This window comes from Aethalodelphis obliquidens, unplaced genomic scaffold, assembly GCF_003676395.1.
Source record: "Aethalodelphis obliquidens isolate GAN/ISIS:26980383/991018 unplaced genomic scaffold, ASM367639v1 scaffold39, whole genome shotgun sequence".
NCBI classification, from domain to species: Eukaryota; Metazoa; Chordata; class Mammalia; order Artiodactyla; family Delphinidae; genus Aethalodelphis; species Aethalodelphis obliquidens.
In genome coordinates this window covers 18,360,020-18,623,227 of record NW_020837983.1, presented here as the reverse complement: position 1 = coordinate 18,623,227, position 263,208 = coordinate 18,360,020, and the positions used below count along the sequence as shown (strand labels likewise).

Below are 263,208 nucleotides of genomic sequence, written 5' to 3'. Positions count from 1 at the left end.
GCGCAGGCTCAGCGGCCATGGCTCACGGGCCCAGCCGCTCCGCGGCACGTGGGATCTTCCCGGACCGGGGCACGAACCCTGTCCACCTGCATCGGCAGGTGGACTCTCAACCACTGCGCCACCAGGGAAGCCCTACATATATGCTTTTAACTGGATGGCAGCTCCATATGAACATCAATCAGAATGAAGATAAATCTTTTCTGAAATTATGATAAAATGGAAATGGTATTTACAATTTTTCAGAAAGACATGTTCTGATATGCAAGAAAACATATATATATATATATATTTTTTTTTTTTTTTTTCTGAGATAAACAACTATGGGGGTTCTGAGAATAGTTTGCAAAAGCTAAAACAAAAATCCTCTTTAGGCTGTGAAGCATTTTTTTTTTATATAACATTTCCATTTTACTTTTTTTTTTTTTCTTTTGCTCTGTTGGGTCTTCGTTTCTGTGCGAAGGCTTTCTCCAGTTGTGGCAAGCGGGGGCCACTCTTCATCGCGGTGCACGGGCCTCCCACTATTGCAGCCTCTCTTGTTGCGGAGCACAAGCTCCAGACGCGGAGGCTCAGTAGTTGCGGCGCACGGGCTCATTCGCTCCGCGGCATGTGGGATCCTCCCGGACCAGGACTCGAACCCGTGTCCCCTGCATCGGCAGGCAGACCCTCAACCACTGCGTCACCAGGGAAGCCCCTGTGAAGCATTTTTTGGATTCCTTGGCTGGGCCCGCAAAGCTCTGCAGCTGAGTCACTGCTACTGAACATACTTGGAGTAGCTCCTTCTGTAATTACATGTGTCCACTGCTGCAGCTGCTCCTTCATAGTGCTGCTTGCTTGCAGTGAAAATGGCTTCTCTCTCCTCCCTAGAGACCTTTAAATAAAAGATCTGTGTAGCTGTGGGGGGGGGGGGGGGGGGGGGAGAGGAGGATGAATTGATGGGGGACTGTTTTGTTTTTGTTTTAATTTGCTGCTTCTATTTGAGTTGGGGATATAGGTGGCCAACCTGAATTAATTTGATAGCTTTGTGGTGACAAAGGATAAAGGAAGGTTTGGGGCTGCTTAAAGCAGTGGTTTAGGCTGGCTTAATACAGCTTCGTAGACGTCAGGATGGCTCTGTTCTCAGAGGCCTGTGATGTTCTGATGTATGAGGAATTCACAGTCTCCTGAAAGGAGGCAAAAATAATAACGTCCTAAGAGACTGAATCACAGGCAGTGTTTTTAAAAACTACATCTAGTTATCAGTCTTTGCCCATATTCTTTTTGTTTCCATTTACCCTTCCTTCTCTAAATCCCGGCCTCACCATCACATGCACAGAATGCTTATTACCCTAAGGTTATGAATAAAAGTAAAGCCTCTCGAGAGGATCCAGCAGTACCACTGAACAAAAAACGTAGCTCCCTGATGGTTGGAAAGCCCGCTGCAGGGTGTGTAATCACCAGGACATCGGCATCACAGCTATCTTAAAGGTCATCAAGTGCATCCTCCCTGCTTAGTCCTGGAACCCTGCTCCGCCAACCCCAGCAGCTGGTTGGAGACAGTGTTGATGAGGATGGCTTGGATATGCATATTTTTAAATTCCCTTCAGCTTTTCAAGCACAGCTCTTCAATGGCCAAATGCTGTTTCCTGTGCTTTGTCGAAGTATTCCCTGTGGCATCAGAGATTTACCAATCAGGTGTCTACACACGGGCAGATGGGGGCAAACACTTCCTTGTCCACCAAAACTGCTTTCGGCTGATGCCATCCAAAAAATCCCTATGGAATATATACTAAAAGTCTTAAAATGAGTATATACTATGGCTTAAATAGTCTACTTTTAGGAATTTATTCTAAGGAAATAAACAAGGATGTAAATTTGTATGCCCAAGGATAGCCATTAAGCCCTTGTTTAAGAGCATGGACCCTGGGCTTCCCTGATGGCACAGTGGTTAAGAATCTGCCTGCCAATGCAGGGGACACGGGTTCAAGCCCTGGTCCGGGAAGATCCCACATGCCGAGGGGCAACTAAGCCCGTGAGCTACAACTACTGAGCCTACGCTCTAGAGCCTGCGAGCCACAGCTACTGAAGCCCATGCACCTAGAGCCTGTGCTCCACAACAAGAGAAGCCACTGCAATGAGAAACTCGTGCACCGCAACGAAGAGTAGCCCCCGCTCGCCACAACTAGAGAAAGCCCGCGCGCAGCAACGAAGACCCAATGCAGCCAAAAATAATTAACTTAAAAAAAAGATATAATTAAAAAAAAAAAAAGCATGGACCCTGGGGTCAGACGGCCTGGTTTCCCTCTTGGCTCTACTTCTTATTAGTTGTGACACCTGGTGAGCGTCACTCAACTTCTCTGCCTTAGCTGTCCCTACCTCATAGGGTCTGTCCTGTCATGAGAAATAAATGAGTTAATATGTAAAAGATGCTCAGGATGGCTTCTGGCACATAGTTTTTGCTTCTAATGATAGAAAAATTGGACATAGCCTACATATTCATTGATTTAATAAGACAAAATGTGCCATGTTTTAAAGATATTCACATATTAAAAGAAAAACAATTAGGTTACATAATAATGTATTAAGTATGAATGCTGAATAGTTACATGCCAAAAGGTTATTTTTTGGTGATGGAATTATAGACTATATTTTTCCCTCTGCATCGTTGCCATTTTCTAAATTTTCCACAAAGGAGATGTATAGTATAATAAAAGTTGTCTTTTTAACCCCTGCAGAATAATAATAACAGCTAACATTTATTGAGAGCTTACAACAGATCAGGTGTTTTTCTAAGATGGCAGATAGATATTCATTGTTTACAATAACCCTACGAGGCAGGTGCTATGATCATCAATCTCCACTTCACAGATTAAGAAATTGAGGCAGAGAGAGGTGAAGTAATGTGCCTACGTCTTCCATCTAGCAAGCAGTAGAGGTGAGATTTGAACCTGGGCTGTCTGACTCAGGGCCTATGTTTTTAGGTTAGGAACTCTCTTTGTATGATTCTAGTAACCCAAAAGAGCACTGAACTACATACAGCACCCATGGCAATCACCTAGTTGCATACACTGTTTAAAGGAAATGCATTAAGGAGTGCCTCTCACTCCCGGTGTCTTTGTTGCCAGATAATAGATAAATAAGAGGTTTTCAGGCCTCCAGCCTTATTCTGAGTTTTCTTAGTAAATGGAGAGAATATATTCAGATCACACAGTAAAATTGCCTTTTCTGTGTATCCCTTAAAAAGAGTGCATTGACTTTACATGGCAATAAGCAAACTGGAAATAGTTTATATTTTTAAAAATCATAAACAGAAATAGTTAAGTAGCATATACATTTTTCACTATCATAGTACTCAAACAGTAAAGAGTCAATATATTGAGTGCCAGGAGCAATAAAGTTTAGAACAAAGTTGTCCCTTCAGTTCAGGGTACATAATTACTGCAGATCAGAGGCATCGCGAGGTAACAATGGATTTTCAGCAATTGTCTGTTTCTGTTCTAGAATTTCCGTTTCTATGCAGGCAGTTAAATTGTAATTGATGGATTTCTGCATACCTTTTAAAGAGTGAAAATTGGGTGTTTCGGAGTAATAATTTTACATTAGAAAATAATATCTTACACCTGGTGGCTGCAACCATGGGATCTATTTTTGAAAACTGTCCACCTCTATCATTTAATAACCAGCCTGGTAATGTACTAGCAGACAAGGCTGGTTGAATTAGGCTGTCAGGACTAGTGTGTTCCTGGATAGCACTACCAATCATGAGTCCTTGAGACTGTTAAATACTACAGGTTAGCCAACACATTACTCAGAGGCAACTAATTAGGTTCAGGGAGCTTCTGGGAGTTCATTACATCATTAGACAAAAGTCTCTGAAATCCAGAAGGAATAGCCAGTCCCAGTTCTGATAAATTGCTACCTTAATCCTCCCAGAATTCTGCGGGAGTTGGGATTCACTGCTGTCATCTGCACTAAGGGGTCCTTCTCGATCTATTTCCCAGAAGAGGCTGACCTTCCTGAGAGGTCCTAGAAACCAGGGAAGGGATTTTTCTCTCTCTTTGCCTTGCTGTCATTGACGTTCCCCTCCAGCAACACTAAAACACCCCATTAGTGAGAGCACCTGTCCACCAGTGGGCTGGTCTGGCTGCATCTTGTCCCTATGGCTCATCTTGACTGTGGGGGAGATGGCAGTGTATAGAGGAACCTCTCCTGCCCCTGCTTCTAACCACTGCCTTCCTGAGGACATGTTATCACAGGGGTATTATGGGATCTGGTCCTGGACAGGATTCATCACCCACAAGTCTTGGACAAGTAAATCAGCTTTGGTTTCCTCAATAGTAGAAGAATGAGATTAATATCTGCCTTACAAAGCTGTCAAGATGAACAGATACAAAGTATAGAAAGAATTTTGAACAGGGCCTGGAACCTAGTGTGCTCTCAGTAAAGACTCGCGATCATCAATAAATGAGGATTACTGATCACTGCTTGTTAGAAATGCAAGGGATTTAGATTATTCATATTTTCCTCAACTCAGAAATGTGATCTGGCTCTGGGTTTTAGACCAGAAGAGTCACAAATTGTGGCATAGGAGTTGAGAAACAAGGTCAAATAAAATTGTGTACCTATCAGATTGATTTTTCCAAAAACATCTGGAATTTCTTCTTTTAAAAAAAAAAATCCTGGTTCTCTTCTTCCTGTTGTTCTGTTACCTCTTCCATGGCCCCTGCACTTCCCCAGGCAATCCATGGAATGTTTTCATTATTACTATTTCAGAACTATGTATTTTTTTTTGTTAAAAGTGAATTTATATTAGTTATTCTACCACACAGCATGTTTCCAATTACACACTGAACTCTAGTCTGTGCTCAAATGTAACGTGATATTTGTAAACTAATAGACCCCTCCACTCACCCCCAAAACTATTCAAATTTCAATTTCATTCACAGCTTCTGTCACTGTCACTGTGAACTTTTTTCACTCTCTTTGGAAATGTTCAGTTCCTGCTATTTGTTAAGGTTCTGTTCTTCATAGAAAAACTGCAGCTGCAGCCAGAGAAGGTGGATAATCAGATAGTGCCGGTTGGAGCAGTTATCTGCAGCCCAGACTTTCCCCATGACAGCTTCTAGACGGTTGCTTATCTCCAGACCCTAACGTGCCAAACTCAAGTACGGCTAGACGACTACAAAGCCTAAAGATAAACTCTCTGGGAAAAACTTCTTTGGGGGTGACGAGCAGGCTTTTCATTCTGCTGAACGTTGGGGCCGGCACGTTGATGTTCCCGGGAGTGCTGGCGCACAGGGAGAGGCGGGCACTGGGGCCGGACCCGGGTCACCGCTGCTCCTCTGCAGGAAGCCGGCATCTATGAAACCTGCCTCACTGTGCTCCCAAGCTGTGCTTATGAAACGACGCCCTCATGCCTGCGCCTTCTCTCGTCTGCTTTGCGGAAAACGCTGGGAGCCTGGGAGCGCTGGAACCCGGCCACTTGCCGAGTCCGTGTGCAAACGCGGGGAGCCAGGGACGTCGGAGGGCAGGGAACTGGCCAGCGTGTTCTCGGGTTTCATTTCCTTCATGCTTCTCTCCCCCTTTGTTTTTCAGGTAGCGAAGCCGATTTTAGCTCCTCGAGCAGCACGGGCAGCATCTCGGCGCCTGAGGTCCACATGTCTGCTGCGGGAAGCAAGCGGTCCTCTTTCTCACGCAAGTAGGCCCGCCTCCTGCCCCCTGCTCTGTAATTGTTAAGACGCGTTACGCGGGCGACTGACCTGTACTTTGTTTCTCTAGAACCACCTGGATTACTGTGCGTTCCGATTTTATGCTTATTCAGTGAGTGCTTTTTGCTTGGCTGGTTTTTACAGTGATTCACAGTTGGTACTTTTCCCAGCCTCACCTACCTTGGTCACGACGTGGTTGCCCTGTGTTCCTCCGCCCGCGACGCCCTCTCGTGCAGCCCTGGCGCCTTCCCTCCCATCTCTCTCCTTCCCTCACCCACCTGTGTGCTCACCTGAGGATCAGGCTAGTCGGCTCCCACTTCCCACCCTGCCGCCCCTTCATGAATCTGTCCTCTTAGCTGCAAAGCCTCTCACTTCACCCTTTCTTTCCTCTAGCTGAGCTTCCTTTTTCGTCTTTGTGAAAGAAGCATAGTGACCCTCTGGCCACCTCCAACGTTCACGTGGGGAAGGGGTGAAGAAAGTTTGGAGTTCATAGGCCTGGGTGCCCCCTACCCACCGAAAGAGGCAGTAGAACAGAATAGCTAAGTGTGAGGGCTCTGGAGCCAGGCTACCTTGGTTTGAATGCCAGCTCCACCATCTACAGGCTGTGTGGCCCTGAGCAAGTTGCTCAACTTCTCTACGCCTCAGTTTTCTCCCCTGGAAAATAGGGCTACAGTCATACCCACCTGGTAGGGTTTATTGTTAGGGTTAAATTAGTTAATTCAGATAAAGTGTGAGGTCATTGCTTGAAACATCAGCAGGTGTTCGCCATTGGTGCTGTTTGGACTGGGGGAGAGAAGGTCTGTGAGGGAAATGGGAGCCACTGTTCACGTTTGGCAGGACAGCTAGTCAGCCCCAGGATTCTCTGCTGCCGTCAGTGGCTTCATTTATTCATTCAATACGTATTTATTGAGCATCTACTGTGAGGCAGTTTCTAGAGATATGGCAGTAAACAAAACTTACGAAAAACTATTTTCATTCTAGTAGAGAAAGAAGGATAATAAATGCATATAAATAATATATATATTTTTTAATACAGGGAAAGGATATGGAGGGTAATAGGATGTTTGGTATATTCTAGATAGGCTGGTTCCTGGAGACCCTGTGATGAGGTGAGCTCTGGGCAGGGACCTGAACAAAGCGATGGAGTGAGCCACACGACACAGGGGTGACTGTCACTTGACTGTCCTGGGCCGCAGTGTCCAAATGTGTAAAAAGGAGATTGGGCCACATGATTTTTAAGGTTCCTAGCTGAAGAAAAGCTGTTTAGTTTCTAAAAGCTTGCATTTCCAGGACTGAGCAAGCAAATGTTTCCCACTTCTCTTAGGTGAGCAGAAGATATGTCTGATACTTATAAAGGGACCTGAGATGCCCAGTGCAGAGTTTTATTGTTAAAGCTGAAGCCAAACAAACTTGTAACTAAAGCGTGAAGTCCACAGTGAAGAAGCACAGTTGTTCTTCAAAATCGATAAATACCATTTATTTTGGAAATAAAGTGCCTCTGGGATCACAGGATGTAACTATAAACATTCTCTGTACAAATCAGACGTGGCTTGCTCTGAGAATAAGCCATTTATCTCACCCATTCAAGAAATTAGCACATACCCATGGGTACAAGGCATCAAAGAACAGAGAGGCAAAAGAAAAAAGAAACGGCCTGAAGAGCAAGCCAATTTTGTTAAGCATTTCAAAGGAATTTGTGCTTGTGGTTAAATTCCAAGGTAATGTCAGTTATACTGAGTGACTTAGAGAAAATATTCTAGTCTGGAATCCATGAATTCTCTCAGTGATGAAAAATTGATGTGTTAAACATAAAGTTGTTAAATATAGTTATCTGCAAATCAGATATATGCTTAACAGACTAATATATGCATAATAGATATATGCTCAGTAGGAAATTGAAATAGGCAAATGTTCTGTCCGTTATGTTCACTTTTTTATCTGACCCAGGCACAGAGCACCATCAGTAGATAGCGGGTCTGGAGCATCTCAGGTGTTTCACGTAATCTGTGTGTTCTACAGGACCATGCATTGAGGATAGCTCCTCTAGATGGGCCGGGTACCATGCAAAACTTTAAAATAACTTATGATCCTTTTAATTGGCTGGTTCCTCCTGTAGTAGATGAATTTTCTTTGTGGAGAATTAGATCCTGGGAGGAAGGCTAGCAGGAACATGTGGTGAAGGGGTGGGGGAAATGAAGGACAGAGGTAGTTGGAAGGAATGTTTTTGACAGGCAATTTTAAAAACAAAACTTAAAAGATTTATAAACCATCTCTTCTTAGAGAAGGCCAACTCTGCTGATATTTCTGAGGAGTTCTTTCTTAAACTAGAACCCTAGGGCTTCCCTGGTGGCGCAGTGGTTAAAATCCGCCTGCCAATGCAGGGGACGCAGGTTCGAGCCCTGGTCCAGAAAGATCCCATATGCCGCGGAGCAACTAAGCCCGTGCACCACAACTACTGAGCCTGCACTCTAGAGTCCGCATGCCACAACTACTGAAACCTGCACACCTAGAGCCCGTGCTCTGCAACAAGAGAAGCCACCGCAATGAGAGACCCGCGCACTACGAAGAGTAGCCCCCGCTCGCCGCAACTAGAGAAAGCCCGTGCACAGCAACGAAGACCCAATGCAGCCAAAAATAAATTAATTTAAAAACAACAACAACAAAGCTAAAACTCTAATCTTAATCAGAGGCAGAGAGAAGTAAGAAGAAGAAAAAAAAAAGCTCGGGATTTGGAGTCAGATGGACCTGGGCTTGAGTTCAGCATCCATTGCTTATTAGGTGCAAGACCCAGGGCCCCGAGCCTCAGTTTCCTGTTCTGGAAAATGGGGTAATAATGGCACCTACTTCACTGATTAATAGAACTGATAGATATGAATGCTTAACACGGTGCCCAGAACTCAGGAAAAGAGCCATTACATGCTTGTTTTAGTCAATAGTGATAAAAGTAATACTAATGGGCAAGATGCTGCCGTTGTTGCCGCTGATGGTGGTGAATATGATCGTATTAGTTTGCTCAGGCTGTTATAACAAAATACCGTAGACTGGGGGGGGGTTAAACAACAGAAATGTACTTTCTCACAATTCTGGAAGCTAGAGGTCCAAGATCAAGGTATCAGCAGGACTGGCTTCTGTGGAGGCCTTGCTCCTTGGCTTGTAGATGGCTGTGTTGTCCCTGTTTCCTCACCTAGTCTTTTCTCTGTGCCTGTCTGTGTCCAAATTTCCTCTTCATATAAGGGCACTAGTCAAATTGGGATTAGAGCCCATCCTAAGGGCCTCATTTTAGCACAAATACCTTTTTTAAAGCCCCGTTTCCAAATACAGTCACATTCTTAGGTACTGGGGGTTAGGGCTTCCACCTGCGAATTTGGGGAGGACATCATTCAGCCCATAATAGTGCTGGTGAGCATGGTGATGGTGATGGTGGTGGTGACGGTGACGGTGAGGGTGAGGATGTTACCTGAGGGAAAGGGCAATACCTGGAGAATAGAGAGTCACCTGGGAGCCTTCTGAGGATCCCTTCTTCACTTCTCCCTTTCTCTCACTTTCCAGTTTTGCAGGAAGATTTGCAGGAAGGGGGCGGGGTACCAGAATTCTATCTCCTCTCTGTGGGCTGCATTCTTTTTGTCCATCAGACCAAGGGATTTGGGGAGAGCTAGGAAGGTAGCGTCAGATTTGCCTGTGCACGGCCTTGACAAACATGGAATCCTGTCTTCTCCATTGCAAATGTTTTTTATTATCATCCACAATGAGTTTGTACCCACATGTTAGCATTTGAACTAAACTAAATGTAAGGAACAGAACTGATAATTTAAAGCATGTAGTTTCTTTTTTTAAAGTTAGCTATTACAAACAGCCTAATAACTCATTTCCTGAAATATATTTCAAGACTCAATTATACCTTAGTAATGTTTGATAGTCTGAAGAGTTTTTGCTCTTTTCTGTATAGTAGATGAGTTCTTACAAAATCCTCATCTCATTTAATTTGTATGTCACTAATCGTGCATCTTAGTGCATGCATCAAACTAAAGAAGTCAGTGGTAAATTCTTCAGGTAATAACCACATACCTAGCCAGTACCTAATATACCTGTTTACAAGACCCAAACAATATATTCCACTTGTATAAAGCTGGAGACATTTCTGTAGAGTTGAGACCTAGATTTAAATCCCAGTTGAGCTGTGAGTTCTTGAACCAGTTTTTTTTTCCCCTGAGCTTCAGTTATTTCACATAACTGAGTACTGCCTGTACTTCACATAATATAAAAGGGAAATGATCATTGTACCAGTCTTATTGCCATAAGCCTTATTGCCATGATGGTCAAAATTAAGTGAAACAATGTTCATAGAGCACCTGCAACAAGGCTTGGGTCACAGAAGGTTCTCAGCAAAGGTTAACTCAGAATAGAACTCCCCAGGTCCACATGAGGGATAGCTCCTTACTCTTTCTCCTAACTTGTAATGGTTGACTCTCCATCTTTCTCACAGCCACATTAAGAAATAGTCAGGCCAACAGAAGTGAAGCATAGAGAGGCACATCCAAGCCAGAGTACATATTCTTTTCTGCCCCACACCCACCAAAGAACTGCTGAAGTTGGTTTGTCACAAAGCCACCAGCCCATCTGTTCCATATAAAATGTCCTCTTCTCACAAAAAAGGAGGCAGAGTCCATGTGGATGATTTCAAAAGGAAAGAACTTTTTAAGTTTAGAATCTGGTGATGTTTCATTTATATGTGATTTCCTGGGTTGACTGCTAGTTCAAATTGTATTCGATTTTAAGTAAGTAATTGTGATTTTGGGGCCAAGTAGACCCACACACACACTCATACTCACATTCACTCATGTTTCTCAGTGAGATGTGTCCGTTGGATCCAGTTGTAATCAAAATTGCAAAGACGGATTGACAAAAATAAGTCCTGCTATATGAAAAGTATCTTGTTCCCTTTGGTTTCCTTGTAATGTCAGCAAGATATATTCCTGACATAGACGTGCTACCCTATTTAAAGTAATTTCAACATTCTCTAGATGCTTCCTTACACTCCGGGGTATCAAATTTAATGGAACTAGATTAACAGAGAAGTTCAAACAGTTTATCCAGAAACAGTACCCTGCAGTTGAACTGCCCTTAACAGCTTGTCCAATGTACTCAACATCCATTCTTTGATTTATTTGCACATCAACTTTGTGAGAGTTATCATATATCCCCAATATTAAGTGGCTTACTTGCCTAAGTTCCTAGTAAGTGGCAGTGCCAGGACTTCAACCCAGCTTATTCCCTTAGCAGTCATTTAGGAAGAACCCAGCATGTGCCAGGAGGTAGTGGGGATATGTAAAAGCACAGGCTGTGCTTCTGCCCTCAGAATGCCCTCGTCTAGTGGAAAGACAGACAGACGTGCTGCGGTGATGCACTGTGATGATTTCCACGGTGAAGCCTGCACAGGGTGTTGGAAAGCGCCGGTGAACAGTACCTACACTGGCCGAGGGAGTGAGGGGTCCAGAGAAGGCTGCTTGGAGTAGGTTCCCATCAGTCTTGAAGTAGGAGGTACCCAGAGGCTCAGGGTAGGTCCAGAAGAACAATTCTAGGCAGAGAGAATAATAAAAAGATGATGGAGAGCGTGGACCATCAGGAAACTGTACATCGTCTGGAATGCAGGGGGAGGAACAGCAGAGGATGCGTTGGATGGGGTGGTGGGGTCAGACCTTGTGAGCTGTATTTAGGGGTCTGGCCTTTATTCTGGAGGCTGCGGGGAATCACTGAATGGCTTTGAGGAGGCCAGCGATACTCAAATTCCATATTGGAAAAGCCACTCTCACCACAGGGACGGCCTCCTTGCTGGAGGGGCAAGACAAGAGGCAGGGAAAAAAAGGGGGCTAACATTTTAAGCAGTTAAATGATAAAGGTTGTGCTATGTCATTGGGGATGGAAAAGAAAAGAAAAAAATAGGTGGTTAAAATTATAGACGATACATTTATGTGGGTTATATTTATCCTGTTTTTTCCTTCTTCTTTACGGGCAAACCCCTTCTCCCCCATCCTCCAAATGAAACAGCCTAATTTTCTTACCCAACGTGAGCCAAACCTGAATATTTTTACACAGAAACAGGTATACTGGAACAAAAGCCACATCTTCAAAATGGCCTCTGGAACGAAACGAAACCAAATCAATATTTTACATGGTTTGTGTTCTTAGCAGGCAGCTGGGTTTAATCTATGGTCAGAAACTATTTGAAAGAATAGAAGAGGGAGAGGTTGCCTGTGCTGGTGACACAGGAGAGAAAAGATCGGGCAGGTGGAAAGAAGGCGACTCATAAAGCCAAATTGCTCTAATAATTATGTTGCCCTTTTCAACCCTATAGATTGGATTTCCTCAGTGGTGACTAGCTTTTAAGAAGGAACAAAGCGTTCGCATTTGGGTATCTACAGCCCCAAGGATTCTAACGTTCTTCATGCTTCTCTCCCAGTCGAGGTCCCCACGGGCGGAGCAATGGAGCTTCATCGTACAAGACTGGCAACAGCCCACCCTCCCCACGGGAGAAGGACCTTCTGTCCATGCTGTGCAGGAATCAGCTGAGTCCCGTTAACATCCATCCCAGTTATGCGCCTTCTTCCCCCAGTAGCAGCAACTCCGGCTCCTACAAGGGAAGTGACTGCAGCCCCGTCATGAGGTGAGTGCCGTCTGTCTCCCAATTCATGACTCTTAGTTTGTCCCACTTGGTAAGCTTCTCTTTAAAAAAAAAAATTTTTTTAAATGATACAACTCTTGATCCCCTGCCTTATTCTGTCATACAACACTTCTCTTTCCTTTCCCACACTCAGCTAATCCTTCAAGGGCTGCTGCAGAAAGGACACGAGCCACAGTTTCATTTCTAATAAGGTTCTGCAGTCCCAGGAGTTCCTGGCTAGGCAGTAAAAATGGCAGAGCGGCAGTAGGAGGGTCCTGTGCATTTCCTTCCGAACAGAGAAGAGCCATTCGTGTGTTTGCTCATTCATTCAAACATCAGATGTTTATTGAGCACCATGTTGTGCCCAGTACTGTGTCAAGCACTGGGAATAGAGCAGGAACTCTTGGCCAGGCCTAAGAGGGGCCAAGATTCCAGCAAGGGAAGTTTTGTAGAGCACTGGGCGCCTCTCTTACAAAACCTATCTGGTGAGACTGGACTAGCCTTTTTCCCTGCAGAAGAACGAGGTTTCCACCAAGTCAGCACACTCACACCAGGGACTGATGTCAGAACAATCTGAATTCAACTAACAACAATCGGGACCTTTAGGCAAGTGGCACGTTGTGTGGAAGCGAGGTCACCTCGCTCCCTCCTGCCCTCCCACCTGCCCCTACTCACTGTCCTTTAACATAATAGCCTGTTACTCTGAACTGCCAGGCAGGCCGGTGGACAATTGTGCATTGTTTTATATGAGATCATCCCTAGGCCACAGAAAATCTCCCTCTCCCCTGTCCCCACCCCCTCCACAAACACCCGGCCCCCAATCTTCCCAGTTTGAACAGTCCTAAGATTGGCAGGTGGATTATTGTCCCCCTTCTGAAGTGAGGTCACACGCCGCTGGGGTTTAAGGTCCCAGCAAACGGCTGCCATTTCTTCTCAACCTGTTAGCTGTGCCTTAACTTTTGTTTTTATAGAAAAAGTAACATGTCGCTACTTCGATTGTTTCAGACGATCTGGAAGGTACATGTCCTGTGGTGAAAATCATGGTGTCAAACCCCCAAATCCAGAGCAGTACTTGACTCCTCTGCAGCAGAAAGAGGTTACAGTGAGACACCTGAAGACCAGGCTCAAGGAGTCTGAGCGCCGACTGCATGAGAGGTGAATCCACGTTCCTTGCACGCTGTGGTTTAGGACATTTTCTTTTTCCATAAAATGAAATATGAACCGACACAAGAAAAGAAGACAAATGACTTCATTTAATTTTTGTCACATTTCTTAAATCAGTCTCTCAAAAGAGCTACTTTATAATCCTGCTGTTTCAGGGGTCCAGGGAACCCTCCTGGGTTGGAAGGGATCCTCTGCTTTTTCTGGGTGTGTCCAGCTTTTTTTTTTTTTTTTTTGCGGTACGCGGGCCTCTCACTGTTGTGGCCTTTTCCGTTGTGGAGCACAGGCTCCGGACGCGCAGGCTCAGCGGCCATGGCTCACGGGCCCAGCTGCTCCGCGGCATGTGGGATCTTCTCGGACCGGGGCACGAACCCGTGTCCCCTGCATTGGCAGGCGGACTCTCAACCACTGCGCCACCAGGGAAGCCCTGGAAGTCTTTGGTTTATGATTTGAGGAATCTATGGGAGGGTTTGAATAATCATGGGAGGGAGGTATGGGAAGGCAGTGAAACTGGAGAAGAGTCAAGCCTAAACTTAAAGAAGCAGTACTTACAGCATCTCTTCAAATATGTCAGGATCCTGACTACCTAGTCTTCATAAACACTGAGAATATGAGGACATATATTTACACGGACTATGAAGAAATTATATGTAAGGAAGAATTTTTTGACAAATATCTGGAAATAGGGTCCTGTGAAGGATCTAAAAACAAAATAGATTCCCTTCAGTGTAGGATGGATCCAGTGTCATCTTGCCTGAGAGGAGACAGAATGATCAACATTTCACAAAGTCCTTGCAACATGCAGCTTTTTATGATTTAAATAAATTTTTAAGAAATTGTCATTGGTATATGATCAGAACTGTTTTGCACTGCTAAAGCTTATCAGTCTGCCTTCTGCCTTTGATAGGTAATTAAAAGTGATACGGACTTTCCTTCCACAAGTTGTTTTGTGGACATAGGAAAGAGTAGACTATGGAGATAAAAGCAAGCTAAGAGACACTAATGTGTTCCAATAAAACAATTTCCAATATTAAATACAGGACTACCTCAGAGATGTTGCAGGTTCAGTTCCAGACCACTGCAATAAAGCAAATATTGCAATAAAGTGAGTCATATGAATTTTTTCACTTCTCATCACATATAAAAGTTATTTCACTACACTAGAGTCTACTAAGGGTGCAGTAGCATTATATCTAAAAACAATGCACAAACCTTAATTTTAAAATACCTTAATTGCTAAAAAATGCTAACCAGCGTCTGACAAAGCAGGGTTGCCACAAACCTTCAATTTGTAAAAAAAAAAAAAGACACTATCTGCAAAGCACGATAAAGCAAAGTGCAGTTAAACAAGGTCTGTCTGTATCGAATAGAGGATAATGCCTGAAAAGTACTTAGTGAAATATCAGACATATGGTGGGCACTCAAAAAGAAAAAAACAAACAAACAATAATAGCATTTTTTATTCTGATTCTAGTTACTGTTATTATTTTAGCTGTTTTACAGTTAAGGGGGCAGTTCAGGGCTAATAAAATTTCAAAACTGATTTAACCTGTATGTTTCCAGTGGGAGAGCATGGGCTGGGCTGGGCGCCAGAATTGCTTGCTGCCTGCTTCACAGTTGGCCTTTTTCTGAGCAGGGCTTGTCTCCTCTGGCTCTAGGGAGAGTGAGATCGTGGAGCTGAAGTCCCAGCTGGCCCGAATGCGGGAGGACTGGATTGAGGAAGAGTGCCACCGGGTGGAGGCCCAGCTGGCCCTCAAGGAAGCCAGGAAGGAGATCCAACAGCTCAAACAGGTCATCGAAACAATGAGGAGCAGCTTGGCCGATAAGGACAAAGGCATTCAGAAGTATTTTGTGGACATAAACATTCAAAACAAGAAGCTGGAGTCTCTACTTCAGAGCATGGAGATGGCGCACAGTGGCTCTCTGAGGGACGAGCTGTGTCTCGACTTTCCGTGTGATTCCCCGGAGAAGGGCTTAGCCCCCAGCACGGCTTCTGGCCCGACGGCCGAGGCGCTGACCCCGGAGGAGCCGGGGGCCAACAGCGAGCTGCTGGGGGAACACAGCGCAGGCCACGGCACAGATGTGTTCGATGAGCTGGTGACAGCCACCACCGTGGAGGCCGGCGACCTGGAGCTGCTTCGTGCCAGCCCTGGGGCAAAGGTCCTCGAGTTGGAGGGTCAGGAAGAGGGCAGCGCGGTGGCAGAGCAGGCCGTGCAGACCGACGTGGTGCCCTACAGCCCTGCCGTCTCTGAGCTCATCCGGCATGTGCTCAAGCTCCAGGACCCCTGTCTCTCCAGCTCCACGTCCCCTGAGGATGAGTCCAGGGCCGACTCGATGGAAAGCTTCCTGGAGTCCATCTCTGCCATCGTGGTCGATTTAACTCCAAGAAATCCAAACTCCGCCATCCTTTTGTCTCCCGTGGAGACCCCGACCGCCGAGGTGGGTCCGGAGGCACGTGGGAACCGCCTTATGAGAGAGCTGGATTTTGCAGGCTCCGCGGAGGAAAGGCTGAACAGCCTGGTCCCGCTGTGCGGCGGGGGCGTCGTGGGGCGGTACTGGAGCAGCAGTTTCCTGGTGGATCTCCTGGCCGTGGCGGCCCCCGTGGTCCCCACCGTGCTGTGGGCGTTCAGTACTCAGAGGGGGGGAACGGATCCCATCTACAACATCGGGGCGTTGCTGCGGGGCTGCTGCATGGTGGCCCTGCACTCGCTCCGCCGCACCACCTGTCATATCAAACCCTAGACAGAAGATGTCACTTCCGTGTGCCAGTCTGTCCCGTGTGGCCTGATGCTAGGTGGAGAAGCAGCGGGTCGACCTGTGGCGGTCTCTGTTTTGTCGTATTTGCTCCTCGGTATTTGATTTGCACTATATTTAGTTGAAGCCTGTTCACTGTTTAAAACGGGAGGTATCTTCGAAGGCATGGAGACCTGGTTCCAGTACATGTCCCACCAGTGTGATATAGAAAGCATGCTCACGATCTTGCCGTGTCGTCTGAGGTACCCGTACTTATCCTAGTGGTGCAGGTAGAGAAAATGCAAAGTTTGCACTTTCAAGACAGCTTCTATAAGGCTGGCATGTTATCTCCTTGCTTTGCTTTTTGCCGTTTTAAAATGTGTAATTGTTACAGCATTCCAGTGGTCTTGTGCATAGCAGGGGATTGTAACCAAAAAGAAAAATGTATTTGTGTAACTGGTTTGAAGAAGTCTTGATAGCTCTTTAGTGTCTTACTTGGGGTTGATAAGGTTTGAGTGTTTGCAGTTTTCTACTAGACGTAGCTCCAAAGTCTTAAATGGCTTGTCTGTTCTTAAACCTGTCAATTGATGAAACTATATGTAAGGTTTACATTGTATTAACTTATTTTTTGCTTATTATATATAGCGTTTTATTGAAAATCGTTTGTAACCACACACTTCCGCATGATGAAAATAAAGATTAGTGTTTCCATTTAAATAAATGTTCTATCCTCCTATAAAATGATTCTCTCTGGGATTTTACTTTTACATATGGTAAGAAAGACTAAATGGAAAGCAGATCCTTCCATCTTTAACAGTAGGGATCTGTAAAAATGGAATCAAATGATAAAGAGGGAAAATAATTATTAAAGAAAGGTGAGGACTTCCTACTCTGTCTTTTAAAAAGCATTGTTTCTGAAGACAAGTAGCTTTGATTGTTTGTTTGCTCTGAAATTATCCATACACTTGTTAGTCCACATATTTATTCAGTAAGGATATACTGGGTATTTTCAGGAAAGTTGGGCTGATTTTGTTTTAAAGCATGCTGGGGGTTCAGAGAGGGAGAAAATGCTGCACCGTATGTGTCCTCCCCTTGGAATAATAGGGTGAGAGTGGGTGGCTGGGAAGGGATGAGACAGTATTAAATCTGGATTACTTTATTCCTCACACCGATCTTGTGATATAGGTATTACTCTACTTTACAGATAAGGGCGCTGAGCCTTAAAGAGGTAGATTGCTCAGGATCTCATCTTTCATCTCTAGAAGCCAAGATTTCAAGGGTCTGCAAAGCAAATGACTTTTCCACTTTACACACAAATGGAAGAGACTGGGGAATACCCTAAGTTTTCACCCAGAAACTCCTCTTCCACAGCACATATCACCTTTAAACGTACTGTATTGTCACTTACTATGTCTTGCTTATTGCCCATCTCCCCCACTAAAATACTAGGTCTCTGAGGGCAGAGATCTGTGTTCTGTTTCGTTCACAGAAAAATGTCAAGCACTTAGAACAGTAGGTGGCATATTGTAGGGGTTCTAAAAATAGCTGTTGAATGAATTCATCCAACAAATACTTACTGGGTGCTCACACGTTAGGCACTTCGCTAGGCCTGTCGTCAATAGCGAAGGAGACAGACAAGGCTTCTCTGCCTTCAGGGAACTCACATTCTGTCTGTGAAAGACACAGAACATGCCAACAAATGAACAAATTAATTCTGGATAGTGTAAGTGCTTCCAAGGGAATGAGATGCTTTGACCAAGACTGATGGGGACAAAGGCCAGGAACACCTGTCCGAAGAAATACCATTAGTGCTAATGGATGATAAAGAGCCAGCTGTGGGAAGATATGGGGGGTAAAATTTTGCAAAAAGAACAGAGGCAAAGGCCCTGAGGCAGAAAAGGGCTTGACATGTTAGAGGGGCATCAAGGAGACCAGCGTAGCTAGAGCAGAGTGAGGGGCACGGGGGTGGCTGGAGAAGTGGAAGAGAAGCTAGTTCATATGGGGCCAGGTAAACCATGGTAGGGTTGGTTTGAATTTATTCCCACTGCAATGAGAAATATTAACAGACTTTATACAGGACAATGATACAATCTGGATTTCTTCCTTTCTTTCTTTTTTTTTCTTTTTTTGACTCTGTGGCTGCTATGGGCAGGATGTATTGTACGGAGGCAGGAGTGGCAGCAGGAAGACCACTGTAATAGTCCAGATGAGTGACGACAATTTGGAGGTAGAAGTGGATATAGAGATTAAGTTGAATAATTAAAGATAGATCTTGAAAATAGTACTGATGCAATTTGCTGATAGATGGGATGTGGGGAGGAGATGAGGTAGGGTTTAAGGAAGAGAGAAATTTAGGATCACTCAGGTTTTTGACTTGAGCATCTGGGTCAATAGTGGTGTCATTTACTGAGAATGGAAAAGTTCAACAGAAGCTAGTTTGGGACAATAAATTTGAGAAGTCTGTTAAATATGTGGAAATGTCAAGTGAGTAATTGCATGTATGAATGTGAAAATCACAGGAGTCATCAGGGCTAGGGTTATGAAACAGGGGTTCTTCAGCATTTACATACTGTTTAAAACCATGGGATGGATGAAATCATCCAGGGAGAGTGTAAAGAGGAAAAGAAGGCCAGGGACTGAGTCCAAGGGCACTTCTACATCTAGATAGAGGTGGAGGATGTAGAACCAACAAAACAGCCTGAGAGAGGCAGCCCAAAGGCAGGAGGAAAACTAGATAACTGCAATATTCTGAAAACCAAGAGCAGAGAATGGTCAACTGTATTGAAATCCTATTAGGAAGTTGAGTAACATGAGAACAGATAGATGTCCACTAGCTTTGACAACAAAGTCTTAGTGACTGTCAAGATCATTTTCTTTGCAAAAATGGGGATGGAAGCCAGACTGGAGTGGGTTGGAGAGTGAATGGAAGAGAGAAAGCGGAAATCAATGTGTGCAGCTAATTTTTTTTGAAGTTTTACCGTGAATGGGGAGTAGGGCAGTGGGTAGCAGTTACAAGGGGATATGCGTTGCAAGGATCTGTTTTATTTTTCAATATTGAGAGGAGATAATGTTTGTAGGCTTTTGTGATTGAGCCAATGAAGAGAAAGAAACTGATGATCTAGGAGAGAAAGAATTAATTGAAGGAGGGAAGTCCTTGAGAAGACACAAAGGAACAGGATGGAGTTGTGGAGCGAGGTGGGCTGTCTCAGATAGGCTGTGTCTTCCGTGGGATACACACGTGCCTCAGGCACACATATGGGCTCTTACACAGCACACACTCAGCAGCAGAGGGACTTGGCTGAAATGGAAGGGAAGCTGTTTCTGGAAGTGAATAATCGGAAGCTTCCCAAACTAATGAGCCATGCTGACATAGGTCCCTTCCTGTAGTCTAGCCCAGACCAACACCTAGATACTGCTATCTTCCTTACACTCCCTCCTTGTGTTTATTTTTCATCATTGCTAAATTAAGCATTTTTAAGAAAAATTACAAGCGTGTTTTTGGTATCCGTTTGTTGCTACAGAAACAAATAGAACCACATAAACTCAGAACTGTTCATCAGTTCAAGATGGATGGCAAGATGGGCGCTGGTGAAGAATTCTCTGTGAGCTGCAAACGATTATGTTGATTACCACACTGGAGGCAGCTGATCCCAAACAGCAACTTGCTTTGTTGTCTTAATGACCTGTATCTTTTCTTTTACTCAAACCAGAAGATTCAAAGAAAGTTAACTCATTTGCAACAGTGGACACAGTGTAGTGTAACTTGTTGTACACATGGAAACAAATCTGTGTGAAGGTAAAACAGGAGACCCTGGCAGTGGCTATTCTGTTTTTCTTTTTCTCCCTGCCTCCTTCCCCCACCTTTTCCTCCTCCTTCTTTCCCAGGGTTTCGATATGTATTGTGGAAAATTACTGCTTTTACTCAGAACAAAGTCTGTCACAAATGAGTCCCTCAGAGTAAATAAAAGATGGGTCATAGCTTGCATTTCGGAAGCCCAAGGCGTTGGCTGGTTTTGTGGACAGGATGATCTGATCCCATAGAAAGAACTGCCTCAAAGTTGCTTTCCGTAATTTGGGTGCCTGTGATGTACAAACAGGCAGGAAGATGGAAAAAGAAGAACAATTCTACTCTATTGAATAAATTGCTGTCCCATCAAAGCAAATGTTAAACATTTCCTACAGTATGTGTGCAAACATTCCAATTTATGAGAAAAGATTTTTCCCAAAGGGATATGCTGACCTTTCCAAGTTGAGCTGTTCAGAAAGGGGAAAAAAATGCAATACACTCAGATGCCAAGTGTTTCTGACATTTGTGGCAGGAGAAAAAGGAAGTCTGTGATTTGCATTTGTCATAGGCCCTGCCTAAGTAGTGGTTGGGTCCAATATGTTTTTCTCTTGAGGATTTTGAAAGTTTGGGGGTAGGTTCCGACTTCCATTTTGGCTCAGTGAGCACTTTTACAAAATTCACTTATTCCCAGTCTTACCAGGCAAAATGTGTACAATGAAGCAGTAACCTAGGCAATTAAAAATAGCAGTTTACAGAAATCAAATCTTGAAAGAATGTCAACAAACTCCCAATGGTCCTGGGAGAAAAAAAACAATTGGAAGGTCCAAATAGAATATAAACAACATGGTTATATCAGGTAATTATTTTCAAACCACTGGAAGACATTCTCTGCTGCGACTACTGATTCTCCCTCAATCACGATGATTGTGGTAACTAATGGTTATAACAATGATTCCAAAGAATTCTAAAATTAAAAAAGGTTTAAATGCTACTTAAAAGTTTGTGTTAGAAGACCGGAATATTTCAGCAGCATTTAAGTTTTGTAAAAGATGTGTCTCTCTCAAAAATAAATTTTCAACATAAAAAAACCCAATACACAAAACACATAAAAGTGCAGTGTTTGGAACAGGGCACCAGGCCTGGAGACCTCCCATTTGCCTCCCTCTCATCTCCTGCAGTGGTTCCAGTGTCACCTCTGCGAACAGTTTAAAAACCAGTTCACTATATACCAGGTTCTTTGAAAACTGCCATTTCAAGTAAGATCTCCTATGTGGTAACTCTCAGTTCATTGGAAGAGTAAGTACTCTGGATAATGCTGAAGGACTCGATCTTCTACTGTCCTAAACAAATTAATGCTTAATAGAGATGTTTTCTAACCTTTTCTCACAAAACTTTGTTTGCCTCTGCTCTGTTGATTTGAGTGGGAAGAGAGTCACTCCATCTCCAGAGGCAATGGAAGCATCTGGGATTATGGATGTGAAATGATGATGTAAAACCCACAGTCCAGGCTTTCTAGTGAATGCTGTTAAAGGCAGGCGTCAGAGTTTTCCTCCTCGTGGCCCCAGAGTTCCTCCCATGGTAATCTTATCTGGCCCACCTTCAGAGATATTTTCACCCTTGTTCCTTGAAAGTAGCATTTCTGATCAAAGCTATTTGAATAACTGAAAAATTAAATTTTTGCTAGACTGTAGCTTTAATGGACTGGAATATAAAAACTATTAACAACTGCAATATTTCTCTAATTTGATGGTGCAATAAGAAAGATCCTTTCTCTCCTTCCTTGCAATCAGATAGCTCACAGGGTTTGAAACGGTTTGCCAGCCTCACTTTCCACAGTAAACAATAGGTGCTGGCATTTTAAACTGACCTTTAATTCTTCTGAACCAGCACATTATTTCTGGCTTGTATGGAGAAAATGAAAAACTTGAAAGCAGTCTTAATAATTTTCACACTGAAAGCAGTACATGGAAAAAAGTTTTAAAGATGATCACCCAGGTACCACGTTACTCCACAAGGGCTCCTTCGAATCAAGACAGATAGGCAGCTAAAGAGGCCTGGATGCACTGCAGAGCTTCAAAAAGGAATCAAAATCACTTGTGTGCTTTAAACTTAAATAGGGCACACTTCATATCTCTATTCTTATGCACAGCTTACTTTATTGACCACTACAATAAAATACCGAGTAAAAAATTTTTTTTTCATTTATTTCAAGGGCCAGTATATCTAATGATGATGTCACTTTTCTCCATAAAATAGGTAACCACTCATTTTATCCAGGAATAGTCAACAGGTTTGGAAACTGCATTGCTGTATAAATTAAGGATTCAAATTAAGGTCTGAATATTTTAACAAATGAAACCAATTACCAGAAGATATTAATATCTTATAATGAGCCAAAATTGACCCAAGAATAAGAAACCATAGCAATTTCTCTCAACACACCACCAACTCAGACTATGTCCTTTGAGTTCCCGTTCACGGGGATGATTTTTTTTTGTGCCAATCACTCTCTGAACCAGATCCTGAAGACACGTGTTAGGAAGATACCCGGACAAGGTCAGGGACACCATTTGTAGCAGGAAGGTCTCTGGGTGTAGTACTGGTCTGCACATGTATGAAACCTGTGACCTTGGCCTCATTTGAAATGTGACCCAATCGAGTGAGCTAATTGGCCTATGCAAATGTGTGAATATAAACCACACTTCATTTTGCCTTGATTATAACATCTGACCCGAGTAACCTGGAAATACATAATTATATGGCATTGACATTCAACCACAGTTGTCATTTATATGAAAATAAAAGCCAAGCTTATTTCTTTCATGTTTATTAAATAAATTCTTAGAAACACATTATCTACTATCATTTGTAACATCACTGAGCTCTTTAAGAACCAGAGAGGAATGACTAAAAGCTCACTCTTTGGCAGCTCGTAGTTTCATCAAGTGAAGATAGGCCTTGGAAACCATAGTCCATTTAGAATGCTGATTAAACACTAATATAGCTGCTCTCAAAGCTTGCTATTTTCCTTTCCATTAAGCTGGCACACAATTGTGCTTCTAAGCTTTGGTTTCCTTACATGTCAAGTGGGAATAATGTCCACCTCAATGGATGTGAGGAGTCACTGATAGTTAAAATTCTCTGATGGTGCCGAGCCACAGTCAATGTTGATTCTCTTTCTTATTAAACTTGCAGTTCAACTGAAAGGTGTGTAAAAATTAATTTTGTAAGATCAGTCAACTTCTCCCACTCTCCTCAGGGAAGGGGCTGCAACATCAGTGTGTGGTGAGAGGTGGGAGGTGTGCACAGGATCCCATGAGAAAGTGCATGCAGGGGCTCATAAGGAAGTGTGTGCAGGGGCTCACAACTACCGTTGTTGAGCACTTATATATGTTGCCAGGCACTATAATGAACACTCAGTCTCGTTAACCCTTAAAACCACCACCACCATTCAAAAGATTTGCAATCACAGGCGATTTGTTTAATACTGCCCCATCTCTGCAGCAGCTGGAGAACTCTGAGAAGCTCTCAAAATTGATGTGATCAGAGCAGTATATAGGCAAGGTCCCTGCAAAAATAGCCATGGAAGTTCCCTGAAGGGAAAGGCTGAGATTGTCTTGGGTGGTCAAAGACTTCTAGTGAGCTTCTCTGTAACACTCCTGATTGTGGATTAGCAGTTGCAACAGCAGTTATGCAAGGGTAGAAATCTGTCGTATGGGGTGGAGGATGAGGGGTCTTCTAGAATAGTGTCTCTTTCCAGCTTAGGAGATTGAGGCTTCTGGTGAAAAAGCATATTAACTACTCTCAAAACTTACTCTAGTTACTGAGCAGTCCAATGGCCACGACTAAGGGACACTGAAAATAAAAGACAGCAAGCAAAGTAGGGACTGCCCTGGTGGCGCAGTGGTTAAGAATCTGCCTGCCAGTGCAGGGGACACGGGTTTGAGCCCTCGTTCGGAAAGATCCCACATGCCGTGGAGCAACTAAGCCTGTGTGCCACAACTACTGAGCCTGCGCTCTAGAGCCCACGAGCCACAACTACTGAAGCCCATGTGCCTAGAGCCCGTGCTCCGCAACAAGAGAAGCCACGGCAATGAGAAGCCTACGCACAGCAACGAAGACCCAACACAGCCAAAAATAAAATAAATGAATACACAAATTTAAGGAAAAAAAAAAAAGAAAGCAAAGTAAAAGAGGGACTTCCCTGGAGGTCCAGTGGGTAAGACTCCATGCTCCCAATGCAGGGGGCCCGGGTTCGATCCCTGGTCACGGAACTAGATCTCTCATGCATGCTGCAACTGAAGTCCATATGCCACAACTAAGAAGTCCGCATGTCGAAACTAAAGATCCCACAGGCTGCAAGGAAGATTCCGCGTGCCACAGCTAAGACCTGGAACAGCCAAAATAAATCATAAATAAATAATAATTTTTAAAAAAGAAAGCAAAGTGAAAGAAAGTTACTAGCTGTTGATGTAACCTTGAAACAGCCTTGGTTGTATTAAAGAAAATGGAAGTAAATTACACAAAGAAAAAAAAAGCTGTCTTTGATATCAGGAGAGAACAACTTAAATTTTAAAAATCTGCATAATGGGAAAAACAAGTTGATTAAGTTATTAGCTACTAAAATGAGCTCTTAATGGATCCACCATCTTCTTCAGCCCTCCATTCACCTGTAAGAGGGGAGAAGCTCCTTCGCCTGCAGCCATCTGCAGGCCCTAGAGCACCCCAACCTCCCAATTTGACTTCAGCCAGAAGCACCCACCTTGGTAACTGCTGTATTCGCCGACACACTTATGAAAGATTTCCTCTGAACAAGGGGCTAAGGAGTGTGAAAATTGTTTCAGTAGGTTATCTCAAAGCTGAACTACAAAGGATTGAAGAAAATGTAAATGTTAGCTCTATGTGGCCCAGAGCATGCCTTTAGTAAATACGTCATCCAGATGAGCACAATAAAGCAAATACTGCAACAAACCAAGTCCCAGGAATGTTCTGGTTTCCCAGTGCATAGAAAAGTTACGTTTATACTATACTGTAGTCTATTAAGTGTGCAATAGCACTATGTCAAAAAAGTGTACATACCTCAACTTAAAAATACTTTATTGCTAAATATGCTAACCATCATCTGAGCCTTCAGTGAGTCATAATCTTTTCTGGTGGAGGGTCTTGCCTCCATGTTGATGGCTGCTGACTGATTAGGTTGGTGGTTGCTAAAGGCTGGGGTGGCTGTGAAAATTTCTTAAAGATAACAATGAAATTTGATGCACTGATTGACTCCTCCTTTCTAGGAATTATTTCTCTGTAGCATGCAGCGCTGTTTGATAGCATTTCACCCACAGTAGAACTTTTCTCAGAATTGGAGTCCCTCCTCCCAAACCCTGGTGCTGCTTTATCAATTAAGTTTATGTGATATTCTACATCCTTTGCTGCCACTTCAACAACCTTCACAGCATCTTCACCAGGAGCAGATTCCATCTCAAGAAACCACTTTCTTTGGCTCTTCCGTAAGAAGTTAACTCCAGATCCATTTAGCTTTATCATGAGATTGCAGCAATTCAGTCACATCTTCAGGCTCCACTTCTAATTCTAGTTCTCTTGCTATTTCCACATCTGCAGTGACTTCCTCCACGGAAGTCTTGAACCCCTTAAAGTCATCCATGAGGGTTTTAAGCAATGTCTCCCAAATGCTTTTATGTTGATATTTTGACCTTTCCCCATGAATCATGAATGCTCCTAATGGCATCTAGAATGGTGAATCCTTTCCATACGGTTTTTAATTGACTTTGCCCAGATCCACCTGAGGAATAACTATCAATGGCAGCTATGGCCTTACAAAATGTATTTCTTAAATAATAAGACTTGAAAATCGAAATGACTCCTTGATGCATGCGCTGCAGAATGGATGCTGTGTTAGCAGGCTAGAAAACAATATGAATCTCATTGTACATCTCCATCAGAGCTGGAGCATTGTCCATAAGCAGGAATATTTTGAAAGGAATCTTTTTTTTTTTTTGAGCAGTAGGTCTCAACAGTTGGCTTAAAATATTCAGTAAACCATATTGTAAACCGACGTGCTGTTATCAATGCTTTGTTGTTCCATTTGTGGAGCACAGGCAGAGTAGATTTAGCATAATTCTTGAAGATCCTAGGATTTGGGGAATGGTAAATAAGCATTGGCTTCAACTTAAAGTCACCAGCTGCATTAGCCCCTAACGAGAGAGTCAGCCTGTCTCTTGAAGATTTGAAGCCAGGCATTGATTTCTCTCTAAATATGAAAGTCCTAGATGGCAACTTCTTCCCATGTAAACCTGTTTCACCTACATTGAAAATCTGTTGTTTACTGCAGCCATCTTCATGAATAATCTTAGCTAGATCTTCTGGATGACATTCTGCAACTTCTACATTAGCACTTGCTGCTTAACCTTGCACATTTGTTAGGGAAATAACTTCTTCCTTAAACCTCATGGACAAATCTCTGCTAGCTTCAAACTTTTCTTCTACCACTGCCTCACCTCTCAGCCTCACAGAATTGAAGAGAGTTAGGGCCTTGCTCTGGATTAAAGGAATGTTGTGGGTAGTTTGATCTTCTATCCAGACCACTAAAACTTTCTCCATGTTAGCAATAAAGCTTTCTTATCTGTATGTTCCCTGGAGTAGCACTTTAAATTTCCTTCAAGAACTTTTCCTTTACATTCACAACTTGGCTGTTCGGCACAAGAGGTCTAGTGCGGGCCTATCTCAACTTTCAACATGCATTCCTCACGACTTAATCATTTCTAGCTTTTTGATTTAAAGTAAGAGATGTATGACTCTTCCTTTCTTTTGAACACTTAGAGGCCATCGTAGGGTTTTATATTTGCCTAGTTTCAATATTGCTGTGTCTCAGGGAATAGGGAGGTGGGAGGAGAGGGACAAAGACGGGGGAAGGGCTAGTCGGTGAAGCAGGCAGAGCACATACAACATTTATCAATTAAGTTCACTGTCGTATCTTATATGGGTATGGTTCACATCCCAAAAACAATAGTAAATTAAAAATCACTGATCACCATAACAAATACAATAATGAAGAAGTTTGAAATACTGTGAAAATACCAAAATGTAAAGAAGTGAGCAAAGGCTGTTGGAAAATTGGTGCTGATAAACTTGCTCAACACAGGGTTGCCACAAACCTTCAATTTGTTAAAAATACAGTATCTGCAAAGCACAACAAAGCAAAGTGCAATAAAACAAGGTATACCTACCTGTATTGACAAAGTTTAGGCTTTTTGGAACATTGGCCGTGGTTAAATTTATACTCTAGTGGTAAGCTTGTAGAGTGGTGTTGAAGATCAATCCAGATGCCAGTTTCTAGAGCTACCACCTTCTTCCCAACCACCAATCTTCATCCAGGAACAGTCATTGCCCTGGCCAGAGGCGAGTACATGTTGAAACTGAGGAATTCAGATGCTGAATATTGACTCAGTTAAAGATGCTACTAAAAAAGAGCCAGGATTCAATTAGAGGATATCCCTAGCTAAAGCTTAATAAAAGGAGATGGCTAGAAACCATGAAATATATATATATAAAACAGAATAAGTTTCACATGTTTTTGATTATTTGTTATCTCAGTACATGAAATGCACAATTCAGATGATGGGTAGCACTTCACTAATTCTGTCTATGCCTATCCATATTTCTTTTTCACTTCTACTAATAAGCTTCTAAAACTGATAATCCTTTGCTAAAATTAAGAAACCATAAATTTAGAAGCTAAAGGAGCCAGTTTGCTACTAAAGGATTTATCATATGTATCTAACTCCATGACTTCTTTTGGAACAATATACCCAATTTAATACAGGAGTTTAGTTTACATACCAACAGAGGTCAAAAAATTCAAGAATTCCTATCTATTCTTTCCATGAGAAAAATCTCTTTCTTCCTAATTAATCTATACAGACTATAATTTCTATCCAGTCTTTATTTCTAAATAAACAAAAATAAAAAACCAAACAAAAAACAAAATCTCACACATGAAAATCATGACCAAAGCAGACTTCAATAACTATGGGGGAAAAAAAAGAAAAAAAAACTATGGGGGAAAAACAGTAAGACTGATTGTACTAAAGGAGAAATTATCCTTTCGAACCCCCAATTTAGAGAAAGCATGTAGCATTCCTATAATAACTAAAATAAATACAAATGACATAAGATAATTCATTTTTTATTAAAAATTTGAGTCTAATTCTATTTAATTGGGAGTTTACTGGCAAAAACTCTCTAATAAACATAACTGAAAATATAGCTTGGGGCTATAACAGGAAGTTTTTTTATCAAAGTTAAATTTCAACCGATTCCACTTTGCTGTACACCTGAAACTAACACACTGCAAATCAACTGTACTCCAATAAAAATTTTTTAAAAATAAAAAATAAATTGCATTTAGTCTGGAAGCTTAGGGTAAGAACTTAGCTCATTGTATAGTTTGTGATTTTACCATGAAATATCACTTTAATTCAAATAAATTAGCAGTATTTGGCCTGTAGAGTATTTACGACATTTTCAAAATCCACAAAATGTTCATTTGGGCAACAGCTTTTAAGAAAGTAAAAATATTAAATTCTAAAGCCATAGAAGGTCAGGCTGGATGTATTTTAATTGTGGAGACAAAATTAATGAGATTTTAAACTATCAAATCTACATTTTTCCCTATGAACACAGTCTATATCTATTTCCTGAAAACTATTTTGGAGCTAGTCAACATCTGAAAATAGAAGTATTATTATTCCTATCTTGTTTTAATAAATCAATAATGTTACCTTAGTCAACAACATAGGTAACCTGTATTATGTCAGATATATAAAACTGATACAGAAATTATCTAAAAGCTTTGAAATAGTAAAACTGAAGGCTATATGCATTTGTAAATTAATACCTTTTGGTGGGGAGGAACTAAGGTACTTAAAGATACCATAACATCTTAAAATCTACAATGACAGGGAAAAACTACTAATACTAGCTTTTAAAACTCACAAGTTATAATAATGTAAAACAAATCTGCCATTTTAACTGATTTTCAATATGTTTATACATGTAATATAAATGACAAATATGTATAACACCATCTAAAAGAAAACAATGATGTACAAAATGTTTGTACTAAATAAAATTATTGCATTTAATGTCATTTTCTTGAAAACTGAAATTACCAGATCCCTAATGAATACCAGTTCAAGTTAAACGAAATGTGTGCCAATACCAGCTTCTGACAACAAAAATAAGAAGTTAAAGCTCTGCAAGTCTGTCTGATTTAGGTCAGGTAATCATGGAAACAAAAGAATATTTAAAATTATTTATTTTATCATTATGCACATTGAAGGAAAGCATTATAGACAGCAGAGTTCTTTCCCACCATAAAATTTACACCCATTTAATTAGCTAGAAACACTAGCTTGAAGAGGTACTGATATATTCCATTTGTAATAATTTATCTACAGCAAACAATTGTCTTACAGTTGGAACATGTTGAAGAAAACATTGTCTCACAAGTCTTTTGTGTTCTTTGAGTCTCAATCACCAAGAGTTCAAGGGACTTTGAGAGAATCCTGGTGTCCTGTATGGCCTGATGAATGCATCAAAATCAAGCGGAGTATTTGTATTCTGAAAATACTCTTAGCTCCATACAACTGTTGCTTGGGTTGTGGAGCTCATATTTCTCCCACTGGCACTATGCATCTGAAGGACATTTTGTTATGAAAGTTTCACACCAATTTTGTTTTGTTCCTTCTTCATTAGCCGCTGTGCTTCCTTTTCCATTTTCTTCCTTTGTTGTTCTGCTGCTCTCTTTTCTCTGTCTGCTATCTTCTGCTGCCTGAAAAGAAACATTCGTATTTTTACTTTTAGAAAACACTACACAGGTAAAATGGCAAATAAATTCCAGAAAGAAACAGCACTGTCCTTTTATTATCATCAAATTTAAGTTTAAAAAGTCTTCATTCTTCTCACTGCTTTGAAATTTCAAAGATTTTCAAAAACAGTATATATTTTTTTAATCTTTAGAACATGACTTACAAAATAAAAAAGGTATTATCTCTGGTTCAAAAATAAGTAAAATGGGGGCTTCCCTGGTGGCGCAGTGGTTGAGAGTCCGCCTGCCGATGCAGGGGACACGGGTTCGTGCCCCGGTCCGGGAAGATCCCACATGCCGCGGAGCGGCTGGGCCTGTGAGCCATGGCCGCTGAGCCTGCACGTCCGGAGCCTGTGCTCCGCAACGGGAGAGGCCACAACATAAGAGGCCCGCGTATGGCAAAAAAAAAAAAAAAAAAAGTAAAATGGGGCATTCAGGTTAAGTGAAATGTCCAAAATCATAAGATTAAGGTTAAGAACCCACATCTCCTGATCCCTCTTCTTCAGATTATTTTCACTAAAACACTACTTCCATTGGACCACACCTTCTTTTTGGTACCATTCAGAAAAGCCTGATATTTAGGATTAAATATTCTGTTATTATAATAGTTAAAAATAGTCAGCTAAAGTATGTCAAGAACACAGATGTACAGAGCACAAAGCAAAGAGAAAATGGAAACCTAAGACATGACTTCCAACTAGAAGCTAGAAATCTATTTAAAGATTTGACTAGCTCTACTAATGAAGGGGCAGAATGGTGGGTATTTACTAATTACACATTATGAAATACCTTCCCCCCAGTCCCTCCCTAACTCCACTGATCTAGAATCACTAAACCCCTCTATATTTATTGATTTTTTTTAAATTGAAGTAGAGTTGATTTACAATGTTCTGTTAATTTCCACTGTATGGTAAAGTGATTCATTTATGCATATATATACATTTTTTAAAATATTCTTTTCAATTATGGTTTATCACAGGATATTGAATATAGTCTGTATACTATACAGTCGGACCTTGTCATTTATCCGTTCTATATATGGTAGTTTGTATCTGCTAACCTCCAAGTCTCAATCCACCCCCACCCCCGCCCGGCAACCACAAGTCTGTTCTCTATGTCTGTGAGTCTGTTTCTGTTTCGTAGATAGGTTCATTTGTGTCATATTTTAGATTCCACATCTAAGTGCTCTATCTTATTGATTTGTATGGGAAGTGGGAGTAGGAGTGTGGTGATGAAATAGGAGAAAGAAGAACAGAAGTTGGTCCTGGGTCTGAAGGTTCAGGATATGAGAAAGTAAGTCAAGAAGCACACAAGGCTGAGGAAGGAAGCTGTAGGGCACAGCTGGGCAGCAGATAGGCAACACTGGATTATATAGAGAAAAATCTAGTGTGGATTACCCATATATGGGACAGCTCAAAGCTGCTATAGTGAGTGAAATGTATATACACTTCTCAATCATACTTACAAATGGGAGTAAGCAGAGGTATGGATGACCAAAATTCAAGAAAGTAGAGAGCCTTAGTTTGGGCAACATTTTGACCGTCACCATCAATTAACTAAAATTTCAAAAGAATAGTTTTAAAAAATCTACTTTTCACTAGCTCTGCTCACTTTCAAGAAAAACTGATATCTGCACTAAAAACGTCAAAATGTCTGTGGCAAAAAAAGAAAGAGAAAAAGAATTAAAAAGGGCTGGCTAGGTTACAAACGTAAGATAATCGAGCTTTGACCTAGTTACTAGCTGATATATAAACATCAACAATTAATATTTCTGGTACAAGAGGCAACTTAGACATTAATGCAGACAAAATATATTTTTCCTGTCCAGATACATGTCTGGAATCACTAAGGTACCAGAATCTTTTTCCTTAATGATACTGATCATAGTACTGGCAGTATTTAAAGTGGCAATGGGGAACAGGCTAGGTTAGAGGCTATGGATTATGGATACACTTTTAAAATTCTCAGTGTTATCCTGAGGGCGGTAACAACATATGGAAGTGTTTTTGGCTCTACTTATGCAACCTGAAGCAAGAAACATGTCTATTACTGACTAATAGGCTCCCTCTCCCAAGCTGTCATATCAAAAGCACTAAGTTTGAGTTTTTTGGTTTTGTTTTGTTCAGGGTGCAAGAAGATAGGGTGAAAAAGAAAAGGTTTTTGTACAGTGAATGTTCAGCTACTTGTGAACTCATAAACTCTACAGTGTTGGCATTATGATTACTGGATTCAAAATGAATAGCTCCTTCCTTTATCATCCTTGTGGTTGATGACACCGATCATCACTAGAATCCCCAAAATGTTCTAAAATACCCAGACTTCTGTATCTATGATTTACCCAAAAGAAACAGAGTAAAAAATAAAAAATGAAAAAATAAGTGACACCTTTTTTGAAATCCATGCAACATAAATGTTTACAATTTTAAAACTATTTCCTTTGTACTGAATAATTATCAAGCAGGAACTAAATATTTAAAACTCTCACAAATTTACTAATGTGACCCCTTCCTGTTTAAAAAAAAAAAATGCTGAAAACAGTAAGGACAAGATCAAAAAAAGGTCAGCCTTAACTCCCAGTTATTTAACTACACCCTCTGCTGGTTGTTCAAGGTAATTATAATTTATTGGTAAAGACAGGAAAGGACAACACAAAAATGAAATCAGTTGTTTCATTAAGATAGTCAAATAAAGAGTAATTCATTTTCTATCCCAATTATAAAAGCCATATTTGAAAAAAACACATTGCTATATTTTACTTTATCATCTTGAAAAATGCAAAAGTAATTTAGATACATTTACATATCTGAGTTTTCATCAGTGATGACAGTCACAGACTCTCTCAAGGTAAATTTTCTTTTTGACCTAATGTGGTAGTAGCAAGAATTAAGTTACTGCTCACAAAAACAAAAAAATAAGAACATAACCAACAAAAACAAACTTGAAAACCTCCAGAATAATATTTTCTGTAGAGCAGGCAGTAAGTATATGACTTATGTCATCTACCTCAGGGCTTTCAAGTACATAAATTGAAGTACACATACAAATGTAGAGTACAACACAAGTTATTTTCAAATAGCAGTGCTATTCACTGCTCTATTCAAATGAGCAGTGCTGGCACTATGCCAGACCACGGGGAAACAAAACTAAAGGTATAACTTCTGACCTAGAGAACATACATTGTTGTGACTCACATTTCACGGCAGGACATTTCAAGAGATAAATATATTTTATAGGGAATGAAGTATAAAGCATATAGTTCAATATGGTGCATATATGTAAAAGGTTTCATTCTCCATTAATAAATTATTCTTTTGTACTATATTGCTTTAAATAGTTGGTTTCTGTGAGGTTTTAATCATATAAAATAGCATATGTAGTCTGAAATACAAAAAAAAACTATCCCATATTATCAAGGTTCAAATGAGAATGACGAAAAATACAACATTTGGCAGAATAAGCTTTCTTGACCTTAAATGCGACATGAACAAAACCAGTTCTTCTACTCAGGCTGCAAATATTACTCAAATACCTCAGAACTTCTTCGGCTTGCCAGGCCGCATCTTCTTCTTCTTCCCATGCATTGGTATTTTCCTGCCAGGTATCCAAGTCACCTAATTCAGGCTACAATAAAACAAAACAAAGCAAAATTACAATGGTCAAGAGCCATCCTTTTTCCACTCAGTGGTCAAGACAGTATTTTTGTTTAAAAGAATTATTTATTTATTTATTTATTTATTTATTTTGGCTGTGTTGGGTCTTCATTGCTGCGCACGCGACTTTCTTAGTTGCAGTGAGCGGGGACCACTCTTTGTTGCGATGCGTGGGCTTCTCATTGTGGTGACTTCTCCTGTTGCGAAGCACGGGCTCTAGGTGCGTGGGCTTCAGTAGTTGTTGCTCGCGGGTTCTACAGCACAGGCTCAGCAGTTGTGGTGCACGGGCTTAGCTGCTCTGTGGCATGTGAGATCTTCCCGGACCAGGGCTCGAACCCATGTGCCCTGCATTGGGAGGCGGATTCTTAACCACTGCGCAACCAGGGAAGCCCAAGAAGAGTATCTTTTAAAGCATAACTCAGACCTTGTCATTGCCCTGTATCTTCTCCACTTTCTTAACACATCCTATATAGGCTCAAATGATTGCCCCTGGTTTGCCTGGAACTGAGGGATTTCCTGAGACGCATGACCTTCCACACTCAACAGTCCTGGCAAGTCCAGGTTTCTTCCTATTTTATGTTTTAAATGATACTCCTTTTATATTAATTTTTCTTTTTTTGCCTACTTTAGTTTGGAATAGACAAGAATAGAACATTTGTTCTCTCTGTTATCTCTCTTTTCAATAAGAAGAAGGAGTGGGGGGTGGAGGAAATAGAAGAGACAGACTGATCCCAGGCTGGATTAGAGATGCTTGACCGGACTACTCTGTGCTGGGGAGATGAACTGGAAGAACCAACGTCTCCAAACTAGCATAGTCATCTCCATTTAAGCACAAGTAATTTTCTAGATTTTTCAGTGGCAGTTACTGTCTGGGTCCCAGGCAAAAATGACAAGTCAGGCAAAATTTACTCTTTATTGGAGTACTTCTTCTATATCGTGCTTCCTTTTGCCTGTCTTACTTACTTGATACCATCAGGCTGGCCACACTACCTTCTACTATTCCCCAGGCCAGACCTCTAAAAGTTCACTTTTTCCTTCCACAAACAATGAAAATGCTCATTCTAGAATGTTAAGTTGGTGGGGAAATAATTACATGCATAAAATAACTGGTACCAAGCTGTGAACAGATTTATTATATTCTCTTTTGAGTACTTAGACCTAAAACCGAAATAAAAAGTGTTGAATTTTCTGCTCTTAACCATAAATGAGATAAAATCCACTGTTAAAAAATTTTTTTAAAAATTTCTGATTGTATGTTTAATGTAAATTTCTAAAAGTAAACTAGCTAAATCAAAGAAAAGGATTTTCAAAGTCACTGAATGACTCTCTTGAAAAGTTATACCAACTTATTCTCCTGACAGCAGTAGGTGGAAGTCTTTTTTCCTTGTATTTTTGTCAATACGAGTAGGTAATTGCCGCCTTTTCTATCTTTGCTAATATGTTAAGATTTTAAATGGTGTCTTGTTAATTTACTTTGAATTTCTTTGAGAACTAATAAGATCAAACTTTTCTTCATGTTATCAGGTATGTCTATTTCTTATTTGTAAATTTATCCATTTTTCCACTGAGGTGTTTGACTTTTAGTGTATAAAACATTTAGATACAAAAAGGTGAAATGACTATGACCATAAAAAAAAGAGTAACTGATCCTTTAGTAGAGACGGTCTTCTAAGTAAAAAAGAAGTTTTAATTAACAGATTTGCTACATTAAAAACTAAATACATCTGCCCATCAAAAACATCCAAACTAAATTATAAAGCCGATAATAAAGTGAAAATTGTAAACGATGACAGAAAAGAGTTAATATCCTTAGTATAAAAAGAGCTATCACAGAATTAGGAATTCTGTGGATTCCTAATCCACAGAAACTATGAGATAAAAAAATATTTATTGTTGTTCAAGCCACTAAGTGTGGGGTTGTTATACAACAATGGATAACTAATGTAATCAAGCAGTCAATAATTACTAATCAATAATTAATCAATCAAAACATACTTAAAAGCTAGGGTCTGGGGAGGGGTCTGGACAGTGATGTGTTTTAAAAAGTTCAAAGGGACAATCATTGACAAGAAGACACTGGAACTCACCAAAAAAGATACCCCACATCCAAAGACAAAGGAGAAGTCACAATGAGACGGTAGGAGGGGCGCAATCACAGTAAAATCAAATCCCGTAACTGCTGGCTGGGTGACTCACAGACCGAAGAACACTTATACCACAGAAGTCCACCCACTGGAGTGAAGGTTCTGAGCCCCACGTCAGGCTTCCCAACCTGGGGGTCCGGCAACAGGAGAAGGAACTCCTAGAGAATCAGACTTTGAAGACTAGTGGGATCTGATTACAGGACTTTGACGGGACTGGGGGAAACAGAGACTGCACTCTTGGAGGGCACACACAAAGTAGTGTGTGCATCGGGACACAGGGGAAGGAGCAGTGAACCCAGGGGAGACTGAACCAGACCTACCTGCTAGTGTTGGAGGGTCTCCTGCAGAGGTGGCGGGAGGCTGTGTGTCACCGTGGGGACAAGGACATTGGCAGCAGAAGTTCTGGGAAGTACTCCTTGGCGTGAACCCTCCAAGAGTCTGTCATTAGCCCCACCAAAGAGCCCAGGTAGGCTCCAGTGTTGGGTTGCCTCAGGCCAAAAAACCAACAGGGAGGGAACCCAGCCACACCCTTCAACAGTCAAGTGGATTAAAGTTTTACTGAGCTCTGCCCACCAAAGCAACAGTCAGCTCTACCCACCACCAGTCCCTCCCATCAAAAAACTTACACAAGCCTCTTAGATAGCCTCATCCACCAGAGGGCAGACAGCAGAAGCAAGAAGAACTACAATCCTGCAGCCTGTGGAACAAAAACACATTCACAGAGACAAGATGAAAAGGCAGAGGGCTATGTACCAGATGAAGGAACAAGATAAACCCCCAGAAAAATGACTAAATGAAGTGGAGATAGGCAACCTTCCAGAAAAAGGATTCAGAATAATGATAGTGAAGATGATCCAGGACCTCAGAAAAAGAATGGAGGCAAAGATCGAGAAGGTGCAAGAAATGTTTAACAAAGACCTAGAAGAATTAAAGAACAAACAAACAGAGATGAACAATACAATAACTGAAATGAAAACTACACTAGAAGGAATCAATAGCAGAATAACTGAGGCAGAAGAACCGATAAGTGAGCTGGAAGACAGAATGGTGGAATTCACTGCTGTGGAACAGAATAAAGAAAAGAGAATGAAAAGAAATGATGACAGCCTGAGACCTCTGGGACAACATTAAACACAACAACATTCACATTATAGGGTTCCCAGAAGGAGAAGAGAGAGAGAAAGGACCAAAGAAAATATTTGAAGAGATTATAGTCGAAAACTTCCCTAACATGGGAAAGGAAATAGACACCCAAGTCCAGGAAGCGCAGAGAGTCCCATACAGGATAAACCAAAGGAGAAGCACACCAAGACACATAGTAAGCAAATTGGCAAAAATTAAAGACAAAGAAAAATTATTGCAAGCAGCAAGGGAAAAATGACAAAATAACCTACAAGGGAACTCCCATAAGGTTAACAGCTGATTTCTCAGCAGAAACTCTACAAGCCAGAAGACAGTGGCATGATATACTTAAAGTGATGAAAGGGAAGAACCTACAACCAAGATTACTCTACCTGGCAAGGATCTCATTCAGATTCGATGGAGAAATCAAAAGCTTTACAGACAAGCAAAAGCTAAGAGAATTCAGCACCACCAAACCAGCTCTACAACAAATGCTAAAGGAACTTCTCTAAGTGGGAAACACAAGAGAAGAAAAGGACCTACAAAAACAAACCCAAAACAATTAAGAAAATGGTCATAGGAACATACATATCGATAATTACCTTAAATGTGAATGGATTAAATGCTCCAACCAAAAGACACAGGCTTGCTGAATGGATACAAAAACAAGACCCATCTATATGCTGTCTACAAGAGACCCACTTCAGACCTAGGGACACATACAGACTGAAAAGTGAGGGGATGGAAAAAGATATTCCATGCAAATGGAAATCAAAAGAAAGCTGGAGTAACAATACTCATATCAGATAAAATAGACATTAAAATAAAGAATGTTACAAGAGACAAGGAAGAACACTACATAATGATCGAAGGATCAATCCAAGAAGAAGATATCACAATTATAAATATATATGTACCCAACATAGGAGCACCTCAATACATAAGGCAACTGCTAACAGCTATTAAAGAGGAAATCGACAGTAACACAATAATAGTGGGGGTCTTAAACACTTCACTTACACCAATGGACAGATCATCCAAAATGAAAATAAATAAGGAAACAGAAGCTTTAAATGACACAACAGACCAGATAGATTTAATTGATATTTATAGGACATTGCATCCAAAAATAGCAGATTACACTTTCTTCTCAAGTGCACACGGAACATTCTCCAGGATAGACCACATCTTGGGTCACAAATCAAGCCTCAGAAAATTTAAGAAAATTGAAATCATATCAAGCATCTTTTCTGACCACAACGCTATGAGATTAGAAATGAATTACAGGGAAAAAAATGTAAAAAAACACAAACACATGGAGGCTAAACAATACGTTACTAAATAACCAAGAGGTCACTGAAGAAATCAAAGAGAAAATCAAAAAATACCTAGAGACAAATGACAATGAAAACACGACAATCCAAAACCTATGGGATGCAGCAAAAGCAGTTCTAAGAGGGAAGTTTATACCTATACAAGTCTACCTCAAGAAACAAGAAAAATCTCAAATAAACAATCTAACCTTACACCTAAAGGAACTAGAGAAAGAAGAACAAACAAAACCCAAAGTGAGCAGAAGGAAAGAAATCATAAAGATCGGAGCAAAAATAAATGAAATAGAAACAAAGAAAACAATAGCAAAGATCAATAAAACTAAAAGCTGATTCTTTGAGAAGATAAACAAAATTGATAAACCATTAGCCAGACTCATCAAGAAAAAGAGGGAGAGGACTCAAATCAATAAAATTAGAAATGAAAAAGGAGAAGTTACAACAGACACCACTGACATACAAAGCATCCCAAGAGACTACTACAAGCAACTGTATGCCAATAAAATGGACAACCTGGAAGAAATGGACAAATTCTTAGAAAGGTATAACCTTCCAAGACTGAACCAGGAAGAAATAGAAAATATGAACAGACCAATCACAAGTAATGAAATGGAAACTGTGATTAAAAATCTTCCAACAGGGCTTCCCTGGTGGCACAGTGGTTGAGAGTCTGCCTGCCGATGCAGGGGACACGGGTTTGTGCCCCAGCCCGGGAAGATCCCACAAGCCGCGGAGTGGCTGGGCCCACGAGCCATGGCTGCTGAGCCTGCGCCTCCAGAGCCTGTGCTCCGCAATGGGAGAGGCCACAACAGTGAGAGGCCCGCGTACCGCAAAAAAAAACAAACAAAAAACAAGTCTTCCAACAAACAAAAGTCCAGGACCAGATGGCTTCACAAGTGAATTCTATCAAACATTTAGAGAAAAGCTAAAACCCATCTTTCTCAAACTCTTCCAAAAAATTGCAGAGGAAGGAATATTCCCAAACTCATTTTATGAGGCCACCATCCTCACCCTGATACCAAACCAGACAAAGATACTATAAAAAAAGAAAATTACAGACCAGTATCACAGATGAATACAGACGCAAAAATCCTCAACAAAATACCAGCAAACAGAATCCAAGAACACATTAAAAGGATCATACACCATGATCAAGAGTGATTTATCCAAGGGATGTAAGGATTCTTCAATATACGCAAAGCAATCAATGTGATACACCATATTAACAAATTGAAGAATAAAAACCATATGATCAACTCAATAGACGCAGAAAAAGCTTTTGACAAAATTCAACACCCATTTATGATTAAAACTCTCCAGAAAGTGGGTATAGAGGGAACCTACCTCAACATAATAAAGGCCATATACGACAAACCCACAGCAAACATCATTCTCAATGGTGAAAAACTGAAAGCATTTCCTCTAAGATCAGGAACAAGACAAGGATGTCCACTCTCACCACTATTATTCAACATAGTTTTGGAAGTCCTACCACGGCAATCAGAGAAGAAAAAGAAATAAAAGGAATACAAATTGGAAAAGAAGTAAAACTGTCACTGTTTGCAGATGACATGATAGTATACATGGAGAATCCTAAAAATGCCACCAGAAAACTACTAGAGCTAATCAATGAATCTGATAAAGTTGCAGGATACAAAATTAATGCACAGAAATCTCTTGCATTCCTATACACTAATGATGAAAAATCTGAAAGAGAAATTAAAGAAACATTCCCATTTACCATTGCAACAAAAAGAATAAAATACCTAGGAATAAACCTACCTAGGGAGACAAAAGACCTGTATGCAGAAAACTATAAGACACTGATGAAAGAAATTAAAGATGATACCAACAGGTGGAGAGATATACCATGTTCTTGGATTGGAAGAATCAATACTGTGAAAATGACTATACTACCCAATCTACAGATTCAATGCAAACCCGATCAAATTACCAATGGCATTTTTTACAGAACTAGAACAAAACATCTTAAAATTTGTATGGAGACACAAAAGACGCCGAATAGCTAAAGCAGTCTTGAGAGAAAAAAACGGAGCTGGAGGAATCAGACTCCCTGACTTCTGACAATACTACAAAGCTACAGTAATCAAGACAATATGGTACTGGCACAAAAACAGAAACGTAGATCAATGGAACAAGATAGAAAGCCTAGAGATAAACCCAGGCACATATGGTCAACTAATCTTTTACAGAGGAGGCAAGGATATACGATGCAGAAAAGACAGTCTCTTCAATAAGTGGTGCTGGGAAAACTGGACAGCTACATGTAAAAGAATGAAATTAGAACACTCCCTAACACCATACACAAAAATAAACTCAAAATGGATTTGAGACCTAAATGTAAGACCAGACACTATAAAACTCTTACAGGAAAACATAGGAAGAACACTCTTTGACATAAATCACAGCAAGATCTTTTTTGATCCACCTCCTAGAGTAATGGAAATAAAAACAAAAATAAACAAATGGGACCTAATGAAACTTCAAAGCTTTTGCACAGCAAAGGAAACCATAAACAACATGAAAGGATAACCTTCAGAATGGGAGAAAATATTTGCAAACAAATCAACGGACAAAGGATTAATCTCCAAGATATATAAACAGCTCATGTAGCTCAATATTAAAGAAACAAACAACCCAATCCAAAAATGGGCAGAAAACCTAAATAGACATTTCTCCAAAGAAGACATACAGATGCCCAAGAGGCACATGAAAAGCTGCTCAACCTCACTAATTATTCGAGAAATGCAAATCAAAACTACAATGAGGTATCACCTCACACCAGTTAGAATGGGCATCATCAGAAAATCTACAAACAACAAATGCTAGAGAGGATGTGGAGAAAAGGGAACCCTCTTGCACTGTTGGTGGGAATGTAAATTGATACAGCCACTATGGAGAACATTATGGAGGTTCCTTAAAAAACTAAAAATAGAATACCATATGATCCAGCAATCCCACTACTGGGCATATACCCAGAGAAAACCATAATTCAAAAAGACACATGCACCCCAATGTTCATTGCAGTACTATTTACAATAGCCAGGTCATGGAAGCAACCTAAATGCCCATCGACAGACGAATGGATAAAGAAGTAGTGGCACATATATACAATGGAATATTACTCAGCCGTAAAAAGGAACAAAATTGAGTCATTTGTTGAGACGTGGATGGAACTAGAGACTGTCACACAGAGTGAAGTAAGTCAGAAAGAGAAACACAAATATCGTATATTAATGCATGCATGTGGAACCTAGAAATATGGTACAGATGAACCGGTTTGCAGGGCAGAAGTTGAGACACAGATGTAGAGAACAAACGTATGGACACCAAGGGGGGAAAGCCGTGGGGGGGTGGGGATGGTGGTGTGCTGTATTGGGTGATTGTGATTGACATGTACACACTGATGTGTATAAAATTGGTGACTAATAAGAACCTGCTGCATAAAAAAATAAAATTAAATTTAAAAATTAAGGAAAAAAAAAAAAAGGGCTTCCATGGTGGCACAGTGGTTAAGAATCTGCCTGCCAATGCATGGAACACAGGTTCGTGCCCTGGTCCAGGAAGATCCCACATGCCGCGGAGCAACTAAGTCCGTGCACCACAACTACTGAGCCTGCGCTCTAGAGCCCACAAGCCACAACTACTGAGCCCACTTGTCACAACTACTGAAGCGTGCGTGCTTAGAGCCTGTGCTCCGTAACAAGAGAAGCCACCACAATGAGAAGCCTGCGCACCGCAACGAAGAGTAGCCCTCACTCACCATAACCAGAGAAAGCCTGTGCACAGCAACGAAGAACCCAACACAGCCAAAAGTAAATAAATAAATAAATTTATTAAAAACAAAAACTAATACTAAACTTTCTTTGGGTTATTTGTATGGAAATATATTAATATAAGTGTTTCAGACATTACACGAAATTCCTAAAAATCTTATATGTACTGGTAGAATGTTATAAGTCATAATCCTAGTTATTACTTTAAAATGTATATCTCAGAAATACCTAAATCTCCTTGTCAATTGTATTATCATGAACTTTCATCAAATCTTTAACTGTGGTCATTTTTAAGTCTTCTGTCATTTACAGACAGTTCTGGGTGTACTCTGATGCTTTTGCAAAAATGTTCCTATAAACGGGTTTCACCTTCAAGGAATTCATGGAAGAGACTGACAAGTACAGGTTTCTGGCAACTGACTATACTGCTGAACTGAATGAATAAGCATTTTCAGAACTCTAATGGAAAACTGATGAATTCATAAAAGTGCTAACAAAAGATCAAGATGAAAAAAAATTAATTACATGGGACTGAGTGAACTGATGAGGATGATTTTAATTTTTGTGACTTTCTATTTGAATAAAACAAAAAAACCCAAAAAACCAATATCTACTTACATAAGCAGGTTGAACATTAAGCAAGATGCAAGAATTTAATATTTTTCTTCCCTAAATGCAAAGTAATGGTTTGCGTTTGAGATGTACACTTATTGGTAATCTGGCTATCGTTTTATATATTTAGTCACTACTTTTTATATCGCAGTTCTAAGGAAAGCTTTTAGTCTAGAAAGTACTTTATATATACTTTTGAGTACCTTCGACTTCCATTTCAGACTCCTCATATTCCAAATGTGAACTTGTCTTAATCAGCTGGAAAGAATGTAGAGATTTATGGAGATAATTTAAGAAATAGAGCACTTCTACTGAGAAAAGAGTTTTCTCATATCAACATCAGATAAAAAAATGACTTAGTTTGATATAAGAATTTCAGTCATTTATAGGAGAGTTTCCACAATGATTTTTCCCTTTAATTTGTTTCAAATAAATTAAATGTGACATCTCTGTATCAACAAAAAAAAAGAAAAAAAGAGTTCAAAGCTGATTCTGATAGCCTCCAAGGTTGAAAATCACAGCTATATACTTTCCTCACTACATTTGTCCATAGAAGTGTTGTATTTAAGTCAAATCTATTTTAAGTTAAACCACACTTTAAATGTAAATATACTCTACTAGGGAAACAATTCATAACTTACTTAAAAATAACCTGCTATTAAGGTTAAATTTTAGTGGTAATCTCTTTAAAGGTCATATTTTTTTTTCACACACACACACACTGTATTTTATTTTTACAAGAGATAAATAAACTGACACCAAGCATTGTAAATGGATGACCACAACAAAAGCAACGACTGCAATTACCAAACACTAAACACACCCACACTATGTCACAATATTGACATTCAGTCCAGTAATCCTCCACTGTAACAGGTCCTTTACTTTGCAGTGAAAATTGATTTGTATATCTTTTGCCTCTGAGTCCTTGTGGGATTTTTTTATTTTTATTCAAACAGAAAGTCACAAAAATTATAATCATCCTCATCAGTTCACTCAGTCCCATGTAATTTTTTTTTCATCTTGATCTTTTGTTAGCACTTTTATGAATTCATCAGTTTTCCATTAGAGTTCTGAAAATGCTTATTCATTCAGTTCAGCAGTATAGTCAGTTACCAGAAACCTGTACTTGTCAGAGTCTTTTCCATGAATTCCTTGAAGATGAAACCCTTTTATAGGAACATTTTTGCGAAAGCATCAGAGTACACCCAGAACTGTCTGTAAATGACAAAAGACTTAAAAATGTAAAGGTCATATTTTTCAATAACATTTTTGTCTCTATCTTTTATGTGTACAATGGAACCTGATCTTCATATCTGATATAATTTATAATCTCATAAAAGGACAGGACTGGTAACCTCTCTTGATCTGCTACACCTGTTTCAAAGTCATACAAATACAAATACTATGTTCAATTCATTTTAATTTTTTTCTTCTTCTTTTAAGAAAATAGAAATGAAAAAAAAGCTCTTGCCTAGATACCATTAGCATACTTACAGATTGATGAATAAAAGGCATATCTTGTGTAGCTGCTAGTCTACTAGAGAAACCTGTGCTACCATCTGGGATGCCAAAATTTAATGGTTCTCTCTTCTTAATAATGATCTGAAAGATTAATCGAAAGAGAATTATAGGAACATTTTACACATCACTATATAAACACAGACAAATTAACTGACCAAAGCATTTTATAATTATTTAAAATATGTTCTACCTTTCTTCTTTTAAAATTTACAATGTAAAAAAAATTTTTTTTAAGTCTATATAGAGCACCAAAATTCTTAGGCAATTGTCACACAAATCAGTTGCATACTAAGAAAAATTATATTTCACTTTTTTCTAAAACAATAAATTTTCCTCTTCCTCGTTCCTCTTTCCCTACTTTCCCTGGACCCCCCAAAATATAATTAGGCATTTTTAGTCACTGTATTAAACAAGAACATGTATCATATCCTACCAGAAGTATAACCAGTTCTCTAAGCATGTGGGTATCCTATGAATACATTAATAACTCTTTCAGGCCAGTAGTATTAGTTTTGTAGTTTAAAAGTATTTTCATTCTAACTAATTTATTAAGGTACTATTGCAATATACTGAGTTCCTATTAAGAGCAGCAAAATAGACTTTCAAAATAAAAGGTACTCATCTACTAAGAAATTCACTTAAAACTCCTTGAAAAATATACAACTTAATGCATTTGGACAACTCAACAAAAACAACTATGATTACAGCATGTAAATGTTATCAGCCTTGAAAATCTAAAAATAAATATACAGATGAAACTGGCAGGAAGGTAGAAGAGGGTGAAAAACCCTATTAGAGAATTGTGGAATAAATCATGTCCTCATTTTATAAGTATATTTATAAAAAAATATTTTCTATGCTTGATTGAACAATGGAACTTTAAGTATTTTTTTCTTTTGAAAACAGCAGGATGACTGATGAGGTAGACTGGAAAAAAAACATTACCGTATTTGAAAAGGGGGTAAGAGGGTATGAAATAAACCCCCGTTTACCATAGTATGCAGTCAGTGGACAATATCTGTGATTGGTAAATCAAGACATAGCAATATAAGAATACTATATACAGATATGATGAAAAATGCTAGAAGCCCAAACAGAAAAAGTTATGGGTGGCTGCTTTTAGAAAGTAGAACTGGTATGAAGAATGATGGGGCAGAAGTCTATTGATTTTCTTCTTCTTTTTTTTTTTTTTTTTTTGCGGTACACGGGCCTCTCACCGTTGTGGCCTCTACCGTTGTGGCCTCTCCCGTTGCGGAGCACAGGCTCCGCGGCCATGGCTCATGGGCCCAGCCACTCCGCGGCATATGGGATCTTCCCGGACCGGGGCACGAACTGTGTCCCCAGCGTCGTCAGGCGGACTCTCAACCACTGCGCCACCAGGGAAGCCCTATTGCTTTTCATTACAAGCTCTTCTATATTCTTTGATTTAAAAACAATTTTCAGGGACTTTCCTGGTGGCACAGTGCTTAGGAATCTGCCTGCCAATGCAGGGGACATGGATTCGAGCCCTGGTCCAGGAAGATCCCACATGCCACAGAGCAACTAAGCCCGTGTGCGCCTAGAGCCAATGCTACGCAACAAGAGAAGCCACCGCAATGAGAAGCCCGTGCACCGCAATGAAGAGGAGTTCCAGCTCGCCACAACTAAGAAAGCCGGCGCGCAGCAACAAAGACGGACGGACGGACAGACGGAAGGAAGGAAGGAAGGAAGAAAGAAAGAAAGAAAAATTTAAAAACAACTTTCAAATGTACATGTACTATTTTGATAAAAAGAAAGGAAAATACTCAGCCATTGTTCTTTTTCTAATAATTCCCTGCATCTTTAAGTGATTGTCCATGTATAACTATATAACTCAAAAGGGATAAAATAAAGTGTGGATGCCTACACAAACCCACAACGATTACACTAAGTTCTCAGAGCCTTGCATCAGTTTGATAATGGTTATAAACAATGGAAACTACTTATCAGTTTGTAGACATCACTAAACTGTGAACTAATCTTTTAAGGTTAGAACTGTATCTTATTCAGCTTAGTCTCCATAGCAGAGACTGGAGTCTAGAATCTGACATACAGTAGGATTTCTATAAAAGCTTAGACACAATTTTAAAAGACTTGGGGGTACAATTTACTAGATCTGTGTCCAGGTCACTTGAATATATAAGCTTCTTTAACATGACAGAAAACACAATTGCTAATTAGAAATAGGCTTTCTAACAAATACCAATTATACTAATTTTAATTATAGCAATCTGAAGAGTGGTTTAATAGTTTTATCTCCAAAAGCACAAATCTTTAACATACTTTCTGGGTTTTCCTTATAGTTGGTGTCATGTCCTTAAAATAGTCAGGTTCCAGTTGTTCTAAAGCATTTTGCTGTGTTGCAACATTCCCATTCCCTCCTTCAATCTTTACACTTGTGGGTGCATCTTCATCCCAGGAAGTCCACTCTTCAACATCTGTCTAAATTTAATTCATCATTTATTAGAAAAATGAGCTTTCTAAAACACTGGTTATTCAAACTTTTTTGACCAATGGGAAAATACAAATTTTATACCACATACCAAAACTAGATGAAAAGTTTAAAAGAAATATTCTATGAGTTGGACATTCTGTTCTACCCATTAAAAAAATACAAACAACAAAACAAAACAAAATATTTTTGCTTTAAAAATTGAACTGACATTAAAACTACAGCCCACAGAAGGAGACTTGGAACTTGCAATCTAACCTTAACCAGGTTTATTGCCTGATAAAATAATAAATAATAACATTCTTTATAGTATTTAAATAAGATAGAGTCCCAAACATAATATTCAACATAACCATGAAGTAACCTGCAAATGAACAATGAAGAAATCTCAACTTGAATGGAAAAAGTCAATCAACAGACACAAACCCCAAGATGATGTAAATGTTGGAATTATCTAAGACTTTAAAATAGTTATTATAAAAATGCTTCAATAAGCAATAGCAAACACTATTAAAACCAATAAAAAAAAAAAGAAATCCTCAGCAAAGAAACAGAAAATCTTAAAGAACAAAATAAAAATTTTAGAATAAAAAAATTTAATAACAACAATAAAAATCCTGACCCCGACTACCAAATTAATTTCATGACATACTAATGGTCGGCAATCCAGTTTGAAAAATATGGTTCTGGAACATTTATTCAACATTCAAAAAAAAAATTACCTGCTTAGGAACGGATGAATAATCAACTGTAGTTGGCAAAGTTATTTGGTCTCCACTTAATTTCCGTCCTCTGCCAGATCTAAAACAAAAATGAAATAATTTATTTCAAGAAACTACCAAAACAAGCATGGGTAAAAGCACTACGGACAGTAACTTAAGGCTTATAAGAGAAGGTCTTTTTCAATTTTTGAATTATTTATTTTAATAATTAACAATTGTTAAGATATGAAAAGAAAAATTTGTTAAGATATGAAAAGAAAAGGCATGTATCAAATATCTTTTAAATATTTTAAAAGTACTGGACAGGATAACCCAACAGCTTTTTGGCTTAGGATTCAGAATTATAGTCAAACTCAGGAAGAATATAAAGCCAAAAACAAAAACACAAACTGATTTCAAACCATGCTCCTAAGAGTACTGTGAATTCTGTAAGTGAAGCTCTCAGATACCTATGCTATTTTAACCAGGGTGGCCTGGCTTTTGCTTTACGTAGTTGGTTTCTCATTAAGATTACTATTAAACTATTAAGAAGTTTGAAAATCACTGGGTTGAACTATAAACTGTACCCAAGTTTTAAGGATTAGTGGGAAAAGTACTATATTAAAGAAGATAAGTATTGTCACAGAGCTGTTAAGAGCATGGGCTATGGAATCTGTGTAAACCATGGTTTTCAATGTTACTTCTATTAATTATGAATCTAGTTAGAATTACCTATCTCTCGGCCTGAGTATCCTCATCTGTAAAAGGCAGGTATTCAAACCTACCTTTGCAAGGTTGTTGTAAGGATTTAACTGACATTTAAAATAGCTAGACACTAGACTGTGCCTGCTTTTTAATAACACATTAAAAAATGGTAGCTATTATAAATGATTAGTCACTTGCTTCATTTCAAATAATCTATGAAGCATCTGCTTAGAACTAGTTGGTAAAGTCAGCTAAGTTTAGAAATCATACTTTGTTTAAAGGATGAAGAAAAAAAGTAATACAGTCTACTACTAAATTTATGATGTAAACCTGGTATTTTAGAACACATGATCTAGGTTCTTTCTGACAAGAAAAGCTTATTCTAACAAAGGGTCAGTTTTCTTTAAAACTGAATATACAATCAATCCTAAACATATTTACGTTGACAAGAGAAGTTCATAGTGACAACAAAAATGTCCTTAATATTTTTAAATCAAATGCAGTATCTTATACTAAAAGTAATCTATATTCAACAAAACTTTTAGAAAATAACAGATGCAAAGAGAAAAGCACCTATAATTTATCACCACTGTTAACACAACTACTTCTTTTTAACCTCCAGCCTCCTGGCATTAATACCCACACTCATCCTGCTTTAACCTAGTTTTTTTTCTGGCTATGCTACTTCTAACAATAAATTCAATGCCACTTAATCTTCAGAGTTTTAGTAGTTATAAAATGGCCATTTAGCTTGAGATTACATTTCCTAGCCTCCCTTGCAGCTAGGTGGCTAAGCTCTGGATAATAGGCTGTGAACAGAATTGTGTGTAACTTCTAAATCATATCCACTAAAAAAAAGAGCTGATTGCCCTCCATTTCCTCTTTTATTCTATGCTGCTCTTACTGTGTTGGTACTTCTTTCACAGTACTTCTAGGCCAAAAGAAATACCTAACAATTCCACTGATTAAGTAGTTAGGCCCAAACAATTTAATACTTATGTATGTCCTATCTGCTTAGTAGCCATTAGAAAAAAATACATATGAATTTAAAGAAAAAATAATATGTTGATGTCACTCTTTAAAAACCACAATTACTTATTAATGGAATGTGTGTGCCTGTTGGATACTGCACAGCTCCTCAAGCCTTGGACTCACCCTTATTTTCTGTTCCATATTAATTTTGGTTTAGTACTTGCTTTTAATTACAACCTAGCTTTGCCAAGATAGGTTACCCAAAATACAAGTAAACAAAAACTTATCTCAAATATTCAAGAACATCATCAAAACATACTGCAGGATCTAATGTTGCAAATGTGAACTACCTTGAGCCAACAGTTTGTTTAGTGTTTAATAGACACTATCACATTCATTGTGTTTTGTTGGAAAATCTGAAGTATCCTACAGTACCCCATGAGTGTAATGCAAGCCCTGAAGTATCTTGGCATACAGTTTAGGAACTATAGCTCTAGGGTCCGGTAGTATGACAAAATAGAAGGAATCTGAGTCTCTGAATGACTTACTGAAGCAGAAGGACTTATCTACCCTGGACTACCTGTACATTCTGGAATATTATTTAAGAGACAAAAAAAAAAATCTATTCTGTTTGGGGTTTCTCTGTTAAAGTGTTTTGTTTTTTTTTTTTAACAGAAAAATAACACTCATAATGTAATATGTAAAGAAATACCCATGGGGGCTTCCCTGGTGGCGCAGTGGTTAAGAATCTGCCTGCCAATGCAGGGGACAGGGGCTTGAGCCCTGGATCCGGAGGATCCCACATGCCGCAGAGCAATTAAGTCCGTGTGCCACAACTACTGAGCCTGCAAGCCACAACTACTGAAGCCCGCGTGCCTAGAGCCTGTGCTCTGCAATGGGAGAGGCCACTGCAATGAGTGGCCCGTGCACCACAAAGAAGAGTAGTCTCCGCTCGCCACAACTGGAGAAAGCCTGCGCACAGCAACAAAGACCCAATGCAGCCAAAAATAAAAAAATAAAAAAAAAAAAGAAATACCTATGCCTAATTCCACCTAACCATCTTAAAATATCCTGATAATAAAACAATTATGTACATAAAAACTTTCTGATGATTACAACAATGAAAGTTAGTTTATCTCTGAAATTCTATAGTACTAAGAATGTTATTTTAATGGAAGATGTAAGAATTTGAAAGAGAAGAACTGAACCTCTACTTTCTAGATCTGAAAAAATATATAAAAATCTGAAAAAAATACAAAAAATACTAGAGATTAATAAATGAATATTGCAATCAAGATATTTAGCTTAAATATAGTATGTCCTGCCTTTTTGTAGTTATGAAGGTATCTAAAATCAGCAAGAAGATAACCAGGTCAATTTGAACATAAAATTTCTTTACCTGCATATTAATCTCTTTAGGAATGAGAATACTGTTGCTAGGCAGGTACAAACTTTAAATAACCGAAACTGTGTGATAGCCATGGTGGGAATCAAAACCTGTGGAAAAAAGCACAAAAATAAATGCATTAAGGTGATTTCATAAGCTATACTCATGTTCTGAAGTCAACCTGAAAAGTCCTACTATGAACTGTAAAAATCAGACATATTTTTTACTTTCCTTTAGAAAGTACAAATATAACACAGTAAATCTAAAAATTAAAATGTAAATCATATTGACAAGAAAGTTTTGAAGAGTTTTGAATAGTTGGGAGGAAAAAAAACCTTTTCAAACTACTCTCAGAATGTTTTTTTAAATTGTACTTAAATCATCTATTTACAACTTATTTATAATTTTTCTATTAAAAAATGAAAAATCAAAAAAGTATAAAACAGTATATACTGAGTCTTCTGTACCTTTTGAAATTTGAATCATATGAACATATTAATACTATTCAAAATATATAAAACTTTTAACTTCTAGATAGATACATTTTATCATACCCATTTTGTAGATGAGGAAATTAAGACAGGTCAAATAACTTATGGGCACATAGCTAATAAACTGGAAGTGAACTATAGAGATCATCTAGTCCAGTAGTTCACACATATTTAAAGAAATAATGATAACTGGGCCCACCCCTAGTAAATCAATTAAATCATATTCTCTGAGGGGTAAAGTCCAGTTATAGCTAATAAGCCAACAGAGAAGATAGAAAATACTCAATAGAAAAGGAAGTAGAAAACAAGGTAAAGAGGAACAAATATTAGATGGAACAACAAATAGCAAGAGGATAGAATTAAACCCAACTGGAGTAATAATCTCGTTAAATGCAAATTTAAAGCCAGAGATTGTTAGATAGGATGCAAAAAATGTACTTTAAGTATAAAAACACAAATAGGTTAAAAGCAAAAGGATGACGGAAAAATATACCATGCTAACACTAATTGAAAGAAAGTTAAATTGACTATTTCAATGTCAGAGAGTAGATTTTTAGCGAAAATAATATTAGCAGACATAAAAATGTTCATTTCATAGTGATAAAGGGGTCAGTTAATCAAAAGTACATAAGAACCCAAAACACATGTCCCTAATAACAAATTATGCCAATATCATAAAAGAGAGGTGACATTACTAGAGAGTCTACAAATATGAAGAGTATATTGAGAAAGTATTATAACTTTATGCCTATATTTGACAAGATGAAATGGACAAATTCCTTGAAAGAAACAAGTTATGAAAGCACAGCAAGAAAAAACAGATAACCTGAAAATCTCTGTATTTATTAAAGAAACTGAATTTGTAGTTAAAAATCCCCCAAGCCCAGATGGCTTCATGAATGAATTCTATCAAATACTTAAGAAGTAATACCAATTCTACACACAGTGCCAGAAAACTGAAGGAGAGGGATTTTTTATCAACTCACTCTTTGAGGCTACCATTACACTGACACTAATCTAGACCAAAGACATTATCAGAAAAGAAAGCTAGAGACCAGTATCTTATGAACAGACACAAAACTCCTTAAAAACAACCAACTAGAAATAGAAGGGAACTTTCTCAACCTGACCAAGGACATCTATGAAAAACCCATAGTAACATGAGACTTAATGGCGAAAAACTGGACACTTCCCACCTAAGATTATGAACAACATAAGCACATCTGCTTTTGTCACTTCTGCTTAACACCGTAGCAGAGGTTCAGAGGTTCTGGCCAGTGCAATCAAGCAAGAAAAGGAAATAAAAGGCATTCAGACTGGAAAGGAAGAAGTAAAACTGTATCTATAGTCTATGTAGAAAATTCAATGGAATCTATAATCAACTGTATTTTTATGTTAGCAACAAATGATCACAAACTAAAATTTTTAAAAATTATAAGAGTACAGAAAATATAAAGTACTTAGGGAGAAATCTAATGAAAGACTTATTATCAGAAACTATAAAACATTGATGAGAGAAATTAAAAGACCCTTATTAACTTAAAGATCTTTCATGGCTCAAAGACTTGATACTGTTAAGATATCAAATCTCCCTAAATTGAACTACAGATTCAGTGAAATCCCAATCAAAATCTCAGCAAGCTTTTTTCTCTAAAATTTGATAAGCTAATTCTAAAATTCATATAGAAACGTAAAGGACCTATAATGGTCAAAACAATGTTGAAAAAAATCAAAGCAGAAGGGCTAATACTACCTGATTTCAAGATTCATTATAAAGCTACAGTAATCAAAATGATGTAGTACTGGAGTCAAGACTGATAAATAGATCAATGGAACAGAATGGAAGGTATAGAAATAGACCCACAAAATATGAACAACTGAAATTTATGAATTTGTGAAGGCCATTCAGTGGAGAAGGGACAGTCTTTCTGACTAATAGTGCTGGAAAAACTGGATACCCATATGCCAAAAAAAGCCACCAAAACCCAAAAACCTTCAATCCATATTTCACACCATTTACAAAAAGTACTCAAAATGGACCACAGATATAAATATAAAACCTAAAACTAGGACTTCCCTGGTGGCACAGTGGTTAAGAATCTGCCTGCCAATGAAGGGGACATGGGTTCGAGCCCTGGTCCGGGAAGCTCCCACATGCCACAGAGCAACTTAAGCCCATGCGCCACAACTACAGAGACTGTGCTCTAGAGCCCGCAAGCCACAACTACGGAGCCTGTATGCCACAACTACTGAAGCCCACGCACCTAGAGCCTGTGCTCTGCAACAAGAGAAGCCACCACAATGAGAAGCTTGAGCACCACAAAGAAGAGTAGACCTCGCTTGCTGCACTTAGAGAAAGCTATGAGCAGCAATGAAGACCCAACGCAGACAAAAAAAACAGAAACTAAAACTACAAAACTTCTAGAAAAATAAAATTGGACAAAATCTTTGTGACCTGGGTTAGGCAAATATCTTTTTAGATACGACACCAAAAGCACAATCCATAAAAAAAAAGGATAAACAGGGCTTCATCAAAATTTAAAACTTCTACAATTCAAAAACACTGTTAAGGGAATAAAAAGACAAGCCACAGACTGGAAGAAAATCTTTGCAAAGCATATATCTGATAAAGAACTTGTATCTGGAATACATAAGAACCTCTCAAAACTCAGTAAGAAAACAACTTAATTTTTAAAAAATGGGCAAAAGGCGTGAATAGACACTTCACCAAAGAAGATATACAATGGTAAATAAGTACATTGAAATAATGGTCAACATCATTAATCATCAGAGAAATGCAAATTAAAACAACACTTAGTGCTCACTTTGGCGGCACATATACTAAAACTGGAACGATACAGAGATTAGCACGGTCCCTGCGCAAAGGTGACATGCAAATTCGTGAAGCGTTCCATTTTTTTTTTCACTTTGTTATACAGCAGAAACTAACACAACATTGTAAAACAATTATACTCCAATAAAGATGTTAAAAAGAAAAACACTTAAAAACCATTACACACATGTTAAAATGGCTCAAATTAAAAATACCAAGTACTGCCAAGGATGTGAAGCAACCATAACTCTCATACACTGGTAGTGGGAAGGTAAAATGATACAGCCATTTTGGAAAACAGTTGGCAGTTTCTTACAAAGTTAAACGAACATGCAGCATATGACCCAACCATTCTACTCTTAGGAATTCACCCAAGATAAATGAAACCATACACCCATTCAAAAACGTGTTGTTTTTGAATAGCAGCTTTATTTTATTTTTAAATTTTTTTTTTTTTTTTGCGGTACATGGGCCTCTCACTGTCGTGGCCCCTCCTGCTGCGGAGCACAGGCTCCGGATGCGCAGGCTCAGCGGCCATGGCTCACGGGCCCAGCCGCTCCGCGGCATGTGGGATCTTCCCGGACAGGGGCACGAACCCGTACCCCCTGCATCGGCAGGCGGACTCTCAACCACTGCGCCAGCAGGGAAGCCCAGCAGCTTTATTTTTAATAGCTCCAAACTGGAAACAACCCAAATGTACATCAACAGGTGAATGGATAAACAAATTGTGGTATATACATATAATAGAACACTACTCAACAATAAAAAAGAATGAACTACTACTGCAAGCAATAGCATGGATATATCTCAAAATAATTAAGCTGAATGAAAAGAAGCCAGACAAAAAAAGAATATATACTATATGATCCCATTTATTAAAAAAAAAAAGCTCTAGAAAATACAAACAAATCTCTAGTGACAGAAAATAGATCAGTGGTGCCTTGAGATGGGGCAGGAAGGGGTGGGAAGGATGGAGTACAAAGGAGCATGAGTACTGGAGGTACTGGATATACTTACTATTTTGATTGTGGTGATGGTTTCACAGGAGTGTATATATTAATCAAAACTGATAAAATTTTACATTTAAAAAATGTGCAGTTCATTTTGTGTCAACTGTAGCTCAAAAATCTAGTAAAAACAATCTAATAAGACATTAAAAAAACAGTATTATGTCATGAGTTTTCAGATTCTGATTAGAATCTTAAAAGAAGTCATTAAGACCATTATTTTATATTGATTAGTTGCAACTGTGGAGAGCCAATTTTCAGTAGGAAACTAAGTCAATTAGTGACAAGAAACATATTACAGAATTTCTCTAGGAATGGAACTCTGATTTCACAGCAGCATTTCAACATACCATAATAGCTAACTCTTACTCTAATACAAGCTTTCTTAGTGATTTACATGTAATAACTCGTTTAATGCTCAGAACAACCCCATGAAGGACTGGAGCTAAGTACTATTTTATTCCTATTTTAGATAGGGAAACCAAGGCACAGAGTTGTTAAGTAAGCTGCCCGAAGACACAGAGCTGTTAAGTTACAAAAGTGGAATCTGAACCCAGGTAGTCTAATGATTGAGTCCTAAAAGATCACACTCATACTGCCTCCCTATGATTAAATCAAAAGATATGATTTATATAAAAGAAATGCTAAGGAACTGGGAACTAGTTAAAGCCATGGCAACAACAGGACAAAAAAAATTCTCAAAAATGGCAAAACAGATATCATTTTGCTAGCCTTTTAAACATGGTCATTATTTCCAAATATTTCTTTACACATTTTAGTCACCTATACCATATATGTACTACATATATTATCCTAACAATCACTAATTTAAATATTTCTTAAAATGAGTTTTGGCATAAGTTAGAGTTAAATATATTAAGTAACCATAAGTTTCCTCATTCAGAGACTCAAAATAAATACACAAGAGGTAAAAGGAAACTAAAATTTGTTAATTCATGAGAGATGGCTATTTTTCCAGTATAGAGGTAGAGTAGATCACATGTTAAATCAAGTCACAAGAAATTACAGGTATGTATACACACACACACACACACACAGAGGAATGATGTTTCTGACAATGGAATTTTATGTTTTAGCTTTTCCTTGCCTTTCATCTGTCAAAGGAGGAAAATTACTGAGTAAGCATTTAGAATCATGATTCTTATGTTGGGGTAATTTGAATATATCAATGTATCATCCAACTTCTTAGCTTTCTCAACCAGCAGACTTAAGATACACTGAAGTTAACTTTTCTGTTCAAGGTGAGGCAAAAACCAATAACAAAGTCACAACTAAAACTTATCCTACTCCTAGGCCATCAGTAGAAAGTTTCCAAGCAATCATTATAGTCGGTTAACACCAATATTTGGAGTAGAGTGATTCCATAAAACAAAAAAAGAAAACATAATTTAATATTTTTTTCCAAAATAAGAAAACATCAACAGTATATCTGGACTTCAGTTCTATACATATTTACTTAAAAGGGAATAAAATGTAACTTAAGTAATAATGTTCATGGAGCCAAATTAAAAAGATAGCTGTATGTTCCATCTACGCAAAACTGAGATGCTGACTTTTATTTTAAAATTATCTTATATGGATATAAGATAAGCAATGAAATTTAAAGTATAACATAAATATTTAAATCTCCCTGGATAAATATACCATCATTGTACTAATATGCTATTTTAAAAAGTATTTCAAGTGGATTAAAGGAGAGAGCACTGCTTTGCTTTCAATTACTAGATATGAGCAATAACCTCCTAAAGTCTTGAAAAGAGCATGTAATAATTTTCTCAACTAGTAAGATATTACACTGACTGGTTAAAAATTACATAATAAAAGATGGTGTTCACCTCTGATTGGGGGGGTGGTATAGAAGCATGAGGGAACTAAGGTCTGTATCTCAATTTGAGTGGTGGCAACACCAGTTTATTTTACTGTAGACACTGCTTGTGTACTATACCTTGATATGAAAGTTCAAAACAAAACAAAAGTAATAAAAGCGAAACAAAACCAGAAAGCAAGGAAAATGCAGTTAACTCTTGCAGTACGTGATCCTAAACTGCTCTGTAGAGCCACTATTGCCAATCCCTTCTAAAGAAAGGCAAAACACTTTCTACTTCTAGGGTTAGAAGGGTGTAAAGGGCAAGTAGACTCTTTTCAGTAAGAAGAGTTCCAAAAGGCTCCCTTAGCAATGCTCATGCATTTTGTACAAGTGCAAGTTGTATCGCCATATGCGTTGAATGATTTTCTGAATGCCTATGCCTGGAGTTGGCCTACTAACTGAGAGGATGAAAAGAACGTGACTCTAAAATAAACTGAACGAAGAAAATATTAACAATTTCACTGTTCAAGTAACTAAAATATTTCTGTCAAAAACATCCCCAAACAGCAATTTAAAAGGATTCAAAAAATGCAACGTTTTTGACTCCTCCTTTCTCTCATCCCCTTACATGCAAACTGCCAAAAAGACCTAATTCCATTTCCTAATACTATCCATATTCTTCCCTATTTCCACTGCAATCTCCCTAGCATAAGCCTTTATTATTTCTTGCTGAACTATTGCAAAGTCTTTTTAATTGCAGGATTTTTCTCTTACTGCATCTATATTTTCTATTTTGTACCATAGTTATTTCTATATACTGTATTCATCCTGTATAATCCTTCCCATGAGGATCTTATTCATCTGTTACCTCCGGTTACTACTTGCAAAATAAGACGTGAAAGAAAGGTTTGATTGCTTCAGTACAAGCAGAATGATGTAAACAATTAAGGTGATGAACAAAAGCTTCATTTTAAAGATAATTTGTCAAAAATAGAACTCTCAACCAAAAGAAAGCAAACTTCCCTAAATGAAGATTTAGCCTAAAGTTTCTGAAAAATTATAAACAAAAAAAGAGCTAGAAAAGAGACCGTAGAGCATGTGGCATTAGAGAGAAAAGGGGAAAGAGTTGAGGAGATACTCTATCAGGATGTTTTGAAGGGAGAAGACATTTAATATTTAAGGACTGGGGAAAAGAGTCGGTCTCAGGATTTACATGAATGAAGAGTTGAGAGTAAGTTTCATATAAAGGCTTGGTAACAACGGTCATCGCTCTGCCACAAATATTGCTATGTGTCATTGTTCAATAAGTATTTGTCAAATTGAATGACTTTAATGGTAACTAAAAATAAAATTTTAAGTTTTGTTCCAATAGTAAATCAGAAAGTGGGACTATTATTGACACCAGAATAGAATTCTCTCCCTAGCAATTAAGAATATCCTCATTCTGTGGAAAAGTTGCTTTTGTGATTAATAAAAGAGAAAAACTAATATTCACTGACTAGCTACTATGTGCCAAGCACTACTTAAGTATTATCTCACCATAAAACCATCTTATGAGATAGATGTTATTGCTCTCTTTTCATAGAATTGAAGCAGAGAGTAAGCTCATGTTTCCATGTTCCCACACCCAATGATCTAGATTCAAATCTAGGTCTATTTAATTCAAAAGCCAAGAATACCTCACTAATAATAAACATTTTTAGTAATTCAGTGATGGTATTATAATTTCCAAGATAAATTTTCCAACCAATTGCAACTGAAATGGGGGAAAATGCAATCATATTAACCATCAAGCAACACTTTTGATTTTATCAATTACACTGACTTGAAGGCAGGAATCAGTTCTTTGGGACCCATATTTACTTAATGTTCCAATTCATTTCTCTCTCTCTGTGTGTGTGTGTGTGTGTGTGTGTGTGTGTGTGTGTATCACACACACGTATATTTAGCACCTACTATGTAACAGATACTACCCCAGGTGATGGGAAACACTACTGACCCAGTACACAGAAACCCTGTGTACGCTGCTCAACTGTCACAAGCCAGTGACAAAGCAAGAAACTAGGGCGGCAGGGCCCCATCAGTCTTGCTCAGTTGGTATTTCTAGGTCTTAGCCAATGCTAAGCACATTGTAGGTACTCAAATATTTGTTGAACGAAGGGAAATTATCATTCTTTGAGCACTCAATATAGTTCTAGACAATGTACCTTCCATGGCCTCACTGGAATTCTAAAGACAAACAAAGGAGGTGAGTTTCACTATTCCCATTTAACAGATGAGGCTCAACTGCTAGTGAAGTTCACATTCACTCACCCAGAAGTTAAAGAGACTGACCCCAAAGCCCAGGCTCTTCCCACACCACATCCCATTTAAGAAACCTCTTCTTAAATTTTACACTCATTGCCTCAGTTGATTTTTGAAACGCTCTCTAGATCACCAATCTGAGAAGTACACATCGTAAGCTACCTGCATTTTTACTCTGTCGAAATACTTTCTAGAACTGAAATATGCTAATATAATCTAATTTTAAAGTTAAAGTTTCCTTAAAAATTACTACAAAAATACAAAAACTTGAGATATAGCCGAAATAAGGTTCAGAACCATAAAGCAACCTACCCTCAGCGCTTTTGGACAAATGACATCTCTAGGAAGTCAACAGGAGTGACAGCTTGGCTGTGTCAAGTGAAAAAGATTCACCTACAATTTAAAAAAAAATGCATTAGAAACTGAAAGATTAAATGTATCCTTCCTCCCTGTAATTCCATGTAAACTGCTGGCGAGATCTTTTCAGTAGAGTCACTATCTCACAAATTGTTAAATAAGCCAAGCCAAAATCTATGTTGGTACACACTAAACAAGTCACTAATTGCTGTATTTCTAAAACTATATTTTTGAATGTTTTTAATACCAAAATTTGAAACACCATATAATCTAGTACCGTACAGAATATCCTCAAATTAAGTTTGTAAATCTCTGAAGTAGGTTAAGGTATATCACAAGGCTCCAAAAATAAAACCACCTGACCTCACTTAAATTTGAAAAACCAAAGTTCGGTAGCGGCAAGAGAAGGGGAACTAGAAGTAGAACGTGAGAGCGGGCGAACACTGGACCATCTAAGGCAACTCAAAGTCAGGCCCTCAAATACCACTGAGGTTCTTACAAAGGCAGAGTAAAGCCTCCTGAAAGGCTCAAAAGGAACGAGTTTCATAACTAAAATGTTTTAACTTCAGATTACCCACTTGAAATTCTCTGATAAAAAAAAAATCATACCCACTGTACAGATGCGAAAAACAACAGGAGCGTTTTCAGGTTGCACAATCCGACGCCATATGTACGGCGTTTGGTGAAAACGCTCTCAGTTGCTCCAAGTGGGTACCAAGTGGACTGGGACTTGGATTTTAGAAAAATCTGCTTGGTAAGGAGCAAGGCCTGTAGAGGAAGGGCAGGAAGAACGGGCAAATTTCCCTGTGGGGGACGAATCTGGGGACCCGGGAATTCCGGTTGGAGCCCCGCAGCACGGTATCCCACGCGTGAGCCCGCATGGTGAGAGCTGCACGCCCGGGGCCCGCTCCGGGTCGCGGTTCCCTCACCCCAGAGGTCAGCCTGACCCGGAAACAGTACCATAGAGTGGCAGTCGGCCTCGGTGGGGGGAAACCGGGTGGAGGGCCGAAAAGGAAGGTGGGAGGGCGGGAAGTGCCGGGCAGAGACGAGGGCTAACTGGGGAAGGGCAGAGGACACCCCCCCGCCAAGACCCGGGTCCGGATCGGGATGGGGGTGGGGGAGGGAAGCCCCTCGAGGGCGCGCGAGCCGCACACACTCACCTGCCCCTCCCCCTCCCCGCCCGCCCGGCGGAGGCTCCGAGCTGCCGCGGGCTGCGCGCGCACACACGGCGCGCGCACGCGCGCTGCCGGTCGCTTCCTCGAGCTTGCGCTCCGCCGGTTCAGTCCCAGCCCCGCTCATTCAAAGCAGGGCGCGCGCTCCGTCTCAGCCGCCGCTGCCGCCGCGCAGCTGCCATAGTCGCCCCCTCGTCGGGAAACCCTCCCCCAGTCCCACCTCCTGCCTCTCCTTAGCCCTCGAAGGCGGCTCTCAGTAGTCCCAAACTCTTGTTTCCGCACCCCGCCCCAGGTCCTGTCTGGCCCAATAGGCGAGAGGCTGCGGGTCCGGCGTCGGGGCTGAGAGCCAATGAGCGTTGGGGGGCGGGGTGAGTGGCGGAGGCCGGCGTGGCAGCTGCGTGGGCTTGGTCAGGAGTAGGATTTTTGTGACCGTTGCTGGCTATATAGACTGTTTTTTTGCTGAGTGTCTGGGCTCGTCCCGTGTTGCTGTAGTTTCTATACACAGTGCCTCCGCTCCAACCATGCCCCCTTTCCTTAAATCCACAGAATCCCCCTACCAGATGGGACCAAGAGAAATACGTGTTTAGATTGCAAAAAATGAGGGAGCCGTAGCTGTCTCAAAATGATGGATCTGGCCAGATCTCAATCATTCCACAACTTTAGGGGTGCGAAGCGCTGAGTTTAATTCAGAATTTAGGCTCCTGCTGGTAATTTTTGATTGAATTTCCTTTAACTGGAAGTTAAAAAGTGTTACTTCACCGTGTCCCTGCATTTGTTCCTGGCTTACCGAGCTAGCCACTCTTCCAAATTAAGGTGTTCTTTTTCTATGGTTCTGTCTTTGAAGCCTGATTGTTTTTTGTTTCTTTTCATCCTGTATGCTGTTAAAAGGCTAGGATCCTTTGCTATTGTTGGTAAGGGGCCCTCAGAAAAGTATCTGCTCCACTGTTGTAAAGTGACTGGTGAGGGAGGTTAGAAGTTTATGTTGGTCAAAGACTGAAAGCTGTTCATGCAAATTGTTCCTCAACCAGCCTTTTTTTTTTTTTTAACCTCTTTTTTGGCTACAACTACCTTCGTTCTGTCACCCTGACCAGCACTTAGCTACCCACTTAAATTTCCAGTACCTCCACCCCCTCCCCCTACCCCAGTCTATACCACATTTCTATTAATAATTTAACTTGTTTATCCTCAGGAGGCGAAGAAAAAGAATGTTTATTACTTTGCTCTGGAATTATTCTGTGTAACCTTGGATAAGTTATTATATCCCTAAACTTCAGTTTCCTCATCAGTAAAGTGGCCATAATAGTGCCTACTTCATGGCCAATGCTTACAAAGCTCTTAGGGCAGACCCTGGTGCATAGCAAGCATTCTTAAATAAGAGCTGTTACTGCCTGCTACTAGTACTACATTACTACTAAAGCATTCCCAGTAACTACAGCTCCCTAAGTCCACTTGACCCTCCACAGTCCCTTAAACACCTGTTCTAGCCCTTAAACTCTTCAAATACCTAAGTTCCAATAATTCAAAATTTCTAGAATTTTTTTTTGATTCCCAAAATCAAAAATCCAGGCTAGTTTACATCTTGACATGAGCATGTTTTCAAAATGCTTTTCCTTAGTGATGTGTATCTTTGCTTCAAGTTATTTATTATATCCCTATGGTCTTTTCTTCCTTTTCTTTTTTAATTATTCCTCAGTTTTCTTTATTAAATTTTCCATTTGCAAATGAAACAAAAGGTACATATTTTTCCAGAAACAAATAGTGAATACTTGTTTTCCAGCGCAACAACAAAACAAACAGAAAACTTGCTAAAGTCTGCAAACTTAAAATTTACTTTAAAAATACCTATGAAAGAATACTTAAAAATCATCTTTAGGGTTTCCCTGGTGGCGCAGTGGTTGAGAGTCCGCCTGCCCGATGCAGGGGACACGGGTTCGTGTCCCTGTCCGGCAAGATCCCACATGCCGCGGAGCGGCTAGACCTGTGAGCCATGGCCGCTGAGCCTGCGCGTCCGGAGCCTGTGCTCCGCAACAGAAGAGGCCACAACAGTGAGAGGCCCGTGTAACGCAAAAAAATAAAATAAAAAAAAAATAAAAATCATCTTTAGTTGTTGAGTAGTAATCCCACAATTGGGGATCATAAGTGCCAATAATTTGGGGTCCTGCTTGGGGACCACTCTTGGCAGTGTGCAATTTGCAGTCCTGTTCTCTGCCCAAGGCTTGGGTGGAGTGGGGAGGAGGACCACCAAATGTCAAGTGGGAGGGGCATAAGGGATAGAACCTGATATATGAAGTATTTCTTTTTGGATTGCCTCTTTTTCATGGGGTACAGTTAATTATACCTGCTCTGTGTCAGGACCATTTTGCCCACTTTAAGTCTTCTGATTTGCCTGCCCAATCCCCAATCACCAGCTTGATTATTTTCATTCTATCAGCTTCCAACACACCACTTACTCTCCCAGTTCAAAGCCTGGATAGGCTTCCTTGTTCTGAATTCTCCAGCTGGCTCTGAGTAGTGTCTTGTCAACTGACCTCCCATCCCTGCCTGGGAGGTAGGGCAGACCTTGCAAACACAGCCCAGGGCTTCCAGGTCTTTCCCAACTCAGTTCCCTGGCTTTTCACTGAAGGGATGGTTTTTTCCTTAAGCACAATCTTAGACCTGCTGTTCTGACTTGGACATTAATGGCTTTTTATTGATGAGCAGCTGTTCACGGTTGAATACGGATCGTAAAGTCACATTAATTTCTTGATCAAGCAAAACAAAGCCTTGTAGCTTATAGAGTGACAGTTTTGAACAGATACATTTGAAAGCAAAGGATTATCTGGTGATAATTTTAATGGATTGATTTATTGATCTTTCTTTTCTAGAGAATTTTGCTTGCTTTCAAAATAGTACATTTTAATGTTATGGAAAACCATAATTTATTTCTTAATATCCATAATCACCATTTAATAGTTAGGATCAATTGCTTAATAGAGAAACCAAAAACCCTGAAGCAGCTTTTTAATTTCTTTTCTATTAAAAGAAAATTAACATTCTGTGAAGGATTTAAATAAATATGTTTCATCATAATTTCTATAGCATATCTTCAATTAGTAGTAATTTTTATTGCTAAATACAGGAAGACTCAAGGTTTAAGAATAATTAAGAGTTAACCAAGTCCCTTTAGAAGATGTCTGGATAGGAATGGAGAAAAATAATCCATGTCTTATTTTCAGAAATGGATTCATATGAAAAAATGGGGTGAACTCTTCATTATTATGTTTCAGTAGTGAGGTTCAGCAGTGTAATACCTCTTGGCACTGCCCATATTGTTATCAGAGCTATAATATAATTCAGCTATATTATGAGTTAAGTAGACTTGATCTGAGCGGACCTGGCAATCTAATGCCATTTACTATTTCTAACAGTAAATATGATTCATTCAACCAATATAACATAACAGTTTATAACATGACTAACATGTGAATTGAAAACTTAAAGCAACACTGAATCAACAATGAAAGCCTACTCCATTCAGCTATAGCATGATGGACATTATGGCTTTGATCTTGAACAAGTTTGAGCCTTTTCTCACCTGCAAAATCAGGCTAATAATTCCTGCCTTATGGATTTATTTGGCAAAGTAAGTGGCATAATGTACATGGAAATGTGTTGGAAACAAAGCAATAAAATCAATGAAAGCTCTTAGATGTACAGGTTTATCCTCTTCAAGTCCCTGAATCTTCTTTTAGCTCACAACAAGGAATAGTGCTTCTAAGGAAAACAGGTGAATTTTGTGTCATCAGCAAGCAGAAATAGACATATTTATTAGTAACACGTTAAAAAGGGGAAAAGAGGAAGGAACACTCAACTTTGAAGCTGTGCTCTGAGTTCACCCCCCACCTCCTTTGCCTCTTTGCTTTAAAGATATAGGGTGAAAGAGCAGCTATTAGAACAAAAGCACCTACAGCCCTACCCTTCCCTCTTCATGCTGTTTCTCACTACTCACTGGATATTTTTCTTGAAATACTATCTGTTGCCAAATTTCGTCCATTGTTTCTTCTCAGTGTCTATTATTTTAGCACACCAGGATTATCATAATGATCTTTGATCCTCTAGTTCAGCTCAGTACGTCACTGCATGATTAATAGAAATATTTTTCAAGCACATACTTCTTCATGCTAACGCTCCTGTTCAGAATAGAGATTTGTTGTTGTCCATTAATGCAAATTCACTTAGGAGGATACTGTCTCGATTTTTGCTTTTGGTTTTTTTTTTTTTTTTTGGCTGCACAGTTTGTGGGATCTTAGTTCCCCGACCAGGGATCGATCCCACGGCCCCTGCAGTGGAAGCAAGGAGTCTTACCCACTGGACCGCTGGGGAAGTCCCTTGACTGTTGCTTTTTAATCTCTTAATTTCAAAGTGCTGCTCTTGGATCATTCTCTGACCACCTCTGGCCCTTTAAAATATTAGACATATCAGCAATTCTTGTTAAAGGTATTTGTCTGCATAAGATGTACATTTCATACAGTGAAAATTACCTCCTCACAGTGAAATATGTATTCCTTGCTCTAATTTTTATTTGAAATTAAACCCTTTATAAGTGAGAATTAAATCCATATTATAATCATCCTAGAAGTTTTCAGTATAAAGAACTTATTTATTTTCTCTCTTCCTAGGGAGAATTTACATGTATAAAGGATCATCTGCTTAAATAAAGAAAAACCAAAGGAAAATATCTTGCCACATAGCCAGACACACTCGTAAGTATCCTGCCCAAAAGGAATTATTTTTTTCTGCTCATAGGCACAGAGCCCATTACCATGGCAATCGTAACTAGTGGTCTCTAACTGGGTGTGAATTTTATACACTGTTATTTGAAATGTTAAGGCAGTAAGTCAAGGTAAAGTGCAATTTCTGTTATATTTTGGTAGGGTTTCTTTATCTCAAAAATCTCATAGAGGAAAAGTTTCATCATGCTGTCTATTCACTTGCTTAATTAAACAGTTTACTCAACACTTACCATGGGCACAGTGTGTGCTAAGCATGTTAGAGGAATCAATAGAACACACAGCCCTTAACTGAAAGGAATTTCCCTAATAAAATCAGCTTGTCAGGGGTAGACAGAATTCTTGGAAGAACAGTTTTTCCTAAAGAGCTTTCTAATTTTAGCATGATCTGATCATAATAACTAGAGTAGTGTATCAGAGCCTGCAACTAGTGTGGTAAGAGGTTTGTAGCTGGGCAGACTGCCCACAAGTATTCGAGTATCAATATCTACTATAACGCTGACAGCAGGCCCCTTCTTTTTTGGTCTTACACAATGTGCCTGTAGCTACTCTCTTGGGAGGCAAAGTTGGCAGGGATAAATCTTTATGTTTCTTTCACTAGAGACTGAACACTTCTTGTCAGCTGGTGGCAACCTGAGGAAGCTGAAAATGTCCACTGATGAGAATGGAAGAAGGGTGTGACCCTCCAATGGTTTCTTTTTTTTTTTTTAATGTTTTTAAATTTAGTTATTTATTTTTGGCTGTGTTGGGCCTTTGTTCCTGTGCGCGGGCTTCCTCTAGTTGCGGCGAGCCGGGACTGCTCTTCGTTGTGGTGCGCGGGCTTCTCATTGCGGTGCCTTCTCTTGTTGCAGAGCACAGGCTCTAGGCACGCGGGCTTCAGTAGTTGCAGCAAGTGGGCTCAGTAGTTGTGGCTGGTGGGCTCTAGAGCACAGGCTCAGTAGTTGTGGCACATGGGCTTAGGTGCTCCATGGCATGTGGGATCTTCCCAGACCAGGGATCAAACCCGTGTCCCCTGCGTTGGCAGGCGGATTCTTAACCACTGGGCCACCTGAGAAGTTCCCCTCCAATGGTTTCTGATGGGTTTCCCAAACCAAATACACATGGATTCAGATCAAGGTTTAAGCATCTCTGTTTTGGAGGATACAGATAATAACTTCAAAAGTGTATGAGCTGGGACTTCCCTGGTGGTGCAGTGGTTAAGAATCTGCCTGCCAATGCAGGGGACACGGATTCGAGCCCTGGTCCGGGAAGATCCCACATGATACAGAGCAAATAAACCCGTGCCGCCATGATTACTGAGCCTACGCTCTAGAACCTGCGAGGTACAAATACTGAAGCCCACACGCCTAGGGCCTGTGCTCCCAACAAGAGAAGCCACCGCAGTGAGAAGCCCACGCACTGCAACGAAGAGTAGCCCCCGCTCACCGCAACTAGAGAAAGCCCGCGCGCAGCAACCAAGACCCAACACAGCCAAAAAAAAAAAAAAAAAAAAGTATGAGCTATTTGAAACCATTTCCTTGCCCTGGCATTGCCTCTGCCCACCTTCCCTGTAGAAAGGATGAATTCCCTATGCTCTTGTTCCTTCCATGTTTTGCCACCTCAGGAATCGGATGAAACCAGGAGATGTATCAGTTAGGATTAGGACGCTGGCAGAGTAGCAATGAAACCCTGAAACAGCAAAGGCTGCTATGGTCAGGGGCCCAAACTCTTTTTACCTGAGTTCTCTATACCCTCCCCAAAGGGGCTGGCATTTGTTTTCCTGGTGCAAGGAGACGCCTTGCTCCATTAGGCGGGAAAAACAGGAAAGGATGCAGAAGGGCAAAGGAATGCATGATAGCCATCTTTTAAGGAAAGTTCCTAGAATATGCCACAATATTGTTTATAAAAACTCACTGTACAGGGCTTCCCTGGTGGTGCAGTGGTCCACCTGCCGATGCAGGGGACACGGGTTCGTGCCCCAGTCCAGGAAGCTCCCACATGTCGCGGAGCGGCTGGGCCCGTGAGCCATGGCCGCTGAGCCTGTGTGTCCAGAGCCTGTGCTCCGCAACAGGAGAGGCAACAACCGTGAGAAGCCCGCGTACCACAAACAAAACAAAACAAAACAAAAACCTCACTGTACACAAATTGGTCATTTCTCGCTGCACTCACTGCTGAGAAAGTCTTTGTTCTTCGTGGCCCTGTACCTGGCCAGTGTTTCTAATAATTAACACTCACATTGTGTTCATTACATGCTAGGTACTGTTCTGGTACAATAAGGAGCCTAATGGTTTATGGGCCAGCGAATGACATAATATAGGCAACATTATGGTTATAACAATAACAGGAGTGGCTACTTTTTACTGAGAGCTTACCACCTGTTGGGCACTGGGTTAGGTGCCTTATATATGATAATCGGTCCTCAAGGTAGGATATTTCCCACATTTTATAGGTGAAGATACTGAAAATAAAGGAGACTAAGAACTTGCCTGAGGGCATAGAGGTGGTAAAATTTAAACTAGAATTTGAACATGAATTTGGACCTAATATGTTTTTCTGAAAACTCTCTTCACAGTGAAACACTTTCTCCTGCTTGGGGAAAAGTGGGAGGCAATTAAATGTTGGAGCTGAGATCTGGAGTTAGATTTGAATCCCAGCTTTACCATTAAAAGCTCTGTGAACTGGGGCATTTAATTTAATCTTTTTATGTATTGTTTCCTCATCTGGAAAAGGGGATAATATCTTCATAGCATAAATGTAAGGAAAGAGTCCACGTAGAACACTCAGTGTAGTAAAGATGTGGTAAATCTTTAATTATTGTTATTGTTATTACTATTAGTAGTAGTACTAGTAGTATTTTAGCTAGCACTCTTCAGGATAAAATGGAGAAGAGGTAAAAGTAGGTAGACCACCTAGAAATCATTGCAATGATCAGAAGGTGATGCAGCTGAGAAAAGAGTAGAGACAATAGTACAAGACATAAATGTTTTACTTATTATCAGAAATACAGGAAGATATTCTTACTACCTCTTTATTCTCTCTTCCTTATATTGACCAAAATGGGAACATCATATTTACTTTATGAATCTTTCAGATCCTGGAGAAACAGTACTAACACACAAAGTATTTTTAAATGACTTACTCAATAGCTAAATACCCACTTGTTACGTTTAGAAGTATTTTTAAAAATTTAAACACAAATTTCTAAGGCAGGATTGTTCAGAGAAACATTATTAAAAAAAAAAAAAGTGGCCAGCTTGTGAATGAAGGCTATGTGAAGCCATATTGCCCACAGATTTTTAACAATTAGGCATTTTAAAAACTAGTAGTTAATACCAAACGTAAAATAGATAGCTAGCGGGAAGCAGCCGCACAGCACAGGGAGATCAGCTCGGTGCTTTGTGACCACCTGGAGGGGTGGGATAGGGAGGGTGGGAGGGAGGGAGATGCAAGAGGGAGGAGATATGGGGATATATGTATATGTATAACTGATTCACTTTGTTATAAAGCAGAAACTAACACACCATTGTAAAGCAATTATACTCCAATAAAGCTGTAAAAAAAAAAAAACACTAGTAGTTAAAATTGTAATTTATCTGGCATAAATAATTATGGGTATGTACTATAATAACTTTAGAAAAATTTTAAAAGCAGACAGCCAGAAACCTAAAGAAGTTAAATCAGGAACTTTTTAACAAAGTCTGTGGCTAAGAAGCAAAAATTTAGAAATTCCTTTTATTCTCAAATGACTTGTATTAGTGAAACCCAGTCCCCTTAAAACCGAGCTCCCCTGCGAAGTTTATGGTTAATCTATCTAAAACCTTATTCCCTTTCTTGTCCCATCCCTGTTCCCCTCAGGATGGAGGAGTATCAAAGAAAAAGGGGGACTGAAACCAAGCAGGACCCTGTGGGGCCTTCCCAGGTACAAAAGTCCCTCCATGTCCCCCATTTCTTATTTGCAGAAAAAAGGCTTTAGGCTCCTAGGCCTTTGCTAAGTTCCAAAGAGCAGACTGGAGCAGTTGATGAGTAGAACAAGAGTCACAAGACTCGACTCCTAGTTCCTGCTGAAGGAATATAAATAACAATCAGATGCATATCTATGAGTTGTTTAGTAAAAACTAAGACCCCCACCCCCCACCCAGTGGAGGATGGTGACTACGTGCTGACTACAAGCACATACACCCCAGACTGACTGGAGCCACCGACCAATGAGATTCCGGAAACATCACCTCCCCACCAACCAATGAGCCAGAATGTCCTGGAGCTGATCAGGCATCCTAAGACCCTCTCCCCTAACACTTGCTTAAAAGCCATCAGGGAGTTTGGGAGTCTTTTGAGCTGCCCTTTCTCTTTGCTTGGCACCCTGCAAATAAATCCTTACTTTGCAGCAAACATCACCTGTCAGAGTTTGGCTTTTTGTGCTGCAGGCCCACAAGCCCTTGCTCTGTTACATTTGAAAAGTTCTTTATTAAAAATCTATGGAATTTTTTTTTTTTTTTGCGGTATGCGGGCCTCTCACTGTTGTGGCCTCTCCCGTTGCAGAGCACAGGCTCCGGACACGCAGGCTCAGCGGCCATTTCTCACGGGCCTAGCCGCTACGCGGCATGTGGAATCTTCTTTCCCGGACCGGGGCACGAACCCGCGTCCCCTGCATCGGCAGGCGGACTCAACCACTGCACCACCAGGGAAGCCCCAATGGAAAATTTCTGACAAAAAGTTTCCAGTGGACTGAATTAAAACTTGAGGTAAGGAAGGACTACAGATAGTGGCCAATTTTGTGGCTTTCACAGTGTTCAGATGTGAAGAATATTTTTGCATCTCCCAGAAACCGAATGTAGGAATTTGTTCCATAGATGCTACAATTGTAGTTCTTGGAATTTAGTTTTCTCAGTGAAAGGAAATGTCCTGAAATGTAGAGTAAACTGAATTTGCATTAGAAAACTTGATTTTTAAGTCTTTCTTGTTGGGTCTCTCTGTCCTCCTCCCCATTTGAGTGGGAGAGCTTTCTCACACCTCTGAGGTTGGAACAGAGGGAAGTATGAGAGTCCTCCATTAACCAGTGGTGTGGTCTAATTCGTGCTCTCTGGACACGAAAGCTGTTCCCACTGAAGGGAGTGTACTGGTGCTCCAGTAACGAGACGGCTTCTTGGTTTCCCCGTGCTCCATGCTTCATTCATCCACTAAACAGTGAGTCTGCATCTACTAGTGCCAGACATTTCGTAAGAGGGCGAGAGAAATGCTTACTAAGGAAGAGCCTTACTGCCTTCAAGGAACTCACAATCTAATGGTATTTCAGCCTTTGTTCTTACCCCCACACCTTCTGTCAGGACACTCTTCCTTGGCTAATCTCATGCTTTATTCCTTACCACTCATCTCAGGCATCATATTCTTCTGCAATCTGTCCCTCATCCATCTCCATCCTCACAGGATGCTCCTACCCCCAGCCAAGTGCCCCTCCTCTGTGCCCCTACAGCACCCTATGTCTCTTTCTCTCACATACGATACTGTATCTCTGTGTTTTGTGTATCACCTTTTCCACCACTATTTCCTCAACTACCTTGTAGATCCTTGGAAGGTGAAGACAGCATCTTATTCCTTGCAGTCTCACTAGAATGCCTGGTATCTAGCAAATGTTAAATAGATGTTTGTTTGACTGAACAAAATGCCAAATATCTACAAAGATATTTGGATTTACTACATGGTAAATGTTAATAATTTTTTGTTAAGCAAGGTTAACAATGACCTGGGGCGAGCATTCTAGGAAACGGTACACAGTAGAAAAAGCTCTGGGTTTCCTTGAATTCTTAGCTGTTCCAAATGCTTCCTGAGTGTCACTTGCTGGAAGGTAACTTTTGTGAATATCAACTCTACTTGCTCAGGACATGGCCACAAAGCCTTGATTGGGGTTATTCCTCTAAATATAGCATTTCCTTTAGACTTTTCTATTTCAATTTTTCTTTTTCAACTTTTCTTTTCAATTTTTATAGTATGAGAGCTTTTGGTTAGTTTAGCTACATTAATTTGTGGCTTTTTTTTTGCATTCCCTAATTTTATCCTCTTGAAAATAAGTATCTCTTCTGGTGTAGCCTTGGGTTGCAGGAGGTCACACTCTTAGTAGTGACAGTTTTGAGTGGGAAGGAGGGGTAAGCAGAGGAGTCTGGACTTGTTCAAACAAGGGACACCAATGAAACTCTTCTTAGACGACTGGCCAGTGTTGGCAGGCCCAGAAATCTAGGATAATCTAGAATTCCTGGATTCCTGTGGATCTGAAAAACAGCAACTTAGACAATCTGAAATGAGATTGTCTAAAACAATCTCATTTCTCCAAAATCCTTAGAAATGAAAATGGCTTAGATCTATGAAAATTAAGAGTCTTATGAATGGATAGAGAAAAGCAGATCCCCCAGTACATACAAAAATTCAGAATGCTTCCAATCTGATCTAAAGAAGTTAAGTCAAAACTAGAAAGCTCTTTCAACTATTTAAAGTATTTCATGATTTGTTGGTACAGCAACTTGGAGGTGGTATATCTGCTTACAAATCAAAAATTTCTAAAAGTTTTTTTTTTTTGATGAAATAAGTACATACAATCATAAGGAATCAAAAGAAATTTGTATTTTGAAGAAATTTGATTTTTGTGATTAAAACTAAGTAATACATTTTATATATTACAAAAATATTTTTAGTATATTTTCTTGAAAATGCTACAGACTTTTTATTGTGCAACAAAATACCTATTAAATAAGCAGTTCTTGTATTTGTGTTTTCAACCTGTTCTTCAGAATAGCACTTCAGTCGCTTCCTGAAAAGCGAAAACAATACAAATATTTTTAAGAAAATATAGTGTGATTTTAAAGTATGTTTTATTAATTTTAACTTTTTCTAATATTTCATGGTATGGTTAATAAGGCAAAACTTAGTATTTCAGAGTTTACCAATTTAATGTGCTTTTGTGTGGAACCATGGAGAGAGAAGAGTGCTGCTTATATATTTTTCACATTCAAGTTTTGTCATTTTATTTAGTGTAATTTCATAACTCTCTTAAAAGTAAAATACTGTTAATTCAGAACGCAAAGTTATAAAAAACCCATAATTTCATTTCATCAATGGGCTATGATTTGAACATGCCCCACCCCCAAATTCATATGTTTTAAAGCCTAATGTCCAATGTGATGGTATTAGGAGGTAGAGCCTTTGACAGGTGCTTAGGTCTTGAGGGTAGAGCCCTCATGAGTGGGATTAGTATTTTTATAAGCAACCCCACAGAACCCCCGCCTTACACCATGTAAAGATACAGTGACAAGTCTGCAACCCAGAAGAGGGGCCTCATTTGACCACGCTGGCACCCCGACCTCAGACTTCAGCCTCCAGAACTGTGAGAAATAAATTTCTGTTGTTTTTAAGCCACTCGGTCTTTGGTATTTTGTTATAGCAACCTGAAAGGACTAAGACAAGAGTGTTTAAGTCTTCTTAAGTCTTAACTGAAGAATGATAGATTATTTAGTAGCAAAGGGGAAACTGTTGATTAACTTTTTATCTGGAAAAAATGTCCTAAAAAACACCAAGAAGAATATCATTTACTGATGACTTGAAAATAGAATTTTCTGAATTTTGTAAAATCCCAAAGTTGTCAAGTACGAGTAGGAAGAAAGTCAGTGAAGATAATTAGGAAAAAAATGCATTTAATGAGGAAACACAAAATGAACAAATATATAATAAGGAGTACTTATACCTTATACTTTAATGCTTCTGGGAAGAAACAAATGAACTTAAGCAATACCTATCACGCTATTATAAAATAGACAACAAGTTTTACTTTTATTAGAATTCTGGAGACAGGAAAACAGGCATTAAAATACAATAACTGTGTGTTGGTCTTTACCTTTTGTCCCTCAGCTCCAAACCCACCCTGCTATATTAGCTTTAAGAGGCCAGGGCTGGGTCTCTTCAAACCGTCCTTTTCCCTTGACAGCTGGTTTCTAATTAGTTTCTACCATGAGGAGGGAAGAACGGATTATTTCTTCCTGAAGCCCCAGCCTCCAGTTGTTCTGCTACTCCTAGAACCAGCCTTATTGTTTCCTTTCATCTTGACCTTCCTTATTTTTAAATTTAAAATCTAGTCTTGGCTTCTACTACTGAAATACTTCGGTATTCTTCTAAATTATTACCCCATCTCAAATTCACGGCAACTCGTGGCCACAGCGAATGGTTCAGGAATGGGTATGTGGCCCAAGCCAGGTCAATGACATAGCTTTGGGACTTTTGCTGGAAGTGCTGGGAAAGAGGTTTGCTCTTTCTGGATTAGCTGTTGGGCCAGTAGACTGTAAACATGAAGATGCTGGTGGTACCTGTACCATGAGGGTTGGGGCGCCTGATGAAGAGTCTGCCTGGGAGTGAATCTGCCACCAAGAAGAATGGAGCTGAGAGATGGAGAGACACAGGTTCTAGATGATGTCCTTTGAGCCCCTGGTTGTCACTGTGGCAGAAATCAGACTACTTCTGGACTTCTCAATTAAGTGAGTTCACTTTATTGCTGAGCTTGGAGCTACCAATTGGAGCTGAGCTTCTGCCCTTTGCAACTGAAAGAGTCCGATGTAACCTGCATTTCTCATTCCCCACACTCTTATACGCCATCCTACAGTGTGAATAACATTTCCATAGGGTGGTCTTGTCTCTACCATTGAAGCTCTAACTTTCTCAATGGCTGAGATCGTGTCTTTCTGTCTGTGGTGCTATGCTGGCTCAGTCTTTATTTAGTAAACATTTTCTGGTACCTCAGTATGTGGAGACAAACATAGAAAAAGTGAACTGTGCTTACCGAGAATTCAGTTCAAAATCAAAACTGCAGTCGTAAATATTTCCAAGAGTAACACTCTTCCCACCAGACAGCTAACTACTGTAGTCACTATCTGGGCAGCTGTGCCCACAGTAGACACTTTGCTGTTGCTGCTGCTACTGCCGCTACTGCCACTGCCGCTGCCGCTACTGCCACCGCCGCTGCCGCTGCTGCCACTGCCGCTGCCGCTACTGCCGCTGCTAGAGACAGACTGCGCGGCTAGGCTGAAAGTCCTGGACTCCACCTGAACGACGTCATCCAGGATAAATTCAATCTTAAAATTTTTTCCTAGGGCAAAAAAAAAATCATCACATGTCTGACTTCCTTTTATTATTTGTTTGTTTTCGTACAATTCCAGTTGGGTTTTCATTGACTTACAAATACTGTGTAACCCTTAACGAAGTATTTTTGGAAACTGAGTCAAATAAATTAAAGTATAAACAAGTGTAGAGAGGGTCTCAGAGTCAGAAGAGTTCTATCTGCCCAACAACTATGGGCATGAAGACTCTGGGTAGATTTTCTTTCTGCAGCATCAGTACCTACTTCTTAGGGGTTCTTTCCTAGTGCCCAGAGGCTGTTTGAAATGAAGGACAGTAGGGAAGGGAGGTGAGGGTGCTGAACCTCTGTCTGATCCCCATACACTTGACTGAGGAGTGAAGAAGCTGCAGCCTCAGTTGGGGTAGGTGGGGATGGATACTGAACTTTTTATTTTGAAAAACTTCAAACGTAAGAGTTGAAAGCATGGTACCACAAACACCCATATGCCCTCGACTTAGACTCAACAATTTTTAACTGTTTTCCACATTTGCTTTAAGTCAGATGCTATTTTCGTGTTGCAAGATAGTGATCCCTTTCCTTTTACCCAAGGTAGACAAGCTTGAGAAAACACATGCTAGATATATTTAGAGTGTGAAACACGCATCTAAATATTTCTTAATCCATATGTTAAATCTTCCCATAGTTTTGAATATCAGTTAACCAATATATTTTTCCATGACGTAATTTCTTCTTGGACTACTGCTATCATTAATAGTGGTTACTGTAAAATAGCTAGCTAGTGGGAAGCAGCCGCAGAGCACAGGGAGATCAGCTCCGTGCTTTGTGACCACCTAGAGGGGTGGGATAGGGAGGGAGGGAATATATATATACATGTAGCTGACTCAGTTTGTTATACAGCAGAAACTAACACAACATTGTAAAGCAATTATACTCCAATAAAGATGTAAAAAAAATAAAATAAAAATAAAGTGAACTGCCAAACTAAAAAAAAAAAAAAAGTTGTTACCATACAGAGCAGAAGGTGCAATACTTGGCATAATTCCAAAGTTTTCATTCTTCTGTTTTTTTTCTATTATCTTAAAAAAAATAATTTCTGTTTTCATTCGTCTTTTCTTTTTCAGGAGACAATGTATTGACCACATTGTGCTTTCTATAGGAATGCGTTCTATAACTTTCAAGGTGGATAGACATTGTTCCGTAGAATATTTTGCCACTGTTACAATTCATGACAATGGTGTTTTTAAGTCTTTCCTTTTTTTCAGTTTGAAAAAACTGAATTTTTGTGGCAGGTATATATTTTCTTAAAGATTTTGATGTGTGAAGAATTTAGATATTTTTGCTTTGTTTTTATGTTTTTTTCTCCTGCAGTATTGTGAGGAATGTCAAGGTAGGCTAGTGGAGAGGCCGTTCCATGGAGGAGGAGTGAAGAACTCGGCCAAAATCCAAGATCAAAACCTCAGTGACACGACTCCAAGCAAGCCATCCCAGCTGAAGGCCCAGACATCATCAAACAGAGGTGAACCATCCCAAATTCCTGACCCTCGTTATTGTGAGCAAATGAAATCGTTGTTGTTTTGAGCCATCAGATTTAGGGCTGATTTGTTAAGTAGCATTAGAAACTGAAACAAGCGCTGTGTATCACATAGGTCGCTAAATAAACGTGTCCCCAATGTTATTATCCTTTAGTAATATTATTTGAATCCAGATTGCTCAAAAGATGCAGTCTCAGCTGTTTATTTTCTTCTTGCACTTTTTTCTTTCCTAATTCTCACATTTTTATTTTCTGTGTGAGACCCATGCCTTCTCTACCCAGTGGCCCCTGCCTTGCTCTGTATGGAGCTATAAGTAGAAGAGGGTGTGGTACCACGCGGTCAGGCTCACCTAATCTGCAAGGGGATTTCCCACAGTGCAGTAATTAAGTGGGACACCTACTAGAAAGTGTTACAAGACGCTTTATTCATTTGCTTTGTTGTTACTGCAGTTTTACAGTTAATCTAAAAACCGGCTAACTGATTTAAAAATAATAAAGAGATGACTATATTTGACCTTCCTTACTATACACAACCAGAGAACTGAAACCCTACACTTGGTGGAAAAAAAGCAAGACAGAAAGCAAGAAATAAGGAAGGAAGGAAGGAAGGAAGGCAGGAGGGAAGGAAGGGAATTAGAAACAATGACTGTTCTCCATAGCAAATAAGATAGACACTCCAAGGGAAGCTTTGAACTCTTAAAGAAAATATACTGGATAAAAGGAGAGCACTATTTTGTTATCATAAAAACGTCAAAACCTACATTACTGCTTCAGCACTCCAGTGACCCTCGTTACTGTGGAACATTGCCTTTGGAAGTGGTAGTTTGGAGACCTTGATCCTCAGGTTGGGTCCTTGTCACTGCGCACCTCTTGAGTCCACCTTCCTGGGGAGGTGGGTAACCTTCTCTCAGGCAGGGTTCTTGTCAAGTTCCTCATTTCCCATAAAAGGCTCCCTGTCCTACCACCATTTAGGCTGACTGTTAACGAATTAGGCTCTGTCCTTAGTCACCAGGCTTACTGGACACTTCAGGTACTTGTCCCAGAGCACAATGTTGAACTCATTGCCACTAGATTCCCATCAAACTCTAGGTTGAGATATTGTTGCCCAGTAGGCAGATCAAACTTTTCTGGTGTAGGGCATCATCAAAGCACGAGGAAACAACAAATAAGAAAAAAATTCTTTTGGAATGATTTTGGCTTTTGATATTTAGTTCTTATGGAAAAAAAACCCCAGATTATTGTTAGATATTCTTTAACTTCTCTTACTCTTTACTTTGGCTTTTATTCTGACCTGTAGTGTGTGTGTGTGTTTGAAATAACAGTGGTTAGAAGAGTGAGGACCACCATAAAACTTTTGCAGGAGTTAGGGCCTATAAAGGTTGAGGTAAACAGATTAATGGAGGCCTGTCTCCAGTACAAGGAGTCTATTTCATTCTTCTCTTTTTTTTTCACTTTGTAGCTATTTAATGATGAGGTCAAATTTGTTAAATCTGGGGACTGTTTGAACTTCAGAGGAGGTTGATCCAGTGGCTCTGTGTTGTCCTTGCTGACCTGCTTTTTCTGCCTTCCATGGGTAAGCATCATCATAAGGCTGTTTTCTCTCACGGTGTATTTCATTCTTTTCGATACTGAATAATCTATCATCAGTAGAGACCTGTTTTGTGGACATATTTTTGCCTTGGTAGAAAGGCTTTTACCAGTTGGAGTTATGCCATCAATCCACATGAAGATAATATAAGAAACCTCACTGTGGAAGTTATGACTGTATTTACTGTTGAAGATATCACGTATTTACGTGTTGGCGATATCATGAGTATACTTCATGAGAACTCATAGGAGACATCTGCTCTGACCTCAGAGCAAGTTGTGATTCTCCACAGCAACTGGTCTATCTGCAGAGGACTGTGAATCATGGTAATGCTCATGTTTTCTCCTTTGCATTGGCTTTCAGAAAGACTAGAACCCACCTTCCAGCCCAACTCTGAACTCCTGCATGGGCCATTAAAATTATATGACACTATATTATCCTTTCTTTTCTTGAATTTGAAAAATCTATATATTAAGTTTTCTTATTATAAATGTAATACACACATAGTGAGAAAATTTAGAAAAGTACACATGTGGATAAAGAAGAAAATACGAATCATGATATAATTTTGATGTACATCCTCAAGTTATCTGTTTATTTTATTTTTTTATCTTTGGCCGTGGTGGGTCTTTGTTGCTGCGCACGGGCTTTCTCTAGTTGCAGCGAGCAGGGGCTACTCTTCCTTGTGGTGTGTGGGCTTCTCATTGTGGTGGCTTCTCTTGTTGCAGAGCACGGGCTCTAGGCACGCGGGCTTCAGTAGTTGTGGCACACAGGCTCAGTAGTTGTGGCTCACGGGCTCTAGAGCACAGGCTCAGTAGCTGTGGCACACGGGCTTAGCTGCTCCGCGGAATGTGGGATCTTCCCGGACCAGGGCTCGAACCCGTGTCCCCTGTATTGGCAGGCGGATTCTTAACCATTGCACCACCAGGGAAGCCCAAGTTACCTGTTTTAATTCCCTTAATTGCTTATTTTATTTTTCACTTTGTTTTGCATATTAAATGTATTTTTGTAAGCCAGACATTTTGATTTCTATAATTTATTGACCAGTGTAGTATAGACTGCTTTGCTCATTAAAAGCAAATTATAATTGTCCCAAAGTTGGGTATATATGTGAGGAACCAAAACAGTACACTCACCTGTTCTAAGAAGAGTAAGATCTGTGTAGTTGGCCCAACAGCTGCTAAATGGAATTGTTGTGTTTCCACTAAGACCACTGATTTGGTTATTACTGGAGTCCTTTAGTACGGCCTTCAAAGTCAGTGAAGTAATCCCAACTGATACACAATTACCCTAAAGAAAAAAATAGTAGAGAATTATAACAATTGTCCTGTTCCCATGCTTTTTTTAAGAAAGATATTTGGAACTTTATTTTTTTTAATGCCTCATTTCAAATTTTAGATCTATAGAAGCTCCTTTTCCTGCACAAAGAGTTTGGGCAGTGGAGCAAGTTCACTGAAAAGAAACATTTTTAAAACAGTAAAAGGTGGGCTTCCCTGGTGGTGCAGTAGTTGAGAGTCCGCCTGCCGATGCAGGGGACGCGGGTTCGTGCCCCGGTCCGGGAAGATCCCACATGCCACGGAGCGGCTGGGCCCGTGATCCATGGCCGCTGAGCCTGCGTGCCCGGAGCCTGTGCTCCGCAACGGGAGAGGCCACAACAGTGAGAGGCCCGTGTACCGCAAAATAAATAAAAATTAAAAAAAAAAAAAAAGAAAAAAAAAAACAGTAAAAGGTGATAGTCATAGATATTAGTCCAAGTTTGAAAATGCAGTGCAATCCTTAGGTTGCCAGTCTACCAGGATTAGTGAAGTCGGTTCACCCTCCAGAATTTATAGCTTAATTCTTCCACTTAAATAAATCTTTGAGTTATAACTTACATCAGAATCTACTGCCTTTACGGAAGGTTGCTGAGAAAATGGCTGTCCCAGCTGTGTTGCCACCGGCTGAGTGATCACTGACAGCGAGGACAAAAAGGCCACATGATGAACAGGAAATGCAAACCTTTCAACCGGTTGGGCAGCCACCTGTAAATGGTCATGAGTGATGAAGTGGTTTTCACATGATAAACTACATTCAGTAGCAAACTCATCTTAGCCAGGCTAAATGTTATATCATTGTTTATTTAAAAGTATGTTTAATACATTAAGTCAATATTATTATAACATTTCCTCTAGAGCAAATTTATGAAGCATTGTTGTAAATAGTCAAAGCAAAGCACATTTTATACCAATACATAATTTTTAGAAGACATGCTCCTTTTTCAACTACTTTATCATTTTAGTAATACTGTAAAAAAAAAATCAACAATAAATTAGAAAGACATGCCCTCTAAATTATTGTATTGAAATAGAAAAATAGTTAAAATAAGAAATAAGCAACGTTTTAAATAGCTAAAATGCATTTTTCTAGTCACATTTTCTTACCTTAATCCAGCCAGAATCACTTGGGCTGGGGATAGGACTGGTAATAGACATGGAAGAGATATTAAATCCAAGGATACTACTGGTTTTTCCTAAAATTACAGCTTGTCCAAGAGAAGCAGCAGTTTCTTGGAGTTCAGATAACAGCATGTGACCTATGAGGAAACAGTGTTATGACATGAGGATTATAAGAATATGGAATAGTGGGAACATGTGAGAATATCTCACTTTCGTTTTTGTTTGTGCTGCTTGCTCCATCCAAATTATAGAATTTTACAGCTCTCTAACTGTACATGAGCTAAACATGCCTAAGTCATACTAAGGAGGTCAGGAAAATAAAAAAACTCAGTAGAATATGTTTCTTAAGCTGGAATTAAAGAAAAAACAAAGGTAGATAAAATAAATTCAAGAAAAATGAGTGAGAGCATGCTGAGAAAACTACTTTCCTATGTCATCTTTTGTTTAGAAGTGAAGTACTATCATGTATGTCTATCATCGCATATCACTTTTTAAAAATAGAATGTTAATTGTGAAATGGAAGGATAATTAACATCATCGAATTTATAGTATGAATTAATCAGTTGCTAACGTTAGCATTAAATTACTAACAAAAAATTGTTATTTGCTCTGGACATTGACAATTTTCAAGGTTAATTCTAACATGGTAGGTAGTTTCTGTTCCCTTTTTCTAGCTTGGCAGTTCCTCTTAAACCTACTGCCCCCCTAACACTCCTTATGTTATGAAGGGACACCTCTACACGCTGTACTCCTTTTGTCAGAAGCCTGGAACTCTTGCTTGAACCCTTCTTCTACTTCACCTCTCTCGCACACCATTTAATCAGTTCTCAATTTCTAAATCTGCCTCCACTGCGCAAATCCTAGTTAACCCATCAGCAGCAGAGATACTAAAACAGCTTTTAAACTGGCTTTCTTGTATCCATTCTCTCCCTCTTGCACTCCGTTCCATACACTGTAGTCAGAGTGATAGTTTAAGAAACCGCAGCCAGGATGTTTTGGTGTACTGTTCCTACGATTCTAGCACCTTCTACATCCAGAGCCATGCCTTACGGACTTCAATCATTGAGTTTCTTCCATGAAGGCTAAGCCCTGAAGCTTAGTGTGCTTGGGAAGAAGGAGGCAACGCTCTTGGGCAGCAGGTTTCACGCGACACTTTGAAAATCACACCCTTGGGGAATTTTAGTCCCTGTCCCTTGGAAAGGTCTCTTCGGTTGATTCAGACTCTTTGGGGTAAATGGCAGTCTAGCGGGCTCCCCCCGCCACTCCCTCCACACACTCTCCTGCAAGATGGCTTCCCAGGTAGGAGGGCTCACGTAGCAGCAGTACAAAGGAGCTTCACATCCATACACTACTACTGCCACCTCTCCTCACTGGTTTTCGGTGCAGGGTGGCCAGTCTGACCAGGCTGCACTAACAGGTTCTCTCTGACCATTGGATGTGTGAAGGCATCCATTTCTGCCGACTGCCTTCTAGAAACCAAAGACCTTAACTTGAAGAGCTCTTATTCCTGACATGACTCTTTAACCAGAGGTCCCCTCAGTACTTAAGTAACTGCTTTCTAGGACATCTGGGAACTTCTGGATCTCCTGACACTATGTGAAGGCTATGGGGAGTTAGGAGTATTACTATGAAAACATGCACATCTTTCTTGCCACTTCCCAATACTTTGCTGTGATGTCACCCCTTGCCAGGTTGTAGGCCTTTCCTCAAGACCTCAAACCCTACCTCAATCTAAGTCTGGGAAACAGGCCATTGATCTGTCCTTCCTCCTGCCCCTATTTCCATGTTCTTAGACTGTATTATGCCTATATCTGGACAAATCTAACAAGAAAAAACTGCTTTAAGGGAGTAGAGAGTGGGAGAAGTTGTGTGTGAAGCAGTTTAGATCACATATAGGAAATAAATCAGTTTCTTTGGACATCTGAGTGGCTAGTGTGGTAAATACTGGACTCCAATACATGTAAGGGCTTACCAGGGATTTCTTTTTTTTTTTTTTTTTAAACATCTTTATTGGGGTATAATTGCTTTACAATGGTGTGTTAGTTTCTGCTTTATAACAAAGTGAATCAGTTATACATATACATATGTTTCCATATCTCTTCCCTCTCGCGTCTCCCTCCCTCACACCCTCCCTATCCCACCCCTCCAGGCGGTCACAAAGCACCGAGCCGATATCCCTGTACCATGCGGCTGCTTCCCACTAGCTATCTATTTTACGTTTGGTAGCGTATATATGTCCATGCCTCTCTCTCACTTTGTCACAGCTTACCCTTCCCCCTCCCCATATCCTCAAGTCCATGCTCTAGTAGGTCTGTGTCTTTATTCCCGTCTTACCCCTAGGTTCTTCATGACCTTTTTTTTTTTTCTTAGATTCCATATATATGTGTTAGCATACGGTATTTGTTTTTCTCTTTCTGACTTAACTTCACTCTGTATGACAGATTCTAGGTCCATCCACCTCACTACAAATAACTCACTTTCGCTTCTTTTTATGGCTGAGTAATATTCCATTGTATATATGTGCCACAACTTCTTTATCCATTCATCTGTTGATGGACACTTAGGTTGCTTCCATGTCCTGGCTATTGTAAATAGAGCTGCAATGAACATTTTGGTACATGACTCTTTGAATTATGGTTTTCTCAGGGTGCATGCCCAGTAGTGGGATTGCTGGGTCGTATGGTAGTTCTATTCTTAGTTTAAGGAACCTCCATACTGTTCTCCACAGTGGCTCTATCAATTTACATTCCCACCAACAGTGCAAGAGGGTTCCCTTTTCTCCACACCCTCTCCAGCATTTATTGTTTCTAGATTGTTTGATGATGGCCATTCTGACTGGTGTGAGATGATATCTCATTGTAGTTTTGATTTGCATTTCTCTCATGATCAATGATGTTGAGCATTCTTTCATGTGTTTGTTGGCAATCTGTATATCTTCTTTGGAGAAATGTCTATTTAGGTCTTCTGCCCATTTTTGGATTGGGTTGTTTGTTTTTTTGTTATTAAGCTGCATGAGCTGCTTGTAAATTTTGGAGATTAATCTTTTGTCAGTTCCTTCATTTGCAAATATCTTCTCCCATTCTGAGGGTTGTCTTTTTTGTCTTGTTTATGGTTTCCTTTGCTGTGCAAAAGCTTTGAAGTTTCATTAGGTCCCATTTGTTTACTTTTGTTTTTATTTCCATTTCTCTAGGAGGTGGGTCAAAAAGGATCTTGCTGTGATTTATGTCATAGAGTGTTCTGCCTATGTTTTCCTCTAAGAGTTTGATAGTGTCTGGCCTTACATTCAGGTCTTTAATCCATTTTGAGTTTATTTTTGTGTATGGTGTTAGGGAGTGTTCTAATTTCATACTTCTACATGTACCTGTCCAGTTTTCCCTGCACCACTTATTGAAAAGGCTGTCCTTTCTCCACTGTACATTCCTGCCTCCTTTATCAAAGATAAGGTGACCACATGTGCGTGGGTTTATCTCTGGACTTTCTATCTTGTTCCATTGATCTATATTTCTGTTTTTGTGCCAGTACCATACTGTCTTGATTACTGTAGCTTTGTAGTATAGTCTGAAGTCAGGGAGCCTGACTCCTGCAGCTCCATTTTTCGTTCTCAAGATTGCTTTGGGGGCTTCCCTGGTGGCGCAGTGGTTGAGAGTCCACCTGCCGATGCAGGGGACATGGGTTCGTGGCCCGGTCCAGGGAGATCCCACATGCTGCGGAGCGGCTGGGCCCGTGAGCTATGGCCACTGAGCCTGCGCGTCCGGAGCCTGTGCTCCGCAACGGGAGAGGCCACAACAGTGAGAGGCCTGCGTACCGCAAAAAAAAAAAGATTGCTTTGGCTATTTAGGGTCTTTTGTGTTTCCATACAAATTGTGAAATTTTTTGTTCTAGTTCTGTGAAAAATGCCAGTGGTAGTTTGATAGGGATTGCATTGAATCTGTAGATTGCTTTGGGTAGTAGAGTCATTTTCACAATGTTGATTCTTCCAATCCAAGAACATGGTATATCTCTCCATCTATTTAAATCATCTTTAATTTCTTTCATCAGAGTCTTATAATTTTCTGCATACAGTTCTTTTGTCTCCTCAGGTAGGTTTATTCCTAGATATTTTATTCTTTTTGTTGCAATTGTAAATGGGAGTGTTTTCTTAATTTCACTTTCAGATTTTTCATCACTAGTGTATAAGAATGCCAGAGATTTCTGTGCATTAATTTTGTATCCTTCAACTTTACCAAATTCATTGATTAGCTCTAGTATTTTTCTGGTAGCATCTTTAGGATTCTCTATGTATAGTATCATGTCATCTGCAAACAGTGACAGCTTTACTTCTTCTTTTCCGATTTGTATTCCTTTTATTTCTTTTTCTTCTCTGATTGCTGTGGCTAAAACTTCCAAAACTATGTTGAATAAGAGTTTACCAGGGATTTCTAAGAGTCAGTGAGCAATCTACATATATGGCATGGACCTGCTACAACTCCTAGACTAAATTAACAGACTATGTTGAGCCCAAAGCCCTGATTCTGTAGCTACAAGGAAATACAAGTTTGATGAAGGAAAGTAACCTGTGACTGGGCAGAGAACATCACTGTAAGATCTGGTTGCAGCACAAGCCTATGCTTCCTGTTTCCTTCAACAAAGAGAGTTGATGAGCACCTCATTCCATTCACGCAAGACTTTTCACAGGCTTATCGCCACAAGGGAAGAACCTGCTGCCTGCCTAACTGGTAGAATTCCAGAACAGCAATGTGGCAGATGCATGGGGTTAAAGCTCAGAAGCAAACCTCCTGGAGAAATGAGTGATGACCCCCAGTGGCAGAAGATGAGAACTTCACCCAGTACCTAAGTTTACACATAAGAGAGCCTGGGAGTTTAATGAAAAAGATGCTGGACAGGAATAGGGTAGATCAGGATTTTCTGAGTCTGAAATTTATACAGCGTGGAGGCTCTCTTTATGAACAAGTCTTATTTGTACAACTTTTATAGTAATAGTCAATTATTTGACCACATTATTAAGTGGACCCTTCTCCCAGGGCCTTGAAAGTTAAAGCCCCTCCCAGGACTTGTACAAGTAAAGGGTCTTTTATCTTAAGCTTCATTAGCTGGATGGTAATATTCCTCTGACAGAGACCCAGATCTCATCTTCTTGGAGAGGGGTATGCCTAGGTGAGAGTACTTGTGCTTGACCACTAGAGACAATGGTACAGTTGGGAATTAGCAGCTGGGGATGCGATTCCATGTCAAGAGGCCAGAAAAGTTCAGTTGCACCACAAGAGAGGCTGATACAGAGCAGAGAAGACCACCTATGTTGTCGCAAAGACTATGAAGACAAGAGGGCGACAAGAGGGCCTGAGGTCAGGAAAGCCCCTTGGTATTCAGATACCAACTTGAACAGATGGAGAGGAAGAAAATCTGAAGGGTTGAACATTTATCCAAATGCCCAACCAAACTGAGTCACCTTAAGGAAATCATAATTTAAGCCAACAAAATTTCCTCTGATGGGATAGCTGAGCTTATTTTTATCTCTGATACCTAGAAAATAGGGTATGAGCGACTTCCCAGGTGGCGCAGTGGTTAAGAATCCGCCTGCCAATGCAAGGGACACAGGTTCGATTCCTGATCTGGGAAGATCCCACATGCCGTGGAGGAACTAAGCCTGTGCACCACAAATACTGAGCCTGTGCTCTAGAGCCTGTGAGCCACAACTACTGAGCCCACATGCCACAACTACTGAAGCCCATGCGCCTAGAGCCTGTGCTCTGCAACAAGAAAAGCCACCTCAATGAGAAGCCCGCACACTGCAACGAAGAGTAGCCCCCGCTTGTCACAACTAGAGAAAGCCCGCGCGCAGCAACGAAGACCCAATGCAGCCAAAAATAAATAAATAAATAAATTTTTTAAAAAAGGAAATAGGGTATGAGGAGTGAGGGACAGAGAAAGGGGTGATGGCTGGTAAGGCTGATTAGGTCAATCATAGAAATTAAAGACAACATATTCTGGTACATTTGCACTTGTTAGTATAAATATGTGACTTTACTCTGGAAATCTAACCCACCACTCGACCTCTCAGAATCGTCTATTATGTCCCTTAGGAAAACATCCACTGTCCTTCTCTTCGCTTACAAAGGGGAGAACTTCTTGTGGTTTCCCACAACCTAGCATCTGCCTCCTTCTCAGCCTTGTCTCTGGCAGCTTTGTCCTTCCTGATGCCTTTGCTGCAGACATATTGGGTCCATTCCAGTTCTTCAAATGTACCAAACTCACCAACTACTTCCTCAGCCTCCAGCCTCTCACCTCCCACTTTTCACTGACCAGCTCTTTTCACCCTTAATCTCTCAGCTATAAGGTCACTTCCTTAGGTCACCTCTAGGATCTTTTATGTTAGGTCAAATCCTTCTGTTGAAGTAATTAACTGCTACAATAACAAAACAGAGGTTGAAGTTCCTTCATAATTAAAAATAGTTTGGGAGTAGAGCAGGGAGAAGGGTCTCTAGGCCCTTATAGGGTTCAGGATGTGGGGTTGGTGGGATTTCCTGAGGCCCGGTTTACCAAGCCTTGATAAGGTTATTTATGGATGTGGTTTTGAATTACATTACTCTGTCTCAAATGTCTACTTTTCATACCTGTAGTGTCACTGGTTATGAACTGAGGGGGAGAATCTCCAATCTCCAGTTCAACTGTGAGTCCCGTGGATCTCTTCCTTCGCAGACTCTCCCCTCGTATTACTTTGCTGACACGGATTTTGTCACTTGATATCTTTAGGAACAAGGCAAGATTTCTAACCAGATTATGAGAACTGTAAAAGTCATCTTCTGTTACAGCAGGTAATTGGAAAGAGACATATATGACTGAGGTGGTGTGGATTTCAACAGGTATAGTTCCTTTAACCAAAAGGTAAAGCATCTGGTACGTTCTGTCAAAGTAGTTTTCACCAAGGACAGTGGAATTCAGGTTAGGAAGGAATTGCTCTAGGAACGAAAAAAGCCAAAATAGCACAGTTAAATTTATTTACATTATCATAATTACCATGCAGTATTTAATATTTATTTAAATCTAGGAAATTTCGAAAAAGTTCAACATTATCATTCTTTCATAGGAAAATGTGCATATTAAAAACAAAAACACTTATAGAACTGACATGCAAAATTAAAGTCAATTTAAAAAATAATACCATTAATAATTATACATGAAATTTATTTTAAAAAACAATTAGCTATAGACACGTACAAATGAGAAATAAAATCTAATTATGAACCAGGAGCCTATGTTGTAACACTATTTATATTTTCAGAATTTTAAAGCCTTGACCAAAGGCATTTGGTAATTTAAAAATGTAAGTTTAACAGCCATCTAGTTTATGCAGTGCTATCTCTTAAGGAAAAATGATTCAGTGCTTCTATTTTTACTAAGGACAAAAGTATGTAATACAAATGAAGTATATACTAAAACATCTCAGAAGGCTTTTACATCAATAAAAGAAGTTTACATTTCAGCCTGAAAACGGTCAACACAAAACAAATTCTACTAGGGCACTGAATTTTGTAAAAGTGATTGAGATTATATATACATATATATGTATGTAATGAATAAATATTACTGATTTCAGGGCAGAGTATAAACAACATCCAAGAAATAATAAATCCACAAACACATATTGGGCCCAAAGTCTGACAGTATAGTAAGACTGGAATGTGACATGTAGCTTCTTACCACATTTCATGGTGAGGCTTACTAAGAAAAAGAAATTAGAATCTTAGAAAAAAGAGGTAATTTCTTATTAATGTAATAGATATTCATGGCAATGGCATTAAGAAGCCATTTCATTATTACTACATTTTAAAAAATATCTTCTAGTATAAGTTCTAGATGCAATTTGGCTTAAACATTCTGTGAATCTGAAAAATGTGTTTTTGTATTATAAATTGAAGCTGCTCTCAAGCTACTGTTACAGGTGCGTACACCACTTATCCAAGCTAACCTTCTCATGTCTTCACAGTAATGGAAGGAATCAGAGATATAGATAATAATAAACATTTTGGGTAATCTAAAAAGATAGGTATAGATTCATAATACAGGGATATTATTTTCCATTCCAAGTATCAAAGAAAAATGTTTATCTAAAAGCAATGCTATTTCAGAAAAAAATAATTCTAAAAGGGCAGTGGTGGTGTTGTTTTGCAGACTTGTGTAACCAGTTCCTTGTATTAAATTCTGCCTGTTGAGATAATTTTTATTTTCTTGACTTGAACGATAGAGTACTTTGTACCAAAAGCACCGTTTTAAAAAAAAGAGTTAAAATTTATGAAAATTAAGCTGTAAATACGTGCAATCATTTGTAAGTAAAAATAACACACTCTCTTAGCTTCTAAAGAGGCAATGTAGCATAATAGCTAAGTGCGTGGGTTCTAGAGCTAGACTCTCTGTGATCGGTACCTTGCTCTGCCCCTACCACCTTTGATACTGCTCTGGACTGAACTGTGCCCCCCCAAAATTCATGTGCTATAGCCATAACCCCCAATGTCACAGTATTTGGAGATGGGGGCCTTGGCGAAATAATTAGGTTTAGATGAAGTCATGAGGGTGGGGAGGGGACTTCATGATGAATTAATGCCCTTATAAGAAGAGACACCAGAGCACTCTGTCTCTCTCTCTCCCTCACTTTCTATCTCTGCCACCTGAGAACACAGTGAGAAGGCAGCCACCTGCAAGTCAGGAGGGGTGCTCTCACTGGAACCAGACCATACTGGTACCCTGATCTCGTACTAGCAGCCTCCAGAACCATGAGAAAAGAAATTTGTTTTTAAGCCATCTAGTTTACGGCATTTTGTTATGGCAGCCCAAGCTAAGACAGAAAGCTTGGCAAACTACTTCACTCCCTTGTGTCTCAGTTTACTCATCTGCGCCTACCTCAAAGTGTTATTAGGATATAGTAACCGTTAGTTATTATATACAAAGCACTTAGAACAGTGCCTGACACATAGTAATGTCTCTGGAAATATCAGATGTTCATATTATTAGTAGAAGTAGGACTTGCTTCACAGATGGTAATGAATATGGGTATCCATTCACACTCTCCCGTCAAGCTTATATTATGATATACAGCACACATTTATGTAATCGTTAGCCAGGATTATGGGGCACAGCTAAAAAATGATGATAAGTAGCACATGTGGAAAGGAATGGATTGGCCTTATTAGTACCTGTTTAATAAAAAAATTCAATGAATAGAGATAAATCCTGGTCTCGCAACACTGGTAAATGGGTAAGTTAGCTTCTTCCATATATTTCCTTTAAATCCAGAGTTTACGTCATAATATTTACCTCATGGTGCTCAACTAAGGTTATGCTAGCTTTCTTGGCAATACTTCTGGTGACTGCCAATGAACTTAGGTTCTGACCTCTATGAAACAGAAGTAAAGCAGAGATAGGGTGAAAATTTTAAGCAAAAAAATCTCTTCTGTACGCAGGAATAAGTGAACTAAATGTGCAGAATGTAAATGTTCTCAGGAGGCAAAGGAATATCCGTCACACGCACAAACTTTTATCTGCATGTGTGCAGATAGGTAAGAATTCCATCTGGAGTGATCTTTCAGGACACACATGTTATAAATGAACACATTTTAGTGTTTGGTGGACCACGGGTAAAAATTTATTTTCTCTTGTATTTGTCAAGGGCTAAGGAACTAAAAATATTATAATGAAACATTATAAAGAATGTTATGCATAATTAAGTATACATATACAAGGTATGCTGTATTTTTCTGAGGAAATACCTGTATACACATGTCGATTAAGTTCACAGTGTTTCTTTTGGGAGTTCCATACTGTATTCTGGGGGCAGACCAATGAATTGTTCACATAGACATCCAAACGTTGACGTGTGGGGAAAAAAATTCCCACCAGAACAGCCTGTTAAAAATAAACAACATTTCTGCATCTTAAGAGAACAATGAAACAGAATATTTAGAATTTAGCACTTAAAAAATATCCTTTATACATGCCTTCTGGAGAATATTAAAACTAACTTTTATGGATTCAGGATACATATTGAGTTAAAAATTTTAAACAGATTTACATTCAACCATCCATAGAAAAGAATGCAATGTAAGAAAAAAATATTAGAGGACAATCTCTAAATTAAAGAGAGGGTTCCTTTAAAAGATAATGTTCAATACAGGCTTTCAACTCTAGGGGCATGGGAAACAGGAGAGTTAGCAGTGCTCTGTACAATGCAACCACACACAATTAGGCACTTAATGTTGAAAAAAATGCTTCTCTCTGATTTTGGTAATAAGACTAAAAAAAAGTCAGTCAAAAAACTATCCTCATTAAATTTTGGTCATTTTTCATGTTCATTCCCCACATTTCATGCTATCAGGTATAAGCATAAAGTGAGGAGACTTAGCTTTTGCAAAGGTGGGGAGGAATTTATAAGGAATCTAATAAGCTACAGGTAGTTTTGGAATCTTCTTTTGAGATTGTTTGCAGAGGCTCAGAATATTAACAGTCACGTTACTTCAGAGTTACCATTTTTATTTTTAAAGTTAAAAATATTCTCTTTCATTCACTATTTTAGGAACTCTCAAAAGTCTCTGCCCTATTTGAGCTTACATTCTAGAATAAGGAGAGACAATAAATAAAAGAAAAAATAAAAATTAAAGTATGAAGCATGTTAGAAGGTAATAAGTGCTATGGAAAAAAAGAAAAGGTAGATCAGAGTCTGAGTAATTGGGTGAGCCAGGCAGGGAGGGGTGGTCAGGGTAGGCCTACTGAGGAGAATGGGAGTTGACGAGGTGGGGGAGTCAGCCACCCAGAGTAGAATATTCCAGGCAGACTCACCACTGGAAGCGTAGGCCCCGGTGATAGCATGTCTGGTATATTGAGGAACAGCAAGGAGCCCAGTATGGCTGGAGGAGTAGAAGAAGTCAGAGAGCTAAGGGTTGGGGGAGAGTCTCAGGGTGCCTTGTGAGGACTCTGGCTCTTGTGCAAAGGCCAACAGGGAAATTATTGCAGGGTTTGGGGCACAGGAATGGCCTGCTCTGACTTATGTCTTGAAGGTATCTCGGTGGCTAATGAGGTGAGAACAGACAGCAGAGGGAACAAAGGCAGAGCAGGAGGAGGAGTTGGGAAGCAACTGCCTTAATCCAGGGAAGAGATACTGTTGGCTCAAACCGGATGGTAGTGCTGGACGTGATGGTGATTCTGGTTATTTTGAAGGAAGACTCAACAGGATTCGCAGATGGACTAGATGAGGAATGTGAGAGAAAGAGAGGAATCAAGAGTGATTCCAGGGCTTCCCTGGTGGCGCAGTGGTCGAGAGTCCGCCTGCTGATGCAGGGGACACGGGTTCGTGCCCCGGTCCGGGAAGATCCCACATGGCGCGGAGCAGCTGGGCCCGTGAGCCATGGCCGCTGAGCCTGCGCGTCCGGAGCCTGTGCTCCGCAACGGGGAGAGGCCACAGCAGTGGGAGGCCTGCGTACCACACACACACACAAAAAGACTGATTCCAAGGTTTTATCTTGAGCAGCTGAAAGGATGGAACTGCTATCGCCGTTCTCAGGTGTCTCCTTTCCTTACCCCTCTCTCTGCTTCCTCTTATCAGTGTCCTTTCTTCACGTTCTACTCTGGGACTTTCAAATCTCATACTCTTAGAAAAGAAAATCTATATTATGAGACTTCTGCTTGACCTCATACTCTTTTTCCACTGGCATAGCGTATATAAAGTTAACCATCCCGGCTGAATTCCGTTTATAGCAGAGTTGACATTATTGAAGATACTTCAGATAATGTGCTGTGATCTCTGAAGTAAATTCCGAAGGTGTATTTCTGACATATATAATAACAGCAGCATGGAAGAATGAAAGTATAATCCCGAGTGACCAGTTTTAGATGCATGCCATTTTTATGTAAAGGTCCAGGTGGGCTTGCTAATCTCACAAGTCAGAAATCACTGTTGCCCCTCAAAGGGAGCAGCACAAACAAGTGCATATGGGGAGCGGTGTTTGGAATTCATATGTGCTCTCAGGCTGATGAAAACCGTCTGGACTCACAGTATTTTTATGGTACCCTACTGGTCCTTGAAAATGAGCTGTAAGGCTGACGATGTTCCAGAGGACAGGGAAGGAGATAAAGTCCTTAGCAGATAGAAATATATGCACATAACACCAATAACTCTTTTTCTTTTTTAGATTTTAAAAAATTTATTACTTCAAATAATTGAACAGAAATAATCTTCATAGAATTACTGAATGACAAAGTGCATTTCTTGACAGTCAGTAAATGAAATAGATAATTTTTATGTTTTTATTATTTTTTCACATAGCTATCAATAATTTTTTTTTTACTTAAAAAAATTGTATTTTATATTGGAGTGTAGTTAACAATGTTGTGTTAGTTTCAGATAGATACATGTATTAGTATAACTGAATCAATCACTTGCCTGTGCACCTGAAACCAATTACTCTTAAGAAATAATTTCTATCTTGCCTTACCTTGTCATGGTCAACATTAAGTAACATCAGTCGAAGATTCTGGGGACTAGTGCCAGTGAAGTAGACCTCATAAGATTTGCCCAGAGCCACGATGCTATGAAACAGGGACAGTCTTCTCTGGCATGTGTACCCGGCACACCAGCCATGATCCTGTGGGCCTACATCCAAACAAATGAAAGTTCATGTTCTGTGCTATGAATATTATTAGTGCAAAGCCCGAAGAGTAATTGTATTAAAAATAAATTGCAGTGGTCAAGTTCAGCATTTACAGCCATTATCCATCCACCCATCCATTCAGTGATCTAAGCTATTTCTCAAACCTTGCCTTAAAAAGGAAGGCAGGGAAGCAACTCCCTCTCTACTATCCTTACTTTTAGACTGCCCAGGGTCAGAAGGGTCTATGTTGAGGATTTGTGCTGGAAGGTCATTGAAGGAAATAGCTTTACTTGTATCTCTGCTTTAATAATCATTTAAGTCCAGGCCCCATGGAGAGGAAGAAAACGCTTGATGCTCTCTCCTATTTAACAAAGGTGACTTTGGGTGGGGAACCAACTTTCTCAGACTCTTTGCTGAGAACTATGCTATAACAGAGATAATTTGTTAAAAATAAAGCCTGTACACAGATAACAGGGACATTTGTATGTCTGAACCACTGATTTATTAATTATGTCTTTCACTCATTCGTTCATTAATTTGTAAATTAATTAAAAATTAAAAAAAAACAAAAATTAAAATTAAAAACAAACTCTTTTGTGTTTTTTTATTGCCTTTAACCTTCCTCCACTGTTATATTAATAAATTTTTGTTAAAGACTGTGATTATAGGTACTATTGGAGGGTCAACGTCATTAAATAACTGAAGCAATCTGAGAAATAACACTCCATTAAACCTTCTAGAAAACCAAAAGAAAGTGGATGTTTTGCACCTGAATCCAGACATTTCCAGAACACATGTAACACGACTGCTATAGAAAACGTCTCTATTTCACTCAGTTTTAAAGTATAAAACAGTGAGTGAGACATGGAATGATGAATTTTCTTGATGTATTTATTCATAAGCTTTGCTTAATTTCCTAGCTTGCTTGGAATTATTATCAATATTTATAAATGAAGTTTGATTGAATTTTAAACCAATATAAACTTCTGAAGCTTAAGTAGAGCATAACCTATCCTTTATTATCCAAAATATAAATCCCACTTTTGAAGAAACCTTCATTGTGGGTTTTGAAAATAGAAATTTCTATGTATAAAATGAAAAATTCAGAGTGATAAAAGCCATATTTTAAAAATAAAATTGAGTACTAAAATTTAAAGGGAAACTCTAGTGGTATGTACAAATTTTATCTTGGGAATTTTTCTTTCCACCTAGTATAGTGCATCCCAAGCTTCAATAATCCTTCTAACACCTACATAATTTTTGCCATGCTTCTATCGTTTACATTATCATTAAATTACATTCTCATTAAATTGAGACATTTTAAAAATTTAAATTTATTTAAAAGAGAAATGTCATATCACTATTGTAAATGGAAAACTCATATGGCCTTTCAGAAAAGGAAAATGTAAAAGCAAACAGAATGAAACCTTTCTCCACCATATAAAACAGAGCAATTCGAAAACATCTTCATTATTCACCGACTGCTCTAAAATTCTTCCCACAGTCTCTGCTTTATAAGATCTGAAAGGCAGCATTTGAAATTGGGTTGATCATAGGTCATAGAAACCAGGCAGACTGCATGTTGGGGCAGAAGTGGGGAGTGACTTAAAATCATGTAACTTTGAGACACTTCTGATTTAGTTCCTTCTATTCTCTTCAACGAGTTAAAAAAAAATGAACTTGTAGGGTATTGACTATTTTGGGAATCTTAGAATATTTTAGTACATGTTGTGACATCGTCAGGACAGACCTTTCCGATCCAGGTTATGTGCCTCTTCAGCACTTCAAAGACTCTAAGCCTGATTAGGGACTAATCTTTGAGCCCCCAGTGGCACTTCAGGAATAGACAATGAGTCCCTGCCCTCTGTTTTCAGTAACTTTTAGAAGTTCACCTATTTATTCAAAAAGTCTTGGATGAGAAGACTCACGGAGACCATTGCCTCTCCTTGGGCTACAGCCACCAAGGACCAGAATGGAAGAGACCTAGACTGTGGAGCTTGACAAGATAGTCATGACAGTCAAAGGAATTAGGAATGAGAAAGACCAAAGCCAACCAAACAAAAAAACCCCACAACACACTGATTCAACATTAATTCTTCCAAGTATTCATGAGAATGAAAAACAAGCAGGCTGAGAATATTCATTCTCAAGTATTCCAAATATCATATTATCATTTTTTAAATTTATGTAAAGAAAATTGTTTTTTTTGCAGACTCTTGGATCAATTTTTTCTTAAATATATTTATGCCACCTTCATACCTATAAAGATTACTCAAGGAATAACTTTCCTCCTCTTCTAATTCTTTTCTTTTTTTTGATATTAATGCATTTTATTTTATTTTTTTATTTTTTTAACATCTTTATTGGAGTATAATTGCTTTACAATGGTGTGTTAGTTTCTGCTTTATAACAAAGTGAATCAGTTATACATATACATATGTCCTCTTCTTTTTCTAATGGTCTATTTGGAGTAATTGTCCTGGCTTTCTAATGTGGGGGACTGCTGAAGAGTCAAGTCTCCCTCCTGCACATAGATCTTACAAACAGAAGGCAAGGAAATCCCTACGTTTACTAGTTTTACGTGACAGATAATTTATGAGACACGTCCATGAATGCAGTAAATAGTGAATGCCTTGAGTAACCCTAGTTTGCTTACATTGAATACCTACCGTTAATGAGATCAACATAACCATTGCTCACTACAGCTACTGGGGAGAGTCTGCGAGTTTCTGCGTCGGAATCCAGGCTTTCAATAACCATCATTGCATATTCCATCCCAAAGCACCGATAGCTCTGCCATTCTGGAATGTACTTACAGGTTGAATCTCTAATGATTCCTAGAAACATAGGAATACACATTTTGAAATGAAACAGAATCTCCTTACAAAAGCTTCCACATACTATCTTTTGCTTGTTACATAACATTAATAAGTAGAAAATATAAATTAGTTGAGTACATCAATCATTAAAAATAAAAGATATATTTTGTTTCATGAACCAGAGGACTAACAGAATAAGACCCAACAAACCTTTATAAGGTGCTTTCTCAGTGACAGGAATTCTACTTCCATTTGGGAATGTGAGCATCACATTAGGAATTCTATAGTCTCCAATTCCAAACTGGCTATTTCCATTCCATTCATATTCTGCTTCAGGTATCACTGAACCAGATTTCCCCAGAAAGGAGCCATCCATATCTCTAAGAAAAGATTTCCTTTTGGCATCACAAACCATGTCTACACAATCAGATGGATTCACCTTACTGTGAAGAAAAGGTGAAATGCATGAATACTTAGATTTGGTATACCTCCCTGTCTCTAGAGAGCATTTGAATATACTTGCGCATTTGATAAGAGTATCAAAAAAATTAATTGATTGAATCTTATTTCAGAAAGGATTCAAAGTGGGACCAAGTAGCATATGTAATTAGCATTGTAATGAGGCCTGATTTTCCATTGTGTTGATTTGGTCTACTATTATGAATCCATTAACATTTCAAAAGGACAAATTGTACCTGTGGGAAATAAAATTAGAATTCCATTTTGCTATTCCATACTTTGTCAAATGATAGATTTCATATTTGTGCATTGCTCAAAATATACTAACGTTGCCCAAAGAGCAGGTAAATTACTCAGTTGTGCAGACATACAAAATCCTTGTGTTAGCAGGGAAGTCTTTATATTTTTCCCTTCTTTCTCTTTTTTTAATGGGTCTGTAAGATTTATAAATGTATCATATGCTTTTTATAAAATAATCTAAATACTTAATATAAGTTCAGTCCCCTTCGCCTTTCTATCATAAGCTCTTAGGCTCATCACCAATTACAGATTAGTATATATTCTTGTAGACTTTTGCCTATATATATATACAAACAGATATACTTAAATTATGATTTTTATGCTATATATTTTAATAACAATTCTGTAGACACCTGAACTGTAAGAGATGAAATACTATAAACTCATCATGCAGTTCAATCGTAGATGGTATTCTGCCTTCGTTCTGAACTACCTGGAGTGTTGACTGTTAACTGGTTATAATAATAAAATGGCTGCTTAATTTGCAATGTACTATACATTGTATATTATATATAGTATACAGCATACTTACACTATATGATATACACCATGGGGAAACAGAAATTCATTCTACAGTTATAGCAGCAAAATACTATCTAATAGATCTGAGATTTTTGCAAAGAAAGACATGAAGCTATAACTTATCCCTTACTCTACTGTATTAGTTTTGGAGATGATTTGAGTAAATATTTCTGTGGGTCATGTGTTCTTTGTGTTCAAGTGTGTGCAGAGTGTTTTTGTGAGCAAGTCTGTGAATAGACTGCCCAGTGGCACTCTTACATTATGGTTTAGGGCTCTGTCTTACTTCAGGTTACAAAGAAACAGAGCCTGAGATGTGGATTTTTGTTCAAGTGAGTTTTTAAGGGAGTCCTCAATAAGGGAAGGAGAGAAAAGGGAAGGAGAGAAGCCATATAGGGCAAGGGAAAGAAAAGGGAGATGACTATGGTCCATAGACTAGCTTCAATCTGATCCCAGGAGAATCTCTTGATCACGAACTACACCCAGAGCTGTTCCACTTTGAGACAAGGGGGCTGGCCTTCCGTCCTCCTGTATAAATTCGTCATTTTTTGTGGACTACAAGAAGGCAGTGGTAGGGAGAGTTTTAGCCTCTCACATTTATTCCTGTTTGGCTAAGAGCAATCTTCCGGAAAAGCAGGCAAATGTAGGTCATTGTTGGCCAACATTTAGAGCATCTGGGGACTGGGTGAGCTACTCAGTAAAAGAGATCTGGGATTGTGCTAACAGTATCCCAATAAAAGCACAGGACTCAAAGACATATTTTTAAATGTAGTATTTTCTTCATGACGTAGATGTTAAAATTATATATTAAATCTGAAAGATTCAATGATAACTAAATAGGAGGTAACAGCTTTCTAGTGGAGAGAAGCTCTACTGAGCCAAAAAACACTGCAGTTCAACAATTATTAAATGAGGAGGTATGGGGTTGTCATCAAAATAAGATCAGATGAAGTCAAACTATTTATGAAACACTGCATTTCTCTGAAGAGATGCATATTTAATTAGCATTATTTCTTGTCTTCTCTCTATACTGAAAATGGTCAAAGAGCTCTAATGGAAACTTTCTTTCCTCCAATATTGTCTTATATCTAAATTTTTTGAAGAGTAGCAGTTATTGGCTATATTCTTTCAAGACTTAGAATCTACGTGGTTCAGCTTCTAGAAATATCCTGACACCAACTAACCTCTATGATTGAAAAAAAAATCACTGTTCAAAGTTTCTGCATATTTTTAGTCACAATGATTATAATGATTCCCATTTAATTTCCAAGTACATGTTGGGGTGCATATAATAAGATATTTGTAAAGCAAAAGGAGACAAAAGAGGGAAGGGAAAGGGAAGAAATGATAGACATGACTTTCATTCCTAATGACTATTAATGGAGAGATATTAATGTACAAATATACTTCTGACCCATTCTCTATCTTTTATGTTTAATGATGGTGCTATGTACGATACATGGGAAAAAAAAGTATCAGAAAATATACATATTAAGGCCTAGCTTCTTCAACTTACCTGAAGACACAGATATGTTAAATGCTCTTAATTTTCATAATGCTGATTGAAATTTCATAGACATAAACAGTTACTTTAAATTTAGCAACTTTCTCAGATCTATGGCAGGGGAAGAAAACAATGGAAAACTGTGATGACAGAAAAGAAGAAACTGAGTTATCATATATTTTACCTTATATCGGGTCTATGTATAAATATTTTTGATTGTTCAGTAGTGTCAACCAGCTGTATGTTCTTCACATGGATTGGATGCTGTAAATCCTCATTTAAAGGGTTAGTAATGAATATCACATTAGTTTCACCTGAACAAACATTTTTAAATCCAACAAATGTGGAACCTAAAACATAAATAATAGAAACACAATTATTTCCTATAGAGAAAGGGTAAAATCAGTTTCATTTCATGTATATTCCACCAAACACATCATTTAACATTACCTTGAACATGGAACTCTTACCTTATGTGGCAGATAAGTCCACCACTATTTGTGGACTGTATCCACACCACTGAGTAGTCCTCTCCCATATTTTCTCTGAGCTTGGCATATTTTCTCTGTGATTTGCATTGGACAATGGGACAAGAGCAATTGTAGTATAAACAGATCTGAAAAGTGCTTGCATATTAGGGCTCACTCTCTCTTGGTGTTCTTGGGGAATTCTGTGATTACCAGCATGTGAATATGCCTAGGAGACATTTGGCACTCTCATTACCCCATCAAGGGCCAGCACCAGCCACCAGACACAGAAGTGAGACTGTCCCAGACTAACCAGCCCCTACACATCTTGTAAAGTGATGGCAGCTCAGTGAATAATCCCAGGTAAGGTGAGCAGAAGAATCACCAAGCTGAACAAAACCCAAATTGCCAATCTACAGAATCATGAGCTCATAAACGGTTGTTTAGAGGCTTTGAATTTGGGGGATGGTTTGTTATGCAGCAAAGGCTAACTGAAATATTATTGCTCTCCTGGTCTTATTGCATATATTATGTGGCCAAAAGATAAAACTGATTAGATCAAAAAACGATCCCCTTTGCACTTAAAATCCAGTAACTCAAAACTGAAAACAGCAAAAAGGGAGTCCAAAAAATTCTTAAATTAGTTATGTGCTATATACTACCCTGCTTGATTGTATTTTCTCCTAAGAAAATATTGTATACACATGAATATAAGCCTGTAGATGAGTATCAATAAAATACTATAGTAATAGATGCGGTTTGTTCCCTGTGTAGATCTCCTTTATTGGTCCTAAACCTATGTAGCATGTTAAATAATTTTTGGCAGGGGTATCATTACAAGTAACACTAAAAAATGATAATTTGTTCTGCATTTCTGGGAATTAAAGTTATGAGAAATAATATGTCAAAACTTAGATGTCTAATTTATTGAACTGCTTTCTTTCAGGTGACACTGGTTAAAGTTATCATGAAAGGGAGATTTGCTAAACTGAAATAGAGAATGGCTCAGCGTATTTAATGGGCAAAGCGAAAATACTTGGTATGTTTACTACATCTATTTTAATTATTTTACATTTTTAAGGATGCAGTCTGGTTCAGTGAAAAAGCAGCAGATTTTAAGTCAAGAGATCTTGATTCTGATCCTAGTTCTGCCAGCAGCTGTGGGAGTTTGGCAAAACATTTAAGTTCTATGAACTAAAATTTCTGCAGTCATAAAAGCTTCTAATAAAATATAACCCTAATTATATAAAAGGGCTTTACGATTTAGAGAAACTAATTAATATTAAATCACTAGACCAGTGCTTTTTCTGTTGTTTTAAAAAGAAAATGAAATGTCAGTTCTTTTATATGTATGAATGTTGCCAGGGAACTATTCTTGAAATTGACTCTGATGTCTGGTTTCTTTGCTTGTCGTATTGAGCAGATTAATTTAATCATTATTTTTTTTAACTAACAATGAAACATCACTAGTTATATTCTACGTATTCTTTACAGAACTTAACTGAGTAGACTTTCAACGACTATGTTTAAACTTGCCTGAGATGTCCAAAAGACCACTGATGGCATTGTAACTCATGATCCCTGCATGGGGTTTCCGCGGTGCCATGTTATGTGCTGAAGCAAAGGTAGGCCAGCAAATCCCACTTCTCCCACCTTTTATAAAAAGAAGAAAGTTAATGAAATTTGAATATGCACTCATATGAACCCCAAAATTAAAAGTTCTAAAATCTTTACCTGAGGGAGGTCTAGAACTTCGATGGGCAGCAGAAAGTTCAATATTGGGATCATCATTAGTTAGGACATCAGAGCAATTAAATTCAGGGCTACTTCCAACAATTAATGAGTTCTATTTTAAAAAAAAGTTCAAACAGTAAGCTTTAATAATAACTTTTCTTAAAAGAAAACATAATAATGAATAGTAATGAATGCCACTGTAGCAAAACACAACCTGTATAACTTTGAGAAGTGGATCATTCATTAAACCAAGTTAAAAAAGATGTGATTTTTGCCCCAAGTGGATGACATTCAAAGTCAGAGGGGGGAGACAGGCATGTAAATAATTATATTTAAAGAGATGTTATGTTTCCATGATAGGAGTATGTGCAAGGCAAGTAGGAACAAAAAGAGGAGGGAGTGTCAAAACTACCTAAGCTGGTTCAGGAAAGACTTCATAGAGACAGTGAAAATTTAACTAATTGTGGCAAGATTAGCAGGTGATAAGCAAGAAGAGCTGAGGGAAGGAGTGGGGAGAGGGAAGGACGGAGAGCTTCTTGGCAGAAGGCAATGAGCACAGAGGCAGGAGGTGTGGCTAGTAGGGCAAAGAGGTCAAGAAAATCATCTGTATTCAAGAATTCTACCCTTGTCAGAGTTGCTCTTTCTGCTTTGTGTGGCTGCGTTCAATTCTTACCTTAATCTGCACTGTTTTACTGGAAATTCTGTGAGATACAGCAGGTGGCGTGTAAATCATTGAAGAAATGGCCATTCCATTGTCAACCAGAGTCACGTTATAGATACGCACACTCTCCGTGGTCTGTAACAGAACTTGGAGGTTACATCGTATGAAATATAATCATAAAAGAAAATAAACAATCACTGTTTTGGGATCCATTTACCTGAAAATAAATTCCGTAATCCCAGCATGCCCAAATGGTAAATCCCTGTATAAGAGAGCATCCAGGAAGGCCATCTTGGTTCATATAGATACCAAATAAACCTCCATGGGCTTCATTGTCAAACCACTTTTCCAGAGAATAAGACTGACCTTTGAAGGAAATATGGAACCAGTAAATTAACATTATGAATCAAGTCATAGAGTTATAAGCAGTATCAGTTAAAGTTGAAATTCTTTTAAAAGTTAAATATATGAGTCTGATGCAAATTTTAATAACATGATCAAATATTTGTATGGTTCAGCTACTTACAGTTTATTCTATTTAGTATTTCTCTTATCTAATTTGTCTCTTCAATGTTACTCAGAATAATTGTATATTCATTTGCAAAAGTTTACTTTTGTGCTAGCACCCTTAACTTATTATATCTGATTAAACATGAATTTCTTTAGAAAGATTATGAAGTTTGAATTCAAACAAGGCTATACTTGAAAAACACAATGATACCACTTGCTGTCTATCAATGTTACGGGTTCCTTCTGGTCAGCCCATTTTCAAGTTAAGTGTCACTTCCTTAGAAGGCCTTCTCTGACTACCGGATTCATAGTTAGCACCTTAGTCACTTAACATGGCAATTAAAATTTTTTTCACTTTGATATTTAATTACTACTTATTTGTGAATTATTCATCTCCTCTCTCCTATAAGAATGTAAGCTTCATGAAAGAAGAAACTGTCTAGCTCCTTCGTGGCCAGATTCTTAGAGCCTAGAAAGTAATGCAGAGGTAGGTGCTCATCAAATACTTCTTGAATTAATGTATGCATGATCTTGGGAAAGTTGCTTAGCATTTTATAACTTAAGTTTCCTCATATATAAAAAATTATAATGTCTAATTCAGGGTTGTTTCAAAATGAAATGAAATAAACCACATAAAGTGCCTCAATAAATGGAAGCTATACCCATTATTAATATACAGGATAATTAAAGTGGATTTTCACGAAAGTTTTACTTATGTACAAATCAGATCAGTGGCCTTAAAAACTCGTCCCAACCATGCATAAATTTGAGGATTCCCCATAAAGAGCAGCACTGCCTCCTAAACTGTACTTTGTACCAGTTCTCTTGTCCAAGTTCCCTGGGATCTGACTTCCTCCATCTTCGATTGCTTTTCCCCTCTTCCTAGTGTCCTTTGAGATTGACATTTCACCTATGGTCGTCGGCCTGGTTTCTATTGTTTCCTCCCTCAGAAGCTGTCTGCATGGCTACACCTTGGTTCTGCACAATGTAGCCCCATGGACAAGGATGGCTCCACCTTTGGACCCACGTGTGGCAGAGCTCCCTTCCCAGCATCCCAGCCTGTCCCTTGTTAGGGAGATGAACTGTGTAAATTGATGTCCCATTCCGGGAACTGAAACCCTCAGTTCCTCTGTGACGCCTCATATTTCAGTTGCTCCTTATAAACACTCCCGATTATTTAGGAAGATCAATATATTCAGTGAAAAATGCATTACGTGGCATTATACATATTAGTAAATATTCACATTCACAGGTCATATTTTGTGGTATGCGGGCCTCTCACTGTTGTGGCCTCTCCCGTTGCGGAGCACAGGCTCCGGACGCGCAGGCTCAGCGGCCATGGCTCACGGGCCCAGCCGCTCTGCGGCGTATGGGATCTTCCCAGACCAGGGCACGAACCCGTGTCCCCTGCATCGGCAGGCGGACTCTCAACCACTGTGCCACCAGGGAAGCCCTATATTTAAAAAATTTAAGTCAAAGAAAAGCTACTTTAAGCTGTTGGGAACTAAAATATTTAAAAAGAACATACATCGAGGAATCAGTTATATCTGTGGCAAAGTTGTTTTATTCCTTCAAAATGTACTTTGTACAAGAAAAAAGTTAGCTGAAGTCCAACAATTTTTGAATTTACAGAAAAAAATGCTTATTCAAAGAATTTCAAAAATACCTATAGAGATTGAAAAAATCAACTGTAGAAGGGCTATACGTTTTTCAGAGAAAATTCCATTTCCTTTAGCTAAGTTTCCCAAGAGGTAAAGCCAGCAGGTCTAGCATTCTTTGACTTTTTTGATTCAATAATTAAGTTATCTGGTTTAAAAGTCAAGAGTTTATAGAAAGTTATACAGTAATAAGTGACCAGTCACCCTGTTCCTACTCACCTTCAATGACTTTTTGCTTTTACACTTTCAGTGTTTCTTTATGTAAATGCATATACCATACATATTCTTTTGTTCCCTTTCTAAGTAACCTCCACTTATCATTTTAGAATGTTCTGGTGATTTCTCCATATTAATACCTAGTATGCATCTTTTCTCCTTCTTTTTTTTAGAGGGGCCCAGTGTTCCAGTGTTTGGCTTTATACAACTAGCCCACAGGAACTGGACACAGGGTAGCTTTCCATTTTCTGCCAGTACAGGCCAACGCTGTGATGAATAACCTTTTTTTTTCTAACTGCTGTAGAGGCAACTCTTTTTCTAACTGCTGTAGAGGCAACTGTTAGATTACAGGAAGTAGAAATGCTGAGTTAAAGGTAAATGCCTCTATAATTTTGGTAGCTATTGCCAGATTCCCCTTTGTAGGGGTTATATCATTTTGTCCTTCAACCAGCAAAGTGTAAATGTTACTATTTCCCTACAGCCTTGTCAGGAGAGCAGTTGTTCAGTTAATTCTTGATTTTTACTAATCTGATAGAAATGTGTCTGAGAACCCTCTGTTCATGTCCTTTGATTTTTTTCATGCTTGCAGGCTTTATCATATGAATAGTGAGCATGTATTCCTTTAAAGCGGAAGCATGAAGTAGTGACATATCCCTATAGGCATGTATCTCTATGCTTACAAGTTGCTTTTGGGAAAGTGATGGTGGGATAAGATAATCACTGTTCAGTACCATCAAACAAGCACTGAAGCTGTTGTTAAGAGTTTTTGGATCATAAACATGGAAAATAGTTATCTTAAAAGCCTGTTTTTAAAGGATCTATCCTTCTTTTATTCCCTTGATACTATTAGTCAACACACCTTATCCTATTCTGTCCTCCCCCATCTCTCTGCTGATCCCTTTTATTTTCATCCCACTGCTTCTCGCCCGGACTACTCTCTCTCACTCTTGTTGTGTCTTCCCAAGTCCATCAGACCCAACTGTCCACCATTCTCTACTTTACCCCCTCTTTTTCTCCCTTACACTCTCTGGCTCACTCTGTCTCCCTGGTTATCCCTCTGATTTTCTCTTTCCTTCTCATCTCCTCTACAGTCACAGGGATAGAATAAAGATACCCTTGTCAAGGAAGAGCTCATGTCCAGTGGGATCAGGAATGCAAACACGCTGTGGCAGGCACAGCTAGTGGCATGGGATTGGACAGAAGGACATGAGGGTATCACAAGGACAGGGCTGGTCACCTTCCTCAGCCTGGGGCTCAGGGACCTCCCTGAGGCAGTGACTGTGAGGGGAAGGCCTGGGGAGCAGCAAGGCCCGGTCTCAAGAGGGTGAGGATGGGGACAGGGTCTCAAGAGAGGACCTGGGGCTGCAGTGTCCTAGGGCCAGGGAAGAGCGTGGCATCCTGGGGCTGCTGGAGAAGGGTGATAGGGGTGAAGGATGAGAAGAAAATTGGTTTTAATTTTTTCTTTAAACCCAATATTATATGGAAATAATTTAGTTTGTTGAGTTCTTTCAGTGCCCAGGAAGAAGCAATATTACTTTTCAACTCACAAGCAATAATTATTTGTTTCAAACAAATTTGGACAAGTTATTTCCTAATTTTAGTGACTCTATGCCAAAGACTTACTTGAGCAAGGTTCACCATTGATGCGATATCCTGCCCTTCCAAATCCAGCCACTACGTTATTTTGTAAGACTGTATTGGTCCCTCTATTTATCTAGTATAACGATAAAGAAAATGCTTTGGGTCAGGCTCTTACACAATTATGCAATGAGAGCAGGTATGCAACATACACTGGAAAACTAATTATGACGATACTTCCAGGAGTAAAAATTTAATTCACATTCACCCCATTCAAATTTATAATACAAATGAAGTACTGAAATTACCTTAGCTTCTTGGTGTAAACCTACCACTAGATACTATACTTTAGACTTCATTATACTCTTCATTACATTAAAGAGATTACTTTTCATTTCTGTCACAGAATCCACTGGACGTGGTTGAATATTAACAAGCCATAGACAAAATTCCAGTATTATAACAAGGCTACAAAAATTTTATCACTCTTTTTTGGTTATATTCTGTTACCAATTTGATTTATTAAGAAAAAGACAACTAAGGCAATTACAGTGGACCATAAAATTCAGTAGAGGCATTCATTAAAGAAAATCTGCTATAATAAAAAACTGGGTTAGAACAAGTAGGTAATTACTAAACAAATTTATTTTATGAGCCAAATCAGAGTGGTAGAAAATGAAAAGTATGGAGCACAGAAGGTTTAGTTCTTGCCTACATAGAATCAGCAAAACGGTCCAAATCTCACTTATTTAAAGCATGTTAAACAGCCTTATTTTTAAAGATTATGATAAAAATAGAGTCAAATGGAATTCATAAAACTAAAAAAAATGCCTTTCAAAAGATATAGATAACTTTAAAGATTTGGAATTGGCATTTGATTCAATTCTAACATCTATAAATAGACAAAAAGAGAACATTATTACCTTATAAATGTATATTAAGTTCCAGGCTTTCAGATTTTGCTTTAAGGTAATTATTAATAGTTGTACAAAAACAAAATTCAATCCTTACCCTATCTTTCAAAGATAGCTTTTTAAATTCCTTTTCTTTCCTATGGTATAAGTAAGTAAGATAAAAACAAGAGGAAGCTATCTTTCCTCTAAATCCTCTCTGTACTTTCTATTTTCTTGCTTACAATCTCACTCTACATCTAAATAAATACCTATAGTAATTGAAGAAACTTCATGGGAAACAAGAAAGGTCCAATTAGTAATATCCAATAAGAGTAAATAACCTTGCATATAGAATCATAAGAGTTTTAGATGAGAAATGGATTTTAGAGATTTTATAGTCTATCATTATAATTTTGCATTTAAATTCAGAGTTAAATAGTAAAATGTGTAAGGCATTCAGTCAATTAGAAGCAGAGAGACCCTGTAATGGAACTTGAAAGCAATAATTAATGTTGGAGAAGTAAATAAGAGAACTATTTAAACCAATGGACGTCAACACAGAGAAAAATCCAATGGCTACTGGAGCTCACAACATCTTTAAAGAAAGTTCATTCACTCCTTTAATCAGCTCACTTTATCCACAATCTTTATCTAAGGAAGAAATCATTTTCAGTGACATTTTGAGATTTACAAATTCTACAGAAATTATAATCTTCAATAAGAGAATTACAAATTATAATTTTGTCTACTTATAATTTTAAATTTGTTCACACTACCTCAATTGCTGCATGCCAGAGAGTTGAGCTCAAGTCTTTTCTGTTCTGATAGGTTCCTGGCCAAACTGAAAGTGTAACCAAGTTTCCTCGGACTCTGTTGGCATCCCCCCATATTCTCATGCCTGGAAAAAAAGAAAATTCCCCCAAATGAGTACTATAGGGAATGTCTTTCATTTCTTCCATGAAATTAGTTTTCTCATTTGAACCTGACAAACAAACCCTTCTGATTTTAGAGTGAACCCTCTGAACTCTTTGATACTCTACCTCTTTAATAGACTACCTGAATTAAAATCTTTTGTTAAATATGTGGGTTCACAGGCTCCACCTTAGATTTTAACAAATATACACACAAATTTTATACACCTTAAATGAATTTGTATTATGCTTTAGACTGATATTCAAGAAAGGACAACCCCCTAAATCAAATCAAATATATATTTTTAAAAAATTATCTTTATTTGTGAATAATCTTTTTGTTTTATATGTGAGAAGTATGTTAAAAGTCAGGAATTTAAACTATTGGTGATTAAATAACTCACATAAGATCATGGTCTGGTAAATAATTCTTCTAGAGCTGTACTGTCCAATATGACAGCCATAGCCACATGTGACTACTTAAATGTAAAGTAACATAATTAAGTACCATTAAAATTAAAAATCCAGTTTCTCAGTCACATTAGCCACATTTCAAGTGTTGAATGGCCACATGCAGTTTAGTAATTACCATGTTAGCACAAACATAGACCCTTTATTTCCATTCTTGAAGAAAGATCAATTGGACACCCTGGCTCTAGAGTTTGCAGACAAGGCTGTCTCAGAAGACATGTTATTGGACTGAAATATTATCATATTACCTTCCCCCACTGTAAAGTGAATCACGTTATCATCTATGTCCAATCCATCTGTCCCAAATACACCAACTGCAGGGGAAAAGCCACTGTGAAAAGCACAGCCTTGAATATAAGATGAGCCACGTTCTTGAATCTATAAAACATCAGGATTCAGTGAACATTTTAAAAACAAAGTTAAAGGATATTTAAAGAAAAAAATTTGAAGTAGGTGTTTTCAGAAAACAAATCTTGATAAACAAAATACTCAATTTACATTCCATGAAAGAAGATGACTTCCCAGCAGACCTTTTAATGCTGGGAAATGTCCATATACCTTCGGTTTATGATTAAAAAGAGCAAAAAAGAAATGCTTATTTTAAATGTGAATTAAAAATTCTCAAGTGCTTTTCTATGCATTTATATTTCTATCATTACCTATAAAATGCTAAGGAACTAAAAATTATTTTTCATAACAGTTTATTATATGATGAGCAGGGATTTTTTGTTTTAACCACAGAAGTCGATACTCAAGGCAGGGGTTACAATTCAAATGTCTGTAGGAAACAGTCAATAAGTAGTTTAGGGGTTTCAATTCCAAACCTACATGATTTAAAATTTTTATTTATTTATCTTTATTGACATATAGTTGATTTACCACGTTGTGTCAGTTTCAAGTGTAAGCAAAGTGATTCAGTTATACATATATATCTATTCTTTTCCAGATTCTTTTCCATTATAGGTTATTACAAGAATATTGAGTATAGTTCCCTGTGCTATACAGTAGGTCCTTGTTATTTTATGTATAGTAGTGTCATATATTAATCGCAGACTCCCAATTTATCTCCCCTCCATAATATATATATTTTTAATCTTATTTTATTTATTTACTTTTCATATTTTTATTTTATATTGGAGCATAGTTGATTAACAATGTTGTGTTAGTTTCAGGTGTACAGCAAAGTGATTCAGTTATACATGTATCTATTCTTTTTCAAATTCTATATAAGAAATATGCTCTTTCTCATTTTTTCTTAAATCAGCAGCCCTCTAAGCATATTTATTTTCCCACTTTTGACAGAGGCATGGATATACAGACATGCTTTTCATTTGAGAAATTTAAGCAACACTCACTTTGTTTAATAGTAACTGTTTGGAAATATTTTTCGTCATTGTAAAGTAAAGTAGAAATGTGAAGTACTATTATAGATCTTCAATTCTTTCACCTTTTGTGCTCCATTTTCCGTTTTTTTTTTTTACTGACCTTAAATAATGCATGAAATGGTTGGCATCAAATACTGTTGTAGTCTAAAAATGTTAATGGGAAATACATCTAAGAAAGTTTTATTATATTAGATTATAGTCTTAGCAATTCTAAGATATGGGCATTTAGTAAAGTTAAATGAGAATCAAATCAAAATACTTAATTTTGGGTATATGCAAAAATTAAAATAAAGTACAAACCTGTCCCAGGTTAAGAAATGTTACAGCGTATCTTGGATCCGTGCTATCCCTGAAGCCCTCTTGACCGCTGTGATAAAATTCCACATTACTTATTCTTGCATTTCCTAGTGGGGAAAAGAGTTACACATTTTTTTTCCTTGAAGCTGAATAAAAATTTTTGAAAAACTGCTAAAGTTTTTGTAATTTTCCAAATGACAAATTTGTTTTCAACTTTTTCATGAAAATTGTATTCATTTTTCTTTGCCCTTTTAATCCAAATAAGGCAATGTTTCTGAATTTGTGTTTTTACTGCCCCTCACAAGAACCTTTTCAGACATTTCTCTTTCTGAATAGCGTTCCCTCTCCATGACATTTTAATACCACAGATATACTACATATCTGTCAAGGTATGGAGGCCCTTTGGAGGACCACAAACTGGTTTTTTTTTCCCCCAAGAGTCAATTTTCACCTATTGGTAGTGATACAGTCCCTGTTGAGAATGCATGGCATGAGGCACAAGTTATAATTTACCTGACATTTCAATTTTGATGCTCTAAAGAGCTGTTAAGGACATAATCTTTACATAATTTTTTCCAGAATATGCATTGCCAAGTATCTGCTGATCGAGTTTGTCGTAAGTGCCACTGAAGTGACAAAAGGCAATTTCATAGATTATTAAGAACAGCAATAACAATCCATGAGCCATGACTCTGTGCCAAGCTCTGTACTAAGTGCTTAACAGGCAATGTGTGGTTTAATTCTCACACAACATCTGTGACTTCGGAACTTTTATAATTCCTGTCTTCTATACAAGGAAACTGAGGCACAGAGATTCATGGCTGGTAAAAATACAGTAGAGGGTATTCCTTGTTTCAAAAACTGATATCTAATAAAATACATTGGAGAAGAGTTATTTTACACTAGAAGGGAAAAGCCTGTCTGGAAATCCATGAGCCAGCGATTAGGTGTATGGTGGAGAACATAAGATTAATAAGATAGATACAGAGAAGAAATGATTACTACTGACCCTGGACCTACAAAAGCCATAGATGCTTTTTCTTTACTTACATCACAAAATAATTTATTGGAGCAAGGAAAGGTTGACATGTGAATAGGGTCCATCATGGGACTTTAAGTATCCAAGATCAGAGTAATTTCATCCCTCTAATCATCTAATTCTTTATCTTTAAAAAGAGGACAATATTTATGCCATAATACTATGAGGACTGAATGACATAATATGTGTTAAGTGCTTAGCACAGTGTCTGGAATCTTGTATTACTTTATGATCCTCATTACTATTCTCCTCGTCAGTTAAGCTTCTGTTGGCAGATTATGACCAATAGGTAGAAGTTATAGTGGGACAGCTGCTTGTTCAATATAAAGATTTTCTAAAATGAGAGCTGTTGCAAAATGGAATAGGCAGTATTGAAACCAAGTGAGCTCCTGCTGAAACAATTCAAGTCAAGAATAGAGGATTACTCCTGGTACCCAGATTGTGAGATTGAAACACCAGCTTCCAATAAAAAGAACCAGGGTTACCTGGAGGAAGAACTTACTCCCAGTCTCAGCAAGGAAAAAAAAAAAAAATTATAACATGTGCTTGTCATATCAGAAAGTGAAGAAGCTAAAAAAAAAACCCAAAACAGTCAGGGACTTCCCTGGTGGCGCAGTGGTTAAGAATCCACCTGCCAGTGCAGGGGACATGGGTTCAATCCCTGGTCTGGGAAGATCCCACATGCCTCAGAGCAACTAAGCCCCTGTGCCACCACTACTGAGCCCACGCACCACAACTACTGAAGCCCACGTGCCTAGAGCCCGTGCTCCACAACAAGAGACGCCACCACAATGAGAAGCCCGCACACTGCAACGAAGAGTAGCCACTGCTCGCCACAACTAGAGAAAGCCCGTGCACAGCAATGAAGACCCAACGTGGCCAAAAATAAATACATACATACATACATAAATTTGTAATTAAAAAAAAACCGTCATAAGGCGGAGGGCTTAGGCACCAACATGAAAAGGTTCTGAAGGTCAACGAGAGGGCATTTTCAGTATCAATAAGGGTAATGTTCACAATGGATTAGAACATAACAAATATGTTTAAATCCATGGAACTAATAATGATACTAATAACAAAACAAAACAAAACAAAAACCCCTTGTTACCTTTGGAGGATGCTTGGCAACCAACTCATTGTTTTGAAAACTAGTTAATAAGAGGAAAGAATCAAACATTTTTTCTATCTAAACTATCCTTCAGGGTAGCCAAACAGTGGTCTGGGGAAGCTTCTCTTTAGAGAAATATTTGAGATTATAAATGAGGAGGGAATAGTAGAATTAAAATATCAATAGATCCAGGCGATGATAATAACTGCTAACATCACAAAAGGAAAAACAATCGTACATTATATGCCTATTAATGGAAAAATAACAACCAACTATGAGGAATAATTGCCTAAAAACTGAGTCCCAGTCTGGTCAATTTGCTAGTTCTAAATTTGCTACTTTTGCATAGAAAATACAAGGGAGGCAGGGACTAGTTAAATTCTAGGGATGCATCACTAAATTCAGACTATTGGAAACACTATAGGACACATGACTTAACTTCTTTTATAAATAAATTGCAAGGAAAGAGAAATGAATTAGAGATTTAAGATTCATAACCAATTGCAACATGGATTTTATTTAGACCCCGATGAACAAAGACAGTGAAAGAGAAAGAAGGAAAGAAAGAAAGGAAGGAAAGGAAAGAAAGAAGGAAAGAGGAGGGGGAGGGGAAAGGGGAGGCGGGAAGGAGGGAGGAAGGAAGGGAAAGAAGGAATGAACTGGAGGATTCTGAACAATCATTTGACGTTTAGACATTATTACTAACATTTTAAAATCTGATTCTTAGAGATGTTTTTAAAGAAGTCTTTTAGATTTACACACTGAAATATTTCTAGATGAAGTAATACATGGTTGCTTCATTCATAATAGCCAAGATATAGAAACAACCTAAATGTCCATTAATGGATGAATGGATAAAGATGTGAGATACCTCCCTATCTATCTATCTATCTAAAACATTCCACTGTGTGTATACATATATCATATCATTCAGCCATGAGTGAGAAAGAAGGAAATCCTGTCATTTGGGACAACATGGACGGACTTTGAAGGAATTATGCTAAGTGAGATAAGTCAGAGACAGAAAGATAAATGCTGTATGATCTCATTTATATGTGGAATCTAAAAAAGCTGAACTCATAAAAATAGAGAGCAGAAAGGTGGTTATCAGGACCTGTGGGGGTGGGAGAAATAGGGAGCTGTTTAAGGGTATAAACTTGTAACTAGTAGATAAATAGTCCTGGAGATATAATGTACAACTTAGGGATACAGTAAAAATACCATATTATAAACTTCAAAGTTGCTAAGAGACTAGCTCTTAATTGTTTTCACCACACACACACACAAATAATAACTATATGACATGATAGAGATGTTGCTAATGCTACTGTGGTAATCATATTGTAATATATAAGTGTATCAAATCAACACATTGTAGACCTTAAACTTACACAATGTTATATGTCAAATATATCTTAAAAAATATATGCTTGCTGCTTCAAAATAATCCGTGGGCTTGAAGAAAGTCGGTGGGCTCAGAGATCAAACAAGACTGGCCAAAGTTGATACCTGTGGTAATTGGTGATGATAAGCATTATATTATACATTTCTCTATCTTTGAAATGTATTTGAAAATTTCCTTCAAACAAAAATAACAGATCAGTGCGCTTGTTATGAAACGATTTCTGTTTGAGGGCAAGGTTGGGCTAGCTGTTACCTAAGGTCCTTGTTAATTTGATAATTATTTTGCCTCTAAAGATAAAATTAGTAGAATAATGTTAGGAATTTGGTTCTGGAGGGTGGTACCTGACTGCATCATCCCTCTCAAGCCTTTATTTTTCAATGTGTTAAAAACAAGACATCAGGCCCAAAATGGAGTCACTTTTGCTAAGCCCTCCATCATCAAACAAACTTAATTACAGTTTCAGTTCTCCTGAAATGGAACCTTAAACCGGTCCATCACGAATTGCCTGATCAGCATTGGTTAGGTAATCTGCCTGATAAACCTCTGCCCCCTACACGGGAAGTAACCTTGCAATAACCAATCCTCTTTTCTGCCTAGTAAAACTACCTTGTTCCTGCTCCCTTCTGCCTATAAAAGTCTTTAATTTTGCACAGCTCTTTGACGCTCCTTTGTATCAGCTAGATTGCATGCTGCCCAATTCATGAATCCTTGAATAAAGCCAGTAAGATCTTTAAAATTTCCTCAGTTGGATTTTGTTTTTTGACACAAATGATCCTGTAAAGGAGTGAGGATTATTTAAGAACTAAACACGGAAGAGACCCTGCTACATTTCATTTAGAAAAATAAACTGAATTTGTACTAACCTTTAAATGTCACCATATTTTCAGTGAATGAGCTGACTAGGACGCGTGCACCAAAAGATTCCTTCAGCCAACCTGGATAATCCTCACCAAGTATTTTGATGTTCCTATTCAGTATCCCAACATCAGCTGCTAACGTGTAGCTCTGACCGGTTTCAGGAACAAGGTATCTTCCAGCTGCAGCGGAAGGACAGTTAGATTACTACCAACACTAAGAAATACCTGTCTTTATTAGTTTCTTTGCAGCTCACAGACCACGTAACTTTCTAATATGCCAGAAGTCAACACAAATACGTGAATTGATTAGAGTTACACGCTTAAATGTACACAGATGGCAGTCGGAAATTATACCTTTTTATTTATAAAATAAATATAATCAAATGTATTTCTCCTATTTACAGCAAAAAGGTTATTATAATCAGCACTTACAAACTCACTGCTTCATAGGTGTTTTGCAAACACTTCAAATTATACACAAAAACACTCTTCGAGACAAGTTGGGAAGCTTACTGTAATTTTAACAGATGAGGAAATGAGATAGAGAAGTAAATGAACTTGCCCAGGGCCATGTAGACAGTCAGCAGAGGTATTACCTCTCCTGATGCCTAAACCTTGGTTTGTTCCTCTTTTCCTGTGACATATTTTGTACCAACTACAATTCTTTATAAATATGTAGTAGTATATCAAACATAGTCTGTACATTTACATCTTAATAATTTTAAAACAGAACCTAGGGGCTTCCCTGGTGGCGCAGTGGTTGAGAGTCCGCCTGCCAATGCAGGGGACGCGGGTTTGAGCCCTGCTCCGGGAAGATCTCACGTGCTATGGAGCAACTAGGCCAGTGCGCCACGGCGGCTGAGCCTGCGCTCTGGAGCCCGCAAGCCACAGCTGCTGAGCCCCCGTGCCACAACTACTGAAGCCCACACGCCTGGAGCCCGTGCTCCGCAGAAGGAGAGGCCACCGTAGTGAGAGGCCCGCATGCCGCAATGAAGAGTGGCCCTGCTCACTGCAGCTGGAGAAAGCCAGCGTGCAGCAGCAAAGACCCAACACAGCCAAAAATAAATAAATAAAATTTTAAAGAACAGAACCTAAATTACATTCTACATTTCTAGAAGTCTTACCCAAAACTTTAAGACAAGCAGGTACATTTCAAGCAGAGAGAAGTGTTTGGTACTTTAAATGAAAGAATCTATACTGTTGAACTTCAAACACTGTTTTACGATTAAAGTGTTCTTCAAAGAAACCTTTTTGTTTTGATTTAAAGAAAAAATATGTGATATAGAATGACAGACACGTGCTTCTATCAAAATACTGCTTTAAAAAGTTCTTTTAAGTTTCTTTTTCATGCAGGTCTGATATCCACCAGTGCATAATGCCACCTTAGCTGTAGTTCTCAGGAGCATCAGAAGTATCTGAATGGCTTTTCTAACGTTACACTCCTGTCAGCTTCCACTTCCTGGGATTCAGATGAAGGTAGCATGTGAAATGGGGAAAGGCAGGGGTGCTGGGAAAGCCCTGATCCTACAAGTTGAAAGATCATCTTCAGTCGATTCTGATTAATTCCTTCTTTCCTTGAGAATTAGAGTTTTACCATTTTGCTGCAGCTTGTCTAAGTGCAGTTACCGCTGAGGAATGTGTCAATGAAACAAATCAGGACAAAGATGCTCTTGGATCAAGGGTGCTCAAATTTCAGTGTGCGTAAGAATCTCTGGAAGCTTGCCTAAAACAGAAAGTGTCAGCCTTATCCCGTAGAATGTAATGGTCACTGCTGAATATTTGCTGAATGAATTAATACACACAGCAGGGACTCTTTGCAGCCAACACACAAACAGTAGCATCCTTTGGGTACCAGTGCCAATCTAAGTGAAATGCTCCTCTAAAAATCTGAGATGTTTCATCAAATGACTGTAATTACAGAGGAGAGCACTAAACTGTGAATATTTCGAGACATTTAAATTATATATCTATTTGGTTAAAGAACAGCCACTTACCAAAGTGAGTATAGGAAAGGGTATCATTGAGAATGAGAATTTTGTGATCATGCAGGATTTTAACGATACTTCTAACTTCAGTCTGGTGGAAATCATAGCTTGTGGTTGTTATCACAATCTCTTCTCCTTCCTTAGAAAAATTCAAGTGCCAAATTCAAGAACAATTTTTAAAAAATAGGTTTATATTTCTTAATAACTATTAAATAATTCTAATTTAACTTACATTGGTTACAACCATGGTATTATCAGCAAGAACAAATCATACATTTAGGTCTCTAAAATAAATATGCTTTTGTTTGATAGCAAGAATTCTATATTTTGAATTATCTCAACATTTCCTTAAGTTGAATTCAGTCACTTAATAAAATCACAGGTGATATACATTTTTTAAATTAGATATATCAAAGCAAATATATTCATATTTTTATTAAAAATTGGTCAGGATAATACTCTTAAGACTTAAAAAATTTCCCCCAGATTTTTTTTTTTTTTTACACAGTTAACTATCACTGGATATTCCTGAAGGGTAAGAAACGCAGAGATAAGTGACAGAGCACGGTCAAGTCTTAGAATCTCTGTATATCATATATGACAAGCTCCTCTTTGTCAACCAAGTCTCTGCTCAAAAGTAATTGCAGGGGACGAAAAAGAACTTTTTCCTCTACCCTTCCAAGTTCTCAGCTGGGACCCCTGTAACAAAAGTCATTAACAAGAGAAAAGCATATAGATTTATTCAATATAAATTTTACATGACACGGGAAATGAAGCCCTGAAGAAATGGTTAAACCTGAGCATTTTTATGGAAGAGTGGAGAGTAGAGGAAAATTGTGATAGGGTATGAGCTAAGTGTAGGAAACTGGGAGAAACAGCAAGGGTTGGCCATTCAGATTCTTCTCTGTGTCACTTTGCCTTCAGAGCTGAGGATGTCTCTTTCCTCTGGGTATAAGGAGGGCAACTCTCACATGAAGGTTTTGTGACCTGCTTCAGGGGAAAGCCAGAAAGTCCTTCCTGCATGTGCAGAAATTTCTTCCCTTAAACTATTCATATTTTGGGGTAGCATGTCCTGAACCCTGTCATACCCTTGAGAGAGGCTTTCTCTGGCCACTCTATTTAATGTTATCTGCCACCCTCTACCATGGCAGTCTCTATCATCCCTGTTTTATTTCCTTCATCACAAAGATTATAATCTGAAATAACACACATTTATCTGTTCATTTAGTGTCTGCCTCTCCCACTTCAATGCAATTTCCCCTATAGTTTGACCAATTTCTTCACAAATGAATCCTCTATACCTAGAAAATGTCTGACATTAGGCTAAATATTAATTATATAAATAATATGCAGAAAATATTAACTGGATAAATACTAATAAATGATAATTGGATGAATAATAGGGATATTTAAATCATTTAATCACCTTTTATAAAGTAATCACACCTCAACTATCACAAATATGAATATATTGTAAGTAGCTTATAATAACTCTCAATAAATCCTCCTTTATTTACTGATTTTACACTACATTAAGAGAGCCAACCCCATATGTTTTGATGATTTGTATTCATTTACTCAGACTAAGCCTCACTTTGTTCTGCGACCTTATAGCTTATTCTCAGCAGAAAGGAACTGGCTGAAATCTGAGAGCCCGGAAAAGTAATCCATCCATTTCCTTGACCCTTTTGCATTAAAAAGAGTATTTGTAAAACATGTGAGTCTGTGGCCTATGCAAGCCTGGGAGTGTAGTAGAGATCGGAATTGCCACCATTCATATTTTACCAAAATCTCTTATTTAACTTGGGCATGTTTTGAATATCACTGGGCATCAGGATTTGTTTTCTTCCCAAATGCTTAACATGTAAAATCACAAATTAGAACTAAAGAGATAACCAAGATAACAATAAAATGTATTTAAAATAATTTTTTTCTGTTTTGCAACAATTTGTAAATAAATATTTTTTACCCCCAAACTTTCATATTTTCCTTTCATAACTAATATATACATAATGTTCTTTATATGTTCTGAAGAACCTTTGACACCACAATTTTTAAATGCCTGCTATCAAGTCAGCTTTCTGAGTGCAAGCTAATTGCAAAACATACATTTCTCTTCTGGTTAATCATGTGACAAAATAAATGTCCATTGGAATAAAGAAGAAACCTTAAGTTGACCCATGGCGTGTTTTCACTTTCCACCACATAGTAATTCCTCTACCTGCCAATCCACAGCATCCGTCAGAGAGAGGACTTTGGAACCTGCCTCTGCGGTTTCTGAGAGCTTAGTTTTATATATCGAACGTGGAATTCCATGAAGATCCAGCTCACCAAACACCCCTACAGGAGAAAAACACACTCCTATTTATTCACTGCATAGAACTGAGTTACGTGCTAGTATAAAATGAAACAGTTAGTAGATATATTTTAATAAGCGACTGAACATTTTAGAATGAATGGAAAGAATTGGGGTTATCTGCTCAGGGCTATATAAGAAGGCTTTGGCCCTTTGCCCTACTTCTAGGAATCTGGTCTCTATAAATTGAATTAGTATACAAGGATACATCAATGAGGATGTTTAATACAACAATATTTGGAAATATTAGAAAAACTAGAATTAATCCAAATGTATATCATTATAAGAATGAAGGAGTAAATTAGAATATATTACTAATACTGTAGTAATATGCTATAAAAATGAAGAGTGTTACATGTTAAGTATCAATCTGGAAAGATATTCATAATATGTTAAGAAAATTGCACAGTAATATATTTAGTTTGACCATGTTTTTGTATAAGGCACCACAAGTCATTTTATGTAATATGAATACAGGCATAGATAAAAAGCACGAAAAACACATGTAAAAATTGCTAATGTTAGTTTCCTCAAGGGGAGAGTAGAAGATGTATGTTTTCTCTTGATATGGTTCTGTGTTGCTAGAAATGTTATTTTTGAAATAAAAAAATAAACACATAAAAGCAAACAAAAATTTTTTAAGACTGAATTCGTTTGCCTCAGGAAATTTTTCTTTAAGATTTGAATTTGTCTGTCTCGCAAGAGCTAATTCAATTTTAAGCCACTTTTTAATCCCCTTTTTTATTGTCACTGTTTTAGAAATTGTACATTGGAGCAACTGAAGCACATTTATGTGTCTTTTAAATAAATGTGCAGTGGTATTAATAAAAGCAGTTATTTATTAGGACCAAATTAAACCCTCTCAGGTCCTTTGCTTTCTAGGCTCGAATAGGAATATGTACGGCCACACAAATGCAACCGGAAAATTAAAACTTAGCAACAGTTGTGACTGGATAACTGATAGTGAGGCAGGAGACATAAGGGCCCCTAGGACAAATGGTTTGAGTTCATTCCTTGTGGACGGATACGATACTCCGCGGTGGGAATAACAGGACAATTGAGAGAGGAGGCTGGGTCCTGCCCAGATAGAAGATAAGAGACCACATATTCTTCATTCTTGAAGTCAGGAGACCTCCCCGACTACACATGAGCAGAAAGGCTCCTTGGAGGTCAAAAGGGAGTGATTCTAAGTGATGGCAACTAATGCTCACTACCCATAGGCCTCTTTGGTAGAATCCATCTTGGCTAAGAGATGCACGCGCACACATGGGAAAATCCTGAGATACACCAAATACGGACTCTGAACCAGGCAAATCAAAATGATTGGTCAAAGGAAACAGGGAAGAAATGCCCCATAAAAGTGATTCAAACTGCCACGAGGGTACAACTCTCTCTCTGAGTTCACCCGTGTGCCTATCCAAAAGTACTGTACTCTTTTTTTCTCTTAATAACACTTTACTTGTTTCACTACTTTCCGTCTTTGTGGGAATTCTTTTTCTGTAAAGCCGTAGGGCCAGGGCCTTGTCACTGACCACTGGTGTAGTGGCTAGGATTTGGTGCTCTCACCACTGCAACACGACCTCTATCACTGGCGGGGAACCAAAACCCTGCTTCAACACCCGAGATCAACAGCAGAGCCAACTGATCCACGGATTTTTAATACTGTGTAGGAATAATGCATAAGAAAGTTACCTTTTAGGGGAAAAGTACTAAAATATGAAAAATATTTTTGCTTATATAAAAGAAAGATTACGAAGAAAACCAGATTAGAGAAACAATATACATATGGAGTGATTCACTAATGTTAGTGTTGCAGTAAGTTACATTTTGGAAATATGCACATCTGTATCTATTTTAATGTGACATGATTTAATTTTTTAAAACCTCAGCAACTTTTATAACCTGTTACTACAAATCAATGTCTGTAAAAACTTCTGAAACCATAACATCATGAACTCATAACAAGTCTTTTAGTGCTACATGTTTTAAAGTAGATTTGCAAAACTAATATGACTCTTTTGGTATCTGGAAACACATACCTAGGACCTTTGATCCTTGATTTGGTCCTTCTGGAAGAGCCCACTCTGGAGTAGAATGATTCCCTCTAAGAACAATCTGTAATTCTCCTTTAAAAGGGTTATCTTCCCAGCCACCAATTAATCTACCTCCCTGCAGTGAAGCAGAAAATTGTTAATACTTCAAAACTGAGCAGGAGAAATTTCCCCATAAAAAAGGAATTAGGAAGACTGGCAGCCTCCCCTAGTAAAAATGAATGAATTTTTGTTTTACAAAGAACAGTACTGTAACTAGAAGTGATCTTAATTTAACCCATCCACTTCGGGATGGGCAGTTTAAATGATTTTTCCAAGGTCAAATTCAACGTCTACTTACTGTCAGAACTGGACCTGAAACTGAGACCTCCTAAAACCTAAACTAGTGCTGTTTGAACAGATCACACTGTACTTTAAAATAATGCGGCATATATAAAATATACTCTCCTATTTATATCTAAGCTATGTTATTCATGAGCCGTCACTATTAATAAAAATTGCTATTACTAAATGCTTGCTGATTCTATGCCAGGCATAACATGCAAGGTTTTACATATTTTATATCATTTAACCTTTACACTAAACCCATGAATTGGAATTACTATTCTCATTTCATAGGTGAGAAAACTGATGCAGAAAGAAGTCAGATAACGTAACCTGTTACCAAACTATTAAACAGTGAGGTAAGGATTCAATTGTAGCATTAATCTACCTCTAAACTCTGTATCTAACACCTTTAAAGCATTAAAGGCCTAGTTTTATGAAAGAAAGGCTCCCACTTATTCTTTAGTGGTGCTTAATACCTTTTTGGTTAAGCTATTCTTTTAAATGAACACCAATAAAAGACTGACAGAACAATTAAACTGACTAAACTATTACATGTTCAAGACCATCTGAGATTTATGAGAGAATGAGGTGATTATTCCAAACAACTGAAATATTTTTATTAGTCTGCTCCTGGTTTTCATAATCCCACCTACATCCATTCATTTTAAGAAATACTGTTTGCTTTCTTAAAAAAAAGGCTTGAAATCTTTTAATTTTTTTTCCTCAGAACTCCAGTGGATTCTCTGTTAGTTGCAGCAAGCTGTGAGTTTAAATTTACCTAATAATAATACAAATATTCTAAAGGATTGAAATGGAGCAAACCTCACACTAAAAAGTAGCATGATGATTACTGCTTTAGGAATGTGTCATTAATATTTAAAGGAGAGCAGAAATATATTGAACTTAGGCTTGCATTTCATGGGGTAGAGCCAGTTGTGTTTTAATCACATCAGGTGCATATGCTTTCTTATAATTTGCTTAGTAAATCTCCAACATTTTAGCATTTGGCTAATAAGGGTATAAATTATAAGACTGTCACTCTTACCTGCAGTAATATGTAGGTAGCATTCAAAACAACTTTTCTATAAGAAGACTCTGCAGCTCCCACATTATGTTTATCTTCCAATTCTAGAACCCCCCAAATAACGAGTCTTTCCATTGGTGGAATATCTGTGTCTGCCACAATCCATGTTCCTATAAAACAAGACTTTAATATAAGGAATATAACATAATCCATAGACTATAGCCTATAGATAAAACACTGACAGCCCTATCAGTGAGTCCTAATTTTGAAGTTGGTGAGCCTTTTTCCACACAATGACTAATTCTTATCTCTCTCAGAAAATCCATTATTCTTAATATTCAGGTTTAAATCCACATAAAACCCAGAAGCGACGTCTGACATCCAGGACACAACAACTGAATCCATCTCTTCACATTTTCTCTTTCTCTTTCTCTTTCTGCATAAAGGTATCTACCCTAACTGCTAACTATTGTGGTATAAACACAGCGTTTTATTTATTTACATTTATGCATTTACCTTCAGGAATAATAACATTTGCTCCTGGGTGAGGTATGGTATAATTATTTTCTCGAGATGACTGCCAAAAGGAATCATTTGACCATAAGCTGAAAAGAGAAAAGAAGTATTTCCATTAAGTTTTATCTCTGTATATTTAATGAGCATCTCCTTAGAGTGTAGCACTATACTAGATGTTTTAGGGATGACAGAATGCAAATTGGATAGTTTGTAATTTCAGTAAATAGACAAGCTAATGTATGCTATTAGTAAGGTACTCAACACACACAATTACATATATAGTTTTTTCTCCATTGAAGAAAACTTCCTTTCCACCCACAATCCGAATCACATTTTCTCCTACTAAATCCTTATTGTGATACCCTAATTTTGTCTAAAATGTAAATAACTTAACTTCCTTATAAGATTTCACATGGTGGAAAAGTGAAAAGAAATGCATCCTTTGTCCATTTAAAGACCCTTACATATGGTGCTATTTCGTAGGGAAAGGGACAGGAGGGTATATAGTTGCCTAGATTCTATGAAGGGAAGGCTGGAAGAATGGTCTGTGAATAGGCAAGGATGGGTCAATGAGGGCAAGCCGCTGGGCTGTGGGCAGGACGGCAGGTCTATAACCAGAGTGAAGTTTACGTTACATTGAAATAAATATGGAAAGCACAGTTGGAAGAGAGACGGTCTCCACTTTCCATCACTATACCTGCTTGAAACTATCTCAGTGCAAATTGTTACAAAGAATATTATTATAAAGTTGATTGCATTTTCCCATTTAAAAATGTTCACAGGGGTTGCTCTCCTGACCTAGTAAAAATGTTTAAAAATTCTATGATACTAATGCAGGAATTTTACAAATAACCAATACAGTTTGTTTCATTAAAAGTATATTTTTATCACACATTTGAATTACTAAGCTGTATTACTAAAAACTCTGTTGATCAAAAATCCTGTCATAAAAATTTTGTCTTCATGGATTTAAAAGAGAGGTTAGCAATTAAACGATCATTTAGGATTATTTAGATTCACAGTAATACATTTTTCATGATGCAATCTCAGTGAAGTTTTGTTTAAAGGTTGTATCTATCTAAATAAATAAATTGATCAGGATTGTGCAGATTCAATAGTTGAGTTCACCTAGCTTTTCTCAAGCCTTTCATTCTTATCCACAGCAGCACTATACCACATGTTATACATTCTTCTACTAATTGCCCACTGTTACGATCAAAAAAGCCCAGTACTTCTTAAACTAAGCATTAGTGTGTTGTGTAGCTAGACCTGTATATTCTAGTCCTGAGGTACCAGTTTTGGATCAAGATTGTTTGTTTTCACTGATAGCTATTTGCAAAATACCAATTAATAATTCCAATTATAGCTATTTCCAGTGAGCAGAGCTCATATTGTGAGAGGAAAAACACCTATCCTATGACATATACATGTAGTGTATCAACACATACCTCTATCACATCCTGGTCTAGACCAATCTAAATCTATTAATGAGTCATAATAATTATTAAGTAAATATTGAATAATTTTATCTACCTTAGACTATCTAGGGCTTTTTGGCCAATAACCTTTATGGCCCATATTTCTTCTGAAGTTCTCTAGACTCTTTTTATGAGCCTCCCTGCTTTCTCTACTGTCCCTCTGTTACACAGAGTAGTAAAAGTGGCCTTTTCAAAATGTAATGTCACTTATCAGCTGAAACATTTAAAGGCTTCTCATATTTCTTAACACTAACTGCCTGCATGACCTGAATGGTCTGATTTCCACCTATTTCCAATGCTATGTCCAGGCCACTCTCTCCTGCTCACAAGGGTCCAGCCACGCAGATTTCCTCTCAGTTCTTGGATATGCCGCACTCGTCCCCACATCAGGGCCCCTGCCCAAGTTGTCCCCTTGGCCTCGAACCCAACCTTCACACAGCCAGCTCTTACTCACCCTTTGGGTCTCAGCTAGAATATCCCCTCCTTTGAGAGGCTGTTTCTAACCATCCACCCAAAGGAGGCCCCTGCCATGTTGTCTTCTGTCCCAGCCCCTTATCCACTCCCTTTACAACCTCTATCACAACTCAAATGCATGTGCTTTATTTTCTGTTTACTTTTGTTTGTTTGCTTGTGTTGGCATCTGTCTCTTCGGACAGAATGTGAGTGTTATGGGGGCAGGGGCCACATTTATGTTGTTCACAACTGAATCTCAGAGCTCAGCACAGTGCCTGGCACATAGCAGGTGCTATTTTTTAATGGTTGAATGAACATATAAACAAATTCAATTATTATTCTTTTGTGCAATGTTATCGCAGAATCTGTATATTCTGAAATCGTAATTCACTTAATAAATAATATTGATTTGTACTTGATGCACAGGAGTGGGCTCTTACATGCCCACTAATTGTTAATTTTTATCATCACCATCGTTATTTTTATGGTTATTATTTGCCCATAAGAGACACAAATATACATCAAATCAGGATCATGCCTTTAAGGGTCTTAAAGACTAGTACTGTTGTGTACTAGTACCATCATGTATGGTAATTACTATAATATAAAGTAGAAAGTTATGTTTCATATGAGAAATAAAGGTAAAGGACTTTATAAGTTTCAAAGACAGAAAAATTATTTTTAACTACAAGACTTAATATATATTTAGGAAATTGAATATTTGAAATAAAATTAAATAAGTTGTATTATGAGACTTGACCAAGACTGTTATTCTATTTAAAATATGATACAAATGAACTTATTTATAAAACAGAAGCAGGGCTTCCCTGGTGGCACAGTGGTTGAGAATCCGCCTGCCAATGCAGGTGACACGGGTTCGAGCCCTGGTCTGGGAGGATCCCACATGCCATGGAGCGGCTGGGCCCGTGTGCCACAGCTGCTGAGCCTGCGCTCTAGAGCCCACGAGCCACAGCTACTGAGCCCGTGTGCCACAACTGCTGAGGCCTGTGCACCTAAAGCCCGTGCTCCGCAACAAGAGAAGCCACAGCAATGAGAAGCCCGCACACCGCAGCGAAGAGTGGCCCCCCGCTTGCTGCAACTAGGGAAAGTCTGTGTGCAGCAACGAAGACACAACGCAGCCAAAATTTTTAAAAAATTAAAAGAAAACAAAAAAACAGAAGCAGACTCACAGGCATAGAAAACAAACTTATGGTTACCAAAAGGGAAAGGGGGTGGGGAGGGATAAATGAAGAGTTTGGGATTGTCACATACAAGCTACCATATATAAAATAGAAAAACAAGTATGCACAGGGAACTACAGTCAATATCTTGTAATAATCTATAACGGAAAAGAATCTGAAAAATGTATATATATGTAACCGAATCACTTTGCTGTACACCAGAAACTAACACAACACTGTAAATCACCTATCCTTCAATAAAAAATAGGGACTTCCCTGGTGGCACAGTGGTTAAGAATCCGCCTGCCAATGCAGTCAGCCCGGGTTCGATCCCTGGTCTGGGAAGATCCCATGTGCTGCGAAGCAACTAAGCCCATGCGCCACAACTACTGAGCCTGCACTCTAGAGCCCGTGAGCCACAACTACTGAGCCCATGCACCTAGAACCCGTGCTCCACAACAAGAGAAGCCACTGCAATGAGAAGCCCGCACACCACAAAGAAGAGTAGCCCCCGCTAGCCACAACTAGAGAAAGCCTGCCATGCAGCAACGAAGACCCAAAACAGCCAAAAATAAATAACATAAATAAATAAATTTATTTAAAAAAATAAATAAAAATAAAAACACTCACATACACAGACACAAAAAGACAGTTATTCTAGAGAAAGAGATGCCACCTGCTAAGAAAGCATTGGATCAATGAGGACATAGTTTCTGGTGCTGTTGGAAGTTTGCGATCTCAGGTAATTCACTTAACGTCTTCAGGCTTCAGCTCTCTCACCTATATAATAAGGGAGTTGGTCTAAAAATCCAGATCTAACGTTCTGCAAGTATGAGATTCCCAGTAACTTTCACACATAATTTTTGTGAGATTTTTTTCCATTTTGTCATCAGGGTGGTTGTAAGGCTCAAGTGAAGCAATGAGTGTGGAAGTGCTTTGGGACCTACTGTGCAGGAGGAGGGCACCAGTGTCTCAGCCAGGATGACATATGAAAAGGATGCTGTCAAGAACTATTGAAGTATATTAACGAACAAAAGGCCTGTATACTTATATGTGGCTGGTCGCTTCCTGGGAATTGGTTTTCTTGATGGAGGATGTACAGGAAAGCAATCCTGGAGAACACAGCAGTAAGCTTGGAAATTAATAACAACATCCTTCACATCAGGATCCAGGGTCCCAGAAATGGACTGGCTCTGATGAAGGTCATTTTTTCCTGACACTGAAAGTGAAGTAAAAGCAGTTTAAACTAACATGATGATCAAAGTACTTGAATGTAAACAAAATATGGCAATTTGAAAATATTCTTTGGAGAGTAACTTGGTATAATTCAAATGTATGGAATAGGTATGAAAAAATTCTGACAAAATGCACATGTCTGATTAAGAAGCAGAGTCAAAATACCTTGACAAAAACAAATATTTTAGAACTCGATTAAACTGTACTCTTAAATATTTTTATTTTCCAAAAATAATTAAATAATAAAAATGGAAACAAAATATATGACAGTTCATTGTACTCATTTCCTCTAATTTTGTGAAATAAATGTTGGGGCCAATTATGAGTGTTGGTGCTACCTCCAAACATAAAATGTAAGTTCTTAATTCAACTCAAGCCTCTTCCAGGGTGAATTTAGTCTCCATTCTTTAATTCAACAAACATTTATTGAATCCTGCTATATACAAGGCACTATATAACACATTTGCCCATTAAGCAATTTTTCTCCTCCTTTAGATGAAGCAATAGATAAAACAATCACTTTTGCCTATAGAATACATACCCAGGTAATATAGAGTACTAGTGTTTGCTTCAAGGTGCCAGTCTCCATTCTTGCTAGTATTCCAATTCAATGGATTTGAAGAGCCATTCCTCATATCAATGATATTAAACATATCAGCATTTTGAGTGAAGTTATGAGATATGATTACATAGTCTTGTTCCTATGAAAGTTTGCAAAAAAGTGACTTGTTTTATATGCTAATTTTGATGACATTAATTAATTAACCCCATATTAAAACTTAACTTTTGGTTTTAGTTTGGTTTTCATCTTGCATTTATATTTTGTTTACTAACGTTTTACCTGTCTATGGTAATAATGCTAACTCTATCACTAAGGCAATGAAAGTCTTTCTTTCCCTCTCTCTCTCTCTCTCTCTCTCTCTATATATATATATATATATATACACACACACACATACATATATATGTATACATTCAGAGAATATTTAATTTCTATAATGTTTCAAAACATTTGAAACAGTGCTAGGTATTGTTTTTTTTGCTGCCCATATATAGTACAAGTAGAAGAATATGAACAGGGATGAAAACACCCAATTCAGGATACTGGTGACCCTTAGCAGTGAAGAGTGGAGACTGATTTCAGAGTAAGCCATACAGAGGACTTCCACTTTACCTAAAAATGTTTATTTCTTAAAAAAATCTGAAGTACATAGTCACAGAATGTTAGATTCAGATAGAGCTAGGTGGTGGGAATATAGGACTCAGCCTGTTATTTTCTGTATTTGCTATATTTCAGAATATAAATAATAAAGCCTTTAACTGGTGCCCAAAACATCATAAGCACTGAATAAATGTTAGTTATTATCATGGTAATAATAACAGGGCACAAGCTTAGTACTACAGGGATGTGGCAGAAAGATGGCTTACTTCTGATTCTGAAAGGAGGGGTTTTTTTTGGCTTGCTTCTGAGATTTAGGATGGGTAATAAAAAGTGTGCAGACTTTACCAGGTCAATATGTGAGGCAAGGGCATTCTGGGCCTCACGGTTGGTGTAAGGATGAGTGTGTGGGCTGCTTTAGAGTAATATGTAATCAAAATTATTAGAAGATGGATTATGCAACTCTTTGTTTACCTTAAATCCATAGAATGTTGACGTATACGAAATGTTGGTTATGTGATCTACACTTTTAAAATACCAGTTAATGTGCTTTGCATTTGGAATCAGAGCCATCCATCCAGACATATGAGTCAGTCGTTTCTTCTGAAAGGGAACAATGCTTGTGCCTATAAAACATAAAACAAATCACAGTAATCTCTACATCTAGAAAATTCCTTCTCTTATGAACAAGTGCAAAGGTAAATATTACTCTAGTCTATGGAAGTCTCTAAAGAGGTCGGTATAGTATTTCATTACTTATGTTCTAAATGTCTTTGTTTACCTGAAGGCCCCACTGTTCAATATCACACTTAACTGAAACATAAAATGCTTTCTCACTTGGAGTTCTGAATTGAGATGGAGCCTTTATTCCTTAGGGAAAAATAAAACTGAACTATGATGACAATAATGACCACTAAGACAAAAGTGCTTAAATATATCAATGCAATTTTTAAAATACATCGATCTAAAATATAATTCCATTTCTATTCTTTTAAGAACTTAATTCTTCAGAATCCTTGATCTGCAAAATATGCAAATATAAGTCCTGAACTTTATTAGATTCTCCTATATAGGTTGTATTAATCAAAATCAGCCTAGCAAGTATGAATACAAAGCTTTGATTCAGAGCCCTTAAGGAACTATACTAAAGTAGACCTACCTCTAACACTGGCCATGATACCCTAAATTTTGTGAATGATGAACTTGGAACCTGAACTACCTGTAATGGGAAAAAAATTTAATTTGAGAGAATGCCTGACAACTTCAGTTGAAGATCTGAAAAGATCTCTCACAATATAAAGAAAAACATCTGTGATTAATGAATTAATTCTGTTCCTTCCTCTCCCTTCTCTCTTTCTTTTCATCTCTGATTGAATTTTATGTTAAATTTGCAACCTCTTCCCTTACAAAGTTAGGTGGAAGAAGCTAGGCGCAAGATTACAAAATAAACTGTCATTCTTTTCCTTTGGGGATAAGGCAAAACAAATTCCAATATAAAGGAGGAACACATTTTTTTTTTTCTTTTTTTGGGTTCGCGGGCCTCTCACTGTTGTGGCCTCTCCCGTTGCGGAGCACAGGCTCCGGACACGCAGGCTCAGTGGCCGTGGCTCATGTGCCCAGCCGCTCCGCGGCATGTGGGATCTTCCCTGACCGGGGCACGAACCCGTGTCGCCTGCATCGGCAGGCGGACTCTCAACCACTGCGCCACCAGGTAAGCCCAGGAACAAATTCTTTGGCTTATGAATTAGCATTAAGTTTTGAAAAGCCCATGACCAGAGGCACTAAAATCTCACAGTTTAAAAAGACCTGCTGAGTATGAGAAGAACCATGATAATTTGGATTATTCAGCAAATATCCACTCCTCTCCCCTCCTTGAGGGCAGGATAGACTTCCCTGCTCTGTGGATACTGGGTGACTTCTTTGGTCCCTCGGCTATTGGCAGAATTGACACTGCAAAGACTTAAAAGTGCTTGCTGGGTGAAACATGCCCTCTTGAGGCTCTGTCACTGCAATGCAAAGAGGCTCCCCCAGGAGAATAGTGGGTAGCATACTAAGGTGACCTTTGGCATATGCAGACGGAAAAGTTATATAGATCTTGTAGGACAGAAACCTAATTCAACTTACCCAAGTGGAAATCTGCTACCTCTTACCTATTTCCTAGATCCAAGCCAATTCACAGACTGGAAGCAGCTCCACTGAGTGGGAGAAATCTGTGGCCATGTATCAGGCTATTGCATACTAAGGAGAGGAAACTATCCAGACCTTCCAAGAGTTGTTAGCTTCTGGCTCTGACCCTCAGACACCCTAATGCCACCATGGTCTACCAGCTGGAGTGGCAGCTTATGGAGGCCAGGCCCTAGAATGAGTCTTTGCTCAGTCTCAGGCCTGGTCCACTGAGGCCACTGGCTCATCTTACGGTTATTCCTCCAGTTCCAAAATGTATAGTGGGAATAGGCATAGAACTTTGTTTGGAAGAAGGGCAGAAGTTGAAATTCTCACAAGAAATATCCTTCCAAGAGGATCTGATGACATGGAGTGGAATACCAAAACCCCAGCATGTCCTGATGGATTTGACCCAGCTATAATTTTAGCAGTTACAGTATGGCTGGTATAATTATGCTACACGTTTTCAAAATTCACTTGGCCTATATTGAGATACATAATTTTAGTTTCAAATTGCAAGGTTCTACCTTGTAAATATGATTAAATGTGGAAATATGGGAACGCTGTCATCAAGAAGCTACATCATTTAGATTTATGCAGAAAATGTAGAAAACTGTATTTGAGAATCATCTGATAGCAAATGTTTGGTTCATCAATGCCTTTCCTATTTTCCAAAATCTGCAGTCTGTCAGAACAGTGATATGAGAGTGGATTAATTGTAGATAGATATTTTAACTAATAATTCATAGACAGATGATGGATGTGTGGATGAATGGATGGATGGAATGATATAAAGATCTGAGCCACTATTTACAATAGCCCGGAGATGGAAACAACCTAAGTGCCCATCATCGGATGAATGGATAAAGAAGATGTGGCACATATATACAATGGAATATTACTCAGCCATAAAAAGAAACGAAATTGAGCTATTTGTAATGAGGTGGATAGACCTAGAGTCTGTCATACAGAGTGAAGTTAAGTCAGAAAGAAAAAGACAAATACCGTATGCTAACACATATATATGGAATTTAAGAAAAAAATGTCATGAAGAACCTAGGGGTAAAGCAGGAATAAAGACGCAGACCTCTTAGAGAACGGACTTGAGGTTATGGGGAGGGGGAAGGGTGAGCTGTGACAGGGCGAGAGAGAGTCATGGGCATATACACACTAACAAACGCAGTAAGGTAGATAGCTAGTGGGAAGTAGCCGCATGGCACAGGGATATTGGCTCGGTGCTTTGTGACAGCCTGGAGGGGTGGGATGGGGAGGGTGGGAGGGAGGGAGACGCAACAGGGAAGACATATGGGAACATATGTTTATGTATGACTGATTCACTTTGTTATAAAGCAGAAACTAACACACCATTGTAAAGCAATTATACCCCAATAAAGATGTTAAAAAAAAAAAAAAAAGATCTGAGCCAATCAGGGCAGGCCAGGTCAGATGTGATGAGAATAGTTATACTTAGTAACTGGAAGAATTCCTAATGGAGGGAGGGAAAATCACACAGGAAGGACTGAGTGAACACTCTAGGAACCATGCTCCCCCACTCTGTTACGAAGATAAAAGAAAAGCAATTCTAAAACCTTGAGGGGGGAAAATGCAGATACTAACGCCACAGTGAAAAATCTGAGACGTGAGAATCAGGGTTACTACTATATCCCCATTTAACTTGCTTGTCTGGCTGGTGCATATGCCAGATGCATCATGAATAATGACAGTAAATTAATGCAATCTAGTCAGGCAATGATGTCAAGCCCATCTGGTGTTCCAGGTACATTAGCTTTTCTGAAACAAATCAGTAAATCAACAGTCTCTGTGCAGCTATTGACCTAGCAGATGCTCCCCCCATCCCATTTCAATCAGCAAAGATAATCAAAATAATTTGCTTTCAGTGGCAGAAAAAATGGTATATTTTTACTGTCTTGATCCTAAAGCTATGTCAACTTTCCTGCTGTCTGTCATAATATTGGCTGGAGGTTCCTTAATCAGCAGAATGTCATGCTGGTCCAGGCGTTTATTCAATACTCCTCACAAGCCCATTTTGGGATGTGATATTTGTTTCCTGCCTGGTTTCTGACTGATATAAATATTATGCTTTTCCCAGTGTTCTCAAGAAGATGATGATGAAAATTGAGGAAAACATATTTAAATGAGTGGTTTAAATGACTGTGTTCTACTTACCGAAGGAGTCTGAGAGAACCACATCCTTTTCAAGCAGAGACACCGGAGAAGGCTTGTTGAATGCCAGCCGGTGGAAGCTGACCGAGGCGTCACAGACAGACCCAGGGAATCCTATGCTCCACTCGGCTTCTTGACTGCAGTGAGAAGGGTCCAGCAATGAGCTGTGTGGAATGACGGTGTGTCCTTTGTGACCTAGGAAATGAACACAAACAGCTGACTTCCTATTTCATGTTAGAAAAGCTAAACTGTCTAAAACATACATTTACTATAACCCATAGTGCCACAAATACAATCTAAAAGTCTAGGTTCCTGGGGTTTTTTTTGGCATGGGGTAAGGGGACCTCTACAAAGGCTTTGCAGTGGACTCTTCTGTCAGGGAGCTTATCATGGATGCAGCTGAAAAATGGGATCTGAAGCACCCGTGAGAGCCAAGGAAGGGGATGGGATGTGGGATAAGTAACTTGGTCAAGGACACACGGAAGGATGCAAATCCAGGCAGTTTGACCACAGAGCTTGTGCTCTCAACCAATGGACTGTCAACAAACTTAAGAATCTAAGCTGAATTAAGTAAGTGAATAAAGGTCACACAAAGCTCTGAATATTAGAACCATCTAAATGTTCTCCCTCTTAAAGCCACAGTTAGAACAGGAGACAAGTCAACAACTGTAGTTGAGAATTCAGTCTGTTTGAATATTGAGATGAACCTTCCATCTTTCAAAGGCTTTCAAATATCTGTAGCTTTACTTGTCAATTGTCTCTCTCTTATAAAGTATTATGCAGAATGATACACACACACACACACACACACACACACACACACACACACACTTCCTATCTGATTTTGCCAAGTCATTATCATTAAAATTTTATAAAAATGCTAAATTCTAGAAACCATGATTATTTACAAAAGGATTTGACTTACTCTGAACTTAAAATGGTAGAAAAGATTTAACCTACAAAGAATGTTGAATTTTGTACTAGAGTTCCCATATTCTTTGAATCAATTCCAAATTCAGAATTTAGATTGGAAAGAAAAAGGCTAACAGCAGGCCTGTGACTTATTACTTCCCTCTAAGGTACTTGAGCAGGATACATCCAGTCTGTTGCTTATGTAAATAAACCTGGAATTTATACATTTATTGGGCATGACTGGCTGGAGAATCTGGGTAGTCATGTAAGCAGCTTCCTCTGCGTAATTAACTGAGTACAAAATGGAGGCATTCTCAAATGAAATGGCTTCCTATTGTGATCAATATTCCATAAATATTGCTCAAAATTTGCTATTAATTCAAAACCAAAGTGCAAATGCAGGAGAAAAGGGACATATTTGGAGGCTGCATCTGATCGTTTGAGACTTTGCTAGAAAAGGATATCTCATCTATGCCTAGTGTTGACCTATATCCTTAAGTCATTAGGAAAGTTCGGCACCAGTTAAGATCTGTGATTCATCTGAGTCTGCTTTGACAATTCAACTCTCTGTGTTAACACAAACAAAAAAATATATTTCCAAAGTATTTTATCAGAAATTAAAACATCACATTACCTGTAAGTGAACCATCAACATCAATCAGTACCGCTTCATGTTCCCATCGAAAGCCAGCCTTGTTTGTTGTGTGAGAATATTGGATGTCAATGAATTTTGCACTCCAGCCTCCACATCTCTCATTACAAACGCCAGTGATGGACGTCACTCCCAAAGCTGCACAGCTGGGACGGTCAAAGTTCATGAAGTGTACGGAAGATACAGTCAACCCTTCACTAAATGGGAGAACCAGGCCTTTCATTGTGCAAAATGCAGACCCCATTCCCAGTTCATCAACATGACCAACTATTTTGGCATTTTTAATCACTGCTCCAATGGCTTCACCCCATCCTCCAACGTAAGGAGCCAGGATCCTCTTCGTTTCAATTCCAGCCTCATAATTATTGACCATCACGAAGTTATGAAACTGAAGTGCACCTCCATTGACCCATTCAGCTCCTTTTTGACAATTCCAAGTAGTGAGTGAATTAAATATTGCAGGCTCTGGCACTGAGGAAGTACAAGATCCTGTCTGCATGGGGAAATATTCTTCAAATATCCACAATCCAAACCAACCTTGAGAATGAACAGTGTTATTAAAGAATTCTCCAAGAGGAACTCTTTTTTGGCAAATGTTTCGGTCATAAGATGGCCCATCAGGGTGGTTGTTCATTCGGTACCAAAAGCCAAAGTGAGTGCCACCAGCAGCTGCATTGTGTCGTATGGTGTTGTTTGGATTGGTTACCCAAAATGCAGCTGGAGTCACGTCGTCATTCAGAAGACTAGTACTTTGCTGTACAAATACTGCCAAGTTGTATTGCAGGATATTGCCATGTTCAATACCATCTTCTATAAAAAATGCTCCCCCCCTGATATCATATATAATATTCCTCTCAACCAGAAGGTGATGTGTGTTATGGATAGTAACAGCTCTGTTATAGGTCTGGTGAATTGCACAGCCTCTTACATAAGATTTAAACTGTAAATCTCCAAGCAGGTGCCAATGTATTGGATATCGCCCCAACCGGAATGCCTGTCCAGCATGGAATATCTGTCAAGCCCAGAAATCACAGCTATTTAGTGATACACACAGACTCAGAGTTTGCCTGGCTCATACTTTCTTGTTTCAAAAGAATATCCACTTTTACATTAATTATTATTAATGCATTTATATCTCCCATATTATTCCTGTTTATCATTTAAAAATGTTGTCTGACCCCCAACCCACCTTGTTTTATTCAATCTATAACAGCCCATACTTGTTATCAAATGAATGAATGAACAAAAACCATCTTCGACTCTTCTGCTTTTCACCTTGCTGTTATGAAACTTTCGTGTTCAGCAAAATACCTCGTAAAAGACTTCTTTTTCTCCTTCACTTTGATTCTTTTTTAATAATAAGAAACATTTCTTGAATGTTTACCATGTGCCAGATATTCTGCTAAATGTCTTATATGCATGGTCACAGTCTTTACCACAATCTTAGGAAGTAGCCACTTATCATAAGCTTCATTTTACAGATGAAGAAAGTGAAATTTAGAGTATCTTGTTCATGGTCACAAAGTTTCATTTAAACTCACTGGTCTAATTATAGAGTTGGTGCTCTTATTAACCACTCTGCTATATTTTCAATAGGTCTACGATCTAATAAGCTAATACAGAAGATGCCTCTGTGTGTGTGTGTGTGTGTGTGTGTGCATGTGCGTGTGCCTGTGTGTGTGTGTGTGTGTGTGTGTGTGTGTGTGTAATATGATCTCATAAGGTTTGGAAATAAATGGTAGGGCATTTATTTATTTTCATTCTTCATCTAAAAATAAAAATTAACTATTAATAATATTTATTATACAGATCGACACTGGCAACCTCACTCCATATCCAGATGTTACATGTGTGTAACATAACCTAGGAGAAGGTTTATTTTTTACAGTATGCAGTCATTGACTCTGCCACCCTCACTGCAGGTGAGTGAGCTCTTCCAAATTTAATGGATTTATGGATTTTACTAACCTTCCTTCCCATCCTTCCTCCATTCCTTCCTTTTACTGAATACTTGATAGAAACTGTGCTAAACCCAGATTATATAGGCTGAATATGAATAAGATACAGAGGAGCTCCTGATCTCTTGGGCATAACTTGCATATTTATTCTTTTATTTGTTCAGTTAATAGTCAATTGAGAATCTGCTATAGGCTAAGTACTGTTCCAGCTACAGAGGAATCAGCAGAAAACCAGAAGGACAAAGATATCTGAACTGAGTTTATGTTCTAGAGGAAGAGATAAAAAACAAATTAAAAATATATCAGGAGTTATGAGTTAATAAAGAAAAACAGGTGTTTGGGCAGCTATTTCAAATAAAAGTGGTGAGGAACATCCTCTCTGAAGAGATAACATTTGAGAAGAGACCTGACTGAAATGAGTGTGAACCATTTAAGTACCTGGTGGAGGAGCATTCCAAGCAGGATGAAGAGCAAGTGCAAAGAACCTGAGACAGGAGTGTGCCTGACATGGGCAAGAGACACAGGGAGGTCTATGTGGCCGGCATGGCAGGCGCCAAGGGTAGATCACACAAGATAGAGGCCAGCAGGGGGTCAGATCACGTGGATCCTTTGGAAAAGGCTTGGACTTTTTGTTTTAGGTGTAATAGGAAGCCACTGAAGAGCTCTGAACAGTGTGTAGCAAGATCTGATCCACATTTAAAAATTGGACTTTGGCTGTGGTGTGGAGACTTCACTGCAGAAAGGGTGAAAGCAGGAAGACCAGTTAGGAGAAAGGCACAGTAGACCAGGTGAGAGGTGATGGTGGCTTGGGTTAGGGACCAGGTGAAAAAGGTAGAAAAACAGTACATTCAGGATACAGTATTTTGTGGGCAGAGTGGATAGACCTTGTTAATGAATTTGATGTGGGGTGTGATAAAAACAGAGAAACAAAAATTTGGCATGATTATGTGAATGAATAATTGGATGTATTAAAATCATCTGTGTATGTTTCCTCTACCAGATTATAAGTAGCATCTGGCAAAAAGCAGGTGCTCAATTCACATTCATTATATGGAAAACTTTGGACAAAGCGCTAACGATAATGCCTCTTACCTCTACGTATTCTATTCTTCCAGTTACCATGTCAGCACCAGGTATCGGAGCATGAAACATAATGCATCCACCAAACTGGTCACTTCCTATTTCTTCTCCAAACCTTCCTTGGACACATGTCTGTGTAGCAAATTCACCTTTAAAAATATTTTTTAAGATATCGTAAAGAAAAACCGTGTCAAAATCCTCTAATTATATAAAGACTGTTTCTCATACCTAATTATATCTTTTTATTCACATACAATTTTAACCTCACCCTGGAACATAATTATTTGCGTTCACATTATCTCCTCCTCTGCATAGTAAGGAAGGTAAGTGCCTTGTCTTGTTCACCTTTGCAACCCCTAAAGTACTCAGGTATTTTGTTTTATTATCGCTGAATTTATTTTCCCCAAGATTTGGGATTAACATAGCTAATACGATCTTACACTGGTACAAGATTAGAACATGCATTATCTCACTTAATTCTTACAACTATAGTAGGTTGGCAGAACAGGAAGTATTTTTATTTTACACAGGATGAAACTAGGTTTCACAATGGACATTGTGAGACCACGCAGATGAAATGGAATCAGAACGCAGGTCTTTTGACATTGATCAGTAAGCTTTGTCTTATGCTTCCCATCGAAGAAAAGGCTGTATCTAAGCTGTATCGGCTATTATTCAAGTACTTATGGGATTGTAATGGTAGTGGTGATTACATAAAATATTTAAAAGAGACTTGTGAAATGCACTGTGCTTCTTAACTACACACATACATTTATATGGTTATACACAGTTTTATAAATACATATATGTATATAATATATATGAGAACTGTGGTAAGTTAATTATAGCCACGGAACCAGTTCCAACTATTGACACCTGAGAAGAAGGGACACATGTCACTTCAGGACCAAAGTAACAAACTGCTGGTGCTTAACTCTCCAGCCTTCTTACCTCCTGTCTCAGAGATCATGGAAACCCATGTTGAGATTAAGTCTCCATCAGCTTAGACCCTGGAAAATAACAATGAGCAGAGCCCCCCTGTTGACCCATATTGGACACGTGTAGCATCAATGAGAAATAAACCTTTATCATTTTTAATCACTAAGATTTGGGGATTATTTATTGCTAAAGCATAACCAAGTCCATTAGTTGTCAACAGGGGCTGATTTTGCACACAGGGAATATTTTTGCAGTGTCTATAAACATTTTAGGCGACACGCTAAGGCTGCTAAGACTACCTGTGTCAAATCCATCAGGGCATGCTGGAATTTTGTTATTCCACTCCACGTTGTCAGATCCTCTTATTAAAATATTTCTTGTAAGAATTCCAATTTCTGCCCTTGCTTCAAACAGAGTTCCATCAGGGAGGGTGACAGTGATTCCTAAGTGTGTGTAATTCAGCGGATTAGTTAGCGTTATGTTCCTGCCACCAGCAGATACAGATGCAATGGTCCTTTTTTCATTCTCTTGTTGGCTGTGTCTGTAAAAATTTGAACCAAAAACTCTCAAAATTAATATAAATTAACATAACAGTGTTTTGCTGTATTTGTTTTATGCTATTCTGAACACTCATCTGTAAAACAGGAAAACTTTTTATGTCATACAATATTCTGAAGAGGAATTCCAAGACGGTATTTTACTCTTTCTTAGAGTAACTGAATAAATTTTACAGATGCATTTCAATTAAATAAATATTTTCCAAGTGCTATACTTGTTCACAGAACTGGACTAATTCTATAAAGTATTCAAAAGTACTATTCATTTATAACTTTGAGGATCACACTCAGTGGCTGTCAATCAGGGATGCTTTCATCCCTCCAGGGGACATTTGGTAATGCCTGGACACATTTTCGGTTGTCACAACTTGTTGGGGTTGCTATGTTACTACTAGAAGGTAGTGGCCAAGGATGTACCCAAATGTCCTATGATACACAACAAAGAATTATGTGGTCCAAAATGTCAACAGTGCTGAGACTGAGAAACCCTTACAGAGGGAATCCATTGGAGGTTCCTGAGCAGGGAAAAGAAACGACTGAGGTGAGCTCAGGAGTTCTCATTTCTACCAATTCCTTCAACACATACCAAGTTCCAGCAAAAGGACTGGCCAAATCTATAATATACACATTCATGTACTGAGTCCTTCCAACAAAGACTTATTGAGTGTCCATCCTGTTTTCTAGGTACAGAGCAAAGTATTGGGGATACCAAGCAGAAAGTGCCCCTGACTTCAGAGAGACATCTGTTTCTATGGCTGATTGTGTATTATCTACTAAAGCGTGATTGGTGCTGTTGACAGAGGTGCCCTTAGAGGAGTTACCTCTGTATCTTCCTTACATTCCTTTTTGATTCCTCTCTCCCTTGGCAAATCTTTTTCCTCCTTTAACTACCAGTTTAAATAACAATGTCGCATGTGAAACACCTTGAAAGGCACCTCTCTCACCTTTCCCAACTCTTCTTCTGGACTCCCAGTAAGCTCTGCGTGAGGCCCCATCAGCACTCACGGTCACCACACTGCAGTCCTACCACCCATTTACTTCTCTGTCCTTCCCATACCTGTCTGCTCCTCTAGGTAAGACACCCGTTAAATCATTCTGTATGCTGAGCACTTGGTCCAGTACGTGTCACAATTCAATCACAGTTTTTCCCTGACTGAATAAATCAATGCAGAATGAATTCCTGAGGTAAGAAGGTAGAGGAATGGAGCCCCAATAGGAAGATGATGGAATATTCCAGGGTGAGGGGCTGAGAGTCTAAATTAAACTGAGTGCATGGAAAGCTGGTGGAAGAGGCATTTCAAGGGAAGGACCAAAAGAACCTGGTGATGTGCAGGAAGCAAAGAATGATGATAGTCAGAAGGTCACTAAGAAAGTTTTTATGAGGATCAAAATTAGACTGTAGGATTTAAAGGGAAAACATGGATAGCGAGAATGAAATGGAAGAAATGGGCATAATATTTAAGCAGTTCGATAATTTACAGAGAGAAAGAGAGAGAGAAGCTACTAGAGACAGGAAACCAAAGTTATTTTTTTTTTTTCCAAGATGGTGGGTGGATGGGGAAACCCATAATTCCAAAAGACCCAGGGAAGGAATTGTAGGGTGAGAGGGCAGGGGGAGGTGAAGATTAAGGATGCTTGAGAGAGGGTGTATCAATAGTACAAGATCCCTCAGGTGATTTGGACTGGCCTCTCCTGAATTCTCTTGAATTCAGATGAACAGAGATTTCTTTAGAAAAGAAGGTTCCAGGGAGTTCCCTCATGGTGCAGTGGTTTAGAATCTGCCTGCCAATGCAGGGGACATGGGTTCGATCCCTGGTCCGGGAAGATCCCACATAGTGTGGAGCAACTAAGCCCGTGCACCTCAACTACTGAGCCTGAGCTCTAGAGCCCATGAGCGACAACTACTGAGCCCACGTGCCACAACTACTGAAGCCCGCGTGCCTAGAGCCCGTGCTCCACAACAAGAGAAGCTACCACAATGAGAAGCCCGTGCACCGCAATGAAGAGTAGCCCCCCTCGCTGCAACTAGAGAAAGCCCGCACGCAGCAACAAAGACCCAATGCAGCCAAAAAAACAAAAACAAAACAGAAAAAACAAAAGAAGTTTCTAAAAAAGCATTTTTATATGTTATATGCACCTAAATGCACCTTTTCTTCCTTTGTAATAATATCTAACACTTAGCTAGCACTAACAGTCAAGTTCTGCTTTGTTTTACACATATTAACTCACTTATTCCTTACAGTAATTCTGAGATACATACTAACAGCATTCCAATTTTAGAAAAGCACAGAGAGGTGAAATAACATGACCTCAGGCCTAGTAAGTGGTATTGCCGGGGGTTGGACCCAGGCAGACTGACTTTAGAAGTAGTACTCTTTTCGGGTTTTTTTTTTTTTTTTTTTGCGGTACGCGGGCCTCTCACTGTTGTGGCCTCTCCCGTTGCGGAGCACAGGCTCCGGACGCGCAGGGTCAGCGGCCATGGCGCACGGGCCCAGCCGCTCTGTGGCACGTGGGATCTTCCCGGACCGGGGCACGAACCCGTGTCCCCTGCATCGGCAGGTGGACTCTCAACCACTGCGCCACCAGGGAAGTCCCTAGAAGTAGTATTCTTAACCACCTGCATTACAAACTCTGAAATGGGACTTATGAATTAAATAGTGAACAATGAGTTAGATTTGATGGGAAACTCCTCAATTCTTGTTTCTTAAAATGAAATATCCCTAAACTAAGTTCTAAACTTACTCTTTTATTTCATCCAGAAAAGCTATAAATGAGGACTTTCTATTCTATTTGTAAGCCCTGTCATTTTGCTGCTTTTTAATTTCGCCATTATGCAATTCCAAGGGCAGAGAAAAAAAGGGCACTTATAAAGCTAAGTATATATTTAACACTTCCTAATGTCTGCAAGTCTATTTTTAACTTGGAAAATGACAAACCCAAAATGCCACCTTGAATTCTAATTCTATACTGAGTCACGACCTTAACATAATTTAGCTGTTTCTTGTCATAAATTACTATTTGTTCCCTGATCAGCATCGACTATATCCAATTTTGCTATTGCTTATAATTTGAACAATAAAGCAAAAATAAGGCTCCTCTTGCTTCCTCTCCCCACCAGTATTCTTGGTGTAGCTGTGTTAGTTTTGTTCGTTTTATTTCTTATTTGCTAAAATAGATAATTAAACAAATTAAGGGTCATAAGCAGCCTCGATTGTAAAATGTCAGACATGTAAAAGGTCACATTAATCATCACTCATACTATAATTTCCTTCCTCCCTTTTATTCAATCATTACTAACAATTTTGCTCCATGGGAGCCACTGCCAAGACTGTAAGATGAGAAAGAGTTCACTAGCTTCTTTCAAACGTGTCATTTGGTGGCGCCAAACAAAGAAGCTCATTTACATGTTTGCATGCGTTGATGCACTTAGCTAAAGCTCTCACTCAGAGGTTTTCAACTGACTTAATAGCAGAATGCTTTTGTCAAACGAAATCTTACATGGGAACTTAACCATGAAAATGACTAAAATCTTTTATTAGTATATATTCATACTTTTTCTCATGGTAAATTCGGTCAGTGGAAACTCAACACACTGGGGGTCAACCCAATGTTAATATTTGTCAAATACATATTTGGCTGTTCACGCTTCTTTATTCTAGGTTTCAAATTTAAATTAAATAGTTGTGGACCTTCTGAATCATCCCTTGTTTACATAGTTTAAAAAAGTCTCTATTCTAAATCAAAATTAGCGGGTCCAGAAGACATCATACCTGTGTCCTGTGCTTGCAATTACAATCTCATCTCCTGGTTTCCACGTTACTGCTTCGTGTAAAATCAAAGTCCTTTCCCCTGCCTTTGCAGTATGAGCCAAATGAGTCCAAATCACAGGAACAGGCAGACCTGGAGCCAACATACAAACCGACAATTTCCTCAGATGTGTCTTCTTGGCTATTGAGAGTTTCATGCATTTTAATCTTTGCCTGGATTGAATCAATTTTGAGAAAGTTCATTTTACCTTAGCATCTTATACCTTTCTCAAAAAAGAAACATTTAGAGTGCTTGCTTTATAAAAGTAATAATCAGGTTTGTAATAACATGTATAGGTCTATAAGTTTTTAAAATATCCTTCTGCAATGACATATCCCATTTATGATAATCTTTATATGAACTCAATATAAATTGTGTGATACTACTGTTAAAATGGGCAGAGGCCTATTATCTTTGTCATTGTTGATAGGAATTACTTAAATTGATAATCTGGAGACAAATGAAATGTATAAATTTCTGAAAATTCTATTAGTGTATAGATTTAGCATAATGTAGGACATTTATGATCATAAGGGGGTATCATCCTTATATATTCTAAACTTATAAAAGAGGTAGATTATTGCAATATAGAAGACTTCATATAAAAAGGATTCACACCATGCTTCCTTTAAATAATGCTACACTGATACCTCAAACATGATCATAATCATTTTTATTTGCTGATAATTTTCCACAGTACATATAGTTATAGAACAGTGCAAATATAAATTTATAGTTATATTTTAGAAAGAGCCCATTTTAAAATACAAATATAAGAAGTTATAATTTCTGCTTCCAGACTTAATGCCTTTTTGTTTAGATAGATGAATAAAGAAAACAATCAGTATGAACTGTTTCAAGTGCTAAATTAGGCAAAGGATGTGAAGGAAGGGCGTCCTAGGAGTGACCTTGGTTGTGAGTCTTGGTGGTCTGTAGGGGTTGATCTAACCTGGATAAAGGAGGGAAGAGATAAAGAGGGGTAAAGAGGGAACATGTAAAGACAGGAGAAGTTTGGCAAGGTTTCATTTAAAGAGAGTTATCAGGAGGATTATCTCTGGCTTCCTGGCTAGTCTCTCCTGGACCAGTTCCTTGAATCCTTCCGGCCCGTACCATGCAGATCCAGGATTCCTTCCCGCACAGCCAGCGTCTTGGCGCCATATACCGGGAGCTCAGGAGATCGCAGGTGCCCATGCAAGGTAATGACCGCCTTGTGTTGAAATGGGGAGGCTTCCGTCCCAATCTGCAAGGGATTTCACAAGCATCATTCAGAAAGTAAAACTCATTATCCACAACTCTAATCATTCAAAAGGAAATTCTTTTCTTTTCTCCCCTCTCTTTTGAGAATGAACTGTTCCATTCTCAGTATCTTTCCTCCAAAAGATAAACCTTACATTTTCCAGTCAGCTAAATATACGATGCCAGACCTTTGGAAAGTATACTGATTGACTTCAGCCACATCTCAGAGCTAATTTTTTTTTCTGCTCTATTTACAATTCTGCTCTATGAAAATATGCTTTATCTTCCCATTAAAAGCACAAAAGTATTCTAGGGAACTTTTAAAATCCAGAAAAAAGATTTTATGCTAAGAACAGAGACCTACACAAAGATAAACTAGTGAGAGTTTAGCATAATTAACTGTCCATTTTACACATAATATTTTAAAAAGAAATGGAGAGGTTAGCAATGAACACAGATCAAGTTCTCTCGTATACCTGAAGAACGCCTCCATCTGTAATTAGAATATTTTCTGCCTGAAGTTCAATGTCAGCTTCATCAAATATTAGAGTTCCACCTAAAAACCATACAATTTTGAAATATATCACAAGGAATAGTCTTATTAAAAGCTATTTCTTAAATTATACACTAAAATTTAACTTCTTATTCCTATCTGCTGTCACCATGCATGTCACTTTACTTCAGCTCTTTGGCAACATGAAGTATAAAAACTTCAGACAAGGGCTTCCCTGGTGGCGCAGTGGTTGAGAGTCCACCTGCCGATGCAGGGGACACGGGTTCGTGCCCCGGTCCTGGAGGATCCCACATGCCGCGGAGCGGCTGGGCCCGTGAGCCGTGGCCGCTGAGCCTGCGCGTCCGGAGCCTGTGCTTCGCAACGGGAGAGGCCACAGCAGTGAGAGGCCCACATACCGCAAAAAAAAAAAAAAAAAACTTCAGACAAGACCCAGGGAGCTGCTAGGAAATCAAACCCAGGGCAGATTATTCCCCCTTGATCATTTGTTATTTTAAATGTTATTAAATAGTGCAGCTTCATGAATTCTAGTTCTACAAACACAGGACCTCAAAATATAAATTAAGAACCAAAAATTAAAATAAAAGAAAAACACTTTTCATAAACTATTGTAATGCCAACATTAGGTCTGAACTTTTATCCACTAATTTGCACTAGCAACAGCTATAGCCTGATTAGCATTATTAAAGAATGTGCTGAGATAGATTTTTTAAGAGACTGATGTAAATTTATGGACAGTGAAACTTTACCTGTCCAAAGGTTCAGTAGTTAATAACTTCAAATAACTGAAACACTGCTGTCGTCCCAGAAGTTAAAACAAAAACAAAATGCAAAGGCCTATGAACAGCGAAAACCATTATGGCAAAGTTTATATACTAAAGCCTCAAGTGTTTTACTCTCGCCAAGTATTGTTTCTTTTACACACAATTGTCACAGTTCTGGTTATTTAGCTTGCTGTATTAAAAACAGGATATTAAGAAGCAGAGAGAACTTCGTGTAACAGTTGAAAGCAGGTTCACAGGCAAAGGTTAAATCACAACCTGGCATCCAAGAGGAGTCAGGGGGGTCATTAGTATAGAATTTAACAAAGCTCTATGATTTTTATAACCCCTAGGACCCACTATACTAGTGCTTTTCTAAATGGGAAATACCTTGTTACTGTTGTAATCCACTCCATGTTCATTGGCATATACATACACACATACACACACACACACACACACACACACACACACACACACAGTTATTGAAACAAAAGTTTCATGAAACACTTGACTTTAAAAGACGCTTACCCATATAAAAGATGCAGTACACTCAGATATTTTCTTTTCTTTTTTTTTTTGCGGTACGCGGGTCTCTCACTGCTGCGGCCTCTCCCGTTGTGGAGAAACAGGCTCCGGACGCGCAGGCTCAGCGGCCATGGCTCACGGGCCCAGCCGCTCCGCAGCATGTGAGATCTTCCCGGACCGGGGCACGAACCCATGTACCCTGCATCAGCAGGCGGACTCTCAACCACTGCGCCACCAGGGAAGCCCCCACTCAGGTATTTTCTATTCTATTTCATTAAAAGATTCTGGTTGCAACGCAATAAAAAATTTCATAACCACAAATGGATTATAATACTCAATTTAAAGAACTCAGTACTAAACTCTGTATTCAAAACCTGATACAACTATGGATGTTCATAATCATGAATTTTGATTAAATTAACTTCACAGAACCATTTCACAGGCAGAGTCTAATAAACAGATTTTCAGAAATTTACCCTGAATAAGCAACATTTTCAGGATAGGGGTATTCTGATCCAGCAAAATTGTCTGTCCTTTTGTAATAACAACTAGTGAGCCTTCCTCTGGGGGCGATGCTCCTCCCCACGAGAAGTTGGAGGACCAAGCATCAACATATAGGAAGTCAGCATTCTCCTGTAATAGAAATGAGAGACTTTTAAATTTAGAGGTTTTATCACAATTCTTCATTTAATTCCTCAAAATGAAGAACTCTAAAACAATGAACATTTTCATTAAGTATAACCTACTTTAAATATGTTAGAGCTGCCTGTTGATTAATTTCACAATAATAAAAAACTAAAAAAGCTATTACCAATTACCCTGCAATCCAGAATAATTATAAATCTGAAATAATAAAATTTTAGTAACAAGCAAAAAAAAAATAACCTACCTTAAATTTATTATAGTCACATCTTAGTTATTTTTTGGAGACATTAACAAACTAAAAGGTCCATTAATGGGACTTCTCTGGTGGCGCAGTGGTTAAGGATCCGCCTTCCAATGCAGGGGACACGGGTTCAATCTCTGAACCAGGAAGATCCCACATGGCGTGGAGCAACTAAGCCCGTGCACCACAACTACTGAGCCTGAGCTCTAAAGCCCACGAGCCACAACTACTGAGCCCACGTGCCACAACTACTGAAGCCCACGTGCCTAGAGCCTGTGCTCCACAACAAGAGAAGTCACCACAATAAGAAGCCCGCGTGCCACAACGAAGAGTAGCCCCCGCCTGCCACAACTAGAGAAAGCCCATGCGCAGCAACAAAGACCCAACACAGCCAAAAAAAACCCCAGCAACTCCATTACCAATTACTTCACCTCCCATAAGGCTAGTTTTTCTATTGCTGAGACTACTCTATCCAACAGCACTGTTACCAGTTTGGCCATGCCGATGCTTCTGATGTTGACATGCACTGGAGCCCACCCTGAAGGAGTGTGGGCGTTTGTCATGCAGATGATATATGTCTTGTTGGAATACTCAATATCACATTTGGCTTCAGCTATGGTAACAAGAACATCCTGTATATTTTCACTGTAAAGTAAAAAAAAGAAAACAAAACATTGGTGTTTTTCTCAAATGTCTAGGTCCCATTGTCAAACCCTATTATTCATATGCATTATTGTAAAACTAATGATCTTACCTATGAGCTATCAAAGTGCAGACTGACACTTTTTTTCAGTAGCAAAACTTCAAAATATTCGTTGAGAAAAAAGTAAACAAAGCGATTAAGAGGTCAGGAAATAAAACTGTACAAACTAGCAAGTACTGCAGTGCTGGAGAAAAACTGCTTGGGTTCAAATTATTGAGAAAGTCTACATTGGTCTCCAAACAGCCACCTATGTAAGACACTTTCAGCGATTATCTTGCCTATGTGACATTTTTTGTCACATTCACAGACTTTGGAATTTAATCTCCATGTAAAAATGCAAGTCCAAGGTAGTTACAGGTACTTGAGGAATTAACATTGCCCGCTATGATTTAAATGATCTGGGGTTTTGAAGTCAAACTTAATGTACTTGAAGGATGATGATAGGGCAGTACATAAAATTTGAGCCAAAATAATGAATATGTTTATGAAGAAGGAACCTAAACAGTTACAGTGAAATGGATGAAGAAATGTTTCATTGAGCCAATGAAGCAGATGATGGTTGGAGATGAGATTCTGGGGAAAGCATTAACAGTAAGGTGACTTATACTTGTGATATTACTTACTAAGATCTGGGGAAAGTTATTTAGCCTCTCTAATTTTAGTCTTCTAGCCATAAAATGGTATTAAACAATACCTAAGAAGGTAAGGCAGGAAGTTTCTATGGGGTAGGAAGGTTCCTGACACAGAGTATGTAGTCAGTAAATGTAGTGTGGCTTTTGAGCAGGTGGGTAGACTTTACATGACTATATTCAAACACTGTCCTGGCGCACGAGAAAGCAGGCATAACGGCTGGAGCCAGAAAGATTCACCGATGTATATGCACGTGAAGACAGTACCTGAAGCCTGATCCCAGGACTGTAAGTCTGGTGCCCCCTGCTGTACTGCCTCTCCTGGGAGCTATTTCAGTGATGAGTGGAGTCATTGACATGGTGTATATAAAAGGAGCCGGGGACTGAGATGAATTCTTCCCATTGACCACACTCACTTCACAGGCTTGCTTGGGTCCCCTGCCTATGATAAGAGGAATCAAACTGAGTTCGATTCTGCCATTAGGCCCTTATTCACGTCCAAAACCCCCAAATATTTTTAATAACATCTTCCTTTTCCCAAAGTCACTTTCACAGGCTCTATGTGAAGTAATAAAGATCTCTAGCAATAGTCAAACACATCACAAAATTCACGCACATTATCAACAGGGGAAAAACCCTTAGATCCTCCCTCAGAGCCTCTTATTGTAGACAATTCTACAAACCTGCCTGTTTGGTTTTCCAGTGCTAGAGGATTCAACACTGCAAATTAGAGAGGACGGAAGGAAGAACGGCTAATAGCAAGCACGCTGACAGCTGAAAGCGAGGTAACAGACAGAAAAGCTACAAAAACTCAATACAAAAACGCTGAAAAAAGAAGCGGAGCTACTGTTAAGGTAAACAAACCTTGACAAATCTTTATAGCATTACTGCATTAAAAAAAAAATCAGAATACAAACTCTGATGTTGAAATGATAAGTAAGCCCAGTCACAAAAGTGTTACATTTTCTTCAGTATTCTTTAAGAAGTCAGAAGAAGCAAAAATGTTTAGAAAAGCTTCATCACATTTTGTTAATGTTTTAAAAAATGTTTGTCCATAAACCATATCCTTTATTCATCTATATTATTCTCTTTAGTTCTTCTTAAATTTTGTTAGATAATGAAAATCTGCTGTGTACTTAAAATACCAGATACTTAAACTTCACAGTAACCCACTGAACTAGGGTTAATATTGTCTCCATTCAATAGATGGACAAACTGAAACAGAGAGGAGTTAAGTTACTTAGCTGAGGTGACAGTTAGTGGCAAAACAAATTCAGGGGCTCCTTAGAGCCCAGGCTTTTAACCACTAAGTAAAAATAAATAAGAGTAATAATAATAGCAAATCACATATCATGTTTCAGATACCATTCTATCCACTTCACATACATTAACTTATCAAACCTCACAATAAGTAGGCTAATGTGATCATTTTCATTTTACAGAAGAGGAAACAAAGACACAGAGAGCTTGAATAACTTGCCCAAAGACACAGCTTGCGTTTGAATCTTGGCAACGAATTACCAGAGTTCACCCTCATAACCATTATGCTATCCCCCCTTTAAGGGAAAGTTAATACTCCAATAGGAACTAAAAACATGTTCTCCGTTTGGCATGCTCTTTATGTGATAAACTGAAAAACTGCAGTTTACTAAAAACAATTCAGTTTAACCCAAATGTCATGAATCTTGGAAAATATTTTAAGCCTAGAAAACAAAATTCTGAAGCAATTGCTTAAAATCAGGAAATTCATAAAGGTGATTCAATTGCCCCAAATGAACACAAAAAATTGAAAAAAGAAATTCAGACTGATCTCTATAAAATTCAACAGTTCTCAAAGACTTCCATTCTTTTTTCTGACTACTTACCATTACTAGGTGGAACTTCACATAATAATGTTGTGCGATTAGATTTCAGTCTGTCGACTGCACATTTGGAGCTACAAACTAATACAACTGAATTCTGTGGATTAAACCCAGTGCCTGTCACAGTCATGGTTTGACCACCACCGAAGCTCCCTAGTGAAGACATATAAAAGGGAAAGACAAAGTTAATGAAAAGAAAACCTCCTCTGTACATATATTTAACTTTATTTTAACACCTGAAATGGAAGCAAGTTTCATTAAATGAAAAGGTTCGCAGAACTAAAATTATTTATATATTATATTATATTATATTATATTATATTATATTATATTATATTAGTGCAACAGAATCTCTTTTGATTGTAGTTTTTTAAAACCTTCACTGAGTAAATGTAACATCTGGTCATTTATTTGAACTACTTCTAGGAACTAAAATTTTATTTAAAAGAAATGTCACAAAGAATTTGAATAGTCAAAACACAAATGTAAAGCTACCATTTTAGTTAAAAGCACATTGGTTATGCTTAAGGTTTTTAACCACTAAAATAATTTTCAAACAGAAAAAAAATACTTATTTAGATAGACATAATTACAGGCCAGTGATATCTAAACATGATTTAAAAACAATTTCCAAATAAAACCTGGATGTTTTCAATAATATTAAATTTTAAATAAATTATATAGCACAAGAGAAATATAGGCATTAAACAAATATTTTGAAATGACTGATACCCTTGCATGCTTATTAATTTGATGCATAAACAAAAATATGTTAGTGTGTTATAGGAACTACACATTTTAGCAGGGTTTGAAGAATATGTTTCTTTCTAAATAAATGCTTACTGAAACAATATAAAATATTTCTAGGTTCTGGTACATTCATGCCTACCTTGGCTTGGATGGATATTGTGAATAGTAAGTGGGTACTCAAATACGACTGTGGACACAGCAGAGCCTTTTGTCCTATGATGCATCGTAACAGGAAAAGTGCCACCAGCATGATCTCCAGCAATGCATTGCAATACAGTATCATTGACCATGGTCACATTACACTGAATGTTATTTATCATCACTGAAATTTCCAAGATATCAATACCAAAATTTGACCCATTGATCTGAATTTCAGTCCCTGGAGGACCTTAAAAACAAAAAGCAAACCATATAAATATAAATATATACCTAAATTCCAATACTTGCACATGCATTTAAAGATATACCCATGTACTTACATAAACAAAATAATATCCAGTATTTTAAAACTAATATAAATACCAACAGTACATGTCATGTCATATACATTTTGGCTATAATTTCATTGCAGTCTGTGGTATCTTGATTATAAGATATTTATCTCAATGTTCATTATTTTCTAGCACATCTGTCCATTCTACAGATGAAAGTTGTAAGTTACTAATAATTCAGGCTAATGGAAAAGAGAGAAGATCTAGAATGTCTGGAGAGTGAATGAATGCCTGAGCAGTGGGTGGTGGGTTAGAGCATATTTAGGGATGAGGTTTACTTTTTAAAACTTTTGGTACTTTCCTGATATTTGCAACTCTTCTGATGAATGGACTATTTTTCTTAATTCAAATATTTTCAATATATATGACTTGATAAACAAATTATGATATATAAATAATTAGGTGTAAGATAGTAAATACAGAAACAAGGAATTAATTTAAAGACTTAAAGATGAATGTTGATGTTAATGCCTTGAATAAATGTACATAGAATAAAGTATCTCAATCCTTCTGTTCTCTTCCTTCCTTCTTTTGACAAAAAGCATTGAGGGCATTACACACATGGAATTTTTCACAGGGCATCCAAACACAGACCTACGTACCTAAATAATAAGTGAATAGTTATTAATCAACATAACTTGTTACAAATGCAGAGTCACCACGTATTAGTTTGCTTTTAATTCAAGTAGTAACAGTGAAAATAACTAAATAATTGACCATAGTAAGTGTCACTGAAATGTAAGTTGCCATTTTAAAGACCATAGATATTGAGATCTTTCATGTTACGAATAGTTTTAAGATACAAGATTAAAAAATGTTTTCAGGTCTGAAGTTTTTAATCTTCTCTGGTATTTTCACCTTTCATATGGAAGTGTTCTAAGTGTGATGTATACCTTGCCTCTTCAGTAAATAAAATATTGGGTGGGCCAAAAGGTTTCAACGTTTTTTTCCGTAAGATGGCTCTAGTAGCACTTAGTTGTCTTTAACTTCATTTGAAACAATTTTGTTAGACTGTATGTGACAGCTGTCATATCAGCGTGCATTTTAAAAAAGACATGAAAATTGGTGAATTTTTGTGTAGCCATTTTAATATTGAAGATGGAAGAAAAAAAGCAACATTTTTGGCATATTATACTTTATTATTTCAAGAAAGGTAAAAATGCCAACTGAAACGCAAAAAAAAGATTTGTGCAGTGTATGGAGAAGGTGCTGTGACTGATCAAACATGTCAAAAGTGGTTTGCGAAGTTTCGTGTTGGAGATTTCTCTCTGGACAATGCTCCGTGGTCGGGGAGACCAGTTGAAATTGATAGCGATTCAATTGAGACATTAATTGAGAACAACATTATACCATCCAGGAGACAGCCGACATACTCAAAATATCCAAATCAAGCGCTGAAAATCATTTGCACCAGCTTGGTTATGTTCATCGCTTTGATGTTTGGGTTCCACTTAAGCGAAAAAAACCTTTTTGACCATATTTGCACATGCAGTTGTCTACTGAAACGTCACAGAAACGTTCTGTTTTTAAAACAAATTGTGATGGGCGATGAAAAGTGGATACTGTACAATAATATGAAACAGAAGAGATCGTGGGGCAAGTGAAATGAACCAATACCGACCACACCAAAGGCTGGTCTTCATCCAAAGAAGGTGATGTTGTGTATATGGTTGGAATGGAAGGGAGTCCTCTATTATGAGCTCCTTCTGGAAAACCAAACAATTAATTCCAACAAGTACTGCTCCCAATTAGCCCAAGTGAAAGCAGCACTCAATGAAAAGCGTCCAGAATTAGTCAACAGAAAACACATAATTTTCCATCAGGATAACGCAAGGCCAAATGTTTCTTTGATGACCAGGCAAAAACTGTTACAGCTTGGCTAGGAAGTTCTGATTCATCTGCTGTATTCACTAGACATTGCACCTTTGGATTTCCATTTATTTCGATCTTTACAAAATTCTCTTAATGGAAAAAATTTCAATTCCCTGGAAGACTGTAAAAGGCACCTGGACCAGTTCTTTGCTCAAAAAGACAAAACGTTTTGGGAAGATGGAATTACGAGTTGCCTGAAAAACGGCAAAAGTAGTTGGAACAAAAGGGTGAATACGTTGTTCAATAAAGTTCTCGGTGAAAATGAAAAATGTGCTTTTTATTTTTACTTAAAAACCGAAGGCACTTTTTGGCCAACCCAATAGCTCAGTTCTCACTTGTCTACAAGTCTCATCTATCTTCAGATACACTGTTTTGAAAGATACATTCAAAGAGAGATGAGACAGAAATGGTTCATGGAAATAAGGAACATATGCCAATGTTCTTCATTTGCAATGATTGCAAATATATGGGAGGAGGTATGCCATTGCTACTGTTAATATTTGCTTTTTAAAATTCTAAATGAGAAAACTTGATGTCTAAAAGAAAATTTTAATAGCAAACTTCTTGAAGGCACAGAATACATCTTACCCAAACCTGATACATTTCCTGGCACTGTAAATTAACAATTAACAAAGACTTTTTTTAAAAGGCCAACATTTAATAAGTTCTTTATTTTATTTATTTTTAAAAAAATATTTATTTATTTATTTGGTTGCGCTGGGTCTTAGTTGCAGCCGACAGGCTCCTTAGTTGCAGCTCGCTGGCTCCTTAGTTGTGGCAGGCAGCCTCCTTGGTTGTGGCATATGAACTCTTAGTTGCGGCATGCACGTGGGATTTAGTTCCCTGACCAGGGATCAAACCTGGGCCCCCCTGCATTGGAGCACGGAGTCTTATCCACTGCACTACCAGGGAAGTCCCTTAATAAGTTCTTTATTAAAGGAAACTTTTAAGTTGCATTATATGAATGAGATTTTTTAACCTTATGAGGAAGGTATGTGCATGTGTAAGGAAACTGATATTTTAAGAAACTCGTCGAAAGTTTCACCACTGGAAAGTAGAAGAACCAAGGTGTGAATCCAGGTATTAAGGCCATGTTCTCAGCCATTAGACTATAGCTGCCTCTTCAGAAATCATTACATAGATGATAAGCATTCCAATAGCTTGAAGATGATCAGAAACAGCATAACATAATGACAAAGGATCAGGAAGACATCTCAATCTATTCTTAGCTCAAAAGACCAAGTCATACTAAATAATTAAGTAAATCTTATTTTATAATATTTTTTCCACCTGAATGGGCCAATTACCCCCTTAAAAGGAATTCTGTTGCGTTAATAAGTTAATAATCAATTGTCGTTTCCTGGAAACAAGATACTCTAAAAAATTCTCAATGTTAATAAGATGAACTACTTACGAATTTTAACAGGTATTGCCTGTCATATTAACATTAATGACATAAATTAATGACCAATTTTAGTCCACAGGTATCCATCTATTTCTTCCTCATTTTGAAATTTAGGTGAAGTTAATGGGGATTTTGTTTTAAAACAGAAATGGGAATTTGGCCAAAAATTTTATCCCAAGAATGTGCAAAAAATAATCACACAATAGAGACTACACAGAACTCAAATCCCATATATTGATTAAGAGGGTTTGTCTAAAAACACATCCTAAAAATCATTTGTAAACATTATTCCAAGTCTATGCTAGTAAATATTACTGATCATAGTATATCAAGACACCAAAAAAGCAGGTATTGGCCTACCTGTACTTGGGATAACTCCTCTGAGAAGTGGAGTATCTTCCAAGGCATACGTAAATGACAGAGGTGGATAAGCGACTGCATTCACAGAGATCTTTACACTGACCCTTCCAGCTGTCCCTGCTGGGGTACGGCAGTAGACTTCACTGGAATTGACAGAAATAATTTGGCAAGGTTCATCCCCAACAGTGACTGTGGTGTTGCCTGGATAGAAGCCATTTCCAGTGATCATCAAAGTAGTGTCACCACCGATGCTTCCAGAAGTTGGTGTGACAGATGCTACTGGGGGGCTGCTGACAGTAAGGTTTCCCAGAGCTAAGCCTTTCATTCCCACCACAACACTAAGAGGATAAATTCCAGCCGGAAGAGGAGTCACAAGAACAGTGATGTTATTTTCATTAACATCGATTGCTCTAAACTGTTGGTTTCCAATGAAAACAGAAACGTCCTCCAAGATAGTGCCAAAACCTTCTCCTTCAATAAGAACTTTTACAGATCCTTTGATGGTGTTTGGGGAGATTCTTGTTACAAAAGCAGTGATGCTTTCTAAGTATGAAAAGCTGCAGTTCCCTTGACACAGGGCAGGCACTCCGTGGATCAGAAGATTTACTTTCACAAGCTGCTGCGGAGCAGGAGATGTTTCACATTCAATGGCTGTATAATTCACTGACAGAACTTCACATGGAAAATGACCCATAAGGACTTGTACACCAGCAGAAGGAACTGCAAATCCAGAGCCTTTTATGGTCACTTTTGTCATTCCTGTAGTTGACCCTGCATTTGGTAATACCACGTCGATGTTTGGCAAAAGTACAAATCGCCTATCAAATTCACTGGACAGCGTGTTGATAGCAGTGCCCAGATTGTAGACAGTTACTGTAACAATTTCCCTGAGGCCAACATCCATTGAGTTTTGAGGGTCAATATGACACACAATGGAATTATTACTACTTTCTTCTACAACACAGGGATAGCTACCAATTGTAACCTGAAAATAAAATGAACATGAAAACAAGTCAATACATTACTCTAGTGTGAACTTAAATTTTGTATTAGCAACAACTAAATTTAAAAAATTGGGGACTTCCTTGGTGGTGCAGTGGTTAAGAATCTGCCTGCCAATGGAGGGGACATGGGTTCGAGCCCTGGTCCGGGAAGACCCCACATGCCGTGGAGTAACTAAACCTGTGTACCACAACTACTGAGCCTGAGCTCTAGAGCCCTCGAGCCACAACTACTGAAGCCCGCATGCCTAGAGCCCCATGCTCCACAACAAGGGAGGCCACCGCAATGAGAAGCCTGTGCACCGCGACGAAGAGTAGCCCCCGCTCTCCACAACTAGAAAAAGCCCGTGCACAGCAACAAAGACCCAACGCAGCCAAAAAATCAATCAATCAATCAATCAATTAAAAAAAAATTGATCAAGTGCAAACTTTTTTTTTCATGAAATTAATTTGGGGGCTGATTAAGGCATATCTTGGATTAATCTTAAACTAAATTATGATCATACACAAATGTTCATAGTTACATTATTGATAATAGCCAAAAAGGTGAAAGCAACCCAAATGTCCATGAACTAATGAATGGATAAATAAAATGTATACACTATGCAGTGGAATATTATTCAGTCATAAAAAGAAATGAAGTACTGCTACATGGTACATCATGGATCAACCTTGAAAACATTATGCTTAGTGAATACAACTAGTCACAAATGACCACATATTGTATGATTCTATTTATAAGAATATTCACAATAGGCAAATCCACAGAGACAGAAAAATTAGTGGTTGATTAGGGCCAGGAAGTACGGAGGGGTTGGGGGTAATATCTAAGGACTGTGGGGTTCCTTTTTGGGGCAAAGAAAATGTTCTAAAATTGACTGTGGTGATGGATGCACAAGTCTACGAACATACCTAAAGCTTCTGAATTGTACACGTTAAATGGGCGAGTTGTATGGTGTGTGAATTATATCACAATTAAGCTGTCATAAATTAAACTACAAGGTTACGGATGAAACATCTTCCTTTTATTGTGTAGACAGAGGTAAAAAGGAGATCTTTATATTCTTACCTTATTAGCACACGTGAGATTACTGAAGCCACGTCCAGTAATTGTTATCAATTCATTTAGTGTTCCGATGGATGGACTAATGTTGCTTATAGATGGTGAAAAACAACTTGAAAGCTCAAAGAGCAATCTATCTGAATGTGCAAACCCGGTACTGTTCAGGCCACACAGGGGTTCTGTCGCCAGGCAGCCTGTCACAGAGCTTCCCAAGCGCAAATTCACGGGTCCTCCTTTAGACAAAAGAATTGCCTGTAAGTCATGGATAAAATTCTAAAACAAGAATTGTTTTCAGACTGCATTACTCTAATTTTGATGATGGTGGTTTATATTCTGGTAAGTCTTTTTTTCCCAAATAACAAGAGGAGACCCAGGCGGTTCAAAGTTAAAAGAAAGACCTGGACAAAGATGATACAGTAAAGAGTGAATAAAAAATTAATTTATTTTTCAATTTGTCTAAGGCCAGACCCTATGGGGAAAATAAAACAACATCATCTCACATTTTAATATATTTTCAGGCACTTACAGAGTATCAGAACTTTTTCACATTAACATCTCATTTGAGGCACATAAGGATTCTGGGAGACTGACAGGACAACATTAACATGATCCCCTTATTTTATAGAATAAATTCTAGCCTCAGAGCAGTCCCGACCTATTCAGGGTCATGCGGCTAGTGAGAGACAGTTAGCCCCAGTCATCTGCCTCCTACTCCAGAAAGGTTGCATATACCCTGGGTCACCGAAGTGACAGGGTTTCTACCTTTAACCTTCTTACCCTGAGCATATGTGGCTTCAGTGCCACCCACAAACAGGTGCAGGGGAATGTGCCTGGTTTCAGCTGGTAAAACGTTAATGACTCCTTGGAGAAAAATGGAGTGGGCCTCATCAACATACCCGCTGCTATAATAATGGATTCCAGGTGAAGTAAATTGGTAAGAAAATGAACCTACCATAAAATGAGATTGCACATAATAAATACAAGCAATTAATGTATCTTTGAAAAGAAATTTGAAATAATCATTCAAACACGCATGCAGGCGACAGGTTTCTTATTTTTCATGCATGTGATATTTCAACAGGAAGTAGTAAGGAAATGACTATAAAACAACTATAAAATGTCTATAAAAGAACTGTCTTGTATAATGAAATTACATTCTAGGAAGGCAAGATCCAGCATTAATTTTTCTAGAGAAACCATGTTAAATCTGGCATAATTCACAGAATCTTAAAGAAAAACTCAACATGCAATGAAAAACAGTTTGTGTTCATGAGTAAAAAGTTCAAACTGCTACATGTGTAGAACAAAACAGGCAGTCTAAAAGGCACACTGTACGCTAAGTTGTCCTAGAAGAAAGACTGATTTTAAAGCTGATTCCAATCAACAGACGTTCATACTTGCTATCAGATTGGTATGATTAAAACATGTACTTCAATTTTTGTATTTTGCTTGTTTCAGTATATTTTTCTGGTTGATTATTCCAGAATGAATAGAGATATTTCTGATATCAGAACTCATCTCTGATGTATAAAATACCTTGCTGACATTCATTTGGAATATTTTATAAATTTGTAATATTTTTACTATAGCAATAAAATGCCAGCTAAATCATTTTGTGTATTTGTATATATTATTTATGCAAAAGTATTTTAAATCTAAACAAATTTCTTTTTATTATATCTGGGAAAAAGAAGCATGATGCAAAACGCAACAAAGCGGAAACATACCTGATGCAGATTTTTCTCTTCTATTGGTAAATCCTTTGCCATCATAAATTACACTTCCAGGACTGGAGACAGAGAAAACTCTATATCCTATTCCCCTGAGATATGGATGTGCTTGCCAATGCCATGTCACTGTGTCTCCCACAGACACATTTAAGACGGACGGTGACCAGGCATAACCTAATCCGTGTACTGGGAACAAGAATTGAGTCATATTTTTAAAGAAAAAAGGAAAAGGAGTACAAATTCTTAATAATTATCTTTGAAAATATTTCCTTTTTATACAGCCACGAGTGAAAAAACTTTTTAATTAACATTGTAAAACTTTTACATGTCTACTTTAAACACATAATAAAAATAAACAGAAATAATGGAAAGTAACATAATGAGAAGCTAAGGAAAAGATAAACCACACAACTCCAAAACTGATGACCGAGAGGCAATTTGAAAAAAATCAGAGTCAATAAACAAGTTGTTCAGAAATGTCACATGGAATATTTTTAAAAGCTCTGATCAATTTTTTTTTTTTTTTTTTTTTTTTTTGTGATACGCGGGCCTCTCACTGTCGCAGCCTCTCTCGTTGTGGAGCACAGGCTCCAGACGCGCAGGCTCAGTAGTTGTGGCTCACGAGCCCAGCCGCTCCGTGGCACGTGGGATCTTCCCGGACCGGGGCACGAACCCGTGTCCCCTGCATCGGCAGGCAGACTCTCAACCACTGTGCCACCAGGGAAGCCCTCTGATCAATTCTTTAAACACAAAAATTTTCTCAGGCATTGAGGCATGCAAAAATCTATATAATTTCTATTTGAATATTTATTTAGAAACCCATAATGGAAAACAAACTATAGTAATTCAGGAGGTTCTATACCGCAGTAATACCAAGTGGCAATTCCTGAACTTGGAAATCCTAAGCCTAGCCTTCTACTGCTTGCTGATTCATTCTATATGTGGCCCCCTATGTCAAGTGGATAAATTCTAGACAAACTATCAACAACTTATACAAAGAAATAACAATAATTATTCTCTGAATACTTTGAAGTATTATAAGTAAAAATCAAATTAATTCCAAGGTAACATGTCTCCATTATTTACAGCAGATAAATGTTGTCTGATACCTGAATCTTCCCCACTGTTGGTAATCCTGAATACTTTCCCTGTTGAATGAACAATACATTTTATGACATTTTCTGATGATGCTGTCACATTGCAAGGGAAGGACCCTAGAAAGAAAAAGGATGGGGGAAAAAACATTTTCTCAAATAGTTTTTGTGAAATACAGAGAAGAAGTATAATTAGTAAATAGTCAAGCTCCCCATTACATAGTAGGATCTTTGGTACTTTTTTCTGATAGCAATCATGTTTGAGTACTGACTAGTGTTAGAACAGAGACCTCTCCTTTTTTAAAGTGTTTTATACACATTAAACATTTGGTAATTATTTATTGAAATCAAAAGCAGTTATTTAGTTTATTTTTGCCACCCAACCAAATACACTTAACCTTTTACATGCTAATAGAAAAACAAAGCTTCCATGACTGAGAGTATTTGTGTAATAACACAGCACCTACAGCACATCATTTAAGATGAGAAAAATGATAACAGCCCTCCTGTGAGGATGAAACTCTTACCCAAAAGCACAGTGTTCTCAGCTAGTATTGTGCTGAATCCCAAACCCATTATAGTGATTTCAGTTCCACCATATAAGGAGCCCTTCTGTGGAAACATGCTGGTCACTTGCAAAATATACTGTATAGAAGCATTTAATTTGTCTCTGTAAAAGAAAAATTAATAGATATTTCAATGAGCATTCCATGGGGTCATGTTGTTAAACTCTTCTTAGGACCTAATTCATTTAAGAGGAAGTACTTGAATATTTAATAAAACATTACTTTCTCAAACTAGATAATCTGATAATTATCATGACCTCAATTTGGTTGGATCATATACATATATAATAGTTGTTTCCCTAAATATGAAAATAACATTTCTGAAAATCCCATGGCAGGAGAATTTGAGATGGAAGAACTTAAAATACTATGGGAAAAATATGGTTATGAGAACTGAGGTCACGAGAAATACAGGAAATCCTTTAAAATATTTTATCTAGTTATTAGAATAAAACATAAAGGCATAAAAAACCCAAAAAAACCCCATAAAGGCAGCATTATCTATAAAAAAGAATAGCAATGAAATTCCATACATTTAATATAAGTAAAGTTTTGTGCAATTAATTTGAATTTATCATTCTATATTTGTTGAAAACCTGTCATGATCTCCTTTCCCACTATTTCAAGGAGAGGGTTTTTAATTTATTTTGCTTCGTTACAATGTATCTGCTAGGAGGACATCAAAATGTACAGTGCTTTTCTGACCCGACATATAGAGTTGACTTCCACATCCCAGCTCCCACCATAACTTAAATGAGTCTTTGTGTTAATTTTTATCTAACTTCCTCATCATAACTGAATTGGTAGTTTTTGAACCACCACCCAAGTACCCAGTTTTGTATGCTGTCAATTCTGCCCGTTATATCATCAAGCCAAAGCACAAGCCAACAGCTCTTCTAGAACCATGTGAGCTCTGCCCCGTGAATCTAAGAAGGGATGTAGTGCTGAAGTTTATGTTTACTGTTGCTCTTCTTTCTTCACCTCCCACAAGACACTTCTACAATGATCTTTCCTTCTACTCTGTCATCAGTTTTACTTGCCTTTTTTTTAATCCCTAAATTCCAGTTTTCTCTTTTTCTAAGTGCTCTAAACTTCCTTATGCCAGAACTAAAATTTTACCAGCTGACAAGCAGCTTCAGGGAAGAAAATACTAAACACCTAGTTAAAGGAAAGTTAGAGTTGGAGGAGGATTCTCTCCACCCTCTCCTTCACCTGGCAGCTCCCACCCGTTTCTTGGCTTACCTGTCACCTTTTCAGAGAACTCTTTTCAGTCCCCAGTCCCTCAGGAAAAATTAGCTCTATTATATGTTCTTGTAGCACCTGGGACCTCTTATCCATAGCCTTTTTCTCATTTATAATCCAGTTATTGATGTAATCATCTGTTTGAAATCTGCCTCCCCAACAAAATTGTGGGCACCATTAAGGTGGGGGACACATCCCTCTTATTCCCCACTATAAATCCAGCACTGAGAAAGTGCCTGTCCCCCAGTAACTTCTTGATAAGTATTTCCAGAATGAATGAAAGTCATGTGACATATACATAAACCTAGTTCTGCAGAGAAATCTTACAACCTAATCTGAATGGTATTGGTCTCAAACCTAAGCATCATACTGCATGTTATGAGAAATTTTCAGAATCTTTTGCAAAAGGAATTGTAGAAAGGTGAAGAGAGCAACTGAAATATTATAAGGTTAATGACTATTTCTCTTCCTATCTCAATATATTAGCACCATGTGTTCCACAGCTCTGTCAAAGTTTATGGTCATTGCCATACCTTGTTGACGCAAAACCCCAGTTTCTGACTTCTACACAGATATCATGTTTTCCGGGAGACAACTTGGGCAAAAGGCATCTAATATCTGTGAAGTTCCAGTGAAGGACCTGGCAGGATTTTCCTCCAACATAGACCTCCATGTTTTGTGTGAGTTCATTTCCAAAGTTATAACCCTTAATTGTTAAATTAACTTCTCCTATTATTTTAAAAGAAAAGTTTTATAAAAAGAGTCAATGTATTATCTAGCGCAAAATTTGAATATTAAGTCAACCAACTCATCTCTTATGTTTCAATGGATTTAGGAAATCCTAACACTTTCAGAGGTAAAAGAAAATCAATGAAAGAGTTGATAGCTGTCACATGGAGATAAAATTCATGTTTAATTGTTTAACAGGGAAAAATATGGCAAAGAACTTTAAAAATTAATATTTTTCTTATTATTGCACATGCTCAAAGTGATATAATAAACAGACCAATTTATGGTTAAAAAAGAAAACCTGTGACAGGTTTTGCTTTAAGAAACACAACTGCAGAGAAACTGCTTCAAAAGCTTTTTTAGAAATGGTATACACATACATATATATCAAATGACTAATCTTATTGAAGAATTTCTTACCCAGTATTGTCCGTACTTTGGGACTAAAATCAGTTATAACTGGAGTCTGTAAACAATTATAGCTATAAGCATTCTTTGCCATGGCTTGAAATCCACTGGTAATAACTGATATATCAACTGTACCCTCAATTCTCTGAAATAAGAGGAAAAAAATAAAACAATTAGAAAATATTAAATGTTGAGATACAGAAATTCAATGGCTAAAACCAAATAGAATTTTTCAAAATAAACTTCCAAAGATGTTTTTTTCTCAAAGTCATGAATCAGAGTTAACTATCAGATATTTAGAAAGTTGTGGTGTCAAATGTAGGTTGCATGTTTGAATTCTTTAGATAAAGCTATATGATATAGTGGTTTTGTGGGTATTTATGATCAATTCAAATGCATCTATAGTATTGGATTTCCCAGGGTTCTGCAATATAGTTCAGATGTTCTGGACAAGTGAGCCTCTCTCTCTTTTTTAAAAATAAATTTATTTATTTATTTATTTACTTATGGCTGCATTGGGTCTTCCTTGCTGCACGCAGGCTTTCTCTAGTTGCAGCAAGGCGGGGGGGGGCTACTCTCTGTTGTGGTGCACGGGCTTCTCATTGCGGTGGCTTCTCTTGTTGTGGAGCACGGGTTCTAGGAGCGCGGGCTTCAGTAGTTGTGGCTTGCAGGCTCTAGAGCACAGGCTCAGTAGTTGTGGCACATGGGCTTAGTTGCTTCACGGCATGTGGGATCTTCCCGGACCAGGGCTTGAACCTGTGTCCCCTGCATTAGCAGGTGGATTCCTAACCGCTGCGCCACCAGGGAAGTCCCTAGACAAGTGATTCTCTAATTGATAAAGCATACAATACTTAAAGTTTTGAGCTTTTTGCTCTTAGAATAGGCTTGAATGTAATTTTTTTCCTCTTCATGGACAAATGACATTATTATAAACTTTGCTGACATAGTTCCAGAATCCAAGACTAAAACCTAAGAAAAATATTTGGTGCTTTCACCAATATAGCACCTATACAATTCCCAATTAGGAAAAATCGTTTTCCTAGCATCTAGTACTTAGTGCACACTCAGTGTTTAATTGAACGACATAATTTAAACAAAGCTTTAATTTAGTATATCCGCCAGATTCTCATCCCCACCATTCAGTCCAACACATGCTCAAATTCACTTTTCCTACATCAACTACATAATAATTCCCACCCTTAATCTACTACGTTTTTAAATATTAGTGACTGAATTCACTCCTTTTGCACATAGTAAGTAAAACAGAGTCTTGGTTTAAATTTAAACACCATTTTAAAAAATAAAGAACAATGACTGGTCCTGAGATGTAATATTCCATGGGAAACTTTACACCGTGTGTGTTTTGCCAACAAACTGAAACGTTAACATATTTAAAATATATATTCCTTAAAAAAAACCCAAAATGTCTAGAATGGCTTCCCTGAATTTTTTAGACTATTTATTACTGCTATATTTTTTTCATCCTTGGATTTACCTTGTCAACTCCCATTCATCATCCTTCCACCTCTGATAGGACATCAACTTTTCCATGAAACTCTTCCTGACACCCTCTCCCCACTGTATTTTATCTTCATTTTGTGTCTACTTCTATCATTTCAAATGGAACACACTATTTAACATTGGTTTATATGTATGTCTTCCTTAATGATGTTAAGTGTCTAGAATGTGGAAGATAATATTTGGTATTTGGATCTCGGCAAAAAATGTTGACGAAATAATTGTTAAAGAGCATAACTGAAACTCTGCACTTGCTATAGGTAAATAAGGCATTTGTTTAACCCTTTACTGAGATGTTCCTTAATTCATACAAGTTCAGACTTAGAAGAAAAATGACTGAAATCAGATGCCTTACTTTTGGTGTTCTGCAGGTTATCTTATTCAAATTCCCTTCAATTACATTGCAGGTTTCATTTCCGACTAACACCTTTGAATTTTCATTAAAGCCAAATCCAGATAGAGTCAGAAGAGTACCACCTTCATAAGTAAAAACACAAAATCAGACAACAAAAACACATTAGATTAACTATAACAAAAAGACACTTTGGCAGTCATCTAACATCATTCAAGAATTGTCTAATCATCCAAGAGACAGGTTGGCAAATAGATCAAGGACCAGCCTCGAGATATATAGAATCATCACCACATACCCGAGTCTGAGCTCTGGAGTCTGGAGCCGTAAAGGGGTTGCACTAAGTGATTTAATGAAATAACACAGATTTGCAACTAACATTTGTTTTTGTGTCTTCATCCTAAAGAGAAATTATGCTATTTCTATTTACTCAACCAGTGGGAAATGAGAGTGAATTAAGACTCATACAAAATCCCAAATTTTAATACCTTTAAGTAAAAGAAAAACTAAGAAAAAATCCCAACAAAATAAAAATAACATAAAATATAAAAACAGGGCTTCCCTGGTGGCGCAGTGGTTGAGAGTCCGCCTGCCGATGCAGGGGACACGGGTTCGTGCCCCAGTCCTGGAAGGAAGATTCCACATGCCACGGAGCAGCTGGGCCCGTGAGCCATGGCCGCTGAGCCTGCGTGTCCGGAGCCTGTGCTCCGCAACGAGAGAGGCCACAGCAGTGAGAGGCCCATGTACCGCAAAAAACAAAACGAAACAAAACAAAAAAAACATATATATATATGTATACACACATATATATATGTATATATACACATATATATAAACAGAACACACCAAAAAGATCAAGGCCAAAGCACAAAATCCACACTTAAGCATGGTCAAACAAACAAACAAAACACAAAGGAAATGAAGCAGGATAGGAAAAATGTGTTATTTTCTTTCCATCTTCTGCGTCAGCATCCCTTTCCCTGATTTGTTTCTGGAACTTTTTCCGGGTCTAGTAGCTCCACTGAGACTGTGATTATAAATGGAGCAGCTGGTAAGCAGAATAATAACTAATAAATCTTATCTTGACATAATTAATGAGCTTGTTATAGACACATGTAATAATTGATGATATTAATTCAATAACCTAAGACGTAAGTAGAAGCAGTCACCCTGACTTGTGCTTCATAAGGAAAGAATTAGTCATCCACTGAGTCGCTGTGCCTTCTAAAAGAGGAGTCTCCTTTGTTCTATATGAGGAAGGTTTGGAGTCCTCGCCCTTCACCCTGTTCTAGAAACAGTTCAATAAATGATGGAAATGTATGCAATTTTCTTTGTTTGGAACAATTAACTATTACCCGCTAGGCTTCCAGAAGCAGGCCAGATGTGTGAGATCTGACTCTGATAAATGAAGTGTAATTCCTCCTCCTCTGTATTCTGTGCTAGTCCAACATCAGCTATGGACACAGCAACTGGGAAACGTCCAGCACTTCCATTCAGAATCTGGCAGTTGATCTCATTTTCTTGTGATAAAAGAAGAAGAAAATGGTCAAGAAATGCTTTTGTTAGATAAAATTACTGAAATTTTATATTTTCAAATATAAACAGTGGCCTTCATTTTTATACTCCAAGAAATATATCTAAGGAAGACTACTCATATATTAATGGGAGGAAAACCTTTACGAACTACCTCATGTTACGAATCAGACAGGGCTAGAAAAGAGTAAGGTAAAATAATAATGAAAGTGGAGTAAACAATTTGCTCCTGAGTACTACACTGTGGCAAAAAAGTTACTATAAGAATTTTAAATCCTAACCTATAAGATCATTTATATGAATAATTCTAAACACTTTGGTCCAATATATTGTTTATGTCCCAAACTGAGTAAAATATTAGGTTTCAACAAGAAAACTGATAAAAACTAAGTGAAAAACATTCTTCACTTCATTTAGAACAGCATATGTGCACTTATAATACAGGTGCAATACTAACTATTAGATCTCAAGAATGCATAGAAGATGTAAATTAAAAACAACTTAGGGCTTCCCTGGTGGCGCAGTGGTTGAGAGTCCGCCTGCTGATGCAGGGGACGCGGGTTCATGCCCCGGTCCGGGAAGATCCCACATGCCGCGGAGCGGCTGGGCCCGTGAGCCATGGCCGCTGAGCCTGCGCATCTGGAGCCTCTGCTCCGCAACGGGAGAGGCCACAACGGTGAGAGGCCCACGTACCGCAAACAAAACAAAACAAAACAAAAAACAACTAAAATGATATGGAAGGTGAATTTGCTTATGTAATTCCAACTTACTAAAATTAATAAAAATACCTAGGATTATGAAAGAAAATTTTTAGGGAGACAAATAATTATGGTCCTCATTTTTCCATAAATAGAAAATATGATCTTTAAATTCTACATTAATACATAGAGGACTATGAAGTTTGGACTAGAAGTCCAGGAAGATGGCTATGCCCTCTTGCTATGACTAATGAGGCATTTTCAAAGCATGGGCAGAGGGGACCATGCAATATCAGAGCTGCAGTTCATGTATTTTTGTGTACCAGAGACACACTAAAGAAGGAAAGATTTCACGTAATCACTTTATGAGGAAAAAGAACAAAAATCAACTGCTATGGGATAAAGACACTGTACCACAGTGAAAGAATTAAGTCTGTAGTCATAACCAAAGATTAAAAAGGTAAGGTATTTATCCAGAGCAGTTTGCCAATTTCATAACCCCAAAGATACTCTATAGGAAAATCAGTATTATAACACTGCTCTTTGATTCTACTTTCTCTTAGAGAAAAACAATTAGACTCAAAAATAATGATTTTAAAAGAATCTACCATTCACAGAAAGAAGAGAGCAACCTGCTGGTCCAACTGAGACCGATACAGTTGAACTAGGAGAAAATCCCGAGCCTGATACGGTTAGAATTGTGCTTTCCTCATAGGACCCTGAAAAGGATAAATTTAAATAACAATATTAAAATGACAAAACATAGAATCTGTTGTTATGAAATCAGGTATTTCTCAGAGAAAAGTGAGCCTATCTTCTAAAAGATATAAACAATATGCCTATAAGCAAGCAGGGAAAAAAGACATTTATTTAGCAATGGTACATTTTTTCCATTGAAATACTGCACAGTGCTTCGTGTTTTGAATCTGTGTGTTTATAGGGATTAGTGGAAAGAATTATCTGACTAAGTATAGAATGTTGTAAGGAAAGGAAAATCATTCTTATGACAAAGAAATTAAACAGACATTTCCATATGGTAACTTAGACTAGGACAGAACCGCCATCACAAACTCCTGAGAATAAACTGTACAATAAGTTTAGTAGACACTTTCCATTTGAAATAGGATATGATTACTTTATCTGGGATGATACCCATCCTAAAGTGCCTGGGCTATTCCAGGTTTATACTTGCTGGCCCAGCATCCCATACTGAATGTTCTCCATTCACTCTTAAAGGTATCCAGATTTGATCGATAAATGACACGGTCACCCGACTCCCATAACATCACACACAACACAGATTATAAATGGATTTAAACAGCTAAGAATGAAAAACAAAACTTCAAAATTTTAGAAGAAACATAACCGAATACCTTAATGACGTTAATGTAGAGATGGATTTCTTTAATAAGATACAAAAAGCCATGGTTATCCATAAAGGAAAAGATATATAAATTAAAATAAATCAGTGATTTAAATGTATCCATGAACAAGATACAAAAAAAAATCATAAGTGAAATACTGGGAGAATATGTGTGCAAAGGATCAGCAAACATAACATACGATATACAGTGCAAGTTGATAGAAAAATGACAATCTGATAAGTGGATAAAAGATGTTAACAAGCAATTTGCAGAAGAAGAAATAATCTAACTGTCCAAGAAACATACAAGAAGATATTCCTGTGCATTACTAATCAGGGAATAGACAACATTAAAGCAATGATGAGATACCTTCTTACACTCATCAGATTGACCAAAATTAGAAACTCATCATATGAAGTGTTGGCAAAGATGTGGGGAATATGGTGCTCTCATACCCACTGGAGGTACAGCCACTTTGGGGAGCAATTTGGTCACCTAATGAACTGAATACACATATACCCATTAATCCACATGTAGGTATAAACCCTAAAGAAGCTCTAGCATGTATTTTATAGTAGATTTGTACAAGAAAGCTCAATAGAGTCATGTGTACAAACAAAAAACTTGTAAATGATGTAAATGTCCATCAACAGAAGAACAAATAAATTGGTGTATCCATGAAGTATTTTAGTGATGAATTAGATATACATAAAACCATATAAATATTTCTCAAAATGAATGCTGAATGACAAAAGGTGCAAATGATATTTACAATGTAATGGCTCATTTGTAAACTTAAAAAACCAGCAAAATTACCATATGTGTGTTATACACAAAAGGTATTTAAAATGGCACGGGACTTCCCTGGTGGGGCAGTGGTTGAGAGTCCGCCTGCCGATGCAGGGGACATGGGTTCGTGCCCCGGTCTGGGAAGATCCCACATGCCATGGAGCGGCTGGGCCTGTGAGCCATGGCTGCTGAGTCTGCGCATCCGGAGCCTGTGCTCCGCAATGGGAGAGGCCACAACAGTGAGAGGCCCGCGTACCACAAAAAAAAAAAAAAAAAAAATCAAACAAATAAAATGGCATGGAAGAATACACACAGAATTAATTATTGTGATTGCCTCTGGGGAAGTTCGTAGGGGACTAACACTGAGCATGGTGCTTAGAGAGAACTAGAATTATAAAAAAGTCTGAAGAATATATTCTTTCAACACTAAGTTGTGCTATTTTAAAGATTTCAATGGGTTTTTTCTTTTCGTTTGATTTATAATTAGCAGGTGAATTTTCATACTAGTCAACAAGACTAAATATATGATTATAGTATCTGAGCTTACCTTTCTGACTGAAAAAAATCCACCCCTTACAATCCTTGGTCATGCTGTTTATTTCAATCCTTGGGAGTTCAGACATAATATAATCTGTTTTTTTTAAAGCAATCACATACTATGAGGGTATTTTAAAATGTGTCCCCCGAGACTGAGTTCTTGTCAATAATTTTTCTATCTCTTATTCTCAAATCTAGGACCTAATTATTTTCTTTTACTAAACAGCAGCTCTCTTTTACTGGCATTTTAGTACTATATCTCCTAGAAGTTGGTGAAACTGGAGAAGCAGAATACTAGTGAGTCCAACTTCAACAGTGATATTTTTTGCAAAGATAATTAATGATCTTTCCATAGCTTTCTGATCTGATAGATTTTTTTCACTATGTAGAACTGTCTGCTTGCCTTAGTTAGAATATAAAAAAATCATTATCAGAGTTTACATTTTGGCTAATTGTCTTCCACCCCATGCTCTAAGTTTGAAAGCAAGAGATTACCTTGGGAAGGGCTTATGGCCCAGACTTGAGGAGTAGTTGTGGGATCCCACGTAAACCCACAGTCACCTGAACATTTAGCGGGGATTTCATTAACATAGACTTCAACCTTCAAATAAAGAAACACAGAGGTAACAAGGGTTGCATGCTTAAATAGACTATGCATAGGATTTAGAAAAAGTAATGGAAATTTGCTTGTTTGCTGGTTTGTTGGTTTCCAAAAATTAGTCTATTCTATTTATACTTTTCCTGTTTTGACACTTCATTGATTCATTCAGCGAATGTGTCCATTATACGTCAGGCACAGTTGTAAACGTATCAAGCACATTTAACAAAACAGATGACATCCCTGCTGTTACTGAACTTATATTCTAGTGGAGGTAGGACAGAGAGCCTTGCATAAGGCTATAAACTTACAAAAAAAAGAAAATGTACATTATGCCCTGGGGGTGATAAGTGCTATGAAGAAAAATAAAGGTTGCTCTTGGGAAAGTCACCTAAACTCCATACAATTTAATTTCCTCATCAGTAAGTGGTAACATTAATAATTACTTTACAGAGTTACTATAAAGATTAAATGAAAGAATATATTTTCAAATACTAACAGTAGAGCTTAAAATCTTTTATCATAAGGAAGATAATTTTCCCAAAAGTCACAAAATAATATCATTGAGTTGATCATCTGTTAACAAATAGTCACATGAAAAATAAAGATGTCATCTCTTCCTTTTACCAGGTCTTTAATGTATTACAAAATAGTTATACATTTAAAATTACATCAAGAGGAAACTTTCAAAAATACCTGTGGCTGTTTGCTGGGTGTACGAAGTAGGTCTCCCAGTATGCGCTGTCTGAATAAGCCACCTTCCTTTATCCTTGTAACCATCACGTTAGCCTTTTCTCCAAAAATGTTGGAATCATTGATCTATTTTTAGACGAGATTATTTTACTAGAAAGGTTATAATAAATATGATCACAGTAGTTTTTCTTTTTAAGTTTAAGCATGGTTAAAAGTGAAAAGCCAAAGGACGAAAAAAATTCAAAGCCATTTAATCACATTTTTTAAAAAGAAGCCTATTCAAAAATGATCATAATCTACCCAAGAAAAAAACTGATAACATCATTGCAGTATCATATATTGCATCAATTACAACTTGAATTAAATGACTAAAATTAACTTGGATATTTAGGATAAAATACGTCTAAGGAACATGAATTTACTTAATTTGATTTTTTCAAAATATTCTATGCTCTTTCTGAATACGACCATTTTGATAAATGATTCTTAAATAATTGAAAAATGTAGTCCTCTTTCCACCCGAGAGTCAACTTTTCCCCTTTAGCATTTTTGGCCTCTACCAAAACTACTCTTGGTTTTTCATCCACCCATGGAGTTATATTTTCTGTCATTGGTAAAAATGAAACCAAATCAGATCAATATGTATAATTTGGTCATTCCAAAATCGTGCTGCCAATATGGTAGCCTTCAGATGCATACAGGGTCTAGCAAAGAGACAGGAGTCTCCATGCTGGGCCCGTGGGAGCCAAAGTGACCAGGAGCAGAAATGATGAATAAAGCAGAGGAGACTGGTCAGGAAAGAGTGAAGGGAGTAGGTGTGCAGGCACCAGCAGAGGACCAAGAGGAGATCAGTCACTAGAGCTGTCTCAGTTGCAGAATTTTCTTATTCTAGTTTCTGGCAATATGTTTCCTTAAAATAACCCCCATATCTTTATGACATCCATACAATCTATGTATGGTACATTATATTCTATGTTTATTGTTTATATACCTTTTTTTGAATCTCCTGTCCCCCAGCACCTCTGTTTTACCCAAATTGGTTTTATAAGTAGAGTTCTGTATTTATTTCCACCGTTTGTATCATTTTAACAACCATTTTTCTATTGATGGGAATTTCGGTTTCTAGGTTTTTTTACTATTACAAATAATGCTGCAGTGACTAACTTTGTGCCTATTTCATTTCATATTTGTATTATTATTTCAGTCGAAGAGAGTAACACAGCTGAGACTGCTGAATCATAAGGTATCTATATTCAGATACAATTAAATTATCCTTCCAAAAGCTCGTACTAATTTACTGTCTCACCAAGAGTGCATGAGGATGAGAGTGCATCTCACACTCTCATCATCACTACAAAGAATCGTATTTTTGATGTTTGATATCTGAGCCCCCAGTCTCTTCTAGACCCTTCTCTGTCACATATTCTGAGCCTGACTTCCCTCCCTGCCCCCAACCACACTCTAAGCAAAAGTAATTAGATGAGCTCTTAAGGTGTGGCTCTGTTATGAACTTGAAAAGGTCATCTTTGAAACCAGAAAAGTATCCAAGGTCCTAGAACACAGCTCTAGTGCACAGTGGTAGAATTAAATGACAGCGACGCTGGTTATGCTTGGCCCCTCTTACATATACCCAGATTTAGTTCTGAGACTGCCCCTGCCTGTGCCCCTCCTGCCCCTGTCAAAGGTCTTCTAACCGGCATATTCTCCCATAAGGGATCAGGAATAAAGCACCAACAGCTACTCTCCACGAAAGAGAATGCCTGGTCAACTTCATTTACAACAATCTTCTTCTGTTTCCTTTTATTACTGTTTAGGCTATAGCTTGCAGTTTTAAAATACACACAGTCTCCATTTCTTTTTGGAATGAGGCAGGGTGCAAATAAGCAACGAACACATAGAAGAAAACAGAAACCAGGCAAAGTAAGGGAACCTGCAGCAGATTCTGCTTTCCACATGTGCTCCTCCACTTGATGTGCCATGAGTATCCAGCACAGCTTCCCTCTCGTGTAACTGAGACTTGTCCCACTTCTTCTAGACTCTGGAGAGCAAACTGCAAATCTGCAGCTGATGCAGCAGCGGGAATACCTGCACTCGCAGAAGGATGGCAAACAGCGGGAGTCAAAAATTCACAAACCTATGGCCACCCTTAACATACATGAAATGTGTTTTATCACTTGTAAACCAACTGTCCTCCTCCAAATACAGAAAAAATGAAATCTGCATATTACTTAGGCAACACATTTATATATTTCTGAGAAACAAAAATTACATGAGTAACGTACCTCAGACATTGAGCCTTGGCTCAAATACTTAAAAAAAAAAAATCAGTTAACTTTATAGATAACCAGTAAGCTATGGATGTAAAAGAGAAACAAACTTTTGGGAATTTAACCTGGTATATCTGGTGAGGTGATGAAGAAAATGTGAAAATGTCATTTTTCTGAACAATTTAGTTTTACATTACTGACATAATCTCAGCTCTATAAATTACATAGAGAAATAATATTAAAAAGAAATACACCAAAATGTTTATGATGGTTGTCTAGATCAGTACAGTCCCACTGATACATAGACCAAAGTTATGAACTTTTTTCATATACCTTTGAGAATATGTCCGTAAGCGTGAATGTCAAAGCTGCCACTTAGAGGTGGAGATGCTGCTTGAACTCTTTGAATACGAATCTTTGATTCCCCCGGCCAATTATTTCCTCTGTAAACAGACTCATTCTCTGTCTCGTTTGTGATTGTCTAGTTTCCAAAATAAATATTGATAAAATGATTAAACATAACAATGGCTAACCAGATTTCTATTTCACCGGCATACAATCCTGTGACATGACATAAATGAGCCTCAGGTATTCAGGACTCCTCAGAACGTTAAGGAGAGTCACATAAATCAACACAGGCGATACCTATATAGCTGCGATAATGAGGCCCAAGTCAACTCAGTCATCTGTGCAGCAATCAGCTGGAACCACAGTAATACCTCATTAATTCAGAGTGCACCTACCATCGCTCAAGGAACAAATATTTATTGAGCAGGCATTCTGTTCAAGGTACAATGCTAATCACAATGGGAAGGCAAAGAAACATGAGATACGGTCTTGGCTATCAAAAAATTAAACACCTTTTTGGAGAAATAACATATGGAAGCTTGAAAACCTAACTAACAATAAAAGGAAGTATATGATCAATACAGTGACTGATCCAGACTCAGGAAATACCTGTCTAATGTTGAGTGTCAGTCAACTGACAGAAGAAACATGTGCAATAAAACTTCATAGATTGTAACTCTAAGAGTGAAGATGATATTCTCCTGCTTCTGATCCCTGCTAATTTTGTGGAATTTAAAATTATAAGCTCTGGGGGACTTCCTTGGTGGTCTGGCAGTTAAGACCCTGCGCTCTCAATGCAGGGGGCCAGGGTTCGATCCCTAGTCAGGAGACTAGATACCACATGCCCAATGAAAGATCCTGCACATGGCAACGAAGATCCCATGTGCAGCAACTAAGACCGGGTGCAGCAAATAAGTAAATATTTTTTAAAAATAAATAAAATAAAATTATAAGCTCTATTGCCCACATAAAGGAGTGAACGTAAGTGCCAAAAGACATATGCAAGAATGTTCAGAGCAGCTTTATTTATAATAACCCCAAACTGGAAATAGTGCAAAAGCCCATCAATAGAAAGGATAAATGGTTGTATATTAATACCATGGAATATTGTATAGCAATGAAAAAGAACGAACTATAGCTAGCTATACGCAACAGCATGAATCTCACATTATCAAATAAAAGAAGATGCAAAAGAGTACACACTGTATTATTCATTAATATGAAGAGTAAAAACAGGGACTTCCCTGGTGGTCCAGTGGTAAAGAATCCACCTTCCAATGCAGGGGATGCGGGTTCCATCCCAGTTGGGGAACTAGGATCCCACATGACACGGGGCAACTAAGCCCACACGCCACAACTATTGAGCTCATGCGCTTCAAAGAGAAAGCCCACGAGCCACAAACTACAGAGCTCATGTGCCCCGGAGCCCTTGCGCCACAACTAGAGAGAAATCCGTGCACCGAAACCAGAGAGAAGCCTGAGTGCCACAATGAAGAGAGTTCATGCTGTAACCAAAGATCCTGCTTGCCTCAACAAAGATCTGGCGTGCCAACTAAGACCCAATGCAGCCAAAAATATAAGGGAAATAAATAAATAAATGAATATTTTACTATTTAGTAAATATTTTTTAAAAAAGTAAAAAAAAGCAAAACTAATTAATGGTAGTAGAAGTCAAAATAGTGGTTATCTAAGCGTGCGGGATAAGTAATCTCATGACAAGGAAACGGCATAAAGAAAGCTTTGGTGGGGGGGTCTAGTGATTTTCTTTATCTTGATCTGGGTAGTGATTACATGAGTGCATTTACTTTGTAAAAATTCACGGACTTCAGCAAGATTGCAGGATACAAGATCAACAGACAAAAACCAATCACATTTTTATGTATAAATAACAAGCATGCAGAAACTGAAATTAATACAAGACCCATTACAATGGCTTCAAAGAAAATGAAATACTTACATACAAATCTAACAAAATGTACTGAATCTGACCTGAAATTGCAAAATGCAAGATGTAATCAAAGAAGACCAAAATACGTTGGACAAGAAAAAAGCAAAGAAGACCTAAATAAATGGAGAGACATACTGTGTTCATAGATTGGAAGACTCAACATGGTAAAGGTGTCAATTCTCTCTATAGGTTTACATGCAATCTATAGGTTTAAATGCAATTCTTATCAAATTGTCAGCAAGATTTTTGTAGACATAAACAAGCCTATTTCAAAATTTCTATGGAAAGACACAGGACCTAGAATAGCTAAAACAATTTTTCACAAGAAGAGTAAAGTGAGAGGAATCACTCTTCCCAATGTTAAGGCTCACTACATAGCTACAGTGATCAGAAGGGTGTGGTATCGGTGGAAGGATGGACACATAGAGCAATGGGACAGAATAGAGAATCCAGAAATATATCCACACAAATATGCCCAACTGACTTTTGATAAAGGTACAAAGGTAATTCAACAGAGGAAGGATAGCTTTTTCAATAAATGGTGCCAGAGCAACTGGAGGGATAGGCAAACAAATGAACCTGGACCTGAAACTTCACATCTTATACAAAATTTAACTCAGAATGGATCATGGCCTTAAATGTATAACTATAAAATTTTCAGGACAAAAATAGAAAAATATTCAGGATTTAGGGATAAGAGTAGAGTTCTTTGACTTGAAACCAAAAGCACCATTCATAAAAGGAAAAACTTGATGAACTGGATCTCATTAAGAGTGTTGTTCTATGAAAGACCTTATGAAGATGATGAAAAGGCAAGGTACAGACTGGGAGAAAATATATGCAAACCACATACCTGACAAAGGACTTATATCTAGGATATATAAAGACCTTTAAAAACTCAATAATAGGAAAATAGTCCAATTAGAAAATGCACAAAAGGCATGAACAGATATCACAGAAGAGGATATATGGGTGTTCAACATTATTAGCCATTAGGAAATGCAAATTAACACCAAAATCAGCTAACAGTATATACCCCATCAGAATGGCTAGAATAAAAAATAGTGATAATGCCAAATGCTGGCGAATTTGTGCAGACACTGGGTCACTCATACATTGCTGGTGGGAATGTAAAATGGTGCAGCCACTTTGGTAAAGAGTACGATAGTTTCTTACAAAACTGTACATGTGCTTACCATATGAACCCATAATTACACTGATGGGCAATTAATCCAGAAAATGAAAACTTACATCACATGGAAACCTACAGATAAATGTTCATAGCAGCTTTATTCATAACACCCAAAACCTGGAAACAACTCAGATGCCCTTCAAGGGGTAAGTGGTTAATCGACTATGGTGCATCCATCCCATTAAATGTTACTCAGTAACAAAAATGAACAAACTATTGATACATACAACAACTTGGAGGGGTCTCAAGGGCATTATGCTGAATGAAAAAAGCCAGTCTCAAAAGGCTAAATACTAGTATGATTATATAAAGTCTGATTCCTTTTCCACAACATTGTTAAATGCCAAAATTATAGAGACATTAGTGGTTGCCAGACATAGGACTGTGCTGAAGGGAGGGAGGTGGGTGTGGCTACATAAAAGGGTATCATGAGGGATCCTTGTGATGGAACTGTTCTGTGGTGGTCAGCTGAATCTACACACGCAATAAAAATTGTACAGAACTACACATACACAGGCACACACAAATGGAAGCATGTAGAACCAGTAACATCTGAATAAGTTTGGTAAATTGTATCAATGTCAATTTTCTGGCAGTGCTATTATGCTATAGTTATAAATGTTACCATTGGGGGATAATGGGTGAAGGGTATGGGAATATTTATGTATTATTTCTTACAACTGCACATAAATCTACAATTATCTCAAAGTTACAGTTTTTAAAACAATTCATTAATCTGGACATTTAACATATGTGCACATACGTTATTACATTTTGTTATTACATTTTGTTAGAGAGCTAAGAGACTGAAAAACATTTACAAGATATTTATCTTGAATATACTAAGACTAAAACATTGGGCCTGGATAGGGTAAAAGCAATTTTCGTGTAACACTTATAGTTTTTCAGTCTTTTTAATCATAAAACTGTTAACACAAAGTTCTCTGTGAGACTCAAATTATAATATTTAATTATTATTTAACCTTTAATCTTGAACTTATTATACTTGGTTTTGGTTTGTTGTAGGAAATTATATTAACTAATTGTATATTTTTGTAAAAAATTAAATGTAAGAATACCCCTCATAATTGTAACATTTAATACAGATCTTATACCCAAACAGTACAAAATACTGTCCAGATCCTTTTGGAATTATGGAAAACCATCTCTTTCCCTTTGTATCAATTTTGATACAAATAAAAAAGAAATGGTGTTTATAACAGAAACAATTTTAAAACATATGCAGAATCTCAAATTTTCTTTCAATAATCTCTGTTCAAAGATCTTTATTGGGAGAGCCCACAAATTTTTCTTTTACCTCAACAGAGAAAACTCTACTTAAATCTGACTAGCTGATTCTTAAGGCTATTTCCTCCTGCTTTTTTCCCCATCAATATATTTCGTTAAAAAATTTTTAATGTTTAAAGTGAATTTTCATGCTCAAGTTCAACAAGCCTCTAAATCTTCATTTTATCCTTAGAATAACTGTCTTGTTCTGTTAAAAGATGTCTAATCTGTGTGTCAGTTCTTCATAAAAAAATGTTTTAAGTTTACTAGGTAAAGGCTAATGTTTCATAAGTTGAAAATAGCTACTCATAAAATTCTAAGCTTACCTGCCCAAAGCTCACAGCCATCATGGGTATATTATAACTGCAATTACATGATGTCATGGTGACAGAATATTGGTTGGTCATACTTGATCCATTAATTTTGGTCTGATTCACCTGAAAGTGCTTTAAAAATATTCCTTTATTTGCTAATGCTGGAAGTCTTCTCTTTGGCATTTCTAAAGAACATAAATAAACAAAGTAAATGGGAGATAAAATTGCATAGCTTGTGCTGCTAAAAAGAAAAGCATCAAATAATATCCATGTGTCATGGAATAAGCTGTTTAAAATCAAATTTTAGAAAGAAGATCTTAAGGAAAGTAGTTTGTGAAGTTGGCAAACCTTCACTTCTAGAATATAAAGCTTTAAAGTCTTTAGATATATGAGCCTCATTGGGTAAAACAAACTACTGAAAAGCCACCAAGCTCTGGGTTCTATGCAGCCTTCTGTGGGCCAGTTAGTTTTGCTCTGTTGTAGGTCCCTGAACGTGGTGCTCACTAGGATGTGTGTTCCATGAGGGCAGGACCAGGACTGCCTGGTCCTCCGCTCTTTCTTTGGTACTAGACACATTGCCTGCCACATGGTAGGTGCTAAATGAATGTTGCTTAAGGAACTACAACCTTTATCTCAGCACAGATCAGCTGTCTTATGTGCTCCACCAATCACAACGTAGGTCTGGTGATAGTGGATTCAAAAAGAGTGACTCAAAAAGTACAGTAACATTTAGTTTTTAGCCAGTTGAATCATGACCTTGCACTTGAAAACTGTTCCAAAGGAAAGGATTCCAAAACTCCTCTGAAATATGGTAATAGTCACTTATTAAGGTGACTGTTTGGAGTTAGGCTGATTTTTAAAAAGACTGCAGTTTAATTTTTATTATTTTATTAGCATATCTCACATATATGAGTCTATTAACATAACTAGAAAAAATACTAAAACTCTGAGAAATAAAGTTTTCATTTACAGTTTTACTAATTATCATAATAAAGTCCACGGAAAGTTTCAGCTCATTCTTACTAGACAGACGTCAATGTCAACAGTTGCCTTTCAGGAACAGATCTCTATCTTGGTAGTTGATTTCTCAAAAATCAAACAAGGCAAAATTAGAATGTTTGCCACAGTTTACCTGTAAACAGAATCCAGGACTATAAAACTAATTCCTGCTTTAATGACAAAGTTTACATTAAGGATGCATTTATCTTTAGAATAATCACCTGGTCCTATTCATTAAAAAAAATATGATTTAAACCATAGTATTATTGAGATGAAAGAATAACAATATTTAGAGATTAATGTTTCTATCTAACCTACAGAACATAAATAACGTCCACAATAAGATTTTAGTACAAAGTAGGTTTAGAAGGTTTAGGTTTTAGATATGAAATGATACAATATACCATCCAATGCTGCAATTGTAGATGTCTGTCCAATGTATACAATATCCACATAGAAAGACTGTGATTCTGATGCTTTCTGCAAACTAATCCTCTGAAGAGAAAAACTGGTCCCAGTGTATTTGGTTTGTATGAGATCCAGAAGGTCTATACAAGTGTAGGTCCAGCTGAAATATGGTTGTTTAATTAGGTGTATAGATCAGTTATAATGTTCAATGTAAACAAATACATTATAAAAAGCATTAAAATCTTGAACAGTAAAAGTTTTTCTTTTCCCACAAGAAGACCATAAGCAAGCTTTATTAGCAAAAAAAAACAGCCACAAGGGACAGCAAGCAGAAACTTTACATTGGCAGTGAAAGATTTAATGTTGTATCCAAAAGATAGGTTTTCTTTTATTTGTAACCTTGGCAGTAGACATAGGCATGTAAAATAACATTCTGTAGTGACAGGTAAGTAAGCTAAGGAGCATGCACCTTGGCGGAAAGCATACAGAAACAAGACTCAAGAATGAAGCAAACCATTTTAGTGGTGCCAGGGACAGAGCAGCAATTTCAATCCAATACTAAGAAGCAAAACTGGAGCTTGATAATACTTCTGGAAGAGCTCAGTGGAGTTGCATTGTCCCCTATAACTAAGGGACAAAAGGTGCTAAGTTATTTATAGATTCAAATGGTTGCAGAGTGCCTTTTAAACGTATAATTTAGACTCAGAGTTTCCATTAAATATTAACTGCATTGGAATCTCATAAATTACATAAGCAATTTGGTTACAGGAGTTTGCAATAAAGAGATAAATACTGCCATTCAAATAACTAAATACAGTTCAACAATAATCCTTGGCATCAGCTACCACTATACTGATTAACTGACTAGTTTGGGAACCTTCTATTCTCATTTTGAAACTTCATGGTTTACAAACTCACCATGGGATCCACCTCTAGTGTATCAAAGCTTAGACTGACATCATTTTAGAAAATTATATGCATAACTACATTAAGTTAAAGTGCTCCTTAAATTAAAAAAAGTATTTTGGGCCTCTAAGTACATTTCTACTACTAATTATGAGATTCCGAAGTTCTAAAAACTACTTAGAAAAAATGGTACACTGAGCAGGACCCTTTATATAAGAGAAATGGAGACTACAAATGATATCAAAACTTAAACAGCACATGGTGTTTTTGTGGCTAGATAATTCCATTTTCCAAAGGAAAACCAGACTTTACTTCTGGGATTTTGAAGCTTGATTTACAACTACAAACATCACTGGTTCTGGAGGGTTATAGAACAATGCTTTTTGACACTAACAATGTACTGAAAATAAACTAATGCTAACACACCTAGCTGATCTAAGTAGACTGTCTGACCTACATAAAAGCAGGTCTAGAAATACCAGCTAGGAGAGTTTACGTTGCCTTGATTGGTAATAGTTTTTAATCAGAGAACCAACCTCTTTTAAAACTCATGATACTCTTGTTGAAAGATCTTGTAGCATTTAGGGTAAAGGAAGCCCATTAGCTCCATCAAATGTAGGGCATCTTCAAATTACAGCACAGCAGAAAAACTGCAGGCTAAAGGAAGGACCTACTTAGTGATATGGTTAAGTGATGGTTTGACTAACATGGAAGAATTGAGATCTGTAAAATCTTCCAAAATCCTGTTGCAATAGAAGAGTGAAATGCATACAGGTGGTGGTGATCAAAATTAAAATTGTGATTCCATTGTTCAATTTGGGCACGTAGGGATGTCCCTTCAAGAAGGACTTTCACTTCATAATGATCCATCATGGGATTACCCGATTTGAATCAAACTGGGTATGAGGCAGTGGGATATGTTCATTCTGTGCATAGACTTTCCATGCTCCTTGCCTATTAACATGGAGAGGACTGTCTTAACCCCTGGCATTGTTTCTTCCTATGTGATGGCCAACAGAGAGTAGTTGTGGCCTCTTCTGAGTCAACAATTACCCTAGGGAATTGCAGAATTGTTCCCACTCACTTCATTCATTCCAGGAGCTAACTTCGATCCCATTTTATATATTGGATTAAACTGTGCAATAGCCTCAAAAGATCTATTTATGCATGGGGAGGGGGAATCAGCACTTTCTTCAATACTCCTCTGTCTCTTTCTGTCTCTGTTTCTGCTTCTCTTTCTGCCTATCTTCCTCTTCATCTTCTGTGGAAAACAAAGATGGATCAAATGTATAAAACATGCCAAAAGTGCAAACACAGGAGCCATACACTGTTTAATCAGATGCCACTGGAGGGTGAAATCTGAACTGCCAGGAAAAGGACATTTTTTTAAAGCATTAATTCAGGAAGATTACTTTTCTTTCATTGGCGGTGGGTGGGGAATTGGTTTTGACTTCTTAAGTTTTTGTTAGAAAACAAAACCCAAGAGTGTCCTGCAACTTTCTCAGAGAGCAGCTTCTTATAGTTCGTGCCAACACTGTCCACTTCATACACAGAGCTCACTCAGCTCTCTGTCCTTTGAAGTCCACTCCAAGTTTACCAAACTTCAGTATCTGATGAACTTTCTGTCTCTGTATGTAAAAAAATTTTCTTTCTTTACATCCTATGGAAGCATGTCTAGATCTTATTTGTGGGGTAAAACACAAATAAGTATCTTTTAATGCTTATTCCAACAATCTAAGGAATATTCAGTGGGAGAATTTTCATGTGTCCTGAAGAATTCTTGGAAAGACTCTTCTTAAATATATTCTCTTTGACAAACATCTCTTGCGTATCTACCTTTTAACTATGGCTACCTACTTCATGGTTAGAGATTCTACACCTATATTTAAAATCAGTTCCCAGTTGCCCTCACTTTATCAACTGAAGGGCATTAGGGCCACATGTTCAGGGTATGATGCCAGAGGGGTATGCATCAAATACAATATTTTATTTTGAAAGCTGAAGACTATAACTTCCCTTCTTCCCTTAACAAAAGGTCATTCCACTTCTTCAGGGAGAAAGCCATAAGCACTGGCAAAACTTCTTTTAAAATTTCAGGTTAAAAAGCTGGGCTGGGGGCACAGGAGGGGGATGTATCTAAGGATATCCACGTCCAGGTCCCACAGTTCCAACAGACTCTGTGTGCTCCCACCCACCTGTCTGTTCCATCGCCTGTCACTGCTTCTGTCACTGACCCAGTGGGCACATCTTGTTTTCTCCTGATGGAATTCAGGGACCTAGCTCCGAGGGAGCATCTACAGGCCCCAACTCTGGTTGTCTCCCCACTTTACCCCTTTCCCCCAACTCATGAGGGATCCATCTGAAAAGTTTTTTAAACCTTTAACAAATAAGATTCCCCTTATAGTCCAACATATTTCTATGAGTGTTGGAGTATACACATTTCTAAAGGTATGGAACGAAAGCTGGTCCCTGCATTTTGAAAATAGTGGTGGGATGATCAAGAAAGCAGGGAGCTTGAAATTGCGGAGTTGGAAGTCGTTTCTTCATCCAGAAGCGAACTCCCCCATCAACACCACCTTTTCAGGAATTCCCTGGTGGTCTAGTGGTTAGGACTTGTACTTCCACTGCAGAGAGCACGGGTTCGATCCCTGGTTGGGGAACTAAGATCCCACAAGCCGTGCAGTGCAGCCAGAAAAGAAAAAACCTGCCTTTTCTTTCCATCTAGTTATTCTAATCTCCCTCATCATCTTACCTATTATTTCTTGTCTTTGTTTTGTTTTGTTTATGGGTATCATTTGGTTCTATTTCTAACTTTGGATCATTTTCTCTTCCCTTCTGTCTGAACAGTTAAGCCGAGGCACTGACTCTGCCTCACACTTGCTCCATACACAGCAGTTCTGAATGTTCATAATCCCACTCCTATGATGAGAATAGAAAAGTCCTCTCTCTATAGTACAGAATGGCAGCAACTTAAATGATATGTATTAAAGTACAATGAAAACTATATAGATTGATACAGGATACAGAAGATTTTTTATGTAGCTATGACAGAAAAAAAACACAAAAGAAACATATTAGAAATATTTTTGAAGACATGGAAATCATACCATGGGTATTTTATGACATAAACTTTACATGAAAAAAAACCTTCTAAAATTGTGGAGAGGAAATGTTCTATATCTTTACTGGGGTAATGATTACATAACTGTATACATCTGTCATGCTTACTGAATTATGCACTTAGAGTAAATTATGACATTATGTAAATTACACTTCAATAAGCATGACTTTAAAATTTACGAGCAATACTTTTTTTTCTTTTTTTTTTTTTTGCGGTACGCGGGCCTCTCACTGTTGTGGCCTCTCCCGTTGTGGAGCACAGGCTCCGGACGTGCAGGCTCAGCGGCTGTGGCTCACAGGCCTAGCCGCTCCGTGGTATGTGGGATCTTCCCGGACCAGGGCACAAACCCGTGTCCCCTGCATCGGCAGGCGGACCCTCAACCACTGCGCCACCAGGGAAGCCCGAGGAATACTTTTTAAAATAGAAAAGTTGTATGTGTGTGTATGTGTCGTCATTGTTTTATTGTATGTACAATTTTTGTGTGTATTGTACATGAAAATTCAAAGTCAAGACTGACAAATTTCAGAAGATATAATAATTAATGAAACCAAAAATCATTTTGCAGAACTAAACTGTGCTTGAGGTTATGACAATCACAGTCATTAAACAGCTTTCTCTAGACTCATTTAGTTTCTCGCATTATATTTCTCTATCTGCATTTTTATGTGTCTAACTTTTGGCAACCAAACCAAGTATTTAAGAATATCTTTTCTCCCTTAACTTTGGTATGTTCATCAAAATATTTTATTTTCTCCATTTACACATTCATTTTGTTTTTCAGTGATCAAAGTCTAATGATAATCTGGCGCTAAGGCAGTTTCTTTCTACCTTCCTTCAGTATCTAGAAACATTATTAGATTTAATAATATATAATTTAAATTCTAAAGTTTACCACTGTTTTGTCTTTTAAATGGTCATGGGTGATGATGACACTAGACCAATTTTTATTTCCATAATCTATAGATTTATTTTTGGCACAAATGTCTCTGTTAGGAAGCTTATGTAGAAGGCAGAAAAAATTGCAGTTAGATCCATGATGCACACGATTTCTCAAAAACAAACAAACAAACAAACAGATTTTACCTTCATAGTTTACATACTATAATTTAAAAATTTCAAATTCATAGTGTAACTTACTTGTTTCCATATGCAAAGTTATATGTAAATTGTGTATCAGTGCTTCTAGTAATCTTGCTTGTGTCTTGGTATTGAAATTTTAGACCAATATAATTTGCCAAGAATCCTTTGTATGCTAAACATAACTACACAGAAAATATTAAAAAAAAAATCAGTAACAATATTTTACCATTAAATTGTTTTGTAGCAATTCAAATGAATTCAATCCAATCCAATAAATATCTATTGAGCATTTTTTATACAAAATGTATCAGAACACAGAGGAAGGAATGATTAATTTCAGACAATAAGATGCAGAATTGGGGAAGATTTTATAGAAGAGGAAGGAGTTGATGTGACCTCACAATTAATGATTAATTCTTTTATTGTTTTCTTAGATATGATTTCCTTAAAAAAATGGAAATAATTCACTCCCTCTAGTCATGGAGCTATATAAGGATTAAGGCCAGTTCTAACTAAACTCTTCAATGAATTTAAAACTCCATTACACACAGAGAAGACAGAGAAACATTCAGGTAGATTAACTAGGATGTGAATGCAGCTGAACATTTAGAGATGTCACCATACAATAGTTATTAAATACTAATTTTAATGGTCTACAACTCCTTAAAAATGCCAGATGTATTTAGAACTTAGGACTTTAGAACATGTGTTACAAGTTGAGAATTTTAAAACAAGAGAAAGGGTAAATCTATGATTGCTAGTCTTAGATAACTATCCTAAAACTGCCGTCTCCTCTGCTCGTGATCCTCCTTTACTTTTCCATAACTGGATACCCAAGATCACTTTATGACGGCTATCTATTTTTGTTTCTTCTTAATTAATGAAGGAATAATGAGATTATATATTTTAAATTGTTTTATTTACATTTGTGTGCAAATAATGTTTTTTTCTGAAATTATAAGATAAAGCAGAATACATGTGCACGGTACTACGTATTCTTAAAATTTCATTTTTTGAGTATCAACAGACAAGGAAATCACAAGCACAGAATTGAAGCATGGTGCCTGTCCAACGTGATGTGACTTCACATGACAAGCAATTTTCCTTCTCTTAAAACTTCATGAAATTTTATTACCAAGGTATTTTACAAATTTAATTAGCATATAATTTTGTTGAGCTTACCTGATTATAAGGAAATAATAAAATGTTTCCATATGGTAGTCTGTTTGGTTTAACATCTGCTGAGTCAAAAAGAACAGCTGGGTTTTTCAGGGAATAACGACCACAGTAAGCATCAGTTTCAGCTGTCTTTTGCCCTCTATTAATATGCTCCTACAGAAACAATAATATTTCAAATGAAAACATGATTTATTGCCCTGCTTTACTCCCCAACATCTTCACCTAAGTCATTCAAGTTTCAACTCAGATCCCACTGCTTCCCAAACTGCTTCCCAAACTGCTTTAACTTGAAATGTTTTCTCTCTTCTTTGAAAGTCTAAGGCTCTCATCCTATAACACTCACTTAGATACGTACTCATATAATCCCTCGTACCTGTATTTGACTATTTCCCAAGTCCTCTCTTTCCCCTTATATTATGAACTCCTTAAGGATATTTATTCACTCCTTCCACAAATGATTTTTTGTGTTCATTCCATGCCACATTTTTACTTCTTTGTTCATTTGTTTGTTTTTTGTTTAATCTTCAGGGTTCAAATAGTGAAGAACCCTATCCCTACACACAGGAGCCTACCAGTTTGGGACAAAGGAACCAAGGATTATAAAACCAAGGCTGAAAGGAGACATCTAACTCACATAAAAGCATCAAAACAGATGACTCGCAGAAGTAACAAATGAATTGCCTTGAAGAATAAACAGGAGTAATTTAAAAGGAAAAGGGAGCCAAGGGGCATCAGAGAGAGCATAAAATATGTGCAGAGAAGTGGGGACGTGAGAGAGTGGTGCTGGGAAACTCCAAGAGTCAAGGTAAAGTGTAGCCAAGAATGTGTGTTGTGATGATGATGATGATGGGAGATGAAGTACAAAAGGAGTATAACGTAAACTACTTGTTCAATTGTCTTGGCTGCAAGTACTACATTCAGGATAGGAGAACCCAAATACATGTATACTTATTGAAACAGGTTGAAAACGTAACCCATTAAATGATTTTCCCTTTTCTTCAATAATAAATCTGTTTGCATAAAGCATGACATGATATATATTTTTAAGGACTCATTTCTGGGGTATTGATCTGAATTGAATAACTAGCCTATATATTTCTTATTCCTATGGTATTCATTTGGAAATGGTGAATATCTGGCTTCCTCAAGTCTTCAAAATAAGAATTAGGAAGTTAAGTATATTTTAAATTTATTGTACATCAAAGAAAAATCTTTGTATTTCATCAAGAAGTAAATAATGACTAGGCATCGTACTAACTGACCAGAAGCAAGGGAAGCAATTTACTGTATAACGCTCTACTACAAATGGTATTCTCTGAAGCCAATGAGGAAAAAGAATATACTCTGCATCTAAATGAAGAAAACAAACAAAAAAACCTATAGATCTCACATTTACCCATCTTGCCTACTTTCTCTTGATTAAGAAAATTCAGGTGTGCTTTTACAAATGAGTCATTTTATAATGCAGGAGGATGCTAGAACAGACCTTACCAATAAATGTATGACAAAATTATACTTGAAACTTGACTTTAAATGTTAAAGGAATTAATGTTAATTCAAAAAATGACAAAATTCCAAACATTTATATGATTTCTTATCTGGTCCATTTCACAGTTCATTAAATATTCCATACCAGGTTAAAATCAGTTTCATAATCTCTGAAGTATTTCACAACAAATCCTTCTTCAAAATTTGCAATTTGTGGTGGACACTTAGCGCTAACCATTTCTTCCACTGCTGCCTGAAACTAAATTAACAATATGAGCTTTAGTAACTTCTTTATGAAGAGTTAGAACATTACTAATTTAACTACTAATTCTACTAAATAATTAAAAAAATAATTTCATAATTCCCATGTTAGCCATAATTATGAGGTCATTTCCTAAATAATTTCAAGTTAATATGTGATAATTTCAGTATCCAATGACTGTTTCAAGACTTTTATTTTAGAATGATAATAGTTATATCCAACTGGCTGATATTAGCTTATTTAGTTATTACATAAGGGAGGCATATTGGTTTAGTAGCTTTTTAAAGACAGCAATGAGGCAAACCTAAATGAATTAGCACCTAATTAAACAGATTCCAAATGAACAGTTTTCCCAATTAATGCAAAATTAACTGGAAAAAATATATACTCCAATGCATTGTTTCTCAAAAGAAGAGATACATATACTGTAATCTCTTACTATTATTTAAGAAATAATAACTCTGGATTATATAGGAACTGGCACACATTCATGAGGTCTATAATTTCCATACCATATTTCTCTGATAAAGCACAGATATTTAGAATTAAGGACTTGAAATAGTGCACAATCTTCAGTCATCAAACAAATATTAACTCAAACTCATTGTACAGGTAGTTGTTGAAATGCAGTAATTCACAAGCAAACATTCCTCATGAGCAGCTGCCCCATATGCAGATACCTGGATCCTGTTGGCACAGATCCAAGAACTCCCCTTTCACTCCCTCTATCATTGTGATATTTCCTCCCTTCTCCACTCACTATGAGTTGGCTCCAACCCACCATGACAAGGAGGAGATGTATTACTACTCCTTAAAATGTGTTTTTATAGAAGGCTGATGCTTAAGTGGCTTTCTGTTTAAAAAACTAACACAGAGCATACTTCAGCTTCTGATGACTGCGGCATAAGAGGCCTAGAAGGGATCCCATCCCAATTCAGTGTGAATGTGTCCAAACTGGGTTTTCCTTTGGTTTGTTCTGTAATAGCCAGTGTGACATTGTTCCCTTCAAATACTTCATAACTGAGCAGATCGAAATCTCCTGCAATGAAGTACCAAACAGAATTTGAAGAAGTTAATTAATTAAATACCGATATACCCATCATAGAAACTCAGAGGTAACAAAACTAGTTTTATTTAGAATTGTATTATCACAAGAAAAAGGATAAATGGAGAAGATGCAGATCCTTGAATCTGATATTTAGCCATAGTAGAAACAGCAAAACAGCAGATAAAGTGCTATATATTTAAGGTTCTGTTTTTGTAGCGTAAAAAGAAGTTTTGTAAGATAAACAAAAGTTGGCATTGGGATCATGAGGTAAAAATCAATGGGCAATAAAATATTCCAAAAATTATTTAAGTTTTCTTCCGGTACCATCATCTTGGTATAAAGGGCTAGCCTGGGAAACTGCTATTTTCTTTAGTTACAAATGGAGTACAAAGATGAATTCCAGGAAGTAGCCCCATGCCTGCGAACCTTGTTTATACAATCTCACTGAAAGAAATAAGGCCTTGTCCTCACATGTCTCTCTTCTTTGGGAGAATGCTTTAACAGTGGAATCCTACTGACTTTCTCTGAGAGAACAAAGATAACCATATCTTCTTTAGATAGCATTTTGACAATCTAACCTTTGGGAAATTTTTAGAACTTCAATTCATGTTAAACAGAATTCTTTACTCTCTGCTCAACAATCAAATTAACAACTTCATAAAATGAGACATAAACATTGAAGTAACAGTTTACTTATATGAATTGGAAAATAGTGACTGTGCAAAGAAAGGAAACACATATTCAGGGACCTATTTCATGAGCTAAATATCCCAAATACCCAAATTGGTTGCTTAACTTGGCTTTAAGACTTGAAAATGTGACACTTGAAATTGTAAGACTTGAGGGCTTCCCTGGTGGTGCAGTGGTTTAGAATCCGCCTGCCAACGCAGGGGACATGGGTTCGAGCCCTGGTCCAGGAAGATCCCACATGCTGCAGAGCAACTGAGCCAATGTGCCACCTACTGAGCCTGCGCTCTGGAGCCCGCGAGCCACAACTGCTGAAGCCCGTGCACCTGGAGCCCGTGCTCTGCAACAGGAGAAGCCACCGCAATGAGAAGCCCGCGCACCGCAACAAAGAGTAGCCCCCGCTCACCACAACTAGAGAAAGCCCGCGCACAGCAACAAAGACCCAACGCAGCCAAAAATAAACAAATTAAATAAATAAATAAATAAATAAACTATAAAACTTGCAGAAGAAAAACTGGAAAAATTTAAAAGAAAAAAATTGTAAGACTTGAAAACGTAATAAGAAGTTAATGGCCATCACTTGAAAAGGATAAAGAAGTCAAGTAATTTTGGAAAATGCTGTATTAAATACAGGTGCACTGCTTTTCTTGTTTTGTTTTTATTGTTGTTTTTGTTTGTTGCTCATTGCCGGAGTCCTTGGGGATTTTAATATTCTATAATGAGCTCTATCAACCTTCAAGGAGCTTCCTACAGGGATATGGCCAGAGAATCCTTTTATCAAACAAGATCTAGCCAGACTAGTGTCTCCTGAGAAATACTGATTCACTTAAATTTCATTTCCAGAATTAATATCTTCACTAATTTTTGCTAAATGTAAAGTAGGTTACTATACTTATAGTGTATTTGTATAGTGTATTTGTATAGTGTATTTATAGTATATAGCGTGTATACCTCATGCACTGGAGTTGTACACTCCTTGAAGTACAACTAAAATTTAAATTACAGTAGAACAAAATTAACCATTTATTTCTGTTTCTCCTGGAGGTGATCAAGGCTATGAATATGCATTTACTTTCCCCTGTCATTTTATGCAGCTTTTGCCTTTTTCAGTGGAGTTGCGCAGGATACAAACTTATTTCCTAGAAAAAACTTTACAGAATTGCAAAATGAAATACATGCTTACCTCTAGTTGATATAAAGGTTACCATGTAAACATAGCTCTGAGGATTTTGTGTTCTTATTACTTGAACTGCATCCGGTTTTATAGACCAGAGGTCATTCAAGGCTGATTGCAGTATGAAGTCAGAAGCGTCAGCAGGTAGCCAGACTTTTCGATGAATTAACCAAAAATTAAAGTCAAATGATTAGGGGTTTTAATAAAAAAAAAAAAAAGAGTTGAAATCTCTGCACTATCACAGCCAGCACTGATGTCTCATATTTGAATTTTTTTAAGTACCTATAGTCTGTACCATCAGTTATCACTTAATGAAATTACATTCTGAAATTGATTCAAGTTCAATAATATTGGCTGCTTAATTGGACTGTGATCTATTGAGGATAGGGCTCATATTTTATTGTTTTAATATTCCCATAGTAATAAGCATTGTATTTGGCAAACAGCAAGCACTCTTCAATATTTACTCATTGAAACAATTAACAGAGATAGCAAAATTATTTTTTCAGGGTTTTTAATAAAATATAGAAATGCAATATCTTCATTAACAGATAAATTAGTGTCTCATAGGTCTTTTGAGAAACTGAAATGTCTGTCTCTATAATGATGAACTTAATTCCTATTAACTTACACCTGTGAGTCACGGATACATAAATTCCTTATGTGTGTTTAGATATGCATTTATCATGATCCTTACAGAAGAAAATAATAGTATATATCTGAAAGCTGTTTTTACTGATGCCATTTTCTATCCCAGTCTGAAGAGTTTTCTTCATGATATATTTTTTTGCCTCTTTGTCTAGCATACTATTAAAACTATATTTTTCAGACAGTAGAATTTGACTAGAGCAAATACCTTTTTATAATTTTGTCTATACATGAAGAGTAATAAAATCTCCCTTATTATTTACAACTTACCAGTTTTTTCCTTGTTATAGATTAATCTATATTGGTAAAGTGAACATAAATTAGCTTCCACACATGGGCCGGTTACCATGATCTTCTGCACTTCATTGGTTGCATTAGTTGTTTCCCAGTTTTCCAATGTTATAACCTATTTCCCAATTTAAAAAAGCATATATTTACTATATGGAAAAATACATTTTAAAAGCATCATAAGTCAGCTATTCAATGCCTCTACATTGCCCTATCTTATTGCAAATGATAAACTATTTTAATGTGTAAGTCATCAAATAACAGACTCTTTGGTTTATAATTACAGATATTCCAAGGCACAATTCAGTAATTTTCCATGACTGTTTTCCCCCAAAACAGTATCTTACCTAGTAAAATTAATAACCAAATAGAGCTCCTATATTTGAGCATTTACTTTCTACAAAGTGGATCTATAATCATAGCAAACCTGTACTTCCTGGACAATTGTCGACTGGGATTTGATCACTTGTTCTTCATTCACTGCATCTTCTGTTTGTTGTTCAGTATAGACATTTCTATACTGGTACAGTCCAACATCCACAAAAGCACTTAGTCTGTACTCCTGCAGCAAGATTTCAATGTAATATCTGGAAAATAGTGTAACTAAAGAATGTAACTTTTTCTCCAGAGCACTTGTCATGAATTTTTCTTTCAATGAATAAAATTTCAATATGATATAAAACATCTGCTTGTTAAATGATTTATATTGTAGTATCCCTGATTTTAATTATTAAAATATTAAGTTTCATAGCAGTTTGCTAAAAGAAAATGAATTATGTAAGATATCTGCATTAGAGATAAAGAGAACGATCAATTCATCCAGTTTTGTCAATAAATATTCATTGAAAAAGATACTATCCCCTATCTTCAAGGATCTTAAAACAAAATTACATTGTAGGTTATAACATAATCTTCCTGGCATAAAACAGAGGACACACAGAGGTTAAATACATTAACGTGTGTACGAAAATGTCAGGCAGACCTAGACATACCATATATTTTGTATCTGAGTGGTTGTATGTTATCGATGAAAGTTCTTACTCTAAGCTCCTCAAATATTGCCTCCACTTGTAACTTGGGAAACAACACACTGCCGCAGAAAACTTTTACTGATTAGATTGATGATGGCCCTCTAATAAGCTGGATGAGATTCACACCTTAACTTTGGAACTCTTGATTCCTGAGGCCCCGTGCCTCAGATGAGAGACCATGTGAAGTGAGACATCCCAGATATCTCAGTTCCCATCAGGACAGCTGAGGCTCCTGATATGTGAATGAGGCCATCCTGGACCATTAATCACCAACTAAATAGTCAGGATCAAAAGAACTACCTAGCTAATCACAAAACTGGGTTGCTTTAAGCTACTAAATTTGGGGGAATGGTTTCTTACGCAGCAAAACCTAACAGATACAAATGGTAAATGGAAGAAAATTTCAATGAAACTTTTGATGTTCTCCATGTAACTTAGCTATTTTGCATATAACATCTTTTACCTCCCTGTTTTCTAGGAATCCTGAATTGACTTTTCGAATGGGATTATTAGCTATTTGAATAATATCCTCATTTTCTCCCTGGAATTGACCTTTCAGCACTAAATAAATACTCCTTAAGGGCAGGGAATATATTTTAATATCCTTTGTATTAAATTTCTAGTACCTGGTCCAGGGTCTGGAATAAATCAAGAGAATATTAAATATATATTAATTATGGTACAAATCCATGTGGTTTTTGTGATTTTTCTCTAGCAATACAGAAAATAGGAGAAGAGAAATTAGATGGCTGGATTGACTGAAAGGTCCTAATAAGAAACTAAAGCAGGATTAAGTAAATTTCACAAAATTGTAATTTCTGCAACAGGAATAATTTAGATTTCAAATTTTCCTGGTTAGCTGAATGCCAGTATGCTTGAAAATATAGAAACAAAACTTAGCAAATTATAGAGAATGACCAATTATAAATTAAACCAATAAACTAGTATCACTTCTACCAATAAAACAAATTGAAAATATTTTTATATATAAAATTATAGTTTTTAAATATTACACAATAATTTAAAGAAAAGAAAAAAACCTTACTCTTTTCCTTTTTGAAGATGAATGTCATCTGATCTTTGTGTTGGGCTGGAAAAATAACTGTTGGCATTGGAAGAATGATAGGCAATCCTCACCTTATCCCAAAAAGACAGAGAGAGACAGAGAGAGAGAGAGAGGGAGAAAAGAACTTATTAATAAGCCTGTTCAGCATTTATTTATCATTTATTTTTTCTGTCAGTCTTAGAACTTTTATGAACAGAAAAATGTGAAAATATTTCACATTTTTCTTCTAATATCTGTTTTTCATGATGAAATGGATTTTAAAAAATTATCAAAGCTCACGTCACCCCTTCCACCCTTAACTAACATCAACTCCACTATTCCATGAACACACACAGAACATAGCTTTTCCACAATTAGAACTGCAAATAGGAAATTTAAAGATCCATACAGGGAGGAGGTTGTTATTGTTAAATAAAATATTCTTTTGTTCTGCTGAGAACTTTGAGGGACTTAACCCAAATGAGATCATTAAAAGGAGGTCTGAAAGATGCCAAAGATTACTAATTGGGTCTGCACACTAGAAAGAGAAGACTTTGGGCTTCCCATTAGAAATGACTATACTGTCTTTAAAGGAAACATGCTGAAAAGCTATGGTAAAATTGGAATTCATGTGTTATAGGCAGGAATTTAAGCTTGTTCATCCAGTTTGGGAGACAACCTTGCCATATATATAGTGATTCATAAAATGTTCTTATGATTTGATTCATTAGTTTCACATTTGTGAAACTGTCCTAAAGAAATAACATAAAATACAGAATAATTTAATGAACACAAATGTTCAATCGAGTATGATTTGTGGTCATAAAAAATCAGAATTAAGTTAAAAACTTATCAGTATGGGGAAAGGTAGTAAAGTCATGCAATAGCATACTATTCAGTCATCAAAAATGGTGTTATATAAATTATTTAATAATATGTGAAAATACTAATACATGACAAAAATGACTATAAAATTGGATGTATGATCCTATTTATGTAAGAAACAAAATACAGACAAAAGGAGATAATAGACTTTAATCTCATGACCAAGTAATAGTGAAACAGATCTAGCAGGATAGTGAAATACTTGTACTCTTCTCCAAATTTCCTATGTGTGACCATAATTCTTTCATAATAAAAATAATCTTCAATTTTAAAGGAAACATATGTGTTTTCTTTTTTGGTTAGAGAAAACTTAGGTATGGTAAAGCATTTCCTTTTAGACAATGGGTTTTCTAACAACTTTATGGTTCATACCACATGTGTTAAAATAGCCAAGAACGCACCACATAAATTCGTTAACATATTCACTGGTTTTGGTGTAGAATAAATGGGATATGTATAAAGGTTATCATAGTGTTTCGATAATATCAAGTAGTGTTCTGTGGCTTCCCTACCTTATCTTCAGGAAGTCCAGTCTGGCTGAAATAGATAGCATAACGGTCATCACCTTTGATGTAGAATCTATAAACATCAGAATCTGGAGCCACCAAAAATCCACTGAAGCGTGCAACAAATGTATCTTGTCCCATAGGCCAAAGATAGGAAGCTGAATCTACCCAACTGGTACCCATGTACCCTGGAGTTTTTTCATCGTATTCGAGTATCTCTTCAAGATGTACTGGACGGCTACTATTCCATACCTCAAGCTTTAGGCCTCTCCCACCTGAACATAACAAAATAAAAGAAGGCTTTCATCAGAATTTTCATGCAGTATCTCAATGTCTTTTACTTGGGTGGTGATTATAGGTATTCTATTTCTATTCACATTTTTACAGCATGTGTGTAAACAAAACAATTACGCATATCTCTACGTGTATCTGTACCCAGAGGACAGACTGCTGTTACGACAGTCTGCAATTTATTGTTTCACATATCTGTCCCTCAGATTCTACACATGTAAAATGAGAGTAATACTATGATTGACAAGGCTACTATGGGGATTAGATATCATACATATGTAAAATACCTGGTACTTAGTGAATGCTTTACATAAGATAGTAATAATATAATAATTATGATTTTTGATATGACTCATGTTGCTTTGTATAGTCAAGACTCAAAACTTCAAGATTCAGACCATTTGATTACAAAATCTTCACCTTGATTATTCTCTCTAATAAAAGTTACTCAATTAATGGCTCAAAGAACAGACACTATTGGCCTTAACATTTCTGTCAGTATTTGTTTTTCTTCTTTTTAACATTACTTTGGCTCTAGGGTTTCTCCTCCTTCTTGGACAGAATCAGAGAGAGAACATTCTCATTAAAGTGAACTTACACTTGCCAGTGTAATTTTTTCCTAATCATAATGAGCCGTCTCACTTTTTATTTTTCTTCCTTAAAATACAACAACAGTCAGGCTCAGGCCTTGGTTCAGCAGCCTTAGGCTTGTCTGGAGTGCCTGAATCTGGAAAATAATGGGTACTACTCTTCCCCTGAGTCTGGTGAGAGAAAAGCTTGAGCACTTCAACCTTTCATAGCAGCAGCATGCTCTGGTATATACAACTTTCTTTAAAGTAATCAATTATAAATATCAAAATTCTCCTCTTAAACCGGTCAATTTTTAAATATTGTTCAAAACAAGGACATTTAAGAGGTTAATAAAATGAATTTACTTGGCTTCAAATACCAATCAATGACACAATTATAAACTGATTTCACTGAGTGCACAGGATGAGATACAGAATCCATGCACACACATGCACAGCATCACGGTGGTCTAGTTGCAGATATCAAGGCCATCAGGTGCACTTTAACTGGTCACAGGTGAAAATCTGAAAAGAATTTTGTGTTCCGTTTCTCTCATCCCTGTGACCATGCCTAAATCATTCTAGACAAATAAGGATTTAACCTCTGACGTTTATTTTTTAACCAGGAATAAAGCATTTTAAAATTTTCCATGTAGCCTGTACCAAAATTTAGTAATAATCATTTGATCTGAAATAAAGGCACCCTTATACTCTATCAATAGAGTTTTCATAGGGTATCTGAGTAATTTAGGCCAGGTTTACCTCCACTGGTGCAGCCTTGATGCAGCTATATTAATAGAAAAATTTCCTAATCCAGAAAGTATAAAGATAAAAACTAGAAAGAAATTTATTATAATTCTCACTACAAATTCTAAAAAATTCAAATAATATTTTTTGTTACTATGTTACGGGCTCAATGTTTGGGTCCCCTCAAAACTCAGATGTTGAAACCTAATGCCCAATGTGATGGTATTAGGAGGTAGGGCCTAATGAATAGGATAAGTGCCCTTATGAAAGAGAGCCCACAGAGGTCTCTTCTCCCTAGCCCTGAGAAGGCCTCATCTGTGAGAAAGCAGGTCCTCACCAGATCCCCAATCTGCCAGTGCTCTGACCTTTGACTCCTATCCTCCAGAACTGTGAGAAATCAATGTTGTTTATAAGCTACCCAGTCTATGGTATTCTGTTATAACAGCCTAAACGGACTAAGACACTAAAGATATCTGTCAATAATATTCCTCTTACACAAATACAGAAATGGTCCTTCTCCCTTTTGTTGACTTACCTGGATATACAGTCCTAAGAATATCAGGTTTAGGGGGTGTCTTGCAACATATGCTGTTTTCTGTGACATTCAAAATATCACAGGCTTGACCTACAGAGAAGCAAGGGCAGAACTGTTACTACAGAGCTTCAGAATGAAAATCACATCAGTCTATCTTGGAGTGCTTTTTCAATTAAAGCTAAGTTACAAAAGCAAGAGGCAAAGTTGAAGGGTCTTAATTTCTTTTACATATTCTCCATGAAAGCTTTAGCATTCATCAATTGTCATACTTCCACAGGCTACATTTTGCTGGCAAAATCTCACAAGTCTGAGTTAGAATATTTCATAATTTCAGAGAAACAAAATACGAAATTTGATAAAATGATGTCACTGTGAAATATTTTATCTGGGTCCAAAGCAAAGCCTTATGTTTTGTTCCTTGGAGAAAGTTTCTGAATAAATCAATGATGTTCAGAATTGACAAAAGTAGATGATCCCGGTCCTCTTAGGTTAATGGTGGTTTTGTCCAACTTTTTCAAATGAAAACAAAAGGAATAATAACTTGTAAGTGGTATTTCCACAGACAGATGGAAACCAAAACAGACAAGATTCTAAATAACAGTTGTTACACATAAGCACAATTAGACTTCAGTAAGAGTGTACGTTTTAGACCCCCATGTACTCCTCACAGTGCCTCATGTAAGGTCAGGCCTCATTATCTATTTACTGAAACGGAAATAACCCATGAACAGTGAAGCAAGGGAAATGGAGGAAAGTATCTTTGCCACATTTTGTTTGGTGGCCTGGAAAATGGATACTTCAACACAACCTTTCACTATTTTGAATGCTTTGTGAATGCAAGATCATTGAACTAGAAAACAGTACATTTTAACAGTATATTAAACTAACTGAACCCATTTTGTTTGGAGCAAAGATACAAAAACTGATCATTATTTTCAAGAAATTATTGAGGATTCAAAATCTCAAATCTGGCTGTAACATTAATGGCAATGAAATATAAAAAAATTTAACATGTTATCTTTGCATATCAGCTGTATCATAATATCAGATCGTAAAACATATTATATATATTAAAAATATTTTATGTCCCTGCTTCTAATATTTAAAATATAGTATCTGATCAGAATAACATATTATATGAAAGTTTAAAATCTTTTGGCCTATGCAGGTGGCCAGCAAGGATTCATTGGGATAGGAAAGACATTATATGAATGTTACACGAGGTTGCTTTCTATGAATTTCTTTTCTTGAAATCACATCTTGGCTGGCTCATTAGCATGTTCCTTAAAAGCAGAAAGTACCTAAGCAGCAGGCTCTATCAGAAAAATTACATGCCAGGTGCATGGGCAGACATCCTGTCCCCTGCACGTCAAGGTAGGTAAGGTCATTATAACTGAGTGGGAAGACCCCCACTGTTACATTCATCCCCAACTTCCTATTTGAGCTGCCTAGCACCCTACCTCTGAACAGATCTGGACCAGACATATAAAAGTGATGCATAACCAGAGAATCAAACCTGATGTGCAGCTGTGAACATATAACACATTAATTGATGCTCTTTCTAAGGCCAATATCATCTATAATTACTGATGTCCAGATAAGGCACCATATATGACAAGGGGATGAGGAGAGTATCCCTAAATACCACTTTAAATTTCCCATAATTACCTAACCCTTTAAGAAATAATAACAGTTCAAAAAGGTAATTTAAAAGTCTATTAAATAGAGGGTACGTGTGTCGCTAAGTGTGGTGAGGAATTTGTTGATGGCAGCCATGATGCTGCCATGCAGTGCCCTTCGGTGCTGACCTCAAAGCCCAAATCTTGGTCATATAAAGGCTGCAAGGAGTGGTCCTCACTGGAGAATTGCAGTGGGAAAAGCATCAAGCCCCAGAACCAAATGCCCATCTGAAAATACACAGCTTTTAAATTAAGCATTAATTAAGAAAAGACTGTTATTCTTCTTAGATGTTATTAAAGAAAAGGAAGGATTGGTTCTTTTATTAAAAATCATGAAAATTACCTCCAACAAAAACTCGGACTGGGAAATCTGTCTCATCAAAGAACCGTCCACTTATTGTTAGCATGGTGCCGCCTTGAATGCTTCCTTGTGAAGGTGAAACCTTAGTGACCTCTGGGAGGGGGAGGGGAAGGACAAGAAATACAATGTCATGAATATTACACATAAACACAAATGTTTGATTTTTACCAATTTTCCAAATTGCCTAGCCATAGTACATAACACAGTGAAGGTACTGGATTACCAAATGAAAGTATCAGGTGTTTCATTATTTTGTCTCTGATGCAATCCTGCAAAGAGGACTATAAACATGGCTTTCACAGAGACCTACATCTTCTGGGGACCAGGCGTTAGTGGTAACTAGTACTAAAGAGACACTGGTAACAGAAGGATCCAGAGAACAAGGAAAACCTGGGCTGAGCATAGATGTTTGGTTCCAAAAGAAAACAGGAAGGCAAAGAGAACAGCCTCTTCTCTATGCTCTTGAAGAATGAAACTTCCTTATATTTATGGGCCAACATCTTATATTTTTTTCATATACTAATATATTAACTATGATTGGAATTCTTGTGGCTTTATATATAAAAGTCTTAGGTATATTGGTAAAATAGCCCAGTGCATAACATATGGTAGATTCTTATTAAAATTTATCCTTATTAGTTCAATCTATCAAAGTTCTATGTATTTTTACATAGGAGTTTCACATTAAATAAGTTTCTAGAAAAAGCCAGGACAGATGATATTTGATTGATTCCAAGACATACATTTTTTTCACATTTGAACATCTTTGAAATCTGAATCATCCCAGACCTGGAAGGAAGTACAATTCTTCCAGAAGGGTTTGTGTTTGCTTCTGACACTCGCCTAGGGGCACTACCAACCTTAGACCTCATTAAATTAAAATAAATTATGATCTGCTTGAGGATTCTTTTGGACCACACTGACAGCATAAATCTCAGAGAGTGCTGGTTTGTGGTTTCAATTGACAGCAGAGATTTTTTTTCCTCCCTTGATCAACAGCCCAAGTTGAGATGCACAAGTTTCCCCGCTGTCTCTTTTAGAGTGATAAGTGTATTTCTCAATCAACCTTACACCAGAAATGTAGTTTTCGGGATCGTAGCTTAATGTCAGGACTTCCTATTTCACTCCTCATCTTAGGTGTGTTTCCTTTCTTAGAATTACGTAACATAATATAGTACACTTTACAGTCACTGTTGTATTTGATTTGATGAAATATCTCTTCTCCCGCCCCCCACCCCACACACAGAAAGGTCACATACCTGCATACGTTTGAAACATTGAAATTTTATTGAGAGAAGAAACAAAATATGCCATTTTTTGTGGTAAACTCCTGTTTAAAAAAAGTAAAAATTCTTGCTTTAAAAATGACCTTTATTTTAGGAAACTGTTTCTTTTTTTTTTTTTTTACTTTAGTGATAGAAATCATATAATTTACAAAGGAGCAGGAAAGAACTTTTCAGGAGGATAAAATTGTTCTACATCCTGATTTAGTTATTGATTACACAAATACATGAAGATATATTTGTCAGAACTCACTGAACTGCACACTTAAAATATGTACATTTTATTATATGCAAATTATACTTCAATAAAGTAAGAATTTATATTAACATAAAAAATAAACAGACAGGAGGACTGCCCTTCATAAAAGCTGGGCTCTACTGATGACCACCCCAGAGTGCTCTATGCTCTTATAACCCATTTCCTGTCAGAATAACTAACATTATTGAACACTTATCAGGTATGCTAAGATTTTTAAGCTTTTAAGCTAAGATTTTTTAAGCTTTTAATTTATTACGCTATTAAATTTTCAATTTCATATTCCATGAAGTAGGTAAAACTCAGAGAATTTTTATCTTAGTCAAGATCACAAAGACAGTAAGTAGCAGAAATAGAATTTGAGCTCAGGCAGTTTGAGTCCAGAGCCCTGGGTACTATACTACACAGTTCTCCTCTCTTGCCACTAACTTACATGAGAATACAAATGGATGACAGCAAGTTCACAACAGTCCACCAGAGTTAAGTCACCCTTAATAAACACAGAACCTATTCATATTTTTGACAGATACATACTTGCACTTCCATAGTCTAGAGGATTAGGAAAGGAAGGAATCTGATCCTAAAATTAAATGCTGTTCTCTTAATTACCTCAATTAAATTCATAATTAGAAAAGTTAAGAAATTCTAATATTAAGACCTAAACCCATTCACCCTAATTATAACACAATGAACTGGAATCTAAAAGGATAATGCAAATCTTGTGGTGGAGACCAAGAGTTAACTCCCTATAAGTCTAACACAGGCATTATAATTTGCATTTGCAAAGCTAAAGAGTCCCTGAAAATATTTTATGCTAAATTAGTTATTTAAGAAGTTCACACTAGATTTTATATTTTTATGTTATAAGCTTTTCAGCTGATTTCTCAAAGATCTGAAATGATGCCAGTTCCGACAATGTTGTCGGGGGTCAGATCCTGCATCTGAAAAATTAACTCTGCTTTTTAAGTTGGTGGGAAAATTGCCTCCTGAAATAAAATTTGAATGTAATTTATTTGGTATGACACTGAGGTGATTTTCACGAATTCACTGATAATGACTAGGCATTTCTCAATTAAGCGAGCCTCATCTAAACCTTATCAGTTTGGAACAGCTGTTGTTTGAACTTGGGGTAATAGAAGAGAGAAGGTTGGTTATTAAAAGAAATACAGAATGCATACAACATTGTAAATCAACTAAACTTCAAAAAAAAAAGAAATACAGAATGGGTGCCACAATACTATCTAATTGGTTCATCTGATATTCAGGAATACTCCTGAAATTTGTAAAATATGGATTTTATAACTCATAAAATGACAATGTTTTTAAACGCCATGTAATCTTAAAACTAGGCTCTTAAGTAGTAAATGTCATATTTTTAACAGTTATCTTAAATTCATAAGATTGTTTTATATAGAAACACAATTTCTTAAATTCTGAGACACTAATACAAAAGGAAATCCATTGGCTTAAAAAGGAAAAAAATGATTATAAGTCAAGATCACAGAATTAACAATTTTATGCAATATTTTTGCCTATATATGTGCAAATTTTCTGACTTTTTAAAATTGAAAATTGGGGGCATGTTAATGCCACATATTGACTTATGTATACTTATTAATCACATTCAAGCTTGATCACTCAAATGTTCTATTTTTGGGTAATTATTTCTCTGAGAGACATATGATGGATTTGGCAATTAGTACCTTTCATACAGACTCAGGACTAAGAAGTCACACATTGAGAGCATAAAAGAACCATATATAGTTCATGAAATAATTTAAAACTGAGTAATTGTTGCTTCTGACATATTTTTCTAGTATTTTCAATAAAATCCTATTGTCTAATCTTATCAAATTATATGTAAGTAAGCCATGTCCTTGCAGCAAATCACAGTTAAGTCATGGGACTGTGTCATTTGCCCCCTGTAAATCATAAAGGTAAATCTTAGCACCGTTTACATATCATCCACTCTGGCTTATCTTGAATTATAATATCCTTCACGGTTTTAGAGCAGTATATATTATTCTATAATGAAGTGTCCAGTGGGAATTCTCTGGCGGTCCAGTGGTTAGGACTTGGTGCTTTCACTGCCAGGGCCTGTGGTCAATCCCTGGTCGTGGAATTAAGATCCTGCAAGCTGCGTGGCACAGCCCAAAAAACTGTTAAAAATTTTTTTAAAAAGAAAATACAGTCCCTGTGCTTTGGGGACCCACAATTTAAAAAAAACAGTGTCCAGCCCAGGTTTATAGCTTGGTAATAAACATATTGCCTCTAGGTGTCTAGAACTAGCTCATGCCTAAATACAGTGATAATGGATTTGGTTTCACCGACTCAGCTGCATTTCCATACATGCAGGGACCAAATCTCACCCTTCTCTTGCAGTCTGTAAACAATGAACAGGAATAACATCTACTCTGATTACAATATTGCCACTCTTTCCAAATTTCTAAGCACTGAGTCTCTCTTCAGAGACAAAAAAGAAATCAATAGACCTATTTTATCATTGGTCTACTACTGACATATTAGGACTGGATGGCTAAATCCTGTGACTTACTTGGATTTCTATCAACCAGCTCATTTTCCCAGTGGAAGATGCTATGACATTTTGGGAAGAACAATTCATTTAGGTTTGGCACATCATGGTCCTGCCCATAAAAGGCCATTAGCATGCTATAGTTAGTGGGACTGCCAACAAATGCCACCCCCCCACATTTGCAAATACTCCAGGAGTGGGGTGATCCCACCATGTTAGAGAATCCTGAGTCAGGATGTTAAATACTGATGAGATGTGGTTCTGTGACTGAAACCCTCCATCAGTCATGGCAGAGCACTGGAATAAAAGGCTTAGGCCCTGGAGTCAGACTGCATGGGTTCACATTCTAGCTCTGCTTCCTACCAGCTGAATATCCTTGGGCAAATTATTTAATGTTCCTAAGCCTCATTTTCCCAGTGTGCAATATGGGGTGGATGATAACATTCAATTTATAGGTTCTTTGGGAGTATTAAACTAGATAATATATGTAAAGTGCCTAACACCATGCCTGCTACTAAATGTTCATTATTATTATCTATAATATGACATTTGCAACATGTGTTGAGACTTGCATATTCTGATATTTCTGTAAGCGTGTGATGGTCTTTCTGACTGAAATTAGGATATCTGGAAATAAGTTCTAGTTTTACTAAAAATCATAAATATAAGTTATTAACATTGGTGTTAAAATGAACAATTAAAAGCTATAACTACCATCTTTCAAAACTCCATTTGTCCTGACACTTTAAGAGAAAACCATTATCAGGTAATATTAACCATGAGGTTTTATTTATTCTTACATTAGTTCAAATCAAAATTTAATTACTTAGCTATCAAAACAATTTTAATTAAATAAGAAGGATGACAAAACATAAAATAACACTTTATAACATCACAATCAAAGATTTTTTTTAGTTATTGTTTTAGGTAATGCTAGATTTCCCAACAATTGGAAGGCCATGTCTGAGGCACAAATTATGAGTGAACAGGAGTTACAGATCCCTTAAATGTTAATTTGGGGGAAGAAAGTGATTAATTTTTTAATCTAGGGATCTATATAGCACAAAGTAAATGTACACTTTTATTTTATTTACCCAGTTGAATTAATTATGAAAATTATAATTTACAAAATGACCTACCTTCCATAATCACTATCCAAGATGAAGCTGACATTGTGATGACCTGGAATTAATTAATATACGCAATCAATTAAATTCTCAATCACAGGAGAACAATAACTCTGTATTATAAAGCTGATTTAAAACAAAGAAAAGAAATATAAAATTAACACTGTAATTATGCAACCGTCTACTAATCCTCAAAGAAATGAAAACTGAAATATCTTAAAGTACCTAGTACTTTAAGATATACAAAATAATATATCTCAAGGTTATAACCAGGAAAACCTGACAAAATATAATAATGAATGAAGGAGAAGAAAAGAATATATATGTAACCATATTGCCCTCAATTTTCTTTCATTCATTTAACAGCTATTTAATTGAGTCAGACACTCAGCTACGGGTTGAGAGATGCAGGGTGAGCACACAGTTTGCTCTTCTCAAAGAGCACACTGCCAAGTGGAGGATACAGTCAGTCAAAAGCAATGACACAGAGAACTAAAAACTGTGATAAAGCTATCAATCAGAAGGAGAACGAACTTTGAGAATGTAAGGCTGGGGATCAGGGTTTTTTGAAGACATGACATTTTATCTGAAACTCTCAGGATGGGAAGTTTGCAAAGGTCCTGAGACAGAAGGAATAAAGCTCATTCAATAACTAAAAGGTTTATGAGTCTGAAGTACATAGAGCAAGGAGAAAAAAACAGAGTAAAAGTAAAGCTACAGGTAAATTAGTAATGGAATCATCTGGATGACAGAAGAAAAGAAAAAAGAAACTTGAAGAAGCTTACTTCAATGTCAACCTTAGAAAAAGGTAATTCATACATGCTTACATGACACTGAAAAGAAGCCAAGGTAAAGAGGAAATGCTAATTTAAAAAAAAAGGGATGAGGCCACAGGAGAGGTCTAAGAGAATACAAAACAAGGAAATAGGCATTTCTGAGAACAATGAAGAATGACGACTGACACTTACCAATGTAAGTTCCCGTCGTCTTACAAATCATAGAACCCATGTCTCCATTTGGGTGATCTAGTTTTAGACCATACCTAATAAAATATATATGTTAATTTCAAAGTTTATATTGACACTAAAGTTTTAAAATATTGTGTTTCCCTTAAAAACATCTTATGAATTTCAGAATATATATCAGGATAGAAACTGTTGCTACAACAAAAATTTTTGTAAAATGAAAATACTTCCCAGTCTTGGTTGAAGTTATTTGAATAAAACTTCATTTGAAAATTAAATATTTTGTAATTAATTTGGTTATCCCCATTGATATTCCTTTCAAAGAATTTAAAACATTACCAAGTGAAACAATTATTTGATAAAGGTATTTCTCAAAACATCTTTCTCAAAATAATCTAAAAGCAGTTCATATAATACTATACAGGAGATAGTAGATATCAGGTTACATCTAACTATATAAATGATTGATAATTTATTATAAAAATATTACAATCTATACTGTTATAAAGCATTCAGCTATGCAATATTGCTAGAAATTACTATTTAAATCTAGTATGTTTGTATCTACTATTTATTTTTCTAAAGAAAATTATTTGAATTACTTACAAATTATCAGATTGTGGTATGAGAAGTTCACAGGGCATTCCTCCAATATAAACTCTGTATAAATATTTTATTGGAAATGATCAAATTGTGTTTAATACATTATTTCAAAATGCTCTCCTCCCACCAAGTTTACTGCTACCTTATATATTTTTTCCCAATCACTTATTATTATCCATCATTCATTCACTCAACAAACATCTATTGACCACTTATTATGCTACAGTTTTTGCTCTAGGTACTGGAACACATCAGTGAACAGAACAAAGATCCCTGCCCTTACAGGACTGACATTCTAACTTGGGGAGAATGACAATAAACATGATAATGATAACATATTTGGTGTGTTAGAAAGTGATGAATACTATGGGAATAGAAAATGTAGATAATGGGGACTCTTCCACCTGAAGTTCAATTAATTCAAATACAAAATATAATTTTCTAGTTAAGTTTCATACTATAAGAATTAAACAAGGCCCACAGCAGAGGTCCCACAAAGTAACTGGATGAAGAGGATGTCTAACAGCATCAGTGTCAATGAAATGGGAACAAGAAGCTGCAAAGGATTAGAAGCTGAGAGGAAAATCTGCCTTCACGTTTCCCCAGCTGACTAGGTCGACCCATTGCTTTAAGGCTGATAGAACCCAAGGAGATCGGAGGCTTGCAGGTAACTGACTGCTATCACATTCTTTGCACCATCAGAACAAACCCCCAGCTTCTGGGACAGCAAATCCCATACTCAAAACAAGGCCAGATACAAACCTCAACTATAAAAAATAGGGACTTCTATTTGCAGAGAACTTTGAACTTTTTAATATACACACAAATTCTTTCATTTGATCATTACATTAGGTTGTAAAGAAGTAAACTGAATTACTGTAACCATTTTAGAGATTTATGAATTCATATTCTCTTTCTAACTTCTTGCCTCACTGCAACTAAATAATACATTTAGCAGCAAACATTTACAGGCACTTACCACATTTAGTCCTTGCAACTACCTTATGGGTTAGTAACTATTACCCTTCCATTGCACAGACGAAGAGACTGAGGCAGGGAGGTTAAGTAGTTTGCCCAAGCCTGCAGCCAGTAAGGGACAGAGCAGGAATTCAAACCCAGACAGTCCTACTCCAATGTGTGCTCTTAACCGCACCCCGTAATTCCCAAAGTGGTCTGGGTTTGCCTTTCTATGGTAATACTAACCTATTTGGCCTTAAATACATAGATTTAACTTTTTTTCTCATCTAATCTTTTAGACCAAAAGTGCCTTAGTAGGCACTAGGTCCTTCAGTCATTTGTATGTCCTCTATCATTTGCACCCGGTCTGAATTTGGAGATTTGGCCCAATTGACAAGACTTGTGAGAAGCAAAAGCAGCTTGAGCACTTGGGTCTCCTGACGTCCTGCCCAGGACTCGGCCCATTGTTTCCTAGTAACAGAATTCAGGCACAGTGAAATGCCTTGAGGGCCCCAGTGTCACAATGAATGTGGCAGAAATGAGATAAATGCAGCTCTAAAACCTTTGTCCCTCCTATTAATAGGTGTGTGAATTTTTTTCTTTTTATATATAGTATCTCAGGGTTACCAGAGTATAGGGGCTGGGTAGCCTGTCCTCTGAGGTCTCTTCTGACTGTGATGCTGTGATTTCATGAAATAATTTTTATCCATTCCTTTGTATTAAACAGAAGTAAATTTCAACTACAGTGGAGAAAGAAAAGGAATCACTTTGAAAGTTAAACTTTCTATTTTCTGCCATCATTAGGGAAAGGATGACTTAGAGAACCCAAATTAAGAATTGGAATATAAGACATTCATAACACTAGGGGGTGTGGGGAAGGGATGGACTGGGAGTTTGGGGTTAGTAGATGCAAACTACTACATATAGAATGGATGAACAACAAGGTCCTACTGTGTAACAGGGAACTATGTTCAATGTCCTGGGATAAACCATAATGAAAAGAATATAAAAAAAGAATGTATATATATGTATAACTGAGTCACTTTGCTGTATAGCAGAAATTAACACATTATAAATCAACTATACTTCAATTTTTAAAAAAGACATTCATAACACTCAACTATATGGAAATACACAAAATCTTTAGTTATACTAAACTGTCCATATGAAAAGTTAAATATTTGTTTCTCTATTTTAGTAGTTCTTTTATTATAAGATCAACATGAATATTTCTAGAATATTATAGATTCATACAAATGTGATTTAACTGAGAGTTCTACTCCACAGAATGCCAGATAAATTATCTTTATTTCATTTAGTAAAACCTTTCAAATTGCATGTTTTACAAAATTATATATGCATATGTATGTGTATATGTGCTGTCTGAGTTATTATTTATCCATTTATTCATTTTACATATGTATTCAGTAAGCATGAAGCATCTTGAAAGCTATGATACTGATTCTGTAGGAAGTGAACAGGACTTTCAGTCTTTCAAGGCAGGACTGAGATAACCCCACCTATGCTAGAGGAAGATAACTCTAGTGGCAGTGCTAGTTTCCTACCCAAAAGGTGGAAACTAGTATTTTTTGATGTTAGGTAACCAGCCAATATTACCATCTGGTCCACAGTTAGTATGTGGAGGAACCAGGATTCACATCCTAGCCTGTTAATAAACTATTGACAGTTTTTAGTTTCAGCACTGTCCCATACATGACATGCAGTAGAAAAAGTGCCAAATTGCCTGTTAGGAGACTTGTGTTCTCCTCCTGACCTTGACTAAGTGATGGACTTCCAGGCTTCCGAGGTTTCTGTTTAATATGTACAAAATGAGGCAGTTAGATTAAATAACAAAATTCTCCAGTGATGAAGTTCTGTGACTTTAGCTTAATTACTATTGGACTTGCTTCCACGTACCTTCTATAAATAAAATCCATGATAGAAAAATAAGCAATTATGTCATACTAAAAGAGAAAGGTATACTGGCCATTGCTTCTTTGTCAATGAATCATGGCAACAGTCTATTTTTCTTCCTCTAATATGGCTGAAAACCACTCGTTAATCCCATCACATTGTAGTGGTTTTTAATATCATTGGACCCATTATTCATGGGATATCATATCTCATTTATGAATTATAAGAATACATTTCCACATCGAAAACTTACCTTAAAATCCTAACATTTTTCCCATTTGAGCTTAGTGCTATATTACTTCCATAGACATCAGTGAAGATTCTGCCTTGGATTGTTATTAGTGTACCTAAAAACAAAACAAAGAAAAAGCTCTGTGTAAGATTATCATCCATATACCCATACACTTAATATGAAAATTTCAGAGGTTTTCCCAATAAAACAAGCATCCAGACGCTTACATCTTGTGTTCACTACTATTGTTTAGCATTGTTCTGAAAGTTCTACTACAATAAACCATGAACAAATAATTATAGTATTAAAGAGATACCTATAAGTATTTATAGCTTAAAGAGGTGTTTCGTGGAAGATAGGATGAATTATTCAATAAATATTGCTTGGGTCATGGGTGATTTATTTGAAAAAAATGTAAATAAGATCCCTACCTTATGCCAAAAAGTGAAATAAATTCTAGGTGAAATAAAAATTAAATATAAACAATAAAACCATACAAACTCTTGAAAAATAAGTGAAAATTTATATAATATTTGTATAATCGGGATGGTGGGATCTTCTACAGCATAAAAATAAAGGGAGAAATAACAAAGGTTAAGATCTACAGATTAGATAATAAAAATTAAGTGTCTGAATGACAGAAACATCACTAATAAATTTTAAAAGCAAATAATAAATTCAAAAAATATTTCCCATCTATATGACGTATATATGGTTAATATTCTTAAAATGTAAAGAATTCTTGCAACTTAATATGAAAAAAAATGACTAGCCTTAAAAAGAGAGATGAACCAATAATTTATAAAAAGAAGAAATACAAATGGTTAATAAATACAAAATTAATTACATAAGTCAAAGAACTGGAAATATTCCAAAAAAACCCAACTATATTCTTCACATAAATTCTTTTTTTAAAAAAAAAAGAAAAGGAGAAAAGGCCTCCTGCCTTCCAGCACCCAGTGTCCACTGGGCTTGGAGCGGGTGGAGCCAGGGCCAGCGCCCTAGAAGAAGGTATAGGAGTAGAATTTTTCACATAAATTCTTGAAATAAAATGAGTACCTAGAATTGTTAAGGTTATAGAAAAAGGCATTTTCATATATTCCTGTTGGAATTATAAACTGGTATAACTATAGCTATTATAATAAACACTGGAAGCAAACTAATGCTCAATAGAGAGAAAGTCCAATACATTATAATAGATTCAGATGCAGCTATTAAAAAGCATTAAAAATTTTTTTAGTTGTTTTATAATCAGAAAATGCTATTTATAAATTTTTAGGTATCATAATAAGTTTATGTACTGAAAATTAATTAACTATTATAAACAAAAAAGATATTTCAGCTGTCATATAACAGACCTGGAGTTCCAGATAAAGGTGTGATGCTCCTTATTGTTGGGGTTCTGAAACTTTTTGCCTGTAAAATAATATTGTTGATAAGCAGTCATCTCTATTTTGGTCCTAGTTTTATGAAATATCTTGGCTTCTTACATTATTTATGTTTGAACAATATCCATAATATGACTGCCAAAATATTCCTTTTATATATGAGAAATAAAGTTCAGAATATTACTCCGATTATTCAAAATCTTTTCCTTACCCCCTAAAAATCCTCTTTCATTTCAAAGTGTTTCTACTTGGAATTTTAAAATTCAATCATCCTTTTGTTATCAGTGTAAGTCAAACCACAGTAATAAGGCTCTCTGGTAAAGACTTTTAAGAATTTGGTGGAATAAAATTAAAGAAAGCCTACTTTGGGTTAAGATTATAAAGAAAAAATAACAAAGCATTTTTCAAAAACATAGAAGCAAAACTTGGAAAGAGTTCATCAGAGTAAGCTTTAGTAACTAAGCTAACGATAATTTTCTAGAGTTATACAAAATATACTTAGAACACCACCTGACACATTGGCTATTATTATTCAAGTAAACATATGCCAACTTCTTTTTAAAAGACAAAATGAGAAATAATTACCACAAAAGGGAAATTTGAAAAACAAAATTAATTCTGAACAGGCAAAAAGCAGAGCTGATAGACAAAGTTTCCTCAATAACTGGGATACAAGCAGATCAACATCTACACCTAAAAACAAATAATGTAGGAGAAAAACAAACTAGAAATAGATCAAGAACAGTCCATCTGCACAAACACAAGGGTACTTCAGAAAAACAGAAGAGGACAGAAACATGGGCTGTATTTTTAAGGAATAACTGAAGTTTTTTGGAGGAGGAAGGTTGCTGGTGGCGAAAAAGATGGCCTCTACGTGAATACAAAAATTATATAAGCAAAATAACCTAACACAAATTAGACTCTCACTAAATGTCAGCTGTCCCCCCCCTCATTCTCATTCAGGAATAACCTAAAAGAAAGATGCCCAGATACTTAAAGTAAAAGGACAGATTTCTTTCAGACTTCCAAGAAGAGATAAATTTTTGAAATTTGAGGCTAAGAATGACTTCAGACTCATTCTTTCACACTTCAGAAATGGTTAATGGAGAATCTATGTAAAAGTAATAAGTAATATAATACCTAGTCAAATGGACTTTGGGCAAAATATCATTTTTAGAGGTATTAAGGGAAAAGCCAGAGGAACTACCAAGTGGTGTGTAAATCAATCTCTCTAAGCCACAGTGTACTCATATAAATTACATCTGTGGCAAAAAATAATTGAAGAGTGCATATTAAACAACATATTAGTTACTATTATTATTTGAGGAGCTAGATTAGAAACAGATTTTCAATTTAATACATCATCTACAAAGAAAAGAATCAATGAAGATGGCAGAGCAAGTTATTTTATAGAAAATAGAAAATGAGGGAGAAGGTTCTGAAAATTAAGAATAATTAGCCTGAATAATAACAGCAGTCAAGGATAATGATAAAAAGTATTAAAGATAAAATCAGAAAATAGTATGAGAATTAGATGCTACAAGTATGCAATTTTGTAAAGGGTTTTAAACAACCCAATAAAACTGTGCAAAAGTTATTGGTCCTGATAAGAACAAAAAGTAAGGTAAGCACTTAGAGACGTTTGAAACAACTGGACATTGCTGTGACATTTTTATTGTATTTTACATAATATTGAGCCACAACAGACTGGAAATTTTTAAAACGATGATCCTTCACCATGGGTTGTTTAAGACACAGGACCAAGAAACAATGGAGATATGATTTCAAAATTCCAAACTAGAGTTCTATACCCAACTAAACTGTCAACCAAATGTGAGAGTAGCATGGAAGTTTTAGTATTGGAAGGACTTTATTTTAACCTATTAGTAGAAGGAGTTTATTTTCTAAGTACACTTTGCTCAACTAACATGAGGAAGTAGTAAATCAAGAAAAAGGAAGACATAAGATTTAGGGAGCAAGTAGTGACATGAGGGAGAGAGGCAGGAAGTCCCCAGAAAGCTGGTGAAGGGAGACCCCATGATGATTGACTGCTGTGCAGCACATCTAGAGAACAGGCTGTCCAGACTGGAGAAGGGGCACAGAAGAATTCAGGAGTGATGTCTTTTAGGCAAAGATGATTTGATAAATTACCTAATGATTTAAATACATTGAAAAAATGCCATATTTCTGGTGCAGAGTTTGATACACAGAAAACTAGGCAAATATCTACACACACATAAAAACCCAGTTATTAACTCCAAGCAAAACAACATACTCTATGAGAGAGAAATGTAGTCACAGTACAGTACTTGTTTCAGCTATGAATATTACTTATACAGACATAATCATGTTATAAATATTGATCTAACCAAAACTGGAGCAAATCTAATTGAGAGAAGGAGTGGTAGGATATCTGTGTGTGTTGGAGGTGGGAAGGGGTAGCAGTTTCATCTCAAACATGGCTATAATTTTCCTCTCCCTGTATCCTCACCTGCAATGTCTTTGCAGCTCTTCCCATCAAGAGATGGAGGCTTGAATACGGACTGGCCTTGGAACTTGTTTCAGCCATTAGAATGTGGTTCAAGGAGCGTGACATTTCTGAGCCTAGGGCTAAAGGCTCCCTGCATACTTCTGCTCTCCTGAGGGATCCCTGCCTCCATCATATGAATAACTCTGGGCTACTTTTGGAGGGTACAGACACTATATAGAACAAAGCCTAATCAGCTCAGCTGTTCCAGCTGAGGCCTCCCAAATGTGAAAGCACCTAGCCGAGAGCAGCAAAGCCTCCTACCTAATGCGCAGCTGACCACAGCCACACGAGCAAGTCCAACAGAGATCAGTCTAGCTCTGCCCAGAGCAGAAGAACCACACAGGTGATCCATGGCTACATAAGCAATATAAATTATTGCTGCTTGAAGCTAAGCTTGCGAGTTGTGTTACACGGTACAAGTTAATAGACGTAAGAATATAGGTGCTAAATTCTCATCTTCCATTGTAAGAATTATCAATAAATAGATAATATTGATAGTTAAACTTTAACTATTCAGAAATAGCTATAAATATATTTCTAATTAAGAAGCCTATTATTATAAATATCACAATAAATCATATAAAACATTATTTGTACATACATTAGAAATAATATGTTTCTTCTTTAGAACAGGGGAAAGGAATAATAACGTGCATGGTCTTGAATGTTGCATGTGAACAGTGTAATGAAGAAGGACAGAGAGACCAACAGGCTACAGCGATAATGGGTGAGAAATGACAAGGCCAGAATCAAAACCAAGGCCATGTCAGGAAAGAAGATAAGGGGACGACGAACTTTAGAGCTAATTTGCAGGGTAGGATCATCATGGTTTGGGGCTGAAGATGAAGGAAAGGGAGAAACCAAGGATGTAACAGGTTTCTAGCTTGAGATGTGTGAGAAATACCAGACAAAAAGTAGGGTTAAGGAGGAATACGAGAAGTCCAGTTTGAGATTTGTTGAATTTAGGTTGCTTTGGAGCCATTCTGGCATTTTATTCTAGGAAACAAAAGATGGCTCCACATTTAAGGAGAGAGAAGGGAGCCAGAGATATTTGGGATTCATATTTGGCAATATATTTGGGAACTGTAGACGCTTCTTGAGGACAGAAGTCATAACTAATTTCCTCAGCATTTCATCTTACATTGGAACGTTACAGCACTTGGTAATTGACAACTTAAAGCATAAATACAATTTTTTTAAATATATGTGATGGTCCTTAGAAGAAAATTTATTATAGTGAACACCTATATTTAGGGTAACTAAATTTTGAATGGCTCTGGGCTGTATGCAGTCACACCTTATCTCATTGCATTAGAAAGTACAAAGAAAGGGAAAAGAGTTATGTCTCTATTTAAAATGAAGGTGAGTCTGATGAAAACAGAAAAAGGAAAATCAAACTAAGAGCAGAAATGGAGAAAGAGAAAAAATAGTATGAACAAGAAAATAGTTTGGAAGTATACAAGTTTAATTCATTAATAAAATTAACTTAAAAAGGTAAACACGAAATGATAAAAGAGCTTCCATTACTATAGAAGATAATTAACAGTGGGTGAAATTAAACTTATCTACATGCTAGTAAATTATTTAATGTGGAAATAGATAACAATCTGTAAAATTAAAAAATAAAAACCCAGTTCCACAAGAAAGAAAGCGTACGATCAATTATACGTAAGTTAGAGAGGAGATGCCACGTACATTGAAGCTGCAGGCCCAGCTGTTGATGTGACCTTTGCAGATATTATTTTCTGCAATAGGAACCCCATCCACACTGACTCTAATAGTGTAGGAATCTTCTGGCATTGCTCTGGAAAGCAAATGAAGAACACATAAGGAATGCAAAACTCTGTTATTTAATGTATAGCATTAATGTACATGTCATTTTTGAACAAAAGTATCTGAAATTCTAATTGTTGTACAATTAAATTCAATTTTATATTATGGAAAGATGATCTCCATCCTGAACTCTGTACTGCAAATTCTAACATCATAGACCTCAGGCTAATGCTTATTCTGACTAATGCATTGGTGCTTACTGAAAAGGAAAACAAGTGTAATAATAATCATTTAAAATAGTAACATATCATCTCGGTACAATTATTTTATGCTTTACTTTTTAAAAAGTTTTAATAATGTTTCTCCCTAAGTAAGCTGAAAAACACCCTAATGTAGATGGAATCCTCTGAAATATGGGCTACCTGTCTCAGTATTGAAAGTTGCCATTTACAATGATTAATTTTTTTCTCCTAAGTTGCTAATAACAAACATCAATTTGAGCTGATAGTAAAGAACTTGAAATGTCAATCTACAAAATGATCATCTTTAATCTTAATGACTATGTCAAGATTCTGAACAAAATTAATCAAACTGGACAGGAAGGCATAATTTTGATATTTTGAAGAGCATCATCACAATTTAATAGTGGCCATTTATCTTCTAAAAAAGATCAATAATGATAGTAGCTCTAATAACCTGGGAAAGGATATAGTATTTTTTTTTTTTTTTGCCGTATGCGGGCCTCTCACTGCTGTGGCCTCTCCCGTTGCGGAGCAGAGGCTCCGGACGCACAGGCTCAGCGGCCATGGCTCATGGGCCCAGCCGCTCCGCGGCATGTGGAATCTTCCCCAACCGGGACACGAACCCGTGACCCCTGCATCGGCAGGCGGATTCTCAACCACTGCGCCACCAGGGAAGCCCTAGAATATATTTTGATCATGCCAATATATGGAAAGAGTATTATAACTGAATATAATAAAGGTATAAAATAGTCTAAACATCATGAAATCAAAAATAATAGTTGAAAAAAAATAGCTGATAATCAGAAAAACATTATTGTAATAGCCAGAGTGATAAAACTATTATAATACTAATATGCATAACTGTGGTTCTGATATGATGAAAATGATTTTATTAAAGATACTTTAACACATACCTAGTATAGCATGTAATTTGAGTTGAATGACTTGAATCTTTTTCTACATCACAAGAAATTGATCGGAAAGAAGAAACTAATTGCACACTGTTTCCCAACTCAGCATTATCAACTCCATAGTTAAACTGGTTTGCTTGAGCAAAACCTGGAAGAATGAAAGCACTCAATTATTATTAATGGAACTCTGTTTTCAAAGATCCAACACTTATTTCGTATTGAATCACTGAATAAATAATAATAGTACTGATGTCAGCAATTAATCTATTTCATATTCACCTCTATGATTGTAATCCTCTTTGGAAACATGAAAATTAGCCTTTAATTAATTTATTCATAAAAGCAATGCTTGAAAACCTATTATTTGTCAGGTTGTTAAGTGCATTGTAATCAAATGGCTTATATCCCAGTAATAGGGTGGGGAGGGGTGGAGAAACAGACAATATACAAATATATACCACCAGATGCTATGTCTAGTGGAGATAACTACTATGAAAACAGCAGGCTAAAGGGCATAGAAAGAGGAGACAAAGGGAATACGATTTTATAAGACATGGGGTCCTTACCTTGAGTACCTATAAAGCAAAGTGTGAGGTAAGGACTTGCAAGTAGATAGTTTATTTGGGTGGTGATCCCTTAGGGACAAGAAAGAAGAAAACCTGAAGAAGAAAACCTGGACACCACTGAAAACAGCTGGGGTTCAATCTTGCTGGAAAAGACTTTTAAGGAAAATATAGACTGCCTCTCAGAAGCAAAGAATCAATGGGAATAAGCATTTATTCATCAAATCCTGTCCCATTAGCTGACAGCTCCCCGTGGGGGAAATGGCTTTTCCTGCACTTTCAGGCTGCACTTAGGTATATGCCATCTGGGTTCCAACGTCCCAAGTCACTGCATCAAAGAAGCCCTGGGACAAAGACATGCTGTGGGACCTGGAGGCTAGAGCTGGAAGCACAGATGGAGTCAAAGTACATGGGCAACTTTTTGCCACTTCTGTGGCTAGAATAAGAGGCGGGAACCAGGATGTGAGGCTGAGTAAGAAAGGCATCTGACACAGTTGATTCCTTGTACCATACAGATATGCTCAGGCCCTACTTTTAAGTACAGGCCATTGTCAGGTCTACAAGGCAGTGGCCACCTAAGAGTTCTGCTAAAGATTTCATACAAGAGGGTTAGTGGTACATGCAACAGGCCACAGTAATACAACTGGTCCTGAGGCTATAATTAATATGCATGTCCCCTCTCTATCACCCATTGTAATTTCCCTAACCATTAGCCAGCGCTTCAGCTAATGGAGTGATGCTAACCTTTGTCCTGAGGATCTGAGCCCAAAGTTGCCTTGCCCGTGTTTGGTTGTGGTTGCCACCTATGCCTATTCAGTTATCACTGCACATGGAAGCCAAGAGATGCTCCAGGAATACCGTGAATTCCAGACATACTTCTCCTTAACTGCATTAGGTGAAAGCAACCCTCCCTCTTCACAATCATCAGAATGGACAATCTCTACCAGTCTACTACTTATGTTTGCTCAATTCAAACTGATCGGTTAGTAGTGGTAGTTTCAGTTCAGTGGAACCCATATTGGGACCCCTGGCAGAAGCATCCTCTATCTGGAAACTCAGACCCAGAATCCAGCAGAACCTAAAATTGCAAGGACAGAAAGCACAGATTCAATTTTTGGATCACTGGGAGTGACAATGACAGGGAATAACCCTTCACTCCCAGCTCCATGCATTCTATCTGTTGGGAGACAACAGTGTGGATCTGCCATTGGCTCAGTGCATGTGGCACACGATGGAGCACAGCGTCCCACTCCACAGGATGTTGTTCCCAAGCTGGGTTCTTAGTCTTGCCTTTTGTAGGCTGTTCCATCATTCTATTAGGCCACACGTTTCAGGGTGATGCAGGGTTCATGGTCATGTGTCCATTATCACTACTTTTCACTATAAAATATGTTCCTTGTTCTGAGGCCCTGTTTTATGGCATCTCATGGCAGTAATTCAGACTCTGTATGCTCTCAGGAGATGAGGCTGGCAGAGGCATGGTGGAAAGAGAAGGCAAAACCCATATCTGGAATAGGTGTCAGTTCCAGAAACAGTGAATCTCTGCTTGTCAATGAGGGAAGGAGAGTGATGCAGTCGACTTGTCACTGAGTGGCTGGGTGTACTTCTTGAGGGACAGTCCCCATTGAGAGTCAGTATTGGTCTCTGCTACTGACAGAAGAGGTATTCAGCAACAGCAGTAGGTAGCTTAGCATTGGTAAAAGGGAGTCCCTGGTGTTGGTCCATGCACAGCCTTCACCAATGGCCCTCTGTTCAGAGGCCCATTGCACAAGCACTCAGGTGGCCAAGGAGAGAAGCTCCTGAACAAGTCATCCAATCGACCTAGCTGTTCCATTTCCTCTGCTGGGGATACTCTCTTGTGGAAATTAACCTGAGACCTATAGACTTGCATGCTATCGTGAGCGCATTCACCAGTCTCTTTCCAAGACTTCCTTATTTCTGATTTTCCAATCTTGTACTAGTCAAGTCATCTGCCGCAGCCCAGGAGCTGATGTATATCTTTACCTTGGACCACCTTTTCCTCCTTATAAAGTTACTGACGATGTATACTACTCACAGCTCTGCCTACCAGGGAGGCTGACATTGAAAGTAAATTAAAAGCCCAGGGAATACTTTGCAACATTTATGATATCAGAGGTGATGCCAAGAAGGCGCTTGTCATAGATGGTCATGGAAGCTTTTCAGAAGGAGTAAGCCATGAGAATATCTATGGGAAATACATTTTAGTTAGAACAGGGTGTTCCAAGTCCCTGTGGTGGGAGCATGTTTGTGGATTCAAGACTTAACAAGTGTAGTTGCATTAGTATGAGTCAGGAGAAACAGTAGGAGATGAGATTAGAAATGGAGGCATTTAGATTGTCTTTATGAGTGTGGAAACATTGGAGGCTTTAAAACAGAGAAGTGGTATCAGCTAACTTATATACTTTTCAAGATTCACAAGCTGCTGCTCCAAAAATAGAATGGGGCAGGGTGAGAATAGACTGGGGGCAGGGGTGAAGATGCTGTTTCAGTGAGCAATGTATAAATGACTGCTTGGCATGGGTTCAAGAGAAGACAGAGGAAAATAAGTAAAGAGTACCAATACTGGTAACCTTTAAAAGAGTTTTACTGTAAAGGGGAGCAGAGAAATGGGGTAGCTGAAGGGGGCGGTGTGGACCAAGGGGACAGTTGATGATTTTGCTTTTGCTTTTTTTCAGGTGGGTGAAATAGTATGTTTGCATGCTGATGGGTATGATCCAACAGAAACTGAGAAATGGATGATGTGAAACAGAGCAGAAGATTATTTTAATCTTACTATAAATATATGAAAATTCAAACTAGATTTGGAAGTAAACATCAATTATTTTTATGCCACATAGAAGTATTTTAACAACAAGGTCCTACCATACAGCACAGGGAACTATATTCAATATGCTGTGATAAACCATAATGGAAAAGAATATGAAAAACAATGTATATATACATATATATGTATAACTGCATCACTCTACTGCACAGCAGAAATTAACACAACATTGTAAATCAGCTATACTTCAATAAAATAATTTTTAAAGTATTTTATATTGCTGAAACCACATTCAACTCTGAAATAAACCCAAGAAATAAAACCTATGAGTAAGATAATCGGATAATGTTCTATTGATTAAATCCTAAAATTAAGTATTCTAATAAAAATGTTAAAAAGGTACTTAATACTATTCTAGTATGCACAGTCTACACAGTTGTCTAGGTTATAACATATTTTTTGAATAAAGTCAAATTAGTAAATAAACATGTTTTGCCCAGATTACTTCAAAATCTAAAATCCCTAAATTCTGAGTTCTAAAAATATGTGCACTTTTACATACTATTTTTCTCTGAATATCACAAATTCTAAAGATTAAGAAACCAATATAGCCATATTGATGACTAAAATATTTTTGAAATTATGAAACATTTTCTTTTACACAAAAAGATCTGCATCCATGTCATTAGTGTAAATGTATAAGCTATGTAACTGTCATAACTTAATTAGCTACAGATCACATTGTCCCACAGTACAATAATAAAATCAGCAGGAAAAAAAGGTTAACCCAGAGAGGTACACTAAATTCTAAATCCTAAGTATTTATATTATTAATGTTAGAAAAAAATAAATATTAGGTATTTACCTTAAATTGTCAGTAGTTTTCAAGTATGTTTCAACAAAACAATCACCACTACAACATGTGCTCACATTAACCTTTACTAGTTAAAGTGGCTGAACTGGGGTTGCCAAAGGTTTGTGGTGTGGCTTTTTAAATTACTGAACATCTTCAGTGTTCTACAAAGGTCTATGAGACAACATGAATACTGCCTGGTTTAACACAGGACTGGAAGTAGGGCTTCGCTATGCCAAATGTTCATCAAATGCCATAGCCCTGTGCCACAGCTCTGGTTAACACTGCATGTTAGGTGACAGTGTTGTGTACAAGAAATGGCATTTGGACCGTGACATCCTGGGTTGGAATCCCAGCTCCAGTGAATTCCTTGCTGTATGAACTTGAGCATTAGTTTTAGACATAAACTCTCTCAGTCTTAGTCTCCTCACCAGGAAAATGACCATAATAATCTACTTAGCAGGAATTATCAGGAAGACTAAATGAGAATTTATATATAGTACTTAACATGGTAACTGGCTCACAGGTTAAAAGCTCAATTAATATATATCCTTATTATATAATAAGTCACAAAATAGTTATTATTAGTATTAATATCGTTTTTAAAAAAATAACAGAACAAATAAGTGGGTGGCCAGGATTCGAACCCAGGTTGTAGATGCCAGCTTGGCACCCCTGTGATATTCAGAGAAAAGTAATATTTAAAAATGCACATTACAAAGCTATTTCCAGTTATCCAACGTAACTTCCTCCAGACCCTATGTTCTTAGCTCCTCTCCTATTCTTTATACATAGAAGTAAGCAGAAACTCAACAAAAGATAGGGATTTTAATAAACACTGCTCTCTTATTCTAAGCTTAAAACTTAACCGAACAGGACTCATCCAGCATAGGCTAAAGTACAAACATATCAATTTAACATGTGAAACATATTTGCATTGAGTTTGCTGTATTGAATATAGGAAGGCAGTTACTGCTGAAATGGAATTGTGAAAAGATACATGAAAACACAGAAAAGCAAGCTATTTGTAAAACCACTCTTTCCTTTTGCCAATTTCTGCTTATCTTTGGCGTTCACGTTGAGTTTGGAATACACAGAAGGGCTGCTGGCAACTAACTAAAGAATAGAAAGTTTTACTTGTAGCGCGGCTCAGGAAGTGATACATGTGTTTGTTTTCCTATTAGGCATATGTCACATCAGTGATATAGTAACAGCAGATCTGTTCTTCAGCATTCCTAAGAAAAAAACAATTAAAAAAAATAATGCCAACAAAAGATGATATATATTGTTTTTAGCTTAGGAATTGTTTTAATATTATATGTGTATGTATGTATATATACACACATATATATATGTCTCATATATATGTGATATATATGTCATATATATATATATTTCCTGGGAGTAAAATATATAGGAAAATATGAACCAAATCAATAAGATTTGTAAATATTCTCATTATAAATTTTAGTGAAAAAAAAAAACTACAGAAATATTTCTAATTTTGTAGCTAGCTCCAAAGAGTTAAAAAGCAATAGAAAGGAATCACCTTTAAAAAAATAATTTTAATTTAAAAGTATAATTCTAAATAAATAATTGGGTATAAAGAAGATAACTCTGGAAGTACTCCAAAGCACAAAGATTACAGGAAGGGATGGGTGTACCCTGGAAACAGAAAAGGTCGAGGCTTCAGATGGAAATTCCTGACATGTTGATGTATTTTTTTCCTTTTGCAGAAAAACTGGAGACAGAATTTGCCAGGCACCCAAACCTGGGTCTCCTGATAGCAGCCTGTGCTGCTATCACGAAAAATGCATGTGTTGTCAAAGCCAGCAGTTGCCATGTACAATGCAGGCTGTTTTGGGTTTCTCTGGTTAAAAAAAAAAAAAAAAAAAGCAGGGTTGAGAGTGTATAAACCTACTTAAAAGCTATAACATTCAAAACAATGGGAAAAAATGGTGCAGTGTGACGGAGCATAACTTCTAAAGAATGAAACCATCTGTATAAGATAAATGCAAAAGAATAATAAATATAAAATAGCTCTAAATTATGGAGCAGATATTATGTATAGGTGCCTTGGATACATCATCCTTTTCAATATTCATAATAGACCCAACAGGTAGGAATTAATATCCCATTTCACGGATGAGGAAGTTGAGGCTTAGAGAAGAAACTTGTCCCAGTCCCCTAGTGGGAGTGGCAAAGTTGGAGCTGAAAGCCAGTCGGACCCGACTAAAGTCTATATGCTTTCCATAATATTGCAAAAATTACATAACTCACCACTTCAGTTAAACAACAATATATGTGCTAGACATTGTAATAGGGAAATAGCTAGAAAAAAAAGAACCAAAAGTAAAAAGTTATTCCTTCTGGCTCACAGATTTTTTTTAACAAAGATAAATATCAAAGACGACAATTGAGAAATACAAGGTATGAATATAAAGTAATAAACACAATAAAGTTAGAAACACTCCAGAACTTATCAAAATGATAACACTCCTCATCCAATCAGTCATCTTAGAAGGAAATACAATGATTTCCACGGTCATGCCACTGCTCAAAACGCTTTTTTTTTGTTTTTTGTTTTTACGGTACGTGGGCCCCTCACTGTTGTGGCCTCTCCCGTTGCGGAGCACAGGCTCCGGATGCGCAGGCTCAGCGGCCATGGCTCACGGGCCCAGCCGCTCTGTGGCATGTGGGATCTTCCCCGACCAGGGCACGAACCCGTGTCCCCTGCATCGGCAGGCGGACTCTCAACCACTGCGCCACCAGGGAAGCCCTCAAAACGCTTTTACTTGGGCAGCATAATTGTAAAATTATACATAATACATAATATTTACATAATTGTAAAATTTTACCTTTGGCTCCTGAAGATAGCCTTTAGAACAAAGTAATGCAGTAGCAAATTTTTGCCTGTAAAGTTTCATTAGGTGTGAAAATAAACAAAAGTCATTTGAATACACAAAAACATTAACAATAGATCTTTCAGAGGGTGGAATTTCAGAGAACTCAAGTCAAATATTTATTTTACATTTTCATCGTGGCCTTTACAAAAATAAAAAATTTTAAAGTCATAGGGGACCAACATTTAGGTGATCCAGCATTTACAATTCCATTTAGAAAGTGTTCTTCTGTGATTAATAAATTATCTCTGTATTCAATTCTAAACATGGAGGATGGGTCAGACACAGCACTGATGGATGATGTGAATGTAGTTCCTCCAAATAAACTTTGTTCAAGTACCACATTCACGTAGCTTTGGAGGTCTGGTGTGTTTTGTAAATTCATTATCATTACTTTACACACATTCTGTATATATCATGGGCCCCCCAAACAGTATTTAGACTCAGCCTCTTAGAAAGACATAAGGTGTCACAATTTCAGTCCCTATAGTGTGTGGTTAAAGCAAGGAGAGGGAAGACACATCAGGGTGGGGTGCAGGTACCTGCAATTCAAATAGGATTTAACTATTCTATAATTCTTTGCCAAAAGCATCCAGAAATACAAACTGATGGGAAAACTAGAAATTCACTGTGACACTTTGTGCTTCCTAAGTAAGAGGATTACTCCTGAGCCTCAGAAAGTCTACCAAAGAGCAAAGATTACAGCTAGGTTAATAAGGATGTTCTTCCAAAATGCCTTAAGAATGGAATGGTTTGTTTTGTTTTTCCCTATTTCTAACTAGGGATGCTCTGAGTTTATGTACCTAAACTCAAGCCATGGTTCCTGGATCAGAAAAAGTGCAGGTCTTGAGGCAGAAGGAAATAGCTGAGCAATTTTATTGTTTTTTTTTTTGTTTGTTTGTTTGTTTTGGACATTTCTCTCATGGCATTTAAATCTGTTAGAAACCCAATAGCTTTCAAACACACTATCTAACCAAATGTTAACAGCAATATACAATATAAGGGAGCTATGGATAAAGACATTTTAAAAAGTCTTTAACAAACACATTGTCTCCAAGTGTCTAACTCTAAAAAAACAAAAACACACTTTAATCCAAAACATATTGTTCACAATTTAGAGGCACAAACCATTTCAAGTATATCATTGAGATTAAATTCTACAGAAATTTTACTTAGAAGTATTGAAAGACATTTCAATACATACAACAGAATTATTAAATATCTTGCTTTGTCAATTTTCTGATTCCAAAAACTTCTCACTGTTCTTCTTATTTTAAAGACTAAATAATAGTTTTTATTAATATTCTTAAAAAATTTTTCTTTCCCATCCTTCAAAAATTTGTAAGCATCTGAATACTACTATCATTTAGATCGTAACGGCCTAATGGCTAAAAGAACCACATATTTCTATTTAATCCTAGGAACAGTTGCTTATTAAATATATTCCCTAATTGCCTACTTTGTTTTCATCCCAAGACGAGGGAAGGAGAGTTATACATAACCCATGTTTTGATGAAGCATATGATAAGGATTGGGTGGCAGAAGAAGGGATCCAAAGCTTTGCTTTCAGTTGTCTTTCTCCATTCATTACCATTCTATTTCTCTATCATACCCTCCTACTAACATCCTACTCCCAGAACCCCCCAAAATGTTATATTTAATATAAAGATAAATGTTATTAGACCCATGAAGAACAAAGTAAGTAACTGCAGAGTTGGGTTAAAGATGTTTCTTTCAATTCAATCATTATATTCCAGACCTTGGAGTTCAGCAAGTAATTATGATACAAATTCAGATGGTCAGGTTGATAGAGACTTTCAGGGGTTTTGTTAGGTGTCAAAGAGGATAGAGTTTCACTCCTCTGGCCAAATGGAGAAGCAACTCTAGTGGATTTTTTAAAAAAACCGTAAATCTCTAAATGTAAAACAGCCTTTGAAATACCTCAACCCTGATGAAAAAAAAAAAAGGCAACAATACCTTCTCCTTTGATAGTCAGCCTTGTTGCTCCATTTATGCTGCCATATTTAGGTATTATTTCTGTGACTTTGGGAATTATTTTAGAGCCATCTGAAAGACATTAAAGTACAATAGAAGTAAAAGCATCAAGTACTTCATTTCAAGCACCAAATTTTGTACCACAAATTACAATGGCGTAAGAAAAACATCATGGAGATTATAGGACAGAAAGTAAATACACCTAGGTTTTATTTTTGGTTCTATTACTAACCAGTGACTTGACAGGGAGTTCAGTCATTAACTTAGTTAATACTCACTGGATTTATGCAAAGCACTGTCTTACATGCTACAAAGAAAAGGAATAATACATGATCATTTTCATTATTCTTACCTATCATATTATAAAACATTTATTAGACCCTTAATTTCATGTAGTGCTCTGCTAGCTGCAGTTCCGTAACTACAGCTATCAGCCCACACAGCAGCAGACAGCGCTGGAGAAATAGCTCTGTGGAGAAATAGGTCATTATCAAAGCCCATAAGAAATGCAAAGCCAGGTAAATTGAAAGAATAGTCTAGGTACAAAAAAGGAATGTTGTGTTTTAAGAAGCAATTGTTTTCTGTGACAGAGTAAGACTTCAGGGAAGATCAGTTCTGGGACCTTGTTAGCCTTCTGATGACAGTGAGTTCTTAATGTAAAGGTCACTAATTCATTCAACAAACAGTGTTAGGTTCCTGGGCATTTAAAAATCTGTGACAGTCCCAACTTTCCAAAAGCTCAGCTTAGGGAGCCCAGAGTGACAGAAGAGAGCACAGGGGCCACGTGACTAAGAAGGGGCATTTCATCCACACTGCTTCTTGAAAGAAGGGTGTTCCTGCTGCATCTGGGAGAGCAAACATGAATTAGCTAGACTGGACCAACTACGGGAAAGACAGACTTCTAGACAAAGAGGCGCCTCTGCAAACACAGGGGTGAGTGAGCGGCTTCTTTGGTGAACTGAAATTAATGCTTCAAAATAACTCAAAGTTACATCATGGCTAAAAGGATTTATTTTCTGCTTAAACTGTACAGATCTGGTAATTATTAGATCCAGTAACAAATTCTCAGGATAGGTGGAAAAATTTAAGTGGGAACACAAAGAAAAGCCACCTAAATTGTTTGAAACGGATGAATGAGAAAAAGGTAAAGAAATTATGATTGAGTTCATTCCTGCCTGAGAAAAGTTTAGCGTGGACTTCACCTACAATAGCAAAAGCTCTCCAGCATAAAGATGACTACCCCCCAGACCCAATGACTCTGCGCTGTGGGTCTGTCTTTGGCAAGAGCTCCAAGGCTGCTCGTGCTGCAGGCACATTTGTAACTTCGAGCAGTCCACAGCCAAGAGTAGGAAACTCCAGCGAGGGAGCTGGATCCTATCTCGTAGAAGCGCGGTTCCTCACCTATCTCAGGTTCATCCTCCCCGTTATCTCCACGGACAACTCCAATTTCTTATCTTATCAGTCTCTTCCCAGCCCTCTCTTGGGTATTACTTTGAAGGCCCTGGGCAGCTGCCCTTGGAAATGACTGACACCCGCCACAAAGACCCATTCCTATCTTACTGGGAGACCCTGTTCTCCCTTCAAAGGGGAAGGGACCCAAGAAGAGTGAGAAAAGGGAGGAGTTGGGTTGCGTCCCCAAGCCCCAGCCAAATTTCCGTCTCTTTTTCAACTGAGTGACCAGGGATGGAGGGGGTGAGGTTCCATAATTCAAGCAGCAACCCTCGTGGCAAGAGCTTAACCTAGTCCCCAGGATCTCCATGCAGCCGCACGCTCAGCCTCGTCCCAGGGCCAGTGCCAGACGGTGCAGCCTCTCCCGCGACCCCGGCAGCGGGGCTTGTGTCTACAGGGACCTCTCCGGCTTGCCTCCCTGGCGTCCCAACTGGGTTACCTGTGCGGGGGTCTGCGACGCACAGGAGCAGCCCCCAGAGGGCCCACGTCCCCCAGAGCCACAGGTGTCCCATCGCGGCGCCAGTTCCGCAGAGCCTACGCCCGCCGCTCGCTCGCAGCCGCCGCCAGCGTCCCGGCTCTGCTGGCTAGCGCGCCCGCCGCGTCCCACGCGCGCAGGCGGACTCGGCCGCCCCAGGGCCGCCCCGCCCCCGCCCGCCCGGGCGCCCCCTGGCTTTACGCGCAGACGCACGCCCCCCTCACCCGGGAACGCAGCCGGCCCCGGCCCGTCAGTAACCATGGAACCTCTACACTCAGAGTTGGTTGCTAACGCCCCACGGCTGCCTCCGCAGGTGTAAGAGCCCCACTTTCTTGGCGAGAGAGGTCAACAGGCAAGTTTGCCGACAATCTCGCCTTTTCTGTCCTCCCTCCCGTCCTTCCCCTCCTCTCACCCCTTTCCTTCCTCCCTTCCTTCCATTCTCTCTTCTTCTTCCCTCCTCCCCGCCCCCGGCCATTTCTGGACCTGTACACTTTCCTCTGCCGGTCTGCCTTGGTTATTAATCATCCCCAGGTGAGCCTCAAAGTCCACCTAATATGCAAACCCCACACAGTTTCCCCCTTCCCATTCATATAATTTCGTGCTCTCCCTTTTATTGACAATCATACTAAGGTTTATTGGTCTCTGGGCACGTCCCCAAACACGCGCCTTAGAGACTTCAACCCACAATAGTTCCAAAATGACTATTACTATTATTATGATCCCCATCGTTACAAGCCGTAGACTGAGGCGAAGGTTAAGTAACTTGCCCGAGGCCGTATACCTAAGTGTACAGCGAGGACTCAAGCAGAATGACTCTAGAGCCAGGGCTCTTATGCCCGCCACTGGCCCCTATTTGGCAGACTTCTAGCGAACGCTTGCAATGCTTAGGACATCCTTATACTAAAAACTATTCATTATTTATCTGAAATTCGTATTTAATTCGGCATTCTGTATTTTTATTTACTAAGTCTGACAACTCTGGTTGGGCGGGAAGAGAGAAGAAATAGAAGAGAGAACTTAAAATCAGTGAAATAAATAAAATTAAGTCCTTGCTCTTCAGAAGTTTTATCTACCTCATTGGGGTTAAATTTTTTTTGTTAGATTTAGTTAATTATAGTCGTCTTATAATTTTGTGCAAACGGACTGTCACCACTCTACTGAACGCAGTGCCAGCAAAGGTACCCTGACCTTCCTTACTTCGTTTGGAACTCTCTGTAGCATGTGACACTGTCGACATCTTTCTTGAAATTCCATCCCTCCTAATAGCCTTGGGTTTCTTCCTGCTTCTCCAGTCACTTCTAATATTTTTCTCTTCCATCTTCTTTTGGAAATTGGTATACCTGCAGGGTTTTTTTTCACCCTTCCCGAACTCTGCTATCTAGAAGCAGACCAATTAGCAGAAAATCAGCTAATTGAATGCCAATTTGCTCATTATTTGCCAAATTTACTAAATTTAAAGATTGCAATGTTGTAGAGAAATAACAAGCAGCTTTAACAAAAATATTCACTTTAGGTTATTAGCTGTGAAATATGTAGAAGTATATATTTCAATATCAATAACCAAAATAAAAATTAATGTGGGAATTTCTATATGGAATTGTTTGGTTAATTTTGATTTATTTCTGGTGCTTTCAAATTAAAATTAAATTAATATAAATTAAATTTTAGATGACTTCACTAAAAAGTGAATTCAATTTTATTCAAAATCCTGATTTTTGCACATGCTTTTAAATTTATAAATTTAAATTGAATATAAGACATAAGCTAAATGATACTAAAAAGAATATTTACGATTCTTCTAGTATTAAAAAAGTAGAAAATGTCATTCAAAAGTATTATGGAAAAGAAGTAGGTGAAAAATCTTGTCACAGACATATACTGAAGTTATGATTTCTAATCAGGAATTATTGAAATATGTAGACTTCCTTTAAAGAAAGGATCTATATTGTTTATAACAAAAAGGAAAACTTTTCTTAAGTTTTGGATATATCAATAAAGTGATTAGGGACCTTTTTTTTTTTTTTGCAGTACACGGGCCTCTCACTGTTGTGGCCTCTCCTGTTGCGGAGCACAGGCTCCGGACGTGCAGGCTCAGTGGCCATGGCTCACGGGCCCACCCGCTCCACGGCATGTGGGATCTTCCCGGACCAGGGCACGAACCCGTGTCCCCTGCATCGGCAGGCGGACCACTGTGCCACCAGGGAAGCCCGATTAGGGACCTTTTTATGTTGATTTCTGTTTTGCCAAACTTTTGATATTTTTAAGATTGTTTCACAAAATTCTTCAAGTATATCCATCAGCAAATGGCATCCACCAGCAAATGGCATAATATATAAGATGGTTATTCCTATTGTGTTTTATTTCATTTTTCTACTTGTACTAACCACACGGTCCCTTCTAGATTAAAATGGTCCCTTCCAGATATTTTTACTTCCTGTACACCTAGTCTTGTAACAAGTTAGCTATATATGTACGTATGTACAAATATATATACAAACATACGTTTATATATGTGTATATGTACATAATATATACACATATCCATATATAATATGACATTATGAATAGTACATATTGTAATATGAAAAATGTGTGTATAGTTTTTCTATATATTTCACCATCAGTAACCAAAATCAAATAGTCTTGTTCAAGCTGCTAAATATTTATGTTAAACTGCATTCATTTAATTTAGCAAACTTGGCAAATTAGTCATTCAACAAACTGATCATTTGGCTAATTGGCTTTAGGAAAACTGATATTTCAACAAATAGCCTGCTTTCCTGTCATGTAATACGTAAATTTCTTAAAGAGCCAATCACTGTAATTTACATTTATAGATTTTTACTCAATTCTTCTTGAATGAATGAGGATCTTTAACATTTCTATTATAGTGTGTATTTATATGATAAATCAATGTCCTGAAAAATGCAGCAGTGAGATTTTTAATCTTAAATTAACATAAGTGACAATAAATAATTATAACTAGATGGAAATTTGTATAACTAAAACATCAACTTGGAACCACAAAAAGTGGTTACATAGCTTACATGACTAATGATTTAAATTGTATTCATCTTTAGAATCTTTAAACCTTTGCAATACAGACTTATCATGGAACATGGACATGGAGAAACATGAAAAGAGAATCCTAACTACCAATCTATGTGCTTCTTTTGTAAGTTTTTAAAAAATCTAGCTCTAACAAAAACCTGCCTATAGGGCCAGCATCATGGGAATATGACTTGTGTAGTCTCATAGGGCCCCACATTTGGTTTAGTCCTCTGCTGTCACCATCCTGAAATCCTTAATACTTTTTGAATGAGGGGGAATCTCTATTTTCATTTTGTTTGGGATCTCACAATTATATAGATGGTCCTGCCTGCCCTTATGATGAAAAACAAGACAGGTTTTTAACTTGTTGATCCTTCGATTTAAACATAAGAAAAAGTGATAATTCTTGCAGAACTAGAATGAATAAGGAATTCACTGACTTGGAAAATGAGCTGTGTGCTGGAGCCTGATTTTGAACCTGCACCTAATTGTGAGAGATGGTGAACACAATGAAGTACCTACAAAACAATAGTTTGCCTTCAACAATTATTCAGTATACTAGGCATTAAGAATATGGCAGTAATTTTTTAAAAAAAATCTCTGTTCTCATGGAACTTATATTTTTAGTGGAAACAGACAATGAACAAAATAAATGAGTAAAATATACAGTATTTTAGGAAGTAATACATGCTAGAGAGAAAAAAATAAAGCAGGGAAGAATAGTGTGTGTATGTGTGTGTGTAGGGTGTGATGGAGTTTTAGATAGGATGAACAGGAAGTTGTCGTGGAGAAAGTGAATTTTGAGTAAAGTTCTGAATGTCTGAAGTGAGTAGCTTAGCCACGTGGACATCTGGGAGAAGAGCATTCTAGGCAACTGGGAGAACAAATGCCAATGAGTGAGGAAGGAGTGTGTCTGGTGTGTAAGGGGCAGGAAAACCAGAGTGGCCGGAGTGGCCAGAACAAGCTAGGTGCTATAAGATGTGAGGTCAGAGAAGTAATGAGAAGAGGGGCAGGTCATGGAGGATCACGGATTTGACTCTGAGTGAGATGGGAATTCACTGTAGAATATTGAGCTGAAATGTGACATGCTTTAACTTATGGTTTCAAAGAAACACCAACTGCTATTTTGTTGCACTGGGGCAAGGGCAAACGCAGCAAGATCAATTAAATGGCTAGTGCAAATGATCTAGGCAAGAATAATTGTCACTTGGACCAGGATGGGAACAGTGTTGGTAGTGGGAAGTGGTCAGATTATGGATATATTTGAGAGCTGAGTTAACAGGATTTGCTGACAAGGAGTATGGAGGGTAAGAGGAAAAATAGGAGTCTAACATGACCGCAAGGGTTTGGGCCTCAACACCTAGAAGTACGGGGGCCATTAACTGCAGGGGAAGAATGTTGAAGGGGTGGGTTTGGGTGAGTGTATGAAGAGCTCATTTTGGACATATCAAGTTTAAGACCTATTAGACATCAAGTGAGATGTAAAATAGCAAGTTTGGTTTTGAATCTGAAGTTCAAGGGGAAATCCAGGTTGGAGATATCAATCTGAGAATGATGAGCATATATTTTAAAAACAGTGAGACCAAATGCAATCACCTAGAGAGTAGAATATAGATGGAAACATGAAAACATCAGAAGCCTGCGCCTTGGGAAACTCCAATATTTAGTAATGGGAAAGATGAGGAAAAACAAGCAAAGCTGACTGGGGAGGAATGATCAGAGGCAGCAGAAAAATCACTTGAGAGTATTGTGGGAAGAAGTAATAACCATCAATTGTTCCTGCCATGTCAAGCAAGAAGAGCACGGGAGAATCACCTTTGGATTGAACAATGTGGAGCTTATTGGAAACTGATAAGAGTGGTTTTAGTAAAGTGGTGGGGGTGAAATCCCCATTGGAGTGGATTCCTGAAAGAATAGGGATAATTGGGGATCGTTTTAGAGGCTGCCTGCCAAGATAAGCTAGAAGAGGTGGAAAATCAATAGCCCAGGGAAAAATCGTCACTGCAGGGAGCCAAGGTGGTGGTCTTGAATTGAAGTGCAATCAATGAGAATGGTAGCATTTTTTTCTCCAGCTGCTTGAAATGTGCAGGTACAAGCAAGTGAGTAGGCAGCTTTGGGAAAGCTAGTGGCTTTACTCACTAGACTTGAAAATCGCTTTCCTATATTAAGATGACACTGTCAGCAGCAGCATTCTCAGATAAAAAGTCAGGAAACTAGAAAGATGTTAAGGCGTAAAGAGGCTCTAAAACCTACTGATAGAATTAAACCTCTGTTCTCGAGCAAGCCTGTGGGTTTGGTTTTGGTTATTGCTGCCTTGGGAATTTTTGTGTCCATTGTTTGAAGTAGGCAGTTGTTATTTGGGGGGGGCACTCTTATTTCTCCCTTTTTTATATCATCCCAATTTCTCCTTTGTGGAATGATCTCTTCCCCATTAGATATAGTCTGTTGAGTCAAGGTGTGTGTGTGTGGTGTTGGGGGAGGTGACCTAGAGTAGGCCAATCAGATTCTCCCTGGAACTTGAATCTCAAGCAGAGGAACAAAGGAGTGTGAATGCTGGAGTTTGTTTATTGCCTTGGAAGTGACCTGACCAGATTGTTCAGGCAAGCACTGTTTCAGAGGTTCTTTCCTTGCAGTCCTAGAAAATGCCTTAGTTCCTTCCTGTTTTCCACATTTTGATTTGCCAGGTTTCCCAATGATAATGTGAGTTTTAGATATTCTTCCTATAAATTTCCATAGTTCTGTAGTTTGCCAGTCAGTTATGGTTGTTTGCAACCCCCCAAAATTCTAATTAAGAAAACATTTTTATCAGTAAATCATGCTTTTAGAGGGAGGGAGGGGAGGTTTTGTATTCTCTTTATTTCTCTTATTTTCATATTTCGTTATTTGACAGGATGGAAAAGATCTGACATATAACCACTATGCAATATTTGATTAAAAGGCATGTAAAAGAAGAACTCTAGATGGTTGTAGCAAGCAGTACAAGTACCTTTTTCTTGAACAAATTTTGGAAAAATATAACATTAGTAATAGTGAATGAGCCACATTGGTACCTAGCTACATGGACTGATAGTAGAAATTAGCCCTGTATCGTGGCTCAAAAGTTTCTTGTGCATGCTTATTTCTTTTTATTATATATGAGTTGAAAGAAACAAATAAACTTTTTACAAGTATAACTTGTTTAAAAGCCCTGGAAAATGAGACAGACCATTTTGAAAAACACAGCACTGGGTAAAATGATTTAATAAGGTAGCAATGTTCTCAGAGGGCTGAATCACTTGGTAATTCTTTTTTCCAAAACCCTACATAAATTTACATATGGAAGCTATATTGACCCCCAGTTTTTTTTAGTATAACTTGTTTAAAAGCCCTGGAAAATGAGACAGACCATTTTGAAAAACACAGCACTGGATAAAATGATTTAATAAGGTAGCAGTGTTCTCAGAGGGCTGAATCACTTGGTAATTCTTTTTTCCAAAACCCTACATAAATTTACATATCGAAGCTATATTGACCCCCAGTTTTTTTTAGACACAAAGTTATTAAGCCTCCCTTCCTCAAATAACTATCTACATGGTAGGGTAATCCTAGCTGAGAAAACTTTTTCTAGTACAGAACTGAGAACAAGTCAGCCTCCTTTGAGCTTTTGCCAAAGGGTAATAAACAAATGCTTCAAAGTAGACAAAAAGCCGTTAATCTTGACTTTACATTATGAAACATTCCACAGTATTTCCTGATCAAGTAAGTGCTGATGGTTTGTAATTTGTCGCTATTGCCCTCTTCCCTCCCTTTTAAAATAAATAGCAAAGAAGGTTGAGTGAGAAAAAAAACACTGGGAAGGAACAAAAATCCAGTGTAGCTGGTGATAGCAAATTGGGGGGAAGGTAGCGCGAGATGAGTTTGGAGAGAGAGGCAGGGGCAAATCAGAAAAGCTTTTAGGACTCAAGTAAGGAGTTGTAGTTGGAGGTGGGTGACTTGACTGATTCATGTTTCAGAAAATGCTCTGTTGCTGCTACATGTTAAGGGATTAAATTGGAGACGAGAATGGAAATAAGATCAGTTTAGGATGCTATTGTGGTGGTCTAGACTAGAGATAGTGAAGATGGAACTAGAATGGCAGTACTGGAATTGTTAAAAAAGGGGCAGATTCCTGGATATGGGTTGGAGATAGCACTGCTATTAACTTTTGGAATAGATTCACGGGGTAAGGGAAGCCTGGGATGCTCTAGGTTTTGGGTGTTAATGCCTGGTGGATGGTGGTGCCACTTACTATGATGTGGAAAGGCTGGAGGAGGTTCTGCTCTGGGGTAGAAGGTCCATACTCCTGATTTGCCCAACTTGAGCTCAAGGTGCCAATGAGGGGAAGGGTTGCTTAGAGGCTAAGAGTACGTGTTTGGGAGGCAGAGTGCCTGGGCTCCATTCTTCACTCAGCCACTCAGTAGCCGGGAAACCTTGGACAAGCTATTGAACATTTTTATGTAAAATGAGAATAACAGAACTTACCTGATTAGTGTTGTTTTGAGAAGTAAATGACTTAGTAAGTGTAAAATGTTTAGAATAGTCCCTAGCATATCGTAAGCTCTCAACAAATGCTAACTATTCTTACAAACCAAGTGTAAATGTCAAGTAAGTGAACAAATGTGGGAGTTATTCATCAGCATATAGATGGAATTTAAAAACACAAAAATGGCTGAGATCCCTGAGGGCAGATGTTCATGAACTTAGATGGGAAAAAACTACAGCTTTATTTTCACTTTCCTCTAAGTGAAAATTTCCATTTCCTTTAATTATTAATGTAGACAACAAACCACAGTATTGTTATTCAGTATCTGCAACATCAGTATCACCCAAGGAAAGCACAGATATTTTCATATGATATTACAGTTGTTGGAGGTATCTTAAAACATCATTTACGCTCATCGCTACTTAAGGGAATTATTAGACCCACAATAAGACCACACATGACTACACTCTTCCTGTCTCAGACACTTGTGCATTAGTTAATGTGTTGGTACACAAAGGCTACAGTGGTGTTATTTTTTAATAGACTATTTTTAGAGTAGTTTTAAGTTCACAAAATAGAATGGAAGGTACAGAAGTTTCCCATATACCCACTGCCCCTCCATATGCAAAGCCTCCCCCGTTATCAACATTCCCCATCAGAGTGGTACATTTGTTACAACTGATGAATCTACATTGATACATTATCACCTGAAGTCCATAGTTCAGGGTTCACCCTTGTACATTCTATGGGTTTGGACAAATTTATAATGACATGTATACACCACTAAAGTTTCATACAGAGTAGTTTCACTGCCCTAAAAATCCTCTGCACTCCTATTCATCCCTCCCTCCCCCAAATCCGTGACAACCACTGACCATTTTACTGTCTCTATAGTTTTGCCGTTTCCAGAGTATCATTTAGTTTGAATCATACAGTATTCAGTCTTTTCAGATTGTTTTCTCTCACTTAGTAATATGGATTTAAGTTTCTTCTATGTCTTTTCATGGCTTGATAGCTCATTTCTTTTGAGCACCGAATAATCTTCTGTTGTCTGGATGTACCATGGTTTATTTATCCATTCACCTACTGAAGGACATCATGGTTGCTTCCAAGTTTTGGCAGTTATGAATAAAGTTGCTGTAAACATTGGGTGCAGATTTTTTAAATTAATTAATTAACTTATTTATTTATTTTTGGCTGCGTTGGGTCTTCGTTGTTGCACGCAGGCTTTCTCTAGTTGCAGCGAGCTGGGGCTACTCTTTGTTGTGGTGCACGGGTTTCTCCTTGCGGTGGCTTCTCTTGTTGCGGAGCACGGGCTTTAGGCGTGTGGGCTTCAGTAGTTGTGGCTCACGGGCTCTAGAGCACAGGCTCAGTAGTTGTGGCGCACGGGCTTAGTTGCTCCGCGGCATGTGGGATCTTCCCGGACCAGGGCTCAAACCCGTGTCCCCTGCATTGGCAGGCGGATTCTTAACCACTGCACCACCAGGGAAAGCCTCGTGTGCAGATTTTTATAAGAATATAATTTTCTTCTCCTTGGGTAGATACCAAGGAGTGTGATTGCTGGATCATGTGGTAAGAGTATGTTTGGTTTTGTGGGAAACCATCAAACTATCTTCCAGAGTGGCTCTACCATTTTGCATTCCTACCGGGAATGAGTGAGGGCTCCTGTTGTTGCTCCACACCTTCCCCAGCATTTGGTATTGTCAGTGTTCTGGATTTTGGCCATTCTAATAGGTATGTAATGGTATGTCATTATTGTCTTAATCTGCATTTCCCTGATGACACATGATGTAGAACATCTTTTCACATGTTATTTGCCATCTATAGATCTCTGGTGGGGTGTCTATTAAGGATTTTGGCCCATTTTAAAATCAGGTTGTTTGTTTTCTTATTGTGGAATTTTAGGGGTTCCCTGTATATTTTGGATTATAATCCTTTACTGGAAATATTTTTTTGCAAATATTTTCTCCCAGTCTGTGGCTTAACTTTTCATTCTCTTGACAGTGTCTTTTGCAGGGCAGAAATTTTAAATTTGAATGAAGTCCAGTTTATCGATTAGTTCTTTTATGGTTTGTGTGCCAACACAGTGTTTTTATTTTTAAAAATTCTTGCAAACAGCAGGCTTTTTCATGCAAGAAAATCTCAAGATAAAGAGCTAGGATACTCCCCAAACTTGGATTTGCCATTTAACAAATTTCTTTTCTCTAACATCCTATAAACTAAAGAGAGACTTTAGTTCAACCATGTGCACTGAAAATGTTCAAGTTCGTTTTTGGACTGGAACAGAAGAGAAATTGTTGGAAGAGGTCAATGAATCAAGAATATGACCATTGGATGACCCTCAAGATGGACCCAAGCAATCAGAGGCTCCTCAACCCCACCCCTGTCCTTGGAATATATATTCTGCCCACTGTTCCGACAGTGGGAGCCATTTTCAAGGATGCAGCCTTGAGAAGTAAGGTGTTGTTGAGACCATCTGGACTGAATATGTGACTGCACCCCGTTAAGGCCTCCATATACACTTTAAAAAAAGGGGGTGGGGGGAGGCAGGTGCAGAAATCTACTTGTCTTGAAGCCACCCAAGATAAGCCTCACATGTAAAGTTCCCTTATTTATTAAACCTTCCACCTACCAATCTGGAGTCATCTGCCTCTTTTTTCAGTCTCTCCTTGCCCTCCATGTATGGGGGCCAGTTTCAAATTTCACCTGGTTAGCTCCCAAGGTTTCAAACCAACAGAAATCTAGGAAAGGTTCTAATGTCAAATGTTTTGATACATTGTAGAATTATGGAAATATCTTAACATTTTGAAACAAGCAATGGAGGAATTAACAGCCTCACCATTCCCCTTGAGTATGCACCTGGAAGAAGAATTCTTATTTTGTGAGTTTCTTTGGAAACTATCAAGGCTGTTGACATGTTGGAAATGGTGAAAAGTTGTTTTATTGCTCTATTTTTTAAAAATTATTTTTCCAAACAAAACTTCAACTGGAAAAAAAGCATTATACTCCTTACATGACTGGTCCCAGCAATGCTTGGTAATATATCTGGTATTGCCACCTTAATGGAATAGGAAGCACCTCATGATGTCATCACTTCTTGTTGTTTTACACAGACATGCACCAGGAATTAAAACTTTTCTTCTAATCTTGGGAGAAGCTTTGCCAACCATCAGAAAAGTCATCAACATTATCCTCTGATAATTCCTCTGAATCATTGCATTTTTAAGAGTGTCAATAATAGGACCAGGTTAGGAAGTCCATCTTTACCAAATAGTTCACTGGCTTTCCCAGAGAACGAGACCTAAGGGCTTGTTTGAATTAAAGACAGTTGCTTTAGTTTTTCTGAAAGAAAAGAAATTCCGCACTCAATACCTTGAAAAGAATGATTTATCCTTGTGCTGACTCACCTGGCAGTTTTTAATCAGATGAATGAGATATAGCATTCATTTCAAGCCCATTATGGTTTCTACTTTAAAATAAAAAATTGTACGCTCTCTAGGATTAGCAGCTGATTGGGAACACCAGAACAGAGACTGACATCCTTTCCAAACTTTGAAATGCTGGAGAAGGTGCTTTACCCTGAGATGGCTATCAATTTTTCTAAAAAAAGAAATCTATGGACACCTAGGAACTACTGAGGACTCCTTCAGAAGTTACTTCTATCTTGATTGTATTAAAGCTGAACCACAGATCTATAACCCTTTTCTTCCTGATATAAACTCTATCAAAGATTTTGGGGCTTCCCAGGTGGCACAGTGGTTGAGGATCTGCCTGCCAATGCAGGGGGCACAGGTTCGAGCCCTGGTCTGGGAAGATCCCACAGGCCACGGAGCAGCTAGGCCCGTGAGCCACAACTGCTGAGCCTGCGCATCTGGAACTTGTGCTCCGCAACAAGAGAGGCCGCGACAGTGAGAGGCCCGCGCACCGCGATGAAGAGTGGCCCCCGCTCGCCGCCAACTAGAGAAAGCCCTCGCACAGAAACGAAGACCCAACACAGCAAAAATAAATAAATAAATTAATTTTTTAAAAAAGATTTTGTTCTAGCTTATGACCTTTGATCTTAGAACCAAATCTTATTAGAGTTAAACGCAAAAAGCCTTTGAGAATTCTGGTGTTCTTTGAGATAAGATTTTTGGGCTTGCAGAGTAAGGTAAAGAAGCTTTAACTCCATTTGCAAAAAAATATATATCTTAACCAATCAAGAGTTTCAATACTTGCAACCATTAAAACAAAAAATTGAAATTGATGGAATGTCCAACATACCATGTATAGATGATGTATATATGTTGTCCTGTTGAATACCATCTCACAACTTAATGTTCTTATACAAGTTAATAAATAACTTGAATAAGCCTTTACACTGATATTTTAAAATAATAATACATGAAGCTTACCTGTGTTTGAAATACATTGCCTTATTTTTGCGTTAATAAAGAGGAATAGCATGCATTTATTTGGAAATATCTTATAATTATATTTTAGTATAGTTTTCCTGCATAATTCTAAGAATTTTATTTTGTGCATTTAAATATATTATTCTGGGATAGAATTCATAGGCTTCACTTTACTGCTAAAGTAACACAAAAACAGCTAAGAACCCTTGATTTAGGGAGAGTGCAGATAGAGAAAAAACTAAATCACGTGATTAGGATTTGAGAAACTCTTAACAATTAGAGGTCTAGCCGAAGTCAGCAAACAAGACAGAAAGCAGCTGTGAGTTAGGCGGAAAGTCAGATAGTTTTGTAGCTCAGAAATCAAGGAAAGAATGTGTCTGAGGAAGGAGAGTGGCCACTTGTTACGGTGCTGCCAAGAGGTTGATTAAGGTAGTAAGTCTCTCTTGACCTTGACATGAATAGTTTCATTGGAATGTAATTTCCATGAGTGAATGAGTGGCAGGTGAAGAAGTGGAGACAGTACCTAGAGACAACTCAGTGATGCCGCCTTCCTTGCTTTGAATGGGAGCAGAGAAATGGGGCGGTTCCTTGAGGGAGATCTGTGATCAAGGCATGGTTTTTATAAAAGAGGGACACTACTGCGCTAAGTGACTGTGCTGCTAGAGAGAAACTTCTGACGGAAGAGGGGGACAACCACGGGAGGGCAATCATTGAGAAAGAGAGAGAAGCACAGAGCACAGGCAGAGGAAAGGCTGGGTGTGTGGGTGCAGATTCAGGAAGGCTGGTAGTTTTGGTGATGCTGGGTTCTTGTCTGATTGCAGCTGTCCCTTGATAAAGCATAAGGCAGTGTTGTTAGTACAGGGGAAGAGTGTGAAATAAGCATTTCAGGGGGGTGGGAAAATGTATATATTCAATACTAGAAAAGCGTAGGAGAGTTCTTAAGCAGTGAAAAGTGTTCATTGAGATTTGTGATCATTTCTTCTTTTCAAAATTTTACTTTGAAAAATTTCAAACCTATCTGAAATAAGCATTTACATCCTCTTCTGTTAGATTCACATGTTCTTTCTCTCTCTCTCCATATTAAATATATATACATTTCTGTTGTTGAACCATTGGAGAGTTAGTTACAATGTGACACTTCACCCCTAAATGCTTCACCACGGAACAAGGTCATTCTACTTGAATACAAAGGTAACATTCAGGAATTTTAAGTGCCACAGTTCATGTTTAAAGTTCTCCAATTACCCTAATAATGTTCTTAATAGTTGTTTTATTTCTTTATTTACACATTGCTTTAAATACTAATGTATCTTCATTCTCTTTTAACATAGAATGGTTCCTGACCTTTGTGTCTTTTTTTTTTTTTAGTCTTTCATTCTTTCTTGACATTAACATTTTTGAAAAGTTCATGCCAGTTGTTTTTGAGAATGTCATTATTTTAGAGCGGAACTTACAGAAGGGTTGTGTGATTTTCCTCAACAGAGTTCAGGTGATCAGGTGCACGCAGCGAGGAAGCGCTCAGGGTAACTAGGTTTAAGCACGACTGTGTGTGAGATTAGAAAAAAAGAAGAGAGAAGTTCAGGGTAATTGTATAGGAGTTCTAATGATAAACCATCAAATCTAAGCGGGTAGGGAGGGAAGAGGGAACATGAAGGGAGTGATGGATAATAATGATAAAGGGGTCATTAACTGACGAGGTCTCTACAAAGTCTCTGTAAAGTGAAAGAATTGTATCAGGAACATAGGAAATGCAGCTGATCAGTGAAAGCCTCAGTGCTTTTTCATGAAATAGTCTGCTGAAAGCCCGACGTTTATGGATGGGGTAAAATATGGGAGATAGACTCCATACACAAAACTGTTTTATGAGCACCGTTACAAGGAGAAAAGTACAGCATATATATAAGGACTTGTGAAGTCCTTTACCATAACTTTGACTTTATGTCACACCTCCGAAGAGGAGTGCCCATAATTCCCATACTTTATTATACTCCCAGCATCCCTAGCGGAAAGGAGATGTGTTATTGATAGGCAACTGCACGTAGAACATTTAAGTGACTAATGAAGTCTTTAAGCACAATAGTGGTAGAACTGAGAAGACCAGAGCACTCACTTACGTACTGTACTAGCCACACTGAACACTCCCCAAATGACACGATGTGTATCGCTACCTAAATCACCCGGTCACACAGGCTGTGGTTTAATGGACATCTCTATTTCAATTACTCTATTTAGTGCCTCTTACCCTGCCAAAGCCCAACTTTGATGCAACTAGCTGCCTAGGAAGGATAAATTCTCAAAGCTGTGCCCTCCACAAGTAATTTTAGAATACGAAGGTATAAAGTAAATGAACGGCATTTATTATCACTTAATTCTGGTGATCCCAGGCACAAAGCCAAAGCATTTATAGATGTGGTAAGTACCAGCTGCTGTACTTGAAACTATTTTATGAGCAACATTGCACCACGAGTGCAGATTCTGCCTGCCTTCATTTGTTGGCTTTCTTCACCACTGTCATCATAAGCCAACGTTCACTGAATGTCCACAGGGTTTGGAACTATATAATGCTCTATTTATGCACATATGTATATTTTTTAACAAAGTTACATAGTAAGAAAAAGGAAAATATGAATATTATTACCTTTTAAAAGGGCGTTCTGAGAGAGGAGCATGACGGAAAATATACTGGAAATTATTTTATTTATTAATGTACATACTGTGCTTCTTTTTTGATAAAATAGCTGAAATAGAATCATTTCAGTTGTGGTGTATGCTATTTAAATCAATTTGCTGCCTGAATTACTAAACTGGCTTCAGAAAATGATCCCAGAAAAATAATATCTACATTATTATTATTCTTATCCCAGTAAAATAACATATCAGTGTAGCTTCATCTTAATTTATACTAGAAGCACATTCTGAGGTCCTCATATTAAGCTTTAATTCAAGTACACTTTCATCTTGAAAAAGCTGACTGGCCTGCTTTTGGGCCTGTTGAAATGAGAACACATTTCAGTGAGCCCCAGAGAGGATCAACATACAGGTTTCAAATGCCCCCTGGTGGTTGATAAGCAGAATAACCAAATAAATTCGAAGTCTGGAATAAACAGGTTTTTTAATTCATTCAAAAGAACATGTCAAGAATTTACTGTTTCACACCGAAGATCAAAAGAGAAGTGGGATACAGTTTGTGTCATAGTAAAACGAGGGTAAAAAGATAATTTCAACTCACCCTGCTAAGTGCCATTATAGTGATTTTTTTTTCTATTCTGATCAAGTTATGCTGGTCTTTATTTTTGTAGGTATTCTCATGGCAATTAATATTATTTATAAATTCCTGAAAAATAAAAGCAGCTATTTTCCACACAAGTGTAATTTATGTATCTAAATAAATCTAGAAGACACATAGTAAATAAATATTTTTAGTTTTTCCTAGGAGTAATGTGAATCCATATTGCTTTTTTCTGATTACCCAGATTGCTTTTTATAATTATCCTAATAATATTTACAGTTTTAAAAATTATTTTCATTCTTTCCAGGTCAGCATTATCAGATCTGTTGAGCAGACGAGGAAACTGAGGCAGAAGAGTCAGCCTTACCTGATAATTCAGTATAATAGATGAGACCACAGTTCAAATTGTCTGATTGCACCTCTTAGTTTTCTTGGAAGATTCATCCAATGACTTTTGTGTGGTTTCTAATGGTAAATATGAGGGGTTTTTATGGAGTCACTGAGTAACATGAGATAGCCATTTACAAGAAGGGTTAACACACAACACACACACACACATTGGATCATTTCCAACATCAGCTACTGAGCAGCTGTCACAATTCTCTTGAGTTGGATGGAGTCTTTTTTCAAGTTATGAAATGTCCCATATCCAATTACCAATCCCCAGAAAACCCAGGCCCTGGCTTTGCACTGTGCAACCAAATGATACACTTGTGATGCCAGAGCAAAGCGATTACATAAATAATTTACTTAGGTCTTCTTTAATCCTATACAAGAGAAGCTTATGGTAATCTTAATTAGTATTTTACTCACCCAGCACAGTCATGTAACAGTAATCTTCTATTGAATTTCCAACATTGAGCACAAAAGGGTGCAAGATTTTTAAAGAATGTGTTCCTAGTTTACATAAATCAGTGATGTGAGTCAAAATATACACAAAGTCCGTTTATTTAAAAGGTATCAGTGTTCTAGATGCAAACTATAATTTCTAAGATGTCAAAAAAAACCCTAGAGGTGGTGGGGGAGTTCTCAGCATTATTATTTTAAATCTAGGCTCTTTAGTATTTTGAATTGCTATTACATATTTTCGATTCACCAATTTTGTTCCATTTCAAAGTATTTTCATAACTTGTTTTCCATTTTCTCATATTTGCTTTTGAGCTATTAAAAGTTATTTCTATGAGCAATTTTTGATTCGCTTTCATATACAGTAGTATGAAATAAAAACTACTCATTTTTAACATTTATGTACCATTTAAGATTGTTTCCTTTTTGATAATCGGTAGCAGAATGGTGAATGTAACTATCATTACTTTGGATCATTGCTTTACAAGAGATGAGGCGAAACAAAAAATTCTTTGGGGTAGTTTTATGATATTTTTGTGTGTATCTTGGACTCAAAATTTACATAATTAAGTCTAGTTGGTTCAATGACTACACTTAAACTATAAATTCATCAGAAATACAAAGTTGTATCTCTAGAACATGAACCAAAAATTAACATAAAGGCTTTCCTCAGCTACACTCAATTGTTACCTTCTTTGGTGCTCCTATAATGTTCATTCACTAGTGCATTCATATATTCCTTTGTCCATTCACCCACAAATGAGTATCATACAAAGTAAAAATTAGTCATGTTTCCTTCCCTCCAGGAGATGCATGTTGAAGTTGGAAAACCAGTGTTGAAATTAAGCACAGGTGCTTCTTACCGAAAAACAGTGGTGGGGAATCTAAACCAGAGCAAGAAACGTCAGAATATTTCGGCAATGACTCAAGCTGAATTTTGAAGGGCAAGTAGGAATGCCGTAAGTAGAAAGGCTTTCCATTTCCGTGGATTTTCCAATGTATTACAGGTGTAACAACTTGGTACTTTTGGGGCCTCTTTACCCAGAGAAATAAGTAAATGGCAGATCAAGAAGGGCCTAGGTGGTACGGCAGAGCTTGAATTTTACCTTGCAAACTAAGAAGTTATTGAGAAATTTCAAGTAGGGGAATAAAATGACCAGGCTTGAATTTTAGTAAGGTCACTTAGGCAATAATGTGGAAGATATATTGGAGGAAACATGGAGCAACTGGAGTGCGGAAATATTAAGAGCCGACTCAAGTAATCTGGGCTTGAACTAAGAGGGCCTAAGTTAAGCAGGCAAGGGGACAATTTAGTCTTGCTACACTCAAAATGGTCTTGATCAGCAGCACAAGCATGTTTGAGAAGCTTGCCTGAAATACAGAATCTTGTGCCGTATCCCTTACCTTCAGAATCAGTATTTTAACAAGCTCCTCAGGTAATCTGTATGTCTGGGAGGCACCACACAGTAGGGGCAGTTACTGGAGGAAAAAGAAAATCACTCTCAGGTGGGGTCAGTTTGAGGTGTTTATGGAACATTCAAGGAAGCTGATCCATAACAGTTGATGTATGGATCTGGAGGCTGGGCTGGAGATGCAATTTAACATTTATCAACCTGTTAGTATTTGAAGCCATGGTCCGACCCAACTTTCCTGGTATCTGCCCAGGAAATTATATCATTAGGCAGAGGGCCCAGAGGGAGCACTAAGAAACACCATTATTTAAAGTTCCATACAGCAAAAGGTATCCACAAGAAACAGAAGGAGCTTCCAGTGGTAGGTATAAACAACGTGAGCAGTGGGAAGAGTTCCAAGTGGCCGGATGGTCAACATTCTTGTTTTCCAGCAGAGGTCACATAAGAATAGACAAAAGTCCATGGATTTGCCAATCTTGATGTCAGAGTAAAGCTATGGATGGAGATTATTTCCCATTAAGTTCTTTCTTGACCTTAGTAAGTGGGGATGCAATTTAGTTTCTGCTTTCAAAGTTCAGATGAGTAGAGTATGTGAGAGGAGCTTGGTATGGAGCCAGTTTGCAAATGTTCTCTCTTCCAATAAGATGGTAAATTCTTTGAGGAATAAGGAAGGCACATAAAGATGAGTAAGACCCGGTCCTAACCCTCAGCGTTTATAACAAATAAGATATCTGTAGTACAAGGTGGGACATATATTATAAAATATTATAGGAATTCAAAAGAGGCATACACTACATCCAAACAATCAGAAGAGGCTGCTTACCTCTCCTCAACTGTTATTACAGAGATTTGCTTACTTAACATTTACATACTTAACACTTAAACTATATTCACTGCTTGACTTTTTCTCTTAACAAATCTGATGAATTATTAATAAAGTCCCATTTATTCCAAAATCCAAGGAAACTTCAAACTCATTCATGAGATATTTATTAAAATAACACATTTAGGGAAAAAAATCAATACAATTGTATACATCATTACTGAAAACTGTATACCATCATACAAAAAAGGATTTTATTTTGGGAAATCAATTCCTAATTTATGGCAAGTTTTACTTTCAGAAATAAAACCACAAAACAACACAATCTAATTCAATCTTAAAGGCTGGCATGCTGAGCAAGGAATGTTCTTATTCTTTGTAGGAGCTCCTTCTTTACACTGTCAGGTACCAGGGCTGAAATATAAAAATAAAAACATAAGAGTAAAGAAGATCCCAATTAATATATGTCAATTTGAGATCTGGTATTTTATTCAGGACTACCAACAAAATAATTTCAAAAGTAACCCTTATGCTTCAATAAAAAAATAAAGACATTTGAGAAAATAAAGTATATTTGCAATTCATTATTTGAATGAATTATCCAATACCTAAAAATATATTGCACATGTGAAAATTCTTTAAACTAGGAATAGAAAAGGCCTTTTTTAAACAGAGGCTGTAAAAGATTAATGAATTTGATTCAAATGCAACAACTTAATAAGCTTGGTCAAAATTACCATAAACAAAAACAAAAACTGAGAAAACACTGCTAATCTCTCTACTACACAATTTCTTCAATTTGATATGAAAAAGAGCAGCAGGCTTACAGAAAAATGAGCAAAGGAGATGAAGAAAAGGAGAGGCATATAGTTCTTGAATGTAAAAGGAGTTTAACCTCACAACAGAAATGAAAATTAAAACCACATTCAGATAGCATGTTTTACCAATGAGACTGGCTAAAATCCAAAGGTCAGTAATGTATATATTGGCAAGACTGAGGGAAAACTGGCCCTCTCATATTAGCTGGTGGGAGAATAAACTGACAAAACATTTTGGGGAAGGTAATTTGGCAATACTGTATTGAAATAAATGCATATACTTGAATGAGCAAAGATGCAAAAGCTTCAACAGTAGCTGTATTTGTTATAGGCTTATTTTTAAAATTTTGAACCATGTAACTGTATTATCTACTCAGAATATTAAACTAAAAATGGGAAAACGGGAGTTCTCTGGTGGCCTAGTGGCTAGGATCCCAGGCTTTCACTGTTGTGTGGCCCGAGTTCAATCCCTGGTTGGGAAACGGAGATCCTGCAAGCCGTGTGGCATGGAAAAAAAAAAAAAAAAAAGGAAAAAAAGCCCTGCTCTTTGAAATTTAAATTAATATTAAATGTCAATAAATAAATCTACACTATTTCCCCCTTTTGGCTACTAAAAATAAGGACAATAGGGAATTAACTATACAGATACTCCTCTTTATAAATTTACTGTAAGCCTGCGTAGAAATGAAGACTACATAATTAATACAAGTCCACTGCAAATGTGATCACTATGTATGTTAAATATACTTTTAATCAAAATTATGGTGATGGAGAACAGATCAGCTGGCTTGGGGTTAGAGATGTGGTGTAACTATGAAGGAACAGCTTGAGGGAGTTTTTTAGAGTGAATCTATACATGTGTATAAAGTTCATAGAACTGACACTAAAAAAGGGTCAATTTTACTGTATGTTAATTTAAAAAATAAAAACAAATACCTCTCTTGACAATAAAAAGAACACTATGAAAATAAAAGAAAAGATTTATTTTTACTTCTCTTTTCTTTTTTGCTCATTCTCTAGCAAGGGAGCTACAACGGATTGAAATGTCCAACACACAAGTATTGAAGGAGAAGCAAAGGATGATTTCTACCCTGTTAACAGATTAAGCATAAATTACAGAAGAAAAGTAGAAAAAGAAATTACAGAAATTTATTTTAAAACATAAATCCATGGGGAGAACAATAAATACTGCTTTTTCCCCCTCCTTTTCCTGAGACATGATTGACCAAAAAAGTCATGTTGTTTAGCTGTAAACAGCCCTAAAAAGATGGCTGGAAAGGACCACGAGATGTTGTCGCTCCTTCCACATGGTAGCAGTTCAGGGGACTAGTATTCCCTAGTAATAATTTTAAAATCATTTACTTTTCACACTTAAATTCTTTTTACTATTTCTGTGTGAGGAAATAACGGGTCATCTAATTTACCTGCTTCCACTTACAATACAACTCTCCCTCCCCCCACTGACTTCCTCAAATGAAATGATGAAAATAATCTCATTACACTTAATTATATGATGTAATTCCTGACTTAATACTTATTACATATAAATATTTTGTTAATAGTTTGTTAATATACTACTTCCTCTCTTTCCTTTGGCTTCTCTAAACAAGGTATTAAAGGGAGAAATTAAGAAGGTAGTTGAAGTATGAGTCTTAAATATGAATTACCCTGACCATGAAGTTATGGAGCTACCAAATTCGTAATTAGACATTCAAGAAGACATTTTTGTTTATTTTTAGTAAGGAAAGAGAGCAATGACTCAGGGGCTGGTGTAAAGCTCTGAATTATTAAATATCAGGCTAAAGTTTACAAATCCTAGCTTCAGGTAATATTTGCCTCTACAAAATCCTGTATTATAAAAATGGTCTGTTCTAACAACCACATCAACTTATATTTGTGTACTGTTTTAACAGTGCAAAAACGTTTTACACCTCTTACTTGTTTGTTACTCAAGACCATGCACAAAAGTTGGTGAGGCAACTATAACTCTTCCCAAAGAGGAGATGCAAGTACCCACATAATTTTGGAAAGGGTGCTTTTCCTTGTAAAAAGACAGAAAAGCTGCACCAGCAAAAGAGAGAAAAAAAAAATCATGTCTTAGCCCACAATTCCTTTCACACAATTTGTATTCATTCCTTACCTCTGCCTTTTGGTGTGATTTCAGCCACCAAGTCATCAACAGTAACGTGTTCTAGTCCTTTTTCTTTAATTACCTCTTATGCAAAAGCAAAAAACAAATCATATCATTTAAAATCATTATCTGTAAGAAAGATTTTCATAGAGGAAGGGTTAAGATCATGTTTTTAGAGTACAGACTGGTCTTTAAAAAAAAAAAGAGGATACTTCTTTTTTTCTTTTCTAATGAAGGTTTATTTCAACCTTAAACACAGTATGTATTCACCAGATCAAAAACATAAAATAATTATAACACTTAGAATGAATCTGAACTGTAAATTCACATCTAATATTTGTAAAAAACTGGAAACTTACAACTGCACAGATCTTATTTCATGATAATCATATCAGCTCTTGAATGTATGGAGGGGAAAAAACTGTAATTTAAGTCTAACTTGTAATTTCACAGCCCCAAATTAAAATACAGAACAACTCCTTTGCTCCTTTCTCTTCTCTAGGCTGGGCCAAAAGAAGGAGAAAGGAGTTTACACTTATTGGACCCCTATTATGTGCTGGGTGCTTTGCATCATTTAATATTCACGATAAGCTGACAGGCTGGGCATTTTTCCCACTTCAGAGGTGAGGCAAGTGAGGCTTAAAGATTAAATAACTCATTCAAACACGACTTGAAATCCAGCTCTAGTCTTACCAGTGAAGGTCTGTATGACCTCAAAGTCTATGCTTTTATTGATTTGGCACATTGCCTTCTTCCGGTTAATGATATAAATAGTTTCTATTATCATTTGTAGAAACCAATATGAGAATTCATTATAAATATCCAGAATTCCAGCATACCAAAAGCTGAGCCAGAAAGGAAGGAGGCTCATCTTAGTGACACTTGTAATTCTATCTAATGGCATAATCATCAATACCTAATTGCAATTTAACAAGCTCCCATTTTATAATTTTAAAAATACATGTAATTTTCTAAGAGCTTTTATAGATGATTTTTTCAAAAATAACACTGTTAAAGATAGGAGATATAATTCCTGTAAGTCTGCCAACCGTACAGTGCTCAATGTGTTAAGAAAAACAGACTAGGAATAATTAATGTTTCACTTTGAGTAGGCACAGCAAAAAAGGTGGGATTCCATATTCCATGCCAGAGGAAATCTTGCCTCACTTGTTTTAAGAGAAACACAAAGAAAATTTCTAAAAATTAAGGAATAGGTCTACATATTATCACTGAGAGGAGGTAATCTTTACCATCAAGCTTCAATTTTCTATTTGTTTAAAATTATGCTTGAGCACTCAGTATATCTTAAAATACTGACTATAATTTTTCTAATGAATTCCAAACCAACACAGTTGAGAGCTATGGAATTAGCTTATCTTCTAAATGAAACAGATTACCTTTACAGTGTGCCTTCAACTGATCCTTCCAGCCACATTCAATTAATTTAGCTCTCAGCAACTCTTTGAGGCTGTTGAAAAAGAAGTGTTTCCAAATTAAACTACAATAGTGTTCAAGTGTACAATATCTTAGATAGGAATGCTTGAAGCAAAGCTTCAACTGTTCAATTAAAAATCCCACCTTCCAGTTATAAAACTTTAACCATGGCCTAATCTTGGTTCTACCACTAAAAAGTTCTTTGGTCTTATGCAAGGCATTTAAATGCTGGGCCTCATTTTTGTCATCAGTAAAATTCAATGAAGTGGATGGGGTACAATTCTTCTTAAGAAACCCTACTCTCTGGCCTTCTTACACACTTTCTACTTCCCTCCACCAACAGGAATATTGTGGGTTTTGTACAACTTAAGAAGGGTATTAGTTGAGTTTGAAGCAGCTGTACTTTTGAAATCTTCAAACTCCAAAATCCATTCTTTAACTACAAATTCTTACCCATTAGCTCTCTTATTGCCTCGTTATATAACTAATCTCAGACTTGCCCCTCCCTTTTTCTCATTATCCTTCTAAATTACACATTAACTATGGTATTTCATTAATTCTAAGACTGTGCTTTCCCACATTTTAACAAGTCAGTAATTGGCATACCTATCATAATTTAATTGGCAATATTTTCTTTATTCTTAAAGGTTAAAAAAATATTGGTGGGTATTACAACTAATGGCATCATGGGTGCAATAAAATATTTTATCCTTCTGCAATACCTAGTCTTATAAAACCTCAATCTTCAACCTAAATCACCTCATTTCTCAGCTTAAACATGTCAAGTCCCAAACCAAACTGCTTCTTTTTCAGTATTCCTAACATCCACTTATGTGACATTTCCATCTAGATGTTTAAGTCATTTAATCGTAACAGGGACAAAACCCAACTCTTGCTTCTCTTCCATCTCAAGCTGTTCTCCTTGTCAGACTGGCCACTCCATTCTTCCGGATCCTCAGGCTAGAAACCTTGGCAGCATCCTTCATTCAGCAATTATTTTTATTTATTTATTATTATTAGTTTTTGCGGTATGCGGGCCTCTCACTGTTGTGGCCTCTCCTGTTGCAGAGCACAGGCTCCGGACACGCAGGCTCAGCGGCCATGGCTCACGGGCCCAGCCGCTCCGTGGCATGTGGGATCTTCCCGGACCGGAGCACGAACCTGCGTCCCCTGCATCGGCAGGCGGACTCTCAACCACTGCGCCACCAGGGAAGCCCCAATCAGCAATTTTGATAACACTAATGTCCAACCCATAAGCACATCCTATTGGTTCCAGTTTTAAAATATATACCTGATATCCAAATGTTTCTCACCACCTCTGCCATTACTACCTAGTTGAAGCCACCATCTTCTCTTGACTGGACTGTTGCCAAAGCCTCCTAACTCGTCCCCCTGCTACTTCCCTTGTACACGTCCTTCTCCTCTCACTGCTCAAAACCCTCCAGTGGCTTCCCAATTTACTCAGAATACAATTTCAAGTCCTTACTACTACCTAAATGACCCTGCATGGTCTGCCCCCTCCGAAGCAATGCCTCTGACTTTACTGTTTCCTTCACCCAGCTGACTCAGTCTTATTAGTTTCCATGGGTTCCTCAAAATGCCAGGCAAGGGAACTCCCTGGCTGTCCAGTGGTTAGGACTTGGCGCTTTCACTGCTGGAGCCTCGGTTCCATCCCTGGTCCAGGAACTAAGGTCCCACAAGGCACACAAGGAAAAAAAAATGCCAGGAAAGCTCCTGTGTCAGGACCATGGCTCTTAGGAGTCCCCTCACTCCCTCATATCCTTTTGATCTCAGTGAAGCCTACTTTTTTTTTCTTATCCAAAATAACACACCTGATTATTCTCTGCTTTATTTTTCCTCTAGAACTCATCACCATCTGACATATTACACATTATTTTCTGTCTCCTCCCATTAGAATGTAAGCTGTGTAAAAGAACAGGCTTCATTTTGTTCACTACTATATCTCCAGCACCTAACAGGAATATGGTAGAAACTCAGTAACTCTAAGCTGCATGAATGAAAACAGATAAAAAAACAGTAATACATAATACCCTATACCCATTATTGGCAATACTATCCTCTCAGTTTCCCAAGGCACTGTTCTAGAGGCTTTCTTCTTCCTCATTCCTCATGTCAAGGGTTGTTGATTTTACTTAAAAAAAAAAAAAACCTGTAAGTTCTCCTTTCCATTTTTGCTGTTTTCCACTTTTAACCTATTATCTTCTGCAATTTATCTCTAGCCCTTCAAGTCTATCCTCCATACTGCCAAAATAACATTCCTAAAGTGCAAATATGATCTAGTCAGTCCCTTTCTTAGAATTTTTTAATGACTCCCACCACCCAAGGATAAAGTCAACAACAGATGTTTTTGCAAACTACCACCTATTTTCCTGCCATTTCTTTGACAGTAAAAACACTCCACAACTCTCGGTGTAAGAAATCCGGGTAGGGCTCTAGCAGTGGAAATGTGACCTAGGCAACGCTGATTATGAATGGCCTATTACCTTAAGTAGGATGGTAATCTAGCTAGGTCCTTTGCTGAAACTACTAGGAGAACGGTAGTCTCAGGTGGAGAGATGTAAATTTTGAACTGCTAATTTCTGCCACCTTGTGGGTAGTGCCTTCTTGAGAATAAAGCCAACAGAGAGGAAAGCAGAGATGAGAGACGGAAAGACAGACATGTTCTTGGCAACTATTTTTGAGTGCCTGAAGCACCTTCAAGTTCTAGACTTTCAGTCACACGATCTTATATAGAAATTGGCTGAGCCAGTTACTGAGTTCAGTTTCTTATCATTGTGAATGGAAAGATTTCTGATTATACAAAAGCCACATTTCTCCTGTCCACTGTCTTTCACATTTTAACTGCACAGTTCCCCAGAATATTATCATATTGTAACAAATCTCTTTGACTGTGCATATTCGGTTCCATTTGCCTAGACTGTCCTTTCTCCTTTACCGGGTTGGGGAACTGCGAATCCTTCTTACCCAGCTGAAGTACCACTTCTACTATTCTGTGAGAGCTTTACTGACTACCTTAATCCCCAGGTAGAACTGAGAGATCCCTCTTGTTCCTTATATTTCTCTCATACAATTTATCACCCTGCTCCTGGAAGCTTTTTTGATTCCTTAGACTCTCCTCTGTACTTCCAAACCTGTTCATTCTTCAAATATTTACCTGGCCAATTATGTGCTAGGCACGATGCTCGGTATACAGTAGTATTTCTGCTGTCAAGGAACTCAGATTCTATTGATACAAACTAGCAAAGGAGGTGATTATAATACAAAGTGATTAAATACTATGATGGAACAAGGTATTTGGGAGTTAACAGATTTCTAGAAGAGACGATACTTAAATTAAGACCTGATAATGAGCTAGAATTAGTTAAAGATGGGGGGAAGGAAGAAGAATGTTTCAGAGAGTAGGAATAGCACACATTGCTCTGAGGTTAAGAGAGCTTGGTAACTGAAACTGGTTCCATCATGTTGTCTCCCTGTTAAAAAGTGGGTAACATTTTATCTTCAATTGTAGTTATCTGGGTATGTATTTTTCTTCTCCATTAGATTAGACATTTTTTGAGAGAGAGTCACTTCCTGTTCATCTTTGTACATGATCCACTTCCCTCCAAGTCTTGCAATATTGAACAGACCTAAGCATTTTTAACAGATGTTAGGAATTGCTTTTGATAATCTCAATTTTCTGTAATTATTTCCACTGACATCAGTTTTGTTACTTTTTAGATTCTTATAACTGTAATTTAAAGATGTTAAATGTAATTAATTAACACAATCGATTACTTACCGTTCTCTTTCTCCAGTTTCTATCAACTTTTGGTTAATTGCTGCTCTCATCTGCGCATCTTTGTTCATCTTGCTAACCTGAACATCAACACGTATTTTCAGATATAGAACACTTACAAAGCATTTTCTTCTAAATCCTCTCAAGCACCTCAACACATTTAACATTCTGTCTATCAACTGAAGGGGTGATAAATTTCAACAATGTGTTAACAAGGTCCTTACTCCTAATATTATTTACTGCATCCCAAGAAGTCATGATCATGACTTTACAATTTTCTTCCCCCATGTACCCTTTATTAATAAGTCTCTAGATAATGACAATTACTGTAACATTTATTAAACACTTATGTACCTGGAACTGAGCTAACGCACTGAGTTTTTAATCTCATTTAATTCCCAGATCTTATTCTTTTATGCAAGTACTATTAACATAGTTTGTATTTTACAGATGAGGAAACTGAGGCACCGAGATAGAAAAGTGGTGAAGGCAGGACTTGAACTCAGGTTCTGTGACCCCAGAAGCCGCAAAATACTTTAACCACACATAATAACTGACTGCTAATCATTTCTGCATCTTAATTAACTGTATTCAAAATTTGGGGGAAGCTATATAACCTAAATATCAATAGAAGAGTAAGCACAGTTTGTGAAAAATGAAATTCCTGGGTAAGGATCTGAAGTGCTTTACTTTACTTTCCACTAGTATGTACCCAGAATTACAACTGCCAAACTAGCTTTAAGTATGTGTGTGTGTATATGCTCTTTATCAAAGCTTGCTGGTTGGGTTAAGGAGAAAACAAATACCAAATTAATTCCTAACTTAGAAAATTCTCAGTTTTCAGTAAAAACGGACAACCAAAACGGTGTAAAAAGGACAGGGAGGATAAACTGTAAAACCTGGAATAAGGTAACGTTACTCCACTTATCTGTCACCAACTTGAGACTACTTTTGTTGTCCCCAACCTCGCTCGCCGCCTCTATGAAGACTCAAGACTGGCAGTGAGTTTTCAGAGTTGTTTTTTTTTTTTTTTTTAATGGAACAGGAAAAAGGAGAGGTTGAGAAGTGACTAGGATATATTTGCTTTTGCAGTTGGAGGCTAACATTTTCAAAATAATACTAAGGTCTAGTCCGTACCATTAGCAGAATACTGAACTTGATCTTGCCTTGGCCCCCAAAATACGGAGAGTGACCTTGGACAAGTCAGTTCTTAAAGGCCTCAGTTTTCTCACTGGTAAAACAAGGGCGCTAGGGCATCCCTCCCAGTTCAGACAGTCTTTGGGAAAACAGAATAGGGCGGAGACAGCGGGAGAGGCGGGAGGGGAGGAGCCAGAAAACAAAGCGAGGACTGGCTTCAGGCCAACTCCGGTAGCACGCCCTGTCGGAGAGCCCTACAGGCCCGCGAGCGCGGGTCGGGGAAGCTAACGAAAGACAGCACATCGAAAGGAGCCTGGGCTGGGCCCGGGTCCCGGCCCTGAGGACCACGGGCATAGCTCACCACCATCACCGCGGGCGAGGGCCGTCCCTTCCCAGCGACGAAATGACCCTTGCGCTGACGACCGTTACCTACCACACTCTTCGGCTGCCCGGACCTAGACCCTCAGTAGCTCGGGCACCTAAGCACACAGAAAGCTAGCACACGCATTTCCGGGGCGGGGTCTCGCCACCCTGCCTATAATGTGAGAATTTAACCAGCGCGGGCCGCCTCCTGGTCGCTCAGCCCTCTGGGTAAGAGAGTCCAGATCCTGCTGTCACACGGGCATTAAGTTCCCTAAAAACTACATATCCCAATATGCAACAGAGCCAACTTCCCCGTGGGCACTACATTACCCAGAAGGGATATTACGCCGCAGTGTTTTCTGGGATGGGAAGCACGCCGCCTCCCTGCCACGGTAATATGCGTGAAGCGCGGACCTTTCAACCCGAACTTTATTAATTCTCACGCTAGGCCCCCGGAAGGCGATGGAGGTGGCCGCTAATTGCTCCCTGCGGGTGAAGAGACCTCTGTTGGATCCCCGCTTCGAGGGTTATAAGCTTTCCCTCGAGCCACTGCCCTGTTACCAGCTGGAGCTTGACGCAGGTGGGTAGCGGCGGTGCCCCCTAGCACTCTGTTGCTTTCTCCTTTTGGCTTCCGAAACTCGACGCTTCCTGCATTTTCTTCTTTTCTGACTCCGGGTAGCCAGGCGACCGTGGCCTTCCTCACGGCCTGCCGGGCAGGGGTGGACCAGAGTGGCTGGTTCTGGAGAATGATGCCCATCCCCGGCCCCCAGGGGAGCCGCCTTCGAGTGGCTCTGCCGTAGCGGGACCCTGGGCCGGCTCTAGGCTCCGCTGCCCGTGCTCCGAGGTCCTGCATGCGGGTGCTTTCTGGGCTCCGCCCGCCTGTCGGTCCTGGCCTGGCCCCTGCTGCGGAGAGAGCTCAGGGCAGGCTTTCCTCCTGGAGCATTCCCTGTAAACGTGTGCGTTGAGAAGTCACACCTCTTTGGAGGACCTTCTGCTTCTGTTTCCTCTGGCCGAGACCCAGTTCTTAGAAGAGAAACTCCATTGCAGTTAGGAGCGTTTTCAATTACCTACGGGCCGTCAGATTAAGGACTCTATCGTAGATTACATCTCGAGAAATATTTGAGGAAAAGTTGGTTTAGTACTCACACTTCTACTACTTGTTTTGTTTATCTGTAGGTGGCGGGAATATTCATCCTTGTTTTTACAAGGTAAAGAATGGCATTTTTGTTAATGATAAAGAGCTCAAAGATTGCATTTTTAATACACAGCCCTGCTGATTCTGATGCATGTTGTCAGTGGATCACACTTTGAGAAATAATCTAGAGTTAATAAGTTTTATAGAATCAAATACGTGTTTATTCATTTAATATATAAATTACATAAGTTCAGAAATCTCTGTTGAGAGCCTGTTTTATGTTACATGTTGATACAGTCAAGATGAATATGACACAGCCAGTAACATAAAAATGCTGTTGTCTAGTTAGGAAGAAAAGTGTAAGCAAATAATTATAAGACAGTAAGACTGTCTTATAATTAGGGATTATATGGGATTATAAGGGATATGTACAAAACATATTGATAACGTTTCAGTATCTTTCCCAAACCAGCCTGGGACATCTGGGAAAGCTTCCAAAAGAAGTTGATATCTAAGTTGAGCTTTAAAGAATAGGTAGTTGATCAGGGTAAGAGAAAATGAGCTTGATGTTTCTTTTCATTCCCTTCCTTTCTCTCTCCCACCCCATATAAATGAATGATACCACCATGTTAGTTAGCCTTGCATTAAAAAACCACCCCAAAACTCAGTGGCTCAAAACAGTAAGCAGTTATTATTGCTTACAAGTCTACAGGTCAGCTAGGTGGTTCTAGTCATGACTGTACTTTCTCATATGTTTGGAGTTTCTCTGGCTGTAGGCTGATTTAAGATGATTTCAGATGGTCTTTATCCTTCAGCATGCTGGCACAGGGTTATTCCAAGAGTCTTGTCTTGAAGAGTTTTTCAAGCTCTGATTGTAGTAAGTGTGCTATTGTCCCTTTGGCCAAAGCAAGTTGTATAATCAAGCTTAGAGTCAATATGGGAAGCTCAAACCAAAGGGCATAATAGGTCCAGGGAAGCATAAAAAATTGGGACTACTAGTGCAGGTTGACATAATTGCTCATGCGAGAGTCACCTTTGGTGTATTTCTTCTCTTTTATCCCCTATTGTTTCTCAGCAAATCTAGTCAGCTCAAAATCTTGACTTTTCCATGCCTCTACCGTTGTGCAAATCCTTGTTATCTCTTACCTGAACTATAGTACCTTCCTGACTAGGCTTCCTGCCTTCGATTTTGGGCTCCTTCATTCCATTCTTTGGAAGGCAGTACTTATAGTTTTTATCGATAACTCTACATTTGTTTGATATCTGTTTCCTACACTAGACTGTGAGTTCCATGGATACAGCGGTGTTTCTCTTGTGCTTGGCATAGTGGGTACTCCATACATTGAGTGAATGAAGAAGAGAGGTTGTTGAGGTCATTCCATTCATGGGAAGCATGAGCAAAGGGAAAAAATTAGATTATGTGCAGGGCACTATTGCTGTATTGCCTGAGCAAAAAATCTACTGGGAAAATGAGAGGACTTAGGTGAGGGCACATTTTGTCTTTTGGACTTTATCCTGTGAGTCAGTGTTTCCCAGACTTTTCCATGGGCAATTACAATAAAAATAAAGCTCAGCTGTCATTGATTTACCAACTTTTTAATTTGCTAAGTGCAGGTGTTTCTTAAGAACTGTCATGTACTCACCCACCCTTTCATAAACAAAAGGATATTTTGACACCAAAAAAGCAGGAAGCAGAATCTCACAATAAATAGTCCTCTTAATCGAATACATTAACTTTATGAAAAACTGAGTTGTTCTTTTTCGCCCCTCATTTCACCAGTGTTGGTCTTAGATTCTGTTTGGGATGCACAGGTGGAGGTGATGAGGTGCCATTTAGGGTTTTAAGTGTGGAAGGGAAGTGGCAGGTTTGGGGATTGAATGGTTCACTCCTAGGCTCTGTGGAGATTGAGTTTGGAAGATGAGGGGAATGGAGATGGGGAGACCAGCTTGGAGGCTTTGCAACAGTTCACATGAGGAGCTTTCATTAAGAATTAATTACTTGAGGAGGAGGATGAAGAAGAGGTTAATTCTTTTAAAAACTGCCATTTCTAGAGATATTGTGAGGTGTGATTGAGCTACTTCTCCTGACAGTTTGATTTCTTTTATAACCAACCTAAGGGGTTCATGTTAATTCAGCAGACTGTTGGTGGGCACCTGTGGTGTGTGAAGCTTCCCAGTTGGGATGTGAGAATGAAGATGTGGTGTCTGGTCTCAAATTGCTTGGAGCTTTGAGTTTTATTCTCTTGTCTTAAATGTTATTAAGTTGTTCTGAAACCCCCTATGCTACATAAACAGTAAATGTCACTTTGTCTTTTTCTTTTCCAAAGAACTAAGCAAAAAAACCTTTTGTATAAAATTGTAACTGCCCTTTGAGCCAGCAGTTCCACTTCTGGACATTTATATTTTTTCCCTAGACTCTTCATTATGTAAATGTATATATTTTCCTCCTATATTTCACCTAGCTAACTCATACTCTGTTCTTTCATCTTGGTTTACACGTTACTCAGATTCCTTTCTTGACTATCTAGTAAAAATCTATACTATAGAATCTATACAAATTACGATCTGTACTTTTCCACAGTACCTGATTCTTCATAGACTTTATCACACTTTAGCATTTGGTGTTTCTCTGCTATATCCATTTCTCTGCTAAGACTGCTAGTTCTGTATTGAGGTTCCTGTGTCCGTCTTTTTTCAGTGTTTCATCTCTGGAGCTGCAGCATGACTGATGAATAATAGAAGATTTTATATCACAACCTAAACAGCTTTATTGAGCTATAACAATAATCTACACATATCTAAGTGTATAGGTTGATAAGTTTTGACATGTGTTCATATACACTCATGAAGTCATCACCACAATCAAGATATTAAACTTAGGGCTTCCCTGGTGGCGCAGTGGTTGAGAGTCCGCCTGCCGATGCAGGGGACACGGGTTCATGCCCCAGTCCGGGAAGGAAGATTCCACAGGCCGTGGAGCGGCTGGGCCTGTGAGCCATGGCTGCTGAGCCTGCGCGTCCGGAGCCTCGGCTCCGCAAAGGGAGAGGCCATAACAGTGAGAGGCCCACCTACCGCAAAAAAAAAAAAAAAGATATTAAACTTAGCTACCATCCCCAAAAGTTCCCTTGTGCCTTTCTGTAACTGGCCCTCTGTTCCTCCCTCTCACCTCTCAGTCCCTAAGCCACAACTGCTCTGTCACTGTAGATTCGTTTGTATTTTCTAAAGTATTATATACATAGAATTACACAGTATGTACTTTTTTGTCTGGCTTCTCTTACTCAGCATAATTACTTTGAATTTATTCTTGTTGAATGAGAGAGAGATTTTTAAATCCCTGGCTATAATTGTGGATTTTTCTCTTCTTCCTTGCAGTTCTGTCAGTTTTTGCTTCATACATTTTATGTTGCATAAACATTATTGATTATTATGTTCTCTTGATAAATTGACCACTTTATCATTATGAAAGAACCTTTATATCCTTGGCAATAGTCTGCCCTGAATTCTCCTGTTTGATAGTAAAATAGTCACTTCAGCTTTCTTCTAATTAATGTTACCATAGTGTATACATATATATCTTCCATTCTTTTAACCTATTTGTGTCTTAGTATTTAACATGCATTTCTTTCTTTTTTTAAAATTTATTTTATTGAAGTATAGTTGATTACAATGTTGTGTTGATAACATACATTTCTTTTTGGCAAAAATAGGTCTTTTTTATTCAAACTGATAGTCTTTATCTTGTGATAAGACTTACATTTAATGTGTTTATTGATTTTGTTAGGTTTGGGTCTTTCATCTTGCTGTTGGTAGTCTGTTGGTCCCATTTAGTCTTTGGGAGAATGGAAGTTTCCTGCTTTTCTGCCTTCTTTTGGATTGAGTATTTTTAAATGAATCCATTTTTATCACATTTGTTGGCTTATTAGCTATAGCTCTTTGTTTTGTTATTTTAGGGTTTATAGTATACATCTTTAAATTATTACATGGTGCATTCAAATGGTATTGTACTGTTTCATGTGTAGTATAAGAACTTCACAAAAGTATACTTCCATTTCCTTTATGCTATTGTTGTGCAATTTACTTTTACATATTACTATAAACTTGTAATACATTGTTATTATTTTTGTTTAAATAGTTAATTATCTCTTAAAGAGAAGTAAGAAGTAGAGAAAAAAATCTTATATATTTACATTTCTGGTGCTCTTCATTCCTTTGTGTAGATCCATATTTTTATCTGTATAATTTTCCTCCGCCTGAAGGACTTTTAATATTTCTTGCAGTGTGGGTCTTCTGGTGATTAAATATTTCAGCTTTTGTATGTCTGAAAACATTTTTATTTTGCCTTGATTTTCAAAAGATACTTTTGCTATGTGCGGAATTCTAGGTTAACAGCTTTTTGCTTTCAGTACTTTAAAGATGTTACCCCTTGTCTTATTACTTGTATTGTTTCTGGTGAGAAATTGTATGTTAGCCTTTGTTCTTTTATGCATAATATCTTTTTCTTCTCTGGCTGCTTTTAAGACTTTTCTCTTTCATATTGGTTTAGAGCGGTTTGATTATGTTGTGTGTTGATGTGGTTTTCCTCATGATACTTGTGCTTGGGGTTTGTTGAACTTCCTAGATCCATGGGTTTATAGTTTTCATCAAGTTTGGAAAGTTTTCAGCCATTATTTCTTCCAGTTTTTTTTTTTTTCCCTCTGTTTTCTCCTTTGAGGAATCTAGTTACCCATTTTTGGATTACTGGAAGTTAACCCCAGCTCATCAATGTTCTTTTTATTTTTTTCTGTTTTTTTTTTAAATCTTTCTTTGGGTTTTTTTGTTTTTTTGGCCCTGCTGCACAGCATGCAGGATCTTAGTTCCCCGACCAGAGATTGAACCTGTGCCCCCTGCAGTGAAAGCATGGGAGTTTTAATCACTGGACCGCCAGGGGAGTCCCTTAAATCTGTTTTATTTTGGATAGTTTCTATTTTCATGCCTTTAATTTCACTAATCTTTTTTTTTGCAATGTCTATTCTGTCATTAATCCCATCTAGTGTATTTTTCATCTTAGCTATTGTAGTTTTCATCTCTGGAAGTTTGACTTAAATGATTTTTAATACCTTTCATGTCTCTGGTTGTCATTTTGAACATTTGGAATGTACTTTAATAAATATTTTAATTTTTTTAATTTAATGTTTCATTAAACATTTTAATGTTTTAATGTTTTAAAACATTTTAATGTTTTGTTCTGCTAATTATAACTTCTGTGTCAGTTATGTGTTGGCTTCTGTCGATTGGGTATTCTCATTGTGGGTTTTGTTTTCTTTCCTCTTTGCATGCCTGGTAATCTTTGGATGCAAAAAGTTGTGGATTTTACCCTGTTGAGTGTAAGACGTTTTCGTATCCTTATAAATCTTCTTGAACTTTGTTCTGTGATGCAGTTGAGTTACTTGGATTAATTAGATTAATTCCACTAGGTCTTGCGTTTATGCTTTTTTAGCCTTGTCTGGAGCAATGCTCAGTCTATGGCTGATTATTCCTCACCACTGAGACAAGACTTTTCTGTGTACTCTGTCTATGAATTCGGAGTTTTCTCTGGTCTGCCTAGTGGGAACAGTGACAGCTCCTAGCCTTCTGTGAGTACCCAACACTGTTCCCTCTAATCCGTTCAGGTGGTTCTTTCCCTAGTCTGGGGTAGTTTGCTCAGGCATATGCCATTAGTTCTCTGCTGAATATTTGAGAGAGACTCTCTGCAGATCTCTGGAGTTCTCTCTCTCTATGGCTCTCTCTTCTCTGGTACTCTGTCCGATGAACTGTAGCTGTCTTGGTCTCCCCAGACTTTCAGCTCAGATTCCTCAACCCAGGGAGCTGGTCAGGTTCTACCTCACTTTTCCCTCTTTGTGCTGTGGGCTGGAAACCCACTCATGGCACTAAGCTGGGGCAGTAGTAGAGCTCACCTCATTTGTTTCTCATCTCTTAACGATCACTATCCTTTGTTGCCTGTTGTCTTGTGTCTTGAAAATTATTGTTTCATGTAATTTTGTCTGGTTCATTTTATTTTGTCTTACTGGTTGTTTCTGAGGGAGGGATAAATCTGATTACTATTATTCCATCTTGGCTGCTCAATGCATATTTTTAAGGGAAAAATAATTTTATAGAGTAGTAGAGCTAGAAACAAAATTAAAATGGGTTAATGAGGGTAATGAGAAAATGGGAGTGTAGACTCTTTTCTAGAGAAGTTTGAGAAGTACAGGGTGGGAGAGAGCTCTGCTTTGAGTGCAGAGCGAAGAAGAGGAAATCTTTTTCATGTGTTTTGAGAGCGGGCAAGTTTTCAGCATATGTAAGTGGAGGAGAAGGGGCCAGTGGAGAGGAGATAACCTGAGGAGAGGCCTAGAAGAGGCAGGAGAGAATGGAATCATAAACAGCTGTGAGAATTAGCCTTGGAAGGGAGAAGAGGAACCAGGAGATTAACACTTACTCTTTTTCTTAGGTGTCACATAGCAAATACTTCACATAATTTAAACTTGTCAATAATTTCACAGGATAAGTATTATTAACTTTTATTACAGGTGAGGAATCAGGGTAGAAAGTTAGGTAACTTAACCTTAGCCATCAGTGGCTAACCTGACCCTACAGCTCGTGCTTTTTCTAATGCACTTTGTGGTCTCTGGGCTGTTTCTTCAGGGCAGGGAGAATAAAAGCTGGCGAAGGTTTAGGCTATAATTGGAATAAAGGGATAGAAGAGCCATGTAACTTATTTATGTAAGTTTACTATAAAATTCATGCCTACTCTTCTGGAGGAAAATTTGGGGAAGAGAAGCAGATCACTGTGTTATGGTGCAGAAGCATTGTATAGAGGAGTAGTGGGAGCAATGCTGCTAATTCTAGCCCTGCCTTGTTCTGTACATTTTGCTTCAGAACTAATACAAACCTGTACTCTTGCTTTTTTACATCTTTGTATGCAAAGAGCAAACACAGTAACTAGGTGAACAGAAGACTTAACTGATCATTTTTAGAAGATAAATGGTCTAAGAAGTGACCTTTGTGAGTTAACGTTCTTTGGCCCTTCCCCTCCTTTAAAAAAAATACTGTACTTTGCTTATGTAAGTATTAGATTGAATCATATTCAGTTGGTGTCAAAAGAGTTGAATATTGACAGTTTCATGTGGTTCAACCTAACTGTGTATTTTGAAAGGACAAGAAGCAGTAATTGTGACCATTGTTAGCATGATTAGGACACGGATCATGTCTGTTTTATTTACCAGTATTTGCCCAATGCCAAGCACCATGTCTGGCACATAGTAGACATTCAATAAATAATTTGTGAATGAAAAACTATAGGTTTTTGAGGTTCCATGCATGTTTTATAAGAAATATAGGTAAAGATTAAGGGAGATTCCCTTCTTGTTAGGCCCTAAGTTCTTTTTCATAGAATAAGAGAGAAGGCTTTTTCAGCAAACTGTTTTATTTCTAATGTAAGATAATGTTAATAAAATACTTTACTACAGTGGCTTCTTAGCCCTCTGTTAAAGAGGTTCCTCTTCTTCAGTCATATCAAAGATCGAGCTGGATTGGAGACTCCCTGCTGTCCAGCCCTCCCTTAGTCTTTACAAAAGAGCCCCATCAGTGGTTAAGCTCTGTCACATTCTGGACATTGCTTTTCTCCTTTCATTTTTCTCTGCCTGCCCTTTTATACTCAAGTTGATTGACAGGGTAAATGCAATAACTTTTCCTTTCTCTTTTGGGGCCAGAGAGGTGGCCTTTTTCTGAGCACTGTCAGCTTTTGCAAAATAGCAAGTATGTAATGTGCCCTTCATTTGTGTCCTAATAACCTACATAAATTAATCTTGTCAGAATGCAGCAACCTAAGACTTAAGACTATTTCATGGTTTCCTAATAATGGTTTTCCAGAATCAATACAGTTACAGACAAGGTGTTGTACCAAGGCAAAGGGCTAAGAAGTCTCTGGCTTGTTCAGGTTTGGTCAGGGGTCTTTGGTACAAATATGAAGAAAATGTATTTGTTGTATCATTGCCTAATATTACTGCTTTGGAACATTCTGTTACCACGTACACTTCCTGCAGCGTCGAGTTGAATCTACACAGTGGTGCTAGAAAAACAAGAATTAATGATTGTTTCCCTTCTAATCAGTGAATATGTATTTTTAACTTCCTTATAAAATAAACACTTCCTTGAGTCATGTAATAATTTCCTCAGCCTCTATCAAATCCATCACAAAGTTATAATGATTTAACCTCTGATAGGTCTCCAAATTTCAACCATCCTTTACCTGGATGACTGCAGTAGCTTCCTGGTGGATCTTCCTGGGCTTACTTTGCTTTGCTCTGGTCTGTTTTCCATAGGTAGTTATAAGTAGCCTTTTTAAAATTTTTTTATTTTTGGCTGCGTTGGGTCTTCGTTGCTGCGCGTGGGCTTTCTCTAGTTGCGGCAAGCGGGGACTACTCTTCATTGCGGCGCATGGGCTTCTAATTGCAGTGGCTTCTCTTGTTGCAGAAGCATGGGCTCTAGGCACGCGGGCTTCAGTAGTTGTGGCATGCAGGCTCAGTAGTTGTGGCTCGCGGGCTGTAGAGCACAGGCTCAGTAGTTGTGGCACGTGGGCTTAGTTGCTCCGCGGCATGTGGGATCTTCCTGGACCAGGGCTCGAACCCGTGTCCCCTGCACTGGCAGGTGGATTCTTAACCACTGCGCCACCAGGGAAGTCCCTATAAGCAACCTTTTATACATTCGAATCTGGACTTTACTCTCCCGCTTAAAAGTTCTTAAATGAGCTCTTATTACATTGAGTTTATCAACAATGATAAATAAAGGCAAGGCCTTTTGTGATCCAGCTTCTGCCTAGTTCTCTAGCTTTATTCATCTGTTGCCTTTCCTTGTGCAGTTCTCCATGTTGCTCTGTATTTCAGCCAGTCTGGCTGACTTTTAGTTTTTTGAACACAAGTGTTTCCTTTTACTTTCGCCTGCTCTCATTTTGTCTGTGATAAGTAGTGTGTGTGTGTGTGTGTGTGTGTGTGTGTGTGTGTGTGTGTGTGTG

General features: G+C 37.8%; 5 protein-coding genes and 1 non-coding gene across 17 annotated transcripts in view; 3 read left to right on the top strand and 3 right to left on the bottom strand.

Moving 5' to 3' along the window:
• SYBU (syntabulin) overlaps positions 1 to 16,981 on the top strand; it is a 72,374-nt gene extending 55,393 nt beyond the window's left edge. For 2 of the 7 annotated variants that reach the window (XM_027131626.1, XM_027131623.1), the window contains 5 exons: positions 5,572 to 5,674; positions 5,755 to 5,796; positions 12,142 to 12,345; positions 13,348 to 13,497; positions 15,162 to 16,968. In XM_027131626.1, coding sequence (XP_026987427.1) covers positions 5,572 to 5,674; positions 5,755 to 5,796; positions 12,142 to 12,345; positions 13,348 to 13,497; positions 15,162 to 16,245 — 1,583 coding nt within the window. In that variant the 3' untranslated portion in view covers positions 16,246 to 16,968. Of the gene's footprint in view, positions 1 to 5,571; positions 5,675 to 5,754; positions 5,797 to 12,141; positions 12,346 to 13,347; positions 13,498 to 15,161 lie in introns of all 7 variants that reach the window. The other 5 variants (XM_027131624.1, XM_027131625.1, XM_027131622.1 and 2 more) reach the window with 3 other exon arrangements.
• A 12,168-nt stretch (positions 16,982 to 29,149) lies between these two features.
• EBAG9 (estrogen receptor binding site associated antigen 9) lies at positions 29,150 to 60,531 on the bottom strand. Of its 3 annotated transcripts, none has more exons than XM_027131620.1 (8): positions 60,299 to 60,531; positions 59,094 to 59,174; positions 50,331 to 50,428; positions 47,276 to 47,354; positions 46,385 to 46,543; positions 44,057 to 44,164; positions 33,433 to 33,524; positions 29,150 to 29,867 (listed from the first exon to the last, which is right to left on the bottom strand). In XM_027131620.1, exons 3-8 carry the CDS (start codon positions 50,411 to 50,413, stop codon positions 29,747 to 29,749), a joined length of 642 nt encoding a protein of 213 aa, XP_026987421.1. In that variant the 5' UTR covers positions 50,414 to 50,428; positions 59,094 to 59,174; positions 60,299 to 60,531; the 3' UTR covers positions 29,150 to 29,746. The 3 variants fall into 3 exon arrangements, with proteins under 3 accessions (XP_026987421.1, XP_026987420.1, XP_026987419.1); XM_027131619.1 differs by lacking the exon at positions 60,299 to 60,531 and adding an exon at positions 59,748 to 59,874; XM_027131618.1 differs by lacking the exons at positions 59,094 to 59,174; positions 60,299 to 60,531 and adding an exon at positions 59,748 to 60,206.
• On the top strand, positions 53,627 to 53,730 carry LOC113633448 (U6 spliceosomal RNA). Its single transcript, XR_003438206.1, has one exon. It is a non-coding gene; the product is annotated as a U6 spliceosomal RNA (small nuclear RNA).
• An 11,117-nt stretch (positions 60,532 to 71,648) lies between the features above and the next one.
• On the bottom strand, positions 71,649 to 225,147 carry PKHD1L1 (PKHD1 like 1). The gene is made up of 78 exons (XM_027131617.1): positions 225,075 to 225,147; positions 223,169 to 223,258; positions 214,091 to 214,235; positions 212,857 to 212,965; positions 208,602 to 208,659; positions 207,265 to 207,358; positions 204,144 to 204,197; positions 203,541 to 203,614; positions 202,585 to 202,627; positions 198,633 to 198,703; positions 197,356 to 197,466; positions 195,334 to 195,423; positions 193,198 to 193,466; positions 191,801 to 191,892; positions 190,152 to 190,311; positions 189,707 to 189,842; positions 188,798 to 188,941; positions 186,761 to 186,918; positions 185,763 to 185,876; positions 184,133 to 184,282; positions 183,008 to 183,132; positions 177,840 to 178,003; positions 176,449 to 176,621; positions 171,681 to 171,828; positions 171,011 to 171,165; positions 169,084 to 169,206; positions 168,285 to 168,390; positions 165,708 to 165,818; positions 164,224 to 164,388; positions 162,872 to 162,993; positions 161,011 to 161,143; positions 160,395 to 160,590; positions 158,581 to 158,723; positions 158,069 to 158,173; positions 156,957 to 157,145; positions 156,007 to 156,177; positions 155,236 to 155,462; positions 153,166 to 154,150; positions 149,177 to 149,425; positions 148,291 to 148,440; positions 146,693 to 146,867; positions 145,582 to 145,738; positions 144,684 to 144,840; positions 142,884 to 142,963; positions 142,282 to 142,411; positions 141,135 to 141,264; positions 137,107 to 137,348; positions 135,881 to 136,017; positions 132,813 to 133,842; positions 131,270 to 131,461; positions 127,394 to 127,545; positions 126,302 to 126,461; positions 125,572 to 125,743; positions 121,413 to 121,501; positions 120,918 to 121,066; positions 119,534 to 119,663; positions 117,360 to 117,478; positions 115,148 to 115,277; positions 113,160 to 113,333; positions 108,745 to 108,848; positions 107,308 to 107,437; positions 106,454 to 106,575; positions 104,830 to 104,920; positions 101,040 to 101,188; positions 100,835 to 100,957; positions 100,162 to 100,273; positions 99,964 to 100,080; positions 98,145 to 98,310; positions 95,389 to 95,621; positions 95,029 to 95,196; positions 92,204 to 92,361; positions 89,486 to 89,621; positions 86,336 to 86,680; positions 79,710 to 79,861; positions 79,164 to 79,310; positions 78,426 to 78,579; positions 73,874 to 74,179; positions 71,649 to 71,857 (listed from the first exon to the last, which is right to left on the bottom strand). The coding sequence occupies exons 1-77, from the start codon at positions 225,145 to 225,147 to the stop codon at positions 73,881 to 73,883; spliced, it is 12,786 nt and encodes a 4,261-aa protein (XP_026987418.1). The 3' UTR covers positions 71,649 to 71,857; positions 73,874 to 73,880.
• An 18,352-nt stretch (positions 225,148 to 243,499) lies between these two features.
• On the bottom strand, positions 243,500 to 253,196 carry ENY2 (ENY2 transcription and export complex 2 subunit). Of its 2 annotated transcripts, none has more exons than XM_027131616.1 (5): positions 253,116 to 253,189; positions 251,549 to 251,625; positions 247,713 to 247,783; positions 246,325 to 246,399; positions 243,500 to 243,780 (listed from the first exon to the last, which is right to left on the bottom strand). In XM_027131616.1, exons 2-5 carry the CDS (start codon positions 251,614 to 251,616, stop codon positions 243,704 to 243,706), a joined length of 291 nt encoding a protein of 96 aa, XP_026987417.1. In that variant the 5' UTR covers positions 251,617 to 251,625; positions 253,116 to 253,189; the 3' UTR covers positions 243,500 to 243,703. The 2 variants fall into 2 exon arrangements, with proteins under 2 accessions (XP_026987417.1, XP_026987416.1); XM_027131615.1 differs by having other exon boundaries at positions 243,507 to 243,780; positions 253,044 to 253,196.
• An 84-nt stretch (positions 253,197 to 253,280) lies between these two features.
• The window catches only part of NUDCD1 (NudC domain containing 1), an 88,148-nt gene continuing 78,220 nt past the window's right edge, over positions 253,281 to 263,208 (top strand). The window contains exon 1 of one of the 3 annotated variants that reach the window (XM_027131612.1): positions 253,281 to 253,625. In XM_027131612.1, the coding sequence (XP_026987413.1) occupies positions 253,508 to 253,625 (118 nt within the window). In that variant the 5' untranslated portion in view covers positions 253,281 to 253,507. The remainder of the gene's footprint in view (positions 253,626 to 263,208) is intronic. The other 2 variants (XM_027131613.1, XM_027131614.1) reach the window with 2 other exon arrangements.

Coding starts and splice junctions, on each gene's coding strand:
- PKHD1L1 (XM_027131617.1), bottom strand. CDS start 225,147: ATGGGACACCTGTGGCTCTGGGGGACGTGGGCCCTCTGGGGGCTGCTC. Junction 191,893..193,197: donor CTGGACTTCCTGAAGATAAG/GTAGGGAAGCCA, acceptor TTTTGGGATAAG/GTGAGGATTGCCTATCATTC. Junction 133,843..135,880: donor GAAGAATAGAATACGTAGAG/GTAAGAGGCATT, acceptor TGGGCTTGACAG/ATATTCCATGCTGGACAGGC.
- EBAG9 (XM_027131618.1), bottom strand. CDS start 60,101: ATGGTACTGTTTCCGGGTCAGGCTGACCTCTGGGGTGAGGGAACCGCG. Junction 46,544..47,275: donor ATTCATCCGTTCCTAAGCAG/GTAATTTTTTTT, acceptor AATTAAATTTAG/ACAGATGTTGAAGAGTGGAC. Junction 44,165..46,384: donor CTATAAGGAAAACCCAGAAA/GTATGTTAAAGA, acceptor TTAATCTTTCAG/ATCATTATTAAGAAGAGAGA.
- ENY2 (XM_027131615.1), bottom strand. Junction 247,784..251,548: donor GAAACTGGAGAAAGAGAACG/GTAAGTAATCGA, acceptor CTTTTTCAACAG/CCTCAAAGAGTTGCTGAGAG. Junction 246,400..247,712: donor GTTGAAGGCACACTGTAAAG/GTAATCTGTTTC, acceptor CTTTTGCATAAG/AGGTAATTAAAGAAAAAGGA.